Source organism: Phalangium opilio, unplaced genomic scaffold (assembly GCF_054372755.1).
Source record: "Phalangium opilio isolate 3A_F unplaced genomic scaffold, DU_Popi_V2 ptg000042l_1, whole genome shotgun sequence".
In the NCBI taxonomy this organism is placed as follows: Eukaryota; Metazoa; Arthropoda; class Arachnida; order Opiliones; family Phalangiidae; genus Phalangium; species Phalangium opilio.
In genome coordinates, this window is record NW_028324166.1 from 2985558 (window position 1) to 3217740 (window position 232183).

The following is a 232183-nucleotide window of genomic DNA, read 5'->3' on the forward strand; positions in this document are numbered from 1 at the left end:
CGAATGAATAACTATATGACTGTCTAGGAGAAAAAGCACCCGGAGTTTTACTCGTAGGAACATTTTTATTAGTTTTAAAGCCGCCATTTTAAAACTGTCTGAAAATCTAAGCCAAAACGTCATAAGGCCCGTCTAAAGGTTAAAGAAAACAAGTGTACTAAATACATGTGATATCGGAAAAAACGCTCAGAAGTTATTCCATAAAGAAAGTTTTAACACTTCTGGCCGCCATTTTTCAAGATGGCGGAGGATTGGAAAAATATTTCCTATTGCGTTCCAGCTATTTAAGTGTGGGCCAAATATCTCTGCAAATTTTCAGACTTCTTGGTAAAGCGGTTTGGGCTTGGCGTTGATTATCTGTCAATCAGGGCTTTGACTTGTACAGATATACATTTTAATAATAATAAAAAAAAGCCACTAGGCTAAGTCAATTTGGCAAAAAATTTTAATTAACCACAAGAAATACGTTTTCCTTTAAAATTAACCACTAGAAATACACTATTTCCTGTAAAATTTACTATGAGAAATACACTATTTTATGTAAAATTAACCAGGAGAAATACACTATTTTATGTAAAATTAACCAGGAGAAATACACAAATCCTATAAAATTTACCATGAGAAATACACTATCCTGTAAAATTAACCACAAGAAATACACTATCCTATAAAACTAACCACGAGAAATACACTATAATATAAAATTAACCACAAGAAATCTGGGAGCACGGCAGTGCTCCCAGCCAAGTCGAGCACTGACATCCTTTTCTCGAAGCAACTCGTGGCACTTTTAAGCCCACTGTAACTTCGTGACGGATACAGGTAAAAGTCTGAAATTTTGCTTGCCGCGAGGACTGTCAATCGTAGCTATAGTGTCCAAATTTCAAGTTCCTACCATATATACTTTTCGAAATATCGCAGGTGAAATTTACCTTATTTTGTCACTCACTCACTCACTCACCGATCATCAAAATTCTAAGGTACTTCTAGAGGAGATAGAAACTTAAAATTCAGGATTTAGTTTTCATTTATTTTATAAAGCACAGAAAAATTAAAACATCCCGAAATTTTTATAAAATTGTTATTAAGTTCTTTATTTTAAAACTAGATGGCGCTGCCGTCTTTTCAACAGAAATAGTGTGTGTTCTTGATGAAAGGACGTAATGGTCCAAAGCTAACCGAAAGTTAAATATATATTAAAGCTAATAGGAGTAGTAGTTTAATAGAAATGTGTCGTAACTGATGCTACATTCTTTTATTAGGATATCGCGTACTATCTTTATTGCATATTCTCTGCGGGTCGAAAGGGGTAATTCAGCGTAAATATGGACAAACGTTAGCGATTATATTGGCAAACGAAGTACCACGAGAGGGTATTGTTTTAATATAACTACCGAAGTATAACGAGAGGGTCTACAAAAAGAAGTGAGATCCTAAGAAAAACATTAACATGTACAAAAATGGGCCAAGCCTCGCTTCGTGCCCTCTCCGCCGTAAAAAGTTCTGAGATCCCATGTAGAGCCAAGTCTGCCTTTTGTTCTCATTCAATCGCCAATTGAACAATTATGTTATAAATTAAGTCCTTTTCCTAATTAATAACCAATATTCTTTGACTCTATCATTATTATACATCTTTGTTCGTATCAAAAATATCGTGACTTGGCAAGCGCAGGTGTACATAAGGTTATGCATAACTCGCCTTATAAACTTGTAAATAGGGTTATGCATAACTCACCATATAATTTGTACATAGGGTTGTGCATGACTCATCTTATAAACTTGTACATATCCCCTCGACCATAAACGATTTAGTGAATATCCCCTCGACTTCCTTTTATTATTACTTATCTGCGATTGCCAAGTCACGATATTTTTGATACGAACAAAGATGTATAATAATGATAGAGTCAAAGAATATTGGTTATTAATTAGGAAAAGGACTTAATTTATAACATAATTGTTCAATTGGCGAATGAATGAGAACAAAAGGCAGACTTGGCTCTACATGGGATCTCAGAACTTTTTACGGCGGAGAGGGCACGAAGCGAGGCTTGGCCCATTTTTGTACATGTTAATGTTTTTCTTAGGATACACTATTCCCTTTAAAATTATAAAACCTTTACCTTTAAGTCCGTAAGAAACAGATATTAGCACGAGAAACCCCACCGCGTTAAATAAAACTGTACCCATCTCTCCCGAAAATAAATTTTAAATGAGATAAAAATCTTACTAGATACCGTTTGAGAAAATTTGTAAGCTTACGTAAGACCACATCTAACGTCAAGGCATTTCCGCGAACTCTTTAAGAATAATTGAAATGCGTGACGACCGTGACCGTCAAAGATTTCCTCTCTTCATCGTTTTAGTATATTAAATATTAAGAGAGGGTTTTCCCAGTCGGTTTTTTACCCAAACTAGATTCAGAGAATCAGAAGAAGAAGAAGAAAAAATGTTATCTCATTAAAATTATTTATCTCTTCGGATTATTTACGTTTTCTCGTTTAACCGGTTAATGGAGTGATGGTTAGAGCTGTGTTTTGAACTTCTACGAAATCTGAATCGTAATGTAGGCCTATTGAAGCTAACATATTATTAAGTTACGTAACTCGGTGGTTTAAAAAACATTTGGGTGATTTTTTGTGTAAGACATTTTTGAAGGGTTAACGATATCCGAGTACAAGGGGTTTCTGAGACATCTACCATGAGTTAAATATCGTATTCTATGGGCCAACCTTAGTGGAAATTGTCAAAGAACATGGGTTCCCAATCATTGGCCCCTTGTGAATTAAATAGCGTATTCTATGGGCTAACCTGAGTGGAAATTGTCAAAGAACATGGGTTCCCAATCACTGGCCTCTAAAACAAGAAGTATGGCATACAAGCCTTCAATAGTTTTCAATCTAAGAACTTCATTGGACCTTTAATCTAGCAGAAGTGTCTTATTGGATCGATGAAAGTGTAAGTGCATTGTTAAAGTAAATTCAGTGAGCACGTTTTGAGAAGGAGCATCAAAGCAAAAAGGTAACTATAACGGCACAGCCAGAACGTCTCCCTGACGCGCACTTACCTCGGCGCACAGCCAAGGAGTCAAAAATTCAAAAAGGCTAAATATGAAAAGACGGTTAGAGTCTCACACACACCAGCAGAGATGAGCGTGGTTAACTGTACCCTCGGCAGTAATATTGTCCGAAATAAAATTTTACACAGTTCGGTACAGGTTTGAAAAGGGGGGAGGCTCCTTCTCATACGTGCTCACTGGTAACATTTGTGTAATTTCTCGGCATGTGTGGATATTTCTCAGTTCAGGGTATATCAATGTTTGTGAGCCCATATCCCCGTAACTAAATGTTGTCATAGAAACGGCCTGAATAAATAATGCATTAACAGTAGCACGAAAGCTTTAACCAAATATTTTGTTCGGCTATGAAATAAAAGAGCAACGGCTTTCAATATTTACAGAATTATACGAAAATTGAATACTGGCCACAAAATATTACTCTCTTTATTTTGCTCTAGTTATGAAAGATCCGTTCGCCAGTAAATGTTCTAAGGTTTATTCAAGGAATAGTATCTTTGATGAGTGTATAATCAGTTAGCTGGTTATCTTTGATGAGTGTATAATCAGTTAGTGGGCAATCTTTGATGAGTGTATAATCAGTTAGTGGGTAATCTTTGAGGGTGTATAATAAGTTAGTGGGCGATATTTGACCAGTGTGTAACGGTTTGTTGGTAATATTTGATGAGTCTATAATCAGTTAGTGTGTAAGCTTTGATGAGTGTATAATCAGTTAGTGGGTGATATTTGATGAGTGTGAAACGTTTTGTTGGTAATAGTTGATGAGTCTATAATCAGTTAGTGGGTAATCTTTGATGAGTGTATAATCAGTTAGTGGGTAAGCTTTGATGAGTGTATAATCAGTTAGTGGGTGATATTTGATGAGTGTGTAACGGTTTGTTGGTAATAGTTGATGAGTCTATAATCAGTTAGTGGGTAATCTTTGATGAGTGTATAATCAGTTAGTGGGTAAGCTTAGATGAGTGTATAATCAGTTAGTGGGTGATATTTGATGAGTGTGTAACGGTTTGTTGGTAATAGTTGATGAGTCTATAATCAGTTAGTGGGTAATCTTTGATGAGTGTATCATCAGTTAGTGGGTAAGCTTTGATGAGTGTATAATCAGTTAATGGGTGATATTTGATGAGTGTGTAACGGTTTGTTGGTAATATTTGATGAGTCTATAATCAGTTAGTGGGTAAGCTTTGATGAGTGTATAATCAGTTAGTGGGTAAGCTTTGATGAGTGTATAATCAGTTAGTAGGCAATCTTTGATGAGTGTATAATCAGTTAGTGGGTAATCTTTGAATGAGTGTTTGCTGGTAATATTTTTCCGTTCATATTTAGAAAACGGCCGTTGTATTAAGGTATAATGTTATGTTACCTCATCTTTTCCTTTAAATTAGTATTAGGCACTTTAAATTTGACGATGGAACAGATAGGTACTTTAAATATGACGATGGAACAGAGACCTTTCGGATCATACTTTACGCACAGGTAGGCAAGACTTTTTGGTAGCCATCAATGTGGGTTTAAACCTACGTGGGCCTCTACGCACAAGGCTGTAAGGGCGTATCAATTCTTACGAACTCAATAGCGGCCCGCTACGTTAAGAGTAATAGAGTAATTTCGGAAGAGAGGGGGAGTGAACTCTTTATCCCCAGCGTTGGGGGCAACTTTGTAGTAGAGAATACTATTCACCCCCGGAAGGGGGGATGTCACTAAGATAAGAGATAGAGGGTTATGACGTTGAATTAAATGGGAAATAAATTACTCTATAGCCAAAAGACCAGCGTCTACTGTGCCAAATAAGGTTTCCCACAGTTCAGTTCAAACAGTTCAGTTTTCGGTTCAGTTCAGTTATTTTCGGTTTCAGTTTAGGGACTAAACTGATTTGATTGCTTCAGTTCAGTTTCAGTTTGCACATCTCCAAACTGATCAGTTTTCAGTTCGGTTCGGTTTATTTCTTAAACTGAACTGATAAAAACTGAACTGAATAGATAGTTAAGTACTCTTTCGAACTATCGCGAGAAACGATATGAATACGTTCCCGCAAAGATTAGTAGAACAATAGAAAACTGGCATCGTTTAGTATTGCATGCTGTGTGATATTTTGGGGGATGTGTCGCGTAAAGATACCTTATTAGTGTCGCGTATATTTCATCATTTATGTAGCGTATATTTAATTATGCATAGAAATAAGCTATTAATTTTTGTCCCGTGATTAGCTGGGACCCTCTGCAGAGAGACACAGGCTAAAAGAATACCAAGAATTAGTAACTGAAAAGGGTATCATAATTAGTTAAAGGGTATGAGAAGCTTCGTTTGAAAAACCTCTGATTTATATAGCAAAAGATAGAATTAATTACTGTGAATTCAAAAATATCAAGCTTTTAATTCTCCCATTTCTAGTTATTTGGCAATATGCATTTGAAAATGCTTCATATGCAATTATTTAAAATCCACTTTTTAAAAGTTTTTAAGAAAGGCTACAACGTTTTCTTGTTTTTGACGTCACGCACGCGAGATGGTGCCACTCTCTCCGCTATCAAAGCATAGACAGAGCACGAGACGGGTATAGCTCGCGCTCGCGCTCGCTCGTATAGGTTTGCCTGTGTGATGTCATAAACCAACCGAACAAGCTGACAAGACAAAATAATTTATATATCGAAGCTGAGTTTTCGTGATTTTCCAATGGATTTTAAAAATAGAAACTTTGGTTCAATTATATTAGAAACTTGATATTTTGAAAGTAGAGACTTGAAAGTGTAATATAATACCACTTTCGTGCTAAAATATGATATGAAATTGTAAATTCCCATACCCTTTAATTGGTCAAAGTTAAATTGTTCAATGTTAATAATTAGTAGTTAGTGAAATAAACATGACTCTTAAGGTATGGCACTTCACGATTCCAAAATACTTAATAGTAGTAGAAAATGTTAGCGGTTAATAGATACAATCTGGGTATTTTGGGCCTCTGACACCGAATTTTTCTTCTTGAAGGGGTTTTCGGTTCAGTTCAGTTATAACTGAAAACTGAACTGATCAGTTCGGTTTCCTGGCTGAACCGAACTGATAATTTCAGTTCAGTTTCAGTTCTTGAAAATCTTAACTGAAAGGTTTCAGTTCAGTTTCAGTTTTAGTCCAAAACCGATTTGAACCGAACTGTGGGAAACCTTAGTGCCAAACTGGTACTGACAGCGTTTTTGAAAACCAAGTTTCTCCATTCTTTCAGATACGTCAACGTTAACAACTTAGAGTTGGGAATTGTGCAAGTCAGTGTACCCATTTGATCAATTTTCAACGCGATGTGAACCCAAATGAAATTTAAATTTGATCAGAATGTTCACGATCAGTAATTTAAAATCTATTTTCTAAATCTCAAATTTTTTACCTTTCAAAGGAAACTCTGGAACATCCTTCAAAAAGAGAACTCTACAAAATGGTTAATGATTTTGTACGGAGGGCTTTGAACCTCGAGTGAGTTTATTAAAAAAAAGTTAAATGACGTAGATGGCAACTGAAATTTTAAGGGCGAGTGAAATAACACGTGACTAAACTGCCCTGGCTCTTCTTCATACTTTTTTCAATACATTATAAAACAAGAATTAGGTATACTAGATCTTTTTCGGCTGTAGGGACACGTGGCTTTTCGTGATACAAATCTAATTATGATTTTTAATGACATTATAAGTTTGTCTCTGGTTACTGAGAGCTTGTCATGAAGTGACGTAGGTGAAACGTTATAGATTCTCATAAAGTGACACCTGGTGAGGCGCTATCAAAGGCTTAGTACAGAATGGATAGAAAGTTGGGCTGCAAAATTAACCGAGAGTAGTCAATTCTCGCTTGTCGTTCTTGAACTAGCTCGAGCTGTAAGTCTCTAGCATGACGAAGTATAGGAAGTGTCATATTTATGGAAAATATCTTATAAACTTATGATGATAAAAATGTAAGAGAGGGGGCAAAATAGACAATACCCACGTGACACACAGGAACCATTTTAACCTTTATTAGCCCCCTTTTTCTCATTGTGAGTCTAGGCAAAGAAAATATACGCTCCGGGAATGGAAGGTATGTCTCGGGGTTGGGCTGATCAAGGAACTTCCGGTCTATGCAATTTCAAAGTAGCCGGAAATACCTCCGTCAACCGAGCCTGCCTTTGGAGCGTACTAGGAGGGGAGAGACAAAAATTTACACTAGAGGAAGCTACAGTTTCCATTCCTGGGGCGTGTATCTTCTTTGGTCTAGGCTGGCGGAGTAAATAACTAGTTTACCCCATTATTATCTGAAAACATACTAAGTAGTCAATAACGGGTAGGGAATTGGTACGTGCTTTGTTACAAATAATTTCTTACAGCGTGAACTACCACCATATTTCATACTTTGACCTGATAGAACAAGAGTGGGATTCATGTCCGCATAACGTAATATATGATCCTTTTAACCAGAAGTAATATAAGAAACCTCCCTACGGGAGGGAAGTATATATGGTCGTTGGAAAGGGAAAGAGGAGAAAGCGCTTCAAACTAGTGTAGTCTGCTTAGCTGTCTGTCGTAAAGAAATAGAAGATTCCTGATTTTGCTAATAAATATTCACATACGGTTATTTCGAAACGAAAATCTAGTTTGTTGTGAAGCCAAGAAGATGAAAATTATGAATACAAGAAGATGAAAATTATGAATACAAGAACAAAATTTCGAGATAGATAATAACAGAAGTTTATGACTTCTTATCCTGGGAAGTATTGGACTCTAACCATATCCGGAACCATCTCTGTTAGCCAAATTCTTATTAGGTCCGATCACCGCGCCACCTACGGCATTTCCCTCATTTTGAGTTGGCAGGCTGATTTGCGCGCCAGCAGCGGGTAAGAAACGAAACTTTAAGGTGTGTCCTGTGGTTTGAGGTAACGAATCAGAAACGGTGACAAGAACAGCTGTTTTAATAGACTGCTAGAAATTACGGTCAAACTAGTGTGGGGTCCTAGGCCCACGGATTGTAATGGATTTTCATAAAGTTCTAGCCAGACGGCTTTTCAACGATTGGCGCTGAAGAAGTTTTGAACACGCCCCACAGTTTGAGTGCCACAGCCTCTCGGCGTGGGATTTTTTCAGTAGATTAGATAGTTTTCGTCGTGGGGAGGAAACTTTCGACCCTCTTTTACGATTGCCATAGGCAATTTTGACTTGCAGGGATGGATACTATATAATGCCTTAGTGTCCAATACTTCCCAGTCATCAACTTCTGATAATAACACCATTTTAAAATCTATCTATGTATAGTGTTAGTCATATACCTTGGCAAGGTAAGGGTTTAATTCAAATTTTATGCAAAGACCTATGAAAATCCTATAATCGAGTCACTGCCTGTTTATTAATGATTGATTATCATCAAAATCTAAAAATGCTGCATGAATTATTTTATTGGAAAAGTTTAAAAATGTTTTTTTTTTTTTATTAAGAGGTTTCAATGTAAATTGGGTCCCATAAGGGTCCGCGACAAGGATGCGATTATTCAGGTTTCAGTATGTGAATAATCAGGGAAGGAAATGAGGTTTACTTGGTAGGTGACGGAAGGGGTGTGGGGGTCAGGTCATCTCCGGCGGACATAGGGCAGTCGGCACCTATAGGGTAGGATCGCCGACATGTGTCTTATTCCCTCAAACTTTGCCGCCCAGAAGCTTGCCTTACAGGAGTGCGCCACACTCCCGGCAAAGTTTAAAATTACAATGACTCTGTGAAATTGACTTAACTTAAGCAGCCGACGCAATCGCGAGATCAGAGAATGTATTCCTACGCTCTACGCGGCGCGGCCCTATTTTTTAAACTTTGTTTACGGCTGTGTAAGTGCGCGGGGACATTCGCGGTACGAGGATGTATCGGGAAAAATTCGCCTTTGTATACTTTCCTGCCGAAGGGAGGTTTCTTATATTACTTTTGGTTTAACGTATTGTTTTTCCATGGATATGTATAATTACTAACGTATTCTGAATTGAAATCTTAAGCGCCCGTTCTGCAGAGAAAAAAAAAAGATTTCTAACCCACCTTGTGCCTTGTGAGGGGAAATGGTAATTCGTATTTTTTCTCTACACGCATGGGCCAAATTTCAAACCCACCACTCAGGATATGGTTCTTTTTTCCCCACGTGACCTAGCTATTTCCGTCTCGATTTACAGTCGTCTCACATCCGCCGCGTGTTTTGTGGCCAGTTTTTTTGGCCTAATTAGGAATCCATAATACATTAAATTTTATACATATCAATGTTTAATCCTTATATTGGTGTGCCAATTATTTACGATCTGAACGCACGGTTTGATTATTTTTTGAATGAATAACATTTAATTTCTCTGTTATAATTTGCACACCGATTCAAAGATTTAATTCAAAATTAAAGGAAAATTACCTTGCCGGTTTTTGCAGCATTTACACTTGTTTTTGATACCCGTTGACATCACCCTATTTTATAACACTAAACGCTGGGTAATGACAAGTCTTTTTGAAGCTACCGAGGCAAGAATTATGTCTGGTCCACCCACGAAAATCATTACGACATCCATGTCGTTCTTAGCAATGGAAAAAACGGTCAGTACTACGGCTAAAGTAAAACCTGAACACAAGAAAAATGCAGCTACCTCTTCGAAATTTAGAGTAACCTTGATATAGGGAAAAGGCAATAAATGATAAATCCCTCCTACAAATCATCAGACCTCCGCTTACCCAACCATCATTACTCCCCCCACTAGCCTTTCTACTTCATAAAATCCTCCACCATGTAGATGTTTTTGGGAGGAGCCGTCTGAAACCCCGCCCCTTTTGCTGTTTCCGTAGAATCCTAATAGTATTCATACCAAATGTTAACCATAATACACCATCGATTTCCACAGGTCTCGAGTTTCATAATAATTTCCTTGGTCATCTGTACCTCACTCATGGCTTTTACTGGAGGAATTAAACAACTAAGATCTTCCTCAAATGGATCGCGTTTAAAGCCGTTAAAGAACTATTTCCTTCGATGGTTTCATAATTCATGGAACTTTGTTGCAACTTTCTTTTACGAACGTAATAACTTTACTAATTATATGCATGAATCTATACAACAATGATTATACGTACATTCGTATGCTATACCCCTTCTAACCTGTCGATCTGATTTGGGTATTGACGCGTTTCGAATAGTTCAAAGAGCCAATCATAAGAGAGGAGGATGGTACAAGCTTTCATATATTACCCTAATTTAATGAGGTCAGGTTTTTAATGACGACATCATACATATCAATAAAAATGTCTTAGTGGACAAAGACTAGAAAAAGTAAAAGATAGGAGAACAAAATGGAATTACTGAAGTTCAGATATTAAAATTGTTCAGTTTAAAGACATGCTTATTTTTCACCAAAATTATATTTGCCCCAGATATTTTATCATGAAATATTGCATTTTCTTCGAAAGGGTTCGTGTCAATTACGTTATTCTAGAAATCAAAATCGTAAGCGACGTCGTTAGCTCCACCACGTGACTAGTGTCGTCTTCATCTACGCCCCATCCAAATCTTACCCATAGGGTAGACTGGGTATTACCGATGTATGTTAATTGTTGCATAGATTCGTGTTGTAAGTCCAGTTTTCCAAAGCGGTTATGTTTTCATTTTCAGCTTTCGCTCGAATCAGTCACGATATTTCGGACCGACTAATTTGTTGTTCTTGGCTGTTATTCATGACAGTATTGGTCAACATAATGTCCAGTCAACTAAAATCCGACTTTTCCGTGGAAAATTACAAAACGTTAGACAAGCTGCAAGATTTGCTTCAGAACAACGAAGTCAAAACCATTTTATTGGATCATGGATACATCCACGACTACTTCAGATTCATGGAAAGTTGATTTTATAAAAGGGGAGGAGCTTATATAGAAAATGTTGCTTTTTCTACGTCATCTCGCAAGAGCGAATGAAAGCCCCAACCATTTCATTGAAGCATAGCCCACTTGATCACGCTGGCTACTCCAGCAACAAGCGTGATCGAGTGGACTATACTTAAAATGAACACTTTCTTAATACCGTTAAGCCTTGGCTACTTAGGTTTATTCACGCTCATTTTAAAATTTAAGTAAGATAATGAATGTAAATCAGTGTTCAATTGCATAGTTTTCAGACTAGGAAGATTGGTACCATTTATACCAGGAGGCTTGGCTACTTGGCGTACAAAGTGCAGCACCAAGTAGCCTCGCCTCCTGCAGTGTAAATCCTCATAGTCTGAAAACTATGTTGTTTACATCTAGGTCACGTGACTTAGAGACGAAGCAACATTCCAACAAGATGGCCAAGAGCATATAAGGTTTATTTTATAAATTCAATTATTGATTACACAAGGGAAAAGATTAAAGCTCCATAATCTTAAGCCTTGGTCTCGAACTTTTACTGAGGCTCGAAAACTTGTCGAGCTTTTCAAAAGTTGCTTATCGAGCGCTAGCACAGGGCCTAAATTGTTTCTCAAAGCGTAGATGGGCACCAGAGTCTGAAGCTATGTAACGCCGGGTAGCTTACCTAGCATCTTATAATTTAATTTTAACATTTTCGTTATAGGCCAAAAAAAGCCCTTTCATAGGAAGTTTCATAGAAAAAGCGAATGAAGATAACCTTTGCTCTATTACCGACCTCATGGAGTCAACGTTATACGAATCCGTTTTGAACCACGAAAAGGCATTGCTTTTAAACAGACTGTATCTAACGTGGTTCTTCGGATATACGCTAGAGGATTACGAAGTTAAGAAAAACATGAAAGAAAACTACGATGGATTCTACTTTGGCAGCGAGAAATTGAGAACCGATTACTTCGTTTTTCCCATGCACACCAATGTAACAGACTACCCTATCCTCAAGGAAAATGTCTACAAAATGTAAGTACTGCAGACTAGGAATGAAGTCACTTTGGATAAAAACCTCCATAGCCTTATTATTTATAAACATGAAATATCTTGAATACTTCAGAAAAACGTTTATTTTATTACATGAACTAAACTATTTAATTATTAATTTTTTCGAATGGGCTGAATACTATTCCAAAATTGTGGCTTGTGAAAATCGTTTTCACAAGCCACTATCGACCTGACGATATACCCACGTGATTAAAACCGACAATACAAATGCAAGTAGATCCACTAAACAGTTTCGGTTGAGCGTTGCTTATCAGTAAGTCAGTCACTCAGGACTTCGACTTATAAATGTAGAAATAGGCCTATTCTGGCGACAATCACTATTGATTCACTAAATAATCCACCTAAGAGTTGAAAATGTTTAAATATAAAATTGAAACGTAGAGGGGCGATCTCAGTTCTGGTTCAAAATTTTCGAGGTTCCCTCAAATCATCCCAATATTGGCTGGTTCAAAACAAAACGACCCAGCGAAGATATTATGAGCTGATGCAATCCTAAGAATGCCATCTTGACTGTACATTTGACCATTTTCTACTATCTATTTTCGAATTTAGAGTTTCGGTATTTTTCGAATCCCGCCCTGCGGAATACTTGGACATGAAAAACAAACACGATATTGATTTTTTAACTTGGAAGAAACCCATGAAAACGACGTCGAGCATGTCATTTGTGAACTCGGCTGGAGTATTTCTTCTTTACACCTACATGTCACTTTGTTCTGTCGTCTTTCTAGTACTTGAACTGCTCGTTTACGTCGCCGTGAAGTGTTTCAAACGCAAAAACCCGAAATATCCTGGGTTAAGGAGATTTTCGAGTTTCTAAGTTAAGAAGCACAAAGGTGACGAAATATGTTATTTTTTATCGTTTTAATAAGCTAGTCATACCATGGCAATTAGGAAACAAATTGTTCTTGAAGTTTATTCACGATATCATATTTAGTAAAAAACGCGTTGTGGCTTATGAATATAATTTAAAGCATAGCGAGGCTCCAGTGGATCCCCTACTTCCCTTACGAATTCCAGTCTTGGTTTGGCAACGCTTGAGTCATTTGTGTGCTGGATTTATACGTGCATGTATAAATACCGCCCACTAGCCCTTGCCAAGCCAAACCCCGAGTTCAGGAGGAAAGTCCCCTTGTAGGGGATCTACTGGAGCCGCGCTACGCTTTAAAATATTCGTCAAAGTCCTATAAAAATACCAATTTCTTCTTTGCGAGCTCGGAGCTGATCTTTACTTAACCAGTTACTTGCGCATTCGAGCTCCACAAAAACCACAAATACACAACCCACATATAAACAGAATTTCTGTATAGCTAGGTAGGGTGATTCTGGAAAGTATGTAATACATTAAAAGGTGTGTTCATTGCATCAGACTGAGTGAAAAGTTTCAAAGAACATGCGGTCTAAAACATTTAGTTACGGAAGTACGGCAACCCCAAACATTGGCAAATTACCACATATGTGGAGTAAGACATAACAGAGTACCCATCTTGTTTAGACAATCTCAATAGCCTCCAATCTAAGAACGTTAATGAGCCTTAATCTAGCAGAAGTGAATGTTTAAAGGTAGATGTGTGTCTAAGCTGGTAATTTTAAGTTGTTCAAAGTCTAATAGCACAAGAGTGGATATTTTGAACCTCTAAATAACGATGTTTATTTGGTACAAATTAAGGAAACATTAAGTTTAAACTCTTGTGCAATTACGCTTTGAACTACTTTACATTACCAACATAGGCGCTCTTTCACCTTTGAAAGTACATTTCTGCTAGATAAAGGCTCGTTAACGTTCTTAGATTGGACGCTATTGAAATTGTCTAAACAAGGTGGGCAGGCTGATATGTCTCACTCCCCATGCTTGCCAATTTCCATGTTTTATGGGCCAATGTTTGGGGGCTTGTACCTCCGAAACTAAATGTTTCAGATCATCCCATGTTCTTTGACACTTTTCCCTCAGTCTCACCCAAAGAACAAACACTTTAATATATGGCAGACCTATCAGAAACACCCTGTATAACACGACACACGTGGAAATAATATAAAATTTATTAAAACATCAAAGTGACCAAAATGATATTTCTATATTATTTTAAAATCAATAATACCATAAATTTTGCATACGATTTTGCGAGGAAGCAGGCATAAAATAAGAGCCCTAATATTTTTCTCATTTCACAGTAGATGTATAATAAATTTGCATAACCAAAAACAACCTTCAGCACCTGACTAGTTCTGCTCATCCGCTTCTCGTTCATTCGCTAAATCATTATTGGGAAATATACCTGTTCAATAAATGCGTTATTTGTCAAACATTATTTACCTCGACACCATAGCGAGCAATTTCATCTTTTTAATTTCCCCTTAAACGTATAATTACGTATTAAATTCAACTGAACCTTTTGACATGGCAGTCTGGATTGCAAATATTGGAAAAAATGACGGGGTGAGTAAAGCTCTGTTATTTCATCTATTTTATTTATACAGATAAAAGGAATCATTGTACTGTACCTCCATGTATCCCATGTTAATTTGAAGGCAGGTTTTGTGGGCCGGGCATGAGTACTTTCCGTCACAAAATATTTAATTCGTGTTAAATTCAATTTAAATTTTTAATTCGTGTTAAATTTAATTTAAATATTTAATTCGTGTTAAATTTAATTTAAATATATAATTCGTGTTAAATTTAATTTAAATATTTAATTCGTGTTAAATTTAATTTAAATATTTAATTCGTGTTAAATTTAATTTAAATATTTAATTCGTGTTAAATTTAATTTAAATATTTAATTCGTGTTAAATTTAATTTAAATATTTAATTCGTGTTAAATTTAATTTAAATATTTAATTCGTGTTAAATTAGTGTTAAACTAAATTTAAATATTTAATTCGTGTCAAATTTAATTTAAATATTTAATTAGTGTGAAATTAATGTTAAACTAAATTTAAATATTTAATTCGTGTTAAATTAGTGTTAAACTAAATTTAAATATTTAATTCGTGTTAAATTAGTGTTAAACTAAATTTAAATATTTAATTCGTGTTAAATTAGTGTTAAACTAAATTTAAATATTTAATTCGTGTTAAATTAGTGTTAAACTAAATTTAAATATTTAATTCGTGTTAAATTAGTGTTAAACTAAATTTAAATATTTAATTCGTGTCAAATTTAATTTAAATCTTTAATTAGTGTTAAATTAGTGTTAAACTAAATTTAAATATTTAATTCGTGTTAAATTAGTGTTAAACTAAATTTAAATATTTAATTCGTGTCAAATTTAATTTAAATATTTAATTAGTGTTAAATTAGTGTTAAACTAAATTTAAATATTTAATTCGTGTTAAATTTAATTTAAATATTTAATACGTGTTAAATTTAATTTAAATATTTAATACGTGTTAAATTAAAATTAAATATTTAATTCGTGTTAAATTAAAATTAAATATTTTTTCTCTATCTATGAGTTTCTTAATTTTAGTTAAACTTACCCAAGGCCTAACATGATTCCATTTCAAATTCTAGGAATTTCGATGTCTTTTGAAACACCTTTTGCATTGCATTTGTTTCTTGACATTTTTATATTTCTCCATCTACATGACGTGCTATTTCGAATTAAAAAATCAAAATATTCAAAATGAAAATAATATTCCAATCATTTTAAAAATACTGGCACATTTTTCGAGCATATGGCCACTGATGAACATATTAATAACGCTTTATCAGGCTGCGGGATTTTTAACTCATAATTGTTTCAACAACAACGTCGAACTTAAATGCAACTTAAAAACCTTACCATTCATTAGTTTTCGTGTAGTTACTCGTGGAACCTTTCCCAAACTTGTAAAAAACAATCTTGAATATAATATCAAACAATGCCAAGAAAACGGACTGCGAAACTTCATATTCGAAATTGTTACTGAAAATTCAATCGCTTCTATAAAGAATTCGAAATACGTTAAACAAATTTTGGTTCCTGCAAACTATAAAACACCAAAAGGGACACTGTACAAGGCGCGCAATTTGCAATATTGCTTGCAAGATGGTATAAGTGATTTAAAAGACGATGATTGGATAGTTCACATGGATGAAGACGCTTTATTAACAAGTAGCGCTGTTAAGGGAATTGCCAATTTCGTTTCGAACGACAAACACAGTATTGGGCACGGATTTTCAAACAGCTTTTCGACAAAAGACGAAGCGCTATACAGTGACCTTTTCAACCCAATTATACCCTACAGTTCCGTCGTAATGCCGTTTCAATTCAAATACTTCGAACAATTTATTTGTTTGATAACGGGTAGCTTTTTAGTAACGAAAGTTCGAACCGAAAAAGATATTTCATTCGATGTGGGACCCGGAGCTTCGTTACTTGAAGATGAAGCCTTTGGACTAAAAGCCAGGTTAAAGGGATTCTCTATTGGTCACATCGATGGTTATTTTGTAGAACAAGCAACGCTCACTTATAAAGACGCTCAAAATCAGCGAATAAGATCCATGACTGGTTTTTATTATATTTTGAAATCGGATTTTTTCTCGTTGGTTAAATGTAAATTGTTCGTTTTATCTTTCTTGAATCTTTTATCAACCCCAATTTTCTTTCTAAATTCGATATTAGCTGCGATTTATCCGATTCAGTTATGTTACGCTATGATTTTATTGAAAGGTTTCGTAATTGGAGTTACTACTTACGGTTTTATGTTTGCGGTAATCGTAAGGGGTAGAAAACTATCGTTTACAAAGATTTTTGTCCGAGTAATTATTTCTGCAGTTTTAGGCTCTATTATTGGTATTATTCAGGTTGCGTACGCTCTATTTTACATTGCTTTTTATAGGACTAGTGTAAAGTTTAATCCAACACCAAAACGACTCGAAAAACTTCACGAAAATTAAGTAGAATTTAAGTATATTACATAGAAAATTAAATATTGGATCGAAATTTACATAGGACTTCTATCATCCATGATAATTTCAACAAGGGTTTTGAGGGCGGGTCTTGAGTATACTATTAGTCACATCTTATAGTTCTGACGTCTTTCTAACTGTGATTTAATTGGTTGATAGCAACGTGATTTCCAAGGCGCGCGAGGTGCAACGGGTAGCGTGATAAATTATTCGTGATGTTAAATTTATCATACATAATGATTAGTGTAGCTCTTCTTCACACAAAATCCATCTAAATACGCTGAAAAATGGCTACACAATGTTTAGAATAAGCTGTATGTATGCGTTTTGAGAAATATCTATTTTAAAATTCGCTGATTGATTTTTCTAGTGACAAATCGAACTTAATGAACTCGATGCACTCAATGCACTTAATAATAAAACATTGTTATTTTAGCAATACCATAAAACGAAAACAAAACGCTATGTATGTTAATATAAACATTGAAACTAAGTCTCGATTAATGAAAAAAGGAAAACCTTTTTTGCATAAAAACAACAAATACTGCACGGTCGGTAATTTAGGAACTTTGTTTGGACGATAGGCTTATTGGGAAAAACAATGTTATTGTATACTAAACAGGTAGCAAGTTTAATTTGTCCTAGCTTCATTAGAAAACATTAAAACAAGGGGTGGTATACCATGACATGACACGATTTGTGTACAAATGTCAAATAATCATCTCTTTACAGGAGTGAATAAAAAAGTAGGCCTATAAACTTTAAAAGGATTTGCTGGGCTAGAATTTTTGAAATTTTTAATCGAAAGAGCGTGTCAAATAATGAATATACGAATTGAAACCATGTTTAAATCTACAATATTAATGGACACTACGCGTTAGGCTTTCCTGAGAAGCACTGGGAAGTACCCCTATTGGACGACTAGTATCATCTGACGGATTCGTCCAATAGGGGTACTCCCAGCTCCCAGTGTATTACGGGAAAGTTTCTTAATTTCTCTAGTTTTACCAGGGCGGCAGTTGAGAAATGTTTCTGAGGAAACCATAAATCGCCACTGTCGACGAAAATTGGCACTAACAATGATGAAAGACGAGAATGAAAATGAAATGTTCGCGAGTTTGGTGTAAAGTCGGTGGAGATATACTCCTTACCAATTCCTATCGAACTGTTTACTGATATCATATTAACTCCTGTATTTGCATAGGAAATAAAACGCAAAAAAAAGAAACTGTTCCGAGTGTTTGTTATTGTATCACGAATGATGTTCATGTTTAATTAATGTAATTAAATTGTTTCTGACGATATTGTATCTGTTTTCCATATTAAATGATTCGATTGCAATTATAAACTAAGGATGATCTTAGTCAGTCAGCGTTTACATATTGTTAGACGCAGTAATGAAATATTCGTGACGCGATAAGGGGTATAAGTTTGCGTTTTCAGTACTTGCAATCATATCAGATTCAGGTAACGTAGATCTATGTAATGGGTGTTTCTGATAAGGGTATGCTCTTTGGGTCAGACTAAGTTAAAAGTGTCCAAGAACATTTGGTCTAAAACATTTAGTTTCGGAGGTACGGGTACCCAAATATTGGCTAGCCCCTAAAACGAGTTAGTTGGTACGCTTGTCGAGTATGACATATCAGCCTTAAAAGGAGGGTGAAGTGGAAGATCAAGTAATTTTTTATCGATTCTTCTACTAATTATAAGACCAGTTTGCATAGTGAAACATTCAGGAAATACCTCCGAATGATTTTAAAATTCAAATTAGGTTCAGATTTTAAGGATAATTTGAAATAAGTCCCTCCGACCAATTGCGTAACGCCCTGCCTTCCAGTAAACAAAATTCTCGTGGCACGCGCCATGCCTCGAGCCACGATTATAACATCACGCGGAATTTTTATCTAATCGCGCGCTAAATTTCATTAGGAATGGAGCGTGTCACGAGAATTTTGTTAACAATAAGGCAGGGCGTTACGCCATTGGCCAGAGGGGCTTATTTTAAATTATCCATAAAATCTAAACCTAATTTCAATTTTAAAATCTAAACCTAATTTCAATTTTAAAATCATCAGGAGATATTTCCTGGATGTTTCACTATGCAGACTGGTCTTATAATATGTGGAAGAATCGATAAATTATCACTTGATGTTCCACTTCACCCTCCCTTTAAAGAGTTTTCAACCTAATAACGCATATAATATTTCTTTAGACAAATTCAATGGCCAAAAAATTTTTAAAAAGGATTTCTTAAGTTTAAAGTTAAATCTAACACCGTATATCGTATTAAAAGAAATTGCGAAAAATGGTTTTCAGATTCTTCGTTTCGAGGATTTCAATTTTCCCACTATGAATAATTTCACTTACATATTGAAAGTTACGGGAGATGGTAAGTATATTATTCGAAATGTCCTTAAAACTGTAGGCCTATTTCCATTAACTTTAAGAACTGAGCAAATAAATAAATAAAAAAGCATATTTTAAACGATGTTACAATTTCAAATGTTTCATTTAAAAAGCTACACTTTTTCGCAAGATAATGCAAGGTAAAATAGGATCGTGGGAGCCCGCGGTGAAGAAAATTTGGCAATATCTCTTATTCAACCTGTCCGATACAAAGTAATTAATTCAGTTTAATTAACGACGTCCAAGTATTTTTACGTTTATTATTTGATTACTTTCCATTAAATAGGATTATCTTCGTCAATGTGAATGATGTGTGGCGTAAAATAATAGAAATGAAGTTTAATATGTCAGCGGCTAGGCAACTGACACCAGTTTTCGAAGGAGTGGGTACTTTTAAATTTCTGACTTCGCAATGGAAAGGGAGTTTTACCTGAAATAAGATGAGACTAGAAGTGAAGGGTTCTAGCATTGGTAGTAGATCCTGGCACTAGTGAACAAATTTGAGGATTTTATGCCGCTTCCATCGCGCCTACACTTAGAGAAAAAAATTGGTCGAGTTCCAAAAATATTCCTACCCCCTTCCCCTCAACCTAAAGCCGCGGAACACGGACGCGGGTGCTTGAATCTAGTTCGGCCATCTACCGCTACGAGCGTCTCACGTTTTGGAGGGAAAATTCAGAAACCGGTACCAGAGGGCCAACCGTTGGTGTGTTATCAAGAATATTCACTTTAGCCAAGTGAAGAATTTGTTTAGTCTCATCTCACTTCTGGTTTTGCGTGCCAAAGCAAAACAATTAATTCACCATAACCTATTAGAATGAAAATAAAATAAAAAATGAAATTGGCGATTGGTAGGAAAATATTCTAGCGACCTTTAATATTTTGAAGGAAACGTTTATTTTATCAGAAGCTAACAACACCTACCGAAATTCACATCTGTAGCATCTTCAACTTATAAAACAAAAACTTTTAGTTTTTAATTTTATCGCAGACCAATCGCTTGTGTAAAAATAGCGAGTGTTCTATCGCAGTGTTCCCTGGAAAGTTCACAGAAAATTTTATTTTACAGATTGTTGATCTTAATATTGTTGAATATCACCATCCACTTCAATTGGAACAACAAATGCAAAGTGAAGTATCTCCTGCATTTGAAATAGATCACCAATCGATCCTCAGTTGCGTTAAACGAGACAACAGTGACGGCCAAAGTGGGGAAGTTCTACTGCCACATGATGGTCTAGGCGGAGACGTTATGAAATGGATTCTGGCATCTATTTGTCTCGTGTCTTTCGTTTCGATGTGTTTCGACAGAAAATTACATTGGCGAGCTCCACATCGTATTTTACAAGGGTTTCTCAAACAGGTTTTCAATTTTTCGATCGATTTGTTCAATCGTAAGTAATGCTTTAACAATTTTTGCTACCTCAAATGATGTATAAGTCCTGATGCGCTAAATACGTCGCAAAAATCTAGTCCCTTGGTCTTTCACTAGATTACAACTTTTTCAATCTCTACTGCCATTAAACTAAGATTTCGTAATTGAAGGTAAACCTAGGTTCCCACTTGACCGAAAACTATAGTGCCGCATTCAAAAAAATCTTTTACGTGGGCCTTCGATGGCAATATTTTAGTTTGGTTCACACATACGACCAAATTTCGACCAAGAAGCTCAGCCGGCTGTTAGTCACTCGTGATGACGTCTCGTGAAACTCAATTCTGTACCACCGATTGCAAATTACGTCGCGATCTACTCGGACGTACTTACAACGTGTTTCGGTGGTGTTTTCGGTCAAATGGGAACTAAACTTAATGGCTCGCAATTTTATTCAACTTTATTATGCCACTAGCTGTTACCGGCGGCGTCGCTCGCGTGTAATAAGAACTTCCATCAAAGTGTTATAAAGGATGGGTAGATTTTACTGATGACTAATATTTTTGCAGCACCCTAGGAGCGAAGGCACTTGGCGTTGTCCGTCAGCCCCTAGGGATGCATTTTTTATTACTTTTCACGCGGACATTATTCCATAAAGAAGGGTTTTAAGTTTCTGGCCGCCATTTAAAAGGATGTCAACAAATAGAACCCCAAAAGACAATTCAGCCCGTCTATAGGTTAAAGGAAACCAGTGTACTGAATATTAGTGAAATCGTTTGAAACGCACGGACTTTGTTGCATAGAGAAGATTTTTTTACATTTCTGGGCTCCATTTATTAAGATGGCGGCGGATAGGAAAAATCTTTCTTAGCACGGGCCTACTATTTATGAGTAAGGTTCCTACAAATTTCCAGCCTTCTAGGGCAAGCGGTTTGGGCTGGGCGTTGATTATCAGTCTGTCAGTCAGGACTTTGATTTATATAGATAATTATATAGATATAGATTTCAAACTTAAGGGTTTTGAAGTTGATGTATTTGTATTGTTCTATAGCGCCTGCGCTGGTCGGAGCACTACACATCCGGATACTCTTGACGTTTTGGAGTGTCGGTATCGCGTTTATAGCTAAATCGTATCTTTGCAACTTAAAAGGCGAGTTAACGGTACTTAAGCCGACGAGGATAGATTCAATCGATGATGTCTTAAAAAATAAAAAGTTAATAGTCTACAGTACCGATATTTTTAGAGATATACTGAACGTAAGTATTACGAAAATTATTTTGGTAAATATCGTTTTCTCACCAAATTTGTTTGCAAAATATTTAGCTCAGTCAACACGTTAACGAAGAATCCCGAATGCTAAATAAACGACTCGAGCCTCGGCAAGATTTTTCTCAAGATAAAATTTTAAAATGTCCAGCAAACACCGTTTTATTTACGGAACGAGGTTTTATTAGCTACATGTTGAGAACTTTACTAAAATCTGGAAATGCTAAAAACTCCGAAAAAGTGTTTTACATCGGAAAGGAACGTTTTGGCTACCTATTTTGTGGTCTAGTCTTTAACAAACGATTACCGAAACCCATTTTGAAAGTGTTTCGAAATCGGTGAGTACAGACCAATATCAAAAAAGACGGTCGAAGGATGTCGCAACATACTTATGCTGAGTTTGAAAGCGAAAACCGGTGGTTTCCTGCGATCCTCTTTTTCGTCTATTTTGCTAACAAGCAATGTTGACAAATTAACGAAATAAACAAATTTTGCTTTGTAGAGTTTTAAGGTTTGTCGAATCTAACCAAGGGGATCTCTTCGAACGAAAGAGAAATTTCGAAATGGCAGAATTGATATACCACAACGAAGGCTTTAACAAAGATCCGAAGGATTTGAACTTCGTTATACCAATTTTCAAACTGTGGTTTTACGGAATACTTCTGTCATTATCGTGCGCACTTTTGGAAGTTTTTTTATTTTACGGGTGCACGAGAAGATACTAACTCACAAATTACACGAACTAGTAATATTCTACAATCGAGCCTTAGAACGGAAGTGATTGGTGAAAGCTATGATCGATAATGAAATCTTATATTTGTACATAGTAAGCTATTGTCAATCATGTATGGACTATACATGACATTTTAACCTGCCGTTGATATCACCTGACACGTGAGTCATTTTGATATCATTGATAAAGTAATCATTTTAAGTTGTCCCACTAACATATTTGTCAACAATGAAGATCGAGAGACCTTTTGCAAAGATTCAATTCGCGCGCGCACTGCTCGTAACAGTTAAAGTAAATTCCATAGTACGGCTTGGAGGGCCCTCGGAGTGCTCTAAAACGTTTTTAGTGTTCCATGGGTAAATTGAGATCACCTTTTTCTTAGAGTCATCTCTTCTATGGACCATGGATCACGCGCGTGGTCAGAGTTCTCCTCAGAACCAATCTGTATTAAAAGACAGTTCATAACAGATCGTAAGGTAAATTTTGGCAAGAAAATGATGCGCATTTTTCTTGAAGGTCAAACTGAGAACGATTTCACCGTTTGTAATCGGATTTGATGACGAAATAGAGCAAAGTGTTAATGTTCCCAGGTGCGATCGAAGAGTATCTGTCTTCGTTTTTTTAAGGAATGCTTTGAAAACTTTTTATACCTCGGTTGCCAAGGGTTTAAATATCGTTGACCCACGCTATTTCTATACACTATTATTTCAAGGACGAACACGATCGTAGTTAAAATTAAACTCAAGATGCAAAGATTGAAGAGAAAGTAGAAGTCGTCGTTGACTGCAAAGACATTTTCCTTGGAATCACTTCCACTAACGCAAAATGAATATTCGGTGATTTGTTTTCTTATGTAGTTTTCAATGCAACCAATCTCGGTGTAGATTCGAATTCTGTCGATACATCAAAGTTTAAAGTGTAAACAAATATTTGACATTGCTTACTGGGAGCTAGTCGCGTCGTCATAGATAAGATGGTTCAACTAAACAAAGTGCACTAAAGGTCCTTTCAGACGATCCAACTTTTTGACTCAGCTTGATGGGTCAACTCGAGTTGAATCAACTAGTTGGATCGTGTGAAGAGACGCTGGATGAGTTGAGTCACCAAAAAGGTTGGCTAGGAAAACTTGGATCAGTGATCCAATTTTTGCTGACTCAACTTTTTAATTTTATTTCTCCAGCCAATCAAAATGAATTACAAAAAAAAAGCCTTTTTCGGGGGTTATTTCGTAAGTGCCAAGATAGGTGGCGCTTAAAAAGTTCCATTTGGCGGTAAAAGTTTAGTCGTGTGAAAAGGAAGGATTTACTTCACTTTTCCCTTCAAAAGTTGGGCAAGTTGATACAACTTTTTGACCCATCGAGCTGAGTCAAAAAGTTGGATCGTCTGAAAGGGCCTTAAGTGTCACATGTCCCTTTAAAGTTACAAGTGCCGGCTAAATGTTAAAAGACATACAAAGCGGAGTCTCTCTCTCATTTTTTATTGATACTTACATAATATTTAATTCCTCGATGTTTCGGCTGGGAAAAGACTTGGCCAGAAGAAAGGCGTAATACAATGTTGTACTGACTTTTTGACCAATGTACAAACGAGGGTTATCTACACCTCGACACAATTGTGGTAGAGCGGATACCACGCCATCACTTGGCAGAACTAAAATACTTTTTCCGTCTATGATATCACGTTGCTTAGATTTCAGATTTTTCTGAGCGATAACACCGTCCGTTTCTACAATCTGTTTCCACAACGACTTTACTTTAATATTTTCAGAATCCTAAATTCATGTTAATTGTAATATTAATTAGTACACCAAATTGGAACCCTTGACTCAAAAATATCATTTATCTTAATCATAAGTAACACAAATATTAGAAGCATGACACTCAATGAAATACTTTAATGAAGATGTTACCAGGTGAAAACATGATTTTCGCCTCACCAACTTGTTATTTGTCAAAACATTTGTAATAGCGACCCTGGAGAGTCAGAGTCAGTAACGAGGGGTCCGACATTCCCAAAAAAGCGTACGAAATTTCGTGATTTCGCATAGAATTCGTGATTTCTTCTCGATTTTACTATTTTGCTAAAGATTTCGGAATTTCCTCTCTGATTTCGTAAATTCTTGATTTCTTCAAAGATTTTGTGATTTCTTGTGAAAGATTTCGCGAGAAGCGTAAGGGATTTCGTGTAAATGTCGGACCCCTCGGTCAGTAAGTATAAACAACTTATGTATCAATAAACAAAACACGATTTAAATTCAATAGATCAAATCAAAGGTACAAACCCTCAAATAAGACTCAAATGCTGAATTTTTATATACGATAGGTTGAATAGTCGGCTGATTCAAAATGTCGCTGTAGGTTTCAATGTATTTAGATTCGAGAGTTGAAATTTCAGCCTTCATAGTAGCGCTTAACCAAATTTTTAAAACGAAAAATCCAAATCTCCAACTAACTAGAAGTAATTTTGTCTGTGTTAATTTCAGATGAGAATATATTTGATCTGTATCTGCAAATAGAAAGCATTCATTTACAAGATTAAACTTTTACACGCCATTTAGAGGGTCTTTAGTGGTGAAATTAGTAATATTAGCAATATTGGTGGTACTAAATTTACAAATCTTAAGGGAAAAAATTGGATAATATAACAGGCATAGATGACATAGAGGTAGCGCTTCATTCCTATACACGACAGTCCCTGCGGCCTTTTCATAAATTTCATAACGTAAATTATACTGATACTTGATTCCGCGTCAACTATGGCCGGTTCAGAATACTGTTTATCAATTTTTGAATTCCTAATTTCCGCACGCGAAATAACGGGAAAAGTCCCTCAGCCAGCCAGCCAGCTGACACAGCCTTAAAGGCGGCGCAAAAGTAAAAATTCTAACAACGTTGGATAATGTAAAACTTACTTTTAAGGAACATCAGGAAATCGAATAAGAGATCCTTTAATATAACCCAAAATGAAATAATGTTACGATTGCGGCTCAACCACTTTTCCGTAAACATTATCACAATTGAAAGAAAGATGACAACCGTAGGACACATCAGCAACATCTGTTTGGGTGTTAACGTTTTCATAGATTAGTGAACTATTTTATGAATGGCTGTAAATAGACTAAAGAGACTAGGGGCTAGAAAACTTTCACCCTGGCACCCATTGGAACCGAAACCTAAGCTATGTGTATCTGTCCCGGTAACCACACTTTACAGGCCTAGGTCTTCGGTGGTTGCCTGTAACGTATGTTACTAAATAAAGTATTATTATTATTATTATTATTATTAAACTCACCTAGAATAAACCTAACCTAGCCTTTTCATAACCAAACTAAATCTAATGCTAGCCAAACCTAACCTAATCCTAACCAAACTTGACCTAATGCTAATCAAACCTAACGTAATCCTAACCGAACTTTACCTAATGCTAACCTAACCTAATCGAACTAAACTTGACCTAATGCTAATCTAACCTAATCTAACCAAACCTAAATCCAAACTAACCTAATCCTAACCAAACCTATTCCCACTCAAACCTAACCTTAGCTGAACTATCACACCATAAATACAATGAAGGTCAGTGTCTAGACTACTTATTATACATAAGATATTATTTACAAATTTGTTGTTGTGGAAAAAATCTGCAGCTGCACTTCGTACTTCTGGAGCAATTTTACCAGAAACAAGCCAAACTGGAGCCGCAAATATTTCAGCGGAAAAGTTGAAATACTTCTGTCTCTCGTAAAGAATTCCACTCGGAACCAAAATGATATCGCACTCGCACCGATGGATGAAACCAAATGTTCCCGTCCACGAACCATTATTCAAACGAACACTTTTCGTCAAAGGGATGCATTGCATTTCGACAGCACTGTATTTGTAAAGCCTTTTGTAGAAAGACAGGAAGTCAAAGATAATTCCTTCAGTCTTGATGAACTCATTTGTGCAATCGATGTTTGACCAAGGAAGGAACTGTAAAAATGAGTCTTTCTTTAATTTTGTGATATGCTTTTACATAATTTAATCGTAACCAAAGTTTGCCAAAATGCTACACATTTTTTAGGATAATAAATATATACAGGGTGTTTCTGATAAGTATGCTATAATTTAAAGGGAGTGTTCTTTAGGTCAGACTGAGTGAAAAGTATCTTAGAACATGGGGTCTAAAACATTTAGTTACAGAGGCATGGCCGAGCTCCTAAAAAAAAGAAATTTCCACATTTGGGGAGTAAGACATATCAGCCTGCCCATCTTGTTGTGACAATTACAATAACCTCCAATCTAAGAACGTTAACAAGCCTTGATCTAGCAGATGTGAACGTTTAAAGGTGGAAGTGTGCCTAAGCTGGTAATGTAAAGTTGTTGAAAGTGTAATAGCACAGGATTAGACATTTTGAACAAAAACTCTAAATAACAATGTTGACTTTTTTACGAATAAAAACATTAACTGAAAACGCCTGTGCTATTGCACTTTGAACAACTTTTACATTATCAGCTTGGGCAAGAGGCAATGCTAGACGGAGCCCGAGTTCACTACAAGCTGGAGGCTAGCCAACTTGTACTGCCTCTAGCGGTGCTTCTTGGCGAAAGGAAAAATAACCCAAGAAAGTAATGTCCCCCACCCCTGTGGTGTTTACTTCTCTTCATGAATTAATGCAATGGTTATTAAATTGTGTGATTTATATTAACATACCTGAACAAGACATATCCTTAGGATTCCTGCATGTACAGTTGAATTCATTGTTCAGTTTGACACGCTTTACCAGCTACCGCCTTGAGATATCGTCGGGTCGTTTCACTCATTTGCTGCTTAGCTTTCAATGATTCTTAAGACAAAAACAAATCGATTTAAGAATTCCTATGCACTCTAATTATATCCTACTACATATGTTGCTATGGATACGGCGTCGCACTCGACACGCTCAATTAAGCAAACTTAAATCGTGAGCTATTTTTGATTGAAAGTCTTCACCTACAGCAAATTACCCCAATGCAAACAAAGAGGGCATAAAGTAGGGCAGTAACAACTCTGGGCTGAACAGTTTTCGCTTTGAAAGTTTAAGGGTACGTTAGCGGTATGCGCGTGCACATTTCTCTACCATCTTATTGGTTTAAATATGGTGAAGAAGATATTAGGAGGAGAGAGGGGGAGAAGGTGTCTCGCCTTTAAAAAGCTGCTAGCTTCCACTCCTCTTCTTTATATCTTCATTGGTTTAATTTATAATATACGTCAATTGCGTCCTTAACTCTTTAAGTAGAGATAGTGATCAAAGACCCTAAAACTAACATGACACGCTAATACTAGATCATAACTGCTAACAGCCTTGGAGCTATAACATCCGGAATTTTTTGGGGAAAAGGTCAAAAGTGACCTAGGGTGTTATTACTCTAGTCTCCTGTGGAGGAGGGTTACATTGATTAGTTTAATTAAAGACAAAAACAATATTTGAATAATTTAAAATAGGAATACATAGATTTGTTCTACTTGGAATATTTAAGAGGCAATAAACCCCATACTAATATCTGATTCACGATAAGGGGAAGGGCTTAATACTTTGTAAAACCGCCCACTCCTCCTTCCTCGCGTTTCATTGGCTATTCACACATTTAGGACAACCGTCAACCCTAGGTTAACTCGTTCAGAAAACGCAAAGAGATATTTTGTAAATTCGTGTTTGACTCTCAGTCTTGGCGCAGGTCGCTACTACGTCAATATCACGTGGTTTCTAAGTTCAAATACATTATGCATGACGTCAAGGGTGACGTTTTTCACACCTCCCCTTTAATTCAAGCAGAAAGGCTTAAAAAATTACCTGTTAAAGATTCCAAGTAAAAGAAAACTATGTATTACTGGTTGAAATAGTATTCGACCCACGTTTTATTTCAAGGGCCACGTTAGTTACTAGCGCGTTCTTGTAGCTTTTTACTTTTCCCTTAAACAGTATATCGTCAAATTCTAAAATTTTTATCTTGAACTTTTCGAGGAAGTTATTAGAGTAATAAGGGCCTTAGTTATAAAAATAAAATAAGGCATACTCACCTACCACTTGTTTACAACCTGCAAGTTGTAAGAACGAAAACCGAAACGTGTTTTGAAAGTTAAATCTGATGTAGAAGGCACTGTTTACTCAATGGTTTAGGGAAAATATTTTACCTTCAACCACCGCTTTAGCTTACTAAGTAGCGACAATAATCAATAAAGTTTTATACAAAGTTTATCCAAAAGAAAAAAATTTAAGTGCAAAAATATCGGCATTCGATGTTTGCTAAACCTGTCAATCTTTCATAGTTATCTTTAAAGGGGTAAAGAAATAGAAAAACCAGTTCTTTTTAGTTGACTGACGGTCTTAAAATACGCGTAAAAACATAATGGTATACCAAATTTTCAAAAGTTGTGGTTTTTAGCTCGCTAAGCCTAACTCCATTTTGCAACAAAGTTTTGAAATTTTACATGAAAAAATAAAATATCCGCGACCAATCAGGGGCCACTAAAAATAACAGAGATCAGACTTTTGAACTTCTGCTATTCGCTAAGCCTAACTCCATTTTGCAACAAAGTTTTGAAATTTTACATGAAAAATAAAATATCCGCGACCAATCAGGGGCCACTAAAAATAACAGAGATCAGACTTTTGAACTTCTGCTATTCGCTAAGCTGTGTTGCGCTGAAAATTCAAACTCTGAACAGATGGAAATTTCTTTAAAATTGTTTGATAATTTTTATGTGCAAACCGAAAATATTTCGAAAATGGAAACAGCTCCATGTTTGAGTGTTGACGTCATGAGGGTGTCAATTTCTGACGGTAAGGAGCTGTAGCTGGATTTGCGACTGGCGTTTCTCACGATGCCATAATGCAGGGCTACATCACAACAGTGTCGCTTTCTTCAGAAAGTCGCCAAAGATTATTTGAACCGCAAACGACATTTGTCAACTCATAAGACATGCCTAAGTACTTTTTATTTCATACTCTATTTAAATAAAAATGCTTCGATCCAAAATTTAAAAACGCTATCATAACGCAAGTAGCCCTTTAAGTTCCAATGCATCAGCTTGGACAAAAACAGGTCGATAATGTTTGCATTAGGATTTTCAAGAAATCTACGGCACGAATCATTCCACCATTGTTGGCATGGTGTTTTCATATTATTTTATTATCGATAAACGGTCGAGAGTAAATAACTTACTAATAAAAAAGTTTTAAGGTTTTAACATACTTTGAATGAAGTCAGCACGAAGGGCTGTAACACTCAGATTCTCTGTACACACAGAAAATGAGGTCACGTGCATAAATTTTAGCCCTGGAGTTTTAAATATTACATAATGTTATGAATCTATACCAGTTCTAACTAGTCGATTAGATTAAATTGTTGGTTAACATGTCTATGACGCGTTTTGCGTGCCCATCTTGTTTAGATAATTTCAATAGCCTCCAACCAAAGAACGTTAATGAGACTTTATCAGCAGGTAGAAATGTAACAGTATTTAGGGGCAAATTGGCCCCTATCCATAACATGGAAAAAAAGTTCCTTGAGAAACTTAGCATTACATCAATTAGAAGTGTCACAATTATTGTTACTTGTGACCCTACAAAATGATTAATCTGTGATCTAAAAATATTTAAATGAAAAAAAAAAGAATAACCTATATTTACTCTCGTATCGTGAATAGATAAATTTTATATCTCCAATTGTTTAGTGGAAAACCGATATCATATCTCTTGAAGTTTAGAACTTATTATCCAATTTTACATAATAGAAACAGATTAAACTAGATATTAACATAATAGCCAGATACAAATACAATCTCATTTAAAAAACACGTGACAAGGGTGGCATTTTCTACCAGTTAATTGATATTTAATATTCATTTAAAACTTAACTGAGCTACGTATTTGGTGTGTCTGAAGAACACTTGATATTGAAGGATTTGTGCAAATAAAAATTAAAACATTTAGACCTATTTAGTTTCCATGGTGTAAATGAGAAAATATTGCAATTCTTTGTTCCACAGTCTAATCGCAGTTAATACTTCATATTAATCTACTTCTAGTCAGAGGCCCGTGTCAAGGTAAGAAGCTATATAAGATTACCCACCTTTTCAAGGATCGTTATCAACCCACTCCAAATAAAACTACGCTAATTGTAACAATAAGTTAATACCAACCGAGTCAGTTCCATTACGTTTGCACCTTTGAAAATACATAGTCAAAATGCTTAGTTTTTGGTTATTTCGGATAGCCATTGCTATAGTGATATGCGCAACACACCTAGCTTTTTCCGAGGACACCATTTCGGTCATAACAACGTACGGGGAAGTCGTTGGTAGACACGTCAAAGTTTCAATACCTTCAGAAACGACTCCAAGAGATGCTTACGTTCAAACATTCGAAGGCATACCATTTGCCAAACCACCAATTGGCGAGTTGCGATTTCGTCCTCCTGTTGAACCAACACCGTGGGTTGGTAAAGTGGAAGCCCTGAAGCCAGCAAGTTCCTGCATTCAACTAATTCCCGATTTTATTGACCCTAACGGAACAAGTACCTCCGAAGACTGTCTTTACTTAAATGTATGGGTTCCATTACCGCTTCAGAAAAACGCTCCCGTTATGGTATGGATATACGGAGGTGGTTTCTCGATGGGCTCAACCACGCCCTACAATTACCAAACCTTCGCCGCAACCGAAGGAGTTATTGTAGTCTCCATGAGTTACCGAGTAAATTCACTTGGGTTTTTGTACTTGGATAGCGAGGAATGTCCAGGTAACATGGGGCTCATGGACCAACAGTTGGCTTTAAAATGGGTTAAGAACAACATAGATCGTTTCGGTGGAGACCCAAATAAAGTTACCATTTTTGGACACAGCGCCGGAGCTGTGTCTACATCACTGCATCTTTTTAATCGTAATGGACAAGATCTTTTCAATAGGGTCATTGTACAAAGCGGTCCAGCTGGTGCACCTTGGGCCTCGGATAAACGTGAGAAGGCCTTAGAGAAAGGCTTAAAAGTCGCTGAAGTTGTCGGTTGTGGAGATAACATACTTAATAAAAAATCTATATTGGAATGTTTACGAAGTGTCGATGCCAAATTACTGGCCTCGGCGTCCGCAACAATGGGTGACATTTTTACCATGTACCACCGACCAGTGGTTGATGACAAAATAGTTTTTGATAATCCAGCTACAACAGTGAACGACATAAAAGATAAGGAGGTGATGTTTGGAGTTACGTCTGATGATACCGCCTTTTTGGTGACTTTAATGATGAAACAACGAAAAATACCACCAGAAGATATTTTTAAAGGTAGGTGTTTGTTTGAATGCACTATTTCATTTGTGATGACCAGTAGAAGGCCATGTTTGGTACCCTATTCTCTCTGAGTGACATCACGACTACACATTTTGAGATATCTCTATAATTAAGATTAAAACTATGCCCAAACGTAAGCAAAAATTGGGTACAGAAAACTGTATCCGTAACCATGCCGAGAGATACCCAAGAGAGGGGTACATATTTAGACCGAGTTAGGCACATAATTTTATAATTCATCTCTTGAAATCGGTAACAGTACCTTTCCTATAGTATATTGCTAGTTCAAATTTATCTCAATAGCGACGCTCTATAACATGGCAAAAGTTTTCGAGATATTTTCCTTATAGCCCATCACGTTTACCTTAAAGCAATTGTCAAAAATGAAGGTTCTTTCAGCAATATGGTTTTCACCAAAATCCCTATTGAAAATCTGATTTTGAAAAGAAGAGTTGACCTAAAGTTATTTTCACGTTAATCTTTATTTTTCTAGAGTTCGCCAAAAGCTATTTGGAAGATCCTAACGACGACGTGCTAAAATCAGTAAAGTACTATTACAAAGACCATTGTAACGCGATAAAAGATTATGTGGAAGAAAAATCGACACTCCGGTTTGGAACGGACATAAACTTCGCGTGCCCAACAGTTGAGGTGGTGGACATGTTAGGAAAAGCTGGGGTTAAGACGTTCTTGTTTCAATGGAACTACAGACCACTCGCATCCCAATTGCCAGTTTGGGTTCAAGCGGATCATGGAGACGAGTTGGGTTTCGTCATGGGTGAAAATCTTCAAAATGATGCCGAAGTCGCGCTGTCTAAAAGAACTATGAGATATTGGGGAAGCTTTGCAAAATACGGGTAAGTTAACATAGCTATTGAACTTAGAACAACTTTTACATTATCAGCTAAGGCACACTTCTACCTATAAACTACACTTCTGCTAGATAAAGGCTCTTTAACGTTCTTAGATTGGAGGCTAATGAAATTGTCTAAACAAGTTGAGCACGCCGATATGTCTTACACCATTTGCCAATTTCCTTGTTTTAGAATTTCAGGGGCTCACTTTTCGCTCAGTCTGACTCCAATAAGGATTGGGGACTTGCGATAGGCTGTGTTCCTAATCCTACCTGATTTACAATCGGTATTTTACTAAACATTTCAATCTTTTTCACCTTACAGTGACCCCAATATAGAAAATCTCCCTACTACTGACGAAATCGGAAACTTTACTGAATTTATCGAGTCATGGCCGGTGTATACATTTGAAAATAAGGGACGTCTAGACATAGACCTTTATCAATCTTTGGCCGCCTACGGACATTTTCGCGAAGAGCAGTGTCGTTTTTGGAAACATGACTATCCACTACTTTGGGGAAAATTCACGTGAACACGATTATTGTTATTCCCAAATTAAAACCAATCAAATTTGTCTATATTTACGATGAATAAATCAGATTTTATACCGAATTTTAATAATATATATTATTATATATATATATTATATTATATTATATTATATTATATTATATTAGTATATATATTATTGTTTACTGTGAATATAAACTAAAGGCTTTTTCAGACGATACAACTTTTGACTCAACTAGATGGGTCAAAAAGTTGAGCCAGCAAAAATTGGTAACGTATTTCATTGAGTGTCAAGCTTACGTTTTTTTGTAATTGCAAAAGATATCCCTGAGTGGCGCTAACGGTTGCGAAAAATTTAGGCACGGAAGTATTAGAAAAAATATTTGTATACTGTTTCCGCTTTACGACTACAATTTGCCTGAACGTTGCTCCAGGAAGCTGGAGTATAACGTTTTGCATGGATGGAAAAAAGACTAAAACACTCGAGTGTTCCAGGGACCAAATGTTAAGCTACGTTTCACTACTCGCTTTCTCATTTATTGCGGGTATTTCAACAACTTCGTTGGAAAATGAAAGATTAATTGTTAGCTCTTCATACGGAGACGTGGTTGGAAAATACATCAAAATTATACAAAAACGAGTTTTGCTTCGCAGTCCTTAAAAAAACTGCATTTATACACAATCCGCGACACCTTTTCAAACCCACAAAGGGCCAGAAATTAGAAATTATTTTATGTATTGCAATTTGAAATGAAGTTTAATCGATATGAGAAATTTGCTTTTAATTGCGTAGTTCAAACATTTGTTATGATTAGAAATTTTACAACAAAAACGGGTATAAATGCGGCGTTTCGAGATAAAGGGAGCTTAGATTTTCACGTATGAAATTATATAGAATCTGTTCCCCTAAAAACTTATCCCTGTCAAATAATTAGAGCGAAAAAATAGAAAATGAGCTTTTAGCATTTTAGTTTTTCAGGGTGGAAGAGATAAGAACACTTATTTCGAGTAAAATGTCGCTTTACTACTACTAAAATGAGGTCCCTCATTCTGATTTGTGGTTTTAAAAGCAATGTCGTATTTCAGACATTTATCATACATTCAGAAAAGGTGTTATTATGCGTGTTGTTACATCTTGTATAAGTTTTAAATCTTCAATTCGAACTCGAGTCATAATAGTCCTTGATTTAGCTCTTTGTTCCGAAATCCCGCATTTATACCCGTTTTTGTTGTAAAATTTCTAATCATAACAAATGTTTGAACTACGCAATTAAAAGCAAATTTCTCATATCGATTAAACTTCATTTCAAATTGCAATACATAAAATAATTTCTAATTTCTGGCCCTTTGTGGGTTTGAAAAGGTGTCGCGGATTGTGTATAAATGCAGTTTTTTTAAGGACTGCGAAGCAAAACTCGTTTTTGTATAATATCTGTCCCTTTTCGGGGAGAAACGTTATTTGGGAATAAATTAGTTCTGGAATAGTGAAACTCATTCGCCCAATTTTTTAAGACTAATTATATAGTATTTCACTAAATCGTAACTTGCATTCGGAAATTGGAATGGTCGGATAATACAATGCACTGTATAAAAACACACTATGCTAAATATTCGTTGAAACCATGTGAAAATTATAAAAATTCTCCATCTATTTCTTTGTGATCATTTAACGTTAGGCTTACAAAGACAAAAATTAGGCCCAAAGAGTTTAAAAAAAAATCACGTGAACTTAATTAGAGAATCAAAATGGTGAAATTAAGCGCGAGATTTGAATTGAAACTTTTATTGAAATTCAGCGCGTGCTGGCGCGTGAGCTAGCGCGTGGTTTAAAAATATTTTTTTAAAACCTATACAAAAAGGCCAAGTTAACCTTACACTACGAGAAATGATATACTATACCTTTTCAGCCTTTGCTAGTGCTGTAAAGTTAGGCTGTGAAAAAAGTGTACCCCCTTGGTCGCGAAAATGTTTCCACCTCATAATGTTAAGCTCCATAGAGTTTAACATTACGATTTCGGATTGAGTATAAATAGACGGGATTTTCTTAATATCACTTCCAACGGGAAACAACGCCCACGTCAAATTATTCCAAGGAATTCCGTACGCAAAGGCACCCATTGGATATTTGCGATTCAAACAACCAATTGAACTAACGCCCTGGAATGGAACGCTGTTGGCACTGCACTCGCAAAAGTATTGCTCCCAAATGCCAGAGTCGTATAGTTGCAACTTTAGCATAACAGAATCCGAGACATCCGAGGATTGTCTACACTTAACCATTTGGGTGCCGAAAGGAGACCAAAATAACATGGACGTCATGGTGTACATTTATGGCACCGATTTTAGGATGGGGCCCACTAGGGAATATAATTTCGGAAAACTAGCTGCAATGGAAAACGTTATTGTGGTTTTGATGAACTATCGAATGAACTCACTTGGATTTCTATACTTGGATGACGATGAATGCCCGGGAAATATGGGTTTAATGGACCAGGAAATGGCTTTGAAGTGGGTTAGAAACAATATTAGGAACTTCGGCGGTGACCCCGAAAAGGTTACTATAATTGGTCATAGCTCCGGGTCATTTTCCACCGAGTATCACTTGCTTAATCTTAAATCAAGGAATTTATTCAAAAATGCAATTTTAATGAGTGGGTTTATTCCTCTTGATAGTAAAGTGAAGGAGTGCAGAAAAATTTACGCTCTGAAAGCAAGCTTCGAAGTAGCGATTAAGGTTGGTTGCGGAAATGATTTCAACAACATCAAGTCGACAATACAATGCCTGAGGAACGTAAATAGTTCTGACTTGGTTCGGGCTTCAGCTTCGATACAAGGCCTTCATGGTGGAACTCACAATACTGTTTTTCAACAAAGCTTGTCGTTAGAAAATCCGACAACATTGGAAAGTTTAAAAGGGAAAGATATTCTTTTAGGCATGTCTTCAAACGATGGTGCTTTTTTCGTTCATAATTTACTTGAAAAAGAGAACGTTTCAGTGACTAACGTGCTTAAAACCTTAATGGAAATTAACCATGGAAAAACTACGGATGATACTTCACAATCAATTAGATACTATTACAAGGACCATTGCAACAATATTGACAAGTTTAAGGAAGAGACTTTGGCAGCTAGTGTCGCGACGGATGCAGGGTTCACTTGTATCGCCTATGAATTGGCTGATAACCTATCCAAAGTTGGTGTTAATGTCTATTTTTACCGATGGACACATATGCCTCTATATTCCGATAAACCAATTTGGATGGGAGCCTATCATGCATGCGAACTACCCTTTCTACTTGGTAACGAAAACTTCTTGAAGGGTAAAGATGAAATACAACTTTCTAGACGACTAATGCGATACTTTGGGAATTTTGCAAAACATGGGTAAGACATGTTTTTTTTTTCGTTATAACGAGGCTCAAATAAATTTTAAGGAAAACCCGTTAGTGTACTTTTTGAAATGAATTTTATTTCGGAGAAACTAACATTTAAACTACAATTTGAATGAAAAGCACGAAGTTTAAAAATTTAATTATTTGCCAGTGCTATAAATGTTACACGGTTGTACCTTTCACAGTACTAAAATAATTAAGCGTAGTCTTTAAAAACCCTATCCTTCATAACGCTAAAGTGTTATAAGGAATCCATAATCTGTGTACATTTAACGAAGCCGGAAGTCCTTTACAACTACCAGTGAACATTTATAGAAAGGAGAGTGAAAGAGGGAAGGTAACTAAAACAGCACAGCCCGATCTCTCTCTCACGCGCACCTACCTCGACGCACAGCCGAGGAGCCAGACATCACGTGCTCGGTTAAGAAGGAAATTCAAAAGGGTAAATACGTAAAGACTGTTAGATTCTCTGTTGTGCCGATTGTGTATGTAAATTGAAAAAAGGGAGGGGGGGGTTGCTGGAGAATTGATCTCTCCGATTCTACTTCTCATACACTACAACTACAAAAATCTGTTCCACGACGTTTTTTATCTAGAAAGAACCAAATACGGAAACTGATTTTTCTGAATATTATAAGCAGGACTGCCGTTTCCGGTACAACCATTCGAATGAGAACAGCTGTTACTGCAAGCGTATAGTTGTGCCCATATCGGCGTGCAATCATTTATTATTTTTCACTTGCAAAAGGGTGGAAATTCAGAGAATCATTTGATACCTTTCAAAATGATTCATCACTGTATTGTAGATTTGATATTGCTCGCTCAAGTAATTAATATTGAAATGAAAATTTCGCCATTTAAAAACGAGACAATTTCCGTTAATACCAAATACGGAGAGATAGTCGGAAAATACGAAAAGATTTCAATAGAGATCGAAAGTTCATCGAAAGAGATGTACGTTAAAGTTTTTGAGGGTATTCCGTTTGCGCAACCGCCAATTGGAAATTTACGGTTCAAACCGCCGAGTGAACCAAAACCATGGACTGAACCATTGTTGGCCACCAAACCCTACAAGTTCTGCGCGCAACTAGAAAGGAATGATTCCGAGCCGCACATTACGTATTCGAACATGGCCGAAGACTGCTTGTACTTAACAATTTGGGTACCAGATACAGTTCGGATAAATACCAGAATGTCCGTGATGGTGTATTTATTTGGAACCGCATTCGTTAAAGGACCATTGTTTCCGCCCAAATTTGGGATATTTGCGGCAACTCAAAATGTAATTGTGGTTTACATGAATTCTAGACTTGGCGCGTTAGGATACCTCTATTTTAACGACGAGGAATGTCCTGGTAACATGGGATTAATGGATCAAGAAATGGCTTCCAAATGGGTTCGTAATAACATTGAGAACTTTGGTGGTGATCCCGAGAAAGTAACTATCATGGGACATAGTTCCGGTTCAGTGTCAGTACATTATCATTTGCAAAACCCTAGTTCAAGATACTTGTTTAAAAGGGCGGTACTAATGAGTGGATATCTAATGAGAAACGGAAAACATTTTCGAAAAAGTGAAAATCTGGAAACAAGCTTTAAGTTAGCGAAAATCCTTGGTTGTGGCAGTAATTTAAACAACACTAAAAAGACCTTAGATTGTCTTCGTAATATTGATATTCGCGATTTACTCGTCGCTTCTTCAAAGAACCTAACATTTACGACTATTACACATTTACCCGTGCTGGATGACGAAAAAACATTATATGAAAGTTCATTACGATTACCGACCATGAAAGACAAGCAAGTTCTAATAGGAATTACGAATAGCGAAGGTGCTTATTCCTTGACTCGAAAATTCCCCGAAAATATAACTGTCAATGAAGCGTTAAAAGAAGTAGCCGAAACGTATTACGCATGCAACATTACGGATGACGTTTCAAGGTCATTTAAATATTACTACAAGGATCATTGTAGCAAGGTCAAAGAGTACGAGGCACAAATTTTGTCTACTCGTATGGCAACAGACAATATATTCACCTGTCAGGCGAATGAATTGGCAGACATCTTAGCCAGTACTGGTGTTACGACTTACTTTTATCAGTGGACGTATAGACCACTTCATTACGATGGACCAATCTGGGTTGGTGCCGATCACGGGACAGAATTTTATTTTCTATTAAGCTCTTATGACAAGATCAAAAACAGAGCTGAAATGCAACTTTCGCTTAGGTTTATGAAGTACTTTGGAAACTTCATTAAAACAGGGTAATGCTCTTTTAATTACTTTGACGTTATAAAGCTAAATATGGTATGATTTGATAATTCAGCCACGCTGTCACGAGGCGACAAAGCATATATATGTTATAGTCCTATTTTTCCCCTTGCCATCGATACTAAAAACTTGGGGTTAGATTAAACAGGCGACGGATAATTAATTCTCTCCTTAGGATTAACATTACACTCAACTTTGGAGGCTCATAACTCTGGTACTATTAACTAAAGGGGATACCTCTGTATGGTTTTAAAATTCAAATTAGGTCCAGATAATGAGGATAATTTGAAATAAGCTCCTCTGACCAATCGCGTAACGCCGTGCCTTTTTATTATCAAAATTATCGTGGCACGCTCCATGTCTCGCGATAAATTTTATTCGGCACGGAGCGTGCCAAGATAATTTTGTTAGTAAGAAGGTAGGACGTTACTTGATTGGTCAGAGGTACTTATTTCACATCATTCATAAAATCTCAACCTAATTTGAATTTGAAAATCATTCCGAGATGTTTCCTGTATGTTTCACTATGCAGATTGGTCTTTTAATTAGTAGAAGACTTTACATTGCTTTTCACACTCTCTTTAACGTATTTCATTGACTGAAAACCTTATTGTAGTTATGTTACTTTGCTTTCGTAGAGATATCTAACATGGTAATAATATAGCGATCCTGCATTTTATATTTTATAATAATTTCGCAATGGTTTAATATTAATTAGCAACTCAATTTACAAGCTTCTTACCTATTAACGGTTGAAGCTCCTATTGAATGGATCGGCTGCCATCTATTACGGTTTTTTGTAATTGTAAAAATAATCCCTAAGTGTCGCTAGCAGCCGCCAGAAATTTAGGCACGGCATAGTATTAGACGAAATATCTACATCCTGTTTCCAAACATCTGCCAATTGGCTGAACGTTGATCCAGGAAGCTGTAATATAAAGTTTTCAATGCATGGAAAACAAACCCCTAAACATACGATTGTTCTAGGGACGATATGCTACACTACATTTCACTACTCGTTTTTTTATTTATTGCGGATATTTTAACAACTTCGTTGGAAAATGAGAAAGTAATTGTTCGGTCTTCATACGGAGATGTGGTTGGAAAATACATCAAAATATCGCTTCTAACGGGGAACAACGACCACGTCAAACTATTCCAAGGAATTCCGTACGCAAAGGCACCCATTGGAAATTTGCGATTCAAACCACCAGTTGAACCAACGCCCTGGAATGGAAGGTTATTGGCACTGCACCCACAAAAGTATTGCTCCCAAATGCCAAAGTCTTATAGTGGCAACTTTAGCATAACAGAATCCGATACATCCGAGGATTGTCTACACTTAACCATTTGGGTGCCGAAAGGAGACCAAAATAACATGGACGTCATGGTGTACTTTTATGGCACCGATTTTAGGAAGGGGCCCACTAGAGAACAGGGCCGTCTTAAGGCATGGGCTATATGGGCTATAGCCCAGGGCCCCGCGTGAATTGGGGGCCCCAAAGTTCTTAATCAAAAAGTAGGCAATACATAATTATGGCCTTAACCCTTCGAGGAAATATTAAGTTGGGAACAAACTTTCTAACCAAAATCCCTGCGAACCCACTTTCAAAAGAGGTTCATAGCCTACACTAGGTATCATGTCCTCAACCACCCTTTTCAGATAGATTCGCACATGCGTACAGAGAGAAAAGTATATCCAGCCCAAGATGCAGCCATGTCATCGTTCTATTCTCTTACTCCTTTGGCATTAATTTGGGAGAGCTAAACTTTTTTATTGTTCCGACCGACTGAAAAATCAAAACCCTAGTTCCCGTTCGTCACATCAAAGAAACACTGATTAGTAACAAGTCACCCAATTTTGGTTTAGCGGTTAGCCAAATTCAATCGGTTTATTAAATCTAATCAACTCAATGTCTTTCAATCTAAACTGTATTTTCACTTTACTTAATCTGTTACTTTATATGTTTACTACGTTCATCAAGGCCTGTGCGCGGCTTTGATTTTCATTTTTCGTTTGGCAATTTAAGTAATCGGATTCCCTCGTCCGAGAGCGCTGTTAGCTAGACTTAAGGAATTTGAAATGTTCATTTTCTTGCGCTTCGAATTAGAAATGTTCATTTTCGTGCGCTTGGCACTAGAAATGTTCATTTTCGGGCACGTTTTGGTCCAGATCGCAATGCCATCTCGCGATAAAATAGATAAAAATCCCCAATTCTTTCCCAAGTTGATGCTTACAAGTTTTATTCTCGTGAGAACCGGTCCCTTCGGTCATGGCCAACTTAGATTACCGGTGGTAGAAGGCCTGCCAGCTTTACCCGAGCCCCATGTTCCGACTTTCGCCGTTAGGTGCGCTACCAACCCAGTTTTCCTCATAATGCTTTTTCTATGGGAAAAAAAATTCGGAAGTGGACTCGGTTTAAGAGCATTTTTAATATATTTACCGATTTGTTTCGTGGCCGGATTTTAAATGAGAAGTCAAGTAAGTTTTAATTTATATTTTGAGACCTATTTCATAATTTTCCGTCCGTTATTTGACGAGTAATCAACATTCAAAGTAGGGGACGAAAAATTATGAAATAGGTCTTTAAATATAAATTAAAACTTACTTGACTTCTCATTTAAAACTCGGCCAGGAAAAAATTGGTAAATATATTAAAAATGCTCTTAAACCGAGTCCACTTCCGAATTTCTTTTCCCATAGAAAAAGCATTATGAGGAAAACTGGGTTGGTAGCGCACCTAACGGCGAAAGTCGGAACTAGGGGCGATTTTGCTTGTCGTTTTTTAACATGGGGCTCGGGTAAAGCTGGCAGGCCTTCTACCACCAGTAATCTAAGTTGGCCATGCTTCGGTCAAAGATTCTGTTTTAATTGTCATGATTAGTCACATCTCCTCAAGCAGGCAGTTAAAGTTATTTTTACTATAGAAATTAATGAATTTTTTTTCACAATACCGGGGACAACATCATCGGATTCTCATTTACACCAAAAGGATAATGTATCTCAGTAAGAGCCTGATGAGCGTTAAATTGAAAGAGAAAGCTTATCGCTACTGTATTAGAACATCATGTTGACGCTCTTCCTGGAATTTGTATATTTTTTATGAGTCTGATGACATGAAGTTATTTTGTTAAATGCTGACTCAAGTGTTTTACAACTAAATATTTATTTTTTTATGTTGCTGAAATAATTAGCCCTGGGCCCCATGACGCCTTAAGACGGCCCTGCTAGAGAATATAACTTCGGAAAACTAGCTGCCATGGAAAACGTTATTGTGGTTTTGATGAACTATCGAATAAACTCACTAGGATTTCTATACTTTGATGACGATGAATGCCCGGGAAATATGGGTTTAATGGACCAAGAAATGGCTTTGAAGTGGGTTAGAAACAATATTAAGAACTTTGGCGGTGACCCCGAAAAGGTCACTATAATTGGACATAGCTCCGGTTCATTTTCCATCGAGTATCATTTGCTTAATCCTAAATCAAGGAATTTATTCAAAAGGGCAATTTTAATGAGTGGGTTTATTCCTCTTGATAGTAAAATGAAAGAGTCCAGTAAAATTGACGCTCTCAAAGCAAGCTTCGAAGTAGCGACAAAGGTTGGTTGCGCAAATGATTTCAACAACATCAAGTCGACAATACAATGCCTGAGGAACGTAAATAGTTCTGACTTGGTTCGGGCATCAGCTTCGATACAAGACCTTCGTGGTGGAACTCATAATCTTGTTTTTGAACAAAGCTTGTCGTTAAAAAATCCGACAACATTGGAAAGTTTAAAAGGGAAAGATATTCTTTTAGGCATGTCTTCAAACGATGCTGCTTCTATCGTTCATAATTTACTTGAAAAAGATAACGTTTCAGTGACTAACGTTCTTAAGACCATATTGGAAATACATCATGGAAAAACAACGGATGATACTTTACAATCGATTAGATACTATTACAAGGACCATTGCAACAATATTGACAAGTTTAAGGAAGAGACTTTGGCAGCTAGTGTCGCGACGGATGCAGGGTTCACTTGTATCGCCTATGATTTGGCTGATACCTTATACAAAGCTGGTGTTAATGTCTATTTTTATCGATGGAAACACAGACCTCTATATTCCGATAAACCAGTTTGGATGGGAGCCTATCATGCTTGTGAACTACATTTTCTACTTGGTAACGAAAACTTCTTGAAGAGTAAAGATGAAATACAACTTTCTAGACGATTAATGCGTTACATTGGGAATTTTGCGAAACATGGGTAAGACGCGTTTGAAACTTTCGTTTTTTCTTTTATGACGAGGTTCAATTCAAAACTGAATGAAAACCCGTTTGTGTCTTTTTTCTTAAATGAGTATTAATTTGGGGAAATAACATTTAAACTAGAACTTGGATGGTAAGCACGAAGGTTAAGAATTAAATCACTTGTCAGTGCAATAAACATCGAGGGGCGTTACTGTACTAAAATAATGAAGCGTAGTCTTTAACAAGTTGGGAAACCAAAATAAACCTCTACGAGGCGAGACGCAATTAAGAGGTTTTTTAAGTAATTAAATAAATATAATTGATATTAATTATGTTAATTGTCTTTAATTTACCTTAATTCTAGTTAAATCGATTTAAGAAACTTTATTCCTAAATTCATTTTAAACATAGCTATCGTTGACGTTTGAATTCAAGCGTAGTAATCTTTAACTATTTTAGGAAATTTAGGGTATATAAGGCGACTGATTCCTAATAAATGATACGAAAAGCCGCTATTGCGTGAACCTTTGGTGGAAGCCCTGCCATTGGAAGGCTAGACGTTTCTCGTAACCTTAGCCGATCGCCGCGTACATCTTAACCCTAACGACGATAATGGAATTGCGAACGCCTTCCGGATATAGCATATACGTTTGCTTCGATTTGCCAACTGCGAACGCGTTGACAGACACACAGACAAAACTATTTATCGGGTATGTGATTCAAATGCTCTGATGTTGGGAAGAGTCAGGTTACAATTACCCGCCTTCTGGTCCACTTCACTCGAAGAGAAGTATCATACACTTCTGTCAATACGGAACTGATTTTTATGAATATTTTAGCAGCACTACCTTTTCCGGTACAATCCCTCGAATGTGCACAGCTGTTGCTGTAATCGTATCGATATTCCTGTATCCGAGCTCAAACATTTACTATTTTTCACTTGCAAAAAGGTGGAAATTCAGAATATCCTTTGATGCCTTGTAAAATGATTAAACACTGTATTGTAGGAATAATATTACTCGCTCTAGTAATTAACATTGAAATGAAACTTGGGCCATTTGAAAACGAAACCATATCCGTTTATACCAAATACGGAGAGATAGTTGGAAAATACGAAAAAGTTTCAATAGAGATCGAAAGTTCAACGAAAGAGATGTACGTTAAAGTTTTTGAAGGTATTCCGTTCGCGCAACCGCCAATAGGAAATTTACGCTTCAAACCGCCAAGTGAACCAAAACCATGGACTGAACCATTGTTGGCCACCAAACCCTACAAGTTTTGCGCGCAAATAGAAAGGAACGATTCCGAGCCGCATATTACGTATTCTAACATGGCCGAAGACTGCTTGTACTTAACAATTTGGGTACCAGATACAGCTCGGACAAATACCAGAATGTCCGTAATGGTGTTTATATTTGGAACAGCATTCTTTAAAGGACCATTGTTTCCGCCCAAATTTGGGATATTTGCGGCAACTCAAAATGTAATTGTGGTTTACATGAATTCTAGACTCGGCGCGTTAGGTTACCTTTATTTTAACGACGAGGAATGCCCTGGTAACATGGGATTAATGGATCAAGAAATGGCTTTCAAATGGGTTCGTAATAACATTGCAAACTTTGGTGGTAATCCCGAGAAAGTAACCATCATGGGACATAGTTCCGGTTCAATGTCAGTACATTATCATTTGCAAAACCCTAGTTCACGATACTTGTTTAAGAGGGCGGTACTAATGAGTGGATACCTAATTAAAAACGGAAGACATTTGCGGAAAAGTGAAAATCTGGAAACCAGCTTTAAGTTAGCGAAAAGGCTTGGTTGTGGCAATAATTTAAACAACACTAGAAAGACCTTAGATTGTCTTCGTAATATTGATTTTCGCGATTTACTCGTCGCTTCTTCAAAGATCCTCACATTTACGACTATTATGCATTTCCCCATGCTGGATGACGACGAAACATTATATGAAAGTTCACTAAGATTGCCGAGCATGAAAGACAAGCAAGTTCTTTTAGGAGTTACGAATAGCGATGGTGCTTATTCCTTGACTCGAAAATTCCCCGAAAATATAACTGTCAATGAAGCGTTGAAAGAAGTAGCCGAAACGTATTACGCATGCAATATTACGGATGACGTTTCAAAGTCATTTAAATATTACTACAAGGATCATTGCAGCATCGTCAAAGAGTACGAGGCACAAATATTGTCTACTAGAATGGCAACAGATAACATGGTTACTTGTCCCGCAAATGAATTGGCAGACATCTTAGCCAGTACTGGTGTTACGACTTACTTCTATCAGTGGACGTATAGACCACTTCATTACGATGGACCAATCTGGGTTGGTGCCGATCACGCGGCAGACTTTTTTTTTCTATTAAGCTCTTATGACAAGATCAAAAACAGAGCTGAAATGCAACTTTCGCTTAGGTTTATGAAGTACTTTGGAAACTTCATTAAAACAGGGTAATGCTCTTTTAATTACTTTGACGTAAATTTGATAACTAAGCCACGCTGACACGAGGCGACAAAGCAAATATACGCAATATCCTTTGAGTATGTTATAGTCCTATTTGTCCCCTTGCCATCCCATCGATAGTAAAAACTAGGGTTTAGATTAAACAGGAGCCGAATAATTAACGAAAATGTTCATAAACATTCTCTCCTTAGGATTAACATTACACTCAACTTCGGAGGCTCATAACTATGGTTCTATTAACTATAGGGGGATATCCTTTGATACCTCCGTATGATTTTAAAATTCAAATTAGGTCCAGATTTTGAGGATAATTTGAAATAAGCCCCTCTCACCATTCGCGTAACGCCCTGCCTATTTATTATCAAAATTCCATGTCTTGCGATAAATTTCATTCTGCACGGAGCGTGCCAAGAGAATTATGTTAACAAAAAGGCAGGACGTTACGTGATTGGTCGGAGTTACTTGTTTCAAATCATTCATAAAATCTCAAACTAATTGGAATTTTAAAATCTTTCCGAGATATTTCCTGTATGTTTCACTATGCAGATTGGTCTTTTAATTACTAGAAGACTTTACATTGCTTTTCACACTCTCTTTAACATATTTCATTGACTGAAAATCTTATTGTAGTTATGTTACTTTGCTTTCGTAGAGATATCTAACATGGTAATAATATAGCGATCCTGCATTTTATATTTTATAATAATTTCGCAATGGTTTAATATTAATTAGCAACTCAATTTACAAGCTTCTTACCTATTAACAGTTGAAGCTCCTATTGAATGGATCGGCTGCCATCTATTACGGTTTTTTGTAATTGTAAAAATAATCCCTAAGTGTCGCTAGCAGCCGCCAGAAATTTAGGCACGGCATAGTATTAGACGAAATATCTACATCCTGTTTCCAAACATCTGCCAATTGGCTGAACGTTGATCCAGGAAGCTGTAATATAAAGTTTTCAATGCATGGAAAATAAACCCCTAAACATACGATTGTTCTAGGGACGATATGCTACACTACATTTCACTACTCGTTTTTTTATTTATTGCGGATATTTTAACAACTTCGTTGGAAAATGAGAAAGTAATTGTTCGGTCTTCATACGGAGATGTGGTTGGAAAATACATCAAAATATCGCTTCTAACGGGGAACAACGACCACGTCAAATTATTCCAAGGAATTCCGTACGCAAAGGCACCCATTGGAAATTTGCGATTCAAACCACCAGTTGAACCAACGCCCTGGAATGGAAGGTTATTGGCACTGCACCCACAAAAGTATTGCTCCCAAATGCCAAAGTCTTATAGTGGCAACTTTAGCATAACAGAATCCGATACATCCGAGGATTGTCTACACTTAACCATTTGGGTGCCGAAAGGAGACCAAAATCACATGGACGTCATGGTGTTCTTTTATGGCACCGATTTTAGGATGGGGTCCACTAGGGAATATAATTTCAGAAAACTAGCTGCAATGGAAAAGGTTATTGTGGTTTTGATGAACTATCGAATGAACTCACTAGGATTTCTATACTTGGATGACGATGAATGCCCGGGAAATATGGGCTTAATGGACCAAGAAATGGCTTTGAAGTGGGTTACAAATAATATTAAGAGCTTTGGCGGTGACCCCGAAAAGGTCACTATATTTGATCATAGCTCTGGCTCATTTTCCATCGAGTATCACTTGCTTAATCCTAAATTAAGGAATTTATTCAAAAGGGCAATTTTAATGAGTGGGTTTATTCCTCTTGATAGTAAAGTGAAAGAGTGCAGAAACATTTACGCTCTGAAAGCAAGCTTCGAAGTAGCGATTAAGGTTGGTTGCGGAAATGATTTCAACGACATCAAGTCGACAATACAATGCCTGAGGGACGTAAATAGTTCTGATTTGGTTCGGGCTTCAGCTTCGATACAAGGCCTTCGTGGTGGAACTCATAATCTTGTTTTTGAACAAAGCTTGTCGTTAAAAAATCCGAAAATATTGGAAAGTTTAAAAGGAAAGGATATTCTTTTAGGCATGTCTTCAAACGATGGTGCTTTTTTCGTTCATAATTTACTTGAAAAATATAACGTTTCAGTGACTAACGTCCTTAAAACCATAATGGATACTTACCCTGGAAACATAAGGAATGATACTTTACAATCGATTAGATACTATTACAATCGATTAGATACTATTACAAGGACCATTGCAACAATATTGACAAGTTTAAGGAAGAGATTTTGGCAGCTAGTGTTGAGACGGATTCAAGGTTCACTTGTATCGCCGATGAATTGGCTGATAACCTATCCAAAGCTGGTGTTAATGTCTACTTTTATCGATGGAAACACAGACCTCTATATTCCAATGAACCAATTTGGATGGGAGCCTATCATGGATGCGAACTACATTTTCTACTTGGTAACGAAAACTTCTTGAAGGGTAAAGGTGAAATACAACTTTCCAGACGATTAATGCGATACTTTGGAAGTTTTGCGAAACAAGGGTAAGACGCGTTTGAAACTTACGTTTTTATCTTTTAAGACGAGGCTCAATTCAAAACTGAATGAAAACCCGTTTGTCTTTTTTTTAAATGAGTTTTAATTTGGGGAAACTAACATTTAAACTAGAATTTGAATGACAAGCACGAAAGTTAAAAATTAAATCACTTTTCAGTGCGATAAATAGGAATAATATTGCTTTACACGAGTTACGCTCTAGCAAACTTTTATTGAAAAGAAAAGTTAGTTCTAATTTGCTTAACTTGATGAAGAATCCGTTATTTTTAATTAAGGTTGAATGCGATTCATTTTCACATGAGTTTTATTCTGGTGATTGCAGGCAAGCGCGAACGTTAGATGAGTCAGTTGCTAGTCTGGAAAATATTGGAGGGCCCCAAAAAAGCCGGAAGTCGTTTTATATTTATAAAAGTCGATAGAGCAACATTTGCTCTAGGAAGTACCAAATATCATATACGGATATTAAGTTTTTTTTATAATAATTCGGTGGCACTACCGTTTGCGGTACCGCAGTTGCTGCAAATGCATATTCCCGTATCCGCGTTCGAACATTGAAATCTTTCACTAGAGATAAACTGAAAATTCCACAATTCAGTCGATGCCTTTCAAGATGATTAAATACTGTATTACAGGAATTATACTGCTCGCTATCGTAATGAAAGTTTGGTCGTTTGAAAACGAAACAATTTCTGTTAAAACCAAATACGGAGAGATAGTAGGAAGAAAAATTTTCAATACAAACAGAGAAGTCAATGAAAGACGTGTACGTTAAAGTTTTTAAAGGTATTCCGTTCGCGCAACAGCCAATAGGAAATTTGAGGTTCAAACCGCCGAGTGAACCAAAACCATGGACTGAACCATTGATGGCCACCAAACCCTACAAGTTTTGCGCGCAACAAGAAACGAATTATTCCGAGCCGCACATCACGTTTTCGAACACGGCCGAAGACTGCTTGTACTTAACAATTTGGGTACCAGATACATCTCCGGTAAATACGCGAATTTCGGTGATGGTGTATGTATTTGGAACCGCATTCACAGCGGGACCACGGATTCCGCCCAAATTTGGGATCTTTGCCGCAACCCAAAATGTAATTGTGGTTTGCATGAATTCTAGACTCGGCGCGTTAGGTTACCTTTATTTTAACGACGAGGAATGTCCTGGTAACATGGGATTAATGGATCAAGAAATGGCTTTCAAATGGGTTCGTAATAACATCGACAACTTTGGTGGTGATCCCGAGAAAGTGACCATCATGGGACATAGTTCCGGTTCAATATCAGTACATTATCATTTGCAAAACCCTAGTTCACGATACTTGTTTAAAAGGGCGATACTTATGAGTGGATATCTAATGAAAAACGGCAGACTTTTGAGGAAAACTGAAAATCTGGAAACCAGTTTTTCTATAGCGAAAATGCTTGGTTGTGGCAGTAATTTAACCAATATTAAAAAGACCTTGGATTGTCTTCGTAATATTGATATTCACGATTTAGCCGTCGCTTCTTCAAAGTTCCCCAGATTTACGAGCATTACACATTTACCCGTGCTGGATGACGACAAAACATTATACGAAAGTTCACTAAGATTGCCGAGCATGAAAGACAAGCAAGTTCTCATGGGAGTTACGAATAGCGATGGTGCCTATTCTCTGACTCGAAAACTCCCCGAAAATATAACTGTCAATGAAGCGTTGAAAGAAGTAGCCGAAACGTATTACGCATGCAATATTACGGATGACGTTTCAAAGTCATTTAAATATTACTACAAGGATCATTGTAGCATCGTCAACGAGTACGAGGCACAAATTTTGTCTACTAGAATGGCAACAGATAATTTAGTCACTTGTCCCGCAAATGAATTAGCAGACATTTTAGCCAGTACTGGTGTTACGACTTACTTCTATCACTGGACGTATAAACCACTTTTTTACGATGGACCAATCTGGGTTGGTGCCGATCATGGGGCAGAACTTTTGTTTCTATTGGGCTTTTCTGACATGATGAAAAGCAAAGCGGAAATGCAGCTTTCGCTTAGGTTTATGAAGTACTTTGGAAATTTTATTAAAACAGGGTAATGTTTTAGCTCTAGTCAATATTAACAATGCATGATTTAATGATATTGCTACGCTTACACGGAATGACAAATATGAAACGTCTTTTTGAGACAGAGTATAATTTTATAGCTCTGGGCTCATCACTGTCTCCGTAATGATCAAAACTAACTAGCGAAACCGATTGGAATTTGCCCCATTTACTTCTTGTGTAAAGTCGTTAGAATTCTATATATAGAGACATTTAGAGGTCGTGCTTACAGTTGAGGAAATCAACGTTAGGTTATTTTCAAGTGCTTGAAATATTCAGTGGGATGCGTCTTTATATAATTATAACTACGAGTTACTTCTCCTAGCACGTGGTAATGAAGATTAATCCTAATCTTCGTAAAGGTGAAGGATTCAAATGAATGAATAATTCTCATGTTGATTTGATAAAAAAATAATGAATTTAAGAGTTCTTGATGCATAAAGATCCAAATTATCTTTGTTTATAATACATTTCTTTTTGTAGGGATCCTAACGTAGAAACTTTGGAAACAGAAGATGAAAACGGCAGCTCAGAAACGCCAAATGAAAACGATAGCTCAGAAACGTACGACGAAAACGATAGCTCAGAAACGTCCGATGAAAACGATAGCTCAGAAACGTCCGACGAAAACGATAGCTCAGAAACGTCCGACGAAAACGATAGCTCAGAAACGTCCGACGAAAACGATAGCTCAGAAACGTCCGACGAAAACGATAGCTCAGAAACGTCCGACGAAAACGATAGCTCAGAAACGTCCGACGAAAACGGTAGCTCAGAAACGTCCGACGAAAACCATAGCTCAGAAACGTCCGACGAAAACCATAGCTCAGAAACGTCCGATGAAAACGGTAGCTCAAAAACGTCCGATGAAAACGGTAGCTCAAAAACGTCCGATGAAAACGGTAGCTCAAAAACGTCCAATGAAAACCATAGCTCAGAAACGTCCGACGAAAACCATAGCTCAGAAACGTCCGATGAAAACGGTAGCTCAGAAACGTCCGATGAAAACGGTAGCTCAGAAACGTCCGATGAAAACGGTAGCTCAAAAACGTCCAACGAAAACGATAGCCCAGAATCGTCCAATGAAAACGATAGCTCAGAAAAGGATACAACACTGCCATGGAAAATGTTTTCTTGGAGAACCGAAGAAACAGGCGATATTTACAAAGAAAAATACAACGCTGACGACTCGAGCATCGAAAATTTTGACGAAATACTGCCTGAAATTTTGGAAACAGCAGAACCTTGGCAAAGTGTTTACAGAGTGAAAAATAAGGGAGAGTTATTAATTCAAAGTGGTTCTGATGCGAAAAACGACTTAGTTAAATTTAGGCATACTAGATCAACGGAGAAAACTGAAGACGATGAAATAGATGAAAATGAAGACTTAACCGAAACGATCGAAAAATGGCCCAAATACACGTACGAAAAGAAGGGACGAATTGACATTGATCTTCATTATTCTCGACAGGCTTACGGAGCCTTGCAAGAAGATCAGTGTCATTTTTGGAAGCATGACTTCCCGCTAATTGCGGGTGAAAGCTGCACCTAGAAAAATTATTATTATTGTTACACTAAATAGAAAGTCGCATATGGTTCTGTTATTTAGGTTCACTTTAGTTGAAATTTACCAAATTTGTACCACCGGAACAATTTTATAAAAATAATCATGACAATTGTAACTGTATATTAATGTATGGCAGTGGGTAGAAGGAAATCAAGTAGTTTGGGCAAGAACTTTTAAACAATTTTGTACGTTTCATGTAGAGTAAAATAATATTTCAAAATCTTTGGTTTTAAACGAGAGTTTGAAAATAATATGCTTTTGCCAAGTACGTTTATAACATTGATTATAAACTCGGCAAGATGATTGTTGCCGTTTAGCTGTTCTTCTTTGAGAGTTTGGCAATAACCTGAAAAAAAAATGGGTTATTTTGAGTTTCAAGAAATATTACGATATTAACACTTGGTCTCTATGGTCCCCACTAGAACATATTCAGGCCACCGAATCGTAACATTGGACCTGGTACAATAACTATTATTAAAGCAAGTCGCCGATGTGCTTAACTTCAGACAAATGGTACTAGATGCTCCCATAGTCGAAGGGTGGAGTTTATTGGCCCCCTAAGCTTAGCAAAGACTAATTTTAGCTCCGCCCTCATTGGTTCCCGCCTTTGGCAACGGTAAAATTGGTGCGTAGAAGATTAGCCAGCATGTTAAGGGCATCACAGGAACGGTCATACTTCTGCAGAAACTGTTACCGCCTCATTCATAGGATACACTTCAAAACACGTTTCTAGTGCCATTGATAGGATACAAAGACAAAAATCTCTCTCTTATAGCAACATTTTAAAATCGTGGTTGCTTCCACCAGATGGCACCGGTAAACTCCCAAAATTGCATAGCACCTTCCACCTCTCGAATATTATTAAAAGTATAACTTCACGGCTTAAAGGGACTGCAAAGAAGGCATCGGCGGGTGGGTAAAAATTATTTGAAATACGTCACAGACATCACGTGGTGCCAAGATACAAAGGCTCCTCATGGAGTGGAACTGGACATCTAGTCCTTGTTTTTCGCGAGATTGCAGCGCCAATTCCATGAAGTGGTAGCTTTCTAAATAAAACGAACTAAGCTTCTTTGAACCACGCCTCTCCTTGGTCACGTGCCTCTGACGTTTTTCAAATAAATTTTACCCGCCCACCGATGCCTTCTTTACAGTCCCTTTAACTGCTTTATAGTTAACTCCATAAAACTCGTTTCTAGAACCAATTAAAGAGATTAAAAATATGATTTCATGACTGAACCTTGTAGTAACGTGATGTGACTACACCTAACAAATAAGTTATCCCTCAAGTAGATGGCGCTAGTAAATTATCAAAATAGGCTCCTCCCCATTATTATGAAAACATAACTTCAGAGCTCAACCCTGTTGTAAAGTGACGTTTTGTACAAAAGGGGATGTTCTTTGGTGTCCCTTAAAAACTCTACTTACAGATTTCACTTCAGTGTATGCTTCCAAAGCGTACTCCCCAAGTTCGCGTCCGATTCCAGACATTCGATAGCCTCCAAATGGAGTTTGTGGATTCAAAACGTCGTAACAATTAATCCAGACAGTTCCGGCTCTGAGACTGTTGGAAAAGTAAATAGCCCGATCCAAATCTTGAGTAAAAACACTAGCGGCCAATCCATATTCGCTGTTATTGGCTCTTTCCAAAACTTCCGATTCAGAGTCAAATTTGAGGATCTGCATAACTGGTCCAAAAATCTTAGACACAAAGAATTAGTAATTGGGTAAGTGTTTCTGTAATGCGAACTTTAGACAGGTAGGTGCACGGGGACCCGGGATTTTTAATTATACATAAGTGTAATGTTAAACTGTCGATAAACTGTAAACAGAATTTTTGAGAATGTCTAATTATTGCAGTTTTTTGAATCTATAACCTTAATTGTAACTACACGTGTTCAAAATGATATAGAATTCTCAGCAGCAGTTATTTAAAGGAAAAGTTCAGGTAACTTAAAGGGACTGCCAAGAAGGCATCGGCGGGTGGGTAAAAATTATTTGAAATACGTCACAGACATCACGTGATGCCAAGATACAAAGACTCCTCATGGAGTGGAACTGGACATCTAGTCCTTGTTTTTCGTGAGATTGCAGCGCCAATTCCATGAAGTGGTGGTTTTCGAAATAAAACGAACTAAGCTTCTTTGAACCACCCACGCCTCTCCTCGGTCACGTGCCTCTTACGTATTTCAAATAGTTTTTACCCACCCGCCGATGTCTTCTTTACAGTCCCTTTAATGGCCTGTGAATCTTACCTCTTCCTTTGCAATACGCATATCATCTTTGACATCAGCAAAAACAGTTGGCTCCACAAAATAGCCACGATCCCCAAATCTCCCTCCACCGCACAAAAGTTTGGCTCCGTCTTTCTTGCCCGATTCAATCAGGCTCAAGATTTTACTCATTTGTTCCTCATCAATCTGTTATATTCGAGTACAATACAATCTTTCAAAGACATGCTATAAACAAGTTAACAGGTGCTATCCCTTAAAGCAAAGCGTAGGCCACTTGGCTCCCCTACCAGTTGACTTTACTTTGACTTGGCAAGGGCAGGAGGCATTACCCTAATTTTACCTTGCAATGTCTGGAACCAATCAGAACGCGTCCACAAGGGTGGAGCTAAAACTAGCTTTTGCTAACCTGAGCGGGACCTCCACCCTTTGACTAGTAGGCCACTTGGCTCCCCTACCAGTTGACTTTACTTTGACTTGGCAAAGGAAGGAGGCATTACCCCAATTTTACCTTGCAATGTCTGGAACCAATCAGAATGCGTCCACAAGGGTGGAGCATAAACTAGCCTTTGCTAAGCATAGCGGGACCTCCACCCTTTGACTAGTAGGCCACTTGGCTCCCCAACTGACTTTCCTTACTTTGACTTGGCAAGGGCAGGAGGCATTACCCAAATTTTACCTTGCAGTGTCTGGAACCAATCAGAACGCGTCCACAAGGGTGGAGCTAAAACTAGCCTTTGCTAAGCAAAGCGGGACCTCAACCCCTTGACTATGGGAGCATCTAGTGGTACTTGTTTAAACTAAACCACAGCCGAGACTTGCTTTAAGGGATTTACATTAAGGATTAAAAGGTTACCTGGGGTCCTTGTTCAACTTTTGTATCAAAAGGATTTCCGAGTTTTTTAGCTTGGGCTTTTTGAACGCTTTTAGAGACAAATTCGTCGTAAATACTAGACTCCACAAATATTCTTGAGCTGGCGCAACAACACTGTCCTTGATTGAAAAATAAACCAAAGTGCGCCATGGCAATTGCATAATCCACTAGAAAAAATATTGCAACATAAAATTTTAATATTTAAAAGTATAAGCAGACGACGCTTTGTTAACTAATTATCAAGGGGCTCTGAAATTTTTCCTGGTTATTCCTGGCCAATTTTAGCCAATATCCCTGACCATTATGAAGAACAAATTTTCAAAATCCTTGACCAACACAGGTTCCTTAGGAATCCCAAATTAACTTACAATCAGCATCTTTAAGTACGATAAGCGGGCTTTTCCCTCCAAGCTCCAAGGTTACTCTTTTAAGGTTACTTTTGGCAGCATCAGCCATCACCATTTGACCAACTGAAGTTGAGCCAGTAAAAGCCACTTTGTCCACATCAGGATGATTAGATAAAGCGGCACCAGCAGTTGGACCGTATCCAGGAACAATATTAATAACACCAGGAGGAAATCCAGCTTCAATGGCCAGTTGTCCAACGTACAAAGCCGTTAAAGGCGTCTGCTCAGCTGGCTTCAAGACCACGACGTTTCCAGTAGCTAAGGCCGGAGCCAGCTTCCAGGCTTGCATAAGAAGAGGGAAATTCCACTGCAAGAAACAAATAAAATGGAAAGTAGTGTTAAACATCAGGTTAAGCCACTATGGAAATTCTTATTGTACTGTGATGTGATAGTATCATTAGTTCATAAGATATGTTCCATGACAGGGTTCATACAACTTTTGGAAAACAAATTTCCCTGAGATTTCCATCCAGGTTTTTTCCCCCATATACTTCCCTAAATTTTCCAGGTTTTCCCCTATATGGAGTATCCTATGGAGCAAATGTTAACGAAGGAAGGGGGGGGGGCAAATATGACTATTACATAATCAAAGGGCATCCCCGTATCTCTAGTAGAACCAGAGTTACGAGCCTCCAAAGTATAGTGTAATGTTAATCCTATGGAGGAGGTGTGTTTAAGAACATTTTGCTTAATTACTCGGCCCCTGTTTGTCGTAGCCCTAAGTTTTTAGTATGGGTGGATGGGGGACAAATCGGACTATTACATAATCAAAGGACATCCCCGTATCTCTAGTAGAACCAGAGTTATGAGCCTCCAAAGTTGGGTGTAATGTTAATCCTATGGAGAGGGTATGATTGTTTACGTTTTACTTGATTACTCGGCCCCTGTTTGTCATAGCCCTACGTTTTTAGTATGGTTGGATGGGGGACAAATCGGACTATAACATAATCAAAGGGCATCCCCGTATCTCTAGTAGAACCAGAGTTATGAGCCTCCAAAGTTGGGTGTAATGTTAATCCTATGGAGAGGGTATGTTTGTTTACGTTTTACTTGATTACTCGGCCCCTGTTTGTCATAGCCCTACGTTTTTAGTATGGTTGGATGGGGGGTAAATAGGACAATAACATACTCGAAGGACATCCCCTTATCTCTAGTAGAACCAGAGTTATGAGCCTCCAAAGTTGGGTGTAATGTTAATCCTATGGAGAGGGTATGTTTGTTTACGTTTTACTTGATTACTCGGCCCCTGTTTGTCATAGCCCTACGTTTTTAGTATGGTTGGATGGGGGGTAAATAGGACAGTAACATACTCGAAGGACATCCCCTTATCTCTAGTAGAACCAGAGTTATGAGCCTCCAAAGTTGGGTGTAATGTTAATCCTATGGAGAGGGTATGTTTGTTTACGTTTTACTTGATTACTCGGCCCCTGTTTGTCATAGCCCCACGTTTTTAGTATGGTTGGATGGGGGACAAATCGGACTATAACATAATCAAAGGGCATCCCCGTATCTCTAGTAGAACCAGAGTTATGAGCCTCCAAAGTTGGGTGTAATGTTAATCCTATGGAGAGGGTATGTTTGTTTACGTTTTACTTGATTACTCGGCCCCTGTTTGTCATAGCCCTACGTTTTTAGTATGGTTGGATGGGGGGTAAATAGGACAATAACATACTCGAAGGACATCCCCGTATCTCTAGTAGAACCAGAGTTATGAGCCTCCAAAGTTGGGTGTAATGTTAATCCTATGGAGAGGGTATGTTTGTTTACGTTTTACTTGATTACTCGGCCCCTGTTTGTCGTAGCCCTAAGTTTTTAGTATGGTTGGATGGGGGGTAAATAGGACAATAACATACTCGAAGGACATCCCCGTATCTCTAGTAGAACCAGAGTTATGAGCCTCCAAAGTTGGGTGTAATGTTAATCCTATGGAGAGGGTATGATTGTTTACGTTTTACTTGATTACTCGGCCCCTGTTTGTCATAGCCCTACGTTTTTAGTATGGTTGGATGGGGGACAAATCGGACTATAACATAATCAAAGGGCATCCCCGTATCTCTAGTAGAACCAGAGTTATGAGCCTCCAAAGTTGGGTGTAATGTTAATCCTATGGAGAGGGTATGTTTGTTTACGTTTTACTTGATTACTCGGCCCCTGTTTGTCATAGCCCTACGTTTTTAGTATGGTTGGATGGGGGGTAAATAGGACAATAACATACTCGAAGGACATCCCCTTATCTCTAGTAGAACCAGAGTTATGAGCCTCCAAAGTTGGGTGTAATGTTAATCCTATGGAGAGGGTATGTTTGTTTACGTTTTACTTGATTACTCGGCCCCTGTTTGTCATAGCCCTACGTTTTTAGTATGGTTGGATGGGGGGTAAATAGGACAGTAACATACTCGAAGGACATCCCCTTATCTCTAGTAGAACCAGAGTTATGAGCCTCCAAAGTTGGGTGTAATGTTAATCCTATGGAGAGGGTATGTTTGTTTACGTTTTACTTGATTACTCGGCCCCTGTTTGTCATAGCCCCACGTTTTTAGTATGGTTGGATGGGGGACAAATCGGACTATAACATAATCAAAGGGCATCCCCGTATCTCTAGTAGAACCAGAGTTATGAGCCTCCAAAGTTGGGTGTAATGTTAATCCTATGGAGAGGGTATGTTTGTTTACGTTTTACTTGATTACTCGGCCCCTGTTTGTCATAGCCCTACGTTTTTAGTATGGTTGGATGGGGGGTAAATAGGACAATAACATACTCGAAGGACATCCCCGTATCTCTAGTAGAACCAGAGTTATGAGCCTCCAAAGTTGGGTGTAATGTTAATCCTATGGAGAGGGTATGTTTGTTTACGTTTTACTTGATTACTCGGCCCCTGTTTGTCATAGCCCTACGTTTTTAGTATGGTTGGATGGGGGGTAAATAGGACAATAACATACTCGAAGGACATCCCCTTATCTCAAGTAGAACCAGAGTTATGAGCCTCCAAAGTTGGGTGTAATGTTAATCCTATGGAGAGGGTATGTTTGTTTACGTTTTACTTGATTACTCGGCCCCTGTTTGTCATAGCCCTACGTTTTTAGTATGGTTGGATGGGGGGTAAATAGGACAATAACATACTCGAAGGACATCCCCTTATCTCTAGTAGAACCAGAGTTATGAGCCTCCAAAGTTGGGTGTAATGTTAATCCTATGGAGAGGGTATGTTTGTTTACGTTTTACTTGATTACTCGGCCCCTGTTTGTCATAGCCCTACGTTTTTAGTATGGTTGGATGGGGGGTAAATAGGACAATAACATACTCGAAGGACATCCCCTTATCTCAAGTAGAACCAGAGTTATGAGCCTCCAAAGTTGGGTGTAATGTTAATCCTATGGAGAGGGTATGTTTGTTTACGTTTTACTTGATTACTCGGCCCCTGTTTGTCATAGCCCTACGTTTTTAGTATGGTTGGATGGGGGGTAAATAGGACAATAACATACTCGAAGGACATCCCCTTATCTCTAGTAGAACCAGACTTATGAGCCTCCAAAGTTGGGTGTAATGTTAATCCTATGGAGAGGGTATGTTTGTTTACGTTTTACTTGATTACTCGGCCCCTGTTTGTCATAGCCCTACGTTTTTAGTATGGTTGGATGGGGGGTAAATAGGACAATAACATACTCGAAGGACATCCCCTTATCTCTAGTAGAACCAGACTTATGAGCCTCCAAAGTTGGGTGTAATGTTAATCCTATGGAGAGGGTATGTTTGTTTACGTTTTACTTGATTACTCGGCCCCTGTTTGTCATAGCCCTACGTTTTTAGTATGGTTGGATGGGGGGTAAATAGGACAATAACATACTCGAAGGACATCCCCGTATCTCTAGTAGAACCAGAGTTATGAGCCTCCAAAGTTGGGTGTAATGTTAATCCTATGGAGAGGGTATGTTTGTTTACGTTTTACTTGATTACTCGGCCCCTGTTTGTCATAGCCCTACGTTTTTAGTATGGTTGGATGGGGGGTAAATAGGACAATAACATGCTCGAAGGACATCCCCTTATCTCAAGTAGAACCACAGTTATGAGCCTCCAAAGTTGGGTGTAATGTTAATCCTATGGAGAGGGTATGTTTGTTTACGTTTTACTTGATTACTCGGCCCCTGTTTGTCGTAGCCCTAAGTTTTTAGTATGGTTGGATGGGGGGTAAATAGGACAATAACATACTCGAAGGACATCCCCTTATCTCTAGTAGAACCAGAGTTATGAGCCTCCAAAGTTGGGTGCAATGTTAATCCTATGGAGGGGGCTATGTTTTTGAACATTTTGCTTAATTATTCGGCCCCTGTTTGTCGTAGCCCTAAGTTTTTAGTATGGGTGGATGGGGGACAAATAGGACTAAAACATAATCAAAGGGCATCCCCGTATCTCTAGTAGAACCAGAGTTATGAGCCTCCAAAGTTGGGTGTAATGTTAATCCTATGGAGGGTATGTTCACGAAAATTTTGGTTAATTACTCGGCCCTAGGCTGTTTGACGCAAATTTCCCTGAATTTTACTAAAAATTCAAAATTTCCCTGAGTTTTCCCTGAGATTTTTGTCAACAATTTTTTTCCCTGATTTTTCCAGGTTTTCCCGATTTTCCAGGTTTGTATGAACCCTGCATGAGTTTGTCACTGGTAACTTAGAAACTGGAGCTTGTCATTAAGTGATTGAGGCAGGTCATAGATTCTTGTAAAGCGAGTAAGCGACGCCTGGTGAGGCGCTTGCTGTCAAAGGCTTTGTAATGCAGACTAAATAGGACCTAGATGAAAGTTCTGCAAAATTAACCACCGAGTGTAGGACTTCAATTCTCGAACTAGCTCGAGCTGTAAGTCTCTAGCATTACGAAGTATAGGAAGTGTAATACTTAAGGGAGGAACATATCACTTATAAACTTATGATAGTATTTAATAATAAAAGTGATAGTACCGGTATAATTTGACCGCAAACTCCAACAGGCTCATGCCTAGTGTAAGCAAAATAACTACCGTCCACTGGAATGGTTTTACCATGGACTTTGTCCGCGTAACCAGCATAGTACCTTTCAAATATAAAATAGTCTTACTTAGTATAATGAACGAGAACATCTAGAGGCATTTGTTTGAACTAAATCACAGCCGAGACCACGTGGTCCAGGAAGCATAGATTATCATGTGTTAATCCTTTGGGCACATAAATCCTAAATTTACCTGTAACAGTTAATTGACATTTGCAAGTCAAGTGAGAATGAGTCTCTGAATGGTTTTCCATTATCCAAAGTTTCCAAGCTCTGTGGTTAAAGGAATTAAAGTAATTAATAAATACAAAGAAGCAGTGACTGAAGGATGCAAAATTGAATTTACAGCTAAGTACTGTCTGTCCCTTTCCAAGAGATCCGCGAGCCTGTTAAGTAAGAGTCCTCTGGCAGAAGCGTCAATTCGCCTCCATGTTGAACCAAGTTTAAAGGCCTTCCTGGCAGCAGCAACTGCCTTGTTAACATCAGCCTGTAAACGAGAAATAATTTAAAGGAAATTTCTAAATTTAGTGACTTTCAGGACGTTTTTGGTTTATTTTTAAAATTCCCTCATCACTTGGGAAGAAAATTGATTTCCCGGACCGTTTTGGAACAAATTTTTAATTTCCGGACCGTTTTGGAACAAATTTTTAATTTCCGGACCGTTTTGGAACAAATTTTTAATTTCCGGACCGTTTTGGAACAAATTTTTAATTTCCGGAGCGTTTTGGAACAAATTTTTAATTCCCGGAGCGTTTTGGAACAAATTTTTAATTCCCGGAGCGTTTTGGAACAAATTTTTAATTACCGGAGCGTTTTGGAACAAATTTTTAATTCCCAGAGCGTTTTGGAACAAATTTTTAATTCCCGGAGCGTTTTGGAACAAATTTTTAATTCCCGGAGCGTTTTGGAACAAATTTTTAATTCCCGGAGCGTTTTGGAACAAATTTTTAATTCCCGGAGCGTTTTGGAACAAATTTTTAATTCCCGGAGCGTTTTGGAACAAATTTTTAATTCCCGGAGCGTTTTGGAACAAATTTTTAATTCCCGGACCATTTTGGAACAAATTTTAAATTCCCGGACCATTTTGGAACAAATTTTAAATTATCGGACCGTTTTGGAACAAATTTTAAATTATCGGACAATTTTGGAACAAATTTTAAATTATCGGACAATTTTGGAACAAATTTTAAATTATCGGACAATTTTGGAACAAATTTTAAATTATCGGACAATTTTGGAACAAATTTTAAATTATCGGACAATTTTGGAACAAATTTTAAATTATCGGACAATTTTGGAACAAATTTTAAATTATCGGACAATTTTGGAACACATTTATAAATCTTGGTCAATTTTGGAACACATTTATAAATCTTGGTCAATTTTGGAACACATTTATAAATCTTGGTCAATTTTGGAACACATTTATAAATCTTGGTCAATTTTGGAACACATTTATAAATCTTGGTCAATTTTGGAACACATTTATAAATCTTGGTCAATTTTGGAACACATTTATAAATCTTGGTCAATTTTGGAACACATTTATAAATCTTGGTCAATTTTGGAACACATTTATAAATCTTGGTCAATTTTGGAACACATTTATAAATCTTGAACAATTTTGGAACACATTTATAAATCTTGAACAATTTTGGAACACATTTATAAATCTTGAACAATTTTGGAACACATAAATCTTGGACAATTTGGAACACATTTATAAATCTTGGACAATTTTGGAACACATTTATAAATCTAGGATAATTTCGGAACACATTTATAAATCTTGGATAATTTTGGAACACATTTATAAATCTTGGATAATTTTGGAACACATTTTTAAATCTTGGACAATTTTGGAACACATTTATAAATCTTGGACAATTTTGGAACACATTTATAAATCTTGGACAATTTTGGAACACATTTATAAATCTTGGACAATTTTTGAACACATTTATAAATCTTGGACAATTTTGTAACACATTTATTTCCCGGACATTTTTGCAACAAATTTTTAATTCCCAGACATTTTTGGAAAATTTTTTTAATTCCCAGACATTTTTGGAAAAAAATTTTTAATTCCCAGACATTTTTGGAAAAAAATTTTTAATTCCCAGACATTTTTGGAAAAAAATTTTTAATTCCCAGACATTTTTGCAATCAACTTTGAATTCCAACAACTGTCCCTAGCCTCTTTGCCTCAATCTTCAATAACGTGACCTTCTCCCCCCCCCCCCCTATTTTAAAATTCCCTGACCTCTGATAGAAGACCCAAACTTTTATATTACCTGATCTCCTTCCTGAACCTCAGCAATGACCTCTCCAGTGGATGGATTAATGGTAGGGAAAACTTTCCCAGACGCGGAATTATGCCATTCATTGTTGATAAGAATCTTTAAGACAAATAACAGAAAAACGTTGAAAACAACCTTTTTACACTGAATCCCATCAATAAAATATAAAAAAAAATAAGTTGTTTGACTGGAGTGGCTGATTATGTCACAATGGTGTCGCCATCTGGTGAGCTACACTCGAACTAGCCCAAGATGGAGCAAGCACCAGGCGCGAACTACAGATCTTTATCACTAGAAGGCGACACTGTTTTGACATCATAATTGCCAATTTTAATTGCTTTTTTCTGAATATTTTGCTGAATATTAACTTATTGGGCTCATTCTTCAAGTGTTTAATGCAAATTTCGACTCTGGTGGCGCCCCCAACATGCAGCCCACCAACTTTACCTTGCCAAAGGTAATAGCCAATCAGAAATCGTCTACTAGGGCGGAGCTAAAACTAGCCTTCGCCAAGCTTAGCAGGCCCTCCATCTAGTGGCATTTATTTAAACTATTGCAATTGCAATAACAAAATTAACCTATAGAGCTATTTCAGAGGGGGTAATGGCTACGTCACCAATGCTATTTGCCCATAGAGAAACCCTCACAAAATGGCCGCCCTCTACACTCAAAGGCAGGCCCAATTTTCGTAGCAGACGAAATTTTTCCCCCACTGAAATAGCTCTATAGGGCTCAATCTTCAAATATTTAATGCAAATTTCGACTCTGGTGGCGCCCCCAACATGCAGCCCACCAACTTCACGTAGCCAAAAGGCAATAGCCAATCAGAGATACTCTACTAGGGCGGAGCTAAAACTAGCCTTCGCCAAGCTTAGCAGGCCCTCCATCTAGTGGCATTTATTTAAACTATTGCAATTGCAATAACAAAATTAACCTATTGGGCTCAATCTTAAAGTATTTATTGCAAATTTCGACTCTGGTGGCGCCCCCTACATGCAGCCCACTAACTTTACGTTGCCAAAAGGCAATAGCCAATCAGAGATACTCTACTAGGGCGGAGCTAAAACTAGCCTTCGCCAAGCTTAGCAGGCCCTCCATCTAGTGGCATTTATTTAAACTATTGCAATTGCAATAACAAAATTAACCTATTGGGCTCAATCTTAAAGTATTTATTGCAAATTTCGACTCTGGTGGCGCCCCCTACATGCAGCCCACTAACTTTACGTTGCCAAAAGGCAATAGCCAATCAGAGATACTCTACTAGGGCGGAGCTAAAACTAGCCTTCGCCAAGCTTAGCAGGCCCTCCATCTAGTGGCATTTATTTAAACTAAACTCCCACAAAATGTGAAACACAAGTAACATTATCAACCCAATCAACAGTGCCACGCTCAAGTACTCTAAATAGAGTAATGGCACCTACTTGCCTTTGACTGTGTTAAGCTCTATGGGTAGTTAATATGGAGTGCCACTACTCTATAGACACTCACCTTTGTATATTTAATTTCTGGTTGTTGAACAGGTTGGGGAAGAGCATTGGATAAACATCTCTTTGAAATTTGAGAAATTACAGACAGGTTAGAAACCTTTCTGACAGTAGACATAAGTGACATTCTTTCCTCTCAAATTAATCTGAAAATTAATCATCGTTAACTTAAATTTAATTATCTGATTACTTCAACGGAAACTTTCAATAATCATTATGGTAGTCTAGCTCTAACATCAAAATGCTAAAAGGCTCATGATAATAGTCATAAGTTAAAACTGCGACACATTCGTGGGTGTTAAATAAGTTTTAACACCTACTGAGTACTGACAGTAAATACTATTCACTTAATTACATATAATAAAACAACAGTAATTTATAAAGTATATTTAATTATATTTATTTACCTTTTATAAAAATTAAAAACTAACGAGTCTCTTAAAATCTCTTCGTCGTCGTCAACGACTCAACGCCAAAAGCTAACTCACTATCGGCCGGCCTCCTGTAGTAGTTTATCTGAAAACCACGTGATTCAAAGCGCTACTGTAACCGTACAACTTTCACGAGAGGGAAGATAAAAGGTGACATCGAAATTCAAAAACTTTTAATCGAAGTATAAAATCTCATTTGAGTTGTTTAAGCGGAGTTGAAGGTCTAGGCTACATTTAAACTACCTCTCCGTAAATATTGCTCCATGGTAGTCGGTCCTAGCAGAAGCCAGTCAACAGAGCCAAGGAGGTAAAAATGACATAAATTAACACAGCCAACGTCGTCTACATTTTGAATTTATCGATTACTAGGTTGATATAAGAATAAGACATTCACTTTCTAGTACTTTTCCAGAAAGTTTTATAAATAATAGTTTCATTCTAAAGACCTCAGTCAAAACCAAGAAATATTATTAAAAATATATATCGGAGTTGTTGGATCCACGTTCAAGGACTCAAGCACCTTGTGTCTTTGAGCGCGTGATCGAGTGGGCTGTGCTTTAAGGAACGAGAGTTGAAACCAGGGCCGGAAATGAGAAATATTTCTTATAGGACATGTGTCCATTCACCAGTGACTGGAAAATTTATAGGACATTGTCCACTGGAGTGTCCAAAAATAGTGTCGCATCTCCATAGTCAAGCTATCAAAACTCCGGAAAATTTATTGGTCAAAGTTTTAATTTTAATGTTACTTGATCTTTTCGTTTAAAATTTCTTAGGTTGGTGGGGGTGTTTATAAGCAATTCGAAGTACAGGCGTTAAGGATGTTGAGTGAAGATAAAACATTAGTTCTGTTTTGCATACTACAAAGTTCCGCTTCCGTTTCCGTACATTTTACAATTATAATACTTTTTTTGAGCTCTGAGATGTCTTTACTGTTTTGTTACAAGACAGCATTATAAGAGCATTTTCTCTAAAAAGTCTTTCTGTTTAAAAATTAAGTTTAAAATATTACCATCGTATTCAGTGTGGGAAATATAAGGTGAAGGAGTCAATCTTCCTTCTGGGACCAACTCTCTTGGAGTTACAATATTACACCAAGATTCGTGTATTAAAAGCAATGGTACAGTTTTATCTTGGAGGAATGAGGTGAGATGGAGATTTTTCCATAGTCTCGCTTTCATCCAAAAATAGGGGTGGGGGCATTCGGAGAAAATTTGGGGGCCCCCTTTGAATGCACTGAACGTTTATCCTACTCAGCCCTTATAGATAGTTTTCACACATGGAGGATTCATACCATTTACACCAGGAGACCGGGCTATCTGGCGGACAAAAACCCGTCTGCTTTTGTCCTCCAGATAGCCCGGCTTCCTGGTGTAAATGGTATGAATCCTCCATGTGTGAAAACTATCTATACTATGGGAGACTTCATTGCCGCAGATCGCCTATCACATTCACTGCATATCACCTCTTTCCTTATAGGTTTTATTTACGGCGATAAACGGTCATGAAGTGCTAATTGGCTAATATCCGATAAAGGAATTTCAAATTTGATTATTTTCGTCTTTGCCTCGATCCTGGCATAGCCCACTCGATCCACGTTCACGCACTCAAGCTGCGCGTCGTCTGCTTTATGTAACTCGACTCACTCGAGAGACTAGAGTAGACGGTGGAAGTGGATTCATCCATGATTTCATGATGATTCATCATTTCCAAATACCAATGCCTTACCGTGTTTGTTAAATTTTCGCTCTTCAGTGTTTTCGTTCGTTGTTGGTTGTTTGTATAATGGCTAGTTTGTTAAATTTTTCAGTATTCATAGGTGTTTTTCTTATAATGAGAAACTTTTATAATGAGAGCCAACACAAAACACCTCGCCATTTTTATAGTGAAATCAAAGGGATATAGTAATTACTTTCCCATACATGGCAACGTCATTAGTCGACCCTTTATCTCTTACCTTACTGATATCCCCCCTTTCCGGGGCCAAATATTATTCTCTCTTACAACGTTGCCCCCAATGTTGGGATACACAGTTCACTCCCCCTCTCTAGCGAAATTACTCTATACATGATATAGGAAACGGAACTACTTTCTTTCGAAAATCTAACGACAAATAGGCCTAACTAGCACTCATTTGTTAATCCACGCAATTTCGCTTTTCAAGGAATATAAATTGTTGTGTTTTCAAAGCTATAGCATTGCCAAGATAACGAGTTGGTTTCATAAGATGTATTCTCTTATTTCCAGGACTCATCTCACAACGGTTAAAAATGTCTTGGAAAATGGCCAATAACACCGCCAATTTCGGCCAAATAATTTGTAATAATCAAAGCCTAATTAGTATGCAAAAACTATGGAATCCTTGGATCTACGTTACTTTGATCGTTATTGGAATTACAGTCAATATTGTCAACATTCAAGTACTTAAAAACCCTTTAAACACGCCAAATGATAAAAGGGCTCGTACAAACGATTATAACTTCATCGCAATCGAATGCGCTTACATCGCGACCTTTCTAACCTTTATACCAATCACATGCGCCGCATTCTGGCCAAATTTGACCTTGAAGTCTGATTGGCCAATCGTGGAGCTATATACGTACTACGCATATCTTTTCACGTTGTGCTTATCCAATTGGCTATTTGTTGGCGCGTCTCTATATCGATTCATCGGTGTACAATGGCCATTCAGAGCCGGAACTTTACGAAGTACACTCAGAACAAAGATTCTGATATCTATAATTACTGTTGGATCCGTAGTGTTGTCGGTTACGTTTATAGTAAGTAATAATGATGCAATCGATCTAAGTACAGCGGTAATTGCGCTAATAGGTACAGCGTTACCATGTATTGTCAGTGTGTTTTTAACACTAGCCACATTGGTGGTCATGTGTACCTGGATGGTACGTCGAAATATACGCATTTCAAGGAGAAATGCTAGATTTACCTTACAGTATCTACTTAGTAATCGGTTTAAAGAATATAGATTTTCATTGTTCGTGATTGTTATATTAGCATCATTAATCGCAACAAGTATTCCAGATATTTTATATTACGTTGGTATATTAATACCAAGTGAAATATTACAATGTAAAGAAAATGTGTTTTTAAATCGTGGTATGGTTTTGGTGTATAAAACTATGCAATTTTTTCCACTTATCACGATAAATGATTGTTACCGAAGAAGATTCGTTCAGTTTCATTGGTGCAAGTGCCCTTCTAGGCCAAGATGTTATTGATTCGTTATACAAACGGTAAAATTTAGTTTGCACACTTTGGATTGCTCAAACTTTTCTATACAAAGCTACTTTGATCATCAAAGGAGAAGGGCTTCTGATACATTTTTCTACAAACCAAGATATAATTCTAATGGTGTCACGAATAGCATTATTGAAATAAAGGTTACGTAAAAGCTACCAAACAATATATTCATTTCTTGCAAAACAATGTACGGTGAAACTTCCGGAATGGTGCTCGAATTCAAGTTTTCCAATGAGGTGAAACGTCGGTTTTCGTTTTCTTCCCAATGTATAACGTGGCCAAACGATGTAATCCAACAAATTCTGGAACAAAATAAATTAATATTCTGCCTTTGTCTTGTATGATCATTTTCTTTAACGTGAATTGTAAAACCGTACGCTTGATTGAAGTCTTCGGAGTAGGTGAAATTTTTGCTATATCCTATAGCGAAACTAATGAATTGCAGCGGGTCTTCAGAAACGTGGAAATCTTTGAGGGATTTGTTCAACTTAAGTATATCAAGGTGGAAGAAAGACGCGATTCCAATGTACATGTATTGATAAATATCATTTTTCGATTTCTGTCTCTCAGTTTCTTCTAATAAATAATCAACTGTTTCATTAATAGAATGCGATGTATTGCCGTTTGCGATCATGTTGTCAATGATTGCTTTTATTCTCGTGTCCTTAATATTCTAATAAGAAAAAAACACCAAGTTTTTCAAGCATTACTAAACACTTCATTCATAGTGATATTAACCTTCAGAGCTCTCGTAACTGGCGGTCCTCTTTTGATAGTGAATGCTTTGTATTTGTCTGATTTAATGGCATTGTACAATTCGTCAATGGTATCCAGTGGTTTCGTTGAATGTGTCAGACTAATTGTAGACGAAATGACACTACCATGAACTATCAGTAAAGCCCAGAAGATAATGTGTGTGCACAATACCATCAATTTATGGTAGGAATTAACGTATGAAATCACCGATGACCCTGAAAACAACAATGCAAATGAACAGACCGTAGTTTCAGCTTGGGCTAGGTTAGTTTATTTTGAGTTTGTCTAGACAAGCCCGATCTTAAACTTGGACACTTGGTTTGAAGTTTTTAAACCTGGGTTGCCTAAACTTTGAGCTTATTTTACTGGTTACTACCGAAGCAAGACAAGGTCAACCCTAACCCACAACTGTAGTTTAGGCAACCATGGTTTGACCGAAGAGTTGAACTTATTTGGTTACTACGGCCGTTAGGCAGGTTAGGTTATGTTAGGTGACAGGTCACACTAAGCTACGTTCTGCGGGTATTCGGTTTTCGCAAAAGGCTTTGCAGGAAAGTTATTTCATTTGAAAGCCAGCGTTTACGACATCAAAGTTTGGAAACATAATAGAAATGAGAAAATAACGAATTGAAACTTCTTACCTTTTCCTAAAACATAGGAAACATTGTTCCAAAAATAGTAAGTTTTCACATTTTGGTCCGCAACCGGACAATGCGTTTTCCAAAATTTGTTAATTGAAACTTCCAAAATCATGTAAAGTAGCGATATCGAAAAAATCAATGTCCAAAGTTCTTCCGAAAATGGATCAAGCCAATAAATGTCGCCACTTCCACGGACGAGACTGGGTGTCTTTGTTATAGCGCTGTAAGTACTACGAAGTACCAGCGGAGAAAAATCCATTACGTCCAACTTTTCTGGGGCCGTAAGGATTAACACCGATGTAAAGTCCGCATCCTAAATTCATTAAAAGAATACTAGAGTTTCACTTATAATAGATAAGGATTTGATTGTCCAAATACTTAAAATTGTTAAGTTTGAACCCAATAGACCATTCCGTTAACTACTTGTAGAGAAACCAACATACAGGGGCGAGGCCGCCATTTAGGTATTCTCCCAGGCGCCAAGAAGCAATGCCAGATGGAACCCGAGTTCACTACGCTCGGGAGGCTAACCAACTCGTACTGCCTCTGGCGGTGCTTCTTGGGTCGAGTGAAATAACCCAAGGAGGTGGCCCCGCGCCATTTGTGTTTGCTTCTCTTATGGAATTAATTATATGGTCTATTAGGTTTTTTTTTTGAAAATCAAAAATTTCGATGAAGGTAAAATTGTGAAGATGAGCTAGACAATGACATACGTCTTTTTCAAGTAGCCCAATTAGGCCATTCCAAGAGGTATCGATGTTAGTTGGTTGAAAACCGTACACGTTTATTTCAGGATAAACCTCTGTTACTCTAAATTAAGTTATTTACAAATATAAAGCCTGATTTAAGTGCTTATATTAAGAATTAAGGCTTATAATAAGTATTATATAATACTTAAATCCAAAGAGTTTCTTTAGTAGCGCTAAGATCATAATGCGAAACGTTGACACTTCTTCCATAATGTTCTTTTCCATCTTAATCACATTCTTTTTACCAAACTACAAGGAAAAAAATTAATAGATAATGAATTCAATGTGTAGAAGATCAGGGCAACATTTAATGTATTACTGTCGATGTATACTAAACTGAAGACCTATATGAAACTGATATTACATTTAGAAATAAGCAAACCAACTCAGATTTCACTAGTGGTTATCAATTAGCATCAAAATGAATAATACAAAATTAAACAATAAGAGTACACCACTTGAAAGTTACAATATTTATGTGGCCGGAATGTTGATCATATGAAAAGACAGGTTACTTGTAATTATTTTTGATCGGTTTCTTTCGCTGAACTCAGAAATAAGTCTCTAAAAATCCGTTTTAAACTTAAAATAGCTTATAGTCTTTTAAAGTATAATTTATTCGTATTTTTAATTTTATGCAATTTGCAGTAATGATTGGCTCCTATAGTTTTTAGTACTAAAGATTAATATGGTAGTAACCTTAGCCACTCTCTAATATAGAATGTACAGTACTTACCTCAAATGTTGCTAGCCTTAACGTTTCGTTTGACAAATTTCTCATGATTTCAGTCAGAATATAAACTCTTTTACAGAGAAGCCTACTTGCCCGTGAAAGAGATACTACTAAATGAGAAACAGTTGTTCCTGCTCATGATAATGACAAACCAAACATGAAAATTCATTTATGTTCAATGGGGCGCAAAACCCATTATCAACCGAGTGGAAACTATTACATTACACGTTTGCTGTCAGAGACCATTCCATTAAATTCTTGAGAGAAACTAACTCACAAGGGGAGGGTGACTTAGGTTAATATCGGAGCCAATGTTTACTACACGCGGCAGACTAGCCGATTCGCACTGCGTCTAGGGGTGCTACTTGGTTAACGCCAGTGAAATGACCCATGAAGGTGACCACCTCGCCCCTATGGTGTTTGCTTCTCTTCTGGAATTAATGGAACTGTCTATATAATTTCATTTCAAAAATGTATTATATGAAATCGAGTTTCCAACTATTCGATTTATTTAATCGAAACCGTTATTGGAAATCGCTTAAATTTTGCCAATTTCCCAAAACAAAAGAATGAACAAGAGAAAGACTGAACGTTCATTTTAGTTCGGTAATGGTACATTAGTTTAATGCAAGCGCACTGATGCGTTGAAATTCGCATTGTTAAATTTTATGGTTTAATCAGGAACATATACAGCTAATTGGAATCAATGTGCCCCCATATATCCCACGTTAATTTCGACGCGGGTTTTGTGGGCCGGGCTTGAGTACTATCAGTCATGCCTCGTAATTCTGACGTCTTTGTAATTGTTATTTCATTGGTTGGTGGCTACGTGAGGTCTATCTCGTTCAACCCGAAGTAGAAGGATTGTTTTGTTTAGGATTGTTAGTCCAACTTTTCCTACAAAATCCGTCTACATTCGTTGAGAAAATGGATAAGCAATCATTCCAATATTAGCTGTGTGTATTCCTGGTATCATATGTAACATTTCCTGTGTTTCCTCGATTTTTTCCTAATAAACCCTATTTTATATATATATATAAGTATCAGTTGAGAAAAATAGTGTTTATGCTAGCGTTTGAAAAGTATTACACAAGATATTCAACATTTTATATTGTGCAATTTTTTTGTGATAATGTTTATGACATATATATATATATATATATGGTTTTTCCCCGTCAATTTTCACTTTGAAATCTCTTACTTTAAAACACTAGACTGATAGACTATCTCTACTTGGTTCATAAAACACAAATATCCTGATTGCGGATCAAGATTAAGCTTATGATGTAAGGGCCCTATAAGTGAGACACTCTTTGACATTGGATTTTCAAATGCACTCCACTATTTTTAAAGATGGCGGAAAATCGAAACCCAAAAAGACATAAGGCCCGAGGGAACTAGTATACTAATTATTAGAGAAATTGGTTGAAACGAGCGGACGTTATTTCATACTGGAGGCTTTATACAGATCTGGACGTCATGAAATTCAATATGGCCGCTGATTGAAAAGTTCTTTTTTAGTATGTGCCTACTACTCAAGGGTAACGTTCCTGGAGAGTTTCAGCTCTCTAGTTAAAGCGGTTTAGTCTGGGCGTTGATTTTTAACCAATCAAGACTTTCACTTAATATAGACGCAGAAATAGATTGTCTCGTTCCAGACTTAGGAAAGGTGCTTATGGAATAATTAACATACGTAATCAGACGAGATTGTGCAAGTTATTTGCAACTATGGAAATACCAGCGCGAGATATTGAAAATTATCTTACTCGTTATAAAATTCATTTTTATCAGAATGTACGTTGGGTCTAACCGTGAAACGTTATAAGTAAAACACAACGAAAATCAACTTCTTTTACCTGTTAGACTGAATTGGTGATACAATGTTGGCGAAATTTATTCCATTGGTGTTTTTGTTAAATGCCTGGGTAAATGGCCAAGATTTAGGTACGGGAAATTGCCAGTTGCAATTATTGCCCTATTCGAAGCGTATTTCCTGCAGTGGTTTGAAGGGTGAAAATGATTTAACGAAAGCCTTGGATTCTTTCCGAACTGGATATCCTGGAGTGACCATTCAAACTTTAACTATTCAAGGAGCTGAAAACTTGTTATGGCTACCTGGACCAGAAACGTTTCTTGGTACCAATTTGTCTGTAAGTATGATGGAAATCTTATATACATTTGAGAAAAGGGTTTGTTTGCTTCTTTGTAAGTTTGTTTTTCATGCAATATCATTTTCGTTAATCCCGAATGTGATCATGGATATGTATAAATACTAATGTATTATGGATTCCTATCTCTTTCTTTTAATAAGGCATTTCGCTTAGGCGCCCGTTCAGCAGTGACAAAATAATCATGTACCTTCTCCCCATCCTCGTGAGTCAGAGGGAAATTCATATTCTATCTCTCTTTGCGCATGGGTGAAATTTTGAAACCCACCACTCAGGATTCTTTTCCCCACGTGACCTAGCTATTCATCCCTCGATTTACAGCGTCTCACATATTTGGTGACCAGCTTTTGGCCTAGTTGGGAACCCATAATACGTTAGTGTTTATTCATTTCTAGTTTACACTGGGGGAAGATTTTGAAAGAACCCATTATGTTGCTTGCTATGCGCAATCCAAAAGATATTTTTTGTTATGTTAATATATTTCGACGTTAGAAGGCAATCTGTAACATTAAATGGTCTTTTCAAACATAAATATTTCTTACGAAATAACGAAATTTTTCAATTGAAATGCAACTAAATTCTTTATCTAGTCTTTATCGATCGAGAATTCGACTCTACCTTTCTGGAAATCTCCAACTGACAAATCTAAACCGAAACAAAGCTTGCGCTCACTAACATCATTAAACTTGAACAAAGTGGACGGCATTTACAATTGGAATTGGGCGAACGTGGCAGAGTTTAGTGGAAACAAAATACAAAGTTTATCAGTGTCTTACAGCAAATGGTATCGAGTACGATCCGATTTATCGGGATTGTTTGGACAGCACGTTACTTCGTTGTTTCTGGAGAACAACGATATTGTCACTTTGGACGATAATTCATTGGATTGTCCAAGTTGTACTAGCATCAATCTTCAATACAACGATATCAGAGAAATTAGCCGACAAGTCTTTGGATCAGCTCCACGTAGACTTATCTTTTTGGGTTTAAGGTAATTAACAATGTGGATGAACTCGTGATCCGTTTTATTTACATTTTATTCAATTATAGTGGCAACAAAATCAAAGAGCTACCAAAGGATTTGTTTAAAAATATCAAATTTGAGTATAAATGGACCGATACTTTCGAAATAACTTTAACAGGAAATCCCATAAAATATCTGCACAAGGAAACATTTCAACCTATTGTAGAAGCTGGTCTTAAAAAAATTATGATCTCGTTTCGAAGTTAGTATTTAGTTTAAGCAGGGATAGATTTAATTTTAGAAGTAGGAATGGAGAACAGAGTAACGTGGGCAAGCGTCAAAGTCCCGGACCCCCTTCCCTTGAATGAAGAGGCGGGTCATAGCGACAGAGGTAAAAAGGAATTACGTATTTTTCGCCGTCCCCGTCAGCAACGTCATCAAAACGTAGTGTAGGTGATCCAATAAGGTAATTTAAACTTTTCGTTACGTGTTGGAGGGAGGTGCTCTATACTGGGTGGTCTATGAGACGGACTGAAGTAATTACTAACTGTTCTCCATTCCTACTTCTAAAATTAAATCTATCCCTGGTTTAAGCATGGTTTAAGTTTACTATTTACTATTTCAATAGAATATTAACAATGATTGTTATTTAATTACAGTGAGTCAAGGAGCATTAATATGCAATTGCGGTTTGAAATGGCTCGCTGATAAACCTTTCGATATTTCATACTTCAATTGCGGGGCTTCGCACACTGATCCGTTAAATTACATAAGGTTAAAAGATTTCTTACAAGAAAACTGCTGAAACTTCAAAAGTTGTGAACTGTAAATTGCAAAGAAAAAAATAAAGATTTTTGAAATTGGTATTAATAAATAAACCAGGTCTTGAAACCTTGAAGTGTATAACGAAAAAACGTTAATGGTTATAGTTAGTATAGAGCGCTGTCGATTAGTTGTAGCATATAGGCCAGCTACCTCTATGCATTGTAATGGATCAAATGCTGTAAATAAGCCTCAGGCTTAGTGTGGACATCGCTTCATAGATAAAGTCTAGATTTTTTTGTTGCTATAATAACTACTCAAATATTTTAAAATGGCAACAATTTAAATAAGTAATTATTTCTACTAGTTCCCGCTCAACGTACTTTGATCTACTAAGAAGTCGTCAAACATCTATTTAAATTAAATTGGAATATCTTCGAGACAAAATTGTAGTAGTAAAACTACAACATAAATTAATAATTTCTGGTTGACTTTCGAACATTGGAATTAACGAAGATTGAAAAATTACTAACGACAAGTCTCAAAATCCAATTGGACAAATATCAATTTTAATAACGTGCATTATTTTAAATCTTTAATTTTTGAATTGATGCCTTCAGGTTATATTGTATCGAAATGTATCGCGAATACTACGGAGTTTTTTCATTATTAATAGTATTAACGACCAAAAATATTCATCTCGTAATTGGTGTGCAATATGAAGTCGATCAGCAAACTGCGTTCGAAAAATTACTTATTTTTGAGAAAAGTTTTAAATCTCATATGTTCTTGGAACAGAACTTTCTTTACAATATTGTGCCGTCTAAAGGCGTTCCTGGCATTAGCCCGGATTGCGAATTAGCGTTTTATACATACAGGGGCGATATTCAACAGATGAAATTGTGGGCGTTTCAAAGTAAGATGTGTTTTGAAACAAATTACCGTATCTTCATGAATTCCTTCAAAGCCCTATAGGGCCTAATTCATTACATAATTAGTAGTCAAAATTATATTAGCATAGACAATGCTTTTATTACGACAGAGCCATATTGTTACATTAATTTTACAAGGAATTAATATTCCGATAATATAGGCCTCTGCGGCAGACCGATATTTATGGATAGTATTATAAGGCTATGGTCATATTAGTTTAACAAGAAATTGAAATTACTTTCAGTGTCCGATTCTTGTGGCAATGTTCCCAGTGGAATTCTCAAGGGTTCACTGTCATCATTGGGTAGTTATTCGCAGTGTTTAAAAATAACACTGCCTCATTTGAAGAGTGTTTCAAAGAGGAATGAATTAATAGTAGGGACTGGGAAGTACTGCATGGTGACCTTTCACCTTCCTGTACCACCACGTCCCAAAAATCTCGACATTATAAAAACTGTTTTTGACCCTTTAAACGTTACATTTAAAACGGAAGTATGATAAACATTTTATTTACATCACCATGAGTAAATCAACTGGGAGTGAAAAGAGTATGAAGCACTAGCAATGGGTGCTTTGAGGGATACTGGAGGAAACTCAGCAAATGTCTGATAATAATTGAAGTCCTTTTTGATTTACTAATGGTGTCAATTAATAATAAAAATTGCCAGGCGGATATCATATATTGAATTGACGAGTGTTATTTCAGTTATTTAATGATGGTTTGAAGAAACTTCTCACAATGATGTACGAATATCCACCCGTGATTGGAGTTTGTATTCCATCGCAATGCTCATCATCTGATTTAGAAAAACTAACAAAACCAAGTATGAAGTTACTGTTTTGGTTTTAAATACGAAATAGAGTGTGAAATAATACGTCGTAGTTCAGTCTCAATGTAGCAACATATATTGAAGGCATTAGTATATTTACTGGTGTAAATAATTCCTGTAGTGTAAAAACTTGAAGATACTTCCAAGTTTTGAAAGTAGAAAATCGAAAAAAGATAAAACATTTTCTTCGAGACTAAATAAGAAGGATGTTTTCATACCCTATAAGAGACATTTTAACAAAATTATTATGAGTTATTGAATATTTTACAAATATAGTATCTAAAAAACTTGGAATGAAAAGTGAAGTTATTTCATGCGAAGTAAATGAACCAACTACGTTTGACGCAAGAGAAAAAACAATTTTGTAAGTCTGGGTAAAATTAATTTTATGTTTTAATTATCGACTAAAATTAGTTTTAAATCGACAGAGTATTTCTATGTATATTGGGTTTGACTAACGTTGCCGCTACTACAATTACTTCGTTGGTGGATATGAAAATGGGTGATCGCGAACCAGAAAGCAAAGGTACGTACTATCTTTTTCAAGTATTTCTGAAGCAAACGCTTTTTGTTGTTGACTTTAAAGGTGATAATCACTAACGCTGAAAACGTGAACCACTTCGACAATTATTTTTAAATTAATTAAAGTTCAAAGGTCGGTGCTATGATGAAGCCAACTGACCTCTGTATTCAATGTCACACCGTGCAATGAATGCCTATTACGAAAATACAAATTAATTGTTTTAAACACAAACAAACACTTGTGTTCTAACTTTGCTCTTTGTAATATAACAAACAGTTTCTAAATTTCAAACTGATGAACAGTAAACTCATTTGACTGAGTTTTTGTCCACTACGTTAAAGTTTAGGGCATGATTTTGGTTTCAAAATAGTTTTATAATTTCGTTTTTAATTTCCAGGATTTATTATAAAAATTCTGAACTGTTTCGCAATTCATAAGAATGTCGAAAATCTGTTGAAAATCAGACCAACCAAGAAGAACTCTTTAGACGTGATGAACGGCATGAAAGTATTTTCTTTAATGTATGTGATTTTAGGACACAGTTGCCTTTACTTGGATAGGTACTTGGAGAGTATGTGTTTTCTCATCCTTAATTTTTTATATTAAAAACTAATATTATTATATTTCAAATTGCAGGAGAGCACTTAAATGTGGAAGATTTTCATGAAAGTGCTGGGTTTATTTTAGTAGCAAACAGTTTTTTTACGGTCGAAATTTTTTTCTTTATAACGTAAGCGCTATATATGTTTAAGGTTTTTACAAATAATGATCTGCAAACCTTTAAATGGCTTAAATTATTTCAGAGGAACTTTGCTATCGTTTCTAACTGTTTCGTATTATGGTCAGACGAAACTTTTTCAACCCTTTATGGCTTTAGTTCGGAGAATATGGCGGTGAGTTTTCGTTAGTCTATATATATATAGACATAGACATGTAAACTTAATGCTTGATTATCTGTTTATGGTAATTTATAAAATTTAAACACTTTTTTTATCAACTAGACTATTGCCAGGTATGTTGCTTGCCATAGCGTTTTTGGTTATCCTACCTCTTCTATCATCCGGACCCATTTATAAGTTGCGTATCGAGCCTCTAGTATCTTCATGCAGAAACAACTGGCTCAATGACGTATTTTTCATTCAAAATTTTTTTACTTTTTTCCAATCGGTAAGAAAAACCTCTCCAATAATCTTTGTTGGTCGAGTGAGAAGGACGATGAGATTACAACAAGTAGACTCGAATTAGCTTAATAATATGCGCAGATTTAAATCCCATTGTTCAAAATGACGTGTTTATTACAACATATCAATCTATTAAAACATAATTTCGAATACGCAGTTAAATAAGTCGTTTCATTATACCGTGCACTCGGAACATATTTCAAAATGATGGCTCAAATAGGTTGTGTATTTTCTTCATGGAGGAATTAGATAAATTAGAAAAGGGAAGGTATTTTGAACGGCAAAGTCATTTCTGTATCTCACGCGCATGTGCGCACCATCCCTCGGCCAGAGTCATTGTAATGGAAGCATGCACGAGCCAACCACGTGAAACCCAGCAGAGCTAAGCCCTTGTAAACAAATTTCCTTTGTTGCGCTGATTGCGCGTGTGCAGAACTATTGGACCGAGCCAGGGGATCCAACAAAAGGGGTTAACTTAGAATTTTGTCTCTCTGGCCTGTGGCCTCCTTCTATTAGTGCTCACTGTTTTCTTCTCACTCGGACGCCAATTTAGCTAATTGATTTTATAACTAATTAATTCGATGATAATATTCCAGTGCTTTCCCATTACTTGGTACATCGCAGTTGACGTCCAGCTCTTTTTCTTCGGTATAGCGTTTCATTACTTTTTCCTGAAGTAAGCACCACATTTTTTATTTATTGGGAAAATAGTTTAGAAAATTTTAGCTGTGAAAATATGAAATCCATTCACAAATAGATCCGAAAAGCGTGGAAGATTGTTTCTTTTGATTAGTGTGTCAGCATCCATTTTATTGATAGCGTTCTTCACGTATTACAAGGAACTTCCTCCAGCTCCTCTAACTAAATATATGGATTTTGCGTAAGTAATGCTCTACAAAAATCAACAAGAATTTTAGAATGCTTCCTCATTACCGATGATACTCATAATTTGGAATTGATGAAATTCCAAACTGGTAGCGCGCTACTGCAGTTTTATAACATCATGTTAAGTGAAAAGGTTAATTTGTCTTTATTGTTGCATTGTACACACTTACAGGCAAACCTAAAATGATTCCCTCAACTTTGCCGCAGTCCAGAACTTGAGTTACCTTTCCTAACCTTTTAACAGGAAAGCCCCCCAAAATTTTAAAGTTCCTAGTGACGTAGATTGAAAAAATTCGGTATTTTTAGACGATAGCCAAGGATTTTTACCTCTCCGAGTGACGTATGTCACGGAGAGGTTCTAATTTCGACGTGTCTGTGTGTCTGTCTGTCTGTTGTTACACCCACGTGACCGCGTTCGCAGTTTGCAACACGGAGCAAACGTGTTCTCAATTTCCGGAAATTTCGGAAATTGTACTACACTTACAGGCTATTACTCCATTGCCTGTCTAACATCACCAGTCTCTGGTCTTTGTCCATCCCACATGGACACCAGTCTGTACACACTGGCTTCTAATCACCACCCTCTTGTGGTCTTTGTACATCCCACATTTACACCAGTCTGTACACACTGGCTTCTAATCACCACCATCTTCTGGTCTTTGTCCATCCCACATGAACACCAGTCTGTACACCTGGCTTCTAATGAGATCCCCACCATCTTCTAGTCTTTGTCCATCCCACATGGACACCAGTCTGTAAACACTGGTTTCTACACACCACCATCTACTGGTCATTGTTTTTGTCCATCCCACATGGACACCAGTCTGCACACCTGGCTTCTACTCCATCATCATCGTTAAGGTTAAGACATACGCGGCGATCGGCCAGGGTTACGAGAAACGTCCGGCCTCCCTAAGGTGGGGCTTCCACCAAAGGTTCACGCAATTGCGCTGTTCTTATCCATAGCTGCGATTCGAAACCCTTATATACTACCTATTTTAGTAAGGCGAAGCAACCGGAGTATGCTTCATTTCAAACGCCAATATTAGTCAAGTCTCTCAAGAATGTTTAATTGTTCTTTTTTAAAACGATGTAACGTTCAATAAGGCGAATAACTAACGAAAAAAATATTAAATATTAATTATATTTATTTTTATATTTAAGATCATCTCTTTTCTCAATTCAAAATTAATACGGAAAGAGTTATGGAGCAGTCTATTTTTTGTCTGTGTGTGTCTGTCCGTTGTCACACTAGTGCGCCGAGTTAGCAGTTCGCTTTGTTTTGATGTGTTAAGAAATCCTACAGAACCTTAATATTCACTTTTTCCATAATATAAAGTGAATATGTGGACATCCTTTTCGTAATTACGATGCATTTAGCACTTTTGTAGCTTTAAAGCTCTGTTTCATTTGGATATTCCAAGGATATTTTTTAATATTATTATTTGAAATGGCTGTTTATATATTACTTAAGCTATACTACATCTGTATATAGAATAATCCTTGTTTTAGTTATTTCAAGAAGAAAGCTAAGGCCTGGATTCTGTCGGGTAAATCAAGCTTGATCTGCAATAGGCTTAGTAAACCAAAGAGTAAATAATTGAGACCTGAGGTGGAGTAAACTTTGGGTTTTGATTATCGTGTCTGTAATGAAGGGACATTAACGGTTCAGAGTGAGCCGAAAGTTAATACACGTTTAAATAATCAGATATAGATTTTATAATAGAAGAAAGCATCATGGTAGCATTAGATCAGTGAAAGGGCTAATCGTTATGGGGTTAGTGGTATGCATCGGAGAATAAAATTTAACATAGAACTTATATATTCTTTGTAAATAATGATTTGAAACCTAGGATTAGCGGATGATTATATATTTTACAATGTAGAGAGAACTATTCAATGACTTAAGCCTCGTTAGACAAAACAAAGGGAAAAAATGTTGCTCTAGTATTTCGATATTGTGTCGTATACTAGTCTTTTCCCCGACTCGGAGAGGTAATATTTTGGTTTTCCCAACTTGTTATTATTATTTTTTGAGACAAGTCACGAAAACCATTTCGTATTAGCTATATGTGACTGGGGGTGGGTGGCTATATTATTTTCATAAGTGCTAACGTAGTACAGTCCCAATGTTTTATATAACTCAATAAGATAAAATAAGGGAAAACCTTACGGTTTGGTATATTAAGCTCTTATACCTAAACGTTCTAGTGGAACAACATTCTGTGGTACAGACAGACAGATACAACCAGAATATTACCTCTCTACGACATGAATCATTTTCAGTTATAAAAACGCTCGCTCTATTTATCGCATTTTCAAATTATCTTTAAAAATAAGTTGAACAAGATAAAGTTTACATTTTTTCTTAAATAATTGGAAAACAGGTATGTTCAAGAGTTCGTTGTGTATGTGTATGGTGCTTGGTACACCCATATCGGACCTTATTCGGTGGGTCTCTTTCTTGGTAGTTATTTGGCCAGAAACCAAGAACGAAAATTTAATCTGTCAATCGTAAGAATTCATCCCAAAATTGGCTAACTGTATATTAGCAACTGATATTTGTTTTAGGTGTCAAGCATATTCTTATGGTTATTAACCATTGGTACAGCTTTAACTATGATATACGCTGCTAAACCTTGGAATAACGGTGTCCCATATTCTACATTGGAAGCCGTTACATATGGCAGCTTGACTCGAACGGTTTGGGCTATTTGTATGGCGTGGATAGTGTACGCTTGTGTCATTGATAAAGCAGGTATAATGTATAGATTGTCTTCAATATTAGTCACCAGGGTTTTTTTTGTTAGGTTGTTTTCCAACATTTACGTTTAAAATGAACTAATTTTAGGTCCAATTAGCGCAATTCTTGCTTGGGGTGCGTGGCAACCTCTAATGAGAATATCCTATCTAACATACTTGCTTCATTTTGTGGTTATTCATTATTTTAACTATTCGTGGCATGGACCAATGGACTACACTTACAATTATCACGTGAGTATATTGAACCACTTCAAAAAATACTGGTATCCATTGCAATAAGTTCTTTTTTAGGTTATGTCGTATTTCGGAGTATTGTCAATATCATTGCTTGTGTCGGCCATTTTCCAAGTCTTGTTCCTAGCTCCCATGATGGAACTTGAAAAATTGGTCTGTGATTTTATCCAATCAAAGGAGACGAAAGGAAATAGTAAAGAAAACTAGAAAAATTTTTGTAATCTAGCAAGTTTTCAAACTGAATTCTATTAATAAAGTGTGTTTTTAAATTAAAGTGTACATGTTGACGTGAAAAATTAAATATTTTTATTTATGGTCTTTTTGTCATTTTGTTTTTCATGCACGCGACAACTAACCAACCAGCCGTCTTCTAACGATTGATGTAGGCCTAGTTATACTTTTCCCGCACCACAAAAGGTTTTTGAAAAGTAAAAAATCTCATACACTGAAAAACAAAAGCTTAACATGATATCGCAACAATAGCCAACGTTAATCACGTTGATCACCTAGGCACATGTCGCTATCATCGCAACACTGCCCCTGCCCCGCCTCAGAATCGTTTTTTGGGAAGGCCTAGGCTATACAATACCAAATATAACCTCCGGCATTTGTTCACGCTATTTTTCAATTAAATATATGAAATATTAGATAGGAACTCATTGTGAAAGGTAAATCTCGGCACGATAGGTAACAAAATTTTTCTGATGGGCAACGCAGGGTGCCTTTGCCAGAAGTTCCTGAAATAACTTTTTTCCCACTTGCTCTATTAAGGAAGATCGATAAATAACACCTTTAATAGGGGGTTTTTAACTAAGATACCTTCGTGATAAAACTGTTACAGTATTAAAAATGTTCTGGTGGACTTTCGTACATTGGATCTATCATAGATTATAAAAGTACTGACGTCAAATCTCAAAATCCAATTTTTCAAACATTAACTTGAATAACGTGCATTATTTTAAATCTTTATCGTTTCCTTTGAACAGAACCTTGCAGTTATATTGCATCAAAATGTACGGACTTTTATCATTATTAATAGTATTAACGACAAAAAATATTCATCTAGTAATTGGTCTGGAATATGAAGTCGATCAGCAAACTGCGTTCGAAAAATTACTCATTTTTGAGGAAAGTTTTAAAACTCATCCGTTCTTGAATCAGAACTTTCTTTACAATATTGTGCAGACTAAAAGTGTTCCTGGCATTAGCCCGGATTGCGAGTTAGCGTTGAACCAATACATCGTCGATGTTAATGAGATGAAACTGTGGGCGTTTCAAAGTAAGATATGTTTTGAAATAATATACAGTAATTAAGTTATCATATACTGTATATTTGCCAGTAACACATATCCAAAGTTTAAAAAGAAATTGAAATTTTTTTCAGTGTCCGATTCCTGTGGCAATGTTCCAAATGGAATTCTAAAGGGTTCACTGTCATCATTGGGCAGTTATTCGCAGTGTTTAAAAATAGCACTGCCTCCTTTGAAGAGTGTTTCAAATAGGAATGAATTAATAGTAGGGACTGGGAAGTACTGCATGGTGACCTTTCACTTTTCTGTACCACCACGTCCCAGAAATCTCGACAAAGTAAAAACTATTTTTGACCCTTTGAACGCTACATTTGAAACTGAAGTATGATAATAGTTTATTTACATCTCCACGAGTAAATCCATTTGGAAGGACGGGAGTATCGAATGTAGTTGTAGTTAGTTGTAATAGATTTTACATCAGCTTTCAATTCAATTCAGTTTGTCAGACCCTCTGTTTGCAAAAATATTCAAGTACTGATTCAAACTGAAACTTTAACCTTAAGTCCTTTTTGGTTTACAAATGGTTTAAATATTTAAACAATGCAGACATCATATCATCAATTGAATAGTATTTTTTCAGTTGTTCAATGTAGGTTTGAAGAAACTTTTAACAATGATGTACGAATTTCCTCCGGTGATTGGAGTCTGTATTCCATCGCAATGCTCATCATCTGATTTAGAAAAATTAACAAAACCAAGTATGAAGTTACAAAAACTCTTTTTGAATTAAACACAAAATATAATGTGGAATCATACGTCGTAGTTCAGTCTCGATGAACTAGATGAAAGGCAGCATTTTAAGAGAAAAAATGTCACTTGCTAACTTTGACCGTAATAGCAAACAACTATTAGCAAACATAATAGGAAATAATTTGTGATGTGTTGGTAGAAATTGTCCGTGTCCATCCACGATACTCCGTCCATTTTAGTACTAACTTTTCACTTACCCTGCCAATTTGCACTTGATCAAAATACACTTAGCCATGTTTCTGCCGTTCTCAAAAACATTCCGACTCTATTGCTGGGGGGGAGGGGAGGCATTGCATTCTGAGAGACCAAGGGTACGCACCTTGATTGGCTGTTGTTGCGCCTGCGTACTTCCCACTTTCTGAAAGTAGAAAATCGAAAAATAAAACATTTTATTCGAGACTGAACATTGACGGATGTTACTACACCGTATAGGAAACATATTTTTATAAAACTTTCCTGTGTTATTCATTATTTTACAACTATAGTATCTAAAAGGTTTGGCATGAATAGTGAAGTTATTTCGTGTGAAGTTAGTGAGCCAACTACGTTCGACGCAAGAGAGAAAACTGTTTTGTAAGATTAATTAATTTAGATTTTTATAATTATCGATTCTAATACTTTGTAAATCGTTAGAGTATTTCTATGCATATTGGGTTTGACTAACGTTGCTGCTACTACAATTACTGCATTTATTGATACGAAAATGAGTAATGGCGAACCAGAAGGAAAAGGTACGTACTTACGTAAGCGTATGTGATTTTCTGTCGAGTGTGATATTGTCGATAATGATGTTTCTTAGGGATAACTTGATCTATTTAAAAAACTATATACATATTGCATGACATATCTAATGCCAAAGGTCAATGCGTAATTCCGAATGAAAAACCAAAACCCCTGATTTTTCAAATTCAATTGTGAAATATGTGGAGTTCGTTGTAGCATGCTTTGGTTTCATTATAGGTTTGTTTTGAATTTTCAGGATACATTATAAAAATTCTGAACTGTTTCGCAATTCATAAAAATGTCCAAAATCTGTTGAAAGTCAGGCCAACCAAGAAGAACTCTTTAGACGTGATGAATGGTATGAGAGCAATTACTGTAATGTGGGTGGTTTTAGGACACATTTCCATTCACATTGATAGGTACTTGGAGAGTATGTGTTTACTTTTCATTTATCATTTATCATTTATATTAAATGTGAATTTGAATTTATTATTGTTGCATTTCCAATTGCAGGAGAGCATTACAATTTGGAAACTTTTCAGGAAAGTGCTGGGTTTACTTTAATATCAAATGCCTATTTTTCAGTCGAAACCTTTATCTTTATAACGTAAGCCCTATAAGTTTTATGTTTTTGAAAATAATGTTTTGCCAAACGATAAATGGCTTAAATTGTTTCAGAGGAGCTTTGCTATCGTTTTTAACGGTTTCGTATTACGATCAGACGAAACTTTATCTACCCTTTTTGGCTTTAGTTCGGAGAATATGGCGGTTAGTTTTCGTTACCTTTGAAGCTTTTTACACAACACTGCACTACAATTTCTTGGAAATTTTCAAATTTACCAAATGCACTTGCACGATAAACTTCTTTTATGTAGTGATTTTCTATTACGTCTTTTTATCTTGAAAACTTTTTTCAATCCATTAGACTTTTGCCAAGTATGCTACTTGCCATATCGTTTGTGATTATTCTTCCACTTCTAACATCAGGGCCGATTTATAAGATGCGACTACAAAAATTGCTTACTGCCTGTAGAAACAACTGGCATTATAACGTATTTTTCATTCAAAATTTTCTTCCATTTAGAGATTCGGTAAGAACAAAGTCGCCAACTATATGTACTGAGCGACTGAGAAAGTGATGGGGTTACGTTTAGACTCGAAATAGTTTAATCCCGTGCTCAGATTTAAATCACTTGTTTCAAAAGGACAGAGTAGCAATCCATAGGCCTAACATAATTTCGAATACAAAGTAAAATAGTGGCTTTTATGAAACGTAATTATCAACCGAAGTTTAGTACAGTGGTTCATTATATCATGTCCTATTTTCTCAAAATGACGGATAGAATGTGTCTCTCATTTTCTTCTCGCTCGACCGCAAATTTAACTAATTTCTTTCATAACTAATTCGATGATATTATTCCAGTGCTTCCCTATTACTTGGTACGTCGCAGTTGACGTTCAGCTCTTTTTCGTAGGAATTGCGTTTCATTACTTTTTCCTTAAGTAAGCGTATTGTTTCTATACCACAGTACAAATAAATTTAGATGGGAATAATTTGCATTTTAGCTGTGATAAATTGAAATAATTTTGTACGTAGATCCGAACTGCGTGGAAGGTTGTTTCTCTTCGCTATTGTGACAGTATCCTCTTTATTGATAGCGTTCTTCACGTATTACAAGGAATTGCCTCCAGTTCTTGTATCTAAGTACATGGATCTGAAGTATGTAACTTTCTATGGAAATTAGTACTGTACAAACTTATTCTAGGAATATTACCCCTAAAATTTAAATGAAGGGATGTACAATGCGTCATGTAATGATAAAGTTTCAAATTGAGAGCACGGGACCTTTTGCATTTTGGAACTTTTTTAAATAGGCCTAGTCTTATTACCCTAAATTTTCCCCACTCCCGACCTAACCTAACCTTTTCAAACTTTAGTATACGCATTTGATATATATTTTTTAAAATTTCTATACAAAAATAAGTTTAACAAAACCAAAAATATATGTTAATAAAATATTTTAAAACAGATATATGCAAAATTTCTTTGTGTACGTGTATGGCGCTTCGTACACCCATATTGGACCGTATTCGGTGGGTCTCTTCTTTGGCAGTTATTTGGCCAGAAACCAAGAACGAAAATTTAATCTGTCAATGGTGAATGTTGATACCAGTCGTGACTTGCTTTATATTAACACGCATTAACATAAATTTGTTTTAGGTCTCCAGCGGACTTTTATGGTTAATAACCATTGGTGTGTCTTTAATTATGATAAAGGCTGTTAAACCTTGGAATAACGGTGTCCCATGTTCTACATTGGAAGCCGTTATGTACAGTAGCTTGACACGAACCGTTTGGGCTATTTGCATGGCGTGGATCGTCTACGCTTGTATAATTGATAAAGCAGGTACAACATGACGAATTACTATTAACAGCACTTGCCATAGATACTAGCTCGGTGTTGTCCAAAGTTGCGACACATATTTTGGCCGATTATTTAAATGACAATTTACTTTAGGCCTTCTAATTATGAATGCTTGGAAAACGCTGCAAATGATTGAACGCAGTATTAAAATTAACTCTAATTTAACTAACTTCAGGTCCAATTAGCACAATTCTTGCTTGGAGCGCTTGGCAACCTATACTGAGAATATCCTATCTGACATACATGATTCATTACTTGGTTACTTATTATTTTAACTATTCATGGCATGGACCCATGGACTACACTTACAACTATCACGTGAGAATACTGATTCACATCACAAATATTCCATAGAAATAACAAAATATTTATTTTAGATTTTGTCTTATTTCGGAATTTTGTCCATATCATTGATTCTGTCGGCCATTTTCCAAGTCTTGTTCCAAGCTCCAATGATGGAACTTGAAAAATTGGTCTGTGATTTTATCCAATCAAAGAAGTTGAAAGGAAGGGGTAAAGAAAACCAGAGAATAATTTTGAAATTTAATGATAAGTCAAAATGAATTTTATAAATAAATTAATTTGGGATTCAAGTGCAAATGTTGATGAAGAAATATTAATAACACCCATTTATGGTCTTTTCGTCAATTGGTTTTTTGTGCACGCGAGAAGTGACCAGCCAGCCGTCTTCAAAGTATTGTTTAATAATACTTTTCCGCACAGAAAGTTTTTGAAAAGTGAAAAACGTTCATTCAAGACTTTCAAGTGAAGCTACTTTTGCATTCCTAAATTTCTAATTTGTAAATAATGTAGGTTTTTTCAGTAACTACCGATCGATTTAAATACATTTTTTAATATTATTAGAGCTAAGCAGGTTTCAGATTTTTGGAGTACAGACATGGAGATAAAAGAAATTCATAAATACTCGATTCGAGTACCGTACACTCAGCTCAAAATCCAAAATCGATCCCAACTTTATTTTTTCGGGGATATCTTGAGCCCGATTAATATTTTAACACTACGAACTCTAGTTGACCAACCAGATATACTTCATGACGTTGTATTTTTGTCCCCCGACCAAAAACGTTTGGCTTTTCATAGGGGCGTTAGAAAATATTTGGTTCGTTGTGATCTTTTTTGTATAGCCTGGTATACTGATTCTGGTCGACAGTTTCTAGTTCCCATTTTCGAAGTCTCGCCTCATCGCGTGACATAACTTACTTAAGAATATTATGCGGGCCTTAAAAGAACGGCCTTTTTCTAAATCTAAGAGGAAAAATAAAAATAAAAAATAAAAAATAAATTATCTTTTATTACAAAATAACTAGCATTTAAATAGTCTTAAAAACGTGGACCGCACGTCATTGGTTTAGTTACGTCTGCTATATTGAACCACAAACACCTACGGCAGTAACAGAATTGATTGGTTGAATTCTCACAGCCTGTAAGAGGTTCGATTTAGCAGACGCCACTAAACCGATGGCGGATGGCGCAGTAGTCCACGTTTTAAAGATAATTAAATGCTAATTATTTTTCATTTTTATTTCTCCTTTTATATTTTGAAAAAGCCCGTTCTTTTAAGGTATAATGTTATGATACTTTTCCTTTAACCAATCAATAGGCTTAAGTGGTTTAGCCGGTTTTCTCATGCATGGTAAACAGCTCAATTATCCCAAACATTGCGCTCTAATGGTTAAATGCGAAGAAAGTTTTTATTTAAGTTTTGATCCCGAGAAAAGCTAGGGCAAGTCGAATTATAATCCAGAAGTAAATTGAAATAAATTATCAAATGTTTAAGAATTGTGGTCAGAGCTTTATATTTCAAGGAAAATTATTTATATCGAAATTTCAAAACTCGTATCCAAACCAGAAAAGACTGGATATCCCATATTGGCTGAATCATAATTACTAAATTAGAGGCCTTAACGTATTAATTAAGCAAACGAACTTCTGTAGATTGAGTTAAACCTCAATTTCATGTTCGGGTATGGAACCAGAAAAAACCGCAATGCAGAAATATTGCGAGATACGATTCATTAAGGGATATTCAGAACATGACATCGCGTGATAGGGTGAGAGAATTGATTGATATGCGTTCTTATGAGGCATGAAGTTCAGAAGAGTGGAATTATTTATATCTCCGCAATTCTAGTTAAGTCTAGTTTAGAAAGACGTTTATTCTGACGTTGATATTTTTATTTTACAGTTAATTCGACACATAATTCATTACCCATACTCATGCAATAGACCTTTACGGTTTACCCCATAATTAATAATATCAATTGTCACTTCGGAGTTAGAGTCACCTTTACCTTGTGAAAGGATTTTTTTAATTGGCTAGATATTCGAAACCCAATTGCGCTTCGAAACTATTCACATATCCCGATGAGATGAATATGGAATCACTAAAGACTAGGTGAGTTTTGGAATGTTCATTTCCAATTAAATATGATCATAGATTCATATGATATGTTCCATAAGTTTGTCACTGGTAACTTAGAAACTGGAGCTTGTCATGAAGTGACGTAGGTTATAGATTCGAGGTAAAGCGATGCCTGGTGAGGCGCTGTCAAAGGCTTAATAATGTAGACTAAATAGGAAGATGGAAGTGCTGCAAAATTAACCACCGAGTGTAGGACTTCAATTCTCGCTTGTCGTTCTCGAACTAGCTCTAAGTAGTAAGTCTCTAGGATTACCAAGTAGAAGAAGTGTCATAATTATGGAACCTATTTTTTAAACTTATGATACAAAGCGCGGGTCCAGCGGGTCCTCTACAAGGCGACTTTCCCCCTGTATTCCTGTTTTGGCTTGGTAAAGGCTAGTGGGCGGGATTTATAAGTGCACTTATAAATCCCGCCCACAAATGCCTCCTGCCTTCGCCAAGCCAAAACTGGAGTTCCTAAGAAAAGTCAATTTGTAGGGGACCCGCGCTTTGCTTTAAGTAAAGAACGATGTTGCTAATATTATGGCCTAGCCGTTGGGCCATCTTGTTTATATAGCCTTATTTGGTATGCTAATGTAGAAATAGAATGACACCACATAAAATCTCTACAAAAGGTGACCTAGAACTATTCTGTTTACCGAGTTTTCCTGCACATGGTGTGAAATATTAAACAGGAAATCCTAATGGAAAGTAAAGTTCGTGACTCCTGTTTCATGTCCATATACCATCTTAGCCCCTTCGTAAAGCCACGTCAATCTATATCTATATAAATCAAAGTCCTGACTGACTGACTGACTGACTGACTGACTGACAGACTGACAGATAATCAACGCCCAGCCCAAACCGCTTGCCCTAGAAGGCTGAAAATTTGCAGGAACGTTACTCATAAGTAGTAGGCGCGTACTAAGAAAGATTTTTCCAATCCGCCGCCATCTTAAAAAATGGCGCCCAGAAATGTAAAAAATCTTCTCTATGCAATTAAGTACGCGCGTTTCAACCGATTTCACAAATATTTAGTACACTGGTTTGCTTTAACCTTAAGACGGGCTGAATGGTCTTTCGGGTTCGATTTTTCGCCATCTTTTAAAATGGCGCCCAGAAATGTAAAAAATATTCTCTATGCAATAAAGTCCGCGCGTTCCAACCGATTTCACAAATATTTAGTACAATGGTTTCCTTTAACCTATAGACGGGCTGGATGGTATTTTGGGTTCGATTTGTTGCCATCTTTTTAAATGGCGGCCAAAAACTTAAAAACCCTTAATGTCCGCCTGAAAAGTAATAAAAAATATCCCGACGGGCTGACGGACTGTGCCGAGTGCCTTCGCTTCTAGGGTGCCACAAAAATATTAGTCATCAGTAAAATCTACACATTCTTTATATCATTTTAGATGGAAGTTCTTATTACACGCGAGCGACGCCGCGGGTAACGGCTAGTAATCTATATAATCATAGAAACAATACGACAGAATTGTATAGATTATTTTCGTGTCTATTTATAGTAAATATTTAATTTTTAGCAATGTTCTAACATTGTACAAATGGATCGATACCCTTAAATAAATACGCGCCCAGATCGACAGAAACTTCATTTTCCCAAAGAAGCTAAGGTGATTAAACGGTACTACCAATAGCAAATGGAAATAACAGAATGTGAGACAGTTTGTAAAAATCATACCAAAAGTATTCTAATTTTATATACATTTGATTAACTAACTCCAAGAAGTGATATCTAGTTTATTAGGGAGAAGGTGTAAGATAACTAAGTATTCGCGCGCCATAGTCTCAATCCCCCTTTCATAATACAAGGGGGGCGTAAAAGGAGGCCACCGGGCTATTTCGCCTCTCCTCAGTCGGAAAATATGACTGTAATTTTCGTCATTCGCGTCGCGCTGACGTGGGTTTTCAATGCTGGTTGTTATTAAGAGGCGGGGATTAACTCCGGACCTACGTTTGGAATGGAGATAAAGCTGGAAATGTGGCGCGAATTTATACCTTCTCCCTAATAAACTACATATCACTTCAAGCTAATTCGTTTGACAGAGTACTCGATTCGGATTATGAATAAGAGATTTACTATTCGATTTGGTTTGAAAAATCACTATTCGCACAGTCCTAAAACCTATGTACTCCCGGTAATACTTGGAGAAAGCTTCATTAGAAGTACTTTGGTTGAGTTCTTCTCAATGTTGGGACGCAGGCGAACCCCTAGCCATTAAGCCTGTAAAGAACGTTATATTTTAGACGCCTGTAACATTGCAGCTTTATTTAACAATCCTCAAATAAGAATTGTTTTATTGAATTTGAAAGTTGTGAAAAAAAATTGTTTCAAAGTAACAACCTGAGTGTTTAGTGTCTACAAAGATAGGAAACTCTTCACGGTTTCCACTTTCTTAGGGTAGCTTAGCTAGTAACATAATAGAGCTCTTATTGCTCGACCAAAGAACTTAGTTACTACTACAGTCTTGTCCAGTTACTTCCTTTATATGTATTTGCTTTTGACGCACCAATTGCTAGATCGATGCCCGCTTGAATATAGATCATTATTTTAAAGCTACCAAGATAGTCGGGCGTTTGCGGTTAGAACTCAATTTTTGTGTCGGAAAGCTGTGGAATCCAACTTGAACAGGTAGGGACACTTAACCTTGGTTTTGGCTTTATTAATTATAATTAACTCTTAAGAAAAATTTCCGTATCCTCTTGATGATTAAGTGCGGTAGTTATTTTGTAATAATTACACGTAATGCAAATTTTATCAAGCCACCGAATTTTTTTAGGGTAGGATCTTCAAGGTTTGAGTGGAATTAGTCAATGAAAACACAAGATACAGAAATAACTAATGGGGAACGTTAAATTCTAGCAAAAGTTCATAGATAGAAACCAAAAGTATACTTCGTTCACAGTTCTCAGCCTTGTATGTAAAATGAGAAACAAACGACCCTTCTCTCTACATCTACACGAACCAAGAAATTATAGAAGAGCTTTCTTGAGGTTAAAGGCTTATAGAAAAAAAGTACTCTATGGTGGCGATCCAAACGTTATTTCTTGGTAGTATCGGCTACTAGATTGAGGCTATTTACGCATGCTCCCTGTGCTACGGTCGTTAAAGTAATAATACGCAGAGGGGGTCGACACTATTCTGAGGGTAAATGACCGGGGTCTCTCATAGGGCGCTTCAATAAAGTGTATTTATTATTTCTATTCATGAACTTTGGTTGCTAGTCAGAATATTGTTTTTGTGGTTTTCTGCCTTGGCGTAGGTTTTAACAATCTCATAAAGCATAAGAGCATGCCTCTTCAATTAACCAAATAACTACTTTCCACCAGATATAAATCAATTACTGTACTATAGGACTTTATAATGTTTAAAGAAGCATAAACATATTGAAAAATTATTTTATAGGGCTAGCTACCGTTGCCATTGTTACCATAGAAACAGTCACTTCTGTTAATGGCCGCCACGCACTAAAAAAGCTGAACGTGACGTCACAATTATGCAAGTCATATTTTTATCCTAGAAGGATGCCTAATAGGAACAATATGAGTTTAACCTTTGGAGCTATTGGGGTGAGATACCTTTAAATTCTAATCGAATTCATTTCGTCTGCTACAATTGGATTTGAACCCTTGTTCATTAAGCCTCATCGGGAATAAGACGGATTCGTGAAATGTATTGCATTATGTTAAATACGGTTTTATTTTTCAAATTAGGCTGCAATGGAGCACCCTATGGGACAATATTGTAAAGAAACAGCATCGTACATTGGAAAACTGCTGAACATTAGGTACAAAACTAAGCGTTTCAACTTTTAGGAATTTCTAGTCGCAGTAGCATGGACGAACTAATTGTTCCAAAATACACGTTTCTGAACCGCTGAAGTTTTACTGTAGAATACCTTAATCCTAACAATCTATAACCCAATCATAACAATTAAACTATATCCTAACCATAATAAACTATAACCTAACCATAATAAACTATAACCTAACCATAATAAAATATAACCTAACCGTAACAACTTATAACCGAAGAATTAACCTAACCATAACACTAACCTTATCGTAAATTATCCCTGACCAAACCTTATTTAACTCTAACCTAACCTAATCTAACTCTAACCTAACCTAATCTAACCCTAGCCAAACCTTATCCAACTCTAACCAAACCTTATCTAACTCTAACCAAACCTAATATAACTCTAACCAAACCTAATCTAACCCTAACCAAACCTTATCTAACCGTAACTAAACCTTATCTAACTCTAACCAAACCTAATCTAACCCTAACTGTTGTATATATAGAAATAGATCATACGAGATTGTCTAGATGGCGTAACTGGGTATTAGTTATAACTTATACCGCTAGGTGGCTAGGGGCTTCCTAAACAAGAAAGGACGGAACGGGCACTTAGTTTGTGACTACCTCACTGAGAGGTTAGATTTTAATTATGTAATAAAACTCTTTTAAATTAAACTAAGTCTATTTATTGTATCCACCACAACATGGTGATAGAGGTGGGATGTTATTAATAACGTGAAAGTAACCTCAAAAAATTCTACGATCCTACGCTCATCATGGCGTCCTTCAAAGTCCCACCTGAGTTTGAACCCGGCTCTGATCCAGCTACATCATGGGCTGAATATATGGAGAGTTTTCTTATTTACGTCGCTGCAACTAAACTACACGCTGAAACTATAGCAACACAACGAGCGACTTTTCTGCATATTGTGGGCCTTCCTGGACGTCGGCTATACAATACTCTACCAATTAACGAACAAGACGACGCTCGCACATTAGCGGTAATTATCAAAGCTTTTGACGATTATTACCAACCTTATAAGAACCTGACATATCTCCGTTACAACTTTCTACAAACTAAACAAGTTCCCAATCAATCTATCGATCAATTCGTCACTGATTTAAGGACCAAGGCCCAAGGCTGCGAATTTTTAACTTTAACGGATTCATTAATAGCTACGCAAATAGTATGTGGCATTAGAAACGAGAAGCTTCGCAAAGATTTATTAGCTACCCCTAATCTCACTTTGGATACTGCCGTGAAATTATGTCAAGCCGAGGAAATAGCAACACGCCATGCACAAGTCATGAGTCAAAACGGTGGCCATAATGGTCCAGAAACAGCTGATGCCAACATTATGCAATCACTTCATGCAATAGAACGGCAACTTCAAGTTTGTTATTGCCTAACTCTACATCAAGAATTGGATAGTATCGATACGTATTCTACACTCCCCGCTAGTGATGATATGATCCATGATCAACTATTGCTCTGTGATTTACCGCTTGTATTTAAAATTGACACGGGCTCGCAAGTGAATATTATATCTCAGAAGATCTATGATTCATTACCTCATGCTACCCGTCCACTTTTGCGACAGCCTATTTATAAAATAAAGGCCTATTCCGGACATCAAGTACCCATTCTTGGTATGATGGATGCCAGTTGTTCTTCGTCTATAGCTCTCGGTCAGTTTACATTCTACGTAACTACTCAAGATCGAACTCCTATCCTTGGTGCGGCAGCTGCTCAACAACTTGGTATAATTGAACATCATCAGTTCCCTCCACCTCAAACCCAAGTGAAATCTGTCTCAACACTTACGCCAACCCCACATACCGCGGTCCAGCATACCGTAGAAGAAATAGCCCAGCAATATCATACACTTTTTGACAAAGTGGGCAAACTACCGGGAATACACGACATTAAATTAAAACCTTATCCGACTCCATCGATTAGCGCCGCTCACAAGATACCTCACGCCTTACGCGAACCTGTGCGTCAAGAGCTCGATCGAATGTTGAAACTAGCTATTATCACTCCGGTATCGGGACCTTCTGAATGGGTTCATCCCATGGTGGTGACCCCAAAGCCGAGACAAGCCCATGAACCCATTGCTGTGCGTATATGTATGGATCCAAGAAAATTAAATTCTTCAATTAAACGAGAGCCGTTCCCTTTACCTACGACGCAGGAGATCTTCGCCTCATTATCCGGGAAGACCGTCTTTACCGTACTAGACGTTCAAAGTGCCTTTTGGCATATTCAACTATCGGAAGCCAGCTCTCAATTATGCACTTTTGCTACTCCTTATGGGCGTTTCCGATATTTACGTTACCCCAATGGATTGGTCACGGGCTCCGAGGTTTGTCAACGAACTTTACGAACTATATTTCCAATCGAAGAATTTCCACAAGTACAAATTTCGACTGACGATTTTCTAATATCCGACGTAGATCTCCCTACTCATAAAATATCGTTAATTAAGGTATTTCAACGAGCCCTTGAAAACAACCTATGTTTTGGTACGAGAAAAATGTCACTGGCAGTCAATCGGGCAACCTACTTGGGCCATATTGTAACCTCTGATGGTGTTGAAGTCGATCCCGCAAAAGTGGGAGCTATTTGTTCTCTACCACCTCCGAAGGATAAAAAAGCTCTTCAGAGCTTCCTGGGAATGATAAATTATATCACAAGATTTCTACCAGGAGTCAATGATGATACCGTTCCCCTTCGCCTCTTGCTTAAGAAGGATGTCATATATCAATGGGAAGAGGAACATCAGCAACATTTCGACTCTCTTAAACGACTCGCTTCATCAGCTCCAGTCCTTGCCTATTTTGACTCATCTAAACCAATAACATTATCCGTTGACGCTAGCCTAACGGGACTGGGTGCAGTATTATTACAAGAAGGGAAACCAGTAGAATATGCTTCTACCACCTTAACTCCGACTCAATCTCGTTATTCGCAAATAGAAAAAGAATTACTAGCCATTGTATTTGCCTGTGAACATTTCAATTACTATGTAGCTTGCACTAAATTTACTGTACAAACTGATCACAACCCACTCTTGGCTATTCTCAAAAAACCCATTCATCTCCTTACTCCTAGACTTCAGAGATTGACAATGCGTCTCTTCCGGTACCAGATGGAACTTGTATATGTACCCGGATCTCAGCTGTACATTGCTGACATGCTCTCTAGATCGCCACAACCTCATACATTAGTTAATACTGATCTCTTGGAGGGCCCTTCAGCAACAGTTTACGCCCTTTCGACACTGTTGCCCAAGCAACAAGACCACTTCCGAACTGCCACGGCGAACGATCCAGACTTGAAAGAAATTATGACTTTTATTCACACCTCCTGGCCTAAAACATCGAAACAACTCTCAACACAACTGAAGCATTATTGGCCTTTCCAAGACGAGTTGCATATTGACCAGGATTTAATCTACAAAGGTCACACCTTGGTGGTGCCACAAGAACTACGATCAGAAGTTATTCGAGAAGTTCACGGCGCTCACCAAGGAATTAACGCTTGCGTTGCGGTTGCTAAATTGAACAATTTTTGGCCGGGAATGCACACTGATATAACAACATATATACAAGCTTGCGATGTTTGCGGTACTAAAGGTGCAGTCAATCGCGCCATGCCTATGACACCGTACCCAATTCCGTCACTACCCTGGGAAATGGTTGCAACAGACTTATTTCATGTCAATTCCAGTACATATATCATACTCGCCGATTATTATTCTAAATTTGTGGAGGTCAAGGAATTAACTCAAAGCACATCCAACCACGTTATAAACTTTCTAAATCAAGTATTTGCACGACATGGTGCACCCCAACGGCTTGTGTCCGATAACGGTCCACCTTATAATTCGGCTCAATTTAAACACTTTTTGGAGCAATGGGGAACCATTCACATAACTTCATCACCACACTATCCTCAATCAAATGGGTTTGTTGAGAGAATGGTTCAAACCATAAAAAATTCAATAATCAAGACAAAACCGGCCAACAAGGACTTGCAATATGTTATCCTGACTCATAATTCTACACCTCGCGGCTCATTACCATCTCCCGCTGAAATGCTCATGGGAAGGCGCCTACGTACATGCGTAACAACTAATTATAAATCACTACTACCTCGCTATTCTACAGCTAAAGAACGCAAAATATTGCAAGAAAGACAAGATGCCATGGTCGAACACGCTAATAAGATTTCAAGGGAAATCTCCCTCCTCTACAACCCGGAACAAGAGTGAGATATTACGACAGCCATCGTAATTGGTTGCCAGCAACAATTATCTCTAGAGCGTCTGAACCACATTCTTATAATATTCGTACAGACCGTCACCAAATCTTTCGTCGTACCAGAACCCAATTAAAATTAAAAACGGAACCCTTATCTTCTCCTCTTACTACACTAACTTCATCAGGCCATACTCCTTCGTCCACATTGTCGGCAACGTTAATGCGAACAATAGCATCACTACCCACCACAACACCATCGCTTCCTGCAATAAACACAATCAACTCACCAGCTTCGACATCGATTCCTGCTACGACTATAACCCACTCAAACGCTACTCCACCGCTTTCAAGAACAACAACAACAACAACCTACTCAACAGCTTCGATACCTCCCCCTGGGACGACTCTAAATCAAACACCAACTACAACAGCTCCAGTACAAACTCAACCTAGTGAAACAACACTGGGTACCTTACCATTATACCAACCTCCTGAACTGACTAAGACTCCATCTCAACAGTCTACTTTGCAAATGCATCATCGACCGCAACACTTAGCAGCACAGAATATTGCGCCACTGACTCATCAAAGCAACTCACCTTGTCTACCTTTACAAACATTTACCAAATTGACACCACAAAGGACAACATCAGAACATCCTTTCACAGTGACAGGACCACCATCTCATTCTCATCCGTTCCCCCCTACACGGTCCGGCCGCATACCCAAAATACCGATCCGTTTCCAAGATTAACTAATCTCCGGCGTACATTTAATGATAATAACAATGATTTATTAGTATTGTATGTATACAAGCAACTAGGAATGATATCGGATTATCTTGTAGATAAGATGTTGTATAACTTAACACTTTTGGGAAAAAGAAAGATGTTGGATGTCGTATAACTTAAAACCCTTAGTATAACTTAAAATTTTTAAGGAAAAGAAAGATGTTGTATATATAGAAATAGATCATACGAGATTGTCTAGATGGCGTAACTGGGTATTAGTTATAACTTATACCGCTAGGTGGCTAGGGGCTTCCTAAACAAGAAAGGACGGAACGGGCACTTAGTTTGTGACTACCTCACTGAGAGGTTAGATTTTAAATATGTAATAAAACTCTTTTAAATTAAACTAAGTCTATTTATTGTATCCACCACAACACTAACTAAACCTTATCTAACTCTAACCAAACCTCATCTAACCCTAACCAAACCTTATCTAACTCTAACCTAACCTAATCTAACTCTAACCAAACCTAATCTAACCTAAAACACACCATGCATCAAAAACAATTAAAATTTCTATAGACTTGTGAATATGGCGGTCTTGCTGTCTTATCTCAATATACAGGGTGTATCTTCAGATACACCCTGTATTTCAACATTCTATTGCAAAATGCCTTTTGTTGCTGAAACACTTTCTATACTTTTTTTGTACGCTTAACAACGTCAACATAAAAAATAACGCCAAGCCTAATGATTGGTTTATTCCTCCTACGAGTTCAGCACCAAAATCGAAGAGTTGTCCGTCGAAGACCTTTCTTTGTACGATGGAAAAGGAAGAATAGGAGAAGTAAGTCCTCAGTACGATTTACTTTCCTTCACCACGTCCATGATCAATTTACGCTGATCACATTCAGGGTCTTAACTTCATTATCTTGTTAATTAAGTAATTGTTTTATTTTAGGAGTCGGATGTTTTCTTAGTACCAGTAGATAATTGGTTGACTAATTACTGGAAACACTATCAGTTCAGCACCGTAGTATGGTCATCAACAACATTAGTAATATCTGGCACTCCGAAAGTTAAAGAAAACCATAATGTGACCAATATACCGGTGGAACTACCAGTGAGTTATTGAAATTTAACTTCGATAATAAATATAATTTTCTAAAAAATATGTCCAACAATGTTCTTCGGTTCTAGGTTTTATTGACTATTGTACTAGCTGCAATTATTGTATCGGTATTTATGTTATCTGTTTCGATTATCCATAAATACGCTATCAAGTCGAGACCTCTAAAACATGGGTCATATAGAAAGTGCATTTCTCAAGTCATCTCGGACTCTATGCTCTTAATATTACCATTAATTCAAAAGGGTAAGTATTTTTAGTGTAGCTATAAATGGACTTGACATGAGCAATTACCATAAGGCAACCAAGGATGATGTGGGGAGAATGCGAAACCGCTAATTGTGTAACAGCTCAGGTCCGGTGGGACGCTATAAAATAGCGGAGGAATACTCGGAAGAATGGGGACCGGTCTACCTGATTCATGTGACATTTTTCCGAGTATTCCTCCCCCATTTTCAATCGTCCCACTGGACCTGAGCTGTTCTGCAGTTACCACGCCTATTTCTCTCAGATTTCGTGCCATCCCCATGTCAACAGGGACTCAGTTCAGTTCTTTTCGACGCGAATCCATGGAGAGTATCCTTGTAATTGTTGGGTACTAATTGCATAGAAGTAAGCGTTCACTCCTATCTTTCAGGACAGTTTTTAAACCCCCAACAAACTTTTGTTACTTTAGAATTTTCAATTTTTGCCGTTAAATGTGCCTCCAGCTGCGCATTTTTGTCAATAATCATATCACTATATCTATTAACTTTTTCATACAACTTGGTATTTGATTTTCCAGAAATTCCTATCATTTCGACAGTGAACCTGACTTCATTACGAATTTTGTTTGCATTTTGGTTATCCGCCATGAGCATTGTTTATTGGCATATATGCAGTTCTTTCAAAGCCGATGCCACAACAATCCAATATTTGAAAGTTGATCAACTTACAGATATATTACAACACCGGAGTGTCACCCCAAAAATATTGTACAATTCTGGAGAACATTTATTGATAAAGGAACGAGTATGTTAATTGAAAATCGCAATTAAAACAATAAAAAAGTCATTGTACCATTTCGTTGTCACAGGCTCGTAGGGATCCAACAATAAAAGAAATTGCTAAAACAATTGACGAGAAGCTGTCGTACTTTAGTGACGTAGTTGAAATGATTGACCTTGAAGTATACGAGGAAATTTCTCGTGGAAACACGTTTTTGATTGCAAATGGTTTAATATACGAGATGGCATCGTGCATTCCCTTGAGCGAAGCAAAAATCGGAGAGATTACGATCTATTTTTCAAGAAAACACTTTTTCGAAATGGATTACTCTTTCCTTATAGACAGGAATTTGTCTTCATCAGTTTCTGAAATAATTAACATTGGGTGAGTGTTTGTCCACAGATTTAAAAAAAATGAAATACTACGAAGGCGCTCAAATGTTTTATTGCTTGTCTCCCATACGACCGAATTCCCATTCGACCGAAACCGTCCCATTCGACCGAAACCGTCCCATTCGACCGAAACCGTCCCATTCGACCGAAAAATACCGCACTTTGGCGGATTTTGAATTCTGTCCAATGGGACTAAAATCTATGCTTAAAGGTAACTGTTTTTGTGGTTTATTTTTTAATAATTTTTAGTGAAATTAGTTTCTTCAGAATATTTTAGAAAAGGTGGTAGCTAATTAAAAGGAGAATATTTTGGAAAATGTGGCAGCTAAATAGTAGGAGAATGTTTTGGAAAAGGTTTCAGCTAATTAATAGGAGAATATTTTGGAAAAGGTGGCAGCTAATTAGTAGGAGAATGTTTTGGAAAAGGTGGCAGCTAATTAGTAGGAGAATGTTTTGGAAAAGGTTGCAGCTAGTTAATAGGAGAATATTTTGAAAAAGGTGGCAGCTAATTAATAGGAAAATCTTTTGGAAAAGGTGGCAGCTAATTAATAGGAGAATGTTTTGGAAAAGGTGGTAGCTATTTAAAGGGAGAATATTTTGGAAAAGGTGGTAGCTAATTAAAAGGAGCATATTTTGGAAAAGGTGGCAGCTAATTAATAGGAGAATGTTTTGGAAAAGTTGGTAGCTAATTAGTAGGATAATGTTTTGGAAAAGGTTGCAGCTAATTAATAGGAGGATATTTTGGAAAAGGTGGCAGCTAATTAAGAGGAGAATGTTTTGGAAAAGGTGGTAGCTATTTAAAGGGAGAATATTTTGGAAAAGGTGGTAGCTAATTAAAAGGCGCATATTTTGGAAAAGGTGTCAACGAATTATTGGAACCAAACCAAACCTAACCAAACCAAACCTAATCTAACCCAACCTAACCTAACCTAACCTAACCTAACCTAACCCAACCCAACCCAACCCACCCGAAACCAAAAAATTAAAATTTTAATTTAGAATTTAAAGACATTGATGGAACTACCATTAAGACTCTACTTCATTTTAAGCACAATTAGTTTATTAATTCTATATATCTCTTGCCTTGAAAGGAATGAAAGTGAGCGTTATAATTAGTATCACGAAACATTTACTTTCAATATTATTAACATACCTTTCGGAGATTCGAACCAACAAGCTATCGCTTCGCAGTCCAACATCGTATCCACTACACCACCGAATCGCTGACGGCCACAGTGTTTCAAGTTATATTCATGTATTTTTGGGGGCATATTCGGACGATTGGGATTTCGGTCCATCGGGAATATAGCCATTGGGCTGGAAATCTAAAATCATTGCGGGATATTCGGTCGAATGGGATTTCGGTCCATTGGGAATTCGGTTCTATGGGATAGTACCGTTTTATTACTAGGCTATTGAAACTACTTAGATTTTTTTAACGAAATCAGGGATAGATTTAATTTTAGAAGTAGGAATGGAGTACAGGGCGCGCGTCAAAGTCCCGGACCCCTTCCACGGGACGGAGGGGTATGAAAGAAGAGGCGGGTCATAGCGACAGAGGTAATAAGGAATTGCGTAATTTTCGCCGTCCCCGTCAGCAACGTCATCAAAACGTAGTTTAAGTGAGCCAAAAAGATAATTTAAAATTTGCGTTACGGGTTGGAGGGAGGGACTCTATACTGGGCTATGAGTCGGACTTTAGTAAATACTAACCGTTCTCCATTCCTACTTCTAAATTTAAATCTATCCCTGGTAGAACTTACTGAGGTTATATACTTCCCTAATGAAATATTATAGGCTCATGAATATATTCGAAACGAAGACATTTGTTTACCTGTTTCATAACTGCAAATACGTCGTGTACTTCAAGAATGTCTGGCAAGAAACGGTCACTAAGGATTTCAAACTGGCTTTCAAAAATTTAAGTGGAACATTTACGATTTTGTTCCTGTCTTCGGTCCTTGCCATGTTTATTTCCATATTTTGTATTTGTGTAAATCTTATGAGAAAGAATAGTTTGGCCCGTTATTATGGTCAGTCTCACTGAATCCAAAATTGAAGGTGTTAGAATTAGATGTGTTTAAGGCAATTTTAAAGCAAGTTTTATTATCACTCTAAGAAAATTACTCCGTGGAAATTGTAAATGGAAAACGGCATGATTTTCGAAACTTTTTACGTCGATAAAACTCAAGGTCCAATGTCCAAAATTCGAAATTCATCAACTTTTGGATTTTTTTTATCGAATAAAGCTTCTGTGCATTTACCTCTACAATCTAACGAATCGTATCAATGCACAATATTCGTATAGAAAGAAAGTAGTGTTCATCAAGTGCGCCAGACTGAGCTAACGGTTTTTTTTTTGGTAAATAGCCAGCTCATTTCAGAGTTTGCGGTTTAATGTACAAAAGCGTTGCGAATTAATTCTCTACTACATGGTTAACGTTTAAAGTTAGACTTTTTAAGCCTTGGATAGTGATGACGGTTTGGAATTTTTTTTTTTAAATTATAAATGTCTTTAATTACCTTGGGATTTGTAAAATGGACCGTCGTTACTATTAAGGAGGTCTAGAAATTATTCGATGTCAATGTAAGTTGAAAATACAATCTTGGATCATACTTCTTTTTGTGTTCGTTGTGAACTAATTTCACATTTTTGATTAGGCTTAGGTTAGGTTAGGCTCAATAGGGATTCGGTTGCCGTCTTGAAGCCTAATTCTTTTATTAGTAGCGATGGTGAGTTTAGAAATAAAACCACTCGTTAAATTTACCAAAGAAATTAAACTTTGAAGTATATTTAGTGTTATAGTGAATATAACATAAGTGTTCAGATTTTTTAGCAAAATTTGGCTCGGTAATTTTCAGGTGATAAAATTTGTAATAGGCCATAAATAAATGAAAAAAATTGCTTTACTCGAGCACTGTAGTTTAAAATTACGGAAAATTTATTACAATCGCATGGTTACACAAGTATTTTTTTAAATGATCATACAAGTGACACAATTGAAATACCGAAAGCTTGAACGCCCATCACGGCATATTTAAAAATTATTTAGTTCAAAAAAATTCGCTGTCAGTATAGAAACAGTCAAAAACTGGCCCTTTTCAAACATCGGGCTATTGGTCGGGGTTAAAATCAAGGATGATGACGGGAGGAAGCGTGGAACAGTTAGAGTCCGGTGTGAAGATAGAAAATGGGGGAGGAATTCTCGGTCACAATGGCTGGAGGTCTACGTCGGATGAAGGACTTAATACGATCAGAAGTGAGATGAGACTAGAAGCACTGAGCTAACCAAATTCTTCACTTGGCGAAAGTGAATATTCTTGATAAGACACCAACGTTTGGCCCTCTAGTGGCGGTTTCAGAATTTCCCCTCCAAAACGTGAGACACTCGACGCGGTGGTAGACGGCCGAACTAGATTCAAGCACCCGCGTCCGTGTTTCGCCGCTTTAGGATGAGGGGAAGGGGGTAAGAAATATTTTTGGAACTCGACCAATTTTTTTTCTCTCTAGCGTAGGCGCGATTGAAGCGGCATAGAATCCACTTATTGTTCACTAATGCCAGGATCTATTACCAATGCTAGAGCCCTTCACTTCTAGTCTCATCTCACTTCTGATACGATTATAGACCATTTTTACGTCGAAAAGGTCTATTTCTTCTCCATTTTCTAGCATCAAACTGGGCCGATTACAAAATAGTCTGGTGTTTGACCAACTTTTGTCTTAAGGCGGAACGGAACATCCGACGAATGGATTCAAAGACGTTTGGTGGACTGCTAAATTTGAAGCCGTATCTAACGTCTTTGGATGCACATACCGGATGCTACGTCTTAACTACATATCAGGTGTATGTTAATTACGTGTATTGTTACTGTTTTCATTTGGTTGTAGTATATAAAATAGTGCATCAATTTTATGGTTTTATAAGTTTTACATCTCCTAGCGTTTCAGGTAAGGGTTTGTTTTTCGTTTCTGGTAAAAATATTATGGTAATTCCACTGAGAATTGAGAGGACTCCGAATAGACCAAAGGCCACTGATAAATTGGTCGCTTCAATCTGTTAAATAAAAAAGATCAATTAAGCGCCTTCTAGTTCTTTTTACCAAACTACTAGTTTTTACCAATTGCGAAACGAAGGGTGAAATGACGGAACCCAAACTGGAAAAACCACCGGCGATTCCAACCCCGGTTGACCTAATTGACGTAGGAAATAGTTCTGGAGTGTATGGATACAAAAAATTGAAACTAGAATTCACAAAGAATTTTCCAAGAACAACCATTGTTATTTGAGCAGCGTAGATATCTACATATATAAAATATGTTATTACATAAATTCAGCACCATATTGTCGGTATTCGGAATTGCCGAATGCCAAGCGTAATTGGGTATGGGCAAACACCGAATCAGAGCTAAGGTATATTAGCGTCGAGCAGCGTTCAACAACTCTCAGTGTGCTGCACTGAGTACAATTTTTGTCACATTCTGGAAATTTTTAAAATTGCCAAAAAAATAGCTAAATCAATTTGCTTTCAAAAGAGATTTAGATTTTAATGAAGTTAGGTAGGCCTTGGTACTTTTTTGAAGCAGACGCCATTTTAATCGAACCGGAACAACGCATCAAAAATTCGTTCAACAACTTGCGAAGTAGCATTGCCAAAATAAATGCTACAAAGGGGTGGGTTATTGTTGAACGCAGCCATTATTGGAACTGTTCCTTGCCTGTTGGAGCAGCAATAGTTATGAAATACACGATGCCGGTTACTATGAAGCCACTGACCAGTAGAGTTTTACGACCAAAGTATCGTTCTGTTACTAAGCAAAAGCCCATACTTGGCAGTTCAATGAATGCCAGAAGAAAAACGTTCAAAAACATATTTCCCGGCAGAGATTCGGCTGTCAGTCCAACACCCAGGTAGATCAGTCCAGCCACAAACCTAGAAAATTATATTAATTTAAATTAAATACATTGGTCCGACCCAGATTGTAATGTGAAAGGATCTGTTCGAAACGAATTTCTCACCAACAAAAAAACATAATTAAGGAGCGTTTCACCATTTCAACTCCACGGAATAGATCAGTGTAATTGGACCCTGTTCGTTTGCATGACGCACTGTGTGCCTAAAATTACGCGTAATTAAATCTCCACGTCTACACTACTGTGTAAGGATGAAACTTAGCGGGTATTTAGATCAAAACTCTTGAGGCGTGTTGATGTCAATGAAGGGATATCACTAACTAACCTTTATTTGTTGACTGATCTTTTCCAAGTCACTTATAATGTCAGAATGATTTTTGGTGATTCCATTGAACTTCTGAATTCGTTTCACAATAACGGCGCATTCTTTTTGTCTGTCCTTCACTAATAGCCATCGTGGAGACTCGGGTATGGCCCTAATCGACAGGAAATTTACAAGGAATATGTAAAAAAATAGTTTTAACAGAAAACAGTAACATGACCTATTTCCATTTCGCTCACAAGGTTTTGGCTTTGTGGGGTTTACAAGTCATATCGTTACTGTGCTCAACGAGCGCCTATGCGAAAGGCGTTGAGGACCTTGATTAAACACTACTGTCCCTATCGTGAAACTTACCAAAAAAATACAGTGAGACTAGCATAGACGACAGCGACAAAAATATGAAAATGATGCTCGTTTCGAATTAGCCAATATATGCCAGGCAGTAAAGTATAACCGAGTGAATATCCTAATGTAACTGCTATGATACTCAAAAATCCTCTGTATTTTTCTCCGGACATCTCGATAACTATCAAATTTTTTCGTTAGAAGGTCCGAGTTAAGCCTCGTTTGTTTGTAGAGTTTTACCTATAACCATTGCTAAATAATTAGCTGAGAGACCAGTGAATCCGTAAAGAAACTTGGCAACAATGAACCACTCGACTTTAGTGACGAAAATAAACATCACTACTGCAAATGCGCCCGGAATGAGACTCAAAATGCATATTGGACGTCTTCCAAATCTAAAGAAGGAATGTCAAATATTAAAGTGCTGGCATTCAAGTAAAACCTTGGATCGTGTAAAGCATTCATGGGGGACTTAAATACAAGATGCTTTGACGAAATAGTTGACTTAGCAGACGAAAATTTAAAAAAGTGCCTAGTTTTTAATGGGATGTACAGTGCGTTATGTGGGGGCGTCTCAAGAACTATATTTTGAAGTAGTGTTACTGTATTTCCTGGAGTAGTGATTGGTCTATGTCACGTGACTGTAAGCGTGGATTTATATAAACCCCGCCCCTTCCTACATCCGTTATGTGTGGGTACTACTATTTTTTCTCTTCGATTTCCACGGATCTTTTTGGGATCATTTATAGGATTTGGTTTAAATATGTTAAGAAATATTTTCTCAAGAAATGTTTTACCTGTCAGATAGATATGACACAGAAAGTCCCGCAAGCAAATCTCCCGCTTGTTGAACAGAGCTTGCTAATGATATATACCATTCTCGGTCACAAACCAGATTAAACTGAAAAATTGTTTCATAAACGTTTGAGGGTTTATGATTTTACATTAAATTAACTCGGTTACCTTCTCAGTTAAGGTGGATCCTTCAGCGTAAACATCCGATGTATATATCCAAGATTTGCAGGTTTTAATGATCTGAATATGTGGATTCGTCGAATTTACTGTTATTGAACACTGGTTGACACCATCTGATTGGAAGTCTGCATCCGCGCATTGGTATTGTAGTTCAGGGGTCATGAAAACGATACCCATTGTCGTTAGAGCGGTGAATAACGACAAGTAACATATCCAGAGGGTGTATAGCTTTTGATAAGATCCAAATCCACCAATAACATCGACAATGTCCAAGGGTTTTGTTTGTGGTAAATCTTCTGTGTATTTATTAAAACTAATATTTAGTTGAATCTTAGATAAAAACACTTGAGCAAGACTCGGGTCACATTATCTGTGGCTAAATAAGTAAAATGCCGAAAGTATAGATCGGAAATAGAATATCAAATGGGAAACGTGGCGCACAGCGCACTCCTGTAAGTCAAGGCTATGGGCGACAAAGTTTGAAGGAAAACGTATGCTGTAACTCTTAACACGTCAGTATACTGGGTGTTTCCGAAAGGTCTGTCAGAAATTATGGGGGTGTTCTTTGACCAATCACATTTTGCCCCAAGGGCCACCGTTTACAAATTGTTTTGGAGCGCTTCATGGATGACCCCTTAATTAACACAAGGAACTAAAAGACAATGCTAATTAAATTTAAGGAATCATGCGTTAAACACTCCAATCATAACTTTGAAATCAGTGGCACTGAAGGCAAAATGTTAAGGAACATTTTCGACTCTAAGAATACGAAAATAATTTTTGACAGATTTTTCACAAACACGTTGAATTTTTCGCCTCTAATATTATACGACGTGCTACGATTGGCTAAATACGTGACCCAATCTCTTGTTTTTAGTACATTTTTTAGCCCCCTCTGTAATGTTTCATGCGCAAAGCTACACAAGGATGAAATCTTTCTTTGTTCTAAAACCAAATGATTGTTGAAAATGCAAAAGAATAACTTACCCATTTTACAGGAGCTAAAGCGTACGACTCTTGGCATAAAATGAAACCAGGTAATGGTAAAATGAAACCTAAATATCCCATTTGATCGAAGGTAGCAGTTTTCGCGTCGAATGCAAAAGTATTCACCAAGGTAAATCTTATAAACCTAACAGGTGTTTTCATGTACGCATTGATAGGAATGAAATTCAGTGGTAAACGGAAATAGAGTTTTCCATGAAAAAGAATTATAGATCGTTTGTGGGGAAAACAAAGCGAATACCTTTGGCTATTCAGTTGCTCAGCCGTGAATCAAAACTGCTTTCTAGTGCCAGGGCTAGCGGAAAATAACAGAGTTAAAATGAAATTGTTTCAAGGGTACTGATAGCATCTAAAATAAAGATAACTGAATTTGGTAAATTGAGAATAGAAATTAGTTTTTGGTATCAATTTGAGTAGGGAATAAATGAAGGGGACAATCTCTACAAGTGCTGCCTTTGTTTTTCCTTCATTGTCGAATCAACACCCTCGGGGGCCCCTAGGCACTAGGCGTTCGAGGGCCCTGTGCGAAATGGCCGCTGAGAGCTTAAGGGTGATCATCGGTGTCCCCCTGTCCCTTGGTTCCCTAAGCACGTGCCAGCAGTGCCTTGTGGATAATTCGGCACTGTGGCCACCGCTTCAGATTTGTACTCTTGAGCTGCCCTCTTACATTAAATCAAATTTTGGCTCCTGTTTTGCCCCTAACATGCTAACTTATCTTCAACACACTATTTCTACCATTGCCAAAGGCAAACACCATTCAGAACTCGTTAATGTCGAGAGCGGAGCTAAAACTAGGGTGTCCTAGCTTAGCGACCCCTCCACCACTCGACTGTGGTACCATCTATTGGCATTTGTTTAAACTAAACTACAGTGTATAAGCTAGTTCTAAAGTGTATTAAAAATTCTGCAATTGTGCCTCTCAAATTATCAAAATAATAATAATAATAAGTGCTTCTTCAAATTATGATTAACTTTTGTTCAAAATAGTATACTAATTCCTTAACGCTTTAAATGTTATTAGGAATCTATCAGTCAATATATTACCGTATCGTCGATAAATATTGATTAACTACTGTCAAAACTAATAACAGATTTGTAGAAGTGTATGTCATAAACATGTAATCGATAATGTTTTCTTTAAAGACAAATTGAAAGTTGATTCGTTTCTTATCTCAACTATATATAGTCCATTAAAAAAAGAAGAGTTTTTAGCTAAGAGCATCATCGCACGCCCACTTAGCACTATCATGTTTTTGATCGGAGAAGTTTTCTTATTATGTCCAAGATACGACTTGAGAGGGTCATTAGCGATAATATTGAAATATTGAAAGAGAAACAAATTGATTTTGATGGATTACTTTATCGATAAAACATAAAACCAGGTATTTAGTACACTTATACTTCATAGTATAAGATATCATACTATAAATTATAAGTTCGTAAGATATGTTCCATAAGTTTGTCACTGGTTACTGAGAGCTTGAAATGTCATCGTGTTGAGGCGCTGTCAAAGGCTTAGTACAGATCAAAAGGAAGACGAACTGCAAAATTAACCGCTTGTCGCTCCCGAACTAGCCCTCAGTAAGTCTCTAGAATTACGAAGTATAGGAAGTGTCATACTTATGCACTATATCTTATAAACTTATGTATAAATGTATAGATAGTAGCTCTTTGCAATGGTTGCCAACGCTCAAATGAAGAAACGGACTGTTTGCTTATATTTGAATTTAATGTATCAACCAATAAGGAGCTTTTAAATTATCACGTGCTCAAGGATACCCAAGACTTGATTTTTTTTTTCTTTTCTAATCGTATAAAATAATAAATATATTAATTAGAACCATATTAAATAAATTACAAGCAATTAAGTTTCCCCATATGAATGAATGGTTTATTGACCCTTTTGTGTACAAATCCCTTTTTGAAGCAGGGAGGAACCCACTAACGTGAGTTCACAGGTCCGGTAATACTAAAACAAAGCAATATACGCTTTACAATGACAAAACACTAATTATTAAATACAAAGTTACAATTACAAAATAAATTAAAATGGCTACAAGAAACTATTTACAATGGCAGTTTATCTACATATCTCTAAGAGGGACACTACGCATTAGGCTTATCCGCTAGACACTGGGGTCTTTCGATTAAAAAAGGAAAACATTCTAGCCCCTTCATAATCTACTCACAATGATTCTCATTATGTTCTACAAAGGTTACTAGGCTTGTCAACTGCTCGCATAAAGAAACATAACGTGAGAAAAGTTAATGGCTATTTCTGGAGTTTTGTGCCGGATATGCTAATTGAGAGTGACATTTTCTTTTTCCAGATGAACGGTTTTTTTCCATAGAGGAACCATACATTTTCTCTTATGATTAGTTTATCGATCAGCTAGTATATGCGCGATACATGGCGATGTATAAGAAAAGGTCACTCTCTTTGTATTGTAAGTGCCGTGACTAGAAATAATTTGTTTTCAACAAACATGTTTTGGCTAGGTAGTTGACGTTTCCATTTTCTTAACGGATCTTAGAAAATTATAGCTAGTGTGTTTATCTCACGCAAATGACTTGGGATCGTATTGTACACTTAAGAACGCTTCTAACCAATAAAACAGTTATCGAATACTTCACGGCGAAAGACAAAAGACCAGTACAATCTGTGAAACAACGCGATGAAATGTTTGTTAAAGACTTGGCTTTTATTGGTGTTCGGTGATATTTGCGTTGGAAATGGTGAGTTTAAAATGTTATTATTTTTATTGTGTGGTAAGAAAACACGTTAAAGTTAATGAATATTTTATACATATTGACGAAAGTGACTTGTTTGTTTGTGTATTTGTATTAATGCGATTGTTCCTTACCTAATTTGACTAAACTGCATTTTTGTTAATATGCAGTAACACCAGGGGAAAGTTTTAGAATTGGTTTGGCTGAGTTCTTCAATGTTGGAACCCTAATAGTTTAGCTTATTTAGAAAACTTAACGATGCTGATGTTTCAAAGACACTTTAGTGTTTAGTGTCTACATAGACAGCAAACCTTTCCCGGGTTCCAGTCCCTTAAAACACATCTGTATTTGATATTAAAATATAAAATATAATTTAGTTATAGACTATGTGACACTTCAAGCGGAGAAAAAAACGTGTTTACCAGTTTCTGTTGAAATTCTTTTCACGTCATTGGAATTTCTTGAAACAACGCAGGTTGTGTTCGCATTTAATTCGAACTCGAATGGTAATACGAGATATATTTATACCAAAAATAAAATTCCATTCAAGGAGCTTATTATTTTGCAATTTAGGAAGAAGTCAAGCTAATTGTGTCGCCAGTCTTTTATTCAAAGCTGATCTCGATTTAAATGTACCATTTATGTTCTGGGAGATTTTTAGTCACACTCCCCGGAAAAATTCGGTCCTGGACCAATTTCAAGAAATGTCAGCGTATAGTAGCGTCGCTATTATACCTTTAGGAATTCCGAATAACAATCTCTTTGAATGGGTAATAACATTTTTTCTCAGACAATGTACAATATGGAACAGATCAGGCGAACATTTATTGTTAGTAGTGTCGTTGAACTACTCGTGAAATCAGATGCGTCATTCTTATTTCTAGCTTCAAATAGGTGTGTAGTACCGGATCAACACCCCTAGGTACTAGGCGTTCTGGGACCCACTGCGATATGACAGCTGAGAGCTTAAGGCTTTTCATCGGGCGGCCCCTGGGCACGTTCCTACAGTGCCTTGTGGATAATCTGGCACCTGTTTAAAAGGTGTTTTTGGGTGATTTCGAGTCGAAAATGATCTAAGACATTTTGTCGCCCGGAACACCGTTTCCAAGTTATCTTTGGAGTGTTTAAATTAGCAGTTTTTTAATTAAATTTAAGGAGTTCATCGTATAACACTCGAATTTCATCTTGTAAACTGTGGCCCGGACGTCAAAATGCCATGACTCAAAATCACCCAAGAACGTCCACCGTAATTTGTGTCAGATCTTTCAGAAACACCTTGTAGATCTGACATTTACCACACTGGGTGTTTTTCCGTCGTCAGTATAGCAACATTGTACTCGTGATAAGTGTTCGTCTTATTTGTTCTACCCTGAAGATCCAGTCAAATGATGTGTTACTGTATTTAGATTGAATTCACAAAGGCTGAATACAGAGTATTTGACTGGTTGTGGATAGGTTACGAAATTAGGGAGTTGAAGCGTTTGGAAAGACTTATTCGAGAAAGTGGTCTTGGATGTAAATTCAACAGTTTATCACCGTACGACAAGAAACTGTGCAGTCACGACAAGAAACCGGTTAGTTGTTTTAATTTCAATTGCCAAGGGTTAAGCAGTAAATGCCTGCCCCTGAGATTATAAAAAAAAGGTCCACTCGACATAGCTTAAAGGTTACGTGAAATGATGCCATTAACGACAGTTGGAAGTGTACTTTATAGATCAAACTATTGTATCTTTTACCTTTCGTTGCAACTTGTAAGCCTTGCATATTGAAAATATCTTAATTACGGTTAACGTAATCTTACTTAATTCTAAAACGTTTAATTGCCAATGATCCAATGACCACGAATTTCTTGTTCCCAAATTAAGGATTATTGCAGATTTTCAACAGATAAAAAGATGGTGATATTAAAAATTGCCGAGGTTCCTGTTCTCCAGTGTAAAACTGAACGTGTTGTTTACGCTATGTGGAGATACAACGAAAATCATGAGTCACAATTGGTTTACAAAGCCAGTGACAGGAGCCTAATTGCCAATCGTAAAATATTAATTGGAACAATAACCATGGCACCTTTTATGGTTCTTGGAAATGACAGTCGTGGGGAAATCATACCAATAACTGGAATCGATGAAGGATTGATTAAAGCATTTGCTCAATATTTTAATTTTAAGTAATTGAACGCTTCTCAAGCTTTAATCATGATAACTGAATTGATTTGAATTGATTTGAACTGAATTATATGATAGGTACTCGCTACGAACTCCTCGAAACGTTTTATGGGGGAAGCCAACTAAAAATGGAACCTGGAATGGTCTTGTTGGCTTGATTCAAAGACAGGTTTAGAATGATTTTAATTTATTAAAATGATAAAGTTTAAATTTACCATGGATCTTATAAACCTCATAGTCATAGACAAACTTGGGGCCTTTGTCGATACAACAAGCATAGCTTAAACAAAGGGAGATTACAACTGTAGTATTTCAAGGCCATTCTGAATTTTATTTAGGGCTGTGCGAGCCTTGAATTTTTGGTTTCGAGTCGAGTCTCGAGTATTGAAATTTTCCCTTATCGAGTATCGAGCCGAGTCTCGAGTACTCGAATCGAGTATCGAGTAGTTGGAAATTTTGTTTCGAGTATTTATCGAGTAATTAGGAATTGGTTTTGCAGAATTTCAGCACTTTCTGTAAATTTATCGCTCTCACAATAGACATTTAGTGTAATTTTGATCATCGTCAACTTCTTGAAAAATTTCCCAGACAGTATTACTCTTCTTCCCTTTAAATTTAACAAACTAATTCCTCATCAATATCTTCTTCAGAATCTCATTCCTCACCTTAGCCACTAGCCTCGGTTATGATCTAAACTACCCAATAAGCACTAACATGCGTCTGTTGACCAATAAACGCGACTTCCTGGTGGACTTTTATAACTACTACATCCAATTTTCAGAGTTAAAGGCCTTCCAAAAGCAGGTTTGAGTATTTATCGAGCCTTGGTTTAATACTCGAAACTTTTTCGAGTCTCAAAATGTCTTATCGAGTATCGAGTCGAGTACTCGGCTCGATACTCGATCGAGTACTCGCACAGCACTAATTTTATTTCATCACTGTGTAAAGCTTTGCTTGTCAGTGGGGGAAAACAAACATATACGTAAACTTAACGTTGAATATAAAGTTCCATAGAATGTGCTGCCGTCTATTAGAAACTAATTGAGGCAAGGCTAGAAAATAATAATAATTTCTGGAAATGTATAGGGGCTACTCCGAATCGTTTCAATATAGTTATATCCGAAGGTCCGCCATGTTATTGATTTACACAAATTAAATCAATTAATTTTATTAATCATATTAATTTACATTTCCAGGAAATTGATTACGGATTTACGGCTTTATCCATCACACCCGAAAAACAAGGCGTGATTGATTATAGTATACCGAATTTCTTCGATTCAGTCACATTCCTTACAAGAAAACCCAGAAAACTGTCAGCAGTGTACGCTTTAGTTCTCCCTTACACCTTCGATGTTAGATTTCTTTTATTTTAAAACTTAATAATTTAATACTACGGATTAGCTTCAAAAATAGGTTTATTTATTTATTTATTTTCCAGGTTTGGATCTATGTTTTTATAACCCTGCTACTAGCACCATTGATAGTCCACGTTGTATTTAAAATGATTCCTGTCCCTGAACGTGGAATCCCATTTTGGGGTTGGTCACACGCTGCATTGTATATGTTTGGTGCTGTGACTCAACATGGTCAGTTTTAATTAACTTTTATTTTGAGCTGTGCTAAATTTAACTTTTGTCCAATAACTTTTACAGGAAGTGGAACGGCCCTTCCGCAACCAAATTCGATACGAATCATAATCGGATCATTTTGGTTATTTTCATTCGTTTTCTTCACGGGTTATGCCGGGACTCTCGTTTCTTTTCTCAACTTTCCTTCAACGGAGGAACCCGTTGACACCATAGCAATATTATTGAAAAACGCTAAGAATGGCCATTTTAAAGTGGGCACTATAGCGGATTCCCAAGTGTTGGAGATACTTAACGTAAGAGCTAATTAATCATTAAGTCATTAAAGTAATGAATTACATTGTTGAAACGGAGCCTCCGAGATATCTCGGAGGCTCCGGTTGAAACATTCGACGGCGAGCAGTCAAGATAGAATTAGTTCATCCTTGATTGGATATTTGGTACGGAGTTAACCGGCGTTAGTATGTAATTAATGCTAACCAACAAATAAGTTATTGGTTACCGGTTTTAGAAGATAATTGATTAGGCACTGTACGTAGCATGAGGTGGGGGAACTTCAGCCATAATAGACCATTTCGATGTAACTGAGAAGACACTGTAATAAAATTCTGCCCTTCATCTCACTTTTAGGCGCCTGCGCTATAGTCATTTTGTATGATGTGAGTGCGCAGAGATGGCAATGTACCAGGATCAATCTCCTTTTATGTTCTGATACAGACGGTTTCCAACTTTCTACCCCCTTTTTTAAGTCGAAAACGTCTATTGCCTTTTATCACTATGTCTACAAAACCATCTTCAAGGCCCACAGCTTTGAGCCAATGGGATTTCCACCGAATGTATCAATGTCGTTTCGAATATTAAGTTAGAAATATTTTAAAAACTTTTAAAAACACTTGTTTTGTCCGGTGACCAATGACTTGTCTTCATTTATTATCATCAGTTCCCAGCTCCTTCGGAACATCAACGCGTATCCAGACTCGTTACCGGTGAACGCTACTTAACTGTATCCATGTTTAATAATTACTTTTATTTTAATAGGTTTCTGATGTCAAGGGAATTTTCAAAATTCTTAAAACTGAAATGGAGGAATCTAGAACAGAAGCGGTGGTTGCCGATCACGAAGCGGGAATTGAATTGGCAACTCACGAGAACTTTGCTTTGATTTCGGCATCGTCCTTGATGGAAGCTACTGCGGCGAAGATGGGAATGGATCGAGTCCTATTCGCCAAGGATAGATTCTACTTTTTTCAGTATGGTTTAGGATTTCCCAAAGGATCACTTTTCAGAAGCATAATCAATGTTCCGTAAGATTATAATCCGTGTATAACAGTGTTTCCCAATGTTTTCGATGTTGCAACACATGTTTTGCTCCATGTGACTTATCATTACACAAGAAATACGATTTTCGAATGTTTTGAACAACTGGTCTTGCCATATACCACCAAAATGTTTAAAATAAATTTAAAGTAATGTCACTAGACACCTTGTGGTATGCCCGTTTTCAGTAGTGTCAGGGGTAGATTTAATTTTAGAGGTAGGAATGGAGAACAGAGTAATGTGGGCGCGCGTCAAAGTCCCGAACTCTCTTCCCCGGGAAGGGGGTATGAATGAAGAGGCGGGTCATAGCGACAGAGGTAAAAAGGAATTACGTATTTTTCACCGTCCCCGTCAGCAAGGTCATCAAAACGTAGTTTAAGTGAGCCAATAAGATGATTTAAACTTTTCGTTACGTGTTGGAGGGAGGGGTTCTATACTGGGCTATGAGTCTGACTAAAGTAAATGCTAACCGTTCTCCGTTCCTACTTCTAAAATTAAATCTATCCCTGGTAGTGTATTATGTCAATTTAGTCTAAGTGATTGTGTAGTTTTCCAATCTTATCACATCTAAATGTGTTGCAACTCGGCGTTTGGAAAACAATGGTGTAAAACTTATTGTTACTCCACCTCTTATCTTTTACTTCAAGTCTTTACAGGTTGATTGAAGCCGGGATCATGAACAAAGGCTGGATGGATATGGTCAACAAACGAAAGATTCAGTTTGGAATACGTAATGGGAGTGAAATATTTAATGAAGAGGACGAACTTTCCACCGAAAAAACATTGCGTCTCAAAGAAATTCAAGGAGTTTTCCTCGTTACCTCTTTCGCTGTAGCCACTTGCTTCGTCGCTTTCTTTGTGGAAACCGCTTGGGGTGTACTTGATCGACAAAGAAATGGAAACCGGGAAATTCTGTTGGAACTTAATAACTATAAAACTAAAATGAAAAGGAAGAGTGAGGACAAATGCGTTCAATGTGATATTGGCCGACTTAGACACAAACAAGTTGGAAAAACCAAAATATTACCTCTCCGAGTCAAGAGGTCTACTACTACAAACTTATCTACCTAGATATGGAATTATTTCTCTTTTTTTGAAGTAAAAATTTACGAATTATTGAAGCAGTATTCCAAGCATTGCAAATATGCAGTAAAGCAGACTACATTTTACATTCAATAAGGATAAATCTTGGACACATGGAAATCAGTCAATGGGGAAAAGAAGTGTATAAATTTTGGAGAGATATAACCTTTATGTGTTTGTAAAGGCCCAATTGTCTACGCTTCAGCTGTTTACCGTATATACTCATAGCTACATTCACAACTGGTTTGCAGTGTAAACACTATCGTCTTGTCTCACCTCAACCAAAGAGAGTATAGGGGTGGAGTTGAAAGAGGGGAAAATCTTGTTGCTCTTTTCTACCGCGCATCTTGAATGCGCAGTACCGAGGCATTTCCGTTTGAGATATTAAATCGTAGGTGGCACGACTGAGCCGGAAACTCTCTCGTACCGCTGGTATAATTTAGGGGCAACATTGTGATTTAGCTTTGTGGAGCGGGGGAGCTTCAACTCCTCCCCTATACTCGCTTTGCCTCAACAATATTCTTAGGTTGCCAACATGCGTGTTAAGGTTAAACAACACCAAAGCTGATTTGTGGCTAGACGCACTGAAAGTCTTGCGCACCATAAAAAGAATGAAAACTCCGTAGCTAATACCCGTTTACCATTAGCCCTTTCACTGGTCTAATTGCCAACATGATCTTTTCTTCTATTATAATATCTAAACCACATTATTTAAACGTGTATTTAACTTTCGGCTCACTCTGAACCGTTAATGTCTCTTCAATACAGACACGAAAATCAAAACCCATAGTTTACTACACCTTGGGCCTCAATTATTTACTCTTTAGTTCACTAGGCCTATTACGGATAATACTTGATTTAACCGACAGACACACACGATCGTTACAGAACCTCTCCGTGACATACGTCACTAGGAGAGGTAAAAATGAAATATGTGATGCTTTGGAGCATCATATTGTTTCTGTAGTAATCATAAGTTTAGTGTGTTGCCTTGAATTTTTAAACAATGACGCGAAAGCAATTGTCTGCTACATTATTTGTGAGTGTAATATTTTCCTCTATGGAGTTAATCGTGCTAATATTGAATTGTTGGATATTTTTAGATCCTGCTTGATCAGCCTGTTTTCTGTTACAGAAATGTTAGATTGGCTTGATAACACATTCCATGGAATTATAAGATTTAATCAATTATTGTTTATTATATATACAACTTGATGCAATTAAAATTTGATGTCTATAAATGTACGTTCAAAATATTTGCATCTTTTGCTAACTCGTGAAACAACGAGTGCTTGTTTTTGAGAAGATTCCGCGGTGTTTCAAACTCGACAACTTGACCTTGGTCGAGAACCATCACTCTGTGCAATGATTATTAAACGTTTCTGAATTATGCGTTGTATTTTTATAAGAGTTATAAAAAATACCTGTCATAGTCCAATATGGTGTTTATTCTGTGCGCAATGGTGATAACTGTGGAGTTTACAAATTCTTTCCTGATTGTCGCTTGTATGAGATCGTCAGTGTCCATATCTACCGAGGCCGTCGCTTCGTCCAGGATCAGTATTTTAGTGTTTCTCAACAATGCCCGAGCTAAACACACCAATTGGCGCTGACCAACGCTATTAAATATATTGAGAATTTAGAGTATAACTTCTTATGAAGGCAATTGTGTTTACCTAAAGTTGCCTCCTCCTTCAATGAGAGCGTGATCGAGCCCACGGTCAAGCGATTTCACGAAAGATTTGAGGTGAGAGTGTTCAAGAGCGAGCCAAAGCCGGTGGTCGTCGTGTTGGCCGAAGGGATCGAGGTTTTGTCTTAGAGTGCCCGAAAAGAGGATGGGCTCTTGGGGAATGATGGTCAATCTCGATCGCAAATCCGATAATCCCATTTCACTGACATCTACTCCGTCAATTACAATCTGACCACTTACTTTCTCAATCAGTCGAAATAACGCCAAGGTCATTGAACTTTTTCCCGCCCCCGTGCGACCCACCACTCCCACCTTCTCTCCTGGTTCGATGATCAGGTTAAGGTTCTTCAATACGAGGTCCAGTTCTTCGCGATATCTGGTGCAGTAATCGCGAAACACAAGTTTCCCTTTTTGTGGCCATTCGGGAGAGAGGTTCCATTCTGGTTTGTCCCATTCAGCCTCCGATTCGAGATTACAATATTCATAAATTCGTTCAACAGACACTAAACACGTTTCCACTTCGGTCAACAACATAACTAGTCGCTTTCCAAACGCAATGAGCTAACACGAAATGAAAAAAAAAATATCTTCGAATTTAAAATGTTGGATAAATTAAAAGTAATATTGATATCCACCCCAGCAGCGTTGCATATGACAAATCCAACAATTCCCGGAGATAGAGATCCTTTATTAAGTACTGCGAAGAGAGAGGCGCTAAACAACAAAACATTCCCCAGGAGGTTCAAACGTAAATTTAACCATCTGCAATTGTAAACAAAAGTGAATCTTAATGAGGACAAAGCAACCCCAAACAAACTAAAGATTTACAATCGAACGTCCATCAAACAAACGAATGAAACATAATCAAACCAAAGATTCAAAATAAAACTACAGTAAAACGTAACGAATCTGAAGATTCATAATCAAACAAACGAAGAAAACAGATGAAATGATCAGGATTTACAATTAAACAAAGGAATGAAACATAATGAAATCAAAGATGCAATCAAACCAAGGACCAACAGAATCACAGTCATCATGATATGAATAAATTTTAACATCTTATGGATTTCCAACTATGCCAGATGGCCACCAAATATGCGTTTCAAGATTAACGTACCTTTGAGCCATATTCATCATGTAAGTAGCCGCATTGCTATCGTCAACTTGTTTGAGAAACCGAGACTCTAATTTATTTGCTGCGTTGCAAACTTTGATAACCGTAGTTCCAGATACTGAACTAGAAACGTGGGAGAAGAGAAATGAATTCCGAATGCCTACAATCCTTTTAAGTTGAAGACTAGTCTTCACGAAAAAACGCTAGAAATCAAAAATAATTATTCTATAACAAAGTGAAAAATTCAAAATGACCACTGATTTACCTGAATTAAACCAAACCCAATAAATACAAGTATAACTGGTACAATGAAAACGGGTAATTGAACGGTAGTTGCGATGATCATTGCAAAACTACCCACTAAGAGAAAGAACGAGGACCGCATCGTACAGAGTAGTTGCTTGTCCAAGGCATCTACATCTTGCGAGAAGCGATTAAGTATTCGTCCACTTGGGGTGGTATCGAAGAAAGATAATGGTGAACGAAGAACACTATAAAGCATTTTTTGGTGGAATAACTTCGTAACCCTGACCGAAGCGTATGCTGAAAAAGCCACCGAGGTGAATGATGTAACGCATATCCCAACACCTAGCAATCCATATGTTATTAGACGCGTTTTTCTTAAGTCTATTTCCACTTTTGGTCCATATTTTGAGTCTTCACTCCACAAGGACATCCAATACAAAGAGCCCTGATAAAAGCTATGGTTAAATAATAGTAAAACCAGTATTGTAACACCAAAATGGATTCCCATGGACTTCAAATATTCTTTGCATACAGGTAATGAGTTCTGAAATATGGAATAATGAGTGGTATGAACCAAGAACACTTTGTTAGTGGTATCAGAATTAACGAATTCGTACATGACCTTTCTGAAGGTTCTCCGCAGTGGTTAGTTTAGACTGTCCTCCTTTTTTGGAGTTGAAATTAGTATGGTCTTTTATTGACTCTTCTTGTCTTGATGAAATAAGACTGCAAATGTGTGTGATGAAAGCAATTAATAATCCGCAGTCTAAAATTCATTTCAAAAAATTGTACCTTTCATTGCAAACCGCGTCAGTGTCGTTCATGTGATGTTCGAAATAATCACGGGCAATTCCCTCCCTGCTCATGATCTCGTCGTACGTCCCCCTTTCTATGATCGCCCCGTTGCTCATGAAGACTATCTCGTCCACATGCCGTAGAAATGCCAAATTATGTGTCACCAAAAGTCTGGTCTATTCGAGAAAGTAAGTTATCAAAAACATTTGAAGGGGGAAAAAATTCATTATTTGGTCAATTGTAAGTAATAAGTTAGTTACATTATTTCTAAGTAATCCATTTCTCCCAATGACTTCGTTGAATATATGCTTAGCAACGTGTGCATCCACAGCTCCCAATGGGTCATCCAAGAGAAAAATATCATCTGTCCGATAAACAGCTCTAGCCACGTTGACTCTTTGTTTTTGACCACCGCTCAAATTGATACCCTACATGTTAGTACAACCAGTTACTTGGTTTCAAGAATGTTTAACAAAATCTTAGGCATAGGCTTTGCGCCAATAAATTCTAAAGCTGTTATTTCATTTTACGAACCCTTTCACCGATTTCGGTCTCGTCATAGGCGGGTAGATGATTAAGATCGTATTGAAGGGCGCATGCGCGTGTGACCTTGTTGTATCTTTCCTCATCCATGTCATCGATGAAGAGTATGTTCTCTTTCAATGAAGCGTTCTGAATCCATGGCTGTTGAGGGACGTACGATATTTTCCCTGACACCCTCACTTGACCCTCCAATTTCTCCATCTCGCAAACCAACGCCGACAACAGAGAAGACTTTCCAGAACCAACGGGTCCAACAATGGCCACCAGTGATCCTCGTGGTACTTTGAAGTTGATATTTCGCAGAAATGGATGATCAGTTTTATTCCAACTGAATGTGGCCTTCGACATTGCAACACCTAAAAATGTCGATAAGAGATATTGGTTAGAATATAATTATTCTGACTAGATTAATGCAAATTTACTATAATTGTCGTTAATTAATCCTTGCTGTACGTATTCCACCGTTTCGTTGCTGTTTAAAACTTTATTTATTCTTGATAGTGACACCTTGGTCTGCGAGATGAAATAATGGAAATGATCAACAAAATAACTATTAAGAGTTGAAATTCGTCATCTTTTCTCACCAGGACTAAGGTATCAACAATATCTGGTAGAAAGAACAATGTAAGAGACAGTGATCGAATTAGTTGATACGAGACGAACATTTTGGTTGAAGTCAGAACATGGTTTTCGTCGATCACCAGGAACGTACCAAAGCTCGAAATTGTAATCTGCAACATGTTAATCAATTCAAGTCTTAATGTTCCGCTAATCATCGATAACTGATTCGAGCCTTCATGTGAAGAAGAAACAGAACCTCTTGAAACCCACAAAAAACCTAAGGCTTAACTTTCCATACTGAACAAGTAATGACAGAAGTAAAGAATAGTTATGCTGATTGCACTTACTAGGAAGGGTACTGCATGGAAAATACCCATGTTGACTGCAGACAATATTCCCTGTTTTCGTAATTTAGATATTTCCACATTTCTAAAGTTGGTTACAATTTTTTCGTACGATTTTTCCCACGCGTACAGTTTCAAGATTCGAATACCGTTCAGTATTTCACTCATCATTTTCATCCTTTTGTCTTTAGTTTTCATTAGTTTCCCCTTAAAACACGCAATAAAAATCCAGTCAATATTGATTAGATTGACCAATGAGAGGCTAGTTAGTAGAAGAAGGGCTGTTTTGCTACGTCATAATTCGTATGAGTTAGAAGTTTATGAAACAGAAAACTCTACAAAATTTCATGGTGATCAAATTGATTGGTTTAACAAACCTGCAATTGTTTAGTTTTTCTTGAAACGTAAAAGTTAACTGGAATTGTTGCTAGTAGCATCACGAGTCCCACGAACGCCGAATATCCCAGTTGTTGATACAGAAAGTAAAAGCAAAGACAAATCTGTGCCAATATTGACCACATCGTGCCGAGTTGCAACGAAAAAAATACGAATCGTTGCGTATCGACATACATGGTATTCAGAATCTCGCCTATTGTTAGCGAGCGGTGATCAGAACTGGATAAGCGAAGGGTCTGAAAGTAACACGTGTTAGAGAATGTGGTTTATAATTAATTTTATGGCATTGCTACCTTTTTGTAAAGAACGTGCATTGTGGTCGATTTCAGTCTCAGGCCTAACTTTGTGTTACAAATGGCGCTGCCTTCAATCAATAAAGATTGCATCAAACTGACAAAACCCATCAAGGAAGCGTAGAAAATTCCTTTCCATAGAAAGTCATCGTTCGAGGAGTAGTCGATTATAAGTCTAAATAGAAAACTTTTCATTTCAGCTGGGGACTTAAGCTGAAGTAACAGTTTTTCTCATTACGTATTTATAACCAAAGTTGCGTTTGGTACTGTCTAAGCGAAACTTCTGATACAATCCATACTTATTCGCGATAGAAGGGGAAGAAATGTATTATTTACCCTATTATGAATGGAATGGTGCATTCAAATATATCGGATAATATTTGGAAAATAGCTCCAAAAAGTAGCAAAGGCCAGAAGGTTTTCAATAACGGTATCATGATAGAAACGACTTCATTATTATTTTCTTGTGAATTGTTTAAGAAACTTTTCATTTCTTCGTTATCTTTCATGGAGTGACTAAATAGTAAATTTTATTTCGTTGATAAAATATGGTAATGTGACCATGGATATGTATAAATACTAACGTATAATGGATTATCAAGTAGGCCGAAAGCTGGCCAAAAAATACCCGTTACACCCGCGAATTGAGACGGCTTTAAATCTAGGTGGAAATAGCTAGGTCACGATGGAAAAAGGAACTATATCTCTCTGGTAAATCCCGAGTGGTGGGTTTAATTTTGCCCATGCGCAAAGAGAAAAAATACGAATTTCTCTCTCACTCACAAAATTGGGGGTTGGAATCTTTACAAGTCATATTTTATTCTTTGCTGATCTGGCGCCTAAGCGAAATACCTTGTGGAACGGAATCCATGATACGTTAGTATTTATACATATGCAAGATGTTACAGGCATACCTCTGTCGATATTTAAAGTGTTTTTCGAATTTTTTAGTTCCTGTTATAGCTTTATCCGAGAGATTCAACTCGTATACATCTGGTAGTTCAATATTGTTCTTCCAACCTCTCCACAAGGCACTGAAAATAAGAATTTCATTAATGAAGTGCATTTTCCTGATTAACTTCTTACTTACTTTGTAAGCCAAGAATGAAACATACGAGAAAGAAACGATGCATCTTCTTCTGGTGATACCTAGAAAGGATTATTCAAATTCAAAATATACCAAGATTATTTCAACGTGTATTACTTTTTCGTCGGGTCGATCATCTAGGTGTTTTACATATTTCCTTTTTGTGTCAGACAAAGTGTTGAGGATCATTGTAATTATTATCAGGGGATACGAGACGGATTTCATTACTAGTCCGAAGAGTTCACGTTTTTGATTCTGGAAATACATCTAAAAAATATAAGTCCACTCTAATTATTTTTATAAACCCGTTACTAACATCATCACGGTAGTAATCCATGATTGCGGATCTCAGAGTTATTGTTTGAGATATTGCTAGTAGGAACCAGAATAACAACTGAATCCCGGACAATAAAAGCCCACAATAACTTCCATATACGATATATAACATTGCTAATACCTGTTGACGAGTCCAACAAAGACATGATTTCAAATAGGTCCTATTATTATTAAGGAAACACTTACGTAAGTTCCGAATAAAATAGCTTCCGAAAAATTATCGACCAAATCATAATCTCCCTGATAAATTTGCTTACCCAATTTGAAGGCTGTAAGCGATGTTAGTAAGGCAACCAAAAGCTTATAATTGAGATTTGTTTTGAGAGCATTTTATGAAGTAAGTACAACGCCAATTTTTAATACTTACAAGTTTTCTGACATTGAGACTGGAAAACCATGATATTCTGTTCCTTGTTTTCCAAATCAGAGCCATTTCGAAGGGCAAGAACAACCAGAGTACGGCACATGGTGCCCAAACTAAAGCAGTCTTTTGAAAGCATGGCGTGAAGTCGGGGTCGTCCATATGCCACGTTAAATTTGTATCCTGTAAAACGAAACGACTTCTCAAACGCGTTTATTTTAAGGTTGTTTCGCAATTCTTAAAAGCATCTGGTATTTTTGTTTTAAAAGGAGCAAGAGTTCGAGCTTTTACGCGTATGGTATTTAAATTATATTCACATTAAATTTATTACGCTAAATCTAAAGGTGATATTTTCTACGTTTTAATCTTTTAAAACACCGTCAGCATTTGAATTTCATAAAATTAATGTGTTATGTAATTACCAATAGACGTTTAAACGAAACTATCAAACCGGACATAAACGGATTATAAACAAGGCGGTTTTCTTACCCAAAATGTGGATTGACATATAGGTAGTGCCATTTTTTTTTAAATTATAAAAGGTATTTATTTTAAATTAATATGGTGTCCTAGACTATAACCAACAAAAATCGCTCTCGAAATGAAAGCTAGACTTATTTATAATCACTCGTATCTCCCACTCAAAGAACTTTACTCTTCAGTTCAGAAATGACAAGTACGTCGATTATTTTAAGCTTACAACGCTTAGTAGAAACACCGCCTATCGGTTTTTTAAACAATTTTGCTGATCGTTGCACATTTTATAATCATAATGTTTGTCTTGTTAGATTCAGCAATAAATCTTTAAATGTTCTCTTCGTGTTTTGGCGGTAGACCGTCAGACTTAAGACTGAATGGAATTTCTTGTAACAAAGTATTACGTCTAACCTTCGTTAATTTGTTGGCGATCTAGTCGAGTATGTTATTGATAAAATGTCGGTTATTTCGAAGATAAATGACTTAAAATCTGCCAAATCTGCATATTTATACGATAAGACATAAGCCTTCAATGTAAATAATACTACTGAAATTACATATAATTATATCTAAAATGGGAAACATCTTTCAAAATATCTTACAAGAAATAAATAGCGAGCAATCATTTTCAATTTAATGTTTTTATTGTTCATTAAACAAACTGAAAAATATAAGTTTTAAAAATTATCTACATAATATTTGCATCTTTTGCCAACTCGTGAAACAACGACTGCTTGTTGTTGAGAAGATTTTGCGGTGTGTCAAATTCGGCAACTTGTCCTTGGTCAAGAACCATCACTCTGTCGTAGTCCAGTATGGTGTTTATTCTGTGAGCGATAGTGATGACTGTGGAGTTTGCAAATTCCTTTCTGATTGTGGCTTGTATGAGATCATCCGTGTCCAAATCTACCGAGGCCGTTGCTTCGTCCAGAATCAGGATTTTAGTGTTTCTCAACAATGCCCGGGCTAAACACACCAATTGGCGCTGACCAACGCTATTAAATATATTCGGACGTTAGATAACAATTACATGCAAAGCAAATACATTTACCTAAAGTTGCCTCCTCCTTCAATGAGAGCATGATCAAGCTCCTGGTCAAGCGATTTGACGAAAGATTTGAGGTGAGATTGTTCAAGAGCGAACCAAAGCCGGTGGTCGTAGTGTTGGCCAAAGGGATCGAGGTTCTGTCTTAGAGTGCCTGAAAAGAGGATGGGCTCTTGGGGAATGATGGTCAATCTCGATCGCAAATCTGATAATCCCATTTCACTGACATCTACTCCGTCAATTAAAATCTGACCACTGACTTTCTCAATCAGTCGAAATAACGCCAAGGTCATTGAACTTTTTCCCGCCCCCGTCCGGCCCACCACTCCCACCTTCTCTCCCGGTTCAATGACGAGGTTAATGTTCTTCAATACGAGGTCCAGTTCTTCGCGATATCTGGTACAGTAATCGCGGAACTCAATTCTCCCTTCTTGGGGCCATTCGGGAGGGAGGTTCGAATCTGGTTTGTCCCATTCAGCCTCCGATTCGAGCTTACAATATTCCACCAACCGCTCAACTGACACAAGACTCGTTTCTACCTCGGTCATCAGTATGACCAACCCTTTTCCAAGCAGGATAAGCTATCCCGAATTTAAAAATATATTAACATTACTTTCTCAATGTAAATGCAGATCTTGATACCCACAAAAGAAACGTTGGATATTACAAATCCAACAAATCCTGGAGAGAGTGATTCTTTGTTTAGAACTGTGAAAAGTGAGGTGCTAAATAACAACACAGTTGCCAGGATATTCAAATTTAGAGTGAACCACCTACAAGGAAGAAAAGAGATAGTGCATCTCTAATTATGAGGATGCTTCGAAAGTTGGATTTTGCAACGAAAATTTACAAAACAAAACATATATGAATATTTTTATTCAGCGTACCTATAGGACATGTTCGTCATGTACGTTGCCGCATTGCTATCGTCTGTTAGTTTGAGGAAGTGACCCTCAAGTTTGTTTTTCGCGTCGCAAACTCTAATGACTGTGGTTCCAGACACAGAACTAGAAACGTGCGAAAAGAGAAATGAGTTCCTGATGCCAGTAATCCTTTTCAGTTGACGATTGGTTTCCATGGAAAACCGCTGAAAATAAATATAAATATATTCTATTGCAAGGTAAGAAATAACGAGATGCATGCACTGTTTCACCTGCAATAAACCAAATCCAATGGAAACAAGTATGACTGGAATTATGAAAACCGGTAGTTCATAAGTAGTTGTGACGATTATTGTAAGAGTTCCTGTTAAACTGAATAGCAGGAAACGTGCTGAAGTGGGTAATTGCTGGTCCAAGGCATCAACATCTTGCGAAAAGCGATTAAGAATCCTTCCACTTGGGGTAGTGTCGAAGAAAGACAAGGGTGAACGAAGAACAGTGTTAAGCATTTTTCGATGAAAAGTTTGTGATGCTCTGATAGCGGCAAGCGTAGAAACAAATACCGTGACGAAAACTGATATACATTGACCTAAACCTAACAACCCGTAGATTGTAAGACGCCATTTTCTTAATCCGACATCCACCACTCGATCCCCATCTTTTGAATCCTCACTCCACAAGGACAACCAGTACAAAGATGTCTGCATAAAACTCTGGGTACCTAATTGAGTCACAAGAATCGTAACACCAAAAAAGATTCCTACTGCCTTGAGATAATGTTGGTATAAAGGAAATGAATTCTGAAAAACCGAATGCCATGAACCAAGAACACCTTTTGGGTGTACGAGGACTACTAATACGTACGCTTTTCTTAAGGTTCTCCTTTTCTATTAACTTTGGCTTTCCTTCCTTTTCGGATTTATTGGTTGACTGGGCTGCTATATTTGATTTACGGCTGAAAAATTGTTTCATGAAAGCAGTTAGTTTTAATACAACCATCTAGTACTGGATGTCAATTCGTACTATTTATATTTCGTCTTACAATGTCGTACCTTTGTTTTTCGTTGGAAACTTCGTTAGTGTCGTTCATGTGCTGTTCGAAATAATCTTTGGCGATTCCATCCCTGCTCATGATCTCGTCGTACGTCCCCCTTTCTATGATCGCACCGTTGCTCATGAAAACTATCTCGTCCACATGCCGTAGAAATGTTAGGTTGTGCGTCACCAAAACCCGGGTCTGTACGAAATTGAATGTTACCACTCAACGATCATAAATATATTTAATGAAAATTACATTGTTTTTAAGCAAGCCACTTCTTCCAATCACTTCATTGAACAAATGCTTAGCAACGTGTGCATCAACTGCTCCCAATGGGTCATCCAAAAGATAAATATCATCTGCTCGGTAAAGAGATCTAGCCACGTTGACTCTTTGTTTTTGACCACCACTCAAATTGATACCCTACATGTTACGACAAGTTCATGAGTGAGCTAAGCCTTGTATAGTCCGTAAGGGCTTTAAGTCATATTATGAATTTATTTTCTTAAATAACGATATTTTGTCAGTCATATACGCACCCTTTCGCCGATTTCTGTTTCGTCATAGGCGGGAAGTTGATTGAGATCGTGTTGAAGCGCGCAAGCTTGTATAACCTTGTTGTACCTTTGCTCATCCATGTCATCGATGAAGAGAATATTCTTCTTTAATGACGTATTCTGAATCCACGGCTGTTGAGTGACGTAAGATATTTTTCCTGACACCTTAACCTCCCCATCCAATTTCTCCATCTCGCTAACCAGTGCCGACAACAGAGAAGATTTTCCGGACCCTATCGGTCCAACAATGGCCACCAATGATCCTTTTGGTACTTTGAAGTTTATGTCTCGCAAAAAAGGAGGTTCAGTTTTATTCCAACTGAACGTGGCGTTTGAAATTTCAATATCTAAACGTATAATAAAAGATGTTTGGCAGAATGTAATTTCTCTTTTGAATGACTTTACCATATCTATCGCTAATTGGTCCTTGCTCTACGTAATCCACCCTTTCATCGCTGTTTAATAGTTTGCTTATTCTCGAGACTGACACCTTGGTCTGTGATACATATATAAAATTCAATAGGTTAAATTGTTTCTGTAAACTTTACACGACCTCAAGAATCAGACAAACTAGCAACTTGTGAAGTGAAATTTTGTAATATTTCTTACCAAGACTAAAGTATTGACGATATCTGGTAAACCAATCATTGAAAGAGTCACTATACGAATTAGTTGGAAAGAAACGAACATTTTGGTCGTTGTCAGAACATTGTTGTCGTCGATCAACGCGAACGTTCCGAAGCTAGCAATTGCTATCTGCAAAATATTTCAAAGAATTATCCCAGAGAGCAGACAATGGTTTCAAATTTTTACAATAGCTATTTTTCGTGAGCTTACAAAACGAAACAGATGTACGAAAAGCGTAAATATTAATAGAACTTTAAGTTATAAATTACTAAAAATTTAGCATAATGATTTCCAGTGTATTGTACATACAAGAAAAGATGCCGCGTGGGTAATACAAAAGTTGACAGCAGACAACATTCCTTGTTTTCGCAATAGAGATATTTCTTTGTTTCTGAACTCGGTCACAATATTTTGGTATGTTTTTTCCCAAGCGTACAATTTCAAGATTCGAATACCATTCAGGATTTCACTCATCATTTTCACTCTCTTGTCTTTGCTTTTCATTAGTGTCCCCTTTAAATGCATAAGTTAAATTCGGTTAGTAATGAGGTGATAAGTGTAAAATTTTAATGAACCAAAGAAAGTCAAGCTATAAATATCAAATATTCAAATGATGACGATTTTAGTTAGTATTGGGCGCTGTGCATGGCATAGGATCTGTAAATAAGCCAGGGGCTTAGTGTGGATATCGCTTCATAAACAAAGCTTAAATTTAGATCGGCAGAAGCGAGTGATGAAAGTACTGATAGATTATATCAGGTTATCAACAACTATGTGATCAATGCCTTGGCATAAAAAAATAAGAAGCATGCACGCTCTTTGGAAGTCCACTTTAGACGAGTTACCACTTTAAATGTAAACCACTTGGAACGAACTTTAAACTTCTTCGTACAAAATTTCAAAACGTTTCAGGACAATGTTAGACATAACGAGTCTACGTTTTAACGGGCAGTATTTCATGGTTTCAGTGACTGTATTTATTCTTCTTTCTTTGGTGTTTTAAATATATGGTTTCGAAACACCTGTAATTCCTTTGTTTTTTTATAAACGCAAAAGTTAACTGGGATCGTTGCTAGTAACATTGCTAGTCCGGAAAACGCCGAGTATCCCAATTGTTCATGCAAAAAGTAAAAGCAAAGACAACTCTGGGCCAATATTGACCACATCGCGCTAAGTTTCAACGAGAGAAAGACAAACCGTTGGGTATCGACATACGTCGTATTCAGAATATCACCCATAGTTTGTTTGCCACGATTCGAACTGGATAAACGAAGAGTCTGGAATGAAAATTTTTAAATCTTTGCTATAATTTAGAAGGAGTAGAGAAAGTTCGTTTATTTTGTTACCTTTTTGTAAAGCACGTACATTGTGGCCGATTTCAGTCTCAGGCCTAACTTCGTGTTACAAATGGCGCTGGCTTCAATCAATAAAGATTGCGTCAAACTGGCAAAACCCATCAAGCAGGCGTAGAAAATTCCTTTCCACAAATAATCATCGTTCGAGGAGTAGGCGATTATAAGCCTGAAATGAGATGTTGTTTACTGACGACTTGAGCTAAATAAGCAATAATTCTCATTTAACAATTGGAATTTATTATTTACCCTAATATCAGTGGAATGGTATAGCCAAATATATCGGATAATATTTGAAATATTGCGCCCAAGAGTAATAAAGGCCAAAAGGTTTTCAAAAGAGGTATTGTAATAGAATCGACTTCCTTCTTATTTCTTCTCGATTTCTTTAAGAATGCTTCTTTTTCTTGGTCATCATTGACATTGTCACTAAATAGTTTGAATGTATTTCGTTAAAAAACTCCACGAATTTGCAAAAACCTCTCATATTATAGTCAACCTATATTTCCAATGTTTTTCGAATTTATTCGTTGATGTGATAGCTTTGTCCGAGAGATTCAATTCGTAAACATCTGATGATTCCATGTTATTTTTCCAACCTCTCCACATGGCGCTAATTATCGGCATTTATTTTGATTAAATGCGTTTCTCTTGATTAATTGTTTTACCTTGTGAGCCAAAAATGAAACATGCGAGAAAAAAACGAGGCTTCTTCTTCTGGTGATTTCTAGAACGGAGTTTTTTTATTTTCTATTTGAATCTCTTTCTTAGTATTATTCATTCCTTAATATTTAGGTCTAATCCGACATTGCAAGAAGCTAGTTTACATTTCAGAATGGTTGGCGATCAGAAACGTAACATATACATTGGAACCACTCTATGGAAGGGTTCTGGTTGATTTGAAAGCAAATATCTTTCGCCTAAGCCATCGATGGATTTGCAATCTAAGATTCAAGTAAGCTACCCAGGATGTCACAACATCGTTACCACTGTAAAATGTAAACTTGCACCCTCCAAAAGTCAACCAATGAATGTCCAGTCTATGAACTCTTCGGAAATATTCTAAAATCTTTGATGATGCTTATGATATATTGGAACAACAAATCAATGTGAGAGCAGAGTGTCCATGAGTTTTCTGTTTGACAAGCTCTTTACTATTGCTTGTCGTAAGATTTCAAACTATTTAAGGGTGCATTACGTTTTCGTCGTCCAGACCATCTATTTTCTTTAAAGATATCCTTTTGGTGTCAGTCAAAGTGTTCAGGATCAGGGTAATTATTATCAGGGGATACGTTACAGATTGCATTACTAGCTCGAAGACTTCGGACCTTTGATTCTGGAAATACATTAAAAAAATATTTCTCTACTCTATTCATTGTTCCGCAATCGTTACTAACATCATCACTGTAGTAATTCATGATAGTGGACCTGAAGGTTATTGTCTGAGAAATTGCTAATAGAAACCAGAATAACAACTGGATCCCGGACGATGAAAGACCACAAGAACTTCCATAGGCAATATATAACATTGCCAATACCTGTTGACGAGTTCAAAAGAGACATGATTTCAAATAGCTCCTTTTATTCTTAAGGAAACACTTACGTAAGTTCCCAAAAGAACGGCTTCCGAGAAGTTATCAACCAAATCATAATCTCCCTTATAAATTTGCCAACCCAATTTGAAGACAGTAAGTGATGTTAGTACTGCAACCAAAAGCTATAAAATTTTAAAATTTTTTAGAACATATTACATGAGGAATGTATCGTTATTGTAGATGCGCTTACAAGTTTTCTGACATTGAGACTGGAAAACCATGGAATACTGTTCTTTGATTTCCAAATCAGGGCTATTTCAAATGGTAAAAACAACCAAAGTACGGCACATGGTACCCAAACTAAGACCGTCTTTTGGAAACATGGCGTGAAGTCGGGGTTTTTATTATACCACGTTAAATTTGTATCCTATAAATGGAAACAACTTCACATGGATATCTTTTATAGGACTGTAAACTGTAAAATAGTATCAATAGTTTTGTAAAAATTATTTGAAATACGTCACAGATACCACGTTATGCCCAGATACAAAGACTCCACATGAAGTCAGACTGTACACGGAGCCAAATTCCCCGACGTGCAAGTTTTTGAATTAAAACGAACTAAGCTTCTTAGAACCACGCCTTTCCTCAGTCACGTGCCTATGACGTATTTGAAATAACTTTTACGCCCCCGCCTATGCCGACTTTACAGAACCTTTAACTTAATTGTTTTGAGAGAGTAACAAATACCCGTAATTTGCTTTTATAAAAGTATGTCAGTTTGTTATTTATTTAACTTTTCTCAATTTAAAATTTTGAATCTGACTCCATTATATTTATATATATATAAAAAAATTACATTTACATAATTTTTATCTGCTAATGTAAATGTAGTGAGTATAAAGAAGTGATATCTTTCTAAAAGCCTTTCGACATTTTTACTATAATATATATATATATATACCTTTAACACCAACGATCATTTTAGATTCTCCCCCATTTCACCCAAAAACAGTTTCCCCAATTCCCATTTCACCCAAACTCATTTGTCCCAAAATATTTTTCCCCAAAACAGAAACATTGTATATGAATTTCCCTTAAAATATCCTCTCGATCCGTGCCTTCCACTGCTTTAATAACCTCAGCCCGTATTTCATTGTGTATCTAAAGTAACGCAATAAAAGCAAACTGAAAGTATACTACCCAACCCAACCCAATTCAACCCAACCCAACCTAACCTAACCCAACCCAACCCAACCTAACCCAAACCTAACCCAACCTAACCCAAACCTAACCCAAACCTAACCCAACCTAACCCAAACCTAACCCAAACCTAACCTAACCCAAGCCAAGAAGGCTAATTCTATAGGCTAAAATTAGATCTCAACTTCCGGGCTTGGGCGAAACGGGGAAAAAAATTTTTGGGCGAAATATTCCATTTGGGGATTATGAGATTGGGGCAAATGGGAACAAACCTCATTGATTTCGAAAAAAAATGGTTCTTACCCAAAAAGTGGATTGGCAGATGCTATCCAGAATAGGAAATGACATTTTTATGACAATTAATAATTTATTGTCAATAAATAATTCATACAATTGTTTTTAGTCCAAAACATACATATTTTAAATTAGTGAAGGAGAACTAGACTTTCTGATCACGCGTTACCTCATCCTATGTATTCTAATCCTTCAGTTACTAAGGGCATATGTTTTGATAATATAGTTGTATAATGACGTCTAAAACGATTATTTTCCCTTTATTAAAATTCATAGTATGGTTTTGCTCCTGCAGTTCAGCATTTACAAGTGTGTAGATTACTTCTTATCCGAGTGACGATGGAGTCACGTAGAGGTATTGCACTAGACGTGTCTGTGTGTGTGTCTGTCACCACTTTCGCAGTTGGCAAATCGGAGTAAACGTGTATTCAATATTCGTAGTTTTCGTGCCAGGGTGGAAATAAGGATTTTTTTTAAAACTGGACATTGGGCCAGAGACCCCCCTGGACTGGAATAGGATAATGAAGTGGATAATGAAAATATTTTTTAATTAATGTCTGGACTGTGGTTACCCTTCAATTTTCTTAGTGGTCCCGTTTACCACTGCCCCCCTCCTCCTATTTATTGTTTAAACTGGTTCAGGCAATTTTTAAACTGGTCATTTTCCACAATGATCGTCTACTCCATTATTGTCTTTAGGGTTAAGATGTAATCGGTGATCGGCTAATGTTACGAGAAACGTCTAGCCTCCCAATGTCAGGGCTTCTATCAAAGGTTCACGCAATTGCGCTTTTTCTCATCCATTATTGGCAATCGGCAAACTTATACACCCTATATTAATTTCCTCTAATTGTTAATGATGCATAAGCTAGAATTTAAACGTCAACAATAGCTATGTTTATAATTATTTTAGGAATAACGTTTATTAAAACGACTTAACTAGAATTAAGGAAGATTACTGACTGATAAAATAATTAATATCAATTATATTTATTTAAGTATTTAGGAAAAACCTCTTCAGTGGGTAGATAGCTATCGTCTCGACTCGGAGAGGTTTATAATTATTTCCCAACTTGTTTTAAGCTAACAACGCTCAGTTGTAACGCCACCTATCGGTTTTTTAAACGGTTATGCTAATCTTTGCATTATTTCGTAAAGTATACCTGTTTCATGCAGCAATACATTTTCCAATGTTCACTTGGAGTTTTGCCAGACCGAATGGAGTTTCTCGTGATTCAAATAGTACTACGTCAAACAGTTAATTTGTTGACGATATAATTATCTAAATGGCGTAAAATTTTCGATGCAAATAAACCCGAAAAACTAATTCGATAACTATGACTCCTTTCTACGCTGTTTGAAAGAATTGGTGTAGGTATCATTAGCTTTAATTTTTAATATTTGTTGGCTCTGTTGATACAGTAAATTTGACCAGCTAATTCATAATTTGTAATAATTAACCGCATTAATAATTAGCTCCTTTCGCTTTTCTTCGATTTTACTTTAGTTTTGGAACTTAAAATGAAGTTTCTTTTTAATAAAGAAATAGAAAGATTTGCTCGCAAAACAGTAAAATTACAAAGGCTTGAAAACAAAGATGTTTAAAAAAATAGATATGTTTAAGATAATGTAGTGCGTTATTGATAAACTGTCCGTTATTTCGAAGATAGATGACTGAAAATTGGCAAAATCTGCATACTTGTAAGATAAGATAAAGGACTTAACAATGCCGAAAAAAAATGTAGTAGTATCTTTGATTTTATTAGCGTACGAGATTAAATAATCTAAACTAATTACAGTAAGCCTTTTTCATTTTTGATTACTTTAAATTTCAATTTGGTGATAAATAATTCAAGATTTGAATAATATTAACTTTCTAGAGACCATAGTGTAATATTTCATGAGGTTGGAATGCCAAAAAGAGTTTGAAATGAAAAATTGTAATACAAACCTCAGAACGAATGGGTCTCTTGCCATCTCTTTTTTCCTTCATTTACAGGGAAATTATTTGTGTCACAGAGTTTCACAACGGCTGATACATAACATAACATATTTATTTTTGCTTGATGATTGCACTTAACCAGCTTTGAAACATGCACATAAAAGCTACGGTGATGCTTAATATTCTGTATGAAACATCTCGTAAATGTTTATATCTAAAATGCTAATTGCTTTCAAAAGCCTTACAAGAAATAAATATCGAGCAAACATTTTACATTTAATGTTTTTATTTTTCCTTTATCTAGATAAGTAACAAAATTGAAGTTTAAAACTTTATCTACGTAATATTTGCATCTTTTGCCAACTCGTGAAACAGCGACTGCTTGTTGTTTAGAAGATTTTGCGGTGTGTCAAATTCGGCAACTTGGCCTTGGTCGAGAACCATAACTCTGTGAGATGAATTAACATTCAACGCTTTAGAAAACAAACTATATTATTAATTTGTTTATGCACAATACCTGTCGTAGTCCAATATCGTGTTTATTCTGTGCGCAATGGTGATGACTGTGGAGTTTTCGAATTCCTTCCTGATTGTCGCTTGTATGAGGTCGTCCGTGTCCATATCTACTGAGGCTGTCGCTTCGTCCAAAATCAGGATTTTTGTGTTTCTCAACAATGCCCGAGCTAAACACACCAGTTGGCGCTGACCAACGCTGTTAAATAAATTGAGACGTTAAGGCTCGTTTACATGTTTTCGAGAATTAAGCTTAAAGCGGAAAGTAGAAGTTGAAAGTCGAATCTTTTTCTCGCGCCTAAAAAAATCGCGTCTGCCAAAAGCGTTTGTTACCGCTGCTCCACCCGCTCTTTCGTTTACATATGAGCTGAGCGGTAGCATGAGCCTAGATTGCAGAATTGCCTTTCAGTTGGAAGTAAGCAAATAAAATGACGTCGACTGTCGTTAGTTTGCTTCTGCTTAAAAAGAAACTATTGCTTTTGAAAAACATTTGACATTTATAACAAACAAAATATAAAACAGAAAATTAGAATGGAACGTCGTTGGTGGGTACATCCTATATGGAGAAATAGAAGCCTTTTGGAACGTTTTTTGATATAATTTGTCAAGGTGCGTATATTTTCTCTAAATAATGTTGATTTAATTGTCTAGCTTGAAAGTATGAGACAATGTGATTACACGTATTTCAAAAATTTTATCTTGTTGTTTTTTTTTCTTTTAAAGACATTTTCAATGGGGGTGCCTACGCCTTTTTCGCGAGATAAACAAACGGAAAAATATCAAACGATATTCGGTCCTTGGCTATTATTGGCTTGGAAAAGCACGTGACTCTTTGCGACAAGCGAACATGAGCTGAAAAATCTACCACGGCAGATAGGAGCTTATTCGGAACACCCGCTTCATCTATGAGCAACAAGCGCGACTTAAAAAGTTCTCGCTTGTTTGTAAACGGTACGCCTAGAGAACGCAAACCCAAATACGCCTCATCTCTCAGCTTTACGCTTCGACTTTTTCCATTTCTCGCGCACATGTAAACGAGCCTTTAGAGTTTAACTTCTTATGAACGAAATGCACTTACCTAAAGTTGCCTCCTCCTTCAATGAGAGCGTGATCGAGCCCCTGGTCAAGTGATTTGACGAAAGATTTGAGGTGAGAGTGTTCAAGAGCGACCCAAAGCCGGTGGTCATCGTGTTGGCCGAAGGGATCGAGGTTTTGTCTTAGAGTACCCGAAAATAGGATGGGCTCTTGAGGAATGATGGTCAATCTCGATCGCAAATCCGATAATCCCATTTCACCAACGTCTACTCCGTCAATTACAATCTGACCACTGACTTTCTCAATAAGTCGAAATAACGCCAATGTCATTGAGCTTTTTCCCGCCCCTGTTCGACCCACCACTCCCACCTTCTCTCCTGGTTCGATGATCAGGTTTATGTTCTTCAATACCAAGTCCAGTTCTTCGCGATATCTGGTGCAGTAGTTACGAAACACAATTCTCCCCTCTTGGGGCCATTCAGGAAGGAGTTTGAATTCTGGTTTGTCCCATTCGGCCTCCGATTCAAGATTACAATATTCCTCAAGTCGCTCAACAGACACGACATTCGTTTCTACATCGGTCATAAACATAACCATCCACTTTCCAAACACGATAACCTATCCCGAATTTAAAAATGTATTAATATCATTTTTGAAATGTAAATAACGTTGCTACCGACCAAAGCAGCGTTGGATATTACAAATCCAACAAATCCTGGAGAGAGTGATTCTTTGTTGAGAACTGTGAAAAGTGTCGTGCTAAATAACAAAATATTTGCCAGAATATTCAACCTTAGAGTGAACCACCTAAATTGAGGAAAAGTTAGGGATAACTCTTAATTTAATTATGTGGGTGATGCGAAAGTTGGATTTGCATCTACAAAACAGCGACGAAAATATAAAGAAACCAAAGATTCACAGCGTAAAGTCTGATAGCCCACTGAAATGTTTTCGCGCGTTTTGCTCTCATGCGCCCATATATTTCAATGGACGCAAGAACGTGAGTTCACGCGGTTCACGCTCGTGCATCTGTTGAAATATATGGGCTCATGAACGAATAAAAGCGTGAAAACTATTCAGTGGCCAGGTATCCGTCTTAAACATACTAGCACTCTCCTTCTATTTCGTTATTCGCAAGTACCGGTAGAACGGTATACCATTTGGTTCGATGCACTAGCAAACGGAACATACTGCTAAGCTCCTTTCTAGCTTACAGCTTGCATTTAATTTGTCCGATTCCATTTAAAATGGGGTCATGGACTATGGGATTGATATATGTATATTTTGATTGAGCATACCTTTGGCACATATTCATCATGTAAGTTGCCGCATTGCTATCGTCTGCTAGTTTGAGAAATTGACCTTCTAGTTTGTTTTTAGCATCGCAAACTCTAATGACTGTGGTTCCAGACACTGAACTTGAAACGTGCGAAAAGAGAAATGAGTTCCTGATGCCAGTAATCCTTTTCAATTGACGATTGGTTTCCATGGAAAACCGCTGAAAATAAATATAAATATATTCTATTGCAAGGTAAGAAATAAGGTGTACTGTTTCACCTGCATTAAAATAAATCCTATTAAAACAAATATGACTGGAATAATGAAAACGGGTAATTGAATGATAGTTGCGACGATTGTTGCGAGAGTTCCTGCTAAACTGACTATCACAAAACGCATCGACGAGGGTAGTTGCTGGTCACAGGTATCTACGTCTTGCGAAAAGCGATTGAGAATCCTTCCACTTGGTGTAGTGTCAAAGAATGACAAGGGCGAACGAAGAACATTGTAAAGCATGTTTCGATGAAAAGTCCGCGATGCTTTTATTCCAGCGAGGGTAGAAACAAATACCGAGACGAAGCCTGATATACATTGACCTACACCTAGCAACCCAAATACAGTAAGACGCCATTTTCTAAAATCGAGATCCAATCGCTCCTCATATTTCGAATCCTCACTCCACCAAGACAACCAGTACAAAGATGTCTGCATGAAGCTCTGGGTAAATAGTTGAGTCACTAGAATCGTAACACCAAAAACGATTCCAATTGCCTTGAGATATTTTTGGTAAGAAGGAAATGAATTCTGAAATATCGAACATACTAATTTCATGAACCAACAACGGATTTTAAATGTACGAGGACTTCAAAATACGTACGGTTTTCTTTAGGTTCTCCTTTTCTGTTAGCTTTGAGTTTCCTTTCTTTTTCGATTCGATACTAGTAGATATACTATTCGACTTCGCTGCTTTAATTGAATTAAGACTGAAAAAGTGAATCAGTTAATTCAACATTTTATATCACCATCTAATACTGGATGCCAACAAAAGGTACAGAGAAATGTCTCTCAGAAAAGTTCGTCTCACAATATTGTACCTTGGTTTTTCATTGGCAACTTCGTCAGTTTCGTTCATGTGATTCTCGAAATAATCCCTGGCGATTCCCTCCCTACTCATGATCTCGTTGTACGTCCCCCTTTCTACGATCGCCCCGTTGCTCATGAAGACTATCTCATCTACATGCCGTAGAAATGTCAGATTGTGCGTCACTAAAACTCTGGTCTGCACGAAATCGAATGTTACAACTTAACGACCATTAATATGTTATAGGAAAATTACATTGTTTTTAAGCATTCCACTTCTTCCAACAACTTCATTGAACAAATGTTTAGCAACGTGCGCATCAACGGCTCCCAATGGATCATCCAAGAGATAAATGTCATCTCTGTTCGGTAGAGAGATCTAGCCACGTTTACTCTTTGTTTTTGACCTCCACTCAAGTTGATACCCTACATGTTAATGTTTGCAAAAACGGTTAAAGATGTTGGTTTAAAGCAAAGCGCGGGTCCAGTGGATCCCCTAAAAGTTTACTTTCTTCCTGGTTCCACTGGACCCCGCTTTGCTTTAAAGCATTTCTATGGTTTTCGAGGGAAACGATTAAGAGTGGGACCTATGTATAATTCTCTTATTGAGGTACTTGTTTTGTAAATGCCTTTTCAGACGATACAACCATGGGACTCAGATGAATCAACTCAAGAAATTGAACTAGGTAAATAACCAAAAAAAGTTCATTGATCTTTTTTCTTTAATTCAGTTAGTTGAGTCAAACCATGTATGGTCCGAAAAGGCTTTAAGTCATTTTATGAATTATTTTTTAAATAACGATATTTGTTCGTCATCTACGCACCCTTTCGCCGATCTCTGTCTCGTCATAGGCGGGAAGTTGATTGAGATCGTGTTGAAGCGCGCAAGCTTCTATAACCTTGTTATACCTTTCCTCATCCATGTCATCGATGAAGAGAATATTCTTCTTAAATGACGTATTCTGAATCCAAGGCTGTTGAGTGACGTAAGATATTTTCCCAGACACCTTAACCTCCCCATCCAATTTCTCCATCTCGCAAACCAGCGCCGACAACAGAGAAGATTTTCCGGACCCTATCGGTCCAACAATGGCCACCAATGATCCTTTTGGTACTTTGAAGTTAATGTCTCGCAATAAAGGAGGTTCATTTTTATTCCAGCTGAACGTGGCGTTCAATATTTCAATATCTAAACGTACAATAAAAGATGTTGGGCAGAGTGTAATTTCTCTTTTGAATGACTTTACCATATCTATCATTGATTGATCCTTGCTCTACGTATTCCACCGTTTCATCGCTGTTTAAAAGTTTGCTTATTCTGGACAGTGATACCTTGGTCTGTAATACAGATATAAAATTCAATGGGTTAAATTGTTTCTATAAAATTTAAGAAATATCACACGATTTCAAGAAACAAGCAGATTACTAGCAACCTTTGAAGTGACATTTTGTGGGATTTCTTACCATGACTAATGTATCGAAGATATCTGGTAAATACATCATTGAAAAAGTCAGTGTACGAATTATTTGGTAAGAAACGAACATTTTGGTCGTTGTCAGAACATTGTTTTCATCGATCAACACGAACGTGCCGAAGCTGGCCAATGTAATCTGCAAAATTTTCAGAAAGAAAATTATTACCTCTCCTTGTTGTCATTGGAAAAGAGATAAACTAAAAGCTTAAATTTTAATGGAACGTTCAATTCTAAATTATTAAACTTTTAGCAGAATGAATTCCAGTATAAAAGAAATTGTACATACGAAGAAAGATGACCCGTGTGCAATGCTGACGTTTATAGCAGACAAGATTCCTTGTTTTCGCAATAGAGATATTTCCTTATTTCTGAACTCGGTCACAATATTTTGGTATGTTTTTTCCCAGGCGTACAATTTCAAGATTCGAATACCATTCAGGATTTCACTCATCATTTTCACTCTCTTGTCCTTATTTTTCATTAGTTTCCCCTTAAAATGCATAAGGAAAATCCAATGAGTATTGAGGAGACTACTATAAAATTTAAATGAACCAAAGAAAGTCAAGCTGAAAATATCAAATATTGAGCTCATATCCGCAATATACACACTTCTTTCTTTGGTGTTTTAAATATATGATTCCAAAAAACCTGTAACTCCTTTGATTTTTTATAAATGCAAAAGTTAACTGCTATCGTCGCTAGTAACATTGCTAGTCCGGCAAACGCCGAGTATCCCAATTGTTGATGTAAAAAATAAATGGAAAGACAAATCTGGGCCAATATTGACCACATCGGGCTAAGTTTCAAAGAGAAAAAGACAAACCGTTGCGTATCGACATATGTGGTATTCAGGATCTCGCCCATTGTTAGCTCACGACGATCCGAACTGGATAAGCGAAGTGTCTGGAATGAAGATTTATCAAACTTTGGTAGAACATTGTTTTAAAGGTGTGCGAGTCCTCATTTTTAGGTCCTCGTAATCGGACTCGAACTCGAGTACGCGCACAGACCTAGTTCGTTACCTTTTTGTAAAGCACGTGCATTGTGGTGGATTTTAATCTCAGGCCTAACTTCGTGTTACAAATGGCGCTAGCTTCAATCAGTAAAGATTCCATCAAACTGACAAAACCCATCAAACAAGCGTAGAACATTCCTTTCCACAGATAATCATCGTTCGAAGAGTAGGCGATTATAAGTCTGAAATGAGGACTCGTTTACTAACAACTTGAGCTATGATAGCAATCTTCCACGTTTAACAATTGTAATTCATTATTTACCCTAATATAAGCGGAATAGTGTACCCAAATATATCGGATAATATTTGAAGTATTGCTCCCGAGAGTAATAAAGGCCAAAAGGTTTTCAAAAGAGGTATCGCAATAGAATCAACTTCCTTCTTATTTCTTCTCGATTTTTTTAGGAATCCCTCCTTTTCTTCGTTGTCATTCACACTGTCACTAAAAAGCTGATTATATTAGAATTCATTCGGTAAAAGGGCTTGAATTATATTCTACCTTTGTCTAAATTTCCAATGTTTTTCGAATTTATTGGTTGATGTGATAGCTTTGTCCGAGAGATTCAACTCGTATACATCTGATGATTCCATGTTTTTTTTCCAACCTCTCCACATGGCGCTAAATACCGGTAATTATTGGATCAAATGCGTTTTACTTGATTAATTGTTTTACCTTGTAAGCCAAGAATGAAGTATGCGAGAAATAAACGAGGCCTCTTCTTCTGGTGATTTCTAGAACATAGTTTTTTTCAAAGATGTTGATTTTCACTCGCAAAAAGATCACTTCTTTCTCAGCCTTATTCATTGTTTAGTATGTAAGCCTAAGCCAACTTTGGAAGAAGCAAGTTTACATTTCAGAATGATAGACAGTGCTAAAAGTAATGTATTCAATGAACCCACGATTAACAAGACTTCTGGTGGGTTTGAAAGCAAATAACTTTCGATTAAGCCATCAATGACTTTGCAACACTCAAGGATATCCTAACCTCGCTACCACTGTAAAATGTAAATTAGTATCCTTCAAAAGCAAAGCGATAAAGGTTTAGTCTATGAACTCTTGCGAAGTATCGTACTAGTCTTGATGACGCTAAATGATATTGGAACAAGAATTTTATGTGAGAGCCAAGTGTCTTGTCGATATTCTACGCTTAATAAACCGTTTCGAAATAATTGATGTTGTGGTGGATACAATTAATAGACTTAGTTTAATTTAAAAGAGTTTTATTACATAATTAAAATCTAACCTCTCAGTGAGGTAGTCACAAACTAAGTGCCCGTTCCGTCCTTTCTTGCTTAGGAAGCCCCTAGCCACCTAGCGGTATAAGTTATAACTAATATCCAGTTACGCCATCTAGACAATCTCATATGATCTATTTCTATATATACAACATCTTTCTTTTCCTTAAGAATTTTAAGTTATACTAAGAGTTTTAAGTTATACAACATCCAACATCTTTCTTTTTCCCAAAAAGTGTTAAGTTATACAACATCTTATCTACAAGTTAATCCGATATCATTCCTAGTTGCTTGTATACATACAATACTAATAAATCATTGTTATTATCATTAAATGTACGCCGGAGATTAGTTAATCTTGGAAACGGATCGGTATTTTGGGTATGCGGCCGGACCGTGTAGGGGGGAACGGATGAGAATGAGATGGTGGTCCTGTCACTGTGATAGGATGTTCTGATGTTGTCCTTTGTGGTGTCATTTGTGCTGCTAAGTGTTGCGGTCGATGATGCATTTGCAAAGTAGACTGTTGAGATGGAGTCTTAGTCAGTTCAGGAGGTTGGTATAATGGTAAGGTACTCAGTGTTGTTTCACTAGGTTGAGTTTGTACTGGAGCTATTGTAGTTGGTGTTTGATTTAGAGTCGTCCCAGGGGGAGGTATCGAAGTTGTTGAGTAGGTTGTTGTTGTTGAAAGCGGTGGAGTAGCGTTTGAGTGGGTTATAGTCGTAGCAGGAATCGATGTCGAAGCTGGTGAGTTGATTGTGTTTATTGCAGGAAGCGATGGCGTTGTGGTGGGTAGTGATGCTATTGTTCGCATTAACGTTGCCGACAATGTGGACGAAGGAGTATGGCCTGATGAAGTTAGCGTAGTAAGAGGAGAAGATAAGGGTTCCGTTTTTAATTTTAATTGGGTTCTGGTACGACGAAAGATTTGGTGACGGTCTGTACGAATATTATAAGAATGTGGTTCAGACGCTCTAGAGATAATTGTTGCTGGCAACCAATTACGATGGCTGTCGTAATATCTCACTCTTGTTCCGGGTTGTAGAGGAGGGAGATTTCCCTTGAATCCCTTATTAGCGTGTTCGACCATGGCATCTTGTCTTTCTTGCAATATTTTGCGTTCTTTAGCTGTAGAATAGCGAGGTAGTAGTGATTTATAATTAGTTGTTACGCATGTACGTAGGCGCCTTCCCATGAGCATTTCAGCGGGAGATGGTAATGAGCCGCGAGGTGTAGAATTATGAGTCAGGATAACATATTGCAAGTCCTTGTTGGCCGGTTTTGTCTTGATTATTGAATTTTTTATGGTTTGAACCATTCTCTCAACAAACCCATTTGATTGAGGATAGTGTGGTGATGAAGTTATGTGAATGGTTCCCCATTGCTCCAAAAAGTGTTTAAATTGAGCCGAATTATAAGGTGGACCGTTATCGGACACAAGCCGTTGGGGTGCACCATGTCGTGCGAATACTTGATTTAGAAAGTTTATAACGTGGTTGGAAGTGCTTTGAGTTAATTCCTTGACCTCCACAAATTTAGAATAATAATCGGCGAGTATGATATATGTACTGGAATTGACATGAAATAAGTCTGTTGCAACCATTTCCCAGGGTAGTGACGGAATTGGGTACGGTGTCATAGGCATGGCGCGATTGGCTGCACCTTTAGTACCGCAAACATCGCAAGCTTGTATATATGTTGTTATATCAGTGTGCATTCCCGGCCAAAAATAATTCAATTTAGCAACCGCAACGCAAGCATTAATTCCTTGGTGAGCGCCGTGGACTTCTCGAATAACTTCTGATCGTAGTTCTTGTGGCACCACCAAGGTGTGACCTTTGTAGATTAAATCCTGGTCAATATGCAACTCGTCTTGGAAAGGCCAATAATGCTTCAGTTGTGTTGAGAGTTGTTTCGATGTTTTAGGCCAGGAGGTGTGAATAAAAGTCATAATTTCTTTCAAGTCTGGATCGTTCGCCGTGGCAGTTCGGAAGTGGTCTTGTTGCTTGGGCAACAGTGTCGAAAGGGCGTAAACTGTTGCTGAAGGGCCCTCCAAGAAATCAGTATTAACTAATGTATGAGGTTGTGGCGATCTAGAGAGCATGTCAGCAATGTACAGCTGAGATCCGGGTACATATACAAGTTCCATCTGGTACCGGAAGAGACGCATTGTCAATCTCTGAAGTCTAGGAGTAAGGAGATGAATGGGTTTTTTGAGAATAGCCAAGAGTGGGTTGTGATCAGTTTGTACAGTAAATTTAGTGCAAGCTACATAGTAATTGAAATGTTCACAGGCAAATACAATGGCTAGTAATTCTTTTTCTATTTGCGAATAACGAGATTGAGTCGGAGTTAAGGTGGTAGAAGCATATTCTACTGGTTTCCCTTCTTGTAATAAGACTGCACCCAGTCCCGTTAGGCTAGCGTCAACGGATAATGTTATTGGTTTAGATGAGTCAAAATAGGCAAGGACTGGAGCTGATGAAGCGAGTCGTTTAAGAGAGTCGAAATGTTGCTGATGTTCCTCTTCCCATTGATATATGACATCTTTCTTAAGCAAGAGGCGAAGGGGAACGGTATCATCATTGACTCCTGGTAGAAATCTTGTGATATAATTTATCATTCCCAGGAAGCTCTGAAGAGCTTTTTTATCCTTCGGAGGTGGTAGAGAACAAATAGCTTCCACTTTTGCGGGATCGGCTTCAACACCATCAGAGGTAACAATATGGCCCAAGTAGGTTGCCCGATTGACTGCCAGTGACATTTTTCTCGTACCAAAACATAGGTTGTTTTCAAGAGCTCGTTGAAATACCTTAATTAACGATATTTTATGAGTAGGGAGATCTACGTCGGATATTAGAAAATCGTCAGTCGAAATTTGTACTTGTGGAAATTCTTCGATTGGAAATATAGTTCGTAAAGTTCGTTGACAAACCTCGGAGCCCGTGACCAATCCATTGGGGTAACGTAAATATCGGAAACGCCCATAAGGAGTAGCAAAAGTGCATAAATGAGAGCTGGCTTCCGATAGTTGAATATGCCAAAAGGCACTTTGAACGTCTAGTACGGTAAACACGGTCTTCCCGGATAATGAGGCGAAGATCTCCTGCGTCGTAGGTAAAGGGAACGGCTCTCGTTTAATTGAAGAATTTAATTTTCTTGGATCCATACATATACGCACAGCAATGGGTTCATGGGCTTGTCTCGGCTTTGGGGTCACCACCATGGGATGAACCCATTCAGAAGGTCCCGATACCGGAGTGATAATAGCTAGTTTCAACATTCGATCGAGCTCTTGACGCACAGGTTCGCGTAAGGCGTGAGGTATCTTGTGAGCGGCTCTAATCGATGGAGTCGGATAAGGTTTTAATTTAATGTCGTGTATTCCCGGTAGTTTGCCCACTTTGTCAAAAAGTGTATGATATTGCTGGGCTATTTCTTCTACGGTATGCTGGACCGCGGTATGTGGGGTTGGCGTAAGTGTTGAGACAGATTTCACTTGGGTTTGAGGTGGAGGGAACTGATGATGTTCAATTATGCCAAGTTGTTGAGCAGCTGCCGCACCAAGGATAGGAGTTCGATCTTGAGTAGTTACGTAGAATGTAAATTGACCGAGAGCTATAGACGAAGAACAACTGGCATCCATCATACCAAGAATGGGTACTTGATGTCCGGAATAGGCCGTTATTTTATAAATAGGCTGTCGCAAAAGTGGACGGGTAGCATGAGGTAATGAATCATAGATCTTCTGAGATATAATATTCACTTGCGAGCCCGTGTCAATTTTAAATACAAGCGGTAAATCACAGAGCAATAGTTGATCATGGATCATATCATCACTAGCGGGGAGTGTAGAATACGTATCGATACTATCCAATTCTTGATGTAGAGTTAGGCAATAACAAACTTGACGGAAATCGTCGGCAAAATCTTCCTGTTCATCGGGTGCAAGGTCGCATAGTTGTGCAGTAAGTTCGGCAATATTGGATCGGGAACGGCAAACTATTGCCCAATGACCAGAACGGTGGCAAGACAAACAAGTCGATTGTCTAGCCGGACAAGGGGCAGTACGATGGTGTGGTCGACCACAATTTGGACAGGTTGAACTAGATGATTGGTAATTAGAGAAAGGTGCTGTCCGCCTCAGTGGTCCTTGCCGTGTAGCTGGATGATAGGTACGTGCATATGGCGGTGGGCCTTGGTCATTCGATGTATGGCGCTGTATAGCGTTAGTTGTCGGTAGACGGCGTTGCCGTTGTATTGCATGAAGTGATTGCATAATGTTGGCATCAGCTGTTTCTGGACCATTATGGCCACCGTTTTGACTCATGACTTGTGCATGGCGTGTTGCTATTTCCTCGGCTTGACATAATTTCACGGCAGTATCCAAAGTGAGATTAGGGGTAGCTAATAAATCTTTGCGAAGCTTCTCGTTTCTAATGCCACATACTATTTGCGTAGCTATTAATGAATCCGTTAAAGTTAAAAATTCGCAGCCTTGGGCCTTGGTCCTTAAATCAGTGACGAATTGATCGATAGATTGATTGGGAACTTGTTTAGTTTGTAGAAAGTTGTAACGGAGATATGTCAGGTTCTTATAAGGTTGTTAATAATCGTCAAAAGCTTTGATAATTACCGCTAATGTGCGAGCGTCGTCTTGTTCGTTAATTGGTAGAGTATTGTATAGCCGACGTCCAGGAAGGCCCACAATATGCAGAAAAGTCGCTCGTTGTGTTGCTATAGTTTCAGCGTGTAGTTTAGTTGCAGCGACGTAAATAAGAAAACTCTCCTTATATTCAGCCCATGATGTAGCTGGATCAGAGCCCGGTTCAAACTCAGGTGGGACTTTGAAGGACGCCATGATGAGCGTAGGATCGTAGAATTTTTTGAAGTTACTTTCACGTTATTAATAACATCCCACCTCTATCACCATGTTGTGGTGGATACAATTAATAGACTTAGTTTAATTTAAAAGAGTTTTATTACATAATTAAAATCTAACCTCTCAGTGAGGTAGTCACAAACTAAGTGCCCGTTCCGTCCTTTCTTGCTTAGGAAGCCCCTAGCCACCTAGCGGTATAAGTTATAACTAATATCCAGTTACGCCATCTAGACAATCTCATATGATCTATTTCTATATATACAACAATTGACTTATTGAATTTTCTGTTTGACAAGCTCTTTGCCATTGCTCGTCGTAAGATTTCAAAATATTTAAGGGTGCATTACGTTTTCGTCGTCTAGACCATCTAATTTCTTTACAGATATCTCTTTGGTGTCAGTCAAAGTGCTCAGGATCAGTGTTATCACTATCAGGGGATACGTTACAGATTGCATTACTAGGTCGAAGATTTTGGACCTTTGATTCTAGAAATACATTGAAAAATTATTTCTCTACTCTAATCATTGTTCTTCAATCGTTACTAACATCATCGCGGTAGTAATCCATGATAGTGGACCTGAAGTTTACTGTTTCGGCAATTGTTAGCAGAAACCAGAATAAAAACTGGATACCGGATGATAAAAGCCCAGAAGAACTCCCATAGACAATATATAATATTGCCAATATCTGATCCAAAAGAGACATGATTTAAAATAGCTCCTCTAATTCCTAATGAAAAACTTACGTAAGTTCCGAGATGAATGGCTTCCGCCAAATTATCAACCAAATCATAATCTCCCTGATAAATTTGCTTCCCCAATTTGAAGACAGTTAGGGATGTCAGTATTACAACTAAAAGCTAATAATTTTTAAATATTTTTAAGAAAATATTATATTATATATAATATATATATCGTCATTGTAGATATGCTTACAAGTTTGCTGGCGTTGAGCCTGGAAAGCCATGAAATTATGTTCTTTGTTCTCCAATTTAGGGCTATTTCAAATGGTAAAAACAACCAAAGTACGACACATGGTACCCAAACTAATACCGTCTTTTGGAAGCATGGTGTAAAATCGGGGTTTTCACTATACCATGTTAAATTTGTATCCTAGAAATGAAACGATTTCACAGTTCTACCAGTAACTTGTTTTGAGATAGTAATAAATATACGCTATTTAATTTTGAAAAATTAGGTCAGTTTGTTATACCTTATTCTCAATTTAAAATATTGAAGCTTAAACTTCATTATATTTAAAAATTTAATAATTAAATTACATTTACATTAATTTTTATCTGCTTAGAAGTGATACCTTTGAAAAAGCCCTTCGACCTTTTTACCATAAAATATATATAAACAAAAATGTATTTCCGTTTTCATTCAAAGTAGTAAACAGAAGGAACACGTAGAGGTTACATTTACATAACATGTTATTCAGAAAAAATTTGTACTTACCCAAAACGTAGATTGACAGATGCCATCCAGAATATTGAATGCCATTTTAATCACAATTATTAATTTAATTTAATATCAATAAATAATTGATATGATAGTTCTCAGCCCAAAGTTTCGAAAAGGAGAACGAGACTTTCTGATCACGAGCTATCTCATCATGCTATGGATTCGAAAATATTTATTTACTCGTAGCAAGTGTTTTGATAATATAGTTGTACAACGTTAAGCTGAAATCACTCCTATCTTTTTATAGCACCTAGTAACCACGTATTTCACGATATATCCGTTATTTTAGAAAGGATAGAATTTTCTGACTTTATCATTCAGCTTTGACAGAAAATTACTGCGTTTAAACGGTTCATTTTCAGTGGAATTTAATCAGAGTGACGTAGCATACATTAATTTCAACGCTACATTGACGGTCTTTAACTGTTACTAGTCAATTTATAAAACTATCGGTAGCATTATATTTTTTTTTACAATCACGTTTTATAACTGATAAAATAATATCTTAAGAAATTTATCATTTCACTAAAAGATTTAATTTATTTATTATTTCATTAATTACAATTAAAATTTATATAGTAATTTATTATATTATATTATTACACATTTTCTACACGTGTATATAGTTAAAGTAAATTTGATTTCAATACATTTAGTTCTTTAAAAATTAAGTTGTTAAATTTACTTTTTGAGGAAATCTTCATTTTAGTAATATCTTTGTTCTGGATAAACAGTTTATAAATTCTATATTATACAGGGTGTTTGTGAAAGGTCCATCAATAATGAAAGGGCGTATTTATTGGGCCATTTTGAGTCGAAAATGTTCTATGACATTTTGCCGTCCGAGCCACTGTTTTCAAGTTATGATTGGAGTAATTTACGGATGACCCCTTAAATTTAATTAAGAAATTGAAAGACAGCGCTAATTTAATGAAGGGGTCATCCCTAAAATATTCAAATCATAACTCGAAAACCGTGGCTCGGACGGCAAAATGTCATAGAACATTTTCGACTCAAAATGGCCCAATAAATACGCTCTCTCATTATTGATGGACTTTTCACAAACACCCTGTATAATACGTTGGTGAATCTGGAGCTTTCAAAGATAAGATATGCGCCAGTGTCTTTTATCAATATGTTTACTTAAATGATAAATTATCCTCTCAATTCAAGGAGGTCTTGTTCTTAATTTGATACTTTCAAATTAAGAGTTGGATTTTTTGATTTAAAATTGAAAATATCTCGTAACCGGAAAATATAATTGACACAAAACCCTTCATCTTTGTAGATGAATAAATGACGGTGTTGGCCTCTAGCGTTAAAATATATTGCTGAATATTTTATACACTACTACGTCTACTACTGTCTATTATCAATATGTTTACATAGTTGATAAATATCCACTCAACTCCAAGAGAACTATTCACTGTTTTGAAAAAAATCCGGGCCTTTAATGTGTGATTAAAATTTCATATATATCCTACAGATAATTCATTTTATAAAAAGTAAAGTTAGGCCTACTTGGAGTGGTTTCCAGTTACACGAAATTATTCGGTGCTTTTGACGAAAAATAGGAAATATCCAATAGAAATATAACATGGGAAATTTTCCCGACTTGCACATTTTGCCCCTACCCTTAATAATTAATAGATAAAAACAACTATACGTTTAATACTTCACTATACGTTAAAGTATTGTTTTTCCTAGTTTTAATTACATATTCTGACGTACGTTATTTTACTCTGAATATAATTTTGATGGAATTAACGCCGCTTTACCGCGGATATAGCGCCTTTATCTGTCAAATTTTAAGGGCATTTCATTAGTTTTATAAGTCATTTGTAAAGTGGCTGTTCAGACCGTCAAAGAGAATAGCATATCAGGTGGGTAGAAAGTGAGAGGGGCTCGGTCAGCCTTACAAGAAATAACTAGCGAGAAATAAAATTTCCGTTTAACGTTTTTATTTTTATAGATAAATGGCAAAATTGAAGTTTTAAAAATTATCTAAATAATGTTTGCATCTTTTGCCAACTCGTGAAACAACGACTGCTTGTTGTTTAGAAGATTTTGCGGTGCGTCAAATTCGGCAATTTGGCCTTGGTCGAGAACCATAACTCTGTGAGACAAATTACATTGAACAAACTATATTATTAAGTTGTTTATGCACAATACCTGTCGTAGTCCAATATGGTGTTTATTCTGTGCGCAATGGTGATGACTGTGGAGTTTGCAAATTCCTTCCTGATTGTCGCTTGTATAAGGTCATCCGTGTCCATATCTACCGAGGCTGTCGCTTCGTCCAGAATCAGGATTTTAGTGTTTCTCAACAATGCCCGAGCTAAACACACCAATTGGCGCTGACCAACACTATTAAATTGAAAGGTTAGAGCATAAATACATACGAAGAAAATTCATTTACCTAAAGTTGCCTCCTCCTTCAGTGAGAGCGTGATCGAGCCCCTGGTCAAGCGATTTGACGAAAGATTTGAGGTGAGAGTGTTCAAGAGCGACCCAAAGCCGGTGGTCGTCGTGTTGGCCAAAGGGATCGAGGTTTTGTCTTAGAGTGCCCGAAAAGAGGATGGGCTCTTGGGGAATGATGGTCAACCTCGATCGCAAGTCCATTAATCCCATTTCATTTACATCTACTCCGTCAATTACAATCTGACCACTAACTTTCTCAATCAGTCGAAATAACGCCAAAGTCATTGAACTTTTTCCCGCCCCTGTGCGACCCACCACTCCCACCTTCTCTCCTGGTTCGATGACCAGGTTAAGGTTCTTCAATACGAGGTCCAGTTCTTCGCGATATCTGGTGCAGTAATCGCGAAACTCAATTCTACCTTGTTGCGGCCATTCGGGAGAGAGTTTCGATTCTGGTTTGTCCCATTCGGCCTCCGATTCAAGATTACAATATTCCACCAACCGCTCAACAGACACAAGACTCGTCTCTATCTCGGTCATCCGCATAACTAGCCGCTTTCCAATATCAATAAGCTATACCGAATTTTAAAATATATTAACATTGTTTTTGAAATGTAAATACTGTTGATACCCACAGAAGCAGCGTTGGATATTACAAATCCAACAAATCCTGGAGAGAGTGATTTTTTGTTTAGAACTGTGAAAAAAGCGGTGCTAAATAACAAAATATTTGCCAGAATGTTCAACCTTAGAGTGAACCACCTAAAATGAAGAAAAGCTTGATAAAAGTTAGAGATAACTCATCTCTAATTATGTAGGTGCTGTGAAAGTTGCATTTCGCGTCTAATGATCAGCACGTACGAAAATGATCAGAAACCCAATATTAACAGTATATAACTCTAAGTATACTAGCGACCTTTTCGAAAGTAACGAATACTTCGTTACTGTTTGCGTTCTCTAAAATACTGTTGGTCCTTATCCAGCGATGATCAGTACCGTTTGGCTTGACATAAAGCAAAATGAGTATACTTCTAATCTCGTTTTAATTTGTCTGGTTCCATATATAAACACAGTAAATTCTCATTTGAACAGAACGTTTTTGCAAAGTTTTATGTCGAAAGCGCGAAGATGAGAATACCTGTGCGCAATGTTCGCAAGCACACTTCATTTAAAATAGGGTCATGGACTTGGGTATTTATTCTCTGGGGCTTATCTTATTGATATATGTATCTTTGATTTTAGCATACCTTTGGCACATGTTCATCATGTAAGTTGCCGCGTTGCTATCGTCTGTTAGTTTGAGAAAATGACCCTCTATTTTGTTTTTCGCATCGCAAACTCTAATGACTGTGGTTCCAGACACTGAACTAGAAACGTGCGAAAATAGAAATGAGTTCCTGATGCCAGTAATCCTTTTCAGTTGACGATTGGTCTTCAAGGAAAACCGCTGAAAAAAAATATTGAATAAATTCTATTGCAAGGTAAGAAATAAGAAGGTGCACTGTTTCACCTGCATTGCAAAAAATCCAACAAAAACAAGTGTGACTGAAATAATGAAAATCGGTAATTGAACGGTAGTTACGACGATTATTACGAGAGTTCCTGTTAAACTGTATAGCATGGCTCGTGTCGATGCGGGTAGTTGCTGGTCCAAGGCATCTACGTCTTGCGAAAACCGATTAAGTACCCTTCCACTTGGGGTAGTGTCGAAGAAAGACAAGGGCGACCGGAGAACAGTGTAAAGCATTTTTCCATGCAAAGTCTGCGATACTCTGATTGCGCCAAACATAGGTACCAACACCGCGACAAAACATGATATACATAGACCAACACCTAAAAGTCCGTATATTGTGAAACGCTTTTTTCTTAATTCGACATCCACTCTCTCTCCATATTTCGAATCCTCGCTCCACAAGGACAACCAGTACAAAGATGTCTGCATAAAACCTTGAACGGTTAGTTGAGTCACAAGAATCGTAAAACAAATAAAGATTCCCGCTGCCTTCAGATAATGTTGGTATAATGGAAATGAATTCTGGAATGTCGTGAGAATTAATGGCATGACCCAACAGCATATTTTATATGTACAAGGACTGCCAAATAAGTACGTTTTTCTTTAGGGTCTCCTTTTCTATTAGCTTCGAGTTTCCTTCCTTGTTCGAATGAAAACTAATAGATTTATTGGTAGACTGGGCTGTTGTATTTGAAATTGGTCTGAAAATTAAGTTATTTCAAAATCTTATATCACTATCTTGCTCTGTGATTTTTCACAACTAACAGATGGTACACCGGAAAGTCTCTCGCAAAATGTATGCCTATAATTTTATTTCGTCTTACAATGTCGTACCTTTGTTTTTCGTTGGAATCTAGGTCAGTATCGTTCATGTGATGTTCGAAATATTCCTTGGCGGTTCCCTCCCTGCTCATGATCTCGTCGTACGTCCCAGTTTCTATGATAGCACCGTTGCTCATGAAGACTATATCGTCCACATGCCGTAGAAATGTCAGATTGTGCGTCACCAAAACTACGCTCTTTACGAAATTGAATGTTACAACGCATCGGACATGAATATATTAAATGAAAATTACATGGTTTTTTAGCAATCCACTTCTTCCAATGACTTCATTAAACAAATGCTTGGCAACGTGTGCATCAACTGCTCCCAATGGATCATCGAAGAGATAAATATCATCTCTTCGGTAAAGAGATCTTGCCATGTTTACTCGTTGTTTTTGACCACCACTCAAATTGATACCCTACGTGTTCACAAAAGTCCATAAGAGATGTTTCTTAAGTATGACTGCTTTTCATGAAGTGACTTAAATGAAACGGCATTCTGGTGAAGCGACGCCTGTTTAGGCGCTGTCAAAAGCTTAGTACAGAATAAAAAGTAAGACGGACTGCAAAACCGAGTTTAGTCAAATCTCGCGTCGTTATCGAACCAAAGAAGATACACGCCCCAGGAATGGAAAGTGTAGCTTCCTCTAGGGTAAATTTTTGTCTGACCCCTCCTAGTACGCTCCAAAGGCAGGCTCGGTTGACCGAGGTATTTCCGGCTACATTGAAATTGCACAGACCGGAAGTTCCTTGGTCAACCCAACCCCCAGACATACCTTCCATTCCTGGAGCGTATATTTTCTTTGATCGAACTAGCTCTGTGTACGTCTATATCTTGCATTACGAAGAATAGGAAGTCTCAAATGTTTTACTTATGATGGTAATGCTAGGCAAAACGGGTAAAGATATTTGTTTAAAGTACTATTATGCTTATATTGTTTATTTCTTCTTTCAAGCTACAAGGTCAGACGATACAAACTTTTGACTCAGATGAGTCAACGCAAGGAATTGTTTGAGGTAAATAACCAAAAAAGTGAGACGGGACAAAAAGTTCAATGATATATTTTCTTTGGTTCAATTAGTTGAGTCAAACCTTGTCATTTTATGAGATTATATTTCTTAAATAATGATATTTTGTCAGACATGTACGCACCCTTTCGCCTATCTCTGTTTCGTCATAGGCGGGAAGATGATTGAGATCGTGTTGAAGCGCGCAAGCTTCTATAACCTTGTGGTACCTTTGCTCATCCATGTCATCGACGAAGAGAATATTCTTCTTAAATGACGTATTCTGAATCCACGGCTGTTGAGTGACGTACGACATTTTCCCTGACACCTTAACCTTCCCATCCAATTTTTCCATCTCGCAAACCAGTGCCGACAACAGAGCAGATTTTCCGGACCCTATGGGTCCAACAATGGCCACCAATGATCCCTTTGGTACTTTGAAGTTGATGTCTCGCAAAAAAGGAGGTTCAGTTTTATTCCAACTGAACGTGGCCTTCGAAATTTCAATGTCTAAACGTATAATAAAAGTGTTTGGGCAGAATGTAATTTCTCTTTCGAATGACTTCACGTTAATTTACCGTATATTTCGTTGATTGATCCTTGCTCTACGTATTCCACCGTTTCATCGCTGTTTAAAAGTTTTCTTATTCTCGAGAGTGACACCTTGGTCTGTAATACAGATATAAAAATCAATAGGTTAATATGTTTCTTTAAAATTATGTAAATAGCACACGATTTCGAGAATCAGGCAGAATACTAGGAACCTTTGAAGTGACATTATGTAGGATTTCTTACCAAGACTAAAGTATTGACGATTTCTGGTATAAGGATCAGTGAAAGCGTCACTGTACGAATTAGTTGGAATGAAACGAACATTTTGCTCGTTGTCAGAACATTGTTGTTGTCGACCAACACGAACGTGCCGAAGCTAGTCAATGTAATCTGCCAAGTATTTGAAATAAAATTATTATTTTTTGGCCAAGAGCAGCCAAAAGTTTTTCAGTGTTAGCTAATTTTCGTGAGCGTGAAAAGCGATAGAGATGGGCTAAATGCTTTTATATTAATAGAACGATCAATTTTAAATTTTTTAGCAGGATGATTTCCAGTGTAGAACATACAAGGGAAGATGCTGCATGGGAAATACAAAAGTTGGCAGCAGACAACATTCCTTGTTTTCGCAATAGAGATATTTCCTTATTTCTGAACTCGGTCACAATCTTTTGGTATGTTTTTTCCCAGGCGTACAATTTCAAGATTCGAATACCATTTAGGATTTCACTCATCATTTTCACTCTCTTGTCTTTGCTTTTCATTAGTTTCCCCTTAAAATGCGCAAAGAAAATCCAATAAGTATGAATGAAATTAGTATAAAATTTAAATGAACCAAAGAAAGTCAAGCTCAAAATATGAAATATTCAGAAAATGTCCGCAGAAGTGGGCAATGAAAGAAACGGTGTATTATGACAGGCGGTCAAGAACTTTGTCCTTAATGAATAGACAGAAAACAATTAAGAAGCAAGGACGCTCAAAGGAAGGATTTTATCTTACTTAAGACACGTTACCACTTAAAATGTAAACCAGTTGGAACGAATTTAAAATTCCCTCATAGGGAATTTCAATACGTTCACTCCAATGTTAGAGATAACGAGTCTACGTTTTAACGGGCAGTATTTCATGGTTTCAGTGATAGTATTAACTCTTCTTTCTTTGGTCTTTTAAATATATAGCCTAGTTTCAAAAACCTGTAACTCCTTTGTTTTTCTATAGATGCAAAAGTTTACTGGGATCGTTGCTAGTAACATTGCTAGTCCGGCGAACGCCGAGTATCCCAATTGTTGATACAAAAAATAAAAGCAAAGGCAAATCTGGGTCAATATTGACCACATTGCGCTGAGTTTTGCCGAGAGAATGACGAAACGCTGCGTATCGACACACGTGGTATTCAGAATCTCGCCCATTGTTAGCTCGTGGCGATTCGAACTGGATAAACGAAGAGTCTGGAATGAACATTTTTTCAATTTTTGCGAGAACTTCGACGTAGTAGAGAAAGTTCGTTTAGTTTCTCACCTTTTTGTAAAGCACGTACATTGTGGTTGATTTCAGTCTCAGGCCTAACTTTGTGTTACAATTGGCGCTGGCTTCAATCAATAAAGATTGCGCCAAACTGGCAAAACCCATCAAGCAAGTGTAGAAAATTCCTTTCCACAAATAATCATCGTTCAAGGAGTAGGCGATTATAAGTCTGAAAATACATAGAACTCGTTTACTGACAACTTGAGCTACGATAGCAATCTTTCTCGTTTAACAATTGGAATGTATTATTTACCCTAATATAAGCGGAATAGTGTACCCAAATACATCGGCTAATATTTGAAATATTGCTCCCAAGATTAATAAAGGCCAAAAGGTTTTCAAAAGAGGTATTGCAATAAAATCGACTTCCTTCTTATTTCGTCGCGATTTTTTTAAGAATGCTCCCTTTTCTTCGTCTTCATCGACATTGTCACTAAATGGATTGTATTTCGTTCCATATCAGAAAGAATTGGCAAAAACCTCTCGTATTATAGTCAACCTTTGTCTATATTTCCAATGTTTTTCGAATTTATTGGTTCCTGTTATAGCTTTGTCCGAGAGATTCAATTCGTATACATCTGATGGTACCATGTTGTTTTTCCAACCTCTCCACATAGCACTATATTCCGGTAATTCTTTGGATTAAATGCGTTTCACTTGATTAATTTTTCTACCTTGTGAGCCAAGAATGAAATATCCGAGAGAACAACGAGGCTTCTTCTTCTGGTGATTTCTAAAATAGATATTTTAAAAGATCTTGATTTTCACTTCAAAGAAGATCACTTTAATCAGTCTTATTGTTTTTTTTTAAGTTCATAAGAAATGTTTTTTAAGCCTGTCACTGGTTACTGATGGGTTTTCATGAAGTGACGTTATTGAAACGTCATAGATTCTCGTAAAGCGACGCCTAGTGAGGCTCTGACAAAGGTTTAGGAAGGACTACAAACCAAATGTAGTCAATTATGGCGTAGTTATCGAACTAGCTCACAGTAAGTCTCAAGCATTACGAAGTATATTCAATGTCTCACTTATTTAACACATCTTATAAACTTATGATTGTTCAGTTAGTTGGCCTAAACTGACATTGAAAGAAGAGAGTTTACATTTCAGAATGGTTGGCAATGAAAAACGTAGCTTATACATTGGACCCACTCTTTGAGAGACTTCTGGTGGATTTGAAAGCAAATAGCTTTCACCTAAGGCATCGATGGATTTGCAATCTAAGTCTCACGTAAACTACAGAGGAAGTCCTAACTTCATTACCACAATAAAATGTACCCTTCAAGATTAAACCCCTTATGCAGAGCATTTGAAGGGAGTAGGAACAAGAAATGAATTTAAGAACCAACCAAGTGTGTTCTCGTTATTCTACGCTTATTAAACTGTTTGACTATAGCGTGTCGTAATATTTTAAAATGTTTAATAAGGGCGCATTACGTTTTTGTCGTCTTGAAAATCTATATTCTTTAAAGACATCCTTTTGGTGTCAGTCAAAGTGTTCAGGATCAGTGTAATTATAATCAGAGGATACGTTACAGATTGCATAACTAGCCCGAAGAGTTTGAACCTTTGATTCTGGAAATACATTTTAAAATTATTTTTCTACTCTAAATATGTTTTAATAGCCATCACTTACTTCATCATGGTAGTAATCCATGATAGCGGATCTGAAAGTTATTGTTTCGGCAATTGTTAGTAGAAACCAGAATAACAACTGAATCCCGGACGATAAAAGCCCACAAGAACTCCCATAGACAATATATAACATTGCCAATACCTGTTGACGAGTGCGAAAGAGACATGATTTGAATTGTGTTTCAAAAAGGAAACACTTACGTAAGTTCCTAGATGAATGGCTTCCGACAAAGTATCGACGAAATCATAATCTCCAATGTAAATTTGTCTCCCCAATTTGAAGGCGGTAAGCAATGTCAGTAATGCAACCAAAAGCTTAAAAATTTTAAATATTTTTTAGAACATTTTACATGAGAAATGTATCGACATTGTAGATACGCTTACAAGTTTTCTGACATTGAGGCTGGAAAACCATAAAATTCTGTTCTTTGATTTCCAAATCAGGGCCATTTCGAAGGGTACAAACAACCAAAGTACGGCACATGGTATCCAAACTAAGGCCGTCTTTTGGAAACATGGCGTGAAGTCGGGGTTTTCATTATACCATGTTAAATTTGTATCCTAGAATTGAAAACAATTTCACATTGGTACCCATTAAGTTGTTTTGAGATAGCAACAAATATCCGTTATTTAATTTAGTACAAGTAGGTTGTACATTTTACCAGAAGCACATAGATAACAATATTGTTGTTATCTGTGTGCTTCTGATTTTACTCAATTGACAAATTTGAAGCCTAACTTCATTATATCAAGAACGGATTCATGCTCTAAAGAACATAGGGCACGAGATATTCTGTCCCCGTCCTAGCATTCTTGGTGTAGGTTCGCGTCACTTCATTGCGCCATCTATGACGGTCTGCAGCAACTATATAGATTATAGAAATGTGTGCTTTAAAACACGTGACATAAATATTAGCAGACGAATCTTCTTAACCAAGTATGCGAGGATGGTACCAGAGGATAAAGCTATTGCCCTATGTTCTTATCAGCATGAATCCGTTCTTGATTATATTTAAAAAATAATTGAATTACATATAAATTTTTTTGTCTGCTTAGAAAAGCTACCTTTCAAATAGCATTACGAAATTTTTACTATAAAATATTTTTTAATACCCGTAGCAAACGGAGCGATCAATTTAAGGATACGCGTAAATAACATGTTATTCAGTAAGAACGTTATTCTTACCCAAAACGTTGATTGACAGATGCCATCCAGAATAGGGAATGACATTTTAATGGCAATTCTTAATTCAATTTAATGACAATAAATAATTAATAAGATTTGTTCAACCCAAAGACCTAGATATTTTACATTACGAAAAGAGAACTAGACTTTCTGATCACGCGCTATCTCATAATATGTATTCGAAAATTTTCAGTTACAAGTGGCAAGTGTTTTGATAATATAGTTGTATCATGACCTCTACAACGCGTAGCTGAAGTCCCTCCTATCTTTTTTTATCTAGTAACCACGTACTTTGCGATATTTTCCTCATTTTAGAAAGGATAGAATTTTCTGACTTTATCATTCTGCTTTGACAGAAAATGATCTTCTTTAAACGGTTCATCTTCATTGATAATTAATCAGAGTGACGTAGCATACATTACCTTCAACGCTATGTTGATGGTATTTAATCTGTTACTAGTAAATTTAGAAAACTATCGGTTTCATTCTTTTTATTTTACTTGTTTGTAGGCACGTTTGATAATTGTGAAAAAACTATCCTAAGAAATGTAACATTTCACAATACGATTATTACTTTATTGTTTCATTAATTGTATAGATAAATATTTCATATTATAGCACATTTTATTCACGTCTGTAGTTAAAGTATATTGTATTTCAATACATTTAGTTCTTTAAAAATTGAATTATTCAAATTAATTTTTGGCGAAAACAACTTTTTAAGTAATATCTATATTCTTGATAAACAGTTTCTAAATTCTATTTTATATTTAATGAATTGTTGGTAAATCTGGAACTTTCTAAGATAAGATAGGCAACAATGTATATCTTCCATATGTTTACGTAACTGATAAATATCCTCTCAATTCAAGGAGGTCTTGTTCTTAATTTGATACTTTCAAATTAAGAGTTCGATTTTTTTGTCTAAAATTGAAAATATTTCGAAAACGGAAAACATAATTGACACAAAACCCTTCATCTTTGTAGATGAATAAATGACGGTGTCGGCATCTAGCGGTAAAATATATTGCTGAATATTTTATACACTACTACTAGGCCTAGTGTCTATTATCAATATGTTTACATAGTTGATAAATATCCACTCAATTCAAATTTCCGCTGATCTAAAATGAGGGCCCTTAATGTGTGGTTAAAGTTTCAAAAATATACGCTTGTTACGTTTGGGAAAGGTTTTATCTCAAATTTTGAACATCTTTTTCGAAACGTGAAATATTTTTTCTGAGAGAGAAATTAAGCTTAAGTTATTTAAATTATGCTTTTAAATTATACTCTGACTTACGTTGTTTCACCCTGAATGTCATACTGATGTACTTACGACGTTTTCACCGTAGATAAAACCATGGAGAAAGCCACTCTTGGACACTTGTGTTCTTCTATTTATAGTAGATTACTTTTTACTAATAGACAATTAATTTTTTATTTATAGAAAATGATTTTTATAGTAGATGATTTTTTTAATAGTAGATAATTATTATAGTTGAGGTAGTTACATATTTTTGTTAATTAAAACATAACTATATATGTTGCCTTGTCTGAACAACTACAACATATTTATTTTTGGAAGATGATTTCACAAAGTGAATAAGTTTTGAAAAGATCAAGTAAAAGCTGCTGTTACTCTAAATAGGCTGAATGAAACATCTTGAGTCAAGAATGCAAATAATACTACTGGACATATATATGTTAATATCTAAAATGTGAAATTGATTTCAAAACATCTTACACGAAATAACTATCAAGCAATCAATTTCCGTATAATTTGATTAATTTTCCTATATCTAAAAGGCAAAACTGAAGTTTTAAAAATTATTTAAATAATATTTGCATCTTTTGCCAACTCGTGAAACAACGACTGCTTGTTGTTTAGAAGATTTTGAGGTGTGTCAAATTCGGCAACTTGTCCTTGGTCGAGAACCATAACTCTGTGAGATGAATTAGATTCAACGCTTTAGAAAACAACCTACATTAAAAAATGGTGTATGCACAATACCTGTCGTAGTCCAGTATGGTGTTTATTCTGTGCGCAATGGTGATGACTGTGGAGTTTGCAAATTCCTTCCTGATTGTCGCTTGTATGAGATCATCGGTGTCCATATCCACCGAGGCTGTCGCTTCGTCCAGGATCAGGATTTTAGTGTTTCTCAACAATGCCCGAGCTAAACACACCAATTGGCGCTGACCAACGCTATTAAATAAATTGAGAAGTTAGAGTTTAACTACATACGAGGCAAATGCATTTACCTAAAGTTGCCTCCTCCTTCAATGAGAGCGTGGTCGAGCCCCAGGTCAAGCGATTTGACGAAAGATTTGAGGTGAGAGTGTTCAAGAGCAACCCAAAGCCGGTGGTCGTCGTGTTGGCCATAGGGATCGAGGTTTTGTCTTAGAGTGCCCGAAAAGAGGATGGGCTCTTGGGGAATGATGGTCAACCTCGATCGCAAATCCGATAACCCCATTTCACCGACATCTACTCCGTCAATTACAATCTGACCACTGACTTTCTCAATCAATCGAAATAACGCCAAGGTCATTGAACTTTTTCCCGCCCCCGTGCGACCCACCACTCCCACCTTCTCTCCCGGTTCGATGCTCAGGTTAACGTTCTTCAATACCAAGTCCAGTTCTTCGCGATATCTGGTGCAGTAATTGTGAAACTCAATTCTACCTTGTTACGGCCATTCGGGAGAGAGTTTTGATTCTGGTTTGTCCCATTCGGCCTCCGATTCAAGATTACAATATTCCACCAACCGCTCAACAGACACAAGACTCGTCTCTATCTCGGTCATCTGCGTAACTAGCTTTTTTCCATGATCAATAAGCTATCCCAAATTTTAAAATATATTAGGCCTAACATTGTTTTTGAAATGTAAATACTGTTGATACCCACAGAAGCAGCGTTGGACATTACAAATCCAACTAATCCTGGAGATAGTGATTCTTTGTTTAGAACTGTGAAAAGTGAGGTGCTAAATAACAAAATATTTGCCAGAATGTTTAACCTTAGAGTGAACCACCTAAAATGAATAAAAGTTACAAATAACTCATCTCTAATTATGTTGGTGCTGCATCTATAAATCAGCGACGAAAATGGTCAGAAACCAAATATTAACAGTATATAACTCTAAGTATACTGTCGACCTTTTGGAAAGTAACGAATACTTCTTTACTGTTCGCTTTCTCTAGAATACTGTTGGCCCTTTTCCAGCGATATCGCGTACCGTTTGGCTCGACATAAAGAAAAATCTCGATTCTAGCTTACAATAAGCATTTAATTTGCCTGGTTCCATATATAAACACAGTAAATTCTCATTTGAACAGAACTTTTTGCGAAGTTTCATGTCGAAAGCGCGAAGATGAGAATACCTGTGCGGAATGTGCGCAAGCACACCTCATTTAAAATAGTGTCATGGACTTGGGTATTTATTCTCTGGGGCCTATCTTATATATAGCACACCGTAATTGGGACATGTTCATCATGTAAGTGAAATATAGGGTGTACCTCATATGAGCAGTTCCCGGTAGAGCAGTTCTCGAAATGGCAAACGCGATTCCAAAAAAACAGCGATGTTTTTCAAAACTTCTGTTTTAGAAATGGCGGCTGCTATTTTGGGAAATAGCAGTGTTTGTGTTGAGTTTTGCGGATATCTTAACAATACAGTTGTATACGTTGGTTTCAAAAACTACCTTCTTCAGTGATCATTTAATTAGTAATGTGACCTACTAACGGATCGTGTTTATGAATTTTTTTTAAAAGTACACTTAAATATTGTACTATTCTTCAGGCTGTATTAGTTTACAATTCTCATACCAGGATAGAAAAATAATTCGGGAAAGGTTATTTTATTTCGGAAGTAAATAATTGTAAACAATAACTTTTTGGAAAAGGCATATTAAAATTCGAGAAAGGTTATATTATTTCGGAAGTAATTGTAAACAGTAATTTTTTGGAAAAGGCATATTATAATTCGAGAAAGGTCATTTTATTTTGGAAGTAGATAATTGTAAACAGTAATTTTTTTTGAAAAACAGTATTTATATTTGGAAGTCAATGAAGATAAACAACAATATTTTAGAAAAGGCGTAACATTGTTACACTATTTCCAAAATATTACTAACCTAAGTCTAACCAAACGAAACAAAACCTAACCTGACCTGACCTAATACTATTTAGTTGAAATAATCAACTTTAACCTAACCAAATTATCCATATCTGAAATAGTTCTTTTCGAGTTCATAACCCAGCTTGACCAGCTTACACCATAATAAACAACTATCGTTTTTCGCATATCTGTTTTCCGCTCTTTAGAGAACTGCTTTAACGGTACGCCGCGTTTACGAGAACCGCTGTATCGGTAATTGCTGTAACGGGTAAACTGCCATTTCGGGAACCGCTATTTAGGGAACTGCTGTTATGAGGACCGCTATTATGAAATCCGCTCATATGGGAACTGCTCATGTGAGGGCTTCCCGAAATATGTGGGCATATGAACGAATAAAAGCGTGAAAACTATTCAGTGGGCATCCGGCTTAAACCTACTAGCACTCTCCTACTTCGTTATTCGCAAGAACCATAAGAACGGTATACCATTTGGCTCGACACACGAGCAAACGGAGTATACTGCTGATCTCCCTTCAAGCTTACAGATTGCATTTAATTTGTTCAATTCCATTTGGAATAGTGTGTATAAAATATATGTATATTTTGATTGAGCATACCTATGGCACATGTTCATCATGTAAGTTGCCGCGTTGCTATCGTCTGTTAGTTTGAGAAAATGACCCTCTATTTGGTTTTTCGCATCGCAAACTCTAATGACTGTGGTTCCAGACACTGAACTAGAAACGTGCGAAAAGAGAAATGAGTTCCTGATGCCAGTAATCCTTTTTAGTTGACGATTGGTCTTCAAGGAAAACCGCTGAGAGTAAAAGTAAAATATTTTCTATTGCATCATAATAAATACCAAGATGATCTGTTTCACCTGCATTGCTCCAAATCCAACAAAAACAAGTATGACTGGTATAATGAAAATCGGTAATTGAACGGTAGTTACGACGATTATTACGAGAGTTCCTGTTAAATTGTATAGCACGGAACGTGTCGATATGGATAGTTGCTGGTCCAAGGCATCTACGTCTTGCGAAAACCGATTAAGAACCCTTCCACTTGGGGTAGTGTCGAAGAAAGACAAGGGCGAACGGAGAACAGTGTAAAGCATTTTTCCATGCAAAGTCTGCGATACTCTGATTGCGCCAAGCATAGGTACCAACACCGCGACAAAACATGATATACATAGACCAACACCTAAAAGTCCGTATATTGTAAAACGCTTTTTTCTTAATTCGACATCCACTCTCTCTCCATATTTCGAATCCTCGCTCCACAAGGACAACCAGTACAAAGATGTCTGAATAAAACCTTGAAGACTTAGTTGAGACACAAGAATCGTAATACAAAAAAAGATTCCCGCTGCCTTCAGAAAATGTTGGTATAATGGAAATGAATTCTGGATTAACGAGAGAATTAATGGCATGACCCAACAACACGTTTTATATGTACAAGGACTGCCAAATAAGTACGTTTTTCTTTAGGGTCTCCTTTTCTATTAGCTTCGAGTTTCCTTCCTTGTTCGAATGAAAACTAATAGATTTATTGGTAGACTGGGCTGTTGTATTTGAAACAGGGCTGAAAATTGTTTTATGAAAACAATTATTTCAAAATCTTATATCTTTATCCAGTACTTTTCACAACTAACCAACAGATGGTACACCGGAAAGTCTCTCGCAAAATGTATGCCTATAACAATACTTCGTCTTACAATTTTATACCTTTGTTTTTCGTTGGAGTCTTGGTCAGTGTCGTTCATGTGATGTTCGAAATAATCCTTGGCAATTCCCTCCCTGCTCATGATCTCGTCGTACGTCCCCCTTTCTATGATCGCACCGTTGCTCATGAATAATATCTCGTCCACATGCCGTAGAAATATCAGATTGTGGGTCACCAAAACTACGGTCTGTAGTAAATCGAATGTTACAACTCGACGGTCATGAATATATTGTTACATTACAATATTATTGTTATATTACATTGTTTTTAAGCAATCCACTTCTTCCAACGACTTCATTGAACAAATGTTTAGCAACGTGCGCATCAACGGCTCCCAATGGATCATCCAAGAGATAAATATCATCAGGTCGGTAAAGAGATCTTGCCATGTTTACCCGTTGTTTTTGACCACCACTCAAGTTGATACCCTACGTGTTAACAAAAGTTCATAATAAAAAGGAAGACGGACTGCTAAACCGAGTTTAGTCAAATCTCGCGTCATTATCGAACTAGCTCTGTTTACGTCTATATCTAGCATTACGAAGAATGGGAAGTCTCAAATGTTTTACTTATGATGGTAATGCTAGGCAAAACGGGTAAAGATATTTGTTTAAAGTACTATTATGCTTATATTGTTTATTTCTTCTTTCAAGCTACAAGGTCAGACGATACAACCTTTTGTCTCAGATGAATTGCTCAAAGAATTGCTTGAGGTATATAACCATAAAAAAGAGACGGGAAAAAGAGTTCAATGATCTTTTTTCTTTGGTTCAATTAGTTGAGTCAAACCTTGTTATTTTTCTTAAATAATGATATTTTGTCAGACATGTACGCACCCTTTCGCCAATCTCTGTTTCGTCATAGGCGGGAAGTTGATTGAGATCGTGTTGAAGCGCGCAAGCTTCTATAACCTTGTTGTACCTTTGCTCATCCATGTCATCGATGAAGAGAATATTCTTCTTAAATGACGTATTCTGAATCCACGGCTGTTGAGTGACGTACGACATTTTCCCTGACACCTTAACCTTCCCATCCAATTTTTCCATCTCGCAAACCAGTGCCGACAACAGAGCAGATTTTCCGGAACCTATGGGTCCAACAATGGCCACCAATGATCCCTTTGGTACTTTGAAGTTGATGTCTTGCAAAAAAGGAGGTTCAGTTTTATTCCAACTGAACGTGGCGTTCGAAATTTCAATATCTAAACGTACAATAAAAGATGTTGGGCAGATTGTAATTTCTCTTTCGAATGACTTGACGTTAATTTACCGTATTTATCGTTAATTGGTCCCTTTTCTAAGTAATCCACCGTTTCATCGCTGCTTAAAAGTTTGCTTATTCTCGAGAGTGACACCTTGGTCTGTAATACAGATATAAAATTTAATAAATTAATTTGTTTCTATAAAAGTTTTGAAATATCACACGACTTAAAGAATCAGGCGGAATACAAGCAACCTTTGAAGTGACATTATGTAGGATTTCTTACCAAGACTAAAGTATTGACGATATCTGGTATAAAGATCAGTGAAAACGTCACTGTACGAATTATTTGGAATGAAACGAACATTTTGGTCGTTGTCAGAACATTGTTGTCGTCGACCAACACGAACGTGCCGAAGCTAGTCAATGTAATCCTATGAAAAACATTAACATGTACAAAAATGGGCCAAGCCTCGCTCGTGCTCTCTCCGCCGTAAAACGTTCTGAGATCCCATGTAGAGCCAAGTCTGACTTTTGTTCTCATTCAATCCCCAATTGAACAATTATGTTATAAATTAAGTCCTTTTCCTAATTAATAACCAATATTCTTTGACTCTATCATTATTATACATCTTTGTTCGTATCAAAAATATCGTGACTTGGCAATCGCAAGTAAGTAATATTAAAAGGAAGTCGAGGGGATATTCACTAAATCGTTGCCGATTTTAAAATAATCGAAGGGATATTCACTAAATCGTTTATGGTCGAGGGGATATGTACAAGTTTATAAGGCGAGTTATGCATAACCTTATGTACACGTTAATAAGGTAATTACCTGCGCTTGCCAAGTCACGATATTTTTGATACGAACAAAGATGTATAATAATGATAGAGTCAAAGAATATTGGTTATTAATTAGGAAAAGGACTTAATTTATAACATAATTGTTCAATTGGGGATTGAATGAGAACAAAAGTCAGACTTGGCTCTACATGGGATCTCAGAACGTTTTACGGCGGAGAGAGCACGAGCGAGGCTTGGCCCATTTTTGTACATGTTAATGTTTTTCATAGGATCTCACTTCTTTTTGTAGACCCTCTCGTTTTACTTCGGTAGTTATATTAAAACAAGACCCTCTCGTGGTACTTCGTTTGCCAATATAATCGCTAACGTTTGTCCATATTTACGCTGAATTACCCCTTTCGACCCGCAGAGAATATGCAATAACGATTGTACGCGATATCCCAATATGTAGCATCAGTTACGACACATTTCTTTTAAACTACTACTCCTATTAGCTTTAATATATATTTAACTTTCGGTTAACTTTGGACCATTACGTCCTTTCATCAAGAACACACACTATCTCTGTTGAAAAGGCGGCAGCGCCATCTAGTTTTAAAATAATGAACTAGGGAACAATTTTATAAAAATTTCGGGATGTTTTAATTTTTCTGTGCTTTATAAAATAAATGAAAACTAAATCCTGAATTTTAAGTTTCTATCTCCCCTAGAAGTACCTTAGAATTTTGATGATCGGTGAGTGAGTGAGTGAGTGACAAAATAAGGTAAATTTCACCTGCGATATTTCGAAAAGTATATAGGGTAGGAACTTGAAATTTGGAAACTATAGCTAAGATTGACAGTCCTCGCGGCAAGAAAAATTTCAGACTTTTACCTGTACCCATCACGAAGTTACAGTGGGCTTAAAAGTGCCACGAGTTGCTTCGAGAAAAGGATGTCAGTGCTCGACTTGGCTGGGAGCACTGCCGTGCTCCCAGATCTGCCAAGTATTTGCAATAAAATTATTATATTATTATCCCCTGTTTTTTTTTTTTTGCCAAGAGCAACTGAGCAGCCAACTGTTTTATCAGTGTTAGCTAATTTTCATGAGCGTGAAAAGCGATAGAGTTGGGCAAAATGCTTATGTATTAATAGAACGATCAATTCTAATTTCTTTAAGCAGAATTATTTCAAGTCTAGATGTAAATGAACATACAAGGAAAGATGCTGCCTGAGAAATAAAAGTGTTGAAAGAAAACAGCATTGCTTGCTTTCGCAATTGAGATATTTCCTTTTTTCTGAATTCCGTCACAATATTTTGGTAGGTTTTTTCCCAGGCGTACAATTTCAAGATTCGAATACCATTCAGGATTTCACTCATCATTTTCAATCTTTTGTCTTTGCTTTTCATTAGTTTCCCCTTTAAATGCGCAAAGAAAATCCAGTGAGTATTAATGAAATTAGTATAAAATTTAAATGAACCAAAGAAAGTCAAGCTCTTAATATCAAATATTCAGAAAATGTCCCCAGAAGCGGGTAATGACAGGTGGTCAAGAACTTTGTTCTTAATGAATAGAGAAGAAATCAAGAAGCCATAAGGACGCTCATAGGTAGGTTTTATCTTACTTAAGACGCTTTTCCACTTAAAGTTTAAACCAGTTAAAACGAATTTAAAATTAATTCATGCAGAATTTCATTACGTTCCAAAAAGGTGTCTCGCCAATGTTGGAGACATTGAGTTTACTTTTTAACGGGCAGTATTTCATGGTTTCGGTGACTGTTTTTATTCTTCTTTCTTTGGTGCTTTAAATATATGGTTTCAAAAAACCTGCAACTCCTTTGTTTTTCTATAAATGCAAAAGTTAACTGGGATCGTCGCTAATAACATTGCTAGTCCGGCAAACGCCGAGTATCCCAATTGTTGATGTAAAAAATAAATGCAAAGACAAATCTGGGCCAATATTGACCACATCGTGCTGAATTTTGACGAGAGAATGGCGAAACGTTGCGTATCGACACACGTCGTATTCAGAATCTCGCCCATTGTTAGCTCGTGGCGATTTGAACTTGATACACGAAGAGTCTAGAATGAACATTATTCAATCTTTGCTTGAACTTCGACGTAGTAGAGAAAGTTCGCTTAGTTTCTCACCTTTTTGTAAAGCACGTACATTGTGGTCGATTTCAGTCTCAGGCCTAACTTTGTGTTACAATTGGCGCTTCCTTCAATCAATAAAGATTGCGCCAAACTGGCCAAAAACATCAAGCAAGCGTAGAAAATTCCTTTCCACAGATAATCATCGTTCGAGGAGTAAGCGATTATGAATCTGAAAAGAGAACTCGTTTACTGACGACTTGAGCTACGATAGCAATCTTTCTTGTTTAACAATTGCAATGTATTATTTACCCTAATATAAGCGGAATAGTAAACCCACATATATCGGATAATATTTGAAAAATTGCTCCCAAGAGTAATAAAGGCCAAAAGGTTTTCAAAAGAGGTATTGCAATAGAATCGACTTCCTTCTTATTTTGTCTTGATTTTTTCAAGAATGCTTCTTTTGCTTCTTCGCCTTTAACATTGTTACTAAAAATTGGATTTTATTTCGTTAAAACACAAAGAATTCGGTAAAACTGCAACAATTATAGTCAACCTCTGTGTATATTTCCAGTGTTTTTCGAATTGTTTGGTTCCTGTTATAGCTTTGTCCAAGAGATTCAATACGTATACATCTGATGATTCCATGTTGTTTTTCCATCCTCTCCACATAGCACTAGATTCCGGTAATTCTTTGGATTAAATGCGTTTCGCTGGATTAACTGTTTTACCTTGTGAGCCAAGAATGAAATATGCGAGAAAAAAACGAGGCTGCTTCTTCTGGTGATTTCTAGAATGGAGTTTTTGAATGATCTTGATTTTCACTCGTAAGAAGAGAGCTTTAACGTCTTTCTCATTATTATTAATTGTTTCATAAGTTCATAAGATGTGTTTCATAAGTTTGGCACTGGTTACTGAGAGCTTTTCACGAAGTGATACGTCATAAATTCTCGCCTGGTGAGGCGCTGTCAAAGCTTAGGAAGATGGACGGAGTCAATTATGACGTCGTTATCGAACAAGCTCACAGTAATTCTCAAGCATTACGAAGTATATTAGTGTCTCACTTATGGACCACATCTTATATACTTATGATTGTTCAGTTAGTATTCCTAAGCTGACATTGCAAGCGAGTTTACATTGCAGAATGGTAGGCGATGAAAAACGTAACTTTTACATTGGCCCCTCTCTTTGGAAAGGTTCTGCAGTATTGGAAAGCAAAGAACTTTCTACTAAGCCATCGAAGACTTTGCATTCTAAGACACACGTAAACCACCGATGATGTCCCAACATCATTACCACAATAAAATGTAAACTTGCACCCTCCAAGAGTCAACCTATAAATGTCACGTCTATGACCTCTTAAGCTATAATCTAAAAGCTTAGATGACGATATTGGAAAAAGAGTTTAATGCGAAAGCAAAGTGTCTCCACGATATTCTACGCTTAATAAAGCGTTTCGAAATAATTGACTTATTGAATATTATGTATATCCAGCTATTTGCTATTGTTTGTCGTAAGATATCAAAATACTTAAGAGTGCATTACGTTCTCGTCTTTTAGACCATCTATTTTCTTTAAAGACATCCTTTTGGTGTCAGTCAAAGTGTTCAGAATCAGTGTAATTATAATCAGGGGATACGTTACAGATTGCATAACTAGCCCGAAGAGTTTGAACCTTTGATTCTGGAAATACATTTTAATATTATTTTTCCACTCCAATTATGTTTCTACAGCCATCACTTACTTCATCACTATAGTAATCCATGATAGCGGATCTGAAAGTTATTGTTTCTGCAATTGTTAGTAGAAACCAGAATAACAACTGAATCCCGGACGATAAAAGCCCGCAAGAACTCCCATAGACGATGTATAACATTGCCAATACCTGTTGACGAGTGCGAAAGAGACATGATTTGAATTGTGCTTCAAAACGGAAACACTTACGTAAGTTCCTAGATGAATGGCTTCCGACAAATTATCGACGAAATCATAATCTCCCTGATAAAATTGTTTCCCCAATTTGAAGGCGGTAAGCAATGTAAGTATTAAATCGAAAATCTAATAATTTTAAAATGATTTTAGAAAATATTACATGAGAAATGCATCGACATTGTAGATACGCTTACAAGTTTTCTGACATTGAGGCTGGAAAACCATGAAATTCTGTTCTTTGTTTTCCAAATCAGGGCCATTTCGAAGGGTACAAACAACCAAAGTACGGCACATGGTACCCAAACTAATATCGTCTTTTGGAAACATGGCGTAAAGTCGGGGTTTTCACTATACCATGTTAAGTTTGTATCCTATAAGAGGAAACAACTTCACATTGCTAACATTTAAATTGTTTTGAGATAGTAACAAATAGCCGCTATTTAATTTAGTACAAGTAGGTTATACATTTCACCGGAAGCACATAGATAAAAATATTGTAGTTATCTATATGTGCAATTGAAAATTTTGAAGTTTAACTTGATTATATTTATAAAAAATAATTGAATTACATTAAAATTTTTCTAACTGCTTAGAAAAGATATCTTTCAAAAAGTAAAACGAAATTTTTACTACAAAATATAGGCCAGTACCAGTAGCAAACGGTACTATCAATTTGAGGTTACGCGTAAATAACACGTTATTCAGAAAACACTTTATTCTTACCCAAAACGTTGATTGACAGATGCCATCCAGAATAGGGAATGACATTTTAATGGCAATTCTTAATTCAATTTAATGTCAATGAATAATTAATACGATTGGTACAACCTAAAGACCTATATATTTTAGATTACGAAAGGAGAACGAGACTTTCTGATCACGCGCTATCTCATACTATGGATTCAAAAATTTTCAGTTACTGGTGGCAAGTGTTTTGATAATACAGGGTGTTTCTGATAAGTCTGCCATAAATCAAGGGGCGTGTTCTTTGGGTCAAACTGAGTGGAAAGTGTCAAAGAACATGGGGTGTACAAGAATTTGCAACGAAGATATGGCCCCCCAAACATTGGCCCCTAAAACAAGAAAATATTCGAAAATGTAGACTAAAACAAATTCAGCCTTATCAACTTGTTTAGAAATATGAGACAATTTCAATAGTTTCCCTCTAACATCGTTATTGAACTTTCACCTGGCAGAAGTGTATTAAATGAGTAGAAGTATGCCTACTCTAGTAAAGTAAATTCAAAGTATCATGGTACCATTCGGTTGGTATTACTTTTATTCTTAACAAGTTAACATGGACGTTACAGGTATTGTTCAAAATGTCCACCACCGGCGTTAAGACAAACATGAACCCGTCTTTCGAAAGATTCTTGGACATGTTGGAAGATTCCTGGCATGTTCCTGATTGTTTGACAACCTTCAATAATTCGTCTTCGCAAGTCTTCCTCATCACGGACTTCATTCTTGTACACGATGTCTTTGAGATGACCCCAAAGATAGAAATCGCACGGATTTAAATCCGGAGATCTGGCTGGCCACGCAACTGGTCCTCCACGCCCAATCCACCTCAAATTAAACGTAGCATTAAGATGTTCTCTAACTGCACGGCTGAAATGTGGGGGTGCCCCGTCGTGCATAAACCACATGTCACGAAGTAATGCTAACGGTATGTCCTCGAGTAGTTCAGGTAAAGTGTCTCTTAAGAACGTGAGATATGCTTCACCATTTAGTCTGGGTGGAAGAAAATGCGGACCTAGTAAATGATTACCGACAATGCCGCACCATACGTTTAAAGAAAATTGCTGTTGGTGACTTCTAACACTAGTTGCGTGTGGGTTTAGAGGGAAACTATTGAAATTGTCTCATATTTCTAAACAAGTTGATAAGGCTGAATTTGTTTTAGTCTACATTTTGGAATATTTTCTTGTTTTAGGGGCCAATGTTTGGGGGGCCATATCTTCGTTGCAAATTCTTGTACACCCCATGTTCTTTGACACTTTCCACTCAGTTTGACCCAAAGAACACGCCCCTTGATTTATGGCAGACTTATCAGAAACACCCTGTATTATCAAAACACTTGCCACCAGTAACTGAAAATTTTTGAATCCATAGTATGAGATAGCGCGTGATCAGAAAGTCTCGTTCTCCTTTCGTAATCTAAAATATATAGGTCTTTAGGTTGTACCAATGCTGACAGTCATGACGCAAACGTAAAAACTAAACGGTGGTTTGCTATAAAGTAACGCGATGTTGTTGATAACGTCACAGTATCACTTCGAACGAACGTGTGGTAGTACAGTATGGCGTATACCAATGCAGAATATGCAGACATGCATCTCATGTATGGACTGGCGCAGGGCAATTCAGTGGAAGCACAGCGGCGATACCCGGAACAATTTCCGCAACGACGCATACCAAATCGTCGTACGTTCGAGGCTGTTGACAGGCGCTTGAGGGGCATCGGACAAGTACAACCCAACAACGTTCGAGAGCGAGACATTCCAGAAGACATGGAGGAAATCGAGGAAGACGTCCTTGCCATGTTCGATGAGGACCCCTCGAAAAGTACCAGACAAGTTGGACGACAATTACATGTTAATCACGTTTTGGTCTGGCGAATTCTCCGCGGACATCAGTTTCACCCGTATCATATTCAAAAGGTGCAAGCTCTTAACCCGGCAGATTATCCAAGACGCATCGACTTTTGCGAGTGGTTTTTGGCCAGAGTAGAGGACAATCAATTTCCACGGGTCCTTTTAGTAACCGACGAGGCACATTTTTCCCGGGATGGAATTCTGAACTATCACAACCACCACGAATGGCGCCAATTAAACCCACACGCAACTAGTGTTAGAAGTCACCAACAGCAATTTTCTTTAAACGTATGGTGCGGCATTGTCGGTAATCATTTACTAGGTCCGCATTTTCTTCCACCCAGACTAAATGGTGAAGCATATCTCACGTTCTTAAGAGACACTTTACCTGAACTACTCGAGGACATACCGTTAGCATTACTTCGTGACATGTGGTTTATGCACGACGGGGCACCCCCACATTTCAGCCGTGCAGTTAGAGAACATCTTAATGCTACGTTTAATTTGAGGTGGATTGGGCGTGGAGGACCAGTTGCGTGGCCAGCCAGATCTCCGGATATAAATCCGTGCGATTTCTATCTTTGGGGTCATCTCAAAGACATCGTGTACAAGAATGAAGTCCGTGATGAGGAAGACTTGCGAAGACGAATTATTGAAGGTTGTCAAACAATCAGGAACATGCCAGGAATCTTCCAACATGTCCAAGAATCTTTCGAAAGACGGGTTCATGTTTGTCTTAACGCCGGTGGTGGACATTTTGAACAATACCTGTAACGTCCATGTTAACTTGTTAAGAATAAAAGTAATACCAACCGAAAGGTACCATGATACTTTGAATTTACTTTACTAGAGTAGGCATACTTCTACTCATTTAATACACTTCTGCCAGGTGAAAGTTCAATAACGATGTTAGAGGGAAACTATTGAAATTGTCTCATATTTCTAAACAAGTTGATAAGGCTGAATTTGTTTTAGTCTACATTTTCGAATATTTTCTTGTTTTAGGGGCCAATGTTTGGGGGGCCATATCTTCGTTGCAAATTCTTGTACACCCCATGTTCTTTGACACTTTCCACTCAGTTTGACCCAAAGAACACGCCCCTTGATTTATGGCAGACTTATCAGAAACACCCTGTATAGTTGTATCATGACCTCCACAACGCTTAGCTGAAATCCCTCCTATCTTTTTTTAGCTAGTAACCACGCACTTTGCGATATTTCCTCATTTTAGAAAGGATAGAATTTTCTGACTTTATCATTCAGCTTTGGCAGAAAATGATCTTTTTTAAACGGTTCCTCTTCGTTGATAATTAATCAGAGTGACGTAGCATACATTACGTTCGACGCTCAGTGGACGGTCTTCAATCTGTTACTACTAAATTTAGAAAACTATTCTTTTTATTTTACTTGTTTGTAGGCACGTTTGATAATTGAGAAAATACTATCCCAAGAAATGTAACATTTCACAACACGATTATTACTTTATTGTTTCATAAATTGTAGATAAACATTTCGTATTATAGCACATTTTATTCACGTCTGTAGTTAAAGTATATTTGATTTCAATACATTTAGTTCTTTAAAATTAAATTTTTCCATTTAATTTTTGGCGAAAAATACTTTTTTAGTTATAAATGTGTTCTTTATTAACTGTTTCTAAATTCTTTATTGTATTTAATGAATTGATGGTAAATCTGGAGCTTTCTAAGATAAGATAGGCAACAATGTCATATTATCAATATGTTTACTTAATTGATAAATATCCTCTTAATTCAGGGATTTCACTTGAGTTCGAGATTAAAGATATCAGTAGCGTTTTTAATAGTTTTTGATAGTTTTAAAATAAAATTTAGGTTTTTTTTAATTTAAAATTCTAAATACTTCGAAAACGGAAACCAAAATTGACACATAGCCCTTCATTTAACTTTGTGATGACGTAATAACGGTGTCAATATCCAGCGCTAAAATATGTAGCTGAATAATTTCTACACTACTATTACTTTAAAGGGATACTTTGAAGTAGATTTTTTGTTCATTTTTCAATCGAAAGAGCTTATGAAATAATGAATATATCAGTTGGAACCATCTTTCTATCTACAATATTAAAGAAGATACAAGAAATTACGTTCACAGTACCCTTATTGGACGACTAGTACCACCTGACGGATTCGTCCAATAGGGGTGCGTCGTGGGGAAGCCTAACGCGTAGTGCCATCCATTACGGAAACTTAATTGCTCGTATCTTCTTTAATATTGTAGATAGAGGCATGGTTCCAATTGATAAATTCATTATTTTATAAGCTCTTTCGATTAGAGAACAAAAGTTCTAACTTAATCAGTTAGAATTCTACTACACATTGCACAGTTTCATCTCAATTTACTGAATTGTAATTCAAAGTTTTGTTTTCAAAATGACTATATAATATATTTTAATATTTATTCATGATTATTTAATGCTAGTTTTAAACAGTAAACTCAGTGTTTAAATATTACGTTTTTGATTCTACAAAAAGCATGTTTTGTAATGACTTCAACGCTAAAGGATGTATTTGAATAAATATTACGACATACGTCACGCTAAACCCGACATAAGACAGGAACAGTGGTTTCGTTAAAGTGAAACACCCTCCGGCTTTCAAAAGCATATCATTATTGTTAAGTTGCCAATACAAAATTTGAATATTATTCAAAGTTTCTTTTCGAATATCATTAAGAGGCAATCCTTCCATTAAATGAATTAAATTCCTTCTTTCATCCTCGATTTTAGAAGCGACTAAGGTCGTTAAAAATACCATAAGCAACAGATTAAAATGATCAAAACATTCGTTGTAAACCGATAAAGCATTGCGAAACGAGTATATTATCATCTTAAGAGATCCGTTACACGATAAAATAAACGCGGCACCCAACCACATTAAAACCAAGTATTGAAATTCATCGTTTATCAATTTAATAAAGTTTTTGACATTATGAATTTCGCGACAAAGTAAATCCAACTTCCAATTTTCATCGTAAAAATTTAAATTTCCCGTTTTTTCTTTTAAACTCTTTACGGTATTTGCAATTACATTTGCTAAAAAGCAATATATTAAATTGTACATCGATATCAAACCCAAAATGAACGTTACGAATACGGTGCCATCTATTACGTAAACGAACTTTATGCAATGCGGACATTCGTTAAGAGCGTCGAAGAATAATTTGTTGAACCAGGGTAACCAAGGAAGATTTATATTTAGACGCGAGTAAGTTACCAGAGATATTTGTGACGCCAGATACAGAATGAAAATGCACGCCCATATTTTAAAATGTTTGACGCATTTTTGGTAGGCTTTAAAATCGAGGACACGCAAATATTCCGAGAGGTTTTCAATAAGTTGCGATATGTGTTTTCTTCGATGCAATAATTTGTGTAATGTTATCGCCAATGATATCTCCATAAACAAAAAACCAGTCATGACTTCCGAAGCTCCCGGATCCATTACCATGTAATACACCATTGATATAACGTACCAGTGGTTGAAAAATAGACTGATGTAAGTCCAAAGACGTATTAAACGAGAGAACCATCGGGGATAAAGTTCTGTATCGAAAATTGTTATAATTGACGATTCTTTGTCGCGTTTTTTGAACAAAGGTTCGGTATTGAGTTTTAAAAATTTTATCATTTTTTATTTTCTTTTGAATAAATTATCCGTTTACTTTACAAGAACTATCGAGTTGCAATCAATAATTGAATTAAATTCTACCGCAAACTTGTTAATCTACATTAGGTCATTCTATGTAAGAAGAACTAACGAACATTTAAGGAAAGGGTTAAGTCATGTATGAGACTCGACGAATTTTCTACGGCGTAGCTTCTCCGTGTTTACGTGGGTTTTGAGTAAATAAAGGTGTGTCCAATAATGTCAATTGTTCTCCCTGAATATACAGGGTGTTTCTGATAAGTCTCTCATAAATTAAATGGTGCTGTGTTCGTTGGTCAAACTGAGTGCAAAGAGGCAAGCAAGGGCGTGCCAACTACGGGGGCAGCGGGGGCAAAGGCCCCCCCCCGCTCAAATTTTCAACTCTATGGGACTTTAACATTAGGCAGCCATTTTGCCCCCGCTCCAGTAGAAAATTTTGGCTCATGTTGGCACGCCCCTGGAGGCAAGGAACATTTAATGGGCCCCAAACCTTGATTGGCCCACAAAACAAGGAACTAGTCGGATATGTTGAGTATTTAACTTTACTTTAATCCATTTAATACTAGACACTAGATTCAAGCACCCGCGTCCGTGTTCCGCGGCTTTAGGATGAGGGGAAGGAGATAGGAAATATTTTGGAACTCGACCAATTTTTTTCTCTTTAGTGTAGGCGCGATGGAAGTGGCATAAAATCCTCAAATTTGTTCACTAGTGCCAGGATCTATTACCAATGCTAGAGCTCTCTACTTCTAGTCTCATCCTACTTCTGGTTTGACCTAAGGGAGACACCCATAAATTTATTGCAGACTTGTCAGAAACACCCTGTATTTAATTTCATTTCGCTTTTCGTAGTTCGTGTAAACACCACTGCTACATTTAATCACTCCTACCCAACCGGAAAAATTGATTTCTACCTTTGAATTATAACACTAAGGTTAAGTCTTGCGACATTGACCGCTCAAAAGAATTGCTTCGTTTGCTCTCAGTAAACAACTTCTCTTAACAATAGACCCTGGGTTCAAAAGTCGGGTGTGAAATAGTGTTGGTGTTTGACCACCTTGTTGTGTTTTTTAGACCCAAGCCACGGCCAGCTTAAATACTCCAAAAGCTATTGGTAAGCTCTTCGAGTATCTAAGTTAGCTGTGCCCAAGCAGACGAAATGGATCTATTAAATAATAAATGAGACCTTAATTAATTTAAAAGTAGTTAACGTTAATCAAGTTTTATTATACATTAACTTTAATTAACATCATATCAGGAGTATGTATTTAAAATATAAATGGAGAGCCACGTCTTTTTCTGAAGTAATGTCCATGAGTTTCTAATGTTTCATATACGCAATTCTAGAAATATTGTAAAGGTTTTAAAAAATAATTTAACACGAGGATGTGGTAAAAATTAAGTGATTTTTACAAACCATAGTTTTTTCGTTGACTTCATCAAACGTTTCTTCCTGCAAAAGATAAATTAAAATTACAAAAATCAAAATTGCAAGAACCTAGTTCTTTTTTAAAGGATGAATGAAATCGTTAAACGATAATTTTATTAGAAACCGCTAGAATGAAAGCGCTACGTAAATGGGGCTACGGTCGCTAATTGGTTTCAGTTATATATGCTGGTTTATAAATCAAACTACCTTTTCGTTTGAAACTTAATTCTTTTAAAAACACAGCCAATATTTTTGGTAAGTTTTCTGAATTATTTTTATGCAATTTGAAATACTTAAATCGATTAAAACGATTTCATTCTCCCTTTACGATTCTGATGTCGTCAGAGAGAATTAAGAAAGGCAGCTGAAGCTCCAGCCTTTGGCAATACATACGCCAGATTAACTTTCGGTCACATGACAAATCTAACACCTTCGAGCAAGGGGTGATAGCTGACCTACCGGAAACCCATCTGACCATTTGCTTGTTTCCCCAAGTTTGCACTCCTTTTCTTAATTCTCTCTGATATCGTGTGGCTGGTAAGCAGGGAGACTCTAATAGGGGAGTCGGGGTGAGTAACTTCGACCAAGGTGCAAGGTTTTACGCATCACAGAGAGAGACATTGAGTCAAGTTTGAATTTTGCAAGTCTCTCTCTTCTAACAGAATTCGCGTTATATGACCTCTTCAATGGGGGGTCGCAGTATCGTGTGCTTGATATAGGGTTGGATCCAAAGACGTTTTATTTTTAGGCATATCTAGATTTACAATTTACTTACATTTTGAGTCCAGTATTTATGTACTTCTCTCATGCAGTAAACGCCCTAGGTTTTTGTTTAAAGACCACAATTATACTTAATCAATACTTGCAAACTAAGTTTCTAATTAAACCAAAAATAAGAACTACAATTTCACCTGTAACAAACCATTTTTAAATATTACCTTTGATTCCGGTAAAATAGAAGATAATCTGTCTTCGCACCCTAAATAATCTTCGAGACTATATGGCTTTTTAGTCAGCCTTTGAATGCAGTTTGTGAATCCGTCCAGGGGCTAATGTTTTTAAGAAACAGCAATAATTATTAGTACTATTAATTATGTACCACGTCAGTTCTATTTCTTTTTCATTAAGCACAATTCTAAATTCTTCGTTAAAGGGTTACTGCCTTTAATTTTTCGTGTCCGTATTCCTTTAACTTTGAATTATAAACTTAGTTACCTCAGCTGGATAATGATCACGATAGCATTGAACATAATCTTTGAACACTGCCGGGTCGTCTTTAACAATTTCTAGAACGTGTTATCAAACTTAAATATTTAATTAATATAATGATATTAGTTAGTATCATTACCACAGATATCCGGATGTGATTTTTCTGAAAATGCTATTGTAAGAACCGAAACAAATACTACTGCTATTACGAAGATTGAATTCATTCTCGCTCTGCTTCCACTGATGGAATGATGTCAAAGCAAACAATGACAATAACATCCTTGTGAGGGGTACGTAAAACCAACACCGGACGAGAGCTATTAGTCAATTAAGTTAGCCAATCTTTTTTCCTCTCCGAAGACGTCACGGAGAGGTATTACACTGAACGTGTCGCGTTGTGTCTGTATGTCTGCCACCGCGTTCACGTCTGGCATCATCGCTAAGGTTACGGGAATCGTCTAGCCTACCAATGGCAGGGCTTCCACCAAGGGTTCACGCAATTGCGCTATTTCTTACCCCGTCCGCTAGATCTCAAGCGTTAACAATATAGTAAAATTAATTTAATGATTTAAGAAAAACCACTGAATTGGGTAGATAACCCTCGTATGGACTCGGAGAGGTTTATTTAGGTTTCCCAACTTGTTATTCTATTTTCCAAAGGGCTCCCTGTTACAAAGAAAAATAGATTTCATTTGAACAAAATTCTCCTTACACCCCATAGCTTCCTTAACTCATGTAGTCTGTATCTTACAATACAGCCTTCATGCTTAACCCCCAGCTTCACAAATATAGCGAATATATGCAACCTAATTCGTTGCGACTTCTTTCAAGATTCAGACTCTATGGTCGCTAAATAACTTCGCTAAACAATTCTGTCGCGACTTTTATGAAAGTACGTGGCCGAATAAATTAAGTCACGCTACCAACCTAAATAGCGTCGTCCGAAACTCGAAGAAAAGACATTAAAAAGGACAATTGTCTTTAATTCCATATGCTACGTGTGCAAAATTACATTAAATATGTAGTAGTGCGCTATATTTTTAACGTTTTCTCACGCAAGGAAGGGTCCCAGAAATCAATAATCTCTTTAGAAAGCCCAAAAAGGGTACATGTTTTATTTTTCTTCTTAAGAAAATTACAGGAGATAGTTGAGTGCCGTCCTTACCGAGGCTGCAGTTATTTTTATTTGTTAGAATCTATTTAGCCAACAATAGCAAAGTTTCTTAAGAAAAGTTATAAAATCTCGAACAAGAAGAAACATCTTTGCAAATCGTTTACCAAAATACGTGTGAATAAAGATTAGTGGAAGACCAGAAATCATAAATAGGCGAGAAAAATTTTGAACACACTGTTATTTCGAAGTTATGTTTTGAATTGAAATCGCGACCATATTTGGAAGTGATCACCAGAAGTAATCAAAATCGAACTATTTAAATTTCATCAAATTAGACATTTAAAATGATTTTTAACACTTCTTCGTAATTACCTCTAGCAGAACTTGAGAGATTTTAAGTAATCTACATGCATAGCTTACTTCGTTCACCAAGATAATCGTGTGTCCGTTTAGCTATTGGCTCCGTCCAACTCAAAACTTAATGTAACTTCAGTTAAATTAGCTTTGAAAGTGTATTTCGTAACATTTAATAACTTCGTTAAATTATTTTCAAATCCTAACAATGATGCGAAAATTCAAAGTGCGATTTACATCTAATTCGGACGATCCGATTGGTCTGAACTTATTTACGTATCATCTACGTTTAATTGGTGTTATTATGAACCACAAAACGTTACGCATTCGCTGGTTTTCGCCTCTACATTGGTTACCCTTCATTGCCTTTGCAATAAGTGTAATTTTACAAGTTCCCCCATTTGTTCAGGACATTTCTGAACTTTTTACGAATAAAACCGGTAATCAATCCGTCAACATCCACGAGAAAACGGCTTTTGTTTTAATTTTGAGTTCATTTTACTTCATGCGAGTTGGATTCGAAATCGCATTGTGGGTAACATTTTTGCTGAAGAAAACCGAGGTCACGGAGATATCCAAGGAAATTGTTGACATTTGGTCCATTTTAAGTGTACCATCAACAATGAAGAGGAAAATGTTTAAACATGGAATAGGAATGCATTTAATTCTGGTGACATGGATTACAATCGAATTTGGCGCATGCTTCTATTACCAATATTCTGTGTTGCTATCGAAACGATTTTGGATGGTTATAGGTAGTGTATTCTATTAACCTTGAATTTTTTCATAAAATAGTCTTCTATAGTTACATGACGTAGTGTTCGTACGGGGACCCCAGAAACCAGGGCCGTCGAGAGAGGGAGATTATTCTTGGCCCGTGAAAAGAAAATATACGCTCCAGGAATGGAAGGTATGTCTGGGGGTTGGGTTGACCAAGGAACTTCCGGTCTATGCAATTTCAATGTAGCCGGAAATACCTCGGTCAACCGAGCCTGCCTTTGGAGCGTACTAGGAGGGGCCAGACAAAAATTTACACTAGAGGAAGCTACACTTTCCATTCCTGGGGCGTGTATCTTCTTTGGCCCGTATACCTTGATGTGGACCCGGGTAAGGTTCCTTTTATGGGGACCCGCTATTTCGTCATTTTATTCCCGGGACCCGCAAACTCTCTCAACGGCTGTCCCAGAAACCTGGGACTCCCGAACTTTTTCCGTGACCCTGATCCCTGGCACCTAAGTTAAAAACCTTAGTCGGGAGGTTTTTTCGGGGTTAGACTTTGGTACTAGGCAATTATTTATAGACCCTATTTCAAAAACAATCGTACTCTGATTCGTTTAAAATTATTTCTCCATTATAAAAAACAGAAAGGATATTAATTAAATCAGGGATAGATTTAATTTTTGAAGTAGGAATGGAGAACGGTTAGTGTTTGCTTCAGTCCGACTCATAGACACCCAGTATTGAGCCCCTCCCTCCAACATGTAACGAAAAGTTTAAATTATCATATTGGCTCGTTTAAACTACGTTTTGATGACGTTGCTGACGGGGACGGCGAAAAATACGTAATTCCTTTTTACCTCTGTCGCTATGACCCTCCCGCCTCTTCTTTCATACCCCTCCGTCCCGTGGAAGGGGCTCCGGGACTTTGACGTGCGCCCAGATTACTCTGTTCTCCATTCCTACTTCTCAAATTAAATCTATCCCCGATTAAACAGACTACAGTAAGAGAGACCGAAGTTCACCATCTTTCTGGTCACTAACCCCATTCTTTTTTATTGACAATGAACCTTCATGGGAATCGCATCTGCGTAGAACAATGTCCTTCTCATAGTTACTAGCCTGATACTACCAGGGGTATATAACAATCCTAAGTATTAACAAGTAGCAAGAAATTTCACGATTTTTGATAGTTTTAACTAGTGGACTTAGTTGATTATTTTATGTAAACTTCGGTGGAGCTGTAAGCTTATGGGTAAGCGAAAGGACAAAGTTTTTTCGTCTTTTCCCAAGTAAACGCCAATAACTTATACTCAAAATATTGATTGTTATTGTTTCTCTCATTTTCCTCAAACATTTTGTAAGTGTAAGAACAAAATATTGAAACATTATATAATTTGATTTTACAGTATCCAGATGTATGGCATTCCACATAATCATTTCCTCGTCTGCTTTGGAATTTATATACGTGTACTATAACTTATGCATAGGATGTTGCCTAAAGACCTATAATTCGTCTCTGGAAACGCTTTTGAACGACACGCAAGTGTCCTCGATTAAAAGCTACGACGTACGAACGCGGTTAAGCCAAAAACGGTTATTGTTCATCCGAATCAATAAACTGTTTCTTTCGGTCAACGACCTACTTTCAACGATCTTAACGCTTAATGTCGTCTTCAACGTTATTTCTGTGATGAGTGCCTTTGTCATGATACCGAAGTTATTGATGTACAAAGTTACTATTTTACTACTATTGATATCACTGTTCATCAGTTTATGCCGAATTACTTGCTTGTGTTTGTACTCGGACATCTGTCATAGTTCGGTATGATTTATTGATTTTTTATTTCAATCATGGATTAACTAACGCTAATGGATTGTTCACTCCCCCTAAAAGGTAAAGTTTGCACGTTCCAAACGCCCCCTAGCAGTTCTCGTTGCTAAACAGAGGCAACCGACGGGAACCTTAAATAGATTTATTGTCCACGATGTGTAAAAATTTGTCCTAATTCATATTTCGACTTTTGCAGGCATCTGATACTTTTAAATTGCTCTCTGAATTTCGACGGTACACAGCTGACGACAAAGGCTATTTCGAAGAAGTACATATTTGGTTTCATTCCATAGTTATTGCAGTTAATTTTTATCAATTGTTAAATTAGGTTATGATGTTTCTTACGCTAAATGGTGTGTTGTCCTTTCGATTTTCTGCAAGTGGTTTCTTTGATTTGAGGAAAGCTTTATTACCATCTGTGAGTTAACCCATTACATTGACTGATTTAATTAACTACATTTTAATTAATATTTTCAAGATTTGTGGAGTTATTATTACTTATACTGTTGTAATAAACTCCGATTGATAACATTTCCTTAAAAACATGGCGACCGTCAATTGTCTACAACATTATATGAGTTAGAAGCTTGACTCGAAGATGGGATGGTTCTTTTTCACTGTTCTTTCACCATATCTAATAAAACTTTGGAGATTGTGACGCTAGTTATGCAAAGGCTTATTCAGATTAGACTAAAATCTAACATTCACGTTGATGAAGTCAACGACTACGTATAAGATTCGTGCACGGGTTTAGTTTGAAAATGTTTCAATATGGTCTGGCAGTGCATCAAGATGGCGCCACCTCGTTAGGGCCTTTTCTTTAGTCAAAGCTCACTCGATCATGCCTTACTGACGCATGATCGAGTGTGCTATGCTTGCAGACGCTATATGACAAGTTTTAGGAAATTAAGACATGAAGTTCACAGCCCCATTCCTTCCTCCGAAGCTACGCTTGGGAGGACTCGCTTTGTACAGTTTTTTGGACAGTACGTTTTCCGGTCCCTTTAGAGACACAGCGTTCATGATTAGGATTCTTGTCACGCTCTTGGCGGTATTTTTCTTAACCCTTGAATCTTTATTTAGTCATTGGCACGTGTGTACAGTCTAATTAAGCGACTTCACCGACATGAACGTAAGATTTTCGTTTAGTCTAAATGGACCTTCAATATTTATCTTAAGAATAATGCACAAGTTGAGAACAAAATCAATATTACTTAAATATTTATGTACTCTTCAATCGAGTGTCCAAAATATAATTATTTTTGAAAGTATTTACCCTATAACTTGGCTCACGCAATCAACTCAAATGGTTCCTGTAATAAAAAGACCAAGTAGAAAACACACAGAATATAATATAATTATATTTCCGGTGAACCCTTATGGGAAGAAAAACATTTTTGGAACGCCTTTTCAAAGTTTTCTAACTTAACTTATTATTGTCACGTACTATACTAACACTTGTAAGGGTTATGTCTCTTTGGATCAATAAACCAGCTCTTTTGGGAGCACGAAAATATTATGAATTAGTAATGAACCCGTCCCTGAGAAAATTACCTTAGAAAGAGTTTGCAGCTTTTTGGACTGTTGCGTATAATGGCCTCAAATTGTTTTTCTGCATGTATAACAGCGACTTTACACTTGGGATTTTAGTCGAACGTTTCAAGCTGCCATAAAACTCAACCAAACCTTGGAAAATATATTAAACGCTTGTACGTTTTCAGTTTAGTTTGTTGGTTGAGGACCACTAGGACTAGTTTCTTTTTTTTAATGTTCGTGGTTTTCTACAATGACGGCAAGAACGCCTAAGATGATGGATCGTTTTTAATGTACTCGGGAAATGAAACCGAACTGTTATAGAATCAATTTCAGGTATGTAGACGTTTATTCCTTAATCGATATTATTATTTTTACAGGGTGTTTATGAAAGGTCGGTTAGAAGTTAAGAGACTTGTTTTTTGGGCGATTTCGAGTCGAAAATGTAACTTCTATAACATTTTGTTACAAGGACCAATGTTTTCAATTTATGTTTGGAGTGTTTTAAGGATAGCCCCTTGAATTTCACTAAGAAACTGATTAAATTTAAGTGGGCCATACGATAAACACTCCAATCTTAACTTGAATACGGTGGCCCGGACGACAAAATTTCATAGAACATTTTCGACTCGAAATCGCCTAAAGAAAAAGTTACATTCTCCTTAATTTCTGACAGATTTTTCTGAAACAGACTGTATAGTAGGATCTAAATTGGGAAGAGTAGGAGTACTGTGTTCTACCAAAACGTTTCTCCTCGTTATTGTGTTCAATACTGCATTATTGCGTACTTGCTAAGACATCCGACATACCCCGGGTGTTTTACCGAACTGCAAATTCAAAATTTCTCGTCACCGTAGGCACTAGACTTTAAATTCACTTTCACCCCCCCCCCCGAATGCAATATCTGCATGAAGTTGTTCCGTTACAAACCATTTTTTAAACTTTGAAATTTAACATAACGATACATAGGATAATTAAAGTTAAAATGTTACCTACTTTCTTAACAGGCTTAATGGCTGTGGGTTAGCCTCCGTCCCAACCTTGTGAAGAACTTAACCAAACCATTTCCAAAGAGCCTTCCCCTATAGCATAAGTTCATAAGATATGTCCCATAAGTTTGTCCCTGGTTACTGAGTGCTTGTCATGAAGTGACGCAGGTCACAGATTCTCGTGAAGCGACGCCTTGTCAGGCGCTGTCAAAGGCTTAGCACAGACTAAATAGGGAAATGGACTGCAATTTTTACCGAGTATAGTCAATTCTCGAACTAGCTCTTAGGAAAGCTCTAGTACTACGAAGTATATATATATATATATATATATAGGTGTCATACTTATGGATCATATCTTATAAACTTATGGTTAATTATATACCCCGTGTATACTATGTTGCAATGGAAACTAGAAAAATAGAAACAGAATACAATAACAGTTTTTTTCTCAACGTTTATAAATCCAAAAATATCGTGCCGCAAGACCAATCATTTTTTTTCGTGTGCACTTATTTTTTCCTACAAAATGCTTTTAGCAAAAAATAAACGCGAACCATGTTTATTTGAAGGGTTGACAAATGAGCGTGAATTATAAGAGTATTGATTATATCTTGAACAGCACCGACTTCGAAACGAGAAGTTAGATGACACGTAAAGGCAAAGTGCAAGTTCTATGCGAAATGGATGAACCAGTTGGTCTAAATTTCTTCACATTTCATTTACGGATAATTGGCATAATTATGAACCACAAAAAGCGTCTCTGCTCGTTTTCTCCGTGGTATTGGTTACCGCTCATCAGCTGGATCGTATGCATATGTTTAAATTCTCACATGCAGAAACAAGGCGTTGAGATGTTGAAGCAAAATGAAACCGTAATTCAAAACGATCCTAATGTGAAAACGGTTTCAAATGACATGGTGTTTATCTCAGTATACTCATTTGTATTGGTGAATGTACTGTTTGAAATATTGTTGTGGAGTACTTTTTTAATGAAAAGAGCGACGGTTAAAGAAATATCCAATGAGATTGTTCGGTTATGGACGATTTTATCAGTGACCAAAACGAAGAAGTTTTTCATTCATGGAGTAGGAATTCACGTCATTTTGTTTTTGTGGATTGCTTTCGATTTCGGAGCGTTTTTCTATTTTGAGTATCACAAATTCGCGTCGGAAGGAACTTGGACGATTATCGGTAAAATCAAAACGTTTTAATACTCTCAATAATAATGAGTGCCAACGAATGAAGGTCATTCCTAACACTCATGTTATGCCTAATTATTTGACTGTTCACACATCGTAGGTAGTATCATAACATCGAGATGCGTGGCTATCCATCGTATTATTTCTTCATCTGCATTGGAAATTATCTTCATGTATTACAACTTGAGTGTAGGACGTTGTTTAAAAACGTACAATTCATCCCTCGAGCTGTATTTAAGAGACGCACAAATTTCCCATATCGAGAGCCACGAGATTCAGAAGCAATTAAGCCATAAAAGAATGTTGTTTATACGAATCAACAAGCTATTTGTTTCCATCAACGACTTGATTTCATCGATATTAACATTCAATTTCGTCTTCAACATTATAACTATTATGAGCACCGTCATCATGTTGTCGAAATTTACCCTAGCTCATTCAGTGGGTAGCAACTTTGTACTTGTACTCCTTTTAATGAAACTGTTCATAAGTTTGTGTCGGATTACTTGCTTATGTCTGTACTCGGATATATGTCCAAATTTGGTGAGATTTTTTTCCCATTTTAACAATTAATTTTTAGACTAATTGGTGTCGCATTTCCAGGCCTCGGATACTTTCAAAATTATATCCCAATTTCAACGTTGCCAATCGGAATCGAAAGGAAGTCTCGAAGAAGTATGTTTATCTCATTTAATTTAACTTAAGCTAATTAAGGGAGTGGAAACCAGAGAGTTTCCTGTCTATTACGACACAAAACACTAAATAGTCTTTGGGTTCAATGTCGAGAATGCTTAATACGGTCTAAAATTGTTGGGTATCTTTTTTAAAAGGTCATGATGTTCCTTTCATTAAATGGCGTTCTATCTTTTCGATTCGTGGCTAAGGGCTTCTTCGAAGTTAAAAAATCTCTACTACCAACTGTGAGTTATCTTTTGATAAAATGTATTTTATTTCGATGCAATTCTAAATGGAAAACTATATTGTTTTCTTAAGATCTGTGGAGTCCTTGTTACGTACACTGTTCTTCTTATTGATAACGGCTAAAACTGTGGTATACAATGAATGATACCAGAGGATTTGAAATTAACGTTTAATTTTGATGCACATATGCATAAGTCAACTGATCCCTCAAGGATGCAACGAATCCCACCGTGATTTTCTATATAAATTTAAAGTGAAATTGTAAATATGACTCTCACAATATGTCAAAAGAACAAACCTATTTATTCCTTCATTTCCGAAAGGCAAGGGAGAGTACTAGCAAGATGATAAAACTTAATTGCCAGGTTTTTTATTGGAATTAACCATGATTTCAACTTGCAATCGTTTAGGAAATCCCAACACTGCAAATATTAAATAAACTAAATCTCCACTTTGATTTTTGTACAGTGAATGCTAATAACTATATACGTAAACGTTATACTTAAGTTTTACTGCAAAGTCTAACCCTACAATTACCACGTCATTTATGTTTAGTAAATGTATAGTATGATAATGTTTGTCTTGAAGATTTCATTTGGTTTTACAACCAAATTCTAAAGCAACCATCAATAGTATGTTAAGAGAGTAAAAGTTACATTAAAGGCTCAATATAATGTAAAACACGAGCTACACTGCCTGCAAATCAGAACTATAATATTTTACTTGAATTATATTATGGAAACTTAAAACCGGTATTAAACTAACCCATACTCTTCTCTGTACTTGAGCCTAGAATATCTATAGACAGAGAAACGACCAATGTTTCCGCATATTGCTTATAGGTTGCGCTACTACCGTCTCCAACTCGGCTCCGAACCTGAAGAAAATGAACCATACGGACAAACAACGATGTTCAAGACAGCGCCAGCTATTGCCAATAAGCGAAAACATATGTAAAACATAAAAATGTACATTGGCTTCAGTTTTGGCCAACTGACGCTATTCGGTCTATAGATACTCTACTTGAGACTAAATTCAGTACATACTTCTTATCAACTTAATTCCTACTTCATTTAAAATGCAATCTAGGTGATAAAAATTGACTTCAATTGAAAACAAAACCACGAAAAATATTGATAAAGTGAAAGTGAAGAAGCAGATTATCTTTTTCACGCTGTGACATAATTTTACTGAAGATTAAGCTTTATTATCAATTATGTAATAAAAAAGACTTAAAAGTCGGCTTGAAAGAATAAATATATAAATAAAGATAATAAAAAAATTAAATGATAAGACAAGACAATTCGATCGAATTTCATATTAAATTCCAGATAGATGTAGGCCTAAATCGGAGCACTGATTTTAGTATATGCTTTCCATTTGAGCTAAATAGAGAAGGGATGAAACATATAGCTGTAATAATATGGTTTTTATTCCACAGCGTTAAGGTAGAGTACTACAGGTGTTACCTTACTCGCATTCAAAACCTTGACAAAGAGAGCGTGTACAGTTTTGGTTAGTGTGTAGTTTTCTGAAAAGGTTGGATTTCTAACGTGAAAACGATGGCTAAAGGATCGTTCGACGTTTTTTGTCAGTCTTCTTTTTGGGTAATGTTCTTTTTATTTCTTTTTATATTGCAATAATTCCCACATGAAGTATTTAAATTTTTATTAAACAAAGTTCGTCGATTTAAGTTTCCTGTTTTTTCACTCTTTTTGATAAGCCCCATTTCCGTAAAATAAATAAGCTTTATCTAAATTATTTAAAAGTTTTCCCAGTTTTAAATTAAATGTTTAGGCAACCTAAGATTATACCTTAAAAGAATGGCTTGTTTCTAAATATAAAAGGAAAAATATATAAAATGAAAAATAAATGATGCCTTATTAGAAACTAATTTGCATCTAATTAGCTTTAAAAACGAGGACTACAGCACCACCCGCCATTGCTTTAGTGGCGTCTGCTAAATCGAACCTATTACCTCTAAGGAATTGGTTGAATTCTTACAGGTTGAAGGAGGTAAGAGTAAGATATGTTCAGTTTAGCAGACGCAGTGGTACTCGTTTTTAAGACTAATTAAATGCTAAATATTTTGTAATAAGAGACCATTTATTTTCTTAATAATTTCCTTTTATATTTAGAAAAAGGCCGTTACTTTAAGGTATAATCAAATGTTATGCTGCCTGGACTTTTCATTTAAACATAGTGATGAACAATATGTCTATGTTCTCGCGAGTCCTTTGCAACTTTCTTCATGCACAATAAATAAAACTTTTCATTTCATTAATTTGCTCTTGTTATAATTGCAGGATTCTAACTTAACATGGTATACAAACAATCCGGATTTTACACGATGTTTTCAAAACACTGTTTTAATATGGGTTCCCTGCTCGCTTTTATGGTTGAATTTCCTACTTGAATTGAAGTATATTTTAACTCGTAAACAGAATAATCAAGCGTGGTTAAACATCCAAGTGGCCAAACTTGTAAGAAAAGAATTACAAAAAAATTTAAAAAACAAAGGCTGATATATTGAAATATAACTTCTTTTCTTGTATCACATCAAGGTGATTTTAATTGGTTTAGCATTCATTAGTGCTATCAATTTTACGAACGAAGTATTCGACCATTCCCCGAGGTTCGACGAGCTTCAGGCGAAAGGAATATTGTTTGTAACTTATGTGAGTTTAAAAATTTAATTGGTGCATGAATTTATTCACTAGCATCATAAGTTTATAAGATGTGTTACATAAGCATGACACTATCTATACTTCGTAATGATAGAGACTTAATGAGAGCTAGTTCAAGAACGACAAGCGAGAATTGCAGACTACACTCGATTTTTGCAGGACTTCCATCTTCCTCCTATTTAGTCGGTTCTAAGCCTTTGACAGCGCCTCACCAGGCGTCGCTTTACCAGAATCTACCACTTCATAACAAGCTCCAGTTTGTAACCAGTGACAAACTTATGGAACATATCTTATGAACTTCTGCCAACATGAATAACTAGCAGGCTTACCCTAGGTGTCCTCTTACTCGGCGATAGGAGGAGCCTATTTAAAACTTGTTAAATAATTTAAGACTTATAGTAAGCTGTGTATTATATTCTTATTTCTATAGTTTTTCCATTATAGATACTGGCGATGGTTCTTCACTTTCACGGGAGAAAACAGCTGTCTCTCCTACAGTTTTTATTCTGGTTTTTATCAGTAGTAGCTGAAACTGTCAGTTTCAGATCGAATCTCATGCACATTGATGCAAAGGTAAAATGATATTTCCTTGAATTTTCCGATTTATATTTAATGTTATTATTATTATTCTGGTTGTTTTTTCTTTTCAATATAGGAAGATGGCTTCTTGATGAAATTAATTTTACGAACTGTTCACTATACGTTGGTTCTCTTAATGTTCTTATTAAGCTTCGCCGGCCATGGCAGGGAATCTCATCACGATGTAAACTTCTTTTTCAGTTTGTTGAAGAAAGATTACAATTGTATAAATCTTAAAATTTTATAGATACCAGAGGAAACTGCCTCTGTTCTTTCTCGTGTACTGTATTCCTGGATGACACGGTAAAAATTAAAACATTCCCACAACACACACTCAAAACATGGTCACCCTTCTCTAACCGTTTATGTATGCTGTTTTTTTATAATTTATAGTTTTATTTGGAATGGTTGGAAAAAGACAATGAAAGCTGCCGATATATATCCACTGACATCAGATAATAGAACTCTGGAAATAAGCCGTCAATTTGAGCGATATTGGTCCTATCAAAAGCCCTTCCGGAGGTATGTAACACTTCTTGCAAAAATAAAGAAGCAGGCCGTCGCAACATGGATAAATACAGACTTGTTATGAATTCCCATCCATTACGTTCAACAAGTCATTTGGCTTGGGCGCCAGTTGACGAGAGGAGAAATAGGAATTGTAACCCTCCGCCAGACAAGTTTGTGAGTGAGAGGGAAATTCGTATTTTTTTCTCTCTGCGCATGGGCGAATTTTCAAACCCACCACTCAGGATTCTCTGGAGATAGATATAGAACGATACTGTTCTTTTTTACGGCTTCCCCAAAAACTCATCCGATAAATGTTTCTTAATAACTTGGGAATTTTAGTTTGAAAACTAGCAGCGAATCTGAAGACTCATTGGGTCAATCAAAACTAAAAGAAACGGCAACTACTAATACAAAATCTGTTGGAATGGCATTAACGAAAATGGTATTCAGGACTGCTATAGTTGTGGTTGCCACTCAGATGTTGTCAGACGTAATTTCATTCACTAGTCCTGTAATATTAAGGTATATTAATATACCGTTATTAATTTACTTCTTAAATTTTTATTATTAACAACTTTATAGTTGGATAATAGAATTTGCTTCGAACGATGAACCATTGTGGAGGGGTTTTCTTTACGCTTGTTTAATGACAATCGCGGGTCTCATTCCGTGTTTTCTGTCAGAAGTCAGTACGTTTAATTTAATAAAAGCGGGAATTCGTCTGAAAACGGCTACCATATATGCATTGTATAAAAAGGTATGTTAACTCTATTATTTATGTAAAGAATGATCGAAAAATATATTTTAATTGAAAGTTTATTGATCGGGCGCCATTACCGGCTCTAGGCATCCCCCTAACCACCACCCATCTGACAACGCAGATGTCGTAAAGTTTTATTTTTCTAAATCAGACCACTAAAGGATAATGGGGGAGGTTGCAAAATTTGAGAGAGTTAGGCACGCTAACTGTGGAACTGTTCAGGTCCGGTGGGACACAAGAAATGGGGGAGGAATATTCGGAAAAATGGCGGGCGGTCTACCTGATTCGTCCGCCCGCCATTTTCCCGAGTATTTCTCCCCAATTTTTAGCGTCCCACTGGACCTGAGGTGTTTCCCAGATAGCACCTATTTCTATCAGAATTCACATCCTCCGCATCATCCTTGCACCACTAAACGTCAGAATTAAGTATCGAATGTCCTCTAGTTAATCAAATATTTCTTGGGACAGAAGTAGTTAACTTCAGTTTGTAGTAGAATTCGATCATTTCGTACTGCTTTCGATCAATTAAACATTAATCGAGTTAACAAATTAATCTTTATTTTATTCTGCGCAGACGCTTCGGTTATCTCAAATCGAACGTAACAAAATAACCTTGGGAAAGATCTTTAACACCATGAACGTCGATACGGAATATCTTGGATCAATAGAAATTCGTTTAGCCATTAATACTTTAATCTCAACTCCTTTGCAATTGGTCTTTGCATTTTTCTTCTTGTTCAAAGATCTGGGAATTGTAACGGCCATTTCCAGCTTCATTTTGATGTCGGGTGCTACACTTTGCGGCTATTGCATAATTCGAAAAATGACAGACCTTCTTGTGAGTACACCAATTTAACGCATACGTCTTCGTTAATATGATGCCAGGCCTAAAGTTGTTTTCAACTTGACCACGAAAAAAGCTATGTAGCGCATTATGTTGGTTATTATTCAACTCCTGGCAATTTTACCGAAGCGAGACCTCTTTTCTAATGGGTTCACTTTAGCAGATTCATTCCATTTCTTTAAATAATGTTTTAGATACGTATCAAGCGTTTATCGGACAGAAGAATTAAATTGACCAACGAAATAGTAACCTACGTCCGCGTTTTAAAATTTTATGGTTGGGAAGCGTCATTTCAAAAAGTTATGAATGAAATTCGAGAAGAGGAAGTCAGACTCATAAGGATTCGATCAAATTTACATGCTGCTTCATTCACCATATGGATTTTAACACCCCTTCTGGTAAAATTACATAATTAAGAACTTCCATTAGTTAAAAGTTTTTTACTCGTTAATTTGAATTAAAATCCCTCGCTTTAGTAATTATTTTGGTTAAAAGAGGTATAATATTACAGGTTACAGTTGCACCAATTTGTATTTACACTGTCATTGATGAAAACAATGTTCTTACTACAACCAAGGCCTTCGTAATAATTCAGGCAATGGGAATGATTAGCACTAATGTAAATAGAATCCCTATTATAATGAGATCATTCTTTTCTGTAAGTGAATTATTCTAAAGCAAACTAACTCTGTTCTCCAAAAACCACTAAATATTGCTTCTTACAGTGGAAAGTATCTTTATCCAGAATCAACTCCATTTTGAACAGTGACGAAATGGAGAATTATATAATTTCAGAATCAAAGGAAAACCAATTTGGTAGGCTTTTTCTGGGGGAAGAAAATGTCAACGTAAGGCATAGGCCTAAGTGTGTATTTCAATTTTAAAGCTGTTGAAATCAGCAACGGATCATTTGGATGGGGCCGAGATGACCAGTTAGTTCTGAGAAACATAAACCTTCAAATATCTAGAGGTTCTTTGGTGGCAATCATTGGCCCCGTTGGTGCTGGAAAATCTTCTTTATTGTCTTCACTCGTTTGTGAAACGGAAAAGTGCTGTGGAGATGTGTTTGTTTCGGTAACACAATGAAGATTTGTTTTGTTTGCCATTCGTTGTTGTCCCCTAAATAACGTTATCTCGCGCTTTTCGACATGTAGGGTACAATCGGTTATTTGACGCAGCAAGCTTGGATCCAAAACGCCTCTGTAAGGGATAATATATTGTTTCTTGACGAAATGGACGAAATTCGCTATTGGGAAGCCATTGAATCATGCGCTCTAGAGTTTGACTTACGAATGCTACCAGCTTATGACGAGACTGAAATTGGTGAAAGGGTTCGTCTCATTTAATATGAATGATCACGTAATAGACAGTTATATTGCATTTGGGTTAATTTAATAGGGTATCAATCTCAGTGGTGGCCAAAAGCAAAGAGTAAGTCTTGCTAGAGCTGTTTATCGCGAAGAGGATATTTACCTACTGGACGACCCATTGGGCGCTGTCGATAGTCACGTTGCCAAGCATCTCTTCAACAAAGTCATCGGACCAAATGGATTACTCAAGGACAAAGTAAGAGTGTACCCTCTCTAAGTGCAGAGTCTTACCGAAATTCCAAAGAAATAACGAAACTTGCTCAATACATGTAGACAAGAATTTTAGTGACGCACAACTTGACATTTCTTCAATATGTCGATCAAATATTTTTCATGAGCAACGGAGAAATTGTCGAGAAAGGCACTTACGATGAAATATTGAGCAGAGAGGGAATGGTCAGAAATTATTTCGCTGAACATATGAAGGTTGATAATCCAATACAAAATAATGGTGAAAGCAAGGAGGCCGCAGGGGCCATGTAAGATACAGTAGTTCTTTTCATTTTCCAATAAACTTCATGGAGTTTGAGGTACATTTTTAGAGAATTGCGTGAAAATGACCTCAACAGAAACAAGTTTGTGAAATATAAAGAAGCACGAGGGCTAAGTGGTAAACTCATGACTACAGAGAACGTGGAGGAAGGAGCTGTAAGTTTTGAAAGTGTTCCCTGATATTTGCAACGGTTCCAACTCCGTATTTCGTAATTATAATTTTTCCCATAGACGGCGCTTCCAGTGTACCGAAGTTATATGAAAAAGGCCGGGATCGTATTAGCCATTTTCTCCCTTCTTTCCTGCATTGTTTCTCAGGCTTTGAATGTGTACTTATCCTATTGGCTTTCATTGTGGAGCAAGAACTCAGAAAATGAGAGTCAAATTGACAAAGCTGAAAATCAATATCGACTCGTGGGATACATTGTTATTGGAATAGTATATGCTTTGATAGGGACATTATCGCTCTTCTGCATCTTCTTTGGAGGCGTCAATGCTTCGAAGGCGTTTCACATCAAAATGATGACATCCGTTTTGCGTTCGCCAATGTCATTTTTCGACACAACTCCCGTTGGAAGGATTCTGAACCGATTCTCGAAAGATTTCAATGTTTTGGACATGCTATTGCCTAACACATTTAGGCAGTTTCTTTTCAACGTCATGTCCTCCATCTGTTTCCTCGTGGGAACAGTTATTAAGGTTCCTTTAATGGGGATACCCACATTTGCAGTTGCAATTCTGTTTACCATCATGCAGGTATTGCTTAAATCAACATTCTTCTTTCTGGTTATAATTAGGAACAGCTAAATGATTTGGTATTTTGTATTGTAGCGTTTGTTAATGGCAACAAATCGTCAACTGAAGAGAATTAAACTCACTAAAGACTCGTTTATGTTCGCCCATTTATCTGGAGTTTTAGCTGGAACTAGCATTATAAAGGCTTGTGGTGCCGAGGAAAGATTCGCTTCTCAGTTTCGAAAGCTAGTTGACAATAGCAATGCTGCTAATTACTTAACAGATATCACTCAAAGGTGAGACATACATGAATCTTATAGGTTTTTATATGCTACGTCTCTGTTATATTAAACCAAAGGGTAAAGCCAGTAATGCCATCAGTGTTGACTACGATTACATCTTTAGCTTTCGCCAAAAAGATGCTAAAGTTTATTTCTTTCTACGTGCAGATGGTTGTACATCCGTTAAAACCTTTCTGGAGTGTTTCTTTTGTTTTGTACGTCTGTGTTGTGTATTCTACGGAAAGGGAATATTAGTCCTGGAATAGTTGGTTTCGCCATGACGAACATCAACATGGTAAATATAGGTGTAAATAAATAATAAAGTGAATTGGTATCCACGACATATCCTTGCAGTTTATTCAAAACGGCAGATTTTTTATTTCGTCAATTACAAGTCTGGAAACCAGCATGGTGTCAGCCGAACGCGTCAACGAATACTGCAAATTGAAACCGGAAGAGGCTAAGCATAAACCGGAAGTTGATTTACCTTCAGCATGGCCCCAACACGGGCGAATTACATTTAACCACTACAGCACTAAATACCGCGAAGACTTAGATCTCGTTTTGACGGACATCACTTTTGATGTAGATGGTGGAGAAAAAATTGGGGTCGTTGGTCGAACAGGGGCCGGGAAGTCATCGCTTACACTAGCTCTCTTTCGTCTAATCGAAGCTGATAGCGGGGACATTCTTATAGACGGAGTGGACATCAGTCGAATCGGTTTGGGTGATCTACGATCACGGTTGACCATCATTCCGCAAGACCCGGTCCTTTTCTCTGGCACATTGAGGCTCAACCTCGATCCATTCCATAAACACGATGATAAAGAACTATGGGCAGTCCTTGAACTCTCCCATTTAAAGCCTTTCGTCAAATCTTTGCAAAAAGGACTTCAACACCCCGTCGATGACTCTGGACAAAACTTGAGGTATTATAAGTCAATGCAGTCACATTGTCATTTTAATTTAATCATCATCATGTGTGATGCAAAGATTAGCTAGATATGTCCAACAGGACAGATTTCAATTATGCTTTATTTCATGGTATCATAATCCTTTAAGGGTCACGCAACGGTATTAAAAATTGCTCACTTTAAGTGTACTTCTTATAGTGTAGGTCAACGTCAATTGCTTTGCTTGGCTAGAGCCTTATTGAGGAATACTAAAATCTTGATCTTGGACGAAGCGACGGCCTCTGTTGATCTGGACACGGACGACCTCATACAAGCGACAATCAGGAAGGAATTTGCCTCATCTACCGTGATAACCATTGCCCATAGGATAAACACTATCATGGACTACGACAAGTACTTTCGACATATAATAGTATTTATTTGCAGTGCAATTGTTTACATTGATTGTGATTGTTTTAATTTAGGGTGATGGTTTTAGATAAAGGACGATTGGTTGAATTTGCTCCTCCTAAAACTCTTCTAGACAACAATCAATCATTATTTTATGATTTGGCTAAAGACGCTAATATTATGTAAAGTGGATTTTCTTCTGGTCCGTCCCTGATTCGAATCAGTTTTTCTGTTCTATATAATTAAGTACCAGTTCGACAGCCAGATCTTAATTAGAATTTTTTAGCAATTTCTATCAAAGAACGTAGTTTTAATATTAAAATGAAGACGAGATGTTTTATCGTCTTTTTTCAAATTAGCGACAGTTCTTCATGGTGAAAGTTATAATATAAACGCTAATAAAGATCTTTCAAACTTGAGAACATGTGTGATGACTTTGATACATATTTCGTGGTGCCCTGTGGTTATATAATTACCTATCTGTATAAAATCTTTTTCACTAAGATAAAAAGAAGTCGACGAACAGTGAGTTGAACTTATTGCTGCAATTTTACGAAACCTTTTTCAGCGAGAGCCAAACAAGTTTAAGTTGCAACTTTAAGTAACGAGAATCGTAATGTTTGTCTTGATGATTTCCCTGGGTTTTAAAATCAAATTCTAACGCAACAATAAACAGTATGTTGAGAGAGTAAAAGTTACATTAAAGGCTAAAAATATTTTTATTTGAGAAAAGAAATGGGGAATGTATGTTTACGCATATTGCTTATAGGTGGCGCTATTACCGACTCCAACTCGGCTCCGAACCTGAAGAAAATGAACCATACGGAAAAACAACGATTGTTCAAGACAGCGCCAGCTATTGCCAATAAGCGAAAACATGCGAAAAACCAAAAAAAATGTACATTGGTTTCAGTTTTGGCCAACTGACGCTATATTCTGTACTTCTTAGCAACTTAATTCCTACTTCAGTTAAAATGCAATCAAGGTGATGAAAATTGACTTCAATTCAAAACAAAACCATGAAAAATATTGATAAAGTGAAAGTGAAGAAACGCTGTGACATAATTTTACTGTAGATTAGCTTTTATTATTAATTATGTAATAAAAACAGACTTAAGAGTCAGCTGTGAAAGAATAAATATATAAAGATAATTAAAAAATTAAATGATAATTTATTCGATCGAATTTAATATTAAATTCCAGATAGATGTCAAAACGGGGCCCTGATTTTGAAACATGCTTTCTCTCCATTTCAGCTGAATAGAGATGGGATGAAACAAATGGCTGTAATAAAATGGTTGTTATTCGACAGCGTTAAGGTAGAGTACTACAGGTGTGCCTTACTGTATAGTTTCATTCACACAGGCGTATTCAAAACATTGACAAAGAGAGCGTGTACAGTTTTAATTATCATGAAGTATTCTGAAAAGATTGGATTTCTAACGTAGAAAGGATGACTAAAGGATCGTTTGACGTTTTTTGTCAGTCTTCTTTTTGGGTAATGTTCATTTTTCTTTCATTTTATATTACCATAATTCTCAAATGAACTATTTTAATTTTAATTAAACAACGCTCGTGGATTTAAGTTTCTTGTTTTTTCATTCTTTTTGCAAGGCCCCATTTCCCCAAAATAAAACGTTTTCCTAATAAAGCTTTATCGAAATTATATCAAAATTTTGGCAGCTTTAAATTAAATGTTTAGGCAACATAAGATGGGAGTACCTCATATGAGCAGTTCCCGGTAGAGCAGTTCTCGAAATAGCAACCGCGATTCCAAAAAACAGCGGAGTTTTTCAAAACTGCTGTTTTAGAAATAGCGACTGCTGTCTTGGAAAATCGCCGCTGCTGTTTTAGAAAATAGCGACTGCTGTTTTGAGAAAATAGCGACTGCTGTTTTGAGAAAATAGCGACTGCTGTTTTGAGAAAATAGCGACTGCTGTTTTGAGAAAATAGCGACTGCTGTTTTGAGAAAATAGCGACTGCTGTTTTGAGAAAATAGCGACTGCTGTTTTGAGAAAATAGTGGCTGCTGTTTTGGAAAATAGCGGCTGCTGTTTTGGGAAATAGCTGTGTTTGTGTTGAGTTTTGAGCGTTTCTTAAAACTACAGTTGTATTCGGTGGTTTCAAAAACTACCTTTTTCTGTGATCATTTGATCAGTAATGTGACCTACTAACGGATCGTGTTTATGATTTTTTTTAAAAGTACATTAAAATATTGTACTATTCTTCAGGCTGTTATCAGTTTACAATAATTTGGAAAAGGCATTTTAAAATTCGAGAAAGGTTATTTTATTTCGGAAGAAGATAATTCTAAACAGTAATATTTTGGAAAAGGCATATTATAATTCGAGAAAGGTTATTTATTTTGGAAGTAGATAATTGTAGACAGTAATTTTTGGAAAAGGCATATTATAATTCGAGAAAGGTTATTTTATTTCGGAAGAAGATAATTGTAAACAATAATGTTTTGGAAAAGGCATATTATAATTCGAAAAAGGTTATTTTATTTCGGAAGTAGATAATTGTAAACAAAATTTCGTGGAAAAGGCATATTATAATTCTTTTTTAGATATTGTAAGGTATAATGTTATTTTACCTGGAATTTTCCTTTAAACATAATGAAGAACATTGTGTATGTTCTTGCGAGTCCTTTGCAACGTTTTTCATGCTCAATAAACCAAAATTTTTCGTTTCATTAATATGCTCTTGTTATAATTGCAGGATTCTAACTTAACATGGTATACAAACAATCCGGATTTTACACGATGTTTTCAAAACACTGTTTTAGTTTGGGTTCCCTGCTCGCTTTTATGGCTGAATTTTCTAATTGAACTAAAAAATATTTTAACTCGTAAACAGAATACACAAGCATGGTTAAACATTCAAGTGGCCAAACTTGTAAGTTAAAAAATAGTTACTAAAATGTTACTAAAACATTTTTAGAAACTAAACCTTACGACGCTGATTTAATGATATATCACGTATTAATTTTTCTTATCAAATCAAGGTGATTTTAATTGGTTTAGCATTCATTAGTGCTATAAATTTTATGAACGAAGTATTCGACCACTCTCCAAGGTTCGACGAGCTTCAGGCGAAAGGAATATTGTTTGTAACTTATGTGAGTTCAAAAATTTAATAGGCCCATGAATTTATTCACTAGTATCATAAGTTTATAAGATGTGTTACATAAGTATAACACTACCCATACTTCGTAATGGTAGAGACTTACTGAGACCTAGTTCAAGAACGACAAGCGAGAATTGTAGACTACACACGGTTTTTGCAGGACTTCCATCTTCCTCCTATAGAGTAGTGTCGGTAGAGAGGGGAGTAGACTGTGTATCCCTCCCTCTAGGCGCGCTTTTGTAAGAGGGGATACTGTACGCGCCTGGTAGGGGGATGACACTGAGGTAAGAGATAGAAGGGTATGACGTTGGCGTACGTGGAACTGACATTACTCTATTTAGTCGGTCCTAAGCCTCTGACAGCAGCGCCTCACCAGGCATCGCTTTACCAGAACCGGTCCAATGAGCTACGTTACTTCATGACGAGCTCTCAGTAACCAGTGACAAACTTACGGAACATACCTTATGAATTTAAGCTAACATGAATAATGAATAGTCTTACTCGGCGGTAGGAGGCGCCTATTTACGACTTGTTAAATAATTGAAGACTTATAGTAAGCAGTGTATTATATTCTTATTTCTATCATTTTTCCATTGTAGATACTGGCGATGGTTCTTCAATTTCACGGGAGAAAACAGCTGTCTTTCCTACAGTTTTTATTCTGGTTTTCATCAGTAGTAGCTGAAACTGTCAGTTTCAGATCGAATCTCATGCACATTGATGCAAAGGTAAAGTCAGAAGTAGGATTAGGGACTAGAAGTAAAGAGCTCTAGCATTGGTAATAGATCATGGCACAACAAATTTTTGAGGATTTTATGCCGCTTCCATCGCGCCTACACTAGAGAGAAAAATTGGTCGAGTTCCAAAAAAATTTCTTACCCCCGTTCCCCTCAACCTAAAGCTGCAGAACACTGACGCGGGTGCTTGAATCTAGTTCGGCCCCCGTTTACCGCCACGAGCCTCTCACGTTTTGGAGAGGGGAAATTCAAAAACCGCTACCAGAGGGCCAACCGTTGGTGTGTTATCAAGAATATTCACTTTTGCCAAGTGAAGAATTTATTCGCCTCGATATTTCTAGACCCTTATCCTACTTCTGGTAAAATGGATTTTCCGCGCATTTTCCGACTGATATTTAATGTTATTATTCTTGTTTTATTTTCTTTTCATTTTAGGAAGATGGCTTCTTTATGAAATTAATTTTGCGAGCGGTTCACTATACGTTGGTTCTGTTAATGTTCTTATTAAGCTTCGCCGGTCATGGCAGGGAATCTCATCACGATGTACTCTTCTTTTTCAGTTTGTTGAGGAAAAGATTGCAAATTGCTTAAATCTTCAAATTTTATAGATACCAGAGGAAACTGCCTCTGTTCTTTCTCGTATACTGTATTCCTGGATGACACGGTAAAAAATTAAAACATGGTCCCAACACACACTCAAAACATGGTCCCAACACACACTCAAAACATGGTCCCAACACACACTCAAAATATGGTCCCAACACACACTCAAAACATGGTCCCAACACACACTCAAAACATGGTCACCATTCTCTAACCATTTATGAATCCTAACCGGTGTACTGTTTTTTTATAATTTATAGTTTTATTTGGAATGGTCGGAAAAAGACAATGAAAGCAGCCGATATATATCCACTGACATCAAATAATAGAACTCTGGAAATAAGCCGTCAATTTGAGCGATATTGGTCCTATCAAAAGCCCTTTCGGAGGTATGTAACACTCCTTGCAAAAATAGAGAAGCAGGCCGTTACAACATGGATAAATACTAACGTATTATGAATCCCCATCTCATACGTTCCACAAGTAATTTCGCTTAGGCCCACGTTCAGCAGAGAAAAGGTATGACTTGTAACGCCCTCCCTCTAGCCTTGTGAGAGAGAAAGGAATTCGTATTTTTTCTCTCTGCGCATGGGCGAATTTTCAAACCCACCACTCAGGATTCTCCGGAGAGAGATAGTTCCTTCCCCCACGTGACCTCACTCTTTTCGACTCACATGACTCACATGACTCACATTGGAGCTGCATCAAAATCGCTTGAGTATCGTACATTTGTTAGACAGCTTTAGGGTCTAGTTGGGAACCCGCAATACGTAGTATTTATCCATACGCTCTAGCATTTTTGGGACTGGTTCCCAAAAGCGTTGGTGGCAGATGAATGTTTCCCCAATAAGCATTTGTTTATAACTTATAGTTCCAAAACTAGCATCGTATCCGAAGATTCATTAAATGAATCAATACTAAAAGAAACGGCAACTACTAAGACAAAATCTGTTGGAATGGCATTAATGAAAATGGTATTCAGGACTGCTATAGTTGTGGTTGCCACTCAGATGTTGTCAGACATCATTTCATTCACTAGTCCTGCGATATTAAGGTATATTAATATATCGTAATTAAATTGGTTCTTAAACTTTTATTGTTAACAACTTTATAGTTGGATAATAGAATTTGCTACGAACGATGAACCATTGTGGAGGGGTGTTCTTTACGCTTGTTTAATAACACTCGTGGGTCTCATTCCGTGCCTTCTGTCAGAAGTCAGTACGTTTTATTCAATAAAAGCGGGAATTCGTCTGAAAACGGCTGCCATATATGCATTGTATAAAAAGGTATTGAAACTGCATTATTTATGTAAAGAATGATAGAAAAATATATTTTCATTGAATGTTCGTTGATCGGGTGCCATTACCGGCTCCCCCTAACCACCACCTATCTGAAAACGCTGATCACGTCTTAAAGATTTATTTTTCTATTACCGGCTCGTAAATCAGACCTCCACTTCTCAAGGATAATGGGGGGGGGGGTTGCGAAACCTGAGAGAGTTAGGCACGCTAACTGTGGAACTGTTCAGGTCCGGTGGGACGCGAGAAATGGGGGAGGAATACTCGGAAAAATGGCGGGCGGTCTACCTGTTTCGTCCGCCCACCATTTTCCCGAGTATTTCGCCAACATTTTTAGCGTCCCACCGGACTTGAACTGTTTCACAGATAGCGCGCCTATTTCTGCCAGAATTCGATCATTTCGTACTGCTTTCGTTCAAGTGAACTTTAATCACATTAACAAAATAATCTTATTGATTTATTCCGCACAGACGCTCCGATTATCTCAAATCGAACGTAACAATATAACGTTGGGGAAAATCTATAATACCATGAACTTGGACACGGAATATCTTGGATCCCTGGAAATACGTTTAGCCATTAATACTTTAATCTCAACTCCACTGCAGTTGGTCTTTGCATTTTTCTTTTTGTTCAAAGAACTGGGAATTGTAACAGCCATTTCCAGCTTCTTTTCGATGTCGGCTGCTACACTTTGCGGCTATTTCATAATTCGAAAAATGACAGATATTCTTGTAAGTACACTTATTTTAGTGTATACGTCTTCGTTAAAGGGATGTACAATGCGTTACGTAGGGGCTTATCAGGAAATATATTTTGCAGTAGTAGCTCTACATTTTACAGTGTCACCTGAATGTAAGACTCGGATAAAATAATAGGAAATCCTGATGCCTATTTCCAAAGCACTGATAACGCTACGAAATTCACGCGCGTCCAGTAGAGCTCTATTTGACATAGGCCCCGCCCATACATAACATATCGTACATCCCTTTAACAGCGTCGTTGAGAATCATATGATTGCTGAGCACAGAAGTTTACGCAACAAATTTTATACCAGCATGGTAAGAAAATAATTAATTTAGAGCGTGGGCAGTGACTTGTGTTTCGCGAATAACTATAATCAGAAGTGAGATGAGACTGAAAGTACTGAGCTAACCAAATTCTTCCCTCGGCGAAAGTGAATATTCTTGATAACACACCAACGGTTGGCCCTCTGGTAGCGGTTTCTGAATTTTCCCTCCAAAACGTGAGACGCTCGCGGCGGTTGACGGCCGAACTAGATTCAAGCGCCCGCGTCCGTGTTCGGCGGCTTTAGGTTGAGAGGAACGGGGGTAGGAAATGTTTTTGGAAATCGGAAAATTTTTTTCTCTCTAGTGTAGGCGCGATGGAAGCGGCATAAAATCCTCAAATTTGTTCATTAGTGTCAGGATCTACTACCAATGTTAGAGCCCTTCACTTCTAGTCTCATCTCACTTCTGCTATAATATCAAACTATTAATCCAACACACTGAACAAATCATTCTGGTGTCAAGCCTAAAATTCTTTTTAGACTAGGCCACGAAAAAAGCTATGTAGCGCGTAAGTTGGTAAACCTGATTCAATTCAGTTCTACCATGGCTACAATTAAGTACCGAAACGAGACCTTTTTCCTATTAAACTTCGAAAATTCATTACATTTTTCCAAATAATGTTTTAGATACGTTTCAAGCGTTTGTCGGACAGAAGAATTAAATTAACCAACGAAATTATAACCTACGTTCGCGTATTAAAATTTTACGCTTGGGAAGCGTCATTTCAAAAAACTATAAATGAGATTCGAGTAGAGGAAGTCAGACTCATAAGGATTCGATCCAATTTGATGGCTACATTATTCACATCGTGGATTTTAACACCCCTTCTGGTAACATTGCATAGTTAAGAACTAATTAATTTGCTTTAAAATCCCTATATTTTCCAATTTATTATAAAATCTTGTTGGAGTAGCTTACAGTTGCACCAATTTGTATTTACATTGCCATTGACGAAAACAATGTTCTTACTACAACCAAGGCTTTCGTGATAATTCAGGCAATGGGAATGATAAGCCTTAATGTAAATAGAATCCCATATTTAATGAAATCATTCATGGATGTAAGTGACCTATTCTAGAGGAGTCTGACATTTACACAAAATGCGTATTCTCGCGAAATCGCGAGATCTTTCACATCAAATCATAAAATCTTTCAAGGAATCAGGAGATCAAGGAGGAAATTCCAAAATTTTTGGCGAAATCTGAGAAGAAATCACGAAATCTTTGTCGAAATCCCGTGCACCATTTTTGAGAATATCGGACCCCTCGCTTGTTCTAAACCAAACTTACTTCGGTCTCCAAAAACAACTAAATGTTATTTGTTACAGTTCAAAGTTTCTTTAACTAGAATCAACTGCATCTTGAACGGTGGAGAAACGGAGGATTATATCATTAAATCATCGAAGGAAAAGCAATTTGGTAGGCTTTTTCTGGGGGAGGAAAATATCGACGTAAGGCATAGGCCTAAGTGTGTATTTCAATTTTAAAGCTGTTGAAATCAGCAACGGATCATTTGGATGGAGCCGAGATGAACAGCTAGTTCTGAGAAACATAAACCTTCAAATACCTAGAGGTTCTTTGGTGGCAATCATTGGCCCCGTTGGTGCTGGCAAATCTTCTTTATTGTCTTCACTCGTATGCGAAACGGAAAAATTCTGTGGAGATGTGTTTGTTTCGGTAACACAATGAAGATTTCTTTGTTGTCCCCTAAATAACCTTATCTTGTGTTTTTGGACATGTAGGGTACCATCGGTTATTTGACTCAGCAAGCTTGGATTCAAAACGCCTCTGTAAGGGATAATATATTGTTTCTGGACGAAATGGACGAAATTCGCTATTGGGAAGTCATTGAATCATGCGCTCTAGAGTTTGACTTACGAATCCTACCAGCTTATGACGAGACTGAAATTGGTGAAAGGGTAAGTCTCATTTAGTATGAATGTTCACGTAATAGACAATTATACTGCATCTGGGTTAATTTCTATAGGGTATCAATCTCAGTGGTGGTCAAAAGCAAAGAGTAAGTCTTGCTAGAGCTATTTATCGCGAAGAGGATATTTACTTACTGGACGATCCATTGGGAGCTGTCGATAGTCACGTTGCCAAACATCTCTTCAACAAAGTCATCGGACCAAATGGATTACTCAAGGACAAAGTAAGACTGCCTATTCTAAGTGCAGCGTGTTACCAAAATCGCATACTATTTTGGCAACTTAACGCTACCATCCAACGTAATGACTTATCTTACTCGATACTTCTAGACAAGAATTTTAGTGACGCACAACTTGACATTTCTTCAATATGTCGACCAAATAATTTTTATGAGTAACGGAGAAATTGTCGAGAAAGGCACTTACGATGAAATATTGAGCAGAGAGGGAATGGTCAGAAATTATTTCGCTGAACATATGAAGGTTGATAACCCAATAGAAAATACTAATGGAAAGAGCACAGAAAACGCAGGGGCAATGTAAGATACATTAATTTGTTTTCTTTTACAATAACCTTTATCGATTTTCACATATATTTTTAGGGAATTGTGTGAAAATGACCTCAAAACAGACGAATTTGTGAAATATGAAGAAGCACGAGGGTTAAGTGGTAAACTCATGACTACCGAGAACGTTGATGAAGGAACTGTAAGTTTTGAAAGAGTTCCTTGAAAAAGCAAATCATACATTTGCGACGGTTCCTATTCGGAATTTGGTAATTATAATTTTTCCCATAGACGGCGCTTCCAGTGTACCGAAATTATATGAAAAATGCCGGGATCGTATTGGCTATTTTCTCCCTTATTTCCTGCATTGTTTCTCAAACGTTGAATGTGTACTTATCGTACTGGCTATCTTTGTGGAGCAAGAATTCAGAACATGAGAGCAAAATTGACAAAGCTGAAAATCAGTATCGACTAGTGGGATACATTGTTATTGGAATAGTATATGCTTTGATAGGGACATTATCCCTCTTCTGCATCTTCTTTGGAGGCGTCAACGCTTCTAAGGCGTTTCACATCAAAATGATGACATCCGTTTTGCGTTCACCAATGTCATTTTTCGACACAACTCCCGTTGGAAGGATTCTGAACCGATTCTCGAAAGATTTCTATGTTTTGGACATGCAATTGCCCACCACATTTAGGCAGGTTCTTTTCAACGGTTTTTCTTCCATCTGTTTCCTCGTGGGAACAGTTATTAAGGTTCCTTTAATGGGGATACCAACATTTGCAGTAGCAATTCTGTTTACCATCATGCAGGTACTGCTTAAAACAACATTCTTTTTTCTGGTTATATTTAGGAATAGCTAAATTATGCTGCTATTTTGTATTGTAGCGTTTACTAATGGCAACCAATCGTCAACTGAAAAGAACTAAACTTACTAGAGACTCTTTTATGTTCGCCCATTTATCAGGAGTTTTAGCCGGAACAAGCATTATAAAGGCTTGTGGAGCTGAGGAAAGATTCGCTTCTCAGTTTCGAAAGCTAGTTGACGCTTGCAATGCTGCCAATTACTTAACAGATATCACTCAAAGGTGAGACATACATGGTACTTATAGGTTTTGTATACGCTACATCAAACGCGTAGGGTTAGGTAATTGGCTCAAAACTTTCAAAGGCTCGAGGCAAAGCTCGAAATGCCATCCGTGTTAACTACGATTACTTCTTTAGTTTTCCTCAAAAAGATGATTAAGATTATTTCTTTCTATTCGTAGATGGCTGTACATCCGTTACAACCTTTCTGGAGTGTTTCTGTTGTTTTGTACATCTATGTTGTGTATTCTACGTAAAGGGAATATTAGTCCTGGAATAGTTGGTTTCACCATGACGAACATCAACATGGTAAATAAAGAAGTAAAAAAATAAATAAATGAGTTGATATCCACGAAATACCCTTGCAGTTTATTCAAAACGGCGGATTTTTCATTACGTCAATTACAAATTTGGAAACCAGTATGGTGTCAGCCGAACGCGTCAACGAATACTGCAAGTTAAAACCCGAAGAGGCCAAGCATAAACTGGAAGCTGATTTACCTACAACATGGCCCCAACGCGGGCGAATTACATTTAACCACTACAGCACCAGATACCGAGAAGAATTAGATCTTGTTTTGACGGATATCACTTTTGACATTGAAGGTGGAGAAAAAATTGGGGTCGTTGGTCGAACAGGGGCCGGGAAGTCATCGCTTACACTAGCTCTGTTTCGTCTAATTGAAGCTGATAGCGGCGAGATTGTAATCGACGGAGTGGACATCAGTCGAATCAGTTTGGGCGATCTACGATCACGGTTGACCATCATCCCTCAAGATCCGGTTCTTTTCTCTGGCACATTGAGGCTCAACCTCGATCCATTCCATAAACACGATGATCAAGAACTATGGTCAGTCCTTGAACTATTGCATTTAAAGCCATTCGTCAAATCTTTGCAAAAAGGACTTGAACACCCCGTCGATGACTCTGGACAAAATTTGAGGTATTATAAGTCTATCAAGCCATAATATCATTTTAATTTAATTATCATCACGTGTGATGTAAAAATTAGCTAGATATGTCCAAGAGGACAATTTTCAATTATGCTTTATTTCATGGTATCATAATCCTTTACGGGTCACGCAACGGTATTAAAAGTTGCTCACTTCAAGTGTACTTCTTCTTATAGTGTAGGTCAACGTCAATTGCTTTGCTTGGCTCGAGCCTTATTGAGGAATACTAAAATCTTGATCTTGGACGAAGCGACGGCCTCTGTTGATCTGGACACGGATGATCTCATTCAAGCAACAATCAGGAAGGAATTTGCAAACTCCACAGTCATCACCATTGCCCATAGGATAAACACTATCATGGACTACGACAAGTACTTTCGACACATAATATTATTTATTTGCAGTGCAAATGTTTACATTAAATGTTATATTTTAATTTAGGGTGATGGTTTTAGATAAAGGACGATTGGTTGAATTTGCTCCTCCTAAAACTCTCCTAGACAACGATCAATCATTATTTTATGATTTGGCTAAAAACGCTAACATGATATGAAGTGTGTTCTTCTGGTCCTTTTCTGTTTTGAATGTGTTTTTGCTATATTAATTATATAATTTTGCACTAATTTTCCAAAAGATCTTAATTAGATTTTAAGCAATATTTATAGCAAGAATGTAGTTTTAAAATTTCTTCGAATTAATTTGTCTATTTTCACGTTAGCAACAGTTCAACAGAAGCAAGTTATAATATAATTACTCTTAAATATGCTTAGAAACATGGGAAAACTAGGTTAAACATTAGTAGTGACATCGATGCATATTTCAGGGTGCCCATGTGGTACTGTAATTACTATAAAATCGCATATTTTTGAACCTTAATATTATATGAAATCTTATATATTCACTAAGGCATAACGACGAACATTGAGCTGAACTTATTGCTTTCAGTAACGAGAAGTATTTGACCATTTCCACGTGACAAAAACTGATAGACTTTATGGTTGACGTTGCCAGATATCCAACTGTAATGGTCGTCTGTGTCTCTTCGGCGACTTCATCAGTCCTTTTATAATAAGTGTTATGATAAGGGTCAATATTGATAGCAAAATTCCGAAGGCATATATGGTGAAAGGTAAGATCAATTTGCTGACTCCTATCACTTCTTCTTCGTTTTCAATTTCTTCATCAGCGGAACATAAAAGTCCCATTATGGATGGAACTAAAATTTCTCTTCTCATGCAACCAGATTCGGCATAACGCTGCGATCTAAACAAAGAGATCAGTAAACTTTTACTAGCTACGCTACCTGGCGTTGCTTGGGTGCATAAGTCCATAAGATATGTTCCATAAGTTTATGACTGGTTACTGAGAGCTTATCATGAAGTGATATTAATAAAACGACGCCTGGTGAGCAGGGCCGAAAATAACAACAGGACACTGGACATCGTCCAATAAAATTTTAAAATGTCCTATAATGTTTTTTTAAAACTAAGGGGTCACCGGACGTTTTGACCAATAAATTTTCCGACGTTTTGATATTTTGACTATGCTGCTGGGACACTATTTTTGGACACTCCAGTGGACAATGTCCTATAAATTTTCCAGTCAAAGGGGGGATCACTGGACACATGTCCTGTAAGAAATGTTTCTTACTTCCAGCCATGCTGGTGAGGCGCTGTCAAAAGCGTAGTACAGACTAAATAGGAAGATGGAGTGCAAAATTAACCGAGTGTAGGACTTCAATTCTGGCTTGTCGTTCTCGAACAAGCTCTAGCTTTAAGTCTCTAGCGTTACGAAGCATAGGTAGTGTCATATTAATAGAACATATCTTATAAACCTATGCTGGTAAACCAGAAAACGGGAAGATCAGGGAACGTTAATAAAGATCTAATTTGTTCATACATGCTTTTGACTACCGTTTTGGCTGCGGTTGGTGCTCCTTTTCTCATAGGGAATTCATAGAGTACTTCGTGTACTGTCTCTTTTGAAAAGCGAATGTTATTACCAGGGGAGCACAATTCTATGAACTGGTAAGCCATCATCGGTGTGTTATCATCAATTATGGACGCCATTTCTCCTTCGTTGATTAGCGTCATTATTTCGATAAGGTTAAAACTCTCAAAAGTTTGGTAACCATACGTTTGCTTTATTTGTTCTTGGAGTTTCACAAGGTTTTCAATCCGTCCTTCCTTTTAAGTAGATACGAGTTAATTTTGGTTCAGCTTTCCTTGAGTTTCAATGAGAGGAAGGCAGCCTTGATGGCAATACCTTTACAAAATTCTGAATGTTTTCATTAGCACAAACAATCTTGAGTTTTGGTTTCAAGAAGATGTCGGTCAATTTGTCAAGGTAAATTGGTTGATCCTTCATCATAATTTTCGACAAGAGTAAGGCGCTGAACGCCAAGTAGATGAAATACGAGGCCAATAGCCATGATCCCCAGAAAAACACGTCTTCAACGGTCAATTTCAAATCCTCAGAATCTGTAAAAGAAACCCATGTTACCAATTGAGAACACGTATGTACATACGTCTTTAAGATTCATGGCTCAAAGTCGAGTCTTACCTTGTTCAATAAGAATGGAGAAAACTCGGAAAGTGCAATCTCCAATTTTAGTTCGTCTTAATCTCGAAAACACGTGTCCCATAATGCAGCGTATCATTGGTTAAACCAATACCGTCAAGACTATGGAACACCAAACCTGATAGAAATATTGCACAATTAAGATTTATGTGCTATTTTGTCATCTGGAATCCATCAACCAATAGGAATCATTGGAACCCCCATCAATTCCATTTTAACTTCTATTCGGGTTTTGCGGGCGGGTCTTGAGTGCCGTCCGTCAAGAGTCATAATACTGACGTCATTGTCTCATTTTATTGGTTGGTCATATGCCTAGCGCATGGTCAATGAAGTCGCGAGCCCAGCCTGATATGACTGTGACGAAGCAACACGAGATTAAGAGCAGAGTGGTAAATTATTCGTGACGCCAGTTTTATCATATATAATGATCAGTCTAGCTCCTCCCTCAAAGCATACGTGGAAAACATGGCTACACAATGATTCATATTAGCTTATGAATTCCTCTTGTCATACTTCGTTTGTAAATATCGAAGCAACCGCAAATCGCATATCAATTTTGAAAATTGGGCCAGCGGAACAAATTCTCCATTGGGCATTGGATATAAAACCCATGAAGTCGATGTATTTCGTCATTTTATGAGTTGGGGATATAGGATACAATGACATATCAGTTTCCTTTTAATATAATAGAAATATTAGTTTAAACTAAGCTTGAAATAAAGAGCGATAAGAGCATAAATTGATAATCAGCCATTAAGTTTATATGTCTATAGAGAATATATAGAGTACTAGACTGTCAGGCTATGCCCATATATACTACTATTAGCCACGAGCGGCGCTACTAGGGTAAGAAAAATCTCTCTGGTATTTTTGGTGCCCGATCTCTCTTAGGCACTGACTTAAAGAAGGGGGAGGTACACGATACTTTCACCGAAGACCTAATGATGAACACTTTAAGACGATTATTGGCTTATGATAAGAGTTAGGCTAATCACTTGTCTGAAGTTCCAGATATTGAATTTTTTTAAATCTTTAAAGGCATGTTGTCAGAAAAGTTAAATTCGTGATTTGTTTCTACCTTGAAAAATTAAAAGCATTCATTTAAACCTCACTAATTATTCTGCCACTATTTTATACTTAATTTAGTCAACTGACAACTAACTTCACATAAATTGAATATTGAAAGATAGCTCAATGCGGTGATAACTTAAGTTTACCAAGAATCCGGCATATCCAATTAAGCACTTACATTTCTTACAAGGTAACCTATCATTCCAGTTCCATCATCGTTGTCAAGAATCTTTCCAAAATCAGCGATGTTATCCGTGCTGATAACATCATCCGTTGTTAAACTATAATGATGGTGAATTTATAATAAGAATGTGTGTAACAAATTACATGCTAAGTTGAAAGTTTTTACTTTAGCTTCCACGCAAGAAGGTTCATTATTGACCCAAGAACACCGATAAAGTTAGGTCTGCCATTTCGTTCTTCAACTCCTGACCAAAATGGAACCTGTAGAGGTTAATCGATGAATGTATAGAAGGCTTTTAAATTTATACTAGAAACATTTGTATACAAACCTCCGTTAAGCATGCCTTAATTTTCGCACCCATTTAAGGCCTTTTAGTTAAGAGCTTAAACTGTTTGTTATCAATGCACCACCGAAAACAATTTCCTCCATATTAACAATGTACTAAAACCGGTGAGGTTATGTCTTCTAGTTTACTCTTAAACATGCACCAAAATGTGAGTCCTGTTGTCATTTAAATGTTTATGTTTTAGAGTACATTATATTTCCTAACTCATTAATGAAAAAGGTTGTTATAATTCTGACAGTGTTAAACTTCTATTTGAATTGATCAAATGATATTCTGTACCATTAAAATAAAATTCAATCTGATCTATTTACAGTCATAATGTATTCAAAAATGTAATACGCATCGGTTAAAGTATATTCGGCACATTTTCGCGGTAAATTTCGTTTAATTTTTCGTAGACATTTAGGATTTAGAGATTATCACTAATATTTTAGGTTAGATAAAGTTATATCAAGGATAGATTAAATTTTAGAAGTAGGAATGGAGAACGGTTAGTATTTACTTCATTCCGACTCATAGCCCAGTATAGAACGAAATTTTTAAATTATCTTATTGGCTGACTTAAACTACGTTTTGATGACGTTGCTGACGGGGACGCCGAAAAATAGGTAATTTCTTTCTACCTCTGTCCCTCTGACCCGCCTCTTCTTTCATACCATCCCGTCCCGAGGAAAGGTCCGGGACTTTGGCGCGCTCCCACATTAATCTGTTCTCCATTCCTACTTCTAAAATTAAATATATCGCTGGTTATGTCGATGAAATGGAGTTCGAACATATTAGACGAAAATGATATCACCTAAAACTCGATCAAATAGTTTGGAAATAAAAGGCATATTTTTACCTGTGACTCATGCAACACCAAGAAATTCTAAGCTTTTGTTGATCAGAAAAATAACAACCTAGATAAATTTTCTAGGAAACTAAACGTGACTTTCCAAAAGAGATAAAAATTATTCAAGTTTCAAACAAGGGTTAACTACTGAGAAAGAACAGCTGAGCAAGGAGAACGTATAATAGGGGAGACTCGGAGTCAAACAAAATGCACGTAGTCCCCCATTCCTAAAACGGTACTGTGCCGTTCCCCGGTTACCATGGTTACCGTTACCCCCTCACCGCAAGAGAGCGTTCGTTCTCGCGCATGCGTTCAAGCCTCCTTTCTCTAGCCTCGTGAGCTTGTTTACATTTTTGAATTTGTTTCGTTTCCAACAACGATCACGTGACGCCAACGGCTTGCGCGTTGAACTTCCGCGCCACTGTATGCGGTATCTGCCTCTCTGAGTCTCCTTTGTTATACATCCTCCTTGAGCTGAGTTAGAAACGCCCCCACTTATTCAAAACACTGTGAAAACACTTATGGTACAAAGGCAAATATTGTGTTTCAAGTGTTAGTGCCACGTTTTTTGAAAAGTGGCTAATTTTCGTTTTAAAACATCAATTTTGTTATAATAACAGTAGATCCAAAGTAAAATGTCTTATAGAAATTTATTCATTTTGTAATATGAAAAAGAAAATTGATATTTCACATACCTCATTAAGACGGAATAAATTATAAATATACCCCTGGTGACGTCATAAGAGGTTGACCAGCGCGATACAGATTTCATTACGAGAGCTAAGCCTAGTTTTTAAACATCGCGCGCGCGTCAAATTCGATCACTTTAAAAGCACCACCTATCAATAAAAAAATAGGACTTGCGGAGTCGCGCGTGCCGCGTGCTCACGCGTGCACGTATCGTGACGTCACCAGGGGTATATGGAGTACCGCGAAATTTAACTGTCAAAATAGTTTGAAAAAATTCTGCGAGTAGGTTCCGAAAGCCGGGGTTTTAATAATATTTGAAAAATTATAATGCATTATATAAATAGATATTTTGAATCAGAAAGATTTGATCTTTCAGATGGGAATAAAACCTTTTAGTTTTAAAAATAGCGATTTTTGGTGACTCTAACACTTTCAACTTCATAGATGTGTGTTATGAAACCACATACGAATTTCGTTTTAGAAATTTTCAACCCAAATATTTGTAATAATTGCTGTGAACGTCTTTGTATACTGGCCATGTGTTATACTTAATCGTCAAACCATTAATTTTTCATGTCGATAGGACAATGAAATATAGTCTTGTTCCTACAATATTTGAGTGAATGACGTAACGCACTGTTTAACTTGTGAAAAATAACGATTGGTGGAAACTTATCATGGAGTTAAGTCTAGCCTTAAAGGCACCCAGTGTTGTCCTTCAACTTATTATTGGTTTTTGTGCAGCCATTATAAAAGATGACTTCAAATCGAACCCCAAAAGCCACAATTCTCGTCTAAAGGATATGGAAAACCGGTGTAATAAACATTAGTGTAATCTGTTGAATCGCACGAAGGTTATTTCATAAAGAAGTTTCTTTCACATTTCTGGCTGCCATTTTTCAAGATGGCGGTGGATTGTGAAAAAATTTCCTTGGTGTTGCCTTCTACGTAAGAGTAACGTACTTGGAAAATTTCAGCCCTCTAGATTAAGCGGTTTGTACTGGACGTTGATTTTAATTTAAATGAATAAATTACATAAAACCTATTTGAGGCTTATATTGGCCTTCACCCAATGCAAAAATATCTGTAGGGTTAGGCCTTTGCTGACATTATATTTGAAATAAATAAATAAAAAACAATTTTTTGGGAAATAAAATAAATTTCATTTAAAATGAACTTATCGGTAGTTCGGAACATTATTACAACCCGTTCAGGGATCTCGTAATTGATTATTGAAAACCAATATTCTAATAATTTCAAGAAAATATGAAATATGTTTTCCCACGCTAAGCCTTTGCAAACGGATTCTCATGTTTGCGTTCTTGTTGAGATTTGACTTAGGCGCGTGTAGGTCACGGGAGTCGCGGCGCAGGTCGCGAGCTACGTCGATGTAACTGTTCAAATAAATTATGCATGACGTCAGTGATGACGGTATCTACATGGACGAACCAATATTGAAGGACGGATGGCAGAGGCCAGAGGGAGAAAGTTGAAAAATACTTGTTAATTCGCCTTCTAGCGGCAGCTAGTAGCAAACCGGATAGTGAGGGTATCAAAGTTCCAAAGAGGGAAGCATCTAACGTCTTATTTTGTCTAGATGGCGCTAGCTTTTTCCGGGATTTTGACTCGGTATTGTTTTAATAACCCCACTCCATTTTGGGGCTGAAAAGGGGGAAGCAAGCTTAACATTGGATGTTTATGGGGCTCTATGGGCTGCCATCGGTCCTTCAATATTGGTTCGTCTATGGTTTCTATACCTTCTCACGTTTAATTCAAGCAGAAACGCTTAGAAAATGAACTTTTAAAGATTCCAAGCGGAAGAAATCGATGTATTCCTGTTATAACTTGAAAAAGAGAGGTATAATTTCGAACACTGTTAACTCAAGAAAACTGGAAGAGGTTGCGTTATATTTATTAAATTATACGCTAGTTGTTTTAAGCATTGTTTATTGCGTTTTAAATTACTGTCGCGCTCGTAAGTACATTTCTTTCGTCTAATAATAATGGAAATGTTTCTGATAATAACTGTAATCTGTCTTAGAACAATAATATGAAAAGTTTCAAAGTTTTCTTCGATGATAAATATGTTAGCTTAAAAAAATTACGGTATAGAAATAAGGCATTTTAGAAATTTTATTTCGCATTCAAAACTACGTGACAGTCAAGTCTCTCGGAAATTTGAACAACGTTATGGAGAATATCAGTCATCTAACCGTTGTGGCTTTTCATGTAAGAACATTTTCATTAATGCAGTCTCTACACAATCAATGTTTTGCACAATTTAAATAGGGAATTTTTATGAAATTCATCATCGTACTGATTATTCCCAAGAATTTTCACTAGGCCTAATTGTGCAAATCAAAATCAATCATGATGTTGAAGTCTCAAAATTTAGAAGAATAAAAAACTTAAAATTTTATTGAACAAATAAATTGATTAAATTTCACAAGATTTATTCAATTATATTGAATATATTTTTGTCACAATAAAAATTTTGATGTTGAGTTCATAGACAGGGTACAATTTTATTGTCCAAAAATTACTTATAAGCTCAAAAACAGAATATAATGTTATACGAATGCGAAATATTGTTCAATTGTTTAAATAACATTTTGAGCACTGAAAAACTCACTCAATATATATGTTCAGTTTTTTTACCCAAATATTGTTCAAAAATTTAGCGAAAATGATTTTCCATTTCCTAAATAACATTCCGACATAATTTTTGAGCTTTGCACAAATGTTAGTCTGGATATCGTTTTTTTACATTATCTCTGTTTAATAATTTTTTTAGATGATGCGGTTAAAAATTTTAAAGATCAAAAATGCTTTTTACTTTTTTAGATGCCTCCCTTTGTTTCAATAATTAGGGATAATGAGAACAACATTAGCTTCAAAGGTATGCTGGTTGACCTTCTTTTCCCAATGCTTCGCAAATTAAACATAAGGTATGTTGAAATTTCAAGATGTTTGTGTGAAGTATGCCCTTCATCTCTGCTATTTTCCCGGCAACACACTAACTTAATGTGTTTATTGTGTAATTATTTAGTGTAACGCTTATGGAAAGTTCTGATCCAAGTCATGGTGTGGTTTTACCAGATGGAAATCTTACTGGAACACTGAAAATATTCCATGAACAAGTAAGTTACATTAATCATAAGTTTTAAGAGAAATTGTATTGAAATTAATTCAACTTAACGGCAAAAATTAAATTGCCTTATATTAGCTATTAACAAAAAAATTAAAGGTCATTACAGCAGATCATTATTTTATAATAAACATTTTTTAAACTGTTGACCCGCGGAAGTTATTCCATAAAGAAGAGTTTTAGTTTTCGAGCTGCCACTTCAAAAGATGGTGGCAAATTGAAGCCCCAAAAGCCATAAGGCCCGTCTATAAGATGTAGGGAGCCAGTGTACTAAATAAGAGCGAAATCGGTTGAAATTCGTGGATAAAGGCTTTAACATTTCTTGCGACCATTTTTCAAGATGGCGGCGGATTGGAAAATCCTTTCTTAGGGCGTGCATACTTCTTAAGAGTAACGTCCCTGCCATATTTCTGGCTTCTAAGTAAAGCCGTTTGAGCAGGGCGTTAATAATCAATCAGTCAGGCGTATTTCCAATATCTGGTTTCACACCAAACGTCACAACCCTAAAAAAAACTTCTTTTAAAACAAAGGCTTGATAATATTCTAGTTACAAGATAACGATTGCACCTAATGAAAATCGGTGTTTTTCAAGGTTTAATACTTTTTTAAAACCCCAAAACCAAGGGTTAAGTTTGAGGTGTTAAATTTACTAAAATACATTAATTGTATAGATGGCCGATATAACACCAATTCCGTATGGCTTCACTGAAAAGAGATTCCGGTATATGGATTTCTCAACACCATTTTACTACGCAATTTATAAGACAATGTCCGGTGCACCGAAAGGTTTCACTAAAAATGAAGTATCTTTCTTCGATATTTTCCATATTGAAGTATGAACTGTTGTTTAGAAACTACAGTTTAAATTGTATTCTTTATAATTATTGTACATCTACATCTAGGTTTGGCTTGTTCTGGCGTTCTGTATGATAACTGTCCCGATTTTAATCGCGCTAATCTCCAAGTATCGCGAGGATTTCAAGTCCCAAAATGGCTGGACGTCATACCTGTTCTTTTTGTTCGCATCCATCACGAGACAAGGTAGAGTCACATTGGCAATGAAGATTTATAAGAGCATACCAAATATCACTAAGTTGTCTTGAGCCTGTCTTATCTCAGTTCCGCTGGATACTTAACAATATGAGCTTAAACTTAAAGGGTCATTTCAACAGAAGTTGGACAATTTAAATTACCAAATTTAAAAATGGACCACTGACCAATTTTTTGCTGATTCATCTTTTTGACCCATCTAGTTAAGTCAAAGGTTGTACCGTGTGAAAAGGCCTTTTGATGGCTAGCTTTTGGTAGATGTCTTAGGTTATAATGGAGTTTGGGATGTGGTACACACCTGTAACCAAAGCGTCTGAGCAACACATTTAAGCTTGTCGGTGGGGATAATTTTATCGCGAATGATGGCTTTCTTCAAATCCATCCACCATGTCATCACCTGCACAAACGTTAAATACTTCCCGGATTTATTACGCAGATGAACCACGATAAGACTGCAACCTGATCCCCACCTTTTCAACAGCTTTAATATTACTTGTTCTTACCGGACCATATGGACTTAATTTGCCTTGAAACCCTAACAAATGCGTTATTGCTGTAAAGATATGTTAGTGGTACTTCAGAGGCGATTGTTAAACGCATGACTTCTCATGCCTCTGATAAACGTTTTCATGCTGATAACGGCAGGAATAATGTTTTAAATATTTTTGTTATTTCAGAGATTCCAGTGGGATGTTACGCTAACAATTTTAAGCGTCAATTGATGGTTGCGTTTTGGCTTCTTGGTACATTCTGTTTAACGTCAGGGTTCACGGGAGTGCTCCTCTCTTCGCTGACAATTAAGGAGAAACCTGATCGAATAGACTCCGTGGAAGACGTTATCAAATATCCGAACATAATACCATTTGTTTTAAGAGATTCCATGGAAGTCATGCATATCAGAGTAAATGTTAACAGTTAATCGTACCTTCTGTTCATTCCCAAAATCCTTCGTATGTTTCGAGTAGAGATGTGACGTTTAATTAATTTTTTGTAACTAGCCTGAAATTTACCAAATACCTCCGTAAATTACCTATTTATATTATACCGTTATTTTGCCATGGTAATTTACCGCTCTAAATTACCAAATCGTTATCAAATTTTGGGGCTCGGAACCAAATGTTTTTGAGTAAAACCAGGGATAGATATAATTTTGAAGTAGGAATGGAGAACGGTTAGTATTTACTTCAGTCCGACTCATAGCCTAGTAAAAAGCCCCTCCCTGCAACACGTAACGAAAAGTTTAAATTATCTTATTTTCTCTCTTAAACTACGTTTTGATGACGTTGCTGACGGGGACGGCGAAAAATACGTAATTCCTTTTTACATCTGTTGCTTTGACCCGCCTCTTCTTTCATACCCCTCCGTCCCGTGGAAGGGGGTCCGGGACTTTAACACGAGTCCAGATTACACTGTTCTCCATTCCTACTTCTAAAATTCAATCTATCCCTGGTAAAACAAAGTGTACTAGACTACCACAAGAGACTATAAAAATTAACCTATTTAACTTCGGAGTCATGTTTTTCCTCGATTTCTTATTAGTTAGCGCATAAGTTCATAAGATATGTTCACTGTAACTTATAGGTAAAATGTTCTTTCTCAACTCAGGGCTCTACGAATTCGAGAACAAAAGCATTTTGGAATCAGATTGTGAAGAACAAAGGGGAAAACTTTTACTTTGATATCTATACTCCCGAAAACTTGTTGAAAACATCAAAAGGACAAAGCGTAATTTTGGGAGACGTCTCGGTTTTAAGAAGAAGTTTAAGTTACGGATGCCTTCCTGGTTCTCAGTTTTATTTAAGCAAAAACGCCCATCACTATAGCGCTATTGGATTTGGAATGAGAAAGGGTTTACCCTACTGGTTCAAAAAATACATGACCAGAACGTAAGACATAATTTTAACTATATCAGGGAGTTATGGATAGTAAAACCATGGATATGTGTTATGGATTCTCAACTAGGCCAAAAAGCTAGCCACCAAAAAAGTGTTAAGTGTGTTACACCCGCCGATGTGAGACGGCTGTAAATCGAGGCTATCTGTAGGTCTCCGGGAAAGTTAAAGTGGCGTAACCTAGACACTATTTTTTTGTGTATGTTGGTTTTACGCCGTGTAGTTGAGGCTAAGACCATTAAGTTTCGGGACTCTCCCGCTAGGGGCGACGATATGCGCTGAAGTTTAAAGATAGTGGTTTTAGCTTATCATTCTAGTCTATCTGTGTTTAATGGTCTTAGGCTGAGGGAATATTCGAGGTTGGTCGGACACGACTTACAATGCTGTACCCATATGGTTCTATCTTAACATTCCTGATAATATATCGATGTTTTGGCACGTTCTGTTACTAACAATAGCCATCGTCCATACTCCAGGCTTACGATGTACGCTACCTCTATGCAATTACAACATATCATCTGGTTTTCGACAGTGGGTGCCGAGAAATGCCTCGTCACCAAAGATGACTCAAGCCAGGAAGAGAATGAGCAATCACTGTCTTTGGATAATTTTAAACTTTTATTCTTATGTTGGGCATTTGGCCAAGGCTTGGCTATTGTAACCTTCCTTTTAGAATTATCGTTTTATAGAAAAGATGATCGATACAATTGAAGAGCCATGCACAACGTTGAACAGAAGAGATTGTTCAAATCATTATTAATGCACCTCGACGTTGAGAAAGTTTTTAGTTTTACCAGAAGTAGGATAAGAGACTAGAAGTAAAGAGCTCTAACATTGACAATAGATCCTGACATTAGTGAACAAATTTGAGGATTTTATGCCGCTTCCATCGCGCCTACACTAGAGAGAAAAAAATTGGTCGAGTTCCAAAAACATTTCCTACCCCCTTCCCCTCAACCTAAAGCCGCGGAACAAGAACGCGGGTGCTTGAATGAAGTTCGGCCGTCTACCACCGCGAGCGTCTCACGTTTTGGAGGGAAAATTCAGAAACCGCTACCAGAGGGCCAACCGTTGGTGTATTATCAAGAATATTCACTTTCGCCAAGTAAAGAATTTGGTTACCTCAATACTTCTAGTCCCTTATCCTAATTTTGGTTTTACCCACACGTGTATCACTCTAGTTGGTTATTTACCATGGTAAATTAATGTAAGATGGACCGTATTTCTCCCAGTGTACCTTCGGTAGGCGATTGTTAAGTGCTGCCACATAGCGCCATTGTATTTGTATGAGAACAGCTTATATTTTTAAGATAGAGGAGTCGTCCTTTACGACTCCGTACTGTACGACCCTAATAAACCTCTGAGGATGCTGAGAGGACTACGGTGTCCTAGGTGGGGTACAGAGGCAAAGTATAGGGGTTTCCACTCTATCCCTCTCCCATTCAAGAGTTTTAGAGTGCTAATACTCAGAACGTATTAGCACAGTAGCAAATTGTCAAACACTTTTCTTCAATAATTTTAACAAATACAATAACAAAGTTGCCAGGTTACGGTGTTTAAATATCTTTGGCAATTTTACTATGAAACACAATGTCATATATAATATTCAATAATTTGAATATAAGAATTTAATAAAGTTTCAACAACAACTCCATGGTTTATTAAGGGTGATAAATTGTCTAATTTAGACCGCATATGTTGCAAGGTTTCAGTAAACCGATTTTACCATTGTATTATTTCATCATACATGTACACTAGGTAATCTACAGGAATAATTGGGACGAACTAATACCCAATGAATGTACGTGAATATTTTTATCAGAAAAAATAGTTAAATCTCGTGTTAAATAGACCGATCCGAAAGGAGCAGTTCAGGTAACACAATATTATACCAAGAAGTGATATCTAGTTTATTAGGGAGAAGTTATAAATTTGCCACATTTATAATCTAGCTTTATCTCCAGTCCAAAAGACGTAGTTCCGGAGTTAATCCCCGCCTCTAAATTAAAACCTGCATCTCGTTTGTTCTTGAAAACTCACGTCAGCGCGACGTGAATGACGAAAATTATGTATTTTCCGACTGAGGAGAGGCGAAATAGCCCGGCCTCCTTTTACGTCCAGTGGCGTCGGAACCGGGGGGCAGGGAGGGCTCAAGCCCCTGCTGTAACAAAATGTGAGGGGGCGCTGCCCCCTCACATTTGGTTTTTAATTTTCTTAGTTTGTATTCATTTAGGCATTAAATTTTAGATTAAAAATAAAAAACTTTCTATATTTTAAGACATACTGCATTACAAAAAATTGTAAAGCATATTTTAGCTATACTTTCTGAATTTCTTTAATAGTAGTCTCACCCCTTGAGAAATACCTTATGCATAGTCTCATTCTAGGTTAATATCCCCTTACAGTCTCCGTTAGACCGTTATACATGTTGGTTTAGTTACACATTGACATCGTTATCGCGTAATTCGTGCCGTTAATGTTAGATGTGTGAATACACTGATTCACAGAACCAGTGGCGTAGGAACGGGGGGTACAAGGGTACATATACTCCCCTAAAATTCTACTAGGGCGCCTAGATAGGTCAGAAAGGGCGCCAAATTTATATTCAAAGGGCGCCAAATTTATATTCAAAGGGCGCCAAATTTATATTCAAAGGGCGCCAAATTTATTTTCAAAGGGCGCAAAAATGATACTGAAGTGAGAATATTTTAGAAAGTATCCCATTTTATCCTATAATTTCACTAATCTTCCTATATTTTGGGGATTTTGAAATAATTATTTATAATCCCAGCTGTATGACGTTTGAAACGCAGAATTAGCGACATCTCATTTGGTCAGATAAAAAATCGCGGAGCTAGCTTCGCTCGCTCAGGAGATTTTTGCCTTCCATTTTGGCATAATTAAATTTAAAGAATTTTTGGAGATTTTATTTGAAATGATAGCAATTACTTTGAATTCTGAGCTGCACTTCAATTTAATTTCGCCTGAGATTTTTCATCTGAAATGTCAAAGCTTACAGATTAAGTTCACAGACCTTTAAAATATCTTTAATTATAAAAATCGGTTTTCAGTGAAAACCTCTCTTCCTACCTGACCATTTTAAATAGCTTGTTTTGGTAAGTTTCAGTCACTTTTAAGTCTTTTTCCACACTTCAGGTCTTATCACTTATGAGTCCTATCAGGGGGGGGAGGGGGTTATTATGAACTCCTGGTCCTATAAAATCCTATAATTTTACAATGGGAATCATATTTTTCATATTAAAAATTCTCTTTAAGTGTTTGTGCCCTGACTACGGGCAACAATGACTTGAAAAAAACTAAATCACTTAGCAATTATCTAAACATATCCAGAGAGGATTGATAAGATTGAATAAAATTTCATGTGCAGAAAATTTTCCACAACCAACACCTATCGGACACCGATTTTTGGAAAATCATAATAATTCACCATTTCACTGTGATTAAAGTACAATGTTTCAACCGTGTTCAATGTATTTTTCAACATTTTTCTTGTCTTTGGAGGGGGGGGGGGCGCCCAAATCCATGTTTAGACTGTACCCCCCCTAAATTCGAAACGTTCCTACGTGCCTGCACAGAACAATGTCTAAGAAACAGCTCCGGAGCAGGTTTGGGGCGTCATCCCATACATCCTCCTTGGTCTTCATCGGAGCCCGAGCCCCCCCAACTTCAAAACACTTCCGACGCCCCTGTTTACGTCCACCCTTGTATCTTGAAAGGGGGACTGGGACTATGGCGCGCGAATACTTAGGCATTTTATAACTTCTCCCTAGTGAACTAGATATAGCTTCTTGATTATACCTTAAAAGAACGGCCTATTTCTAAATATAAAAGGAATAATATTAAAAAAAAATTTCTCTTTTGTTACAAAATAATTGCAGGTCAAATTAAATTAATTTTTAATAGCCACAGTCCTTCCATTAAAGCAATTATAAGAAGAAATAGCAATGAATAATATTATTGTTAATACTCGGAAAAATATTCGGCCATCATTTCGAATAACAGCGTAGATGAGTGACAGATGCCATATGTTATTATTAAAACGTTCCAATAGTTCAAGAACACCGTACTTGAAGCTCTGACGTAGGTATTTACAGGTGATCTCCGGTATATTTTCTAAATACCTCTCAGTTAGCCGCGCTAAAACGAACGCTATAGTTCATAGTTCTAACCAAACTTCAAGACTTTCAAGACCAAAAATATTTTTGAAGTAAGACTATTTTTCTTTTTGCTTAAATATTATGACAGTTTTTTTTTAAATAGTTAGGTTTCCTCATTGTTATAAAGATTTACTAATTGTTTTATTCGAACGCTTCGAAAATAACCATTTTACCTGAAAAAATGTCCATAACCGATGAGATCCTAATTCATGGTCAGGGATATTTGGCTGAGAAATCTTTATTGCAAATCTGATTGTTTAATAATTTGTGAGCTAAGAGAATAATCTCGAGCACTATTAGTGATGGCATAAGTTTATAATGCCTCTAAGTACACAAATACGGGTTACAACTGGGCATCTTCTGCAGGCTACTGTGACGTCAGAACTCGTATAGCGCTAAGATCCGAAGAGAGAAAATTTTGAAATTTCTGTCGCGGTGCAGCCACCAAGCGGTCGAGACGAAAAAAAATCATCCAGTGGAATAAAGGAGAGTTTTACGTTTCGTATAGGCAGGCACTGGGGGGAACGAATTTTACTTAAGCAACCCCAAATCCCTCTCTCTCTCTCTCTCGTGAGATAGAGGCGGTTTCAGTCCTGAAACATTCTAAAAGGGATAAAAGAAACGCTAGGCTAGGCGGTACAATTTTGTATTGAAGTTGAGGTGATAAATGATACGGAGAGAGTATAGGGTTTCATTAAAGGGAACCAGACAAACACTATTGCCATAGAAGTGGAAGCGATATGAGTACTTAGAGGCATTATAAACTTATGGTGATGGTTAACACGATTTAAAAAATAGGTTGAGTGCTTCATTTGCCAAAAGATTTTCTTCGCTCAATATTTGAACACATTAAAAGCTAAAATTTAAAGAAAATAACATTACCGATTACATAACTTCATAAGATATATTCCATAAGTTTGTCACTGGTTACTGAGAGCTTGTTGGTGAGGCCCTGTCAAAGGCTTAGTACAGAATAAATAGGAATATGGACTGCAAAATTAACCACTGAGTGTAGGACTTCAATTCTCGCTTGTCGTTTTCGAACTAGCTCTCAGTATATCTCTAGCATTACGATGTCATACTTTTGGAACATATCTTATGAACTTATGGTTACAGTAAATGGTTTCAGACAAACATTTCGAACCAAGCCTAACTACCTGTACCTTTTAATAATTTAGAATGCTGAAATTTGCGTTGTTGATTGCGTCTCAGCTTCTTATTTGTATTGACCTAAAAGCTCTAGCTCAACAACACACAACGTGTGGTAAGTATTGCAGATATAATTAACATTGTTTACAGGAAAAATAGTAAACTTAAATGAGCACGTATATTGTATTCTTGACTGTCCATATTGAACTGGTTTGAAAATAAACTCTTTTTTTGTACAGTGGACGAACAGGTTGCATACGATTGTGCCATGAAGTATCCATCATTTCAAAATGGACTTAAAAATTGCAACGTTAAAAGCACTGACAAAAATGGAAAGTCTTGTATTGATGCAGCGAAAGTAATTATATTGCAATTAATTTTAATCTGAAAGTGATAATTTGCTTGCTATCGTAATTGAACGAATAATTAAGTGCTGTCTAGACGTAACTTAAACGCTTTCCCCCCCCTTTGAAAAACACACACCTGCAGAGTTAGTCTGAATAACAAACTTGAAGGTTGAAGTGAAATGGAAGCGTAGATGTGTTGGAGCTACCTTTTCAAGGTGAAATACAAAATAGAGCTAGGCTCTATAGCAATTTTTATATTGCTATCAAGACCTACGTTTAAAGCTTTCCCCCTTGAAAAGCATACACCTGCAGAGTTAGTCTGAATAACAAACTTGAAGGTTAACGTCAAGTGGAAACGTAGATGTGATGGAGCTAAGGTTACAAGGCGAAATACAACATAGAACTATGCTCTATAGCAATTTTCACCTTGAAATACCAGCACATACAAATCTATAAATGTCATGCGCCATTGCCGTCAGTTGAAAGTTAGGACGAAACCTAGATTAGATTTGAATCATCAGTTTTATAAAGGGAATTTAGATTCTTGCCAAATCGAACCAGGACTGAGCGTCTGGATGTAACAAGAGATACCTTAGATTTGTAAGACAGAAAACAAAACAACAAGAATGCAAACATACGCCATACATTTCACACAGTGGCAGTGCCGAATCAATAAACTCGGGGATCCTAGGCACTAAGGGCTGCGATATGACAGCTGAGAGCTTAAGGCTCACCACCGGGGGACCCTCGAGCTCCGGGGCCCTAGACACGTGCCTACAGTGCCAAGTGGATAATCCGGCACTGCACAATGGGTTAAATTTTAAGGCAAATTTATTTCCAGTTGTCAGTATCTGGGGCGTTTGAAAGGGAAGTCGTTTTGTATTAACGAACTTGCCTTTTAATGAGAAGGAAAGATATTGGAGGTGTTGAGTTCAGTGCTACTGACCCAACATTATCATATGATTTTAGATTAGGGTCCTATATTGTATTGCCATCTTACTTTAAATATTAATATATATTAAAAAATTAATTCTTCATAATTTATTTGCATGTTTTAGTTAAATTTCTTATCTAATGAAAACTTTTATCAAAATTAGGACGGCCAGTGCATACTTGATAAAATTCCTCATGAATCTCCAGTAAGTCCTGGAAATTTCTAATACTTTTAATAAGTAAAATACAGGGTGATTAAGATAAAGTAAAGCGAATCTTTCAAAATGAAAAACGCAAGTTTCAAAAATGAAAGAAAAAAATATTTCAGGAGACATGCGTAATCCTCAGTCACCCTGTATGAAGAGAAATACTTCTAATTAATAATTAAATTAAATTAATTTTTTTAGGATGAAATACAAACAGTATTGGCATTTCACGTAAGCCTTTAGCCTTCTAATTTTTTATTTTTAATGGCTAAAATAATATGTTATTAGAGTAAAATAACTACTACCACGTGTATAATATCAAGGAACCATATTTTAAAATGGAAGTGATGAATAAATTCGCAAGGTTGGGGCACGCAATAGTCCCGTTCCCCCTGCCATTGTTAAGTGGGAGAAAGAATTGTTAAGTGGTGGAGAAAGAATTAGATCGAGAAGAAGAAGAAATGTTAATGCCTATAACCAGAAGTTGGATGGTCAGGGATAGATTTAATTTTGGAAGTAGAAATGGAGAACGGTTATAGTATTTTACTTCAGTCCGACTCTCCCTCAGCACGTAACGAAAAGTTCAAGTTATCTTCTTGGCTCAGTTGCTGACGGGGACGTCAAAAATACGTAATTCCTTTTCTACCTCTGTCGCTATGACCCTCCCTCCCTTCATACCCCTACGTCCCGTGGAAGGGGGTCTGGGACTTTAACAAGCGTCCAGATTACACTGTTCTCCATTCCTACTTTTAAAATTAAATCTGTCCCTGGTTTGGGGGAAATGCCCCCCTTTCAACTCTGCCACGAGGGACACAGGCTAATTTATTCCTTCCTTTTTTAAAGTCTCGTGTATTCCTTTAATAATTAATATTATTTAATTAATATTATTTTATTTTTAACAGCAATGTATACATTATCCAATAACTGAAGAACAAGTTCAGAAACTTAATGCAGAGCAAGAAGCTATGAAAATGTAGACGTAAACATGTGGAATTCAAACTAAAGGAAACCTATATTCTTATTCACGCACACTTGACATTAAGAAACTTAATATATATATTATAATTAGGGATTTTATATTGTAACAGGATACGGGTTTTTTTTGAATATTTGTGCTAATTATTATGTAATGCAAAGACATAAATAAATATTTAATCATCATGTCAATTTCACATTAATCAAAACTGTCTTGATAGAACCAAGACTTTAAAGCATCTATACGAGTCTAATTAGTACCAAAAGCCGATTGCCATGTATACCTTAAAAGAACGGCCTTCTTCTAAAAATAAGTGGAAAAAAATTTATATAAAAATAAGTCATCTCTTATTACAAAGTAACTAGCATTTAATTGGTCTTGAAAAGGAGGACTACTGTGCCGCCATTGCTTTAGTTGCGTCTGCTAAACTGCACCTATTACCCCTACCTTACCCTTACCTCTCTCAGCCTGTGAGAATTCAACCAATCTGGAAGGGGTAAGAGGGTAAAACACAATCAGGTGTAATCAGGTGTACAATAGCACAGAAATCGTTTACTTCACTTCTAGAATTCTTAGAAAATTCAACAGTAATCAAAATTATTCTTGTGGGTAATCAAAGGTAATCAGAAATCTCCGATAATCATTGGAAATCACGTGAAATCTTGAGAAAATTAGAAATAATCACTTGATTTACTAGTAATCTATGGAATCACCTTGGTAATCACACCTTTCGTGAAATAATCACACATAATCAATCGAGGAATTCGAAAATCCAAAATAAGAATTAAAATCAGTTGAAATAGAAATAATCACTGCCGTCATCGAAATCCACGAAGAATCCAGTGGTAATCACGGCATTCACCAAAAAATCAACGGAATACAAATAGGAATCACAAGTAATCTGCTTCAATAACTGGAAATCACCGAAAATGATCGTAATCACAGGAATGAAGGAAATGGTTCAGTAATCACCGGAATTTACAAAAAAAAATCAGAAATCAGTCATCAGGTGTACAAAATTTTACCGAATGACTAGCCCCTCGCACACGACCTTATACTTGAAAGTTCTACATTTCTAGGGGAATATTTGAACGTCAGTTTTAATTTATTTTTAATTAGCACCGCCATATAATTGAAGTAATTAGAAGACATTGCCATGAATAATATTTTTATGATATTTTTCAGAAAAATAGGTCGGAAAAATATCATCGAAAATTGGGAGATACTGTAACTGAGCGACAGATGCCATGTTATTTATATGTTCCAATAGATCTAGTACAAAATACCTCAACACTGTACCAGTGAGCACTTATAAAAAGGAGAATCAAAGAGGAAAGGTAACTATAACGGCACAGCCCGATATCTCTCTCACGCGCACCTACCTCCGCGCACAGCCGAGAAGCCAAACGTCACGTGATGTATTAAGAATGAAATTCAAAAAGGGTAAATTTGAATGGACTGTTAGAAGCCAGAGATCAGCGTGGTTGACGGTAGCCTCGGCCATAATACAGGCCGTAAACAAACATCATTTATTT

At 36.8% G+C, this 232183-nt stretch overlaps 27 protein-coding genes, 3 long non-coding RNA genes and 2 pseudogenes across 39 annotated transcripts; 19 read left to right on the forward strand and 13 right to left on the reverse strand.

The window, feature by feature from the left end:
• Nucleotides 1-9331: 9331 nt before the first annotated feature.
• LOC149678340 (uncharacterized) lies at nucleotides 9332-10200 on the reverse strand. Its single transcript, XR_016366060.1, has 3 exons — nucleotides 9778-10200; nucleotides 9693-9713; nucleotides 9332-9623 (listed from the first exon to the last, which is right to left on the reverse strand). It is a non-coding gene; the product is annotated as an uncharacterized LOC149678340 (long non-coding RNA).
• Nucleotides 10201-11643: 1443 nt separating this feature from the next.
• LOC149678341 (uncharacterized) lies at nucleotides 11644-14245 on the forward strand. Its single transcript, XM_089837128.1, has 3 exons — nucleotides 11644-11952; nucleotides 12544-12827; nucleotides 14164-14245. Exons 1-2 carry the CDS (start codon nucleotides 11714-11716, stop codon nucleotides 12809-12811), a joined length of 507 nt encoding a protein of 168 aa, XP_089693254.1. The 5' UTR covers nucleotides 11644-11713; the 3' UTR covers nucleotides 12812-12827; nucleotides 14164-14245.
• A 7378-nt stretch (nucleotides 14246-21623) lies between these two features.
• Nucleotides 21624-22655, forward strand: LOC149678342 (uncharacterized). The gene is made up of 3 exons (XM_089836320.1): nucleotides 21624-21920; nucleotides 21988-22268; nucleotides 22433-22655. The coding sequence occupies exons 1-3, from the start codon at nucleotides 21693-21695 to the stop codon at nucleotides 22653-22655; spliced, it is 732 nt and encodes a 243-aa protein (XP_089692446.1). The 5' UTR covers nucleotides 21624-21692.
• A 569-nt stretch (nucleotides 22656-23224) lies between these two features.
• On the reverse strand, nucleotides 23225-26587 carry LOC149678343 (uncharacterized). The gene is made up of 5 exons (XM_089836319.1): nucleotides 26278-26587; nucleotides 25575-25719; nucleotides 24945-25168; nucleotides 24154-24434; nucleotides 23225-23556 (listed from the first exon to the last, which is right to left on the reverse strand). Exons 1-5 carry the CDS (start codon nucleotides 26518-26520, stop codon nucleotides 23241-23243), a joined length of 1209 nt encoding a protein of 402 aa, XP_089692445.1. The 5' UTR covers nucleotides 26521-26587; the 3' UTR covers nucleotides 23225-23240.
• A 4282-nt stretch (nucleotides 26588-30869) lies between these two features.
• Nucleotides 30870-36717, forward strand: LOC149678344 (acetylcholinesterase-like). Its single transcript, XM_089835847.1, has 4 exons — nucleotides 30870-31959; nucleotides 32459-32822; nucleotides 33144-33304; nucleotides 35363-36717. Exons 1-4 carry the CDS (start codon nucleotides 30870-30872, stop codon nucleotides 36715-36717), a joined length of 2970 nt encoding a protein of 989 aa, XP_089691973.1.
• A 788-nt stretch (nucleotides 36718-37505) lies between these two features.
• Nucleotides 37506-38990, forward strand: LOC149678345 (acetylcholinesterase 1-like). The gene has a single exon (XM_089835848.1). The coding sequence runs from the start codon at nucleotides 37506-37508 to the stop codon at nucleotides 38988-38990; it is 1485 nt and encodes a 494-aa protein (XP_089691974.1).
• A 3000-nt stretch (nucleotides 38991-41990) lies between these two features.
• Nucleotides 41991-43252, forward strand: LOC149678346 (acetylcholinesterase-like). The gene is made up of 2 exons (XM_089835849.1): nucleotides 41991-42048; nucleotides 42213-43252. The coding sequence occupies exons 1-2, from the start codon at nucleotides 41991-41993 to the stop codon at nucleotides 43250-43252; spliced, it is 1098 nt and encodes a 365-aa protein (XP_089691975.1).
• LOC149678347 (acetylcholinesterase 4-like) lies at nucleotides 43126-45101 on the forward strand. Its single transcript, XM_089835850.1, has 5 exons — nucleotides 43126-43248; nucleotides 43374-43533; nucleotides 43692-44182; nucleotides 44240-44958; nucleotides 45078-45101. Exons 4-5 carry the CDS (start codon nucleotides 44275-44277, stop codon nucleotides 45099-45101), a joined length of 708 nt encoding a protein of 235 aa, XP_089691976.1. The 5' UTR covers nucleotides 43126-43248; nucleotides 43374-43533; nucleotides 43692-44182; nucleotides 44240-44274.
• Nucleotides 44995-46685, forward strand: LOC149678348 (acetylcholinesterase 1-like). Its single transcript, XM_089836325.1, has 2 exons — nucleotides 44995-45698; nucleotides 46478-46685. The coding sequence occupies exons 1-2, from the start codon at nucleotides 45160-45162 to the stop codon at nucleotides 46479-46481; spliced, it is 543 nt and encodes a 180-aa protein (XP_089692451.1). The 5' UTR covers nucleotides 44995-45159; the 3' UTR covers nucleotides 46482-46685.
• A 34-nt stretch (nucleotides 46686-46719) lies between these two features.
• On the forward strand, nucleotides 46720-48203 carry LOC149678349 (cholinesterase-like). Its single transcript, XM_089835851.1, has 2 exons — nucleotides 46720-47790; nucleotides 47865-48203. Exons 1-2 carry the CDS (start codon nucleotides 46720-46722, stop codon nucleotides 48201-48203), a joined length of 1410 nt encoding a protein of 469 aa, XP_089691977.1.
• LOC149678350 (acetylcholinesterase 1-like) lies at nucleotides 48070-52098 on the forward strand. Its single transcript, XM_089836321.1, has 3 exons — nucleotides 48070-48199; nucleotides 48845-50286; nucleotides 50781-52098. The coding sequence occupies exons 2-3, from the start codon at nucleotides 48965-48967 to the stop codon at nucleotides 51847-51849; spliced, it is 2391 nt and encodes a 796-aa protein (XP_089692447.1). The 5' UTR covers nucleotides 48070-48199; nucleotides 48845-48964; the 3' UTR covers nucleotides 51850-52098.
• LOC149678351 (aldehyde dehydrogenase, mitochondrial-like) lies at nucleotides 51894-64814 on the reverse strand. Its single transcript, XM_089836323.1, has 11 exons — nucleotides 64584-64814; nucleotides 64181-64322; nucleotides 62687-62791; nucleotides 60739-60879; nucleotides 60586-60665; nucleotides 60326-60437; nucleotides 55338-55683; nucleotides 54952-55136; nucleotides 54120-54284; nucleotides 53293-53565; nucleotides 51894-52210 (listed from the first exon to the last, which is right to left on the reverse strand). Exons 2-11 carry the CDS (start codon nucleotides 64301-64303, stop codon nucleotides 52178-52180), a joined length of 1563 nt encoding a protein of 520 aa, XP_089692449.1. The 5' UTR covers nucleotides 64304-64322; nucleotides 64584-64814; the 3' UTR covers nucleotides 51894-52177.
• Nucleotides 64815-65229: 415 nt separating this feature from the next.
• Nucleotides 65230-68202, forward strand: LOC149678352 (uncharacterized). The gene is made up of 3 exons (XM_089836324.1): nucleotides 65230-65753; nucleotides 66087-66338; nucleotides 66855-68202. Exon 3 carries the CDS (start codon nucleotides 66878-66880, stop codon nucleotides 67844-67846), a length of 969 nt encoding a protein of 322 aa, XP_089692450.1. The 5' UTR covers nucleotides 65230-65753; nucleotides 66087-66338; nucleotides 66855-66877; the 3' UTR covers nucleotides 67847-68202.
• A 4186-nt stretch (nucleotides 68203-72388) lies between these two features.
• LOC149678353 (uncharacterized) lies at nucleotides 72389-74684 on the forward strand. Its single transcript, XM_089835852.1, has 5 exons — nucleotides 72389-72541; nucleotides 72611-72897; nucleotides 73506-73906; nucleotides 73966-74141; nucleotides 74539-74684. The coding sequence occupies exons 2-5, from the start codon at nucleotides 72628-72630 to the stop codon at nucleotides 74682-74684; spliced, it is 993 nt and encodes a 330-aa protein (XP_089691978.1). The 5' UTR covers nucleotides 72389-72541; nucleotides 72611-72627.
• Nucleotides 74685-75236: 552 nt separating this feature from the next.
• Nucleotides 75237-82307, forward strand: LOC149678354 (O-acyltransferase like protein-like). The gene is made up of 15 exons (XM_089837129.1): nucleotides 75237-75557; nucleotides 75819-76066; nucleotides 76281-76398; nucleotides 76681-76768; nucleotides 76833-76930; nucleotides 77325-77498; nucleotides 77564-77657; nucleotides 77731-77820; nucleotides 77929-78094; nucleotides 78705-78784; nucleotides 78866-78988; nucleotides 81381-81507; nucleotides 81565-81751; nucleotides 81845-81987; nucleotides 82048-82307. Exons 1-15 carry the CDS (start codon nucleotides 75278-75280, stop codon nucleotides 82195-82197), a joined length of 2166 nt encoding a protein of 721 aa, XP_089693255.1. The 5' UTR covers nucleotides 75237-75277; the 3' UTR covers nucleotides 82198-82307.
• A 16649-nt stretch (nucleotides 82308-98956) lies between these two features.
• LOC149678355 (uncharacterized) lies at nucleotides 98957-103223 on the forward strand. The gene is made up of 7 exons (XM_089836333.1): nucleotides 98957-99146; nucleotides 99219-99285; nucleotides 99400-99561; nucleotides 99639-99813; nucleotides 100352-100578; nucleotides 100643-100938; nucleotides 102744-103223. The coding sequence occupies exons 1-7, from the start codon at nucleotides 99031-99033 to the stop codon at nucleotides 102991-102993; spliced, it is 1293 nt and encodes a 430-aa protein (XP_089692459.1). The 5' UTR covers nucleotides 98957-99030; the 3' UTR covers nucleotides 102994-103223.
• Nucleotides 103224-104857: 1634 nt separating this feature from the next.
• On the reverse strand, nucleotides 104858-105224 carry LOC149678356 (solute carrier family 22 member 15-like). The gene is made up of 2 exons (XM_089836336.1): nucleotides 105066-105224; nucleotides 104858-105001 (listed from the first exon to the last, which is right to left on the reverse strand). Exons 1-2 carry the CDS (start codon nucleotides 105222-105224, stop codon nucleotides 104858-104860), a joined length of 303 nt encoding a protein of 100 aa, XP_089692462.1.
• A 289-nt stretch (nucleotides 105225-105513) lies between these two features.
• Nucleotides 105514-108622, reverse strand: LOC149678357 (organic cation transporter protein-like). Its single transcript, XM_089836335.1, has 8 exons — nucleotides 108489-108622; nucleotides 107490-107797; nucleotides 107324-107427; nucleotides 106767-106921; nucleotides 106536-106707; nucleotides 106185-106335; nucleotides 105965-106062; nucleotides 105514-105878 (listed from the first exon to the last, which is right to left on the reverse strand). Exons 1-8 carry the CDS (start codon nucleotides 108523-108525, stop codon nucleotides 105644-105646), a joined length of 1260 nt encoding a protein of 419 aa, XP_089692461.1. The 5' UTR covers nucleotides 108526-108622; the 3' UTR covers nucleotides 105514-105643.
• A 689-nt stretch (nucleotides 108623-109311) lies between these two features.
• LOC149678358 (glutamate receptor ionotropic, delta-2-like) lies at nucleotides 109312-118632 on the forward strand. Its single transcript, XM_089836332.1, has 15 exons — nucleotides 109312-109888; nucleotides 109951-110087; nucleotides 110167-110761; nucleotides 110837-110953; nucleotides 111041-111242; nucleotides 111614-111742; nucleotides 111810-112006; nucleotides 112643-112810; nucleotides 113102-113403; nucleotides 113480-113570; nucleotides 114598-114756; nucleotides 114843-114990; nucleotides 115057-115286; nucleotides 116029-116294; nucleotides 116955-118632. The coding sequence occupies exons 5-15, from the start codon at nucleotides 111182-111184 to the stop codon at nucleotides 117376-117378; spliced, it is 2175 nt and encodes a 724-aa protein (XP_089692458.1). The 5' UTR covers nucleotides 109312-109888; nucleotides 109951-110087; nucleotides 110167-110761; nucleotides 110837-110953; nucleotides 111041-111181; the 3' UTR covers nucleotides 117379-118632.
• On the reverse strand, nucleotides 118552-125789 carry LOC149678359 (multidrug resistance-associated protein 1-like). 6 transcript variants are annotated; one of them, XM_089836327.1, is made up of 23 exons: nucleotides 125649-125789; nucleotides 125166-125342; nucleotides 124985-125067; nucleotides 124779-124919; nucleotides 124580-124717; nucleotides 124466-124524; nucleotides 124290-124409; nucleotides 123712-123891; nucleotides 123376-123550; nucleotides 123064-123318; nucleotides 122690-122893; nucleotides 122366-122512; nucleotides 122204-122294; nucleotides 121773-122137; nucleotides 121499-121666; nucleotides 121236-121414; nucleotides 121061-121169; nucleotides 120463-120987; nucleotides 120201-120400; nucleotides 119716-119842; nucleotides 119067-119641; nucleotides 118815-119009; nucleotides 118552-118748 (listed from the first exon to the last, which is right to left on the reverse strand). In XM_089836327.1, exons 1-23 carry the CDS (start codon nucleotides 125665-125667, stop codon nucleotides 118625-118627), a joined length of 4356 nt encoding a protein of 1451 aa, XP_089692453.1. In that variant the 5' UTR covers nucleotides 125668-125789; the 3' UTR covers nucleotides 118552-118624. The 6 variants fall into 6 exon arrangements, with proteins under 6 accessions (XP_089692453.1, XP_089692454.1, XP_089692452.1 ...); XM_089836328.1 differs by having other exon boundaries at nucleotides 124779-124959; nucleotides 125056-125098; XM_089836326.1 differs by having other exon boundaries at nucleotides 124985-125098.
• LOC149678360 (uncharacterized) lies at nucleotides 125541-126209 on the forward strand. The gene is made up of 3 exons (XR_016366061.1): nucleotides 125541-125671; nucleotides 125733-125835; nucleotides 125948-126209. It is a non-coding gene; the product is annotated as an uncharacterized LOC149678360 (long non-coding RNA).
• A 100-nt stretch (nucleotides 126210-126309) lies between these two features.
• On the reverse strand, nucleotides 126310-134434 carry LOC149678361 (multidrug resistance-associated protein 1-like). Its single transcript, XM_089837130.1, has 22 exons — nucleotides 134179-134434; nucleotides 132923-133099; nucleotides 132741-132854; nucleotides 132535-132675; nucleotides 132336-132473; nucleotides 131806-131864; nucleotides 131637-131750; nucleotides 131387-131566; nucleotides 131132-131306; nucleotides 130808-131062; nucleotides 130095-130298; nucleotides 129768-129914; nucleotides 129564-129654; nucleotides 129141-129505; nucleotides 128857-129024; nucleotides 128615-128799; nucleotides 128427-128517; nucleotides 127835-128362; nucleotides 127569-127768; nucleotides 127328-127454; nucleotides 126688-127262; nucleotides 126310-126631 (listed from the first exon to the last, which is right to left on the reverse strand). Exons 1-22 carry the CDS (start codon nucleotides 134221-134223, stop codon nucleotides 126325-126327), a joined length of 4386 nt encoding a protein of 1461 aa, XP_089693256.1. The 5' UTR covers nucleotides 134224-134434; the 3' UTR covers nucleotides 126310-126324.
• Nucleotides 134435-136379: 1945 nt separating this feature from the next.
• On the reverse strand, nucleotides 136380-143312 carry LOC149678362 (ATP-binding cassette sub-family C member 1-like; annotated as a pseudogene). The gene is made up of 19 exons (XR_016365981.1): nucleotides 143292-143312; nucleotides 143181-143239; nucleotides 143007-143126; nucleotides 142770-142949; nucleotides 142515-142689; nucleotides 142141-142395; nucleotides 141779-141982; nucleotides 141482-141628; nucleotides 141265-141355; nucleotides 140842-141206; nucleotides 140274-140443; nucleotides 140032-140216; nucleotides 139815-139920; nucleotides 139217-139741; nucleotides 138958-139157; nucleotides 138340-138418; nucleotides 137703-138277; nucleotides 136629-136823; nucleotides 136380-136559 (listed from the first exon to the last, which is right to left on the reverse strand). The product of XR_016365981.1 is annotated as an ATP-binding cassette sub-family C member 1-like (transcript).
• A 5645-nt stretch (nucleotides 143313-148957) lies between these two features.
• Nucleotides 148958-150127, reverse strand: LOC149678363 (multidrug resistance-associated protein 1-like). Its single transcript, XM_089835854.1, has 5 exons — nucleotides 150083-150127; nucleotides 149561-149737; nucleotides 149371-149484; nucleotides 149172-149312; nucleotides 148958-149110 (listed from the first exon to the last, which is right to left on the reverse strand). The coding sequence occupies exons 1-5, from the start codon at nucleotides 150125-150127 to the stop codon at nucleotides 148958-148960; spliced, it is 630 nt and encodes a 209-aa protein (XP_089691980.1).
• A 474-nt stretch (nucleotides 150128-150601) lies between these two features.
• Nucleotides 150602-160906, reverse strand: LOC149678364 (ATP-binding cassette sub-family C member 1-like). The gene is made up of 23 exons (XM_089836337.1): nucleotides 160750-160906; nucleotides 159948-160124; nucleotides 159765-159878; nucleotides 159565-159705; nucleotides 159366-159503; nucleotides 158603-158661; nucleotides 158428-158547; nucleotides 158182-158361; nucleotides 157923-158097; nucleotides 157598-157852; nucleotides 156974-157177; nucleotides 156651-156797; nucleotides 156434-156524; nucleotides 156001-156365; nucleotides 155099-155266; nucleotides 154857-155041; nucleotides 154618-154723; nucleotides 154020-154544; nucleotides 153757-153956; nucleotides 153145-153271; nucleotides 152508-153082; nucleotides 152261-152455; nucleotides 150602-152204 (listed from the first exon to the last, which is right to left on the reverse strand). The coding sequence occupies exons 1-23, from the start codon at nucleotides 160792-160794 to the stop codon at nucleotides 152093-152095; spliced, it is 4404 nt and encodes a 1467-aa protein (XP_089692463.1). The 5' UTR covers nucleotides 160795-160906; the 3' UTR covers nucleotides 150602-152092.
• On the forward strand, nucleotides 153519-154351 carry LOC149678365 (uncharacterized). The gene is made up of 3 exons (XR_016366062.1): nucleotides 153519-153776; nucleotides 153869-153990; nucleotides 154088-154351. It is a non-coding gene; the product is annotated as an uncharacterized LOC149678365 (long non-coding RNA).
• Nucleotides 160907-162458: 1552 nt separating the features above from the next.
• On the reverse strand, nucleotides 162459-173372 carry LOC149678366 (multidrug resistance-associated protein 1-like; annotated as a pseudogene).
• Nucleotides 173373-194019: 20647 nt separating this feature from the next.
• Nucleotides 194020-200170, forward strand: LOC149678367 (ATP-binding cassette sub-family C member 2-like). The gene is made up of 19 exons (XM_089835855.1): nucleotides 194020-194132; nucleotides 194302-194484; nucleotides 194545-194719; nucleotides 195297-195560; nucleotides 195761-195964; nucleotides 196078-196224; nucleotides 196292-196382; nucleotides 196453-196640; nucleotides 196721-196897; nucleotides 196965-197132; nucleotides 197210-197415; nucleotides 197479-197584; nucleotides 197660-198184; nucleotides 198260-198459; nucleotides 198613-198626; nucleotides 198690-198739; nucleotides 198799-199373; nucleotides 199557-199751; nucleotides 199823-200170. Exons 1-19 carry the CDS (start codon nucleotides 194020-194022, stop codon nucleotides 199932-199934), a joined length of 3693 nt encoding a protein of 1230 aa, XP_089691981.1. The 3' UTR covers nucleotides 199935-200170.
• Nucleotides 200171-204890: 4720 nt separating this feature from the next.
• On the forward strand, nucleotides 204891-211644 carry LOC149678368 (ATP-binding cassette sub-family C member 2-like). The gene is made up of 16 exons (XM_089835856.1): nucleotides 204891-204934; nucleotides 205088-205270; nucleotides 205331-205433; nucleotides 205988-206251; nucleotides 207915-208005; nucleotides 208076-208263; nucleotides 208329-208505; nucleotides 208574-208741; nucleotides 208848-209056; nucleotides 209120-209225; nucleotides 209315-209839; nucleotides 209916-210115; nucleotides 210296-210422; nucleotides 210482-211056; nucleotides 211243-211437; nucleotides 211508-211644. Exons 1-16 carry the CDS (start codon nucleotides 204891-204893, stop codon nucleotides 211617-211619), a joined length of 3267 nt encoding a protein of 1088 aa, XP_089691982.1. The 3' UTR covers nucleotides 211620-211644.
• LOC149678369 (uncharacterized) lies at nucleotides 211442-213710 on the reverse strand. Its single transcript, XM_089835857.1, has 4 exons — nucleotides 213629-213710; nucleotides 213332-213546; nucleotides 212966-213252; nucleotides 211442-212329 (listed from the first exon to the last, which is right to left on the reverse strand). Exons 1-4 carry the CDS (start codon nucleotides 213708-213710, stop codon nucleotides 212059-212061), a joined length of 855 nt encoding a protein of 284 aa, XP_089691983.1. The 3' UTR covers nucleotides 211442-212058.
• Nucleotides 213412-216159, reverse strand: LOC149678370 (uncharacterized). Of its 4 annotated transcripts, XM_089836343.1 has the most exons (8): nucleotides 215750-216153; nucleotides 215527-215669; nucleotides 215230-215446; nucleotides 215067-215161; nucleotides 214896-214998; nucleotides 214160-214321; nucleotides 213629-213764; nucleotides 213412-213546 (listed from the first exon to the last, which is right to left on the reverse strand). In XM_089836343.1, exons 3-7 carry the CDS (start codon nucleotides 215260-215262, stop codon nucleotides 213729-213731), a joined length of 429 nt encoding a protein of 142 aa, XP_089692469.1. In that variant the 5' UTR covers nucleotides 215263-215446; nucleotides 215527-215669; nucleotides 215750-216153; the 3' UTR covers nucleotides 213412-213546; nucleotides 213629-213728. The 4 variants fall into 4 exon arrangements, with proteins under 4 accessions (XP_089692469.1, XP_089692470.1, XP_089692467.1 ...); XM_089836344.1 differs by lacking the exon at nucleotides 215527-215669 and having other exon boundaries at nucleotides 215230-215402; nucleotides 216089-216159; XM_089836341.1 differs by having other exon boundaries at nucleotides 215527-216153.
• Nucleotides 216160-218959: 2800 nt separating this feature from the next.
• Nucleotides 218960-223883, forward strand: LOC149678371 (glutamate receptor-like). The gene is made up of 8 exons (XM_089835859.1): nucleotides 218960-218998; nucleotides 219614-219717; nucleotides 219819-219909; nucleotides 220589-220750; nucleotides 220820-220958; nucleotides 221645-221868; nucleotides 222573-222853; nucleotides 223336-223883. Exons 1-8 carry the CDS (start codon nucleotides 218960-218962, stop codon nucleotides 223568-223570), a joined length of 1275 nt encoding a protein of 424 aa, XP_089691985.1. The 3' UTR covers nucleotides 223571-223883.
• Nucleotides 223884-232183: the final 8300 nt, after the last annotated feature.

Excerpts from the sequence above, each read along its gene's own strand:
- LOC149678341 (XM_089837128.1), top strand. The coding sequence starts at position 11,714 with ATGGAGTCAACGTTATACGAATCCGTTTTGAACCACGAAAAGGCATTG. Across the intron at positions 11,953-12,543 it reads AAGGAAAATGTCTACAAAAT|AGTTTCGGTATTTTTCGAAT; the intron begins GTAAGTACTGCA and ends TTTCGAATTTAG.
- LOC149678342 (XM_089836320.1), top strand. The coding sequence starts at position 21,693 with ATGTATTTGTATTGTTCTATAGCGCCTGCGCTGGTCGGAGCACTACAC. Across the intron at positions 21,921-21,987 it reads TTTTTAGAGATATACTGAAC|CTCAGTCAACACGTTAACGA; the intron begins GTAAGTATTACG and ends CAAAATATTTAG. Across the intron at positions 22,269-22,432 it reads TTGAAAGTGTTTCGAAATCG|AGTTTTAAGGTTTGTCGAAT; the intron begins GTGAGTACAGAC and ends TTTGCTTTGTAG.
- LOC149678343 (XM_089836319.1), bottom strand. The coding sequence starts at position 26,520 with ATGCAATGCATCCCTTTGACGAAAAGTGTTCGTTTGAATAATGGTTCG. Across the intron at positions 25,720-26,277 it reads TTTTCCACAACAACAAATTT|ATGTTGCTGATGTGTCCTAC; the intron begins GTAAATAATATC and ends ACACCCAAACAG. Across the intron at positions 25,169-25,574 it reads TTTCCTGATGTTCCTTAAAA|ATACAGATCAAATATATTCT; the intron begins GTAAGTTTTACA and ends TTCTATTTGCAG.
- LOC149678344 (XM_089835847.1), top strand. The coding sequence starts at position 30,870 with ATGCTTAGTTTTTGGTTATTTCGGATAGCCATTGCTATAGTGATATGC. Across the intron at positions 31,960-32,458 it reads ACCAGAAGATATTTTTAAAG|AGTTCGCCAAAAGCTATTTG; the intron begins GTAGGTGTTTGT and ends TTATTTTTCTAG. Across the intron at positions 32,823-33,143 it reads GGAAGCTTTGCAAAATACGG|TGACCCCAATATAGAAAATC; the intron begins GTAAGTTAACAT and ends TTCACCTTACAG.
- LOC149678345 (XM_089835848.1), top strand. The coding sequence starts at position 37,506 with ATGATTCATCACTGTATTGTAGATTTGATATTGCTCGCTCAAGTAATT.
- LOC149678346 (XM_089835849.1), top strand. The coding sequence starts at position 41,991 with ATGTATCTCAGTAAGAGCCTGATGAGCGTTAAATTGAAAGAGAAAGCT. Across the intron at positions 42,049-42,212 it reads AGAGAAAGCTTATCGCTACT|ACGGCCCTGCTAGAGAATAT; the intron begins GTATTAGAACAT and ends TGACGCCTTAAG.
- LOC149678347 (XM_089835850.1), top strand. The coding sequence starts at position 44,275 with ATGAAACTTGGGCCATTTGAAAACGAAACCATATCCGTTTATACCAAA. Across the intron at positions 44,959-45,077 it reads GATACTTGTTTAAGAGGGCG|AAAGACCTTAGATTGTCTTC; the intron begins GTACTAATGAGT and ends AAACAACACTAG.
- LOC149678348 (XM_089836325.1), top strand. The coding sequence starts at position 45,160 with ATGCATTTCCCCATGCTGGATGACGACGAAACATTATATGAAAGTTCA.
- LOC149678349 (XM_089835851.1), top strand. The coding sequence starts at position 46,720 with ATGCTACACTACATTTCACTACTCGTTTTTTTATTTATTGCGGATATT. Across the intron at positions 47,791-47,864 it reads TTGAAAAATATAACGTTTCA|ATACTATTACAATCGATTAG; the intron begins GTGACTAACGTC and ends ACAATCGATTAG.
- LOC149678350 (XM_089836321.1), top strand. The coding sequence starts at position 48,965 with ATGAAAGACGTGTACGTTAAAGTTTTTAAAGGTATTCCGTTCGCGCAA. Across the intron at positions 50,287-50,780 it reads GGAAATTTTATTAAAACAGG|GGATCCTAACGTAGAAACTT; the intron begins GTAATGTTTTAG and ends TTCTTTTTGTAG.
- LOC149678351 (XM_089836323.1), bottom strand. The coding sequence starts at position 64,303 with ATGTCACTTATGTCTACTGTCAGAAAGGTTTCTAACCTGTCTGTAATT. Across the intron at positions 60,880-62,686 it reads AGGTTCAGGAAGGAGATCAG|GCTGATGTTAACAAGGCAGT; the intron begins GTAATATAAAAG and ends TCTCGTTTACAG. Across the intron at positions 60,666-60,738 it reads GGGACAGACAGTACTTAGCT|AGCTTGGAAACTTTGGATAA; the intron begins GTAAATTCAATT and ends CTTTAACCACAG.
- LOC149678352 (XM_089836324.1), top strand. The coding sequence starts at position 66,878 with ATGTCTTGGAAAATGGCCAATAACACCGCCAATTTCGGCCAAATAATT.
- LOC149678353 (XM_089835852.1), top strand. The coding sequence starts at position 72,628 with ATGTTGGCGAAATTTATTCCATTGGTGTTTTTGTTAAATGCCTGGGTA. Across the intron at positions 72,898-73,505 it reads TTCTTGGTACCAATTTGTCT|TCTTTATCGATCGAGAATTC; the intron begins GTAAGTATGATG and ends TTCTTTATCTAG. Across the intron at positions 73,907-73,965 it reads CTTATCTTTTTGGGTTTAAG|TGGCAACAAAATCAAAGAGC; the intron begins GTAATTAACAAT and ends ATTCAATTATAG.
- LOC149678354 (XM_089837129.1), top strand. The coding sequence starts at position 75,278 with ATGTATCGCGAATACTACGGAGTTTTTTCATTATTAATAGTATTAACG. Across the intron at positions 76,931-77,324 it reads TCGCGAACCAGAAAGCAAAG|GATTTATTATAAAAATTCTG; the intron begins GTACGTACTATC and ends TTTAATTTCCAG. Across the intron at positions 77,821-77,928 it reads TTAGTTCGGAGAATATGGCG|ACTATTGCCAGGTATGTTGC; the intron begins GTGAGTTTTCGT and ends TTTATCAACTAG.
- LOC149678355 (XM_089836333.1), top strand. The coding sequence starts at position 99,031 with ATGGCGGTCTTGCTGTCTTATCTCAATATACAGGGTGTATCTTCAGAT. Across the intron at positions 99,147-99,218 it reads ACACTTTCTATACTTTTTTT|CACCAAAATCGAAGAGTTGT; the intron begins GTACGCTTAACA and ends CTACGAGTTCAG. Across the intron at positions 99,562-99,638 it reads ATATACCGGTGGAACTACCA|GTTTTATTGACTATTGTACT; the intron begins GTGAGTTATTGA and ends CTTCGGTTCTAG.
- LOC149678356 (XM_089836336.1), bottom strand. The coding sequence starts at position 105,224 with ATGGTTGTTCTTGGAAAATTCTTTGTGAATTCTAGTTTCAATTTTTTG. Across the intron at positions 105,002-105,065 it reads CACCCTTCGTTTCGCAATTG|ATTGAAGCGACCAATTTATC; the intron begins GTAAAAACTAGT and ends TTTATTTAACAG.
- LOC149678357 (XM_089836335.1), bottom strand. The coding sequence starts at position 108,525 with ATGCCAAGAGTCGTACGCTTTAGCTCCTGTAAAATGG. Across the intron at positions 107,428-107,489 it reads GATCCACCTTAACTGAGAAG|TTTAATCTGGTTTGTGACCG; the intron begins GTAACCGAGTTA and ends ACAATTTTTCAG. Across the intron at positions 106,922-107,323 it reads GTGTCATATCTATCTGACAG|ATTTGGAAGACGTCCAATAT; the intron begins GTAAAACATTTC and ends TTCCTTCTTTAG.
- LOC149678358 (XM_089836332.1), top strand. The coding sequence starts at position 111,182 with ATGAAATGTTTGTTAAAGACTTGGCTTTTATTGGTGTTCGGTGATATT. Across the intron at positions 114,991-115,056 it reads TGGTGCTGTGACTCAACATG|GAAGTGGAACGGCCCTTCCG; the intron begins GTCAGTTTTAAT and ends TAACTTTTACAG. Across the intron at positions 116,295-116,954 it reads AGAAGCATAATCAATGTTCC|TCTTTACAGGTTGATTGAAG; the intron begins GTAAGATTATAA and ends TTTTACTTCAAG.
- LOC149678359 (XM_089836326.1), bottom strand. The coding sequence starts at position 125,681 with ATGGCACTACCTATATGTCAATCCACATTTTGG. Across the intron at positions 120,988-121,060 it reads AGAACCTTCAGAAAGGTCAT|AACTCATTACCTGTATGCAA; the intron begins GTACGAATTCGT and ends TCCATATTTCAG. Across the intron at positions 118,749-118,814 it reads ACCATATTGGACTATGACAG|AGTGATGGTTCTCGACCAAG; the intron begins GTATTTTTTATA and ends ATCATTGCACAG.
- LOC149678361 (XM_089837130.1), bottom strand. The coding sequence starts at position 134,223 with ATGTCATTTCCTATTCTGGATAGCATCTGCCAATCCACTTTTTGG. Across the intron at positions 129,915-130,094 it reads CCCACGCGGCATCTTTTCTT|ATAGCAATTGCTAGCTTCGG; the intron begins GTATGTACAATA and ends AATATTTTGCAG. Across the intron at positions 128,518-128,614 it reads GTTTCCAACGAAAAACAAAG|CCGTAAATCAAATATAGCAG; the intron begins GTACGACATTGT and ends ACAATTTTTCAG.
- LOC149678363 (XM_089835854.1), bottom strand. The coding sequence starts at position 150,127 with ATGGCATTCAATATTCTGGATGGCATCTGTCAATCTACGTTTTGG. Across the intron at positions 149,485-149,560 it reads GGCTCAACGCCAGCAAACTT|CTTTTAGTTGTAATACTGAC; the intron begins GTAAGCATATCT and ends AAAAATTATTAG. Across the intron at positions 149,111-149,171 it reads TGGATTACTACCGCGATGAT|AATCAAAGGTCCAAAATCTT; the intron begins GTTAGTAACGAT and ends ATGTATTTCTAG.
- LOC149678364 (XM_089836337.1), bottom strand. The coding sequence starts at position 160,794 with ATGTCATTCCCTATTCTGGATGGCATCTGTCAATCAACGTTTTGG. Across the intron at positions 156,366-156,433 it reads ATCAATCAACGAAATATACG|ACATTGAAATTTCGAAGGCC; the intron begins GTAAATTAACGT and ends TTATACGTTTAG. Across the intron at positions 152,205-152,260 it reads ACCATATTGGACTACGACAG|AGTTATGGTTCTCGACCAAG; the intron begins GTATTGTGCATA and ends TTTGTCTCACAG.
- LOC149678367 (XM_089835855.1), top strand. The coding sequence starts at position 194,020 with ATGGATAAATACAGACTTGTTATGAATTCCCATCCATTACGTTCAACA. Across the intron at positions 195,965-196,077 it reads GGATTTTAACACCCCTTCTG|GTTACAGTTGCACCAATTTG; the intron begins GTAAAATTACAT and ends ATAATATTACAG. Across the intron at positions 197,133-197,209 it reads ATGGATTACTCAAGGACAAA|ACAAGAATTTTAGTGACGCA; the intron begins GTAAGAGTGTAC and ends CAATACATGTAG.
- LOC149678368 (XM_089835856.1), top strand. The coding sequence starts at position 204,891 with ATGACTCACATGACTCACATTGGAGCTGCATCAAAATCGCTTGA. Across the intron at positions 206,252-207,914 it reads GAAAAATGACAGATATTCTT|TTCAAAGTTTCTTTAACTAG; the intron begins GTAAGTACACTT and ends TATTTGTTACAG. Across the intron at positions 209,057-209,119 it reads ACAGAAAACGCAGGGGCAAT|GGAATTGTGTGAAAATGACC; the intron begins GTAAGATACATT and ends ATATATTTTTAG.
- LOC149678369 (XM_089835857.1), bottom strand. The coding sequence starts at position 213,710 with ATGGGACACGTGTTTTCGAGATTAAGACGAACTAAAATTGGAGATTGC. Across the intron at positions 213,547-213,628 it reads CTCCATTCTTATTGAACAAG|ATTCTGAGGATTTGAAATTG; the intron begins GTAAGACTCGAC and ends TTTCTTTTACAG. Across the intron at positions 212,330-212,965 it reads AAAACGGTAGTCAAAAGCAT|ATCGCAGCGTTATGCCGAAT; the intron begins GTATGAACAAAT and ends CTCTTTGTTTAG.
- LOC149678370 (XM_089836344.1), bottom strand. The coding sequence starts at position 215,262 with ATGGGTGCGAAAATTAAGGCATGCTTAACGGAG. Across the intron at positions 214,999-215,066 it reads CTTCTTGCGTGGAAGCTAAA|TTTAACAACGGATGATGTTA; the intron begins GTAAAAACTTTC and ends CCATCATTATAG. Across the intron at positions 213,765-214,159 it reads CTTCGATATTTACAAACGAA|GTTTGGTGTTCCATAGTCTT; the intron begins GTATGACAAGAG and ends TATTTCTATCAG.
- LOC149678371 (XM_089835859.1), top strand. The coding sequence starts at position 218,960 with ATGGAGAATATCAGTCATCTAACCGTTGTGGCTTTTCAT. Across the intron at positions 220,959-221,644 it reads CGCATCCATCACGAGACAAG|AGATTCCAGTGGGATGTTAC; the intron begins GTAGAGTCACAT and ends TTGTTATTTCAG. Across the intron at positions 221,869-222,572 it reads TGGAAGTCATGCATATCAGA|GGCTCTACGAATTCGAGAAC; the intron begins GTAAATGTTAAC and ends TTCTCAACTCAG.